At 38.5% G+C, this 204,796-nt stretch overlaps 7 protein-coding genes across 14 annotated transcripts; 4 read left to right on the top strand and 3 right to left on the bottom strand.

Moving 5' to 3' along the window:
• The first annotated feature begins 351 nt into the window (after positions 1 to 351).
• LOC124149862 (dnaJ homolog subfamily C member 22-like) lies at positions 352 to 9,695 on the top strand. Its single transcript, XM_046521684.2, has 6 exons — positions 352 to 518; positions 4,651 to 4,926; positions 7,055 to 7,482; positions 8,093 to 8,194; positions 8,583 to 8,678; positions 9,391 to 9,695. The coding sequence occupies exons 1-6, from the start codon at positions 389 to 391 to the stop codon at positions 9,592 to 9,594; spliced, it is 1,236 nt and encodes a 411-aa protein (XP_046377640.2). The 5' UTR covers positions 352 to 388; the 3' UTR covers positions 9,595 to 9,695.
• Positions 9,696 to 12,894: 3,199 nt separating this feature from the next.
• Positions 12,895 to 14,930, top strand: LOC124149828. The gene is made up of 2 exons (XM_048382148.1): positions 12,895 to 13,906; positions 14,437 to 14,930. The coding sequence occupies exons 1-2, from the start codon at positions 13,595 to 13,597 to the stop codon at positions 14,692 to 14,694; spliced, it is 570 nt and encodes a 189-aa protein (XP_048238105.1). The 5' UTR covers positions 12,895 to 13,594; the 3' UTR covers positions 14,695 to 14,930.
• A 370-nt stretch (positions 14,931 to 15,300) lies between these two features.
• LOC124149863 (ras-related protein Rab-13-like) lies at positions 15,301 to 30,191 on the bottom strand. Of its 3 annotated transcripts, XM_046521685.2 has the most exons (8): positions 30,039 to 30,191; positions 29,324 to 29,389; positions 28,586 to 28,609; positions 27,948 to 27,980; positions 25,056 to 25,128; positions 23,466 to 23,662; positions 22,464 to 22,534; positions 15,301 to 16,566 (listed from the first exon to the last, which is right to left on the bottom strand). In XM_046521685.2, the coding sequence occupies exons 1-8, from the start codon at positions 30,105 to 30,107 to the stop codon at positions 16,374 to 16,376; spliced, it is 726 nt and encodes a 241-aa protein (XP_046377641.1). In that variant the 5' UTR covers positions 30,108 to 30,191; the 3' UTR covers positions 15,301 to 16,373. The 3 variants fall into 3 exon arrangements, with proteins under 3 accessions (XP_046377641.1, XP_046377642.1, XP_046377643.1); XM_046521686.2 differs by lacking the exon at positions 27,948 to 27,980; XM_046521687.2 differs by lacking the exons at positions 27,948 to 27,980; positions 28,586 to 28,609.
• A 257-nt stretch (positions 30,192 to 30,448) lies between these two features.
• LOC124149864 (dnaJ homolog subfamily C member 22-like) lies at positions 30,449 to 40,336 on the top strand. The gene is made up of 4 exons (XM_046521689.2): positions 30,449 to 30,677; positions 32,242 to 32,523; positions 35,161 to 35,624; positions 36,371 to 40,336. The coding sequence occupies exons 1-4, from the start codon at positions 30,566 to 30,568 to the stop codon at positions 36,593 to 36,595; spliced, it is 1,083 nt and encodes a 360-aa protein (XP_046377645.2). The 5' UTR covers positions 30,449 to 30,565; the 3' UTR covers positions 36,596 to 40,336.
• Positions 40,337 to 45,390: 5,054 nt separating this feature from the next.
• On the bottom strand, positions 45,391 to 63,962 carry LOC124149865 (E3 ubiquitin-protein ligase NRDP1-like). The gene is made up of 8 exons (XM_046521690.2): positions 63,848 to 63,962; positions 61,383 to 61,477; positions 59,540 to 59,839; positions 56,922 to 57,053; positions 56,573 to 56,652; positions 55,228 to 55,469; positions 53,752 to 53,884; positions 45,391 to 53,207 (listed from the first exon to the last, which is right to left on the bottom strand). The coding sequence occupies exons 2-7, from the start codon at positions 61,470 to 61,472 to the stop codon at positions 53,781 to 53,783; spliced, it is 948 nt and encodes a 315-aa protein (XP_046377646.1). The 5' UTR covers positions 61,473 to 61,477; positions 63,848 to 63,962; the 3' UTR covers positions 45,391 to 53,207; positions 53,752 to 53,780.
• A 6,204-nt stretch (positions 63,963 to 70,166) lies between these two features.
• On the top strand, positions 70,167 to 174,089 carry LOC124149866 (retinoic acid receptor gamma-like). 6 transcript variants are annotated; one of them, XM_046521695.2, is made up of 15 exons: positions 70,167 to 70,274; positions 88,965 to 89,042; positions 109,576 to 109,682; positions 136,394 to 136,504; positions 142,784 to 142,821; positions 144,412 to 144,533; positions 145,490 to 145,615; positions 146,304 to 146,354; positions 147,863 to 148,023; positions 148,721 to 148,862; positions 156,269 to 156,426; positions 157,289 to 157,465; positions 159,146 to 159,350; positions 160,415 to 160,573; positions 168,860 to 174,089. In XM_046521695.2, the coding sequence occupies exons 6-15, from the start codon at positions 144,455 to 144,457 to the stop codon at positions 168,958 to 168,960; spliced, it is 1,359 nt and encodes a 452-aa protein (XP_046377651.1). In that variant the 5' UTR covers positions 70,167 to 70,274; positions 88,965 to 89,042; positions 109,576 to 109,682; positions 136,394 to 136,504; positions 142,784 to 142,821; positions 144,412 to 144,454; the 3' UTR covers positions 168,961 to 174,089. The 6 variants fall into 6 exon arrangements, with proteins under 6 accessions (XP_046377651.1, XP_046377647.1, XP_046377649.1 ...); XM_046521691.2 differs by lacking the exon at positions 168,860 to 174,089 and adding an exon at positions 163,863 to 165,876; XM_046521693.2 differs by lacking the exons at positions 145,490 to 145,615; positions 168,860 to 174,089 and adding an exon at positions 163,863 to 165,876.
• Positions 174,090 to 184,505: 10,416 nt separating this feature from the next.
• LOC124149867 lies at positions 184,506 to 202,008 on the bottom strand. The gene is made up of 4 exons (XM_046521696.2): positions 201,880 to 202,008; positions 196,156 to 198,345; positions 195,540 to 195,668; positions 184,506 to 194,753 (listed from the first exon to the last, which is right to left on the bottom strand). Exons 2-4 carry the CDS (start codon positions 197,345 to 197,347, stop codon positions 189,571 to 189,573), a joined length of 6,504 nt encoding a protein of 2,167 aa, XP_046377652.2. The 5' UTR covers positions 197,348 to 198,345; positions 201,880 to 202,008; the 3' UTR covers positions 184,506 to 189,570.
• Positions 202,009 to 204,796: the final 2,788 nt, after the last annotated feature.

The following is a 204,796-nucleotide window of genomic DNA, read 5'->3' as shown; positions in this document are numbered from 1 at the left end:
TGGACAGTAGTGATAATAACCAATCACTGCTGTTGTTTAAAAATATTATATTCGCGGTAAAATAGGGCCAAAATAGGGCGCTAAACACAACTCACTCACTCACTCATAGCTGAATTCAAGCAACGAATTATCGATATGGATAAACAAGACTAAACAGACCCTACTTATAAATCTCTTCTAAATTGTTTAAAGCTACTTTATGAACAGGCAAGTAAATGTATAGATGCAAGCGTTATCGCGATTTAGCTGTGGTTGTCACGCCTTAATGACGTGCAGTGTATCTGATACATTGATACGTATCTGACACTGATACATTATGTGTATTCGCTATCGTGAGTGCGCCCTGACAAACCGAAAGTAAAACGTGTACGGAGTTTCCTACGAATGTATGTTCTTACAGGTCATCATGGCTAACTTGGTGGTAGCCTACATCCTCTGGCTCTTCGGTGGAGTGTTTGGTCTGCATCACTTTTATCTAAAACGTGATCGCCATGCGTTTGTTTGGTGGGCGACACTGGGTAAGTATTTGCGCTGTTCATGGGACCGTCAGATACTATTCTCGGGTAGGCTCACGGCCGCCATATTGTAATAATAATAATAATAATAATGATATTTAAATAGCGTAAAATGCACATCACTAAGGACATGCTCAATGCGCAAATTCAGCATATGTACATATATACAAAAGAGAGGGGACAGTAAGATAAAGTGTACACATTTTGTTTCTTGTCTACCAAATCTGTCAGTCGTTCACATTTAGTCACAGCTGTGGCTTTCCGATAAGGCACACAAACAGTGATAAATGTATGTTATATGTCGTTCACATGCAGTCTTATCACGAATCATGCAACATGAAAATGAAACAAATTACAACCATACCAGTAAATATGTCAGGTCAAGTTGACATATAACACGCGAGGTCCATGCTAGATGAATAATCTATTGAGTGCACTGATGCATTGAGATGTTCCCGTCAGTACATGAGTATTTGTTATACACTTGAAAAGGGTATGCGGTGAGGGCACCCCACCTACATAAATGTTTACCACATACCATACAGTCTGATTACTGTCTCATTTAACTATTAGTGGTTTATTTTTGTTGATGTAATATTATGTGGTTGTTAATACCCTGTTCTCGTCAGTGAGATTTACTATAGTTTAGGCTCTGCTTATCGTTCAAGTAAACCTCGGATAGATTCATCCTCTATATCTCCAGGGCTAGCATTACGGTAAACCTCACTTACCCCTGGTCCCATCCCTGTGGTTCTCGCAATATTGAATTACCTGCCCTTGATTTCCATTAACATTTGACCGATCAATCAAAAATCGACATGTGAAGAAGAAAATGAGTAAGGGAGGTATTTCGTATTGCCTAGAAACCAAAGCCACCGCCAGTTTGGATGGACACGAAGACATCCTTTCCGTCAAAAAGATTGAGGGCGTTCTTTTGCGTATCAGTCAGTTTTTGAACGTTGAATTTCTCGCTAAGACTATGGTAATCAGTGGGACTGGCCGCCATGGTGATGATATTGCCAACCCAACACTGAGGCTGGTTTGCAACTCGCATTCTGATTGGTACGTTAGACCTAGTAGCATAGCCAATCAAATTGGCTAATGGAAATCAAGGGCGGGTAATTTGAGATTGCGAGAACCAGGGGAATGGGTCCATTGGTTAGTGTAGGTATACCGACGATGGGTTAGACGGAAATCCACATGACATTCGAAATATTTCGATATATTTAAATTTCGAAATTCTCATGAACAATAAGATCGATGACTATCCTGGAAGATTATATATTGTTTCACATCAGACGATCATTCGCTATATTAGAGTTCGGTATATCCGGAATTTACTATAGGTGTATGCAAGGTCTTTTACGTGTAAAATGTACCGAGGGTTTATTGAAAAGCTCTGAGCCTCTGGTCTCTGACCTTTGGAAAATGGACAAACTTGAGGATCGTGCAGTGATCAAGTATTTGCAGAAAAGGGTTTAAAACCAGAATCCATCCATTAAGATACCAGTACAACACTGGGGAAGGATGCCCCTTCCTATGCCACCGTAAAGAGGTGGGCAGATGAGGTTGGCAGGGATTGCCTTGAAGACTGGAAGGCCTGTCACGTCGGCAACACCAGAAAAGATACATATATCCACGATATGGTGATGACGGGTCGGGAAATGACTGTGCGTCATATTGCATTTCCAGTGTAAACTTTAGATATCACCACCACCAAAGAATTCTAAGACTCAGCTAGAAAGGTCCTACATGTTCTGAGATGCTGAGGATGTCATCATGATGGACTTTCTTCCACAAGGCCAGACAATACACGGCATATTATGCTGCACTTTTGAGGCAATTGCGGGATGTAATTGAGACTAAGAGACGTGGGAAACTGAGAAAAGGAGTCCTCTTACAGCAGGACAATACGCCAGTGCACAAATCATGATCCGTCAGGCTTCCACCTGTTCCCAAACATGAAAGTCCTGGCTTGAACCCATTTCGACTCGAACGGTGCCTTCATAGCAGCTGTGGAGAACCTTTAGACAGCCAAGAGAAGGACTTCTGCGAAATTCCGTCCAACATCGTTGGCGAAAGTGTATCAATGTGGAAGAGAATTATGCTGAATGGTTCATATTTGTAATGTCTTTAGGTCAAGTCTTCTTGTGGTGAGGCTCAGCACGTTTAAGTCAACCCTGGTATTTTATATGTAACGTTTGTTACACATTTATAACTCGAATTACGGGTGATTAGAGCTGGCATCGTTACCCCTGACTATTCTTTATATTATACAACGTATTTTATCACATACTGCAAAAATGACCGCCTCCGTGGTCTTGTGGTAGAGCGTCCGCCCGGAGAGCGGAAGGTCCAGGGTTCGATCCCGGGCCGCGTCATACAAAAAGACGTTAAAAGATTGTACTTGTTGTTACCCTGTCTGGCGCTCGGCATTAAGGGGCTTAAACAAGGACTGGTCGGCTCGGAGTCAGTATACTGTGTCTGAGTGGGGTATTCATGTTAAACTGCGCCATGGTATCTCAGTGAGCTAGCACTATAAATCGGCATCAGTCCGGACTAGTACAAGCAGCCACACACACACATACACGTGCATGCACGTCGCTATATAAGTGCAATAATCTTGGACGCGACGTTAAACCCAATTTCACCTCACCTCACCTCACATACTGCAAATAATATTTTATAACACTCCGAAGTTTGACTTCAGTATATGTCCCCATTGTTCATAAGGCCCCAGTGGTCAAACTGGTAGGGAGTTGAGAAAATATTAAAAGATGTGTAAACCATCCATATGAAGAATGCAAATATATAGTCGTATCAAGTCATACCTACTCCATGTTCGATTGGTGACCGATCAGCGTCACTTGCATGCCAGTTTGACACATGGACATGTGTGGTCCGAATCCATATGTCTTGGCGAGAGGTTGTGACGGGTGGGCGGAAACTACAGCGGCGGTCTCTGATGTTTGTTTGTTTGTTTGTTTGTGTGTTTGTTTAATGTTTAACGCAGCTTTATACATAAACTCGGTGGTCTGAAAATAATCGAGCCTGGACCAAACAATCTAGTGACTGGGTTCTTCTGTTGATGTGTCGCCACAAGGATCATATGGTGTTCCTGTAAGCGTTGATCTGACATACTGGGGCGGCGGGGTAGCCTGGTGGTTAAAGTGTTCGCTCGTAACGCCGAAGGTCCGGGTTCGATTCCCCACATGTGTACTTTGTGTGAAGCCCATTTCTGGTGTCCCCCGTCGTGATTTTGCTGAAATATTGCTAAAAGGGGCGTACCCACTCACCTACTTACTAATCTGAAGTACTACGTCAATCTGCGTGCCTATTGAAGAAACTAAGTATAAAATATCAGTCTGTATATATTACCTGTGGTATTGGGGCGGTCGGGTAGCCTAGTGGTTAAAGCGTTCGCTCGTCACGCCGAAGACCCGGGTTCGATTCCCGACGTGGGAATGTGTGATGCCCATTTCTGGTGTCCCCCGCCGTGATATTGCTGGAATATAGCTAAAAGCGGCGTAAAACCATACTCACTCACTCACTCACCTGTGGTATGATTATACAGTTTGTTATTTTCTTTTTATTTCTCTTTCCTTCTATATCAGCGAGCGAGTGAGTATGGTTTTACGCAATATTCCAACAATATCACGGCGGGGGACACCAGAAATGGGCTTCACACATTGTCCCAATGTCGGGAATCGAACCCGGGTCTCCGTCGGGACGAGCCAACGCTTTAACCTCTAGGCTGCCCGACCGCCCCTCATTGATGTTTCTTTGCAATTAAAACTTGCTTTCAAGAATTGCTGGGGATGGTGTGACAACTGTACATGTTTCATATTTTCATTAATGTCCTTCTGCAAGTAGAAAATGCTACGGCTGTCCACGACCGCTGTCATAAGGGGGATATTATTAACATTCAAAATTAATTTTGATTATACATATATATTTTTATTGAAACCTCTACCCTATGGCTTGTCGTTTTATAGTGCTAGCCAGTTTAACATGGATACCCCACCAAGACACAGTATACTAACGCCTTGTCTCACCTCCTTAATTCCGATCGCCAGGCAGCGTAACGAGTGCCATCTTTTACCGCTTATTCATGAACAGTGGCCTCTTCCTACAGGTGGAATATGTGGTCTAGGCTGGATTAGGGATGTGTGGAGGCTTCCCGAGTATGTCCAGGAGTGCAACAGAGATGCTGTATGGAAGAAGCAGTATGGCAGACGACGGCGTGAGCACAACACACCTCCATGGAACATAATCCGAGGTGCCGGCGAGATCGTCATGGGAACTATCTGCTACGGTCTTGTAGCTGCAATACTTCCGGAGATACACACATACTTTGAGAGGGACACTCAGTTCTTGGTTGTCGCTCTGCCGCAGGTCGGGGCTGCAATAGGTGAGTGGACTTGACACTCGTTTGACAATTCAGCTGTCGGTATGTACAGAGCTACCGTTTGATTTTCAGGAGGTACCGAGATTCTTTTTCCTACAAGCATAATCATGGCCTGTTTGCTGATTTTTTATTTGTATATTTGTAGGAAAAGAAATAGTGTTCCCTTTTCATGCAAACAAGTGTTCGTTAGTTTTACTTATTAAGAAAATTAGCACATGTTTATATTGGAAAGATAGTACAGCTTTTGAACCTGAAACAAAAATCCCATACTCCATCACCACGGAAGATCAAAATAGTTTCTCCCTTATTCAAGGATCGAAAGTTCGAAAGCTAGACATATTTCTTACTTACTTTACTTACTTACTTTGGAGATTTAACGTGCGCTTTCCGACTGATGCGTATTTCGCACACGGTTGACATATTTCTCTTATTCCAGCTTTTTATACCCCGCCGGGCCAGAATGGCCGAAGGGGGATTATGTCGTGGCGTAGTCGGTCCGTCTGTCTGTCCGTCCGTCTGTCCGTCCGTCTGTCCGTCCCACAGAAGGTACTAAGCTTGTGGAATCAACTCCTCCTACAGTTTCCAGAGAATATCCCTGACACTCTACACACAAGATGTTGACATGTTGATGATACGCATATCGCAGTCCCGTTTAATTTTGACTAATTTTGACAGAGTTACTGCCCCTGTTTCACGGAGCTTCATTTGCCTAATTGTGAGAGAGGGTACTAAGCTTGTGAAATCAACTCCTCCTACAGATTCCAGAGAATATCCCTGACACTCTAACCACAAGATGTTGACATGTTGATGATACGCATATCGCAGTCCCGTTTCATTTCGACTAATTTTGACAAGAGTTACTGCCCCTGTTTCACGGAGCTTCATTTGCCTAATTGTGAGAGAGGGTACTAAGCTTGTGAAATCAACTCCTCCTACAGTTAAAACCTCATGATCTGTACAGTCTACAAACCTCCATAGACACCAGTTTCTTCTCTTCTTGGTGCTCTGCAACAAGTTCACAACATATCAACAACACAATGCTTATGTTTTGGAGATTTCAACATTGACATTAGTGACAACACACAGAATTCTGATGCTAAACATTTAGACCAGCATCTGTCACAGTACGGTTTTCAACAGCTCATAAAAGGCCCTACAACTGATTATGGAAGTACAATAGACCATGTCTATACTAGAGGAACTCTTCAGGTTGAAGCAGGAACTCTGGAATGTTTCTTCTCAGATCACAAGCCCTTGGTTGTCAGAGTAGTGTAGAACAACTTTGCCTCAGCTAACAACCATTATAAAACAATGTCATTTAGTCTCTGTTGTGAAAATGTCACAATATCTAACTATAGTTAGTTTCCTTGTATAAGGCTTTTGTGGGTGAGCTACATCCTTATGGTATTAGCATTCAGACTGGATTACTCCCAGCAAAATGTTCTGCACAATTTGTTTCAAATGCAGTGCCATCTACTGTTGTTATTTCATAAAATACAAAGAAAATATAAACTCGTTGAAAGAATTCATGCGGGGGATGTTGTGCTCTCAGAGCACTCTTGTTAAGTCTTGTTTTGAAAAAGTACAAAAGCTCAACTTCGCTCTCGTTTTACAGGTTTTTTTTAACTTGGTTGTGATAAACGAAACGCCGAAAACCTCGTTACTGCAGTTTTCGTTTTTAATGTTACAATTTTGAAATTCAGAACTGCAAGAGCCATTTTCGTTACTTTGATTTTTACGACGTGCCTTTAAGATGGAAAGCTTGACTGTCAAAATCATACGGACAGTATGCAGACAGCGCCATGATTAACTAAACCAGTGAAGATCCGGGTTAGAACTGGTCTTCAATAATCCATGCTTGTCGTAAGAGGCGACTAACTGGATCGGGTGGTCAAGGTCGCTAACTTGGTTGATGCATGTCGTCGTATCCCAATTGCGTAGATTGATGCTCTTGGTATCAATCACTATATTGTCTGGGCCACATTCGATTATTTATAGACCGCCGCGATATAGCTGGAATATTGCTGAGTGCGTTGTTGACCTACTATGATATCACTGAAAGTAAAGAACGGAAATATAAAAGAAATTAAAAGTACAAAGCAAATGCGCGAAATGATATATGTTTTTATAGGTATTCATCTTGTCGCCAACATCGGATGTCAGAAAGCATCTCTAGGTTGGATTATTATGGGATCCTGTATACCCTCACCAGTCATTTCCAGCATCCCTTCTGTGTTTCTGGTCACCATCCTTGTGCAGTGGAAGGGCGTTTCATGGAGAACTAAACCTGATCCAAAACGAGGCTTCTCTCGGCGAATCAAAACGTTGACATTCTACGGCACGCTATATTTAGTACTGTGGGGATATGTGGTATATAAAGATGTTCCCATCTCAAAGATAAATGGTGAGAAAATTTCTCCAAGGGTGATCATCCTCAAATTCCTCACATTGACCAGGGACTTCGTGAAGTCGGTCTTCAACTATTTCCGAACCTTTGGTTGGAAAAGACAATGGAGGAAGATGAAGAGGAAGTATAACAGGGTGATAAATGTCTTCAAGGTTTGTCATTTTATAATTTTGACCTTCATGTTGTTAAATATCCATTTTTTAAGAATGCAGTATACAGACTAACATGACTTGCCCCTTAAAAATATACATAATGTACAGTATGTTATTGATAATGTTTCAGTGTGTATGTTTTTCATAATATGTCAGTGTGTATGTTTTTCATAATGTGATGATCCGGGGTTGAATTGGTCTTCAGCAACCCACGCTTGCCGTAAGAGGCGACTAACGGCGGCGTTAAACAACAAACAAACAAATCATAATGTTTCGGTGTGTATTTATTTTCATAACGTTTAAGTGTATATTGTTTTCATGATATTTCAGTGTGTAGGTTTTTCATAAGTTTCAATGTGTAGATTTTCATAATATTTCAGTGTGTAGGTTTTTCATAAGGTTTCAATGTGTAGATTTTCATAATATTTCAGTGTGTAGGTTTTTCATAAGGTTTCAATGTGTAGATATGCATAATATTTCAGTGTGTAGGTTTTTCATAAGGTTTCAGTGTGTAGGTTTTTATAATATTTCATTGTGTAACTGTTTCATTGCGTTTTTATTTTCATATTGTGACAGTATGTATGTTTTATTCTGTGCATCTTACATGAAGGACTTAGGGAAGTGGCTATACAACGTTGTCCGGGCTGCTGATTGGACAAGTAAATGGAAAGACATTGTCAAGATGTTTGTCTTTGTACTAAATTTATTTAAGGTTAGTACTTTTTCAAACTGTTCAGTTTATAAATATGCTTTTGAAACCAAATAATCCATCTAGATAACAAAATGCCTATGTGAGTGGAAGGCTCCACGTAATAATAAACAACACCAATGTCAATAATGTTTTCTCTGAGTGTCTTAAATGGATGACTTGGATAAAGGTCTGTTTCAACTTTATCCAGTGAAAGATTGGACACGTGTCTTGTGATACACGTCTGGATTAAGAATTTATTCTTAATTCGTAATTTTATAATTATGTTGACATCCCAGTTCTAATATCATCAAATTGAAGACAGTATGCAGAATAAGCCGCCCAAGTAATCGCAATAACTGTATTATTATTTGTTTTAATTGTTATGTTCTTCCTTACGTCTTAATTCTAGGACTTTGTGAAGGGGATTTTCAACCTTTTCGAGGATCATGGTTCCAAGAGGGAACGGTCAAAGACATTTTGGCGTGGAGCACAACACCCATTCAAGGTTGGTAAGGGACATCCATTTGATATTCAGGGGGTCGGGAATGTTGTCTATGTGGTGTGTAGAGTATATATATGACACTGACAAACTTTTTTGGCAGTGGGTCTAATGTATATCTAATGCTGTTCAACAACAGTCAAGGTTGGTCATTTTCAAAATGATGTTTTAGATTGAATGAAAAATATTATGCTCAGAGTACACCCAAAAATAATAAACAATGATGTCGCTTTTTGTATTTATTTTAGAAGTCGATCGAGAAAGATACATTTTGTCGTCATTCGACGCAAGCACGGTTTACGGCAAAAGAGTTTGTTTGTTTTTAATCTGGAAACAATAATACCCCCTTCACTATAATCGCTCTGTAGTATACGAATAAATATTCTTCTTAAGTGTAAAATAATGTATTCAGTTTCCAGTGAGTCACAGGGAGAATAAAAAAACATATTGTTAGTCCAGTCCTTCTTTTCATCCTACCCAGTGTGGAGTCCAGGAAGACATATATATGTCCAGTGTCCCATGCTTGTGGTAAGAGCCGTATAAATAGGATCGGGTGGTCATATCGATGACTTGATTTATTGCGTGTCATTGTGTCCTGGTTGTGTGGATCGTGGCTCACTGGATGCCTGGTTCAGACTCGACTATTTACTGTAATTCAGTTGGAATAGTGCTGTCTGCGGCGTTAAACCATATTCACTCACTCAGCCTCTTCGTCCAGGTTTTAGGTTTGGATCCGGGCGCCACACAGAAGGAGATAACCCATGCCTACAGGAAGATGTCGCGTCAGTGGCACCCAGACAAACAGAAAGATCCCCAGAAGAAGGAAGAGGCCCATGAAATGTTTATAGAGATCCAGAATGCTTATGAGAAATTATCACACGCGAGGGCCAAGAGAACTGCCAAAAATAAGCGATATAATTAGTCATCATATACAGCTTTAAATACGTAGGTATTTGGGATTTGTCATCTATAATAGGGGTTGGGGCTAGGCAGGCGAGATTGGTTAGGACTGTATACCATATTATATACCCCCCCCCCCCCCCCCCCCTCACTTTGTGTTGAGTTCCAAAACTTTCACCTATATGTTTTTACAAGTTCAGTGTTCCTTTGCATCTAAGATACAGCTGAAAACAGACGTTTGCGCATTGTCTTTACAAGACTGGGTGCGTTTGTGAAGTGCCGCGAACCGGGAGTAACCCGTGTACGGGAGTTTCCTACGAATGTATATTTATTCATAAAGGTCATCATGACTAACTTGGTGGTAGCCTACATCCTCTGGCTCTTAGGGGATTATTTGGTCTGCATCACTTTTATCTGAAACGTGATCCCCATAAGTTTGTTTGTTGGGCGACACTGGGTAGGTATTTAAGCTGTGCATGGACCAGGCGGGTAGTCTTCTCTGAACGACTTACTGCCACCATATTGTACAGATTGTGTTTATTGCCTACGCGTGGTGATCTGTCAGCCGTTTACATTTAGTCGCAGCTGTGGTTTTGCGATAATACATATAAACAGTGATAAATGTATGTCATATGCGGTTATTGCATGAATAATAACACTTTCAATTTAATTATTTAGGCTGTTGGTAAAACATACGGGAAATACAAACTTAACAGTAAATATGATGGGTCATGATAACATGTGAAATACGAGGTACATGCTGGATGAATGTTTAGTTAACAAGGAATAAATTGCTATTGTTTCCGTCAGTGCATGGTATATGTTATACTACTTGAAAAGGGTTTCGCAACATTAATATGTACCACATACCGTACAGTCGGGTAAGTGTCCGAGGTTATCAAACATGAGTGTAGGGTCTGTGACCTTTGGAAAATTGAGCAACTTTAGGATGGTGCAGTGATCAGTTATCAAGTACTTGCAGAAAAAGCCATCACAGTCATATTCACAGTCGTGGTCTCATTCTGACTAACATTGCCCCGGTTCGGAGCTGCAGTGAGCGAGTGTGTGCAATATGATATTCACAGTCGTGGTCTCATTCTGACTAACATTGCCCCGGTTCGGAGCTGCAGTGAGCGAGTGTGTGCAATATGATATTCACAGTCGTGGTCTCATTCTGACTAACATTGCCCCGGTTCGGAGCTGCAGTGGGCGAGTGTGTGCAATATGATATTCACAGTCGTGGTCTCATTCTGACTAACATTGCCCCGGTTCGGAGCTGCAGTGAGCGAGTGTGTGCAATATGATATTCACAGTCGTGGTCTCATTCTGACTAACATTGCCCCGGTTCGGAGCTGCAGTGAGCGAGTGTGTGCAATATAATATTCACAGTCGTGGTCTCATTCTGACTAACATTGCCCCGGTTCGGAGCTGCAGTGAGCGAGTGTGTGCAATATGATATTCACAGTCGTGGTCTCATTCTGACTAACATTGCCCCGGTTCGGAGCTGCAGTGAGCGAGTGTGTGCAATATGATATTCACAGTCGTGGTCTCATTCTGACTAACATTGCCCCGGTTCGGAGCTGCAGTGAGCGAGTGTGTGCAATATGATATTCACAGTCGTGGTCTCATTCTGACTAACATTGCCCCGGTTCGGAGCTGCAGTGGGAGAGTGTGTGCAATATGATATTCACAGTCGTGGTCTCATTCTGACTAACATTGCCCCGGTTCGGAGCTGCAGTGGGCGAGTGTGTGCAATATGATATTCACAGTCGTGGTCTCATTCTGACTAACATTGCCCCGGTTCGGAGCTGCAGTGGGCGAGTGTGTGCAATATGATATTCACAGTCGTGGTCTCATTCTGACTAACATTGCCCCGGTTCGGAGCTGCAGTGAGCGAGTGTGTGCAATATGATATTCACAGTCGTGGTCTCATTCTGACTAACATTGCCCCGGTTCGGAGCTGCAGTGGGCGAGTGTGTGCAATATGATATTCACAGTCGTGGTCTCATTCTGACTAACATTGCCCCGGTTCGGAGCTGCAGTGGGCGAGTGTGTGCAATATGATATTCACAGCCGTTGTCTTCTTCTGACTGCCATTGGCACAGTGTACAGTGGCATCACCCTTGCTATAACATTGCCACAGATCGGAGCTGCATGTACACCTGGGCTTTAACAGTGCCAATGTTTTTGATAATGCCGAAACTTATCGCTTCAATGCGAGTATGAGGACAGTGAGGCATAATACATTAAAGACGTCCGAGCTTCAGCGTTGCCAATGGAAATAATACTGTCACATCCTGGCGCTTCGGAGTTGAAATAGGTGGCTAGATGAACATTGACGCCCATACGTGAACTTTGATCAGCTGTATGACATTATCACAGTGCCAAGCCCAAATAGGGGAAAATATGGACATTGACGCTCATAAATGTAAGGTTGATCAGCGGTATGACATTATCACAGTGCCAAGCCCAAATAGGGGAAAATATGGACATTGACGCCCATACATGAAAGGTTGATCAGCGTTATGACATTATCACAGTGCCAACTTACTTACTTACTTACTTTGGAGATTTAACGTGCGCTTTCCGACTGATGCGTATTTCGCACACGGGCCCGGCCAGGCCATTTAATGTGTTTCCGAAAGGGGCGAAGGTGGTCTGTGCAACCCAAGAGGGGGGTTTTAGGGGTTGCTTATATAGAATTTGGGAATTTTGAGATTTGGAATAGATGCCGATGGGATTGGGGAGGAGAACTAAGGGAGCTGGGTATGGTGGATGTTTGTTTGTTTATGTGATTTTGATTTGGTGAGTTATTGTGTTTTTAGATGCGTTTTATTAGTTCCGTTTTGATTAAGAATACGCCTAAGGCCTTGAAGTTTTCTAGTTTATTTTGTGGGTTTAGTATTGCTTCTAGAGTTAGAGCCTTGTTTAGATTGAGGGTGGTTTGTAATGCGGTTCGATGTGTTAGGTAGTGTGTGCAGTGGATGAGTGCGTGTTCTGGGGTTTCTGGTTGTTTGCAGTGTGGGCAGTTACCTGTAGTGTGTTTTTTAAATTTTTTTAGGTGGTTATTTAGGTTGGTGTGTCCTGTTTGGAGTTTAGTGATTACTCTGTCGATTTTTTTGGATGGATGGAGAATTTTTGGTTTGGTTAGTGGTTTGCTGAGCACTTTTTTGATTTGGCTATTTGAGTTTAGATATAGGTTATGCCATTTTTTGGTGATTTTTTGCTTGTTTACACTTTTAATTTCTGATTTTGAGATGGGTAAGTTTAAGCTTATTTCTGGGATTTTGAGGGATAGTTTAGCTGCTTTATCGGCGTTTTCATTACCGTATATTCCTACGTGGGCGGGTATCCACAAGAAGGTTATTTGTTTGCCTGCCTTAGTTAGGTCGTTGGAGCTTTTAAGTATTTGATTTATTAATTTAGGTCGGTTTACAGTGCCAAGCCCAAATAGGGGTTTATATGGACATTGACGCCCATACATGAACACTGATCAGCTGTATGACATTATCACAGTGCCAAGCCCAAATAGGGGAAAATATGGACATTGACGCCCATACATTAAAGGTTGATCAGCGTTATGACATTATCACAGTGCCAAGCCCAAATAGGGGTTTATATGGACATTGACGCCCATACATGAACACTGATCAGCTGTATGACATTATCACAGTGCCAAGCCCAAATAGCGGAATACGTTAACCTTATCTCGTGAAAGCCACATCTTCCAAAATATTATCATTGCACACAAAGTGTTTTCACCTGGTTTACGCCCTCGAGAAGCTAAGCGTCCCAAGAAACGGCATAATAAATACATGGACGACAATCAATACATGGATGACAATCAATAGGTCAAGTACGTTTCTCCTTTTGTTTGCGTCCACCTCGTAGCAAACATTGGATGTAACAAAGCATCATTCAAATGGGCTCTGATTGGATCTTATCTGAAAGCACCCATCACTATCTGCTTCCCTGATGCCTGATCTCCCTTTCTGACGGCCATCTTTGTTCAGTGGCGTGGTATGTCGTGGAATACTGAACCAGATCCAAAACGAGGCTTCTGTCTCCGCGTAGGCAAACTGACATTTTACGACATATTGTATCTTGCTCTCTGGGGATGCGTGATATATTACAACGCCTCCGTCACTATGGAAGATGGGGAGGAGATCCCTCTAAGAGAAGGCATTCCAATCTTCATCAGGTCCCCTGCTTGGACTGAAAGCAAGGATTCTTTGGCGAGGCTGTTTAGTTATTTTCGTAACCATGGTTGGAAAAGAATCTGGGAGGATGTTGTAGAGACTTTACATTCTGCCAGGGAACACAATGCTTTCAAGGTTAGTCATTTTCAAACTGATTTTATGTTTAAGATTTTGTGAAAAAAAATTGTGAGTACGCCAGGAACTATTTAGCAAGGACGTAGCTTTTTGTGACAAATCGAATTTTTTTACGAGAAATGTGTATTATTTTCGTCATTCTGTCGACGCATGGTCTTTGTCAAGTCAAGAAGGTTTATATTTACAAATCTGGAACCAATGATACCTCCTTCCCGCTTAATTGCGTTTTGGTATACAAATGAATATTCTTCCCAAGTGTAAAATAATGTATTCAGTTTCCAGTCCTTCTTTTCATGCTACCCAGTGTGGAGTCCGGGAAGACTAATATATGTCCAGTGTCCCATGCTTGGGCTAAGAGCCGTCTAAAGAGGATCGGATGGTCAGATCGATGACTTGTTTTTTGCGTGTCATCGTAACCTGGTGATGTGAATCGTTACTCATGTTTTCAGTCATTGGACGCCTTGATAGGACTCCATCGACCGCTTTCTGCGGTGTTACACAATATTCACTCACTCAGCCTCTTCCTACAGGTCTTAGGTTATGATCCGGGCGCCACACTGGAGGACGTAACCTATGCCTTCAGGAAGAGGTCGCTTCAGTGGACCCACACAAAGAGAAAGATCTCCAAAAGAAGGAAGAAGCTCAAGAACATTTTATGGAGATCCAGAAAACTTACGAGAGACTATCATCAATTAAGGCTCAGAGATCTGTCAAAAGTCAAAGTCAAGCCAACCACTAAAGGGAGAATATTGATACATATTAGCATTGTACATGTAAGTGTGGTGTGAACATCATCACGTAGGTCGTATGCACATTTTGCCAAAATCACAGACTTAGAGAATATTTACGTTTTAATCATCAGAAAAAATCTCAAGTTTGAGAAATCTATGTTTTTGTGTTTTCTTCATATCGTAAATTGGCAAAATGTCATTAATTCTTTTCTTTTTCTTTTAAGATCCATATCAGTGTACATGTGAGCCTTTTCTACGGTTTGAAACAGAATATAAATGTTTTGTTAATTGTTGTGGGCGTTCTACGCGACTCTCATGTTTTTTATTATTCCCCTTTCATCATAATCATCATCATCATCATAACATCACCGCATATTTTCTCTTGTGGGATAGCCTAGTGGTTAAAGCGTTCGCTCGTCACGCCGAAGACCTGGGGTCGATTCCCCACATGGGTACCATATGTGAAGCCCATTTCAGGTGTACCCCGTCCTGATATTGTCTGGATATTGCATAAAGCGGCGTAAGGCCATACTTACTCTTATAGCTAGTGCAGTTAGAAAGGCCTTGGTGACATCCCACCACGTGGGATCTCATTCTATGTGTTCTGTGTTATTGTGCAGTGTTTTGTCAAAAGTAGGAGGCAGCAAAGAAAAGGCGTATATATACTTTCAAAATATCAAATTTTAATACAAGTTACCAAGGGCATGCAGAAAGCTTCTCACATGCAAACCGTATCGGAAAACTGCTGGTAAAGTCAGTTGCAAGTGTCACAGAAGTCAGTCAGTGAGGAGAGTTTACAGTCACATACGCATTATTGGGCTCCAACGCTGGTGTGACCTTAAATAAATCACAGCCATCCATACTTTACCAGGCTTGGATCAAACACAAAACTGTTTGTCAGCGAGGCCAACAGATGTTACTGTTGGTACTATGTACCATGACTAATGTTCCAAATGTCAATTCATATTGCCTGTAAGTCACAGCCATATAACATGAAGACAACACTGAAGAATTAGTGGGCTCCGTGTAGCCGAGACGGACAACGGAAGCACATTAGGTCATGTAACCAGCTCCAAAGTGGAAGTCTTGAATTGGTTGGTTCATTCATTCACCTAATTGTCGTATTTGCAATTATCGAGCCATGGCAATACACACGGCTACGGCACAATTTATGATACATTAAGCCGTCCGAATTTCTACAACCGTTTGTCCAATATTCATATCCAGTTCCTCTCTCTCCATCATAGTTCCAGCCACGTGATCCATCACCTGATTATTGTGAATCAATAATTCTATGATCTGATCAGTTGTCAATCGATGATTCCGTCACCCGATCAGCTGTGAATCAATAATTCCATGATATGATCAGTTGGCAATCGATGATTCCGTCACCCGATCAGCTGTGAATCAATAATTCCATGATATGATCAGTTTGCAATCGATGATTCAATCCACCTGATCAGTTGTGAATCAATAATTCCATGATCTGAACAGTTGTCAATGATTCCATCCGACCACTTGTCAATCGGTGATTCCGCCCATCTGATAGGCTGTCGATCAATGATTTTCCCCTTCTCATAAGTGGCCGATTAATGTTTCCATCCCCATCAGCCACAGCAACGTCCACTGACAGCTACCATCAGCGAATCTGATCATCGGTGAACTTACACATTCTCCTTAACCAATGGGTCTTGTTCCAAATGGGTTTTCCATGTCTTATCTCGTGTGACCAGTGGTCAGACCCGGGCGGACTTCCCCCTGTCTTTGTCTGGGAGGGGGTTACACAGTTCGGACAGCGCTTGGGCATCCCACTTTTGTGACCACGCGGCGTTCGGCTTACCCCCTCCCCTCCGGTTGTAGACGCCCTGCAACAAATCGCCGAACAGCTGAACCACGCCCTCGCCCGTCGCTGCCGAAGTCTCGTAGTACCTGGAACAGAGGAAACCTACGTCACTCGATGATCTCCGTCAGTTTCTGTTTTGAGTGATGGATATCATTACAATGACCTGATATTTGCGACTGATTCGTTGTTCATAAACAATTAGTCCGATTTCAAACCTAAATGCAACGGGGCATGGTTAAACGAGAGCGAAGCAATTCGCCGTGCAGAATTGCGCCCCTTAGCCATCCCAGGATCCGACTGTCGGGCCTCGAATCCCAGAGCCCCACGATTATGACTCCACATCCATGATCGTCTACGATCTACGGTCTGGGCTTCCATCTCTGAATGCCCGAAGGGCGGCGATAAAGCCAACTTACTTACCAAGTACAGATGTACAATGATTGACTTATAATTGTATACCACATGTGGTTAATTCTTAAACACATTCATTTATCGCTGTACTTTATAAACATGTGGAAATAGAACCTGAAGTCATCTCTCGTAGTAGCATCAATCTGAGGTCAATTACGGATGTAACGATCCTCATGGACTCTCGAAATTAGTTCGTCATGCCAAGTTCGATGTTTACAATAACGTTACTTACTACTCGCTTTAGCCAACTACTCGCTATAACCGGCTGTTAGTTTCAGACGACTACTCGTTACATCCATCGACTCGTTTTAACCGACTACTCGTTATATCCAGATATTCCTTTTTGCTTACTACTCTCTATATCCGACTACTGGCTTCAGCCGACTTCGTTATATCCATAGTTGACTGTGTTTGTTACATAATGATTTAAGAACAAACTCATTCAAATATTCTCCATCACATACACCTGTATTCAAGTCTCTGCAGCTGAGTGTTTGTTCCATACAACGGAGACGGCACAATACACGCATATCTTGTTCTATGTTCGTACAATACGACGAGCCTTGAAGACATCGACCGCATATCATATGATTCCAGTGTGTAAGTTTGCAAGGCATCTGATTCCAGTCTGACACGCTTTGGTCAAAGAAAGAGTATTTCTATGTTCAAAATGATAAACTTTTCATGAATCTGTTTTGTATTTGAATGTTTGTTATTTTCGTATTTTAGAGCAAGGCGATACTTTTTAAAAGAAGGAAAAATGCAAGAAATCGAACAAATATTTCCATAATACATCAGTAGGTATACATCATATTTACGAAAAGCAAATCCGCTGTCAAAGAAATATACAAAATATGGCTTTAACAAAAGTGATAACCAATTTCTGTGGTTTTACCATACAATTTTGAGAGTGGGCACATTTGTCAGTCACTAATCCTGCACAGAAGAATACCCTTCACAATCAGGGAACATCACATTTGCTCAAGCTGTCCTTTCATATAATCTGTAACATCTCGAAATACCGTGTCAACCACGCCAATATCAAGTCAATATCGAAACACACAATTCAAATGCGTTCAGTGCAGATTATACAAATGTGTAGATTTCGAAAACTGTTGGTGGCTATTTCCCCGACATCGGGTCTGGGATCTTGCAATTGCAATGCCGCAAATTGTATATGTACAGTGTGGACTTCAGCACGGCGTGTAATGTACACCGTCATATCTCGCACTAAGGGATGTTAATAACGTAACTTCAAAAACAAGTTATTAGAGGGAGGTGGCTGACTTTATATGGTTAATAAAGGGACCGACAATTTGATATACGGGGTAGGGTAGGGTGGGGGTGTTGCAAGGTATAAATACATAAATCAACCCAAAGTTGTTACAAGGCTAAAGCAATATTAGTTGCGTGCCTGTGTATGAGGAATTTCACATCTGATGAACAGGAATAAAATATGCTTCTTATATAGGAAACATATATTTTTTTCATTTTCAGTCTAGGTCGAGACAGTGAGTGTGTGCGTGTGTGCGTGCGCGCGCGTGTCCCTGTGTGCCTGTGTGTGTGTGTGTTTGTCTGTGTCTGTGTGTCTGTCTGTGCGTGCGTGCTCGGCAAAATTCCAGCTCCAGACGGCGGCCTGTAAATAATCGTGTCTAGATCTGACACTCCAGTGAATATTATTTTTAACAACCATCCACGCCATCGGTGTATGACGACAAGCTGTCACCCAAATCACCGAACCTGACCACACGACCCATTAGGTCGCCTGGTACGACCATCATGGGTTGCTGGGGACCTCTTCTAACCGAACTCCGCGCGGAGTTGTGTCAAACGGGGACATTCTATATGTAATTAGGAATCATTAACTGCTAGATTAATAAACATCGAAAAATGTATGTTTATAGACAGAGTGGGTTTTACTTACTTAATAAACATTTGCTTAGCCTAGCCTAGTAACAATTATTGAACACCGCGCGCAGGTGTGGTGTATGGGAACTTACTTCAGAAACTGACCCATGAAAATCTGGCTTGGAATTGGTCTTCAGCAACCCATGCTTGTCGTAAGAAGCGACTAACAGGATCGGGGGGTCAGGCTCCCTGACTTGGTTGATGCATGACATCGTATAACATTTGCGCAGATCGATCTTCATGATGTCAATCACTGGATTATCTGGTCCAGATTATTTAAATAACACCGTCATGTAGCTTGAATATTGCTGATTGTGGTGTTTTATGGGCGGCCATTCGGTCAAAAAATACAAAGTTGAAACAAAGGACAAAAGTACGCAATTAAGGTAAAAAATTATGAATAAAGAACTAAATGTTACTACTAAAGATCAAAATACAAAACAAACAGACGCCGGTTAAACATACAAAGTTGAAATAAATGTCAAAAGTACGCAATGTAAATAGTCAAATGTTACGGAAAGACGTCACAAGAAAAAGAAAGAACAATGTGTACGAAAGAACGTCAGTGAGTTGGAAAGGACGTTGACAATAATAGGACGTCAGTGAGCACGAAAGGACGTTGACAATAAAGAACGCCAGATGGCGCTGCAATTTGTAAAACATTCCGAGTTTAATCGGCTTGTTCCGCCGTGTATATGATTACTGCATGCCGAGGTGCACAATGTATTACGTCTTTCCTCGTGCACTCACCACCTGACGTCACACACACACACACACACACACACACACACACACACACACACACACATACACACACACATATATATATATATATATATATATATATATATATATATATATATATAATAAAATAATAAAGTCCCCGTTAGTCCATCATCTTCTTTATATCAGTTTCATACATAGTACTTTCTGTCTCATGACAGTTCTTCAGTGCAACTGACAATGACATATAATGACGTCATAATTATGATGACGTTATAAATTACAACTGTGACGTCATAATGTATTTACACACTCCAGCGACATTCAACTGTCTCCCTACAATTGTTAAATTACTTGGTGTCGTCGCTGGAGTGTGTAAATACATTATGACGTCACAGTTGTAATTTATAACGTCATCATAAGTATGACGTCATTATATGTCATTGTCAGTTGCACTGAAGAGCTGTCATGAGACAGCGAAAGTACTATGTATGAAACTGATATAAAGAAGATGATGGACTAACGTGGACTTTATTATTTTATTATATATTACATGTACACCGAGTGAACATTTTCCTCATTTTTGTATATATATATATATAATGTATGTATTTATAATGTATAATGTACACATTGTGTATAAAAATGTTGCGTTAAGCTTTGTCACCGCTAAAGGGCCTTTTTCATAAATACAGTATACTGTGTAATCCAACATCTGCCTAACATTAGTACATGTATTTTGTATACAACCTTAAAAAAACAGTCACTTAACGCTAAACTAGGATTCATCACTTCGCTAAACACTTATGTAAACGTTGAGGAAGTGGATATATATCCGTGCAAGTTTCATGTCAATATACATAGCTTACATGTGTCAGCGCTTTGTCATTGATGTAGATTGCATGTAACTTTCTGCACTGGAAACAAGCACGCGTTCTTCAATCTTATTTGAAATAAAGATTTCTCATTTTAAATCTGTTTGAGATTGCTTTCAAGTCAAGGATCATGAACCTTAATGGAGTACAGAAATCGATCATTGACAATCAAATTTATAAATGTCATGTTGTCAATGGTTCCAGGATCACATTATAACTATGTCGATTGCATCTAATGCACGGATTCCTTTGTCATTGTAGGTGATTAAAACCTCAAGGAATAATACGAAGTATCACGAACTTTTCGACTTGCTGACTGACATTTACTTTATGGATGTAAAACAACCCTTAAGCAACGCGTAATTTCACCCACGTTGTACAATCTTTTTCATATACAGACATTCACAAACCGACGTACATCACGGTGTCGATTAGCAGCCATGATCTTTAGCAAACAGTCCGAAGCCTGACAGTTATATTATTGACAACGTGGATGGAGCGGTTTTGAAGAAAAGAACGAAAACACTAACACCTTTTTTAATGTTATGAATAGCATTGGGATTGGTAACATGGACTATAACGGTGTTATGGCATATGAGTGAGTGAGTGAGTGAGTGAGTTGGGTTTAACGGCGCTTTTAACAGTATTCCAGTTACATCACGGCGTGTCAGCTTAATATGGGTGGAAAGCCTGAAGTGATGCAGGTCTCAGACGTTTACCACTTGGGTGAAACCCATGAGCACGGGTAGGGTGCTGACAAACCTAGAAACATAATCGGGGCGAACCGGGAATCGAGTCCACAATCATAGGTTTCTGGCGTGTCCAAGGGACGCAACTCTGCACAGCGAATTGCGGCGCCTTTGACGACTGGGCCGCCTGTGCCCCCTTTGTCATATGCCCTCAAATATGCCCTCACAATGAAATCCAATCTTCTCTTTTTGTCAAGGAAATCATTGACAATCTTCTCCCTTTACTGTGCCTGAGTTAATTTATAAATTATCAATGAGTGTCTGTTTGTTGTTGAACGCCAAATATAGATAATCAAGTGATTGATATCATGAGCAACGTCCCACTCCGTCGGGGCACGGTGACACGCAAGTCACCGATCTATTTCGGGACCCACCAGTGTTAGAAACAGGATATTTTTTCGGTTAAGGATTCAAAACACCAGGAATATTTTCTCTATAGAGGAGTTACCGTGCATGTTTTTTGTCACGGCGTCTAGCATGCCCAGGCTCATTCAGTATATCCAATGGTCAGTCAGTCAGTAAATCACGGGTATCAATGAATCTAGAAAACTATACTGGATTAAAAGGAATTAAATCATCGATATGAGGCTGATGAACGCCACTGACTACAAATACCTTAATCAATAATTCAACCTGACCCTTTTCCCTTGTCGTTTATGACTTTTAAAAAACATCTTCAAAGCAAAACCGAAAAACACCCCAGAAGTCTTTCATCCTCCTACTGTCCCTCGCCACCTCCGTGTTCGCTGTATTTAGGGTCTCCCACGCGTGCCCTTCAGAATGTATTTTATGACCAGTGGCTGCAACAATATCTTTGTGTGTCATGTTTCTTACACTTTATGCTTAGCGCAACATTTCTTTCTTGATTCTTTACGTACTTTCGTTCTCCATATCAGCTTGAATCGATCGAAATACAAACAGAAATAGAATTGTGTATCTCAATGGAGTTTTATAAATTGTATTTGGCAGGATGTCGTCTTGATCGGCTTGTGAAGAGGCATCGTATCACAGTATCTGATTTTAATGAGAATGAAATAAATAATCTAATGTTCATTGGAGGATTGCACGATTTTTAACTAAATGTTTTCCAATCGCAAAATACTACATTTAATGCATTTCATCAATCATCATTTATAAAATTGCTTTACTTTGGTATGTTTTTTTGTATGGTTTTCTTATTTTTCTAATCCATCAAAGATGATGCGGTCAGTCACATGAACAAATAATGTAATATTTGACTTTCATTGTCTCATTGTGGCTTGTGGTCAGGTCGGTCGAATTCGCAAACCGAAAATATAACAAGTGTTGCCGTGTTACCTCATTTTGTACTGGGAAGCCCACTTTTTGCCTTCAGCCGCCGACACACTTCGCTTCTGCTTCAAATCTGTCTGTGAAAAAGTAACATGAACGTAGATATACACTCAATAAGCTCAGGAACTTGCTACGTCAGGAAATTTAATTGGTCTGGGGTTTTCAGTCTTGAGGCAGATACATAAATTGTTCCTGAAAAGAGTCCTCATAATATTTCAGTTCTTTCAACTGACCCTTTCATTTGAGGCATCTACAGTCCCCCCTCACAATTACTGGACGTTTTACGTTAAAGCAATAACGGCTATGTCTTTAGGCATCGAATATATAATTTAAGTAGATTAATAAAAAAAAACAAGAATTTGTAGAAATATAATAATCTATAAATACTTAAAACTATATTTGCGTTAAATTAAGGTACATCTTGCAGTTGGATCGCTAAATCACTTGTAACTGTCAAAGTATTATAAATAACAACGAGTAAAGATTTCTAATGATATTTTTAGTTGTTGGAGTTTTCTTTTAAATCCGTTTTATACATAATCTCTTCACAACCGACGGTTGGGATGGGATGAATTCTCCTGACAACCACGCTGATGGTACTGCTTTCTCAACCATTGTCGGTAGGCATTTAGAGATAATGATATATAAACTGATAGGTTACAAAATGCGGTTACTACAATATTCAAAGTATTTACGACAATACCTGTTGGGCAGAAACCACTACAGAGAGTGCATTTCAAGGGTAAGGCTTGAAATTTGAAGGTTTTTTTTAGTAAATCTGTAGCGGAGCGTTGTGCATTTAAATCTCATTCTCAACACCATGGGGAGTGGTATCCAAGTCAGCTGCATGGTATGCGTCTGAATGGCTTGCATATATAACCCCATTGTACTGGGTACTTATGTATAAGGACGACATAGATACACAAGGACCACATATCACACAACGACCGGGTTAAACCACATACCACCACAATGGCCACCTACGTTAAGCACAGATTCGGGTGTTACCTTGTTGGCTACGATGACGATTTCGGGCGTGCCCGAGGAATATTTTTTAACTTCTCTCATCCATGAGTCGAGGGTCTCGAACGTTGCCACATTTGTGACGTCATAGGCCAAGAATATGGCATCTGTTCCTCCGTACAGCTCGTTCCGAACATCCATGTACTCCGTACTGCCGGACAAATCCCACAGGTGAACCCGGACTGTGGGAGACATGAATGAATATCAGTACTAAGAGAAGTAGATATCAACGTGTATACATAGGGAATGGCAGTGAGTGAGTGAGTTGGTTTGAACGCCACTTTGAACAGTATTCCAGTTACATCACGGCGTGTCAGCTTTATGTGGAAGGGAAGCCCAAAGTCATGCAGGCCTCAGGCGTTAACAACTTTGGTGAAAGTACCGTGAAACCCACGAGCACGGGTAGGTTGGTTGGTTGGTTTGTTATATAACGCCGCACTCAGCAATATTCCCGCTATATGACGGCGGTCTGTAAATAATCGAGTCTGGAACAGACAATCCGGAGATTGATATCATGCGCATCGATCCACGCAATTGGGATCGATGACATGCATCAACCAAGTCAGCGTGCCTGACCACCCGATCCCGTTAGTCGCCTCTTACGACAAGCATAGTCACCTGTTACAGCAAGCATGGGTTGCTACATCTTCCCGAGGCAAGAGAGTTAACTGACTTTAAAAGTCCAGTTTCCACCCTTGCCGAACTAGGCTGGAATTACTGGGCTCGATCGTAGCGCCACCAGTGGCTATTACCATTTATGTCCCTTCAAAGCCTCTCTTATGGACCAATCAGATTCCACTTCTCGTATCACTTGCATTTACTTCACACGAAATGGTGGCGCCCGGTCAGGACGATCATATCGATAATCAGGATCTATATTGTGATAAAACGGGTCTTACATCGCGAAATGCATCAAATCACGTTTTTGTTTTGATTAAAAACATGAAAAGATTTGGAAAATATCTGCTGACAATGAGTTGGCGGTGCACATGTTTTGCAAAGCCTGCAATCGATCGAAACCTGCACGACAGTTTACGAACCAGATTTCGATTTCGGTGCGCGATTTTGATTGGACTATAGACTCGTTAGTCCAGCCAAAATGTAACTCCATAATACCAGCCTAGTTCGGCAAGGGTAGAAACTGGACTTTTATAGTCAGTAAACTCTCTTGCCTCTGGAAGATGAGGTTGCTAAAAACCTATTCTACCTATCCTAAAGACCTATTCTACCCCCTCGATGCTCATGATGTCAGTCACTGGATTGTCTGTTCCAGACTCGATTATTTACAGACCGCCGTTATATAGCTGGAATATTGCTGAGTGTGGCGTTAAACAACAAACAAACAAACATTGTTGCAATGTATATCCAATATACCACAAATATCACATCGAGAAGAGATCGGAGCGATCCTTCAAATGTAAGATCATCGGCCCATTACACTCGGACGCCGCCGAGTGAGTTGGTGTTGCTGTAAACGAGTTCGTGCCCAATCACAAAGTACACAAAGAATAGGCTTGGCACAAAATTATACAAAAACATATTCCCAGACTGTTACGGGAAATGCCGATTACTTACGATCAATCCCTTCTACTTCGTGTATCTTAAATCCATAGTCTACCCCAACAGTCGGCTGGTACCCGGTGTTGAACTTGCAAGAAAGGCCAAAACGTAAAGATTAATTAATCCACATTCATTATGAAACATTGGCTTGTAGTTATTAGAATACATATTACCTGTAAGACCCACGAAATATATACAAGAAGAAGATATGTACACTCAAACAACGTTGTGTCGAAGTTGAAGTTACCTACATAAATATTTCGAGCTATCCGAGGTCCGACACAACCGAAAAAACACTTGGCATACATTTAGACGGTCATGAAGAAAGAAGACATGACATGAAGACATGAAACATATGCGACAAACAAGCGAGAAATTAAAATAAATGTCAAACATTACTTTTATTAAGGATCATTATTGGCAATTATGAATGTTGAAAAATAAACATATCACATACGTGTACTATTAAAAGTATTAAATACATTACATACACATAATACAATAAAACAGCTCACAGCGTTACAGTTAGGTCTTGTTAACTGAACTATGATGACCGAGATCGTCTTATCAGAGTAGATGATTTTGCTGGCAGTACATACTGAGAAGTAATAACTTCAAGACAACCGTAACTTCGACACGTCCGAATCCACACAACAGAGGTTAAATAATGATGAAGAAAGAAGGAATACACTGGAATCAAGCTTTTTGGCATCGATGCATCGACACACCTCAGTTCGACACAACGGTTTTTGAGTGTATATACTTCTATAGCAGATTGACTGTGAGTGGGTATGGTTTGCCGTCGCTCTTAGCAGTATTCCAGCAAACATCACTGCGGTGGACATCAGAAATAGTTTCATAAATTATACGCCATCTTCCCGAGGTAAGGGTGCCCAGTAGCCTTTAGCAAAGACTATAGGACATTCTTGCAGCGGGAAGAGGATTGTATACACATGCATGCGGAGAATCGAACTCGGGCCTTCGGCGCGACGAGCGAACGCTTTAACCTCCAGACTACCCTAGCATTTGACATGACATGGTGTTGTGTTTTGTGGTGTCTCATGTGGTTGTGTACGATATGACATGGCGTGTGGTATGTCATATGGTTGTATATAATATGACGTGCTATAATATGGTGTAGCATGTGGTTGTGTACGATATGACATGGCGTGTGGTATGTCATATGGTTGTATATAATATGACATGCTATAGTATGGTGTATCATGTGGTTGTGTACGATATGACATGACGTGTGGTATGTCATATGGTTGTATATAATATGACATGCTATAGTATGGTGTATCATGTGGTTGTGTACGATATGACATGGCGTGTGGTATGTCATATGGTTGTATATAATATGGCATGCTATAGTATGGTGTATCATGTAGTTGTGTACGATATGACATGGCGTGTGGTATGTCATATGGTTGTATATAATATGACATGCTATAGTATGGTGTATCATTTGGTCTTGTACGATATGACATGACGTGTGGTATGTCATATGGTTGTATATAATATGACATGCTATAGTATGGTGTATCATGTGGTTGTGTACGATATGACATGACGTGTGGTATGTCATATGGTTGTATATAATATGACATGCTATAGTATGATGTATCGTGTGGTTGTATGTGGTATATCATGGTGTTGTGTGGTATGCCATGGTGTTTTGTGGTATGAATTGGTGTCATGTTGTATCTATGACATGGTGGCGTTTGGTTTCTAAGGATGTTCATCTACGCGGTACAAAAACATACAAGTTGAAATGTCCTTTCCTCAGTAAGTCATCAATAATACATTAACGATAACAATTACTACCCAGGGCCACAATGCACATGTAAAATAAACATTGTACCTTTACTCGTAAAGTGAACAATGGCGCCATGAACGGTTATTAAGATCTGTGATTACATTCTCATAAAATAATCTATTCTAAATCAATAAAGCTATAAACATACCAAAACTACCATGTAAGGTCTATAAAATACATGTTCATGATCAACTCAAATTTAGGCTCAAATATTATATCTATACTAAGTTATACTATCTATGTTTACAAAAGTAATATGTATCTACAACGTATCAGGGCTAACGTTAATCTTTATGTACTACAAAATAATATTCATTCTTATTCAGCTACAATTGTATCATTATTTCACTGACATCACTAATAAGTACATATGTTGTTTTACAAAACATGATGTTGTTTATACATAATCTAGGATCTGAATATTGTCTATATCTCAATACTGAAACACACGACAAAAGGGCATTGTCTATCCCTTTGTTGTGCATTTTATCTCTACAATCATCATAAGCAGGTGTGAATGTGTCACTATATGATACACAGTGTAACTAATAAATCATACCTAAGACATACAAGATAAGACAACCACTGTTATAAGCGTTACAATGACAGACATTGACTAAGTAAGACGTTCACACACCTGAAAGTATGAGTTCCGTAAAATGCCAAATTACATGTGAAAGGTAACCATGGAACGATCAATCCAAACGCTTATTAATCCCAAACCGAGGCGTAGTGTACATGTACACAAACGTCCGAACTGGTAGTCAATAGCACTAGTGTCGTGTGCACAAAGGGAATTCAAATGTGACGTGTTTAGATCACGTGTTACATTAGGTCTATCAGTCTTTGAGTATCGCTTGATGGCTACCTTTAAGAGTGATTGTGCTTAATACACTCCATGACAGTAGAAACGTTATGAACCATACCAGAAATCCCATCAGACCGCCTCAGATAACGTGACAATATGTACTGACCAACTAGCACAAGGTTAGGTTTGTTAATACTGACACCTGCGTATAGCCTGAGTTACCCTGTTTCCCCTCGCTAGGTTCCCCGTCCTTCTAACCCTGATCTGCCCCTTAGATTACCTGGTCATCCTGGCTCTCTGTTGCTATGGCTGCCTGTCAAATATTTACACAATTGTTAGTTCCGTTATAAAAACTAGGAATTTACATTACAATCACCTTATAAGAAATGATTGCTAGCCGGAGCGGTCACACGAGGTACTGAGTTCTATATCTGTAACTATGATATTAAATTAAATTAAATATATCGACTTTATTAGGTACAAGAAATTTACTAAATGTGTACCTGTGCGTTTCTTTTTTTTAAGAGTGTATATCTGAAGTTGATTCTTTAGTACTATAAAAGCTTCTACAAACTAATTGTGTTCACAAAGGAAGAAAACCTCAGTACCTTTAAAAAAACACATTAAGATAGCGTGCAATTCGTTTTCCTTGTACGTAGAGTGAGTGATGTTTTATCACGATTTCTATATCTTGGTTCTGGGTTTTAAAACCTGACTTTTGAAAAAAAGTAATTTGAAAATTGATGATTGTGCGTGTTATCCACAACATACAGCAAATGTTTGCGTGTAATATTCCTGCAAAAAACAAACGGTGCTGCTAATTTCAGTGTATACATAACGTTAAAAAAACAGTTTTTCGTGTGAATGCTTTTAAAAAGGGAGTGTGACATCACGTGTTTAACCTTGTGACATACTGACCTCTCGTGCACGTGTCTTCCCTTCCTGGACATAAACATGGCATCATTATGAACACAAGTGGGTATCCATTGTTAATATAAAAAACAAGTTCAAAAATGCTTTTTGAAAAGATCCCTGCGTTTTACTTTCTCAATGCGATAGATTTGTCTCTTCGTATGTTTTTTAATGAAATGTATTATAACCTCGAGTTGTATGTTTCACCTACACTACTCTGTACATGCATCATGGCTTTTTGTTTTTCTTAAATTTGGCTGACGGATATATTTGCTTTTTTAGTATTAAAACAAAATGTAGAATGTAATTAAAAATAACTTCAAAAACATTTTGGTTTGGTGAGATAACCGGGAGAGAAATTATCAATTAAAACTATCAATGTTTTGAAGGGTGACTTAAACATTCCCTTGAAGTTTTCACTGAGATATGAAATTACTGACAGGCTGCCAAATCAATATCCTATTTCCAAGCGCTTTGTAACGTTGTAATTAAAACGGAGATCCAGAAATGATGTACCTATAATTGGCTATACATATTGTTAATTTCATTTCAATCATATTTGAACCGACAACTGTAAGGCTGCCTACAGCAATTTTAATATCGCAAACCAGTTCTTAAAAAATATCCGGATAAAAAAAGTGAATATAAAGTTCTATGTAACACGCATATATGCAGCGTAAGACAGGCAGTCGTGATAGTGTGTCTGTACACTTAACAAATTGTCATTGTTAAACGTATTCTCACCTTGCTTTCACAGAAGTGTTTGATGAGACACGTCTTGCCAACAGCAGTGCTGCCTATTCCGACGATCTACGCAGATACATGTATATTGAATGTGGTAATTTTCATAAAACGTCGCAGCTAGCAAGCTAAAACTAAGAGCGAGAACGTTACTTCTTATTTTACATAAAATATTCACTGTCATTACACATTTTAAGTTACATGAAGATGATCAAATGGATAATAATTATAAAGCCAAGCCGGTGTGCTGTATCTAGGATGTTGTAGTGGGTTAGTTAATATTTAACGTCACATCGGCAATATTTCTCCCATATCGTGATCTGATGTTGTAAGTATACTAACGCACATCTTGAACGACATAGGTCTGCGTGATCCTGGGTGTGTGTGGAATGTTACTGTACCGTAACTTTCATTTTGATCAAGATGACTGACACACTTCAGATCTTTATCTTATTTGAAATATCAATTTTCAAAGGGTAAATCTGAGTGAAATATCCTCACATTTAACGTGTAATCTACGGTATATATGCATAACTTAGAAGGGGTCAGTCACAGGTCTCCTAGGTGTCAGTTAAACTCTATGTGTTGGGAATCATGTGACATGAACTGCCGATGAACGCAGTGCTTAGCTCCTAAGTGAAATAGCCATGAAAGTACACGAAGCTTCGCTTGGAACATACAGCTCGATCTATAATTTCTCAAATAATCTCTAACATACCTTCACCCAAACTAACGAATCGACCGCTTGGCGGACATCCTTAGGTAGGTGTCCTGGTTTTCTGTCCATCTTGCAGTTTACACCACCTAAAACACATTAATTATTAAAATATGTTCGCATCCCGCTCTCATTGAAAGCACCTGTGGTTGCCTAACAACCATAAACAAACTGGTGCATTGTGGGAATGGTGGGAAATCCCCTTGGCTGGAATCCACAGTCAGTAAAGGCAGGGGTTCCCCGCGGTTTCACTTTAAGTAACGCGTTGTAGTCATGATACTTTATTTATACTTTGCGCGTAAGAGTGTTCTCTCGCTAATAACACACACCATTTCATAGATACACCACACAGCCACCAAAAAAGAGACATAAACAACTGGCAAAGGACACGTCAGTTTTATGGCTTTATCGGTCCAACAGGTGACTGCGCATGTGCAGTGGTGGGAATTTCCGTTCAGGAAGATAAGATGACCCAGAGCTGGCATGGGTTGTGCACAAAGTCTAAGACTTTATAAACGTGGCATTTCGTAATGGCTCGGTTGGTTATAGCGTATGTCCTCTGGTTCTTCGGAGGATGGGTCGGTTTGCATCACTTTTATCTCAAACGGGATCGTCACGCATTTGTTTGGTGGGCGACTTTAGGTAAGCTACGCACACACAATATTGATCTACGTCCAGTTTTCTTTGAAATAAAAATAACTCAAGTATGCTAATCATTCTGGTTCTATATTGTATGAAAACCTGTGTGGTTTGACTGTGAGCATATTGAATACAGACTTTGCTTTTGATGTATGAAGAGAATAAGGGGAGTGGCACCGAGTGTGACACAAATAGTTTCATCAGCCAAGTTGTGACACAACTGCATGTTTGCGTTAGTATCATGAAAAATAATACCTGTTAATTTACATTCTATAAATTGAATTGTTTGTGAATTTTCATGAAGATATGCTATTCTGTCATTATTTTATGTCTGTTGGAGGGTCACGACCAAAATGGAAAGTAGGCTGTCAATATATTGAGGCACAGGACCATATATGTAAAGTTCTGATAATAATAACAAACAAACTCGCAGACGAGGCCGAAGACAGAGAAGAAATGCAACAGAAAATTCTAAACTCGTCCACCTCAAGTTTTTGTCTATTTTTAAAAGCCTTGTCTTTCCATCTATCACCATAAACGTATGTGCAAAACTGTTCTGTATACACTCCCCAACATCCATGTAATCCATGTTTCTTCCATTGTATGGAAACACCCACCTGTCAACCTTCGGCCTCGCCTACAAGTTTTTTGCAAGTTTGTTTATTATATTATTATTAGTTACATATGGTCCTGTGATTGAGGGAATGTGCCTGAAATAACAGCTGTGTAAACTTGGATAGTGTTATGTGTATAAGTACACATCTCTATCATAAAGTAAGTCATAGTCATAATGATCTGAAACATAGGTATTTTATAGGCCTAAATGATTCCAGATTATCATATTTTAACATGTGTTTAAAGGTAGGGCCTAGATATATCTGTAGCAAAATAATATAACTCAATGTCAGTATCTTAATCTTAATTTTGATTTTATGTAGTGAGGGCATGTACAGTATCCTCCCAAACAATCATGTTTTTAACTTGATGAAATTGTTAAAATATTGTCAGATGTGACAAAGATCTCAGGAGGCTAAAACAAATTGCTATGAAACACTGTTGAAATGGACCACCTGTTCAGCACTTGCTATTCCAAAGTCAATGTCTGCTGGGAATAAAAATACATCAGTTGACTGTGATATATCATGATATATAATATATATATATACTAATTTAGAGATTTATGGACATATGTTTTTCAACAAAATAGATAATATACTCCCGGCAAAAAATAAGGGAACAACTTATTTGAGTGTAGCTGGAGTTGGGGTGTACATTTACAGTACCCCAGCTTGGCTGGAACGGCGGAAAGGAGGGCATTACCAAGAGCAGCCATACACAAGTTAATCAACAGTGTGCCATCAATATGTCGTGCATGTATCACCCAGCATATCGGACCCACCAGATACAGATCTACATGCCCTTAATTCATTTTAAAGACATTAAGGATCATTTATAATACACATTCACTATCATTTCATCAGTTCCCTTACTTTATGTCAGCAGTATGTGTGATGCCATTATGTAAGCAGAATGGCTGGTCGAATGACCATGAAAAATCATATTTCAGGTGGTGCTTTTGGACTCGGATGGGTACGGGATTTGTGGAAATTGCCAGATTATGTCCAAGAGTGCAACCGAGATGAAGAGTGGAAAAGGGAATTCACCAGAAGGAGGAGTGTTGATCGGAAACCCTCTCGGAGCACCAGCAGATTTGCAGGGGAGATCATCATGGGCAACATCCTGGGCTACCTAATCCGAGCCCTCCTTCCCGAGCAGTATGTGGACAGCACGAAGTTAGACCTGGGCTTCCTCCTGGCTGTCTCCCTGCCACAGCTCGGGGCTGCTATAGGTGGGTACAGAGACTGGCATCCTTAGAATCTGAGGGTTGAGAAATTCTCAAAGGATTTACTGGATCATGGACAATTGTGAATCTACCTTTTCTAGATTTTGAAATATGTCTTAACCCTCTCCAGCTAATCATGGGGCATTGATTGTACAGCCTAGGCCAGATGTTCTTAATAATGCTTTATGTATCCCTTGACCCTTAAGAAATTTGCAGTTGAAGTATTATTTTTTATATCTCCTACCTCAAGCTACATTGACGTTTCTGAAGTATTGTTTGCAAACAATAGCTGAGTCTCTGCTCCCCTTATTACTAGAGATAACAATTTTTGCTCAGGTGACCACCCTGTGGATGTAGACTAATCACATGACCAGACATTTCTCTTTTTCGTAAACAATGCACTTATTCTAAAATAAAGACAGTGGCCTAATGCAAGCGTTTTGGCGTGCTTTACATCGTGGTTTGCAGGTTCAGTTATGGTGTTGAGGTCATTGCGCCAGTGTGAACCACCAGATGATCTGACCATGTCAACAGTGTCCTGAGATAAAGATGAGGTGGGGGTGTATGTGGAGGTGTGATATTACTTATCTCGATGAAGAGGGGGGGATATTACGGGGTTTATCTTGCAGGCATATCTATTTTCTGACGTAGGCATTAGACAGTGCTCTGTTTGTGGTTGTGAATTTACTGCCTACAATCTTGTACCGCCATCTTCCGTACACCTGTATAGCGGACTGACCATCACCTGTTGGCACGATGGAGATGTAGTTTTGTCAGGTTTAGGATCAGATGCATGTTTCTCTTTCCACGACAGGCAGATAATTTCCTTACCCGTTGAATATTCACTCATAAGTTATCATTCACCTTGGGTGTACCGGTAATTTTATTTGGGTATTTAATATATGTGAGCCACCAGGAGAAAAGGGACATGATAATATGGGTGCTAGGATACAAGTGTGCTGTGATGTCATAAAGGAAGACATTAGACATTAACTTACCTCAATAAAGTTTGCCATGTGTGCGGACAGCTCAAAAATTTCTTATTTGTCTCTCGTTAGTTTGTAATGTGATAAATGCGTTTTTTCAGAACATGTCAGCATACATTTCTACTTTCAATTAATCTGACATTTATAAAACTGCTCTGAAAATGGGACTTTGCAGAAAATGATGCCATGTATCTCTGTAATAAATATGAATTGAAGCTTGTTAAATGTATTTTTATGTTCCTAAGATACTGTGGTTTTAAAATATAATGAAAATAACTAGGATACAGGTTTTGTATTGTGCATATGTTACACTGTTACACAAATATGCAGATTATCTGAAGCTACTAAACTATTAAATAACAATCCTAATCATCATGGATCTCCTGTGTGCAGTCTTTGACATCCCTACTGCAGTCGAGGTTTCCTTTTCAGTCTTTATGATTTCAGATTTTTACTTCTTATTTATCCTTCATTGCTCAATGTATGTTGCATTACTGAAGCATCTTTACAACTTTTAACCCTAAATTTGTCCTGTTTCTCAACAAGCTCAACAACTCACTAAGTTTTGTTACTAATGAAATGCAAAAGGGGGGATTGAATATTGGTTTGTTGCTGCAGGCTATAAATAATCAAGGCAAACTGATGGTTGACAGCATATGTAATGATCCATGACAAATTCATGTTTTATTTCTTATTTTTCAACACCTCAGGAAGTGTTGAGTCCCAGTATTTTAGAACAAGTTGATCAGATTGTAACAGTCCCCAGTGAGCAGATGTTTGATGCTGGAATAAAGTCCAGCTTCCTATGTTTGGGAGTTGGTGGTTCACAGGTCTGCAAGCTTGCCTTCCAGCAAAATGATGTGATGTAAATTTACCCTTCAGTTCAAGTCAATAAAAAAATAGCTCTATTGTTATATTTTGACATTGGAAATGAATGGTATCACCATTGTAAATAGGAAAACAAGTAGGTGGAAAAGTATACTTGAAATTCTACATCGCCACCGGCTCATATATGATAGCAAGGGAGGATTTTCAAAATAATGTAACTGTTTTGCTATTGTTTGTTGTTCTTATTGTATTTTGGCCGTGCCTCAAAACATTTTAAATCTACACTGAAATTTTGAATAGCTCCTTAAGTCAGATAAATTTAGGGTTTCATGGAGCATAGACTGGGAGTCATCGTGACTCACTGTATATGTTTGGGAAATTCAGGAGCACAGTTTGGAGATTCTGCATGAAGTGAAGTTTTTGTCTCAGGATGCTGATAACAAAAATATAGTGGCTGTTTAAGTCCCTTAGAGGTTTTTTGAAGGACTGATAAAATTGGGTTGCGTCAAATATCCGGAATATGACTCATCAAAAGTTTTGGAGGAAAAATGCTTTAGCTACACAGGATTCCTACGTCATTGGTAAACCTGCATGCTTACATTTTTACAGGCATTCTAGGTAACAAACATATCGCTACAGGGATTAGGGAAATCTGTGTACGCACAGATATGACACCAAAGATTTGTGTAGACTGAACTTTAACATATTTGCAGTCATAATAAGTAATGTGTAATTGAACAAGCCTAAAGTCTGATCCTGCATCCTTAAACAATTTGGTGATATGATTTGTTGTGTCAATCTTGTTAAAAATAATGTATTTTTTCCATAGGTGTTCATCTAGTAGCAAACATTGGTCGTCACAAAGGCTCCTGGAGCTGGGCTGCCCTAGGGGCCTACATTGCCACCCCCTGGCTAATCCTCAACCCTGACAATGTGGCAGTCGCACCCCTCATGTCGGCCATCTTTGTCCAGTGGAAGGGTGTGACATGGAGGACTGACCCCGAGCCAAAACGAGGCCTTTTTCGACGTGTCAGCAAACTGACATTCTACGGCACACTCTATCTAGCTCTGTGGGGATGTGTGATATATTTTAACGCCTCTATCACAACTAAAGATGGAGAGGAGATCCCCCTAAGGGAGGCGATTCCCAACTTCTTTAAATCTCCAGCTTGGGCTGAAACCAAAGACTCCATGCATAGACTGTACAATTATTTCCAAGCCCATGGCTGGAGAAGAATCTGGGACGAGATCAAGGAGACGTTTGATCCTGTAGGGGAGCAAAATGCATATAAGGTGGGTGTATAGGGAATACATGTACTTCCAATTCAGTCGTCAGAGATCCACTTGCAGAAGGAATATCAACTATTTTAAGCTTTATGTTCATGAATAACAATTGCCTTTTCTTAAAAAATATGCAATAACAAATATTGGAGACTAACTTTTTGAAACAATTATTTATGTTATTGCTTTTCATCAGTTCATCAGCAAATACAATACACACAATTAATACAATTATACATGGAAAATATTCTATTCTGGTTGGCTAATTGCTGGTAAAAGTTTCAAATCACTATGACATGTCTCTGATTGAGACATCCTTATTGACAGCCACATCATAGCAGAACTAAGAATTAAAGAAAATACTTTTTTCTTTGTCAAGGTTCGTAGGCAGTTTGAAAAAATTAAATGAGCAAATGTAGGTTACAAAATGATGTGCTTTCTTTGATATTCAGTGTGTCAGTAGCATTACATTTAGGAAAGAAGACATATAAATCGACTTAAAGTGCATCGTGAGAGAGCTTGAAATTTGGTGTTCCACTATTTTAGACTCTGACGTCATATTTTATTGTGTCACTGTGCGATTTCTGTCATTATAAAAGAGTGCATATTAGAATCCTGAAACTAGAAAAAGAGCAAGTTCTGAACTATAACTATCCATTATGTCATGTAATGTACTCAATGATATTAATATGATTTCTTGGGAGTTTCATACAGTATAAACATGGCTTGACCAGATCTTCCGTTTCTACTCTAAACAGGTCCTAGGTTTGAGCTCCAGCGCTACTCAGGAGGAGATAACCCATGCCTACAGGAAGATGTCGCGTCAGTGGCACCCAGACAAGCAGAAAGATCCCCAGAAGAAGGAAGAGGCACAAGAAAAGTTTATAGAGATTCAGCAAGCCTATGATATTCTCTCTTCCATCAAGGCCAGGAGATCCGCCAAAAATAAACAGTCAAGCAGGCCACGAAAAGATGAATTTTAGTGTGTGAAAAAGATGTATTGGTAGAACGAGGATGTCGTATTTGACCTAAGTTAGGTTTGATTACTTAAGGATGTCTGTGATTATGGTTTTATATAAATATTACAAAAAATGAATCACTTTCCATTTTTCTCAAAGGACAAGTTTTGGTCCCTGGTCTACAGAAAATGTTGTCTAAAATTCCCACATTATAATTACCCGGTAGTTCTTTCAAATTCAGGTTATTTATTCCTAACAAAGAGTACTTTGAGCATAACCATGTCCATTCAACCTGACTTAGCAGTTCCCAGTTGAGCACAGACTCCAGACGTTTATAACCTCTGCTTGACTACAAATCTTAATCAACTAGCCTGAAATTGAGTTGAGCCCAACAAATTTTTATAACTCCAAATGTGACATGCCTTTCACCATGTTCACAGAAAGCAGGATTATAGTTCGTTTTACATAACTGCATCAAATGCAATGTTTAAGAAAACTTTATAAACTTTATAAAGCTTTCCAATTTTGCTCAAAGAAATGCTGTTTCCCCAGTTGGACTGCCGAGGCACTTGGTTATCCTGGTACTAGTGTCTGTTATGTCAATATGTCAGAGAAACGATCTGAACTGCACTTTTGCAGATTAACAAGTGAAGGATTTGACCCTCTTGTTTTCATGATGGATGTATGCTCCCCAGGGTGCTGAGAATGAAATATAAGTGCACACTTATCCAAAGACCAGGGTTATAATAATATAGTCATGAGTAGCCACTCAGTGAATGGATCTGATGCATAATAAATGGACTGGTCAATACAACTGCTGATCTGTTGGGACAAATATGATATCTGAGAGTGTGACTGTTGTCTGTAGACCTGAAAGTTTGAATGTTTTCCTTTGTGTAGACCATGTAGACCTGAACATTTGAATGTTATCCTTTGTGTAGACCATGTAGACCTGAACGTTTGAATGTTATCCTTTGTGTAGACCATGTAGACCTGAGAGTGTATCTGTTGTCTGTAGACCATGTAGACCTGAACGTTTGAATGTTATCCTTTGTGTAGACCATGTAGACCTGAACGTTTGAATGTTATCCTTTGTGTAGACCATGAATGAATGTATGCACACTGAAATCCTGCACATGGGATCCTCCTGTGTATCTGCTGATGTTTTTAGATTGTAAATGTTTACCCGAGGAAAGTGTTTACAAGCAGCACAGAGAAGGAAAAGGGACTGCACTCTGCCCAATGTTCACGTAACTCTCTTGGTCCAACAACAATGAAAACTTGTTAGTGTTGGGGCACAAGGAATGGGGGTATGTATATTTATACTCCACTTTTGGTAGGTATGATCTGTCATTATATTTTGACATACACTTGACATATGAGAATCAGTTTTGTGTTATCATGGAGAGATAAAAATATCCCTGTCAAAAGTGGAGCAGTATAGTTTATGTTCAATCTGATGCTTTGCTATGAGAAGACAAGACTCTGTAAGTGGCTAATACCAGCTGATGTAATTTCATTCCACCACACCGTCATGTTATGATTCCATAGCTCTGGTGTCAGCATACACTAAGACAGTCAGTTTGAAATTTAATTAGAGATCATCATCAAATGGTTCTTTATGCAATTTTACCACCGTCCACGGAGAAAATCTATATTCAGGTACTTAAAAGAGCACATGTTGGTCCACATACCAGGTGCTACAACCTTATTGTATGTGTCATGAAAGTATGTATTTATCATGTTGCGTGATTGATATCATGGGATGTTGTTTTTGTGAAGTCAGTAGAAATACAGGGTGATCTATATGACGAGAGTGCCTACTGCTGAACATCTTAACATTTTGATAATATATTTTATAAATATAATTTAATTAACATTTGTAGACAGTGATTTTTTTCTTTGGTAGATTGTTTTAAAAGCTATTAATGCATACTAATATATTTTCCAACTAATAAAGTGAGTATGGTTTAATGCCGCTTTTAGCAATATTCAGGCAATCCCATGGCGGGGAATCCAGAAATAGGCTTCACACACTGTACCCGGGAATCGAGCCCGGGCCTTCGTTGTGAGGAGCGAACGCTTTAACCACTAGGCTACCCGACTGCCTCTCAACTAATAAAGCCAGGTCAAGGAATTATTAAGTGTCTAAAACAAACATGCACTTTTGTATGCAGTGGATGTGCAGAGAATTTGTTGATAATTTATTAATTTACTAACAATCACTTTCACAGTATATTAAATACTGTTTTGACTTTTGTCCTCCATCCAAACAAAGTTTTACACGGAATATGGATGCAGGCTCTGTCAGTCCGCCATGTTTCGTTTCCAGAGTAAAGTTCATAAACGGTTCAATATTTCTTGATGAAACTTTGCATACACATCATTCAAGCACAAAAGTGGTCCCTTTTGCTATTTTTTATATTTTGTGCATTTCCGTGCAACAAATTGGACTCATGTGAAGGTAGGGTTTGTTTCTGTACAATATTTCTTTATGAAACTATGTATGAACTTCATGCAAGTGCTGAACTAATTTTGCTATTCAGAAAGTCTTTAGATTTTGAGTTTCCAAGGCAATAACAAATGAGAGTTTCATTTTGATGATTAAACCATTCAATGTTTATGGATTTCATATGTCTTTCAACACTTTTTAGATTTTGGGTTAAAACAGGTCCCCAGCAACCTATGCTTGTTTTAGGAGGCACTTAAATGGATCGGTTGGTCAGACTTGGTTGATTGTGTGACATCATCCCAGAGTAGGACATTGCTCATGATACAGTGATTTAGTTAAAAAACAAGCACAGCATCATTCAGAAACTCAGGATTGTATGGTTTGTTGCTATGGTTGCTATGGAATCATGATTCAGAGTTTTTATAATATCTCATGATACATTGCTATCAAATCAATGTTCAAGAAGCTGTTTTAACCCTTTCTCTGAACCAAGGCATCAATGTTCAAGAAGCTGTTTTAACCCTTCCTCTGAACCAAGGCATCAATGTTCAAGAAGCTGTTTTAACCCTTCCTCTGAACCAAGGCATTAATGTTCAAGAAGCTGTTTTAACCCTTCAGATTTTAATTTAGTAATAAGCATATTATGTACCTCTTACTCTTCTCCAACAATGCATTATAGAGGCAGAGCAACTTGATCAGATATGTTTTAAAGAAGATTAGCATCAGAAAGTCATTAGCATCACACCATGTATCAGGGGCCAGTGGACGCGTTTTAATGTTTTATACTAGACATATCCATCTTATCTAATAAGGAATAAGACTGATCTTAATTAATTAATTGTGCATATCAAGTAGCGATATCAATAGGAGTTAGTGAGTAAATATGGTTTTATGCTGCTTTTAGCAATATTTCAGCAATATAACACCATAAATGGGCTTCACACATTATACCCATGTGGGGAATAGAACCAGGGTCTTCAGCTTGACAAGTGAGCGATTTAACCACTAGGTTACCCCTCCACCCCTCCATGTCAGGCAGATGGCTTGTTGCAGGATATGTTCTGTGACCCAGTGCCATATGGGCCTTGGTAAAAAAAACATATCTACTGCAATAGGGAGACCTATATATGCCTAACACAATAAGATAGAATCAGGCATACCGTAGAACATTTGCAGGGAGACTAGAAGGCATGGGTGGTCCAGTCATCTAAGGTGCTGCAATTCACTGTGCAGAGTTATGTCCCTTGGTCTCGCAAGGAACCTATGATTGTGGGTTCGAATCCCAGTTCACCCCGATATGTGACTAGGTTTGTCAGCACCATACCCGTGATCGTGGGTTTAACCAAAGTGGTTAATGTCTAAGACCTGCATCACTTCGGGCTTTCCTCCCACATCAAGATGACACACTGTGATATAATAGGAAAAAGTGTCATTAAACCTAACTCACTCATTGAAGGGAGACTAGGCTTCAGCTCTGTTATATAGGTGACTCTTTAACAGTTACTCATTGCTCTAGACTGACCCTGGTACAAGAGCATGGAGCAGTCTCCACGTAAAGTATAAGCTTCATAAAGATACATCGTATATTAATTCCTTTTTTCCGGTTATATTATTTAGTCAAGATTTGTGAATAGGTGCTTATGTTTTTATTGTTTTATCTATTTTGTTTAGGTTTTTAAATTTGGGTGTTCTTTTCTTGTATTACATGTATTTTCTTGCCCCAATATATGATTGTGTACCCTATTCCCATTGTGTTCATTCCAGGTTAACAAAAATTCCCTCAATACAGCTGATAACATTATATGTTCTTTTTTTCTTTTCTTTTGTTTCTTTTATATCTTATTTCCATATCAGGTTAATTATGTGCTGTATACCAGTACACATTCACCCTACATGCCATATCAGGGCTTCAGGTTTTAAATATTCTTTGGATTCAATGCTATTTCTCCTTATACTGGTCTGTAGCCCAGTAACACATACTGATAATCAATGAAAATAATGGTAACTTAAATTGCTTAAGTCCACAAGTAAATGCAGATCCATTTTGCTGTGCCTAGCACTCATCATTGTTCTTGGTGTAATAGACTGAAACCACATTCACTACATACTACCGGGTACCCATTTTAGTTTTGGGTTCCATGGTACAACAGGAATCAAACTCGCACCACATTCTCTAATTGGGATACAATTTTGAGGCAGATATTTTTTATATTCAAATTTATTATCCTAATTACTTTGTTAACAGAGTATTTTTTTTCAAAATATAAAAACATATATCTTTGAAGTACCGGTAATCTGTTACAAGTAAATGGTTGAAAGTGAAATAAACAATAAAATGAAAGAAACTGGCTGTGCTGTGCATTTCACTGAACAACACAGATTCTATTGCCTGTTTTATGGATATTGGGGGTGAAAATTTCAAGCTGGTAGATTGGAAAAATATAAAGGAATAAACCAAAATATTTTATTTATTTTTAGGTTTTTCATATTGTGTGCACACTTAATTGAGTAATGAATAGGTAAGGATGTAGTTGACCATATAAAAAATAGTGTGTTTCATATTTTATTTCTTTTCCACTTTACTTTTGTTTGGGAGGGTCAGCAGATTTATTTTAAATGTGTTACCGTATTCGACGTAATAAGCACCCACAGCGATATAAGCTAATATACTGGCTAGTGAACAATCCCAATTTGCACCCCTTCCGATTGATCAATGTACACAAGACTTATTTTTTCGCGTATAATACGCACTCGTGTGTTATATGCACCCTTAATTATAGCTAGGCAATTAAATTCTGGAAAAATATATCTGTGATACATAAACATTTCAGGCTGTCAGCATACACCACGAAATTTATCTTTTTTTCACCAAAATAATATTCTAATAAGAGCCCCCATTATTTTGAGAGCACTCTGGGCGCTTATTACGTCGAATACGGTATTTCTATTTGTAAACAGGCTGTTGGCCTAATATATTTTAATGTTTTTTGTCCATATCTGTGAAAGTTTGTTATGGGATTCATAAAGCAAGTCATGAGCTAAGGTTGTTTGTGTCTCTGCACCTATTGCCAATATAGATGGTTGCTGTGTATTTCATTGTTCTATTCTAGTCTGGAGATAAACTATGAATGAATTTATTTTATTCTTACTTCAAAAGATTGCATTGAGTTTGAACTATATATATATAGATACCTGTATATCACAGCTTGCCCAGAGTAATATGCATGTGCCTGTTGAGGGCTGGTGGGATACAATCCATTGCCCTTACTCAGGATTACTATCTATAAATGAATGCTAGTGCAGCATCACTGAAATAGATAGTCAGAATGGGTGTTGTTGATCATAGGTATATAAAAGCTATATATATATTCACACACAAGCTGTAATTCTACCGCCCGGACATCAGGTTCTGCAAAATGTCTGGACTCTTCTTTCTCAAATGTCAGCCACGCCATCATGAGCTCGATGATGACATATCAGACTGTTGTACCTATGCATTATGATGTTATGTTTACTGATCTGTGACCTAGGTCATTACTCTCTGCAAAGTAAGGTCAAATCTTATCAATGTCGATATTATCAACATGACATTTTTGAATTTGTTGATTACATATAAAAATATTTGTATTCAAGTGATATTGCCATTGTGTATTGCCATTGTACACAAAAGTGTGTTGATGTTAGGATGATTGAAACAAATTAAAATGTAGCATGTACACATTCTCATAAAAAAATTTATCTATATTTGGACTGTCCATGTGAAATCCCACAGAAATCCCATTGTCTTTGCTTTTGGAACAGAAGTGATACTGGGACCGCAAAATATATTATTACTGACCTTGACATTCCCAATAAAAAAAACAATGGATGAAGCAGACACTTGTAATGAAATAGTCAGAAGCGAAACCTTGGTGTATCGGCTTACACCGACAGAAACCTCCTTTTAGGTTTTGGAGGTCATATGTGAAAACAAGGCACTGGCCGACACACCATGTACATTGTGAACCTTCCATTCAGTGGGCGGAACTGTTACTGGTACAGAATTCAGACGACTGACATCCCTATCATGATTGTGACACAATAGCCAGCCATTCACTCATCTATGCAGGTGTAATGTTATGTTTAGCAAATTAAGATATTTTTTGTTATAAAAGTGACCTCTACCATGTCTGTGCAATTGAATACTGCATGTTTCCATCTCTGGGAGAATTTGGTTGATGAATTTGGAGGGCAACATCTCTGCCATTTTTACATGTACGATGGTGATTTCTTTTTAGAAGAATTGATTTACATGTATGTGCAGAATCTTATGCAATGGCAGACTGTAGTCATTCTTCATCCATGGTTTGTATCCTCTGACTAAATATAAGCAGTGTACCAACTGCTGACCATAGTGATACTATTATCCCCAGCAAATGTTGAGCAGTGTATACAAATTGTGATATGTATTCCTGCATTGCCCTCAGCAGGCACTAAGAAAGCAGCTTGATATGAAAACTATCATTCAGAATATTCGTCCACTGTTGATAAAAGCTAATAGATACATGTAGGACATATACACATATATTTTCACCATGGATCTTTTCAATATTTCAGATCATATTTGAATTTTATTGTTGTTTAACTTTGCTGAATAAAGTGTTAATTATTGGGCAAGTTGTCATTCTCATCGATGATTGTTGTTCAGTGAGCGCAAGTGAGTCAGCAAGTATGGTTTTACGCCGCTTTTAGCAATATTTCAGCAATATCACAGCAGAGGACACCAGAAATGGGCTTCACACATTGTACCCGGGTCTTTGGCGTGACGAGCTGACACTTCAACCACTAGGCTACCCCAGTGACTAATACCCCGTTCACATGCGCCTCAATACATGTGTATATGTGCATACGTGTGTAGAAATACATACGTGAGTATATTTGTCATGTGAATGCATTTACTCATGTGTGTACATTTTCACCAGTAGCAAATTTGCATCATGTCTGCAATGTGATCGTTTATGTTAACGTAAGAGGATGATCTAATTAATATCTGTTCTTTTGCCAACACCAAACAAATTGTCAACAGTTGCCAACTTTTATGCGTATATACAGAGTTGAGTGAACTGTGTTTTCTTTTGGTTTCAAGGAGTCATAACATTGTGTACAAATTAAAATTTTGGTGAAGTAACTCTCTTCTAATTCAACTTTGATTGGAAAACTACCTGTTTTGTGTTGAAAGTCGTGAACAGACTGACGAATATGTGTGCCTTACACAATTTACATACTTTATTTACACACCTAAGTTGATTTTCATGTGAACGCAGTCAATTTGCAATATACACACACATATGTATGGTTACACAGGTGCAAAATTACTTACGTTAGTAAATGTTGTGCATGTGAACGGGGTATTAGTGTGTTGAGTTTAAGTCTGCTATCAACAGAGTTTCAGTTGGTATATCATGACATGTCAGCTCATAAAATGATGTAATGCAGGTTTAAGACATTTACCACTTTGTGAAACCCACGATCATAGGTATGGTGCTGACAAACCTAGAAACATAATCAGAACGAATCGGGGCTAATCTGGAAATAGAAGTCACGATCATTGGATTCTGTCATGCATAAGGGATGTAACTCCATAGCGCAACTAAGATAACCAGTGCCCTCAACACAGTCAGCCATGTCACACAATTCAACTATTCAGTCGGATAATGAGACAAGCATAGGGCACTGGGAAACTACTCTGCCTAAACTCTTAATATCTGAATCTGCTCTTGGTCAATACTTCCAAGTGTTCCAGTAATAAAAGAGTTACTAAGGGAGAAATTCAAAATAATGCAGTTCATGGACAACGTTGATGACTCCATCAAGCATGGCATGCTGCCGTACCACCATTGTTCAACAGACCCCAAGTTGCAGGTCATTCAGCTCTGTGGTTTTCACACAAGTCAAAAGGTTACAATTTTCATATTAATTGGTAAGGTGGCCAACATGCCATCAGCAGGATCCGCAGTCTGATTTAATTAAAATCAAACTTTCAAAATCACATGAAAACCAGTGCATGGGTTTATATGTCATCTAAGGCATTGTAACTTCCTGTACAGAGTTGTGGCCCTTGGGCATGCCAGGAGCCTATGATCATGGGTTCAAATCCCCAACTTCTCCCAAATGTTTTTAGGTTCGTTAACACCATACCATGGGTTTCACCAAAGTGTTAAATGTCTGAGGCTATCTTTCCACATCTAGTGGCCACAATACCACTGAAATAGTGTTCCACGCAGCATTAAGCTATACAGTTTCACTCAGACTACCACAATCCTGTGATGGAACGTTCCATAGAACAGTGAGTACCTCTAACCCAGATAAAACAAAACAAGACAATACATAATAGTTAGCAAAGCCAGCATTTTTTTTATATTTTTATAGGCACATTTTTCAAACATCATGTAAAACAGAATAGGAAGTTATTTTTACAAACCAGACTATGATTTACTGTACATTTATGATTAAAATATTATATATGTACAGAGCTACCAATACTCATGTTCAATGTCAGTCATAGTAAACTTCCTGTCATGTGTAGCAATATGCCTGTGATCAGAACAGAAGAAACAAAACATCTTTTGGAAAGTCTCGTAGTTCCATAATTATTAACACAATTAAGAGTATTTCAGAGCATGATCCGCTTTCCATTTATGTATATACACAAACTTTATCAGAATGATACTTCAAGTTGATATCATGATTCTCAAGCAAAATGAATTGTCCATTAAAAAAGTCTTGGAACAGTCTGTAAAGCGTCAGTGAATTGGCCTTATACAGAAGGCAGCGATTTTGCAGCTGAGAAAGAAACTGAGCTGCATCAGGCAAACCAGTTGTTGATAGTGTGAGCAGCCATCCAAGTACAATTCACTCTCAGTCCTTGATAAGTTAAATGATAACCCCTAATTTAGACTTGAAACCTACTCCAAGAATGCCACCATGAGATAATCAAGACCAGATGAAACAATAATAAGATTCTGGCTTCTCTGAGTGAAAAACATATTTCATCTTCATTTCTTATCAAAATTATTCTGGAGGTGGAACATTACTTTTGAACAGTTCCTTCCCAGGAGATGTCCCAGCAGGACATTGCAACACAAATTCATCACACAAACCATCTCTGTGAACTCACACAAGAATCTCGACATAAAGGTCACGTCTGTTCCTCTCGTTCAGAATTCAAGCACTTTTCGAATGTAACACACAATAGCTGTATTCAATGAATATAATAATCTAGAAAAATCAACATTTTGGTCTGAAAGCACTTCTCATAATGAACTACCATGGTTACTGGATACTGCAGTACCAACAAAACAAAGCATCCAATGCTATTATCCAGAAACACCTCACATGATAACAACAACGCACATGCATCAAACTTCTAATATGAAAATGAAAAGAAAAACACAAGTTGTTTTTCAAAAAGCATTCACATTCATGTAATGTACAAATATCAATCCCAACTTAAGGGTCATTAATGTTATCTCATTGAAAGTGTACCAACCCAAACAGTGAACCATCTTGTTGAGAGTACCAACCCAAACAGTGCAACATCTTGTTGAGAGTACCAACCCAAACAGTGCACCATCTTGTAGAGAGTACCAACCAAACAGTGCACCATCTTGTTGAGAGTACCAGCCCAAACAGTGCACCATCCTGTAGAGAGTACCAACCAAACAGTGCACCATCTTGTTGAGAGTACCAACCCAAACAGTGCACCATCTTGTAGAGAGTACCAACCAAACAGTGCACCATCTTGTTGAGAGTACCAGCCCAAACAGTGCACCATCCTGTAGAGAGTACCAACCAAACAGTGCACCATCTTGTTGAGAGTACCAACCCAAACAGTGCACCATCTTGTAGAGAGTACCAACCAAACAGTGCACCATCTTGTTGAGAGTACCAACCAAACAGTGCACCATCTTGTAGAGAGTACCAACCCAAACAGTGCACCATCTTGTTGAGAGTACCAACCCAAACAGTGCACCATCTTGTAGAGAGTACCAACCCAAACAGTGCACCATCTTGTTGACAGTACCAACCAAACAGTGCATCATCTTGTAGAGAGTACCAACCCAAACAGTGCACCATCTTGCAGAGAGTACCAACCAAACAGTGCACCATCTTGTTGACAGTACCAACCCAAACAGTGCACCATCTTGTTGACAGTACCAACCAAACAGTGCACCATCTTGTTGACAGTACCAACCAAACAGTGCACCATCTTGTTGACAGTACCAACCAAATCATGTTAGTAACAAGCTAGTTGACTGCCATTAAAAATGATAATCTTTCAGGATTGTTCATACTAATCAACACTTGTAGCTTGATAACATACATGACCAATACTTGCCTTCTACCAATGACAGTATATTCTGTTCACTGTAACAGAGAAGGTTTAGCCAGACCTTTGCTAATAACACAGGCACCTGTGGTGTTGCTTGCTGGAAGAACAAGGGGGTGTCCTGCCCTTTTTGTGTCTTTGTTCACTGGGGTAGTGTGCACCCCCTCCCCCCTTTTCAAAATGGCTTCATCTCACCTTCCTCTGTTGTTGCCGCATTACATGTCGCGGAGTTAGGAGAGAGGTAATATGACCTTAAGAGTATCTAAAGACATAACATTATTCAAAACAAGTTAACAATGAGAGGGTAACATTTAAATGATAATGAAAACCTGCATTAATATCATGATTATTCTGCCAGTTTTATCTGGCATTCCCATGATTGTGACTCCCCTCCTTGTCTATCTGATTTTTGTTACTGACCCCACAGCTAAACCCACAGTCAAGAACTGAATCTCTAATCTTCGAACACTTTTGGCCAATGTTCCATGCATCTGGTCCATTGAACCCATGTAACCCTGTAACAGAGTGGAATGTTGTTTTCCCAATGGAGCTGCAGACATCAAATATGTTTAAACTTACACAAGTGATGCCAATAATATAATGCCAAAGGAACATATACGCCTTGTTTGGAGGACTGTTCATCTATAAACACTTCTATCACACGAGGCACAAGGCTCCTTCCCCTTATACAGTAATGGGATTTGGCTGGCAGCACATTTAGCCATATCTACTTCTCCTAACATAATAAACATGATCATATAATGGCTAGTATTATCGATGTGATAAACCAATCCGATAAACTTTATAATGAACCAACCAGGATGCAAATGTTGCCGAGCAGAAATCACTTCAAGCTCCACACATTGGTGCAATGCCTTCTTTCTCAATAAACTACTGACTAATATTCCCAATATGCTTAGATAACAGATTCCCAAGGTGGTGCCATGTTTCTGTGGACCAACATGGCACCAGTCATTTGGCACAATACCCCCGGTATGATAATTTCGGCATTTCACTCAAACTTTGAATTTTTATGTGGTTTTTAAAGCTACATTAGTGAATGAACCAAAGTCTTAAACATCCATTACTTTAAGAGTGACATTATCAGATACATAGATTGTTACCTTTGCATGTTTCTGTATCTTAAATATCATATATATGCAATATAAAATATTTATATTGCTGGACGAATGCTTTCAGAATACAGCTTTAATTCCTAATTCATGATATATAAGAGCTCGCCTAATACAATTATTATTACTCATATTACAATATGGAAACACACTCGGCTGAATAGAGTGATAACTGAACACAATGTTCAGGGTACAGGGGACTCCTTCACGAGGAATGGCTCATAGTGGTCCATACAATACTGAATATTGTTGATGGATGGGATTTATCTATGACACTTTTTGGCAGGCAAATTTTGAAGAAATCAATACTTTGTTCTTCTTCTTTAAGTTCTTATTTTCATAAATTCAGAGGTACATAACATTGTATTTTAACATTGTATTCAGTGCAATATTGTCGAACTAAGCAATCAAAGCCTATTACCTATATTGATTTTCATTGTTATCAGTGAAATATCAGTCACCTCTACCACCTTAAGCCAACACATTTGTAATAAACAACAGCAGTTGTGACTAATGAATGACCCATGAGGCTACACCACAGGCCCTAGAGGATCAGTAGGAAACATCTTTGATAAGAACCCAGAACTAAACTGAATGAATAGATCTTCCATAAGAATCAGTGAATGAGTGAGTATGGTTTTACGCCGCTTTTAGCAATATCCCAGCAATATCACAATGGGCTTCACACATTGTACCCATGTTGGGAATCGAACCCAGGTCTTCAGTGTGACGAGGGAATGCTTTAACCACTAGGCTACCGCCCCCTTCCATAAGAGTGAAAATGTAAGGTTAAAATGTGCACCGACATACTGAAACTTGAGTACAAAGCTTTCCTACTGGAACATCCTGTCCTAACCACTGCAGAAACGTTCATGTTGGCTAACTAATGGATAATGCAGAGGTAACAAATATTCCAACAAGACAATTATTTTCGGCCATCACAGCAGAAGAATAACAGGTTGAAGATATATTGTGGTAAGTGAATTCTAATTACATCCACATTATGAACCTGACGATGACTAAGTAACATGCATTGAGTGGTGAATGTAATTCCCATTGGCACAGTTTCTGACATCTTTCAGGGCAGTAGGGTAGCCTAGGGGTTAAAGTGTTCGCTCATCATGTCGAATACCCGGGTTCAATTCTCGACGTGGGTACAAAGTGTGATGCCCATTTCTGGTGTCCCCCACCGTGATATTGTTGGAATATTGCTAAAAGCGGCGAAAAACCATACTCACTCACTCACTCACTCACTCACTCACTCCCTCTGACATCTTTCAGACTGCTACTCAAGTTTGTCATTCAAGCTGATTTTGTCTTAACCCACAGAGTTTATTCAGGGAAAGTTAATGCAAGGATAAGTATTTCAACTGTTCATAAACCCTGAGAAGAAGATGAATTGTAAACAAGATCATATCCTGCATACAGTGGACCTCATTTCTAAATGCAAATCAATATGGTGTCTGAAATGCAATGCAAGCACTCTGAAATGAACTATGCACTCAAAATGTTCACATGTGTATGGAAAACAAGGAGAAGTTCTTCTGTATATACAACTTCTATTACAAGCAGCGACTTGGCTTTGGGGTAGATTCTTACACTTTTATCAGCAAACGCTTGTCTACACCAAAACAAAGTCATCTAAGCTGTAATATAGAAGTTGTTTGTCCATACAAACTTGTACTTGTTCACCTCGCCAACTTCTAAATTCAATCAAGGTGTATGGTAAATGAAACAACATAAAACAGTCTCACATCGCACAAAAATGAACATATATATTTTGAAACTGTACAAGATAAATAAGTCAACACAAGCTACACTGAAACACAATACAATAGAATGTACAGGACTGGACTAAACAACTGAAGTATGTTTTGCTTGGATTAAATGTTAAATATCACATTCACTTGTCAGTTCCTTTTCTCAACACTGGACCTTCAGTGTGCAACTAAAATAAATCAAAAGGCATTATTCTCAGGCCAAAGTGAAAATATACTTGCAATACATGTATTCCAATATACCTAAAACAAATGACTACTTATTTGATCCATACTTGAATTTGCAATTTGAACATAAGCAAACAAATATAAATAAAATATGGCCTCAGGATAGCTCCCCATTTTCTTAAGTACACTTAGGCTTTGTCTTCAAGCAACGATGAATGAAAGTATTCTTGTATCATGTGTATTGGGTGTAAATGTTCAAAAATATAGTCTATTGATTCAGTATTGAACCAAACAGGCTAAGACTAGTTCATCTTTCTGACGAGACTGCACTCAAGTGTCTTCCTTCTCTACCATATGCCTTCAGAGTCCTATTTCAAACAGTACTCTTAGCGCTAAGACGATTTTAACTCTAACACTGACTTGTGAAAGTCATAGCAGTAACAGCCTATTGTGTAATGGGGACCAGGTCATAAGTCAATCCTTTTCAGTCTCCAGGGAGAATACCTTGTTCTGAATAGCCTAAGACGTGTTTGCATGCAGATGACAATTCGATTACACAAAGTCTCAATTAGTCATACTTACATGCAAGGGACCAGTCTATAATATGGGGTGAAGGGTGGGAATTAAAACAATGAGGGTACACATAAAGATCTGAACATAAAGACATGAAATGCAAGAAGCAACCACAAAAAAGGAATAAAAAACTAAAGTTGTTATCAAAACCAAAAAAAGAAGTGTCATGTCCTCAGTTGGGTAGTTAGAAAAGTCCAAATAATATTCACCATAAAAAAAAAACTATTGATAGAAAAGACAACATGATAAAATGAAGGGCTCTTTCAATATTATCTAAACCCTGCCCATAAAAAGTTCCTCCATTATTAATGGACGGTCCCTAATACAAACATCACCTAGGAATGTACTTGATTGATTTGTTGGTTCAATGGACAAAGACAAATGAAATTTGCAAAACATTACCTGAAAAGCATGAAACATAAACATGAAAACGCTACTTTAACATGCCCAAATATTAATCATGGACTCACTGCATACAATCCACATAAAGCACTATTTTACAGCAGAAATTCCAAAGTGTGCATCATTATATAGGTCTGTACATCATCTAGCATCACTCGTATCACAATCAAGAAACAATCGTTATTAGCTATACAACACAACCCTGCTTGGACTAGCACATCGTAATCAGACTCGGTCTATGTCAGATCTTGAAGACATTGGTCTGGAGGTGTCCTCACAGAAACAGAGAGGATTCTTTCCACATGGAAGTTGTCATAAAAACCTGAAGCAAGAGTCAGTGAGTAAGGTGGGTTTAACGCTGGTTTGAACAGTATTTCAGTTATATCACGACATGTCAGCTAAATGTGGGAGGAAAGCCCGAAGTGATGCAGTTCTCAGACGTTTACCACTTCAATGAAACCCATGTGCATGGGTATGGTGCTGACAAACCTAGAAACATAAAAGGGGTGAACTGGGATTTGAACTCACGAGTTCTGGTGTGCCAAAGGGGTGCAATTCTGCGGAGCAAACTGCAGCACCTTATACGACTAGGCCACCCGTACCCCTACAATGTGACCTGCTGTTGAGTGCTTTGTAAGTATATGACTGTATAATGCTGAGATGGCTGTACCCAACAAGAGACTGACTCCAACTAAAACTACCAGTAACTTCATCACCTATGTGTTGCATCCAGGTACCAGGATGTCCTCAATCAAGGAAACAGGCATTTGTCTAGTCATGCCAGTGAACAAACAATGGGCAAACTGGGAAAAATGTGATACAATTCGCATGTCATTTGTGTATCGTACCAAATGAGAAAAGCTAATTCCTTTTATTGAAATGTATTAAATCCTTAGAACAGCACTAGTTAATGCAAAAATTGCAAATGTACATGGATATATAGGTCTGTTTTATGTTTATGGTCTGTTCCATAAAATTTAATTAAAATTTAGTATTTCCCGAAAAATATAAAATAAGAGAGGTGCATCATATTTAATTGATAAACATTCAGTGTCAACATGGTAATGAATGTGTTTAAAATATCAAATGTATTTTCTTTTATCATTCGCTTCTGATTAATAAACATCAAGTGAAAACATGGTATAGGATGTGTCTAAAATAGCAAACATACTTATATGCACTGATCTTGCAAAAAAAAATCATTCACCATATAACAAGTTGTACATCTACATTATACCCCTAACATACCAATGCTTGTTCCACAAACTGTAAATGATATTTATATTACCTCTACAATATCTCCTCCTCTGCAGGGACAATCTGACAACCTGTAAAGTAAAACTGTGACAAGAGGAGCTAAGGTGGGCAAAATGCTATTTGTCAGCTTACTCAAATCCTAGGACACAGGACAGCCTGGCTGTTAAAGATTCACCCCATCACATTGTTTCCCTTTAACATGTTTAATAGACAATCATGCCCTTTGGATGCAACACACATCTGGGCAAATCCCCAAGTGGAAAGAACCAGCTGACATTTGGCAAACAGACTGAACAAGGCAGGAGACTCAGGGTCCCAAGGAGTGACAGTAGACCATGCTGAGTGCAGGGCGTGTGAAGGACATCCATCTTAATGAGAGTTCATAACCGGTTAGTGACTGGCCTCCAGTAGCCTGCTGTTAACATGGACAGAGTGTGCATCCGGTTGGTCTTCACAGGTAGAAGTACATCACAGAGATCAGAGATGTGGTTCTTCCTTCAAATATCTACAGAGGAAGAATATTTCACAATGAAGTTTGCAGGATGTAGTCAGCGAGAATTGTCTTATCTATCTATCAGGGCCCCGTTCCCCAAAGTGGCGCAGCGGCTCGACTATCATAAGCCATGTTTAAGTATGGAAGTTATGATCATCTTAGCGCTAAGATCGCTTTGTGAAATGGGGCCCAGTCTTGTAATTGCAACACCAATAAAGTGAAGGGTAAGCATTTTACAGATATTCTCAATAAGTGCACCTGTTAACTCTACCACAGTAAGCTCATGGCAAAGGACTGTACATGGTGTACCAGGGTATCAGATTTCAAAAAATGAAAGTTATAGTCTTAGAAATGATATAAATACAAGAAAATTTATAACTAGTTATAAGAAAAGTAAAAAACTACATAATGCGGATGGCCTATTCTTGAGCTTCACTTCCACTAGTCAGTACATTCATGACTTCATAAAAATAAAGGTATTGGAAACTATTTTCATCCAAACTGTGTATGAAATTGCTACGCAATGATTACCTAGCTTCAACAATGCCTCACGTACCTTCATTAAAGCTATACCAGAGCAGAGAATCATTCTACTCCATGAGCGAAGATCATGACTAGACCCGGCTCCATAATCAGGTCCTCCGGCATATGCTGGTTCTCACACGCCATCACCACCACCGCCTGCTTGCCTGCACAAACACAGTGTTACAGTGTTACAGTGTTAACACCTTTTTCAACCATAAATTTTACTAAAATATTGTACAGCACCAATCGCTTAGGCCAATAGAAACATAAAAGTGGTGGCAGGATCAAACTTCACTCGCTTTTGTCTAGTGGGCCAGTAAATTGGTTGAAACAAGCAGGGAAAATCAGGACTTAGTGGATGAGTGAAAAACATGCCATAACACCACATTCTAACTAGGACAGTTAGTCACGCTGGTCAGGAAGTCAAAATGATGGCTTACAAAGCCACTGAATATCAAAAGTCGTCACTGAGTAGTCAGTATGTTTGAAATGAGTAAACGCCACAGAGGATCTGTTTTCGAAATGACCCCAAAACCCAAAACGTTTTGTCCTTGTTAGATAAATGCTTAGTTTCATGAAACACACACTGGACATGAGGCGTGAACAAAGACAGACACTCCCCTCACCTATCAACTAGAAAATGAATGAAGTTTCATTAAATCCTAAACAAACTCATCATATGATCATCACCAAAACACAACTGCATTCAGTCCATGCATCCTTCAATATAGTAGAGCAGAAGGGGTGGATACATAATGTTCACTGTCAAAATCTGTATGTTGCTGGACAGCATCAGGTGTCCCCTCCAGATTGTACCTTGGTTTGAATTTGAAATACAAGCTGCTATTGTTGTAATATCGAACATGATGAACACAAATCAGAATGTTTACAACACACTGAAGACCTTGACTATTGAAGACTTCCCATGTACTGCTATTCACATGACAGCATCTTAACTAAAATACAAGCTAAACATGCACTGAAAATTTATGATAAGAACAAGTGCTTTGAGCATGTTAACATGTTATGGTACACTGTCTAAATGCCACTGTGTAAATACCTAGGGTTTGTTTCTAGAATACCTCCTGGCTTGTCAACTGGCAACAAAATTCCAAAACGGCCTCCCATAATAAATTAGTTTTGGAGGGATTTCAGATCATTTTATTTTCTAAGACATTGAGTAATTGACTTATTTTATCAAAAAAGGTTTATTCAAATTTGATATTGATACATATAAATGTCTCATCAAAGTTGATATTTTTCTTGAAAATGTACTAATGTCATTTGTAACTTGCAAGATCAAGGCATGCTATGTCTGTACCCCTGAGAGCATCATATGAGTTATTACACATGATAAATGAATGAAGTGTCATAAAATCATTTTATATATTTTCAAACAATTATTACAAAGCAAACACATTATCCAATACATAAGAACGCACACTGAAAAAAAAAGCCAAAAACAAAAAAAATGTTGTGATAATTTCAAGTAATTTGAACCACTTACCCGGAATTCTCTTTGTTATATAATTTTCATACTGCCGTCTGTTTAACTGTCGAGTTTCTAGTGTACTGAGCCCCGTTGGCCACCTCCTCTCATGGGCATTCTCCATCAGCTCGTTGACTATATGTGTGGGGCAGCCACTGTCAATCAGCGCCCTCTTGATGACAGCTTGTAGCACAGCATCGGGGGTAGATATCATTCCACCCCACCGCGTCACCCGGGCCGCCTGCAGGCTCCCCACCCACCTGAAAATGTTTCAGGGTCAGAATGTTTCACAGTACATGGTCAGAATGTTCCTCTGAACATGGTGACATTGTTTCACATATTCACAAGACAAATAGTTCATTATATACAATGAGCGACTTTAAACTTTGAACAGTATTCCAGTTATATGACAGCGTGTCAGTGATATGTGGGAGGAATGCCCGAAGTAATGCAGGCGTTTACCACATTGGGGAAACTCATGGGTATGGTGCTGACAAACCTAGAAACAAATTTGGATTCGAACCCACAACCATAGGTTTCTGGAGTGTACAAGGGATGCAACTCTGTACAGCAAATTAAGGAGCCTTAGACGACTGGGCCACCGGTGCCCCTCATTACACACAGTCACTGATAACTTATAACTAGCCAGACTTTTAATACAAGACACTGGCCCTTACATGGTTTGTCTTCTTCCAAAACATTTCATGGTCAATATGCCTAGGTGCAGGAGGCAAATTACAAATTTTATCAGAGATGATTCAAGGTTTATGTCCAAGTAAAACTCTTGAAAGAACAGTTTTAACTAGGCCATAAACCAAAATGTAGTCAAATATATGTTTCCAATTAACCACTGAATTCCATAACTATCAATTTTTTAATTGTTTCAAAATTTTGTAATGATTAAGGCATTCTTATTCGTACAACAAAGAGCAAACTGGTATAAGCTTTGGCTGAACAACAGATCAGTTCCATTGGGAAATGGGAAACCACTGATTTCATTCATTTCCATCTATTTCATAGTTCTGAATGCCATTATCACGACAGGGGACACCAGAAACGGGCTCCACGCATTTTACCCACGTGGAGAATCAAACCCGGGCCTTCAAAGTGACGAGGGAACAAATTAACCACAAGGCCACCACACCACCACTACTGTTATCATGGAATAATTTCAGATGCACCTTGTACCTGAATATGCCTGATGCTGGGATGTGTTCAGTTGAATTGTTTTAGAAGCTGGAACTTTGTTCAAGCTCGTTTTGAAAGAAGAAGGAAGAAATGCACAGTTTGAGATAGGATAAGTTATAACATGTACATAATGAAAAAGTCTTAATTGTGATTAAAGATGTCTGTGGCAGTTTACCTGATGACATCTTCATTCTCCATGGTTGCCTGAATTTCTCTCATCCGCGGATTAGACACACGCATTGATCTCATGTACTCCTGCAAGAATACATTGTTATCACTTTTATAACATTCACATTAAGTTACTTTTCTGGTGACAATTATTTGTCAGATTCACAATATCAAACTGTTATTTGAAAATCAAATAATGGGTGTTAAAAATTCCACATTTATGACAAGGTCAAAGGGTGTTTTTCCCATAAATTATCACTGCATTAGTCCTGATAATTCCTACTCCATCATTAACCTCCATACGCACAAACAACAAACATTTGTTAATTGACATCCTACAACATGTCGAACTGTACCTTCAAGAGTTGTATTTCTCGTTTTTGTTCATTCAGGGCCAGTTTCTGTTCAGCGTTCTCGGACTGCATCTCCTGCATCTTCTGCTGCAGCTGCATCACGATATTGCGCAGCTCTCGAGTGCAGTTATGGTCCTGTGTACAAAAAACAGCCAAACCATTAACCAAATACTTACACTGTCATCAGAGAGGGAATTGAACCCATACTAAGGAGAGTTAAAAAGAGAGAAGCAGGGAGAGAGAGAAAATTGAACCTATACGAAGGAGAGTTAGAGAGAAGCAGAGAGAGAGAGAAAGAGAGAGAGAATTGAACCCATACGAAGGAGAGTTAGAAAGAGAGAAGCAGAGAGAGAAAGAGAGAATTGAACCCATACGAAGGAGAGAGTTAGAAAGAGAAGCAGAGAGAGAAAGAGAGAAGCAGAGAGAGAAAGAGAGAGAGAGAGAGAATTGAACCCATACGAAGGAGTTAGAAAGAGAGAAGCAGAGAGAGAGAATTGAACCCATACGAAGGAGAGAGTTAGAAAGAAGAGAAGCAGAGAGAGAGAGAGAGAGAGAGAAAGAGAGAGAGAATTGAACCCATACAAAGGAGTTAGAAAGAGAGAAGCAGAGAGAGAGAAAATTGAACCTATAAGGAGTTAGGAAGAGAGAAGCAGAGAGAGAGAGAGAATTGAACCCATACAAAAGAGAGTTAGAAAGAGAGAAGCAGAGAGAGAAAATTGAACCTATACAAAGGAGAGTTAGAAAGAGAAAAGCAGAGAGAGAGAGAGAGAATTTAACCCATACGAAGGAGAGAGTTAGAAAGAGAGAAGCAGAGAGAGAGAAAATTGAACCTATACGTAGGAGAGTTAGAAAGAGAGAAGCAGAGAGAGAGAGAGAAAGAGAGAGAGAGAATTGAACCCATACGAAGGAGTTAGAAAGAGAGAAGCAGAGAGAGAGAAAATTGAACCTATACAAAGGAGAGTTAGAAAGAGAGAAGCAGAGAGAGAGAGAAAGAGAGAGAAAGAGAGAGAGAGAATTGAACCCATACGAAGGAGAGAGTTAGAAAGAGTGAAGCAGAGAGAGAGAAAATTGAACCTATACAAAGGAGAGTTAGAAAGAGAGAAGCAGAGAGAGAGAATTGAACCCATACGAAGGAGAGTTAGAAAGAGAGAAGAGAGAGAGAATTGAACCCATACAAGGGAGAAATAGAAAGATAAAAGCGGAGAGAGAGAGAGAGTTAGAAATAGAGAAGCAGAGAGAGAGAATTGAACCCATAGTGAGAATTGAACCAATAAAGAGAGAAGCAGAGAGAGATAATTGAACCCATACAAAGGAGAGAAATAGAAAGAGAGAAGCAGAAAGTTAGAAATAGAGAAGCAGAGAGAAAGAGAGAGAGAGAGAATTGAACCCATAGGAAGGAGAGATAGAAAGAGAGAAGCAGAGAGAGAGAGAGTTGAACCCAGAGAGAATTTAACCCACATAAAGGAGAGAGTTAGAAAGAGAGAAGCAGAGAGAGAGAAAATTGAACCTATACAAAGGAAAGAGTTAGAAAGAGAGAGCAGAGAGAGAGAGAAAGAGAGAGAATTGAACCCATACGAAGGAGAGTTAGAAAGAGAGAAGCAGAGAGAGAGAATTGAACCCATACAAAGGAGAGAAATAGAAAGAAAGAAGCGGAAAGTTAGAAATAGAGACGCAGAGAGAAAGAGAGAGAGAGAATTGAACCCATACGAAGGAGAGTCAGAAATAGAAATGCAGAGAGAGAGAGAACTGAACCCACACAAAGGAGAAATAGAAATAGAGAAGCAGAGAGAAAAAGAGAGAGAGAGATAGAATTGAACCCATACGAAGGAGAGAGTTAGAAAGAGAGAAGCAGAGAGAGAGAATTGAACCCATACAAAGGAGAAATAGAAAGATAAAAGCGGAGAGAGAGAGAGAGAGAGAGAGAGAGAGAATTGAACCCATAGTGAGAATTGAACCAATAAAGGGAGAATTTGAGAGTTATTTGAACCCATACCCAGGGATGTGAGTATGTTTTCCCCCCCCAAAAAAAGAGGAAAACCATAGGGGGGGGGGGGTCTTTGAATTTTTTAAACATTTGATTGCATTTTAAGCAATTTCATGCAGTTTGGACAACATTCACACCAAGAGATGTAATAAGTCAATGGCAAAAGTCAATAAGTCAAATAAACAAAGGTGGCGGATGCAGTAAAATTTCGAAGTTAAATCAGTGCTTTTAAAAGGTCGGGCATAGCTTCCGTGCACCCGGCTACCCGCTGGGTCTGGGAAGCAATACTACCATAAACTTCACCCCCCATCCCCCAGACACAAGGACAACTGTCACAAGCGTGCAATGACCCTTTCCCCATGTTGTAGCAAATTGAAAAAACTAACCTTGTACTTACTTACCTTTTGTTGAAAAAAGCAAAACAACATTGCAAACATAAGATATTAATACAACATATATCCACATGTTATGGGTTTATATTTTAACGTGGAAGATGATATTTTCCGTGGACTGCTGTTTTAAAAAACGTGATTTTTCGCGTTTCTGTGGCGATTTCACATCCCTGCATACCTATGGGATGACAAGTGAAAGCTTTAACAAAGGGTTTGCACCACCATCCTGTCTGCATGTGTCTCACCTTGAGCTCATCTTTAGGGATGATGAGTCCACATCCCTGCTCACAGTGAACAGGCTTCTTCGGGTTGTGTTCACACTCCTGCACGTGACTCTGCAGCAGGTCGAGCTTGACCACCGCCATGCAGCCATAGCTGGCATTGTCGCACTTGATGTGCAGGCGCGACAGCAGGTTGCGCAGTATCCGGGGCACCTGCTTCAGCTGGTTGGATGTGATAGGACTTCGGTCAACAGGGCAGGTTGGCTGGCGGGTCAGCCATTCATGGATGCAGCCAGCACAGAATGCGTGTTCACATTGTGGTGCCTGGAACACATTCATATAGCAGTTTGGGACATACAGTCAAATATTTCTAACTTAATTCAGCATGTTAGTTAACACAGATGATGAAGCTTCATGGACTTGGCACAACAGTGTTACACCATGCATATTGAGGCCCTGATTGTCTTGTATAATTTAGGTAAGCAGTAAAACTTGTATAAGATTAAAGAGGCCCATAACTCGAGTGAATGAGTGAGTATGGTCAAACTATGCTTTGAACATCTTCATGAGGCAAAGGAGTTAACTGACTGTAAAAGTCCAGTTTCCACCCTTGCCAAAATAGGCTGGAATTTCTGGACTCAATCGTAGCGCCACCAGTGGTGACTATGAGTTACGTCAGATTCCACCTCTTATATCGCTTGCATTTGCTTAAAACAAAATGGCAGGGCCCAGTCAAGACTATCTGATAAATACTCAAAATCTGTATTGTAATAAAACGTGTCATACTTCACCAAGTGCATCAAATCAAGTGAGCACCTTGATAAGAAACAAGAAAAGATTAGGAAAATATCTGTGGATGGCAAGTTAGAACATGCTTTGCAAATCCTGCAATCGAGCAAAATCTGCACTGCATTTTACGAACCCAATGTCAATTTCGCTGTGATTGATTGGCTATGCACAGACTCGTTTGTACAGCCAAAATATATCTCCATAATTCCAGGCTAGTTCGGTGAGGGTGGAAACTGGATTTTCATAGTCAGTTAACTCCCTTGCCTTAAGAAGATGTTTTGTTAATTTTGTTACTACCAAGCTTTGTTGTAGGACTTTCAACATTATTAAAACAAATCTGTGAAAACTATAGGTTTCCCCCCGATCACATGTCACATGTGGAGACAGATTCCCAATATCAAAGTATTATTTGAAAATCAAATACGGGGGTTTAAAATCCCACATTAATAACAAGGTCAAAGGGTGTTTTTCTCACAAATTATCACTACCTTCGTCTTGATAATTAATGATGCACCATTAACCTCCTTACGCATAAACAACAAACATTTGTTAATGGACATCCTACAAAATGTTTAACTGTTCCTTCACATGTCACAGGTGGAGACATCATCTTAGTCAAACTGTTGCATGAATGAGTGAGTGAGTTGGGTTTAACGCCGCTTTTAACTGCATTCCAGTTATATCGCGGCGTGTCAGCCTAATGTGGGAGGAAAGCCCGAAGTGATGCAGGTCTCAGACGTTTACCACTTCAGTGAAACCCACAAGCATGGGTATGGTGCTGACAAACCTAGAAACATAATCGGGTTGAATAGGGATTCGAACCCACAATCATAGGTTTCTGGTGTGCCCAAGGGATCCAACTCTGCACAGCGAATCACCGCGCCTTAGACGACTTTGCCACCTGTGGCCCCTGCATGAATGATGTCAAACAGCAAGAAGAAAATAGTATATCACTCAGTGACAATAATTGCATTGGTATCCTTGCCCATACAGGTCAAACATAGTCAAGATCGAAACTTTTGTCTTCATACAGCATGGCATAGTAAACTAAGTACACCATGTACAACTGTGGCGCTACCTGTAGGGGTTCCTCCAACACTCCACTGCAGATGGGGCAGATCAGCTCCTCGTCTACATCACCCTCAAACCGCACCACCTCGTAACCCATCTCGCCTGCAACATACACCAACTGTCAACTTGTATCACGTAAAAATGAAAGGAAAAATTGACAATGAACTGCAAAATCAGTAAGCAAACCAATTAAATAAGAATACCTAAATAAGCTAAAATGATTACCCAAAATTTCAATTTCTTATAAACTGTGATATACAAGACACAAATAGAAACTGTGCGAATGATAAAATTAATAGACAGTATTATTGAAACCATGGCAACAGGTGGTTCTCACATCAAACATATCCCACATTGAACTGATAAGGATGCCAGTCATGATGTCATTCAGTGATAACAGACATCACATGTTGTAGCTACCCAAGAAGATCCCGGTTAGAAAAGGTCTTCAGCAACCCATGCTTGTCGCAAGAGGCAGCGTTAGAAATTGGCACTGTTCCTATAGTCCTTGACAAACTGCCCAATAGTTAAGGTATCATAAGGACTAGTAGAAATTTGCCTTTTTTAAGAGTTTTGCTATATGTTATCATTATAAGGACTAGTGGTCTAAAACTGTTAGACTCTTAACGCTGAAGAGGCCACTAATGGGATCAGGTGGTCAGGCTTGCCGACTTGGTTGATGCATGTTACATTATCCCAATTGTGTGGATTGATGCTGATGATATCAATCACTGGATTGTCTGGTCAAAACTCACTTATTTAGAGATTGTCGTCATATAGCAAGAATATTGATGTGGCGTTGAACATCAAACAAACAAAACAAACATTATACTCATGTTCAGTGAGTTATCTAGGTCTGTCTCCTGTTTATTATAATCACCATTCTAAATAATATAAAACCTGGATTCATTTTACACTAAAGCTTTGCTCTGAACCTGATGCAAATAACACAACACTAAACAGTCCCTGAATCAAATTACACTCCTACGCATGATGAGCAAGAGAGTTCAAGTTGACGGTGGTGACATCACGTCAGATAGAAAGCTTGGATAGAGTCCTGGGTATATGTCATAATCAGATTCAAGATTATTGCACTTGTCTAGTATTATTTATAAATTTTATATATGCATACTCTCTGGGCAGATGCTCTACAACTAGACCACAAAGGTGGTCTCATTTCCTCCAGAAGCAGAAACCCTGGAGCACTCCATCCAAAGGACACCATCCATGAGACACTCACAGCCAACTTTCCCAATGTGTTCACCATGCTTGGAGAAAGAAACTCGCAGACTCATATGTTTCTGAATGTCGTGCGGGTAGTATGATCATCCTTTCCTTTTCTTAATATTTTTACACAAGATGTTGTTTCAAATTATTCCAACTGTAAAACCCAATGCTGAATTTGTGTGTTTACATTTGCCTTATGTGTTTCAGAAAATATGATCAGGCCTTAAGTAAATGAGTATGGTTTTACATCACTTTTAGCAATATTCCAGCAATATCACGGTGGGGGAATCCAGAAATGGGCTCCACATATTGGACCCATGTCAGGAATTGAACCCGGGTCTTCGGCATGACGAGCGAACGCTTTAACCACTAGGCTACCCGACCGCCCCTATCAGCCCTTAAAAGTTTGACTTTTATCATATTTGCATATAATGATATATGACATGGTGTTGCACACTCTGTAACGATTTGAATGAAACCAATGACGATGATAAGCAGCAGCTCTCGATTCAATAAATTGAGATGTAAAAACCATTCTAGTCTACTCTGAAATAACATTGGCCAACCCCAGCCCACCCCCAGTATGCAGGATGCCGACCCTGTTCGGTGGTATTCTGGACGCTGCAGTGCAGTAAGCTGTATGCCATGAAAAGTTTATCTAGTACTCAGATGGCAATATCTCAATGTTGAAATTTATTTTTCGTCTTAGTTTTGCTTACAAAGAATGACAAATCAATAAACTACTTAGCCCTAAAGTTTATGAACTCTCATAGTCATACATACAATGTGAAAGTCTCAAACTAATTTATTTGTACCAGCTATGTACACTGATTACTCGAGAGTACTTAAATTGAATGCGAAGATAAATTAAGTTGCATGCCGGGTGGCTAGAGGGAGGGGTTTGGCACCTTCAGACCTGTGTCTGTTGTAAAACCACTCGGTGTTTGTGTCGGGACGACCGATAGTTGAAATCTTTGAACAAGTTGACCGGAGCTTGTTGAATAAGTGTACCCTCTAGACTGAGAACTGTCATATTTATCATTTGAAATAACTGTTCTGGCTCATTCAAATACACAATCACAACACCCGCTAATAGAAAAATAGTTTTAAAGATACCGTGATTGGTGTTAAAAAAAATGCCTCCCAAGTGTCAACATGGTAAACAAAGGCACCTTTTCTGTTGAACAAAAAACATAAACATTGAATAAAGACTACAGTCATATCTGTACGTCATCGATATGTTACCATCAAAGAAAGCTTCCAATCCCGTTCCAACTACAATTGTTGCGAATACTTTCCGTCTTTGGCGACCTGTGGCTCTCCAGACGGAAACTGTCTCACTTCCTTGAAAGTGCGCAGACTCACAGACAAGGGCGAATAACCCTATTCTTGGGAATTATCTCCCCTTTGACCATTTGAAAACAAAGCTGATGCCTATTCATGTCCCAATCTCATCAAAATCAGATCTTAGTTCTCGCTACCGCTAAACAAAGCTTTGTTTAGCGGTAGCGAGAACTAAGATCTGATTTTAATGAGATTGATTCATGTCCATAATAAGGTCGGACATCGCTGTACGAAGCAAGCAATAAAAATCGTTCTAGTCGTTCTACCTATTATTGTTTTATAAAGAACATTACTTCAATCACCCCAAACTTTCAAAATCTCTCTCCGCTAGAATATATAGCGAGTGTGTGTGTGTGTGTGTGTGTGTGTGTGTGTGTGTGTGTGTGTGGTACTGGTGGGTTCAGGCTGTAAAGGCACCGATTTTCTCAGGTGAAAACGGCACCTCATATTTGTAAGAACGATGTATATAGTCCTACATACGCTTTATTCATTGGTGATGTTCATTTATTCTTTATCCTGTTTTATTTATCATTGTAATATATCACCACAAGTATCATTGTCATCGGACAATGTTTCATAGATTTCACATTCCACGGAATTTTATGACACTGATCCATGAACCAAAGAAAATATAAAAGATTTATATTAAAATTATGTACTGCGATGAACACCAATGATGTTCGTGGAGGAGGAGTAGCGGTGATAGTCGTACTGACGTCATTTGATTCTGATGTCATGGTAAGCAAGACGTCACATTGTTTGTAAAGCATTGTGATGCAATTTCATTGTAGCAATATGTCCTAGGATATCTCCAGTGAAAGCCAGTTTTTGGTGATAAATAGAGAATCTCACCCAAGTGTCTGTTGATATCAAATATATCAACACAATTTGATAAAAGTGAAAAACTCCGAGGCTTCCCGAGCGTCACCCAAGTGATATCTCCTGTGGTAGCCAGTTTTGGGTGATAAATCGCAGTCAATATGTATTTTGAACAACCCCGCAATATGACATTACAGTTGTTTGCAAACATACGTTGTTGTGACGTCGTTATTGTCTACTTTGACAAACAATCAAACGATGGAATAAGTGGCGGGAACTAGCCAGTCAAAATTGTAACAGCACTTGTATACTTGAAGTGGCAAATAGTGTTACAATAAACAAGGAGGATAAACTTACGGAAGCTGATGAGTAATATTTTACCACACTTCACACACCAAGGACACATTGAATGTAGGCTGTGCCTACCGAATCTTGTGGTAAAAAGGTATCTGCAGTTCGAGTGGTTAATATAAACCATCTTATAACGTCTGGCATGGGGCGGTCGATCCTTCGCTCTCCGGGCAGACGCTCTATCCACTACATCACGGAGGTGATCTCCAATAGCCCAAAACACTATTGCGATGTGACTGTAATTGCGGTACAACCACTGCAGGTATTGAGATAGTGTGTATCTTTACCTTCATTACATACCCTCGATTATCTCGTGTAGTATATTTCTAGTGCATGCACAGGCATATGTGGTACTGACAAACCACGAATCATAACCAGGGCGCATCTCGGATCCTTGCTGATCTAAGGGACGCTAATCTGCACAGCGAAATGTCATGGCTTAGACGACGATATCTGTGTAATTTGAAGTAATGGTTTGTTTGTTTTGTTTAACGCCGCACGGGGCAATGTTCTGCTAAGTGATGACCGCCTGTAAATATTCGAGTCCGGTACAGACACATCAGTGACTGTAATGAGCGATCACAATCCAACGCTGTGGAGGTGTGGATGTCCCGGGCCGGAATCACCAATGTCAGCCAGCCTAACCTCCCGATACCCCGCTCCATTCAGTCGCCTCTTACAACACCTACACGTAACACAAATAACAGTCAAATATGGTTTCATCTTACGCCACGGACTTGGTCAAACTCCGATATTCATTTTAGCAATATTTGAGCTCGAAAACTCGCATGTGAAAGAAATACAAGTTTAGTTGTCGGCCATGTCAAAACATTTTCACACCAATGTTTCAAAGTTTTCCTTTTATTTAAATTTTACAGTTCCAACGGGTAAAAAAACCAGTCCTCATACTCCATCCTTTTTATAGATCAGAGGGGTACACAATGTACGTGATCTATACCTACCAACACGCATCTAAAACCAAAGTCTTATTATTTAACCGGTGATCCATTTGGTTAGCCATCTATCAAATTCAACAACTTTGAAGGAATATGTGTTTTAACAATTGAAATGAAAAATAATGACATAACCGCCCACCCCCATCCTCGACAATACAGCCACACACACTGCACTATTTAGTAAATGCAGGCATCACAATATCAGGCATGGGGGTTTTACAATTCTCGAACCTTAGCTAGATACAGAACAAGTGTACACTGACGTTTCAGTTGGCTTAAAAAATAATTTACTTGACAAATATACATGATCATAAAACCGTTTGATTACTATCCAACCAGCCAGACGGGTGTTTCATTGTCAGCACAAATTGTTAATTGAGTGAGAGAGTTGGGGTTTCAGTTGTAACATCGTCTGTCACTTAATAATGGGCGTTACCCAAAGTGATTAATACAGATGTTTACCACTTTGGTGAAACCCATGAGGACAAATCGAACCGCTACTAATGAAGTTATTTAGTGCGTTGCCAGTGTCCCTCGTGGAATTAACAGGTATCGTCAATATCCAAGAAACGTACTCCCCTGCCCAACCATACCTGCTCTTTACAAGGGCAGTGAATTTCCTCTCCTAAGAAAAGTTCTACTTATAATACATGAGAGTTTTCGCAATATTAGACTTCAAAATATATTACCTCACGCAATATGAACAGTTTAAGGAGTTACACTACACAACCAGATTCTCGAAAAGCGTTCTGCGACAAAACTTGTTCCGTTGTGAAAAGAGTTTGACATGTGGAGTGGAAAGGGTTCAATGGGTTGTTAAGGGTTGTGGTCTTTCAGCCCTAATAATTTCATAACCGTTAAATATTGAAACTTCATATTTCGAAAAAGTATTCTTTCATGAATTATTTTAAATTCTTAATATATTTGAATGCTAAAGTATTGTACGAACTGGCGAATAATGCAATCCATTCAAATGCTTTGTTTCTCAGGCATATTTTTCTTACACCTTTTCTGACAGCTATCAGTTGTTTAGCGAGTAAAGGGTTGATATTTCGCGACAGAGCTCTTTGGTGTTTTTGCTTTAACACTTTTTCAGCATTGAAAAGGTTTGGGCATAAATGTTTAGAGTTCGAGAAATATTGGAAACTGCTATACACTGAAACGATGTTTGCAAACTTACCTCTCGCAGAGGAAAACGTTCGCTTCCCTCGTGGAAAGATTGCATCCCGTACGCGATCACAGGGGTGCGTTGGCCAGGTAGGTTAGATCGCTGGCTATATGTGCTGGCGATTAAGTGCCTCACCCTGGGAGTGTGGGTTCGAATCCCGTATAGGACTCAACCTGAAAAACGTACTAGCATGTATACTTTACTAAGAAAATACGACCCCACATATACCATTTGTTACATTTAACCACTTTCTAAAAGGCATTGTGTATTCATTTCTTTATAGATGATTTCAAATTCATTAATTTTCAAGCAACTGTTTATGTTGTCTGCAAGCGTTGACCGTATATTGCTTGTCATAAAAGGCGACTGTGCTTGTCGTATGATTGTCTGGTCCAGACTCGATTATTTACAGACCACCGTCATTTAGCTGGAATATTGCTGAGTGCGGCGTTAAACAACAAACAAAATCATTCCTGTTGGAGGTGTACAGCTTTATTGTCAACGTTGAGTGGTTTGTTGTGTACACTGTCATAGAAAATCAGTTTGAACATTCATATAGTCGTTAACAAACTTGATTGATTATCAGTTGTGTTTAAAATTATCTGATCTCAGTTACTGTTACATTTGAATATATTTAAAATACGTTGGACATAAATTACATAACACGCAGGATAGGGGACAATGATTACTCGTTTAAGATTTTATAAAAGAAATCATCTCTGAGATTATCCTATTGATTGTCAATCAATTCACCCGTGAAGATCCGGGGTAGAATATAGGTCTTCAGCAACCCATGCATGCTGTAAATGGCGACTATGCTTGTCGTAAGAGGCGACTAACGGGATCGTGTGGTCAGGTTCGCTTACTTGGTTGATGCATGTCATCGTATTCCAAATGCGTGGTTCGATTCTCATGATGTCAATCACAGGCTTGTCTGTTCCAGACTCGATTGTTTACAGACCGCCGTCATATAGCTGGAATATTGCTGAGTCCGGCGTAAAACAACAAACCAACAATCAAACTGAATCAGTGTATTACTCGCCCGCCTTAGAGATTACTGGCCAGAGGATGTTGACATGACAGCTGTGTGGTACACTGTGTGTCGCCCACACGTATATAGTGTAGTCATAGGTAGAGCGACAGTGAACCCCGCAAAACACACATGCAACCATAAGATTAAAAAACACATGACTGAACTCACAGGAGAATGAGTTTTGTATCTCCAATACAGTGCTTCAATCTGTAGCCCTTGCGCAAATTATGTTTATCTTCTTAAGGAAAATGAACGAGGGGTTTTGTAACTGGCAAAGCTGAAAATGTATAAAAGAATTTGAAATAAACGTCATTTTCCCTTTGTCGAACAAATCTGCAAAAACACTGTATTGGATCAAATGAATGCTGAATATGAATGTTTTTTGTTTTTTATTTAATACCGCACACAGCAAATGTGTATTCCAGCCATGTTTTTGACGACAGCCTGTACACTGGACCAGATACGCCAGTGACTGGTCATCTAGTCTCCTGTTTATTTAGACTCATTTAACCCGAACCTCCAAATGAGAGACTTTCTTTAGGATTTGTGATTTGGTGCAAGCACTGGAATCTGATTAGGATGTGAATGTAACGAATGTAACGAGTGTAACGGATGTACCAATTTATACGAAAACTATCAAACCTCTCTGTCTCCCTCCCACTTTTCCTAAGCACTTGAAGAAAGGTGTTTCATTGTAATATGAAAATCGTACATTTAGAAAGATAATCACGTGATGTCCTTCTTGTCATACTTTTATGCGCCAATCTCAGAAGCGATCATAAAATCTTCACAGGTTGTGGTATCTTGTTTTTCGGTGCTGTGCCACTTCGCGCTTAATATCGTTTCGACTCGTGCCCTTCCGGGGCAGTTCTGGTAGTTCACGGATGAGAAAGAGTGTAGAAGTAGAATTTGTAACATCAGGAAATATCTGACTTCAGCTTAATGGTATGACTGTATATAATTTGCTTACAGAATATGATAAGGGAATAAAATCAATGATAAAGGACACATATATAAAATACGGAAAAAATGGGACAGTACCCAAAAGTCAATGTGTTTGCGTTAATGGTGAAATTGAATGAAATGTTTGATGGTACTCATTAAATAAATAATTTATTGGCTACAGCTGGGGGAAAATAGATTGTTCTCAAAAGCACCTTCACTCCCAAAATAAAGCGCAGTGGGGGCGCCATGACCCAAATTTGTCTGTTATAGTAGTTTGTGAACAAAAACGTCAAAGCATATGCAGAAAATGTTATAACCCCAAAACTCCCCAAACATTTAAACATTGGCCACATCAACAACATTTAGGGAATAACTTGCTTAAATTAGTATTGAGTTAGTTCAACTGATTTTTATTATTTTGGATAAGGATATAACTATTTTTATCTGATTTAAAAAAAAAGTAGAACTAGGGATATTTAATAATTTATATGTGTAAATGGTACACACGTGTATACATATACGCCATAGCAAGGAGAATTAGAATCATTAGTCGAAAACATCAACATTGATTAGATTTCGAAGTAAAATACATCAAAAGAATGAAAAGTTACATTATCATCTTCATTCATAAGATTTTGTAAATGTAGAAATTATTCCAATCAGCTGTTAAAGTGTCATAACCAAATGCGCATCTCATGTAAACACGGCGGAACTAGGTCACGACGACCCGGCGCAGTGATTCTCGGTTTTAGGTCAAATTATTACGTAACAATCAAGCCCAAACGTTTACTCATTCGGGGATTTTATCATATTATATTTTACAATTCCGAATAAAACTAGTTCCGTATGTGATATAACATAGACGTGGATCATTTCTTAAGTATCGGATAACACATTTTCTGTATTGATATTGAGAACTATTTTTCTCTGGGTCAGCGGACGTGTAACGTAGATGGGGAGAGAATGGCCACTGGTTGCCGTCTGAAAAAGTACGATTGTCAGTTTACTGCGGGTAGGAGAGTTTTTCTTGTCAAAACCATCTGAACAGCTTCGGAGGTAGGTGGTATTTACTAGTTCGCGAGTATTAATGTGGCATGTCTCAGATATGGGCTCGCTTATTTTGCAAAACAGCCTAAATGTTCCCACGGGTGGAGCGAGTCGGAGGCGAAATCATCCGAAAAAGTCCCACATCCATATAGGCCTGCAGTCGTGGGTCCGATCATACAGTCTATATTTAGATATATATTTCCCAAACATGCACATTACTGATACTGTAGTCCCCAGTGTGGTTTAATACAATTCAAACATGTTTAATGCAAGTATTTTAAAGGCTGTAATAAATGTTTATAATTAATTTTACTCGCTATTTTATATTTTTAAAGAATTTGATCTACATTAATGGAAATGCTCATCGCATGTTGTTTTCGCGCACTTGTCACGTGTGTACGTTTATATATATATATATATATATTCACACAGATATCTATACGTGTATTGCATTTCTTGATAGTTAAATTCCTAACCTTTAAAATGTTAATGAACATTTTAGTGAAAACATGAAAATACCTACAGCAGCCTTTAGATAAGATTTCTTTTAGTTTAGAAGAAATAATCTATCTACAGTACAGTACTTAATAATTTTTTTATCTACATTTCTAAGAAGTTGATGAATGACAAAGTTGACACGATGTATGGATAACAATTTCTTTATTTTACTGTAATGCCTGACAACGATAAAGTGATCTATACCGAAACATCCCCATTACAGTAAAATAAAGAGCTAGGTTGTTCTAAATAAATTGTGTCTTCTTAGACATGTTAGAAAATAGATCAAAAAAATATTTTAATTTGGACAAATTGCATATTGTTATTAGACTATATCAGTTATTGTTGTCTGCTTGACATATAAGTATTATTAAATATGCTACATAAAATCAAATGAGTTTGAAGATATGGACATTGTTTTACTGTGTTTTTTGTGATATAGAATTAGTCCTTAATTTGAAACAGCTAATCATGCTAATAGGTAGATTATGGTTTTATTTGAAATGCCATTCAACTTAGATTGGTATGTTTATGTCTCACAAATAACAACCTGCATAACGATTATCATCAATATCAATAAATATGATAAAATTTAGATGATTTTGTCTCATAAACTTCATGAGTTTTCTTCACAGTCCACAATGACATATGTCATCATCTCTCTCATAGACTCCTTTATCTTCATGAATTATGCCACTGACATTCTTACGAAGTTGTGTCATCTGTTGATATCAAGATGGAAGGAACTGTTTTCTCTTTAATTTTGATTTTATTCCATGTGTTTACGTGTTGTGTTGGTGGATCTGTAAACAGCATAGTAATAGTAGAACATTTAAATAGTCAGAGAAAAATGGTTTTGACTGGAGAAATTGTTTGATCTTACTGTAGTTTGCACCATTGACTGATACAGAATGACAATCTTGATTGATGAATTGTAGTTAAAAGTATAAATGAGTGGCCATTAATTTCATAGTGGCCATTAATTTCATAGTTTTGTATGAATGTCATTGGTATGGGAAAAATAATCTTTCCAAATGGATGAGCCAGCCTTTCCTTTCCCAACTTAGAAAAATATAATTTAGATAATCTTTCCAAATGGATGAGCCAGCCTTTCCTTTCCCAACTTAGAAAAATATAATTTAGATTGTTTTTTTTTGGAAGTTACTTTATAACTATCACAAACCTCTATGCCTGTTACTGTTAGTATCTTTGAATTCAGTATTTTCAACAATAAAACCAAGTAGATTTACAATCAGCAGGTATTAATGCCATATTGTTCATAATGTATTTTATATAATTTAAATTTTCAGTTATTTGTTTGGTCAGTTGGTAAACACATTCTTGTCATTCATCCATACATTACAGTTTAATTAAGATTTCTTAGGCTTTGTGTTGAATTCTGTTGGGTCATTTCAATATATGCACATGTCAATGACTGCAAGACTGGCATATCTACTTAATAATCTTATTGAATGATTACATAAGTGTAGATAGTCTATGATGTAACATTTCCTTTACAAATCCAGATAGGTAGGTAATATTTCATAATTAGGGCTATAGTTGAAGGGTTACATGTCTTGATTGAATAATGAACACTGGTGGCTTTACAAGGATCATTTATGTCATTTCACAATCAAGGTACAGTAGTTATTTCTTGTCTGAGCTGTTGACATGGTTGACAACCTCATTGTTATTGAACACACACACACACAAACACACACACACATATAGTAATTAAAAAAATCAGTCACTGGTAAAATACTTGGTTACCATGGTTACTGGAAATGCAAGTATTTTGTTTTCCAAGGTCTCAGTTTGGGATGCAGGGGTCATTTTTATGATCCCCTGAAGTCTAAAAGATTATGTCATTTACTGACCAAAGGAAGACAAATAACTGAATATTTAGCATGTTTAGGAGAGAGAAAGAGTTAAAATAATACTTGATATAAACTCTTGATTATATGAATGAGTAGAACATGCGATTCTTAAACCAGATAAATATGAAAGTTGTCTGATAGAATGTTTGGCTGCTGAAGTTGGTTCTAAATTAACAAACATGGCTACAATGTATGAGTGAGTGTTGGAAGGAAATTGACGAAATTGACACAAGAAATAGTGTGATGTTTCCTGACGTCTTTCATGCATTGTGCCAATCTGTTTGACCGAGTTTGCTGGATAATTATGAAAAGATGGATCATCTGGATAATTGAATAATATGGAGCTCCTCACATGGAACAAAGAGTTTGTTCTACCAGTGTTCCTGCTGGCTTTCGAAACTGCCAGTTGCTGTAGACTACAAATTTCCAGTGACATCTCCTCTCCCCCATTTTTGTCAGTCCCACCTTTGAACAAATGAAAAAAAATGTAAAACAGTTACCCGATTTTGATTCTTTCAACAACATGTTCAATGCAGTATACATTGGTGACATCTCTGAAGTAATTTTGTTAGATCCCCAAATCAGTCACACAAAGTTCCATCACAATTTTCTTTTTGGGGAATGACCGCCTCCGTGGTCTAGTTGTAGAGCGTCCGCCCAGAGAGCGGAAGGTCCGGGGTTCAATCGCCGGCCGCGTCATACCAAAAGACGTTTAAAGATGGTACTTGTTGTTACCCTGTCTGGCGCTCGGCATTAAAGGGCTAAAACAAGGACTGGTTGGCTCGGAGTCAGTATACTGTGTCTGAGTGAGTATTCATGTTAAACTGCGGCATGGTATCTCAGTGTGCTGGCACTATAAATCGGCATCAGTCCGGACTAGTACAAGCAGCCACACACTCACGTGCATGCACATCGCTATATAAGTGCAATAATCTTGGACGCGACGTTAAACCCCATTTCAACTAACCTCACCTTTTTGGGGAATATTTCAATTTGGTTTGAGACTACAAATAGATATGTTTGTTTATTTGTTGTTTAACGCCGCACTCAGCAATATTCCAGTTAATGAAGGCGGTCTGTAAATAATTGAATCTGGACCGGACAGTCCAGTGATTGACATCATGAACATCGATGACATGCATCAACCAAGTCACCGAGCCTGACCACTGGATCCCGTTTGTCGCCTTTTACGACAAGATAGTCGCCTTTTTGGCAAGCATGGGTTGCTGAAGACCTATTCTACCCTGGATCTTCACGGGTCACAAATAGATATGTAACCTTGAAGCAAAGTGAAATGTTATTTCCTTGCACTGAACATAGACAGCGGGGAACCATGATGATAAAAGACAAACTGACTTCATTCGAAAAATAACCGGTATTGATTATGGCCGATGTTTTGTTCAAAACAAAGATTTATAAGGTACTTCATTTGCCGTCCACTGAGACTGACATTCACATGAATTACCGATCCAAGCCTAGTTTTGCTAATGACGTCACTCTGAGTGACTTTCTTCATCAATATCAAAAGAAAACAGACTTCAGTCAAATGTTATGTTGTCATAATAGTACAGGAAATAATAATGTTAGAAGCAAGTGATTGTTGATGATGATGACAGCTGGCGATTAAAATATCCAAACATAGCGAATGAAATTGGCACTTGTCCTATAGTCCTTACCAATCTGCCCAATAGTTAAAAAAAATCCTGGTATCATAAGGACTTGTAGAAACATGCTCTTTTTAGGGGTTTTGCTGTATGAATATCATCATTATAAGGACTAGTGGACTGAAACTGTCAGTTTCTATCACTGTGTTAAGGGTATATCTCCTATCTCTGTCAAACCAAAAGAAATGAATCCCAACTTATTTGAAGCAGATTACTCACAGAAAACTACAAATGTAAGACTCATAGTAAATTTGGTTGATGACACCAGGTGTTAGAGAAACAGATGAACATGTTGTGCCCTACTGGAAGCATCCCTCATACGTCAAGGTCGCTATGTATCATAAATAGTTGGCCGAAGATAAAAATGCCTTGCATTCTACAATCAAATACAGCTATTGTCACTACTGCTGTCTTTAATCTGGGTTGTTTTGAGGAAAGAAACTTTAAGCAATAGATTGGGTTCTGGAAATGTTAATTGGTTCCTAAGGTAAAGTTGATAGGCTCCAAGGGAATAAACTAGTTGGAACAGATACAAATGAGCTGAACGTCACAAACAGAGATCAAGGTTACTGTCTTACTGTTGGACATGTTGGACACAATGCTATCATCACCATCTGAAACTTCAGTTTTCAAAATGGGTCACTTCATGCATTACTTCAACAAAAAGCTGAGTTGCTTGTAAGGTGTTGATCAGATGTTGGTTTGTTGTGTCCTGCCAAAATGTTACAAGGCATTGCAAGCATTTGCTGTAACACAGTGTATTTCTCTTGTGGTAGCCAATAGTAAGTAAAGAGCAGTTACAAGTTATTTATGTGTAGGGCTAATCTTTTAGTCCACTTTTCCGGCAAGGTTCTAATTTAAAATTATGCTTGAGAAATGTTGAGACATTCAAACTCTAGATTGAAAATACTTTGTGTAAGTGATTTGTAAATTCTCAGTGTTGTGTCTTATTAAAGTAAAGTAATTCATATTGTCACATTTATCATCATGTGTCTGTTGTCAGGGTGAACATTATGATCATTATGATGACGTCAAATTGAAGATACATATATTATTATTTTTCAAAACATCCCAAAAATCTCTGCCACACCATCTTGATTGTCACACATGAAAATTAAATAATTTTCAAATATCAACAAACATCCTCAAATTGGGAGGTGGAAAACCTGTTTTGCCTGTTAAGTCACAGTGACCATGTGTTAAAATGAAATTAAAGCAATACATAATGGGAAGCTCTCCGAAGTTGCTCCTTTCATGTGCAGAAGCCAATTGCTTTACAGTCATCAATCTTAGAAGGTGTCTGGTTATGGCTGACCGCCAGCTTGTCTAATAGCTGTAGTGGTCACTGGATGGTGAACACAGGCCTGTAATTACACCAAGCACATGCTTTGCATTCCAGTCATATGTGCACATATACCACGCTGTAATAGTCATAAAGAAGAACTCAGGGCCATGTAGTGCATACTTGATTCATTGAACATCCCTTTCTGCTTTGAGTGATGCAGAAGGTTTTTGGAGCTCTTTGACTCCATTTTGTTACCCTGGCACGTGTAGTGATCCTCCGGGTAGTATTGACATGAAACCCTAGTTGCACCATACAAAACCAGGTTGCACTCGGGTCCCATAAATTTATATAAGTTGAAACATTGATGCATAAACTAGTTAAATAAATATAATCACAGAATTTGATGATTGTGTCATGATTTTACTAAAATGTATGATATATTGCTGTAAAACGTAATAGGGACATGTGCACATACTTGAAGTACCCACATTTTGATGACATCAAACCCAAGAAAGCATGACAAATTACACAACATAGGGATTAGTGATGTAGTATGGTGATTAAGGGTTAGTGGTTTTGAGTGTGTTCAATGATCAATGTTGTGTGGAAAAGTAAGGGTCAGTCAGACACAAATTGGATTTTTTTACATGCACTAGGTGCACTTGTGCATGTTTTGCATTGCTAAATCAAGCCCTGACATGGTGTAGCTGAAAATTGGTTTGTCATAATTCTTCATGGAACTTGGCCCAAAAGCCTACAGTTGTGAGGCATTGTGGTGATTAAGTCATCTTGAGATTTTGATTGTTTTTATTGGTTGTTTTCACAGTTCTTGGAAACATGTTGGATGTAGAAATAGAATCAGTTGAAGGTTCAGTGTGTTTCTAAAACTTATCTCTATTATATCAACACCATTTAAGATTTCTACACAACACCAAAAGTTGTACTTTAATACAATTCCCATTACCATGATGACTCACACAATTCCCGTTGAGACACACTAATAAATTTACAAATTACTTAACCATTATTCATGTTGTCTTTACCTGTGAAATTCTGTATTTATTGCACCAAAAGCATTTCAAATAGGCACTTTGAATACTCCCTTCAGTCCTCTACCTAATGAAAATACACTTTCGTTTTGAATTACCAGATAAATATGTTTTTTTGAAAATTTTCATTATGAATGTATTATAATAGCTTCATTGCACATAGTGTTCTGGCCCCACTAAGCACTGACAAGTCTTTGTTGTACAGCCAAAGCAAACATGTTTTATTATGACATGCCTTAACAGAAGAATATACATGATTTAGGTACAGACAATGATACAGGAACAATTGTATCTGTCAGGGGAAGTATATGATGGGATGACAGAGCCTGCATTGTGGACACATACAATAGACAAAGTGGGTGGTAACAAACAACCCTGTTGTGTCCCATCGTGAGGATCCAATAACCCAGTGGCCATTTATGAGGTAGATGTTCAGTGGCATTTTGGAGGTGTATGTACACATTTTATATTATGCATGAAGATTGCTTTTTTAGTGTTTATCATGTTTATATTTTCTAGTTTTATAAATGATTTCATTTAGATAAAATAAGATGGATAAGAAAGTACTTTACTATCCAAAGGAAAATTTGTTTTCCATCATTTTCCAAATGTGATGACAATGAAGTTTATAAAAAATATACCTTTGAAATATAATGTATTGATTTATGATTGTATGGCCAAAGAAAGGAAGTGTACAGAAGTACATTCTAGAAACTTCCAGAAATATAATAAAAAAACCAAAGAAACAAAACATGATCATGATGATAAATACAAACATTACTTGTACATGATATACCTGGTAGATATTTTCAAGCTGTAATATTGGTGAAGCAGATTGATACTTGTTAGTGTAAAAGACTGCCTTCTCTAAAAGAGCTGTTTTTCTGCGTACAACATTTTAGACTACTGAGATGGCTTATGTGTCAAAAACTATTCTTCCTCATTTATTTTTGGTCACTTATATTGTTGATGTAATGATTCAGATTATGCAGAAATTGAAATTCAGGGTTAAGAAGTGAGTAAGTAATGATTTAAAAAAGTAAAATTATTCAGAAATTATGCTGATTAAAAAAGTAAATAGTAGATTATATAACATTTCTTCACCGCATTCCACGAAATGCAGTCTGACATGTACTCCAAAATACGAAAATACACAATAATCAGATGAAACATTTTTGTGGAACATCTGTCTTCATCATGCTTAGGATCAGAGGTTTTTGTTGCGCTAAAGTAGAGAAATGAATACCTCTAAGTGTCCTTGTACTTTTCTTTCATGGCCCTTCCTTAAAAGACAATATGCTAAAGCAGTTTATATTTTATTATAAGCTGTCCATTTTTTCATGAACCTCCCTGACAAAGTATGTTATTTTTAAGACCCTCCCCTAGTGACTGTCATGCCTTCCCCTGATTCCCTCTGACCAACACACCCCTATAATAAATTAGCAGCAATGTTAGACCTAATGTAACATTTTTGCACTAGCAGTAGCAAAAATGTTCCTTGTCCCAGGGCAAGTAAACAGTAAAGGCTAGCTTTGAGCATACGTTTTTATGCAATTTGTCTCTGAAGGCCTAAATCAGTCATTTCCCAATAAATCAACTGGAAGATCTTGAGTATCCATGACAAAGACAATATAACATGATATAAAGCATGATTTGGTAAATCTTGGCTGTGATCACCAGTCACAATGTAAATCAAAATCACTGTTACTGACTGTAACAGTGAGTGATGTCTTGGTGCAGGAAAATATATCATGTCTGTCTCTCCAAATGCAAATATGAGCAAATTCATTTTGTTTCCTTTTTCCTTTAATCATAATTTGTATATGTCTAAATAGAAATAATCGTAAATCTAATTTCTTTCATTTTTTCCTTCTGTAAATGCTTATCCTTGGACAACCAATGCTAACTTCAAACTTTTTCTTTTTTAATTCAAGATTGGGCATGTTTGAGGTCGGCAGCACTTGTTTGCTTTTCTATCTGAAGGTTCTTCCATGCTCTGATTTGAATTTGTTTGTAATTTTCTTATATAGTGTCATGTGACTCAAGGGACTCTTTATCTACAGAACATTGGGAGTCATATATTATTAATATAAATGACAAAATAATAAGAATGATTCAAATTTAGTGTTTGATGTTAACCAAAATTTGTCAGTGGTCCAATGGACCAGCACTTTGAAAAATCAACTGGTCCCCTTGCATCTCCACCAGGCACAATGTCCCTGACCAAAAAGGGTTTTATATGGTATTGCTTCATTCTAATTCAGTGTTTCGTAAATGGCAGTAAAGATGTTTACTAAATGGCAGTAATAAAGGACAAGTTAAGGCTGGTCAGAGGTTTATTTGTTTGCAACAGGTCAACTTTTCCCCTTTTCCCAGGTAGTGTGTGTAACACATCTATTAGCCACAAAACAAGTGAGCATGCATAATTAGTATGAGAAACCAGAAAAGAAGGTAACCCACTGATCCATGCACGGTTGTTTAAACTTTAAGCAAAACCAGCAAGCTAGAATCTATAGCTGAATACAAAGGCCTTACAAAATTAAATTACTTTGTTTGTCCCCAAATTAACACAATACCACTGGACTATTTATTTTTACTTGTCCTTAAGAAAATATACTAGACTTGGACCAGCAGACCAGTATGAATTTTCATTAATCTGAACATTGATTTTTGTCTGTATTTTTATCTTATGTAAACTTGAATATGTAACAGTCGGAAGGTGAAGTTGTGATGGTTAAAAAAAATTGTTTTTCACCCAATAACATTAACATGTTTTCAAAATAACAGTTAATGTCTGCTATGTATCAGGTTCAGACAAACAAGTAAACCTGATAAACATGTACCTGTGCCCCAGAAACCCTGACAAGATCATATGTGTCATAAAATATCTATGTCTATGGTTAACACCATCGATTGTCGTTCATTGCTGACAGGTGATGATACCCATGGTGGGCGTGTACTGGAGTCAGTGTGACAGACTGTGTTCACCACCAGCCAAGTGGAACATATTTCCTTGTCATTGTGATACATATCAGAAGGTGGTCAATTGCATGGTCATGCTCAAATGCTCTTGAGTAGCCTCTCGGTCACACATTCCAGATCTGGGCATGTTTGCTTCACATTAGTCAATTCCAGCACTGTCACAACAATTTTCGGCCATAACATGCTCATACAGGTGTCCATTGTGAGCGAAATGAGTCTCTTTTGGAGTGACCTTGGAAACTGACGATATGTGTCGGATCTATATTGTAGTGATCAATACATGAGGACAGAGGATTAAGGCTTGTTTGTAGATCTTGGCATGGTGATAATTTGGATATGTACAGACTGTAATGGTCAGAACAAGTGGGAGTGGGTACTCAACTTAATAGAATGTTCAGGAGGATTGTAGACCTCCAGTTTTCAAGAAGGCTTTAGAAAAGCATTGACCATGCAAAGTCTTATCCAGCTGTTACGGCTGCTCACAGCCTGGGCCATGAAGTATGTGTCGTAGGTATTAGGTGTGAAGGGTAAGGAAGATTTAATTCATTAGAATCCTAAACTTGATCCTCCCATGGGGATCCCAGGTCATCATCAGATCATAGATCCTCAGTTTCCTATGCTTGAAAGAAGAGAGATGACTAAAGAGGTTATATTAGATTTGATGGTTATGTTGACTTATACGGATTGTGTGGTTATATAGACTAATGGGGATTGGGTGGTTATATAGACCATGGAAGCCAGAGATAGATGATAATTTTGACGGAATCAGTCGTACAGGCCGTAACTGTCATTTGGAATACCCCATGTTAACCTTTTCGAGGTTGCATGATTAGAAAACACATTCCGACTGTCACTTTCATGATCTGGTAAGCGATGCTTTGATTGGTCAGATGAAAGGTCGTTCTGGCGTGACCCGTAATGGGATGTCTTCAGATCTTTGTTTAGCCATAGCCAGAACTAAGATCTGATTTTAATGAGATTGGTGGTTATATAGACTTATGGGGATTGGGTGGTCATATTGACTCATGAGGATTGTGTGGTTATATTGACTATGGGGATTGTGTGGTTATATTGACTAAACAGGATTTGGTGATTATATTGACTAATGAGGATTTGGTTGTTATGTTGACTAATGGAGATTGGATGGTTATATTGACTAATGGGGATTTGTGGTTATATTGACCATTGGGGATTGGGTGATGTCGGCAACATTGTTCATAGTTAATATTATATCCACTGGGTTTGTTATTCACAGGCTGCCATGATATAGCATTCACCTACAGGTAATACTCAGAGCTCCAGATAACTTTTTGAGCAATTGAGTTTTTACTCTCGGGTTTCTATTTTGATTAGGTTATAACATTTTTCATTGGGTAACCATAATTGTTTCACTCATCCATTCATCACTCTATTGGGTTTTTCCCAAGAAAAGTGAAAACATGTTTTAGATGTATATAACTGTTCTAAATATATAGGGGGGGGGCACGGGTGGCCCAGTCGTCTAAAGCGCTATGCTTCGCTGTGCAGAGGTGTGTCCCTTGGGCACGCCAGAAACCTATGATTGTGGGTTCGAATCCCGGTTCGCCCCGATTATGTTTCTAGGTTTGTCAGCACCATACCCGTGCTCGTGGGTTTCACCGAAGTGGTAAACGTCTGAGACCTGCATCACTTCATGCCTTCCTCCCACATTAAGCTGACACGCCGCGATATAACTGGAATACTGTTAAAAGCAGCGTTAAACCCAACTCACTCACTCTAAATATATAGGCTTGACTCAGAAAGTAAATTAGCTCATAACTGTTTTGGAAATAAGCTCTGTTGTACGTATGCTAAAAAAGTTTCATTGGGTATTTACATGTGCTGTTTGAGTTTTTCCTTCAATGCACGCGTTTTTGTACATGTTCGCAAGAGGATTGAAAGTAACTGGGTTTTGAATATTTTTAGGGAGTATTTTACGCAAATACACAGCTTATCTGTAGCTCTGAATACTTGTGACACACAATACAGTGATCTTTGTAAGTTGTTGATTGATAAAAAAGAAATAAGTTCGATATTCATCACATACATTCTCTAATTTGTATCTCCCCTTAGGACTGGGCAGGTGAACATAGGTAGTCCTAAGAAGTAAATGAAATGGATCAGGTCATGCAGATTTCGGTTGATTGCTGGATTTGCAAAGCATGTGCACCACCATCTCTGTTTCAACAGATATTTTCCAAATCTTTTCATGTTTTTAATCAAGGTGCTCACGTGATTTAATGCACTTCGCTATGTAAGAGTCGTTTTATCACAATATAGATCTTGATTATCGATCAGATCGTCTTGACTGGGCACCGCCATTTTGTTTGAAGCAAATGCAAGTGATACTAGGGGTGGAATCTGATTGGTCCATAGGAGAGGCTTAAAAGACATAACTCGTAATAACCACTGGTTGCGCTACAATTGAGTTCATGAATTGCAGCCTAGTTCGGCAAGGGTGGAAACTGGACTTTTAAAGTCAGTTAACTCTCTTGCCTCAGGAAGATGGTAGGAACTGGCTGGTCCAGAGCTCGTTCAGACAAATAGAATGGAACACAGCTTGTGCCACAATTTTCATGGCATCATTTTCAGTAACCTCTTGATGTATATGGACTATTATCAGCTGAGCTTCCTACCATGACTAAGCCATTATTTTTAACTAGACTCAAGTGTCAGATTAGTGGCTGAACTGAGTTAGGTTTAACGCCACTTTGAACAGTATTCCATTAATATCCCAGCGTGTCAGCTTAATGTGATGAGAAAGCCCGAAGTGATGCAGGTCTCAGACGTTTACCACTTTGGTGTAACGCACGAAGACAGTGCTGACAAACCTCGAAACACGTTCAGGCAAACTGAGATTCGTACCCATAATCATAGGTTTCTGGTGTGTCCAAGGGATGCAACTCTTCACAGTGGTTGAAGTCACAGACATTACTAGATTATGAGGGAAAACAAGTAAACTACCAGCAAAAGTGATTTCCTTAATACCGGTCTTTTTGGACTTGTGCTGTGTTTAAGCCTGTCAAATGCATGATATGTTTTAAGAAGGTGAAAATCTTGAGAACCAAATATGTCCACCATAATGACTGTTTGGGACAACCATGATTATAGGACAAGGTGACTCCAAGGTTTTTTGTGTGGATATCCATGTACCTCTGTAACATCTTGTAATGCCCACAACAAAACATTTCACTATGTCCTACATGTGAGGCCTAGAATTTTTCAGTCATTAATCGGAGGAGAGGTTCTTTCAAGTTGTTAAACTTCAATTTTGTGAATAAACTGACTCTTAGTGACAGTTAGGGTGTCCTGACATGCTTGATGCTTGCATAATATTGTGTATTGCAGGGTTAAAATTTAATTTTTTTAGGCACAAGCAAATTTTTGCTTGTGGTTTTGAAAGTTACAAGCCAAATCAAAAATCTACTAGCACTTATTTTTCTCAACTCCAAACGTTCAAAAACAATATCACCAGATTGCATGATCATGATATATGCTGCATATAAGTACAGTAAAACACGGATATAACGAACAACGAGGAACCAGAGAAATCAGTTCGTTATGTCCGTTGTTCGTTATACACGTCTTCGCTCAGAAACGTCCACCATCTTGGACAAGACAAAACACAATACACGTAATTGCAGTGTTACACGTGAAATCTTCATGGCCTGATTTCACTGCAAGTTCATCAGCTTTGGTCTGCAGTAACGGACCACTAAGCGGAATGTTTTCGCTTCTCGCAGCTTGAAACCATTTGAAGAGGGCGTCTTCTACGTCTTGGTGATTGGCAGCTCGTAACCTCTTCCGGGCGGGGCCAAAGTCAGTCGAGTCGCAGGATTCAAGAATAGATTCTCTCTTCTTCATAATGGTCCTTAATGTTGATTTTGGAATGTCAAATTCCATTGCAATGTCTTTCTTGGTTTTTATGCCAGCATCAACAGCATTAATAATTCTCAATTTCGTGTCTAAACTGATAGGTTTCCTCTTACTATTGCCCGACATGATAGCATATGCAAGTGAACTGACACTTGGACACAATCTCGTAAAATTTATATGTTTTATGTTTGTTTTACAGACAAGATTACATGTACAGGTAAGATTAACACAATGCAAATTTAACAAGGTTGATCCGTCACCGCTGATTGTATTGATTCGCCGCTGATTTGCGTACAGCCAATTGTCAGTGACACTTGGCACTGAGTGAGATTTCTCAGTTGGCTATACACGTCACTAATTAGTGAAAGATGGGCTTGCCGGTGATCAGATATCAGTTCGCTGTATCCATTAGTTCGCTGTAGAGAGTTCGTTGTATACGTAAATTTTATATGATATTATATAGGAGATAGATAGGGGATTTTTTAACAGTTCGTTGTATCCGTTTGTTCGCTATATCCGTGTTCATTATATCCGTGTTCTACTGTAATGGCTGATTATGCATGTTATGACATTCAGATAACAAAGTAATTAAATTACTCTCATAAAACATTAACTCTTTCAACACCAGTCAACCAGAAGCGTTTACTGCTGTGACACAGAGTTCCCAGAGACTTTTGTGTGATAGATGAAGCCTACATTTATCAAAGAAAAGATCTGCTTGTATGACATCTTTGCTTCCACATATCTTACACCATTTCAAGGTCTAAACCTATTGTTTATAAAAATGAAAGTTATGTTTATCATATTATTTAAATAATGCATTTTCAACTTAATTAAGTTTGTTGTAAATAAAAAAAATGTAAGCTTACACATTCATAACGTCAGGATTAAGGACCAAGGAAGCAAAAAATTGACGATTTTCACAAATATAAGATTTAATAAAATCCACTTACCTATTTCTTTTTTATTTTCATTCTTTACGTATTTGGAAAATTATTTTAAAAAGAATTATAAATAGTATCTGTCATCTCCCATTTTCTGATAACAGCGACTGTCCACTCAGTAACATGAAGAAATACCTCCGTTTTCGCAGCTTTGTATGAATAACACGTTCTTTGAAGACTGCCATGTGACACATCGCTAGAAAGCTTGGATAAAATTGGTTTCTAATGACGCTTTCTTACCAAAATCTTCTACAAGGTTCGTAATTGGTCAAATCTGAGCATGTGACCTAAGTCAGCCAATCAAATTGCACCTATGGTACCGTCCTCGTGTATGATGGATTTCAGAATTTGACAAAAGATTTTGATTAAATCATGTTATTCTGAATGTTTAAAGCAGGAAATTGCAATCTATATTAAAAATATGGAACTTCCTGGGTGTATCGTGCTAGGTTACAAGCTGTGACAAGGATTGTTCCTGCATATATTTGTCTTGCATTAAACATTGTGTCTGAGCCGAGAAATTGAGGCGACGAAAGCCGAGGTGTGATTTGACTTACATTACATGCAATTGCGTGAAAAGACAGAAATAATAACTTAGATGTAGATCTAAGTTTGACAATTTTAATATATATTTTTGTTGATTTCATTTATTACTTTGTATATTATATTTAAAGATTTGCTTGAAACATCTTTATATATTGCTCTTTGACATGTTCGATGTGGACCAATTGTCGAAGCGTGTGTCCAAGATTTTTCAATAACATTGCGGGAAATAGTGAATCATTTTTTAATTTATCAATAAAAAATGATAAATTGAAATGGAATACATATTTCAGACATTGTGAAATGTGATAAACGAATGATATGATAGGTAGGTTCATAAAATAATATACTTTTTTGACTTGACTACGACTTGGTCGGTCAACCGGCCTATGGGGACTCAAGGATTGAATGTCATCTAAAAAAACCGAAACGACCTTGGGTCAATTGAATAAATTATCGATAACATAGTTTTTACGGCATTTGATTGGTCTCTTGAAAATAGACATACGTCATTTGCATCATATTAATCTCCATGCTATATGTTCATTGGTCAAAAAGAGCTCGGAGAAGTCTGCGTTCACCAAAGTTGAACAGAAAAAAAGGAAGTAAAAAGTTTTCCTGGGAAACGTGAATGGGGAGGTAACTCTTAACTAGAGGTAAACAAATATAGAAAAATCTTCGAAATCGAAAGTTATCACAGTGAATTTAGGTACCTCGCAACCGATTTTAAAACGTGAAAAAGCAAGACGAAAAAAATATCGTCTTTATTTCTTATTTCGATTTCTAGACGAAAAATCATATATAAAGACGGATTTTGCGTATTTGAGCCCTTAATTTCGAATCCTGTATTGAGGTAAAACAAAATCACAATCTTTTTTTTCTGAAACTGCTTATATGTCTCTGAAAGGGACTAAAAAAGTCATTTCACTTTGACAACTCATGTAAAGACAAAAAAACGATGCTGGGCAGAATTTGAATTTATCTTGTTCATTAGAATATACCATGATATGCATACAAATCTGTTAGAGGCCTGTCTGGGTTCATCCTCAATCCAATCAAACACCTGTGCACTTGAAGTATTCCAAGAAAATGAGGAAAGTTTTTAGTTATGTCCTGTGGTAATCAGAATATGGCAAACAAGTTACTTTTCTTTTGAGTATACTTGTGTATGTAGATCCACTGAGAAATATAACAGGAACTTTTTCTTGTTATCAAGCCTGAAGGCAAGAACAATGATTACAATTGTCCCCTTGGGCCTGCCAAGATATGTGCGTACACACAAGGATTCTCAAGGAGATGAGTTGACTGAAATAGCCTGTACCATATAAGTATGTCCAGTGTGAGTGACACAGACTGACCACTGGATAACCCTTCACCTGTCAGGTAGGCACCTCACCTGAGTTGTCCACCTCAACACTACCAGCTTGCCAGCCTCAACACACCTTGTCAGCAATGTTGCATAGTTGGGGGCTAAAATAAGCCTGTCTCTGTCTCGGATCGCCATTTCATGGTGAGGTCAGGTCACATTGGCATTACTTGTGTCACTGTCCATATTGTTTGAAACAGGAAATTTGTCATAGAATATTCCTTTCTGAAAATTTTGTGAGATTATGAAGTTTTGGGGCGATTTTGTGTGGTCTCAAACATTTTTTATTTTTTTGTGATGTGCAGTGATTATAGCTTTCTGTTTATAAGTGTTGGCGAAAAATACAAATAGATAATTTTGAAAAGATTGTTTGCTTAATCATAGCAGTTTAGGTTAACATGGTTAAATGAAATGTGTTTTTTTTGTTCTTTTTCTCAAATGACAAGTTTTATGTTTCATCAATTTCATGTGTATCTCGTGATCAGCTGTTATTCAAATCCTTAAAAGCACAGTGGGCAAAGTGTATGTATGGAATGCAAAAGACCTATGTTTTATCCAACAACAGTACAGTTGTTGTTTGGCAATATTTTCTGAATATAGATAAAGAAGTGTTAAAGCAGGACTGACTAGCAAGTTTGAGTAAGTCATTCAAACTCCACTTTCTTGCTAATTCAAGTTTTGTTTCAGTTAATGATCCACACCCTCTTATAGTCTGTGCCAAACACTTTTGAGTCGACCAGCCCATATATGGCTGTCAACATCATTTTCAGATTATTGTTTTCATATGGACTATTATCTGTCTATGTCAAATATCTTTAAGTTAACTAAACTGAAACTGTATTTTGGCATTAATTTCAGTTGATTTTAGTCCAGTGTTAGCTGATCTCACTAAGCCAGAAGAATGTTCATAGACTTATGTTGAGACTAATGGCTAATATGAAAGACTTTCCTAGTTTCACATAGACATAAGGCACAGAGTCCATATTTGTAAAAATGTGTAAAATATCCAGGTTTTTTGTTAACAAAACCTGGGTGCTGGTTCTCAGTTTCTCATTCACTTACATGATTCATGTGCATAATTATAGTTAGCGAAATATGAAGACACATTTCTGCCCATTTTGTACAAGTTGATGATGACAAGATTTTTTATGCATTGATTATTATTTGACTATAATCTATAAAAACAAGTGTTTTCAGAAAACATTGAAATAAAACTCAGTAAGGCATCATTATATCTAAATCAATCTCTCCTTACTTCAAGACAGTTTTCCCTGGAAAAGGAAACAAATGAGAAACACCCAGTTCAAAATTGTGCCTTAACCACCAAATAATGCTCATTAAATCATAAAGCTTAAAACATCCCCTAATTCCATTCCCTGGCTCTTTCAAGTGCAGGCATTAACCATTGAAAGAAGTTCATCCCCCTTTCCCTGGTCATTGGCATGTCAAAAAGAATTGACCAGTAGTATCCCACATGGTGTTGTGTTTCGGAGAGGCATGTTCAAGGCCTTGAGGGACCTCAATAGGGGTCAGTCTGACTCAATAGGGCCAGAGTGACCCCGGTCCTTCCATCTGCGGACAGCGGAAATAGTGGCTGGAGTTTTCTGGGAGGACAATGAGTTTTTTGGCCATGTCATTGTTGTTGAAATTATAGAATAGTGCATGTCCAGCTGCTAAGATGTTGGGGAAAGTTTTTGATTGGTCAGTATTGGGGTCTGTCAGAAATCGAAGGAAATTGTGTCCTGATGTCCGGTTTCATGGTTGCCATATTTGGTTATGGTTCCTGACAGCTGTGAATTAGGTCAGTTAAAGATTATTTCAATGACTTGATATCATGGGAAGAAACTGTTTTAGATCTATTTTGTGTAAAGTAAATATGTTTATACAACCCTGAGATATTAGTTGAAGATATCTTGTTCTTAGTTGAAGATGTAAGCTGGCAACTTAAAAAACTTTTGGGTAGATGTTTTGATATTTTCTATAAAAAAATATTCCTGCCATTTCAAATAGTACATTTTATGGGTTCATGTGGTCATGGTGTTCAAGAAGTTTAAATTTTTCGCTTTGGAAAAGAATCATTTGTTTGGAAGAGTTGTATTTTTTTATGTTTTTAATATTTGTTATATATTTGATTGCATTTGACGTTACATTTAAACAAGAACCAAGAAAAAAGAGTTTAAAAAAAAGATAATACTTATTTTGTGTAATATGTTTTATTGTAAAATCAAGGAAGACAAGTAAACTTCCAATTAAGTTACATAATTTTGCATCAACTATCATTATCATCATAATGGGGCAAGGAACCATTCCTTCAAACAGCTTACAAGGTTTTAATCTGTTTCCACATAAACAATACCAGGTAAGAAAAACAAGGCATCAATAGCTATCACCAGCACAACGTTGGGTCATTTTATTGCCTTGTTGGTATCTAATGCCTCATTCTAATAGGTGCTAGCCGCTACACCCCATTCAATGATTCACAGTTGGGGCTCACCATTCAACGATAGCCAGCGAACCAGTCTTGCCTCAAGCCATCTGGGCAGGTCGGAGGTCAGTGACGTAGCGTGGGTTATGTAACTTTTTTCCTTGCTTCACAGGCCGAGGCCATCAGCCATTGCTGATCTGGGACGCTTGGCTTGAAGCTTGTTCATGGGAAAGGACTTGGAAGATTTCTGGTGAGTTGACTTTTGATGGTTTTTCATTGTTATTTTTGTATGAAGTTGTGAAACATTTGTATGAAAGTTGTAGATAAGAGTTTGTTGAACATGAATTTGTGTTTGAAATTTGAGTTGAAGTTTTGGGTTGGAAATTGACAGCAGGTTTTGCTGCAAAGGTAAAGGGTTGGGCAGAAGTTGTCCACTCATCCACAACTGTGCATGTGTTTGTTTGGAGTGTTAATGGAAAGAATGTTTAAGGCTTGGACAGCAAGACTCAAGAAATGCAGATTGATGCACAAACTGTTTAGACAGTCATTCTTATTTACATGGCGAATTCTTTTCCTTGTGCAGCCATCTTAGATTGTTTATGATGACATCCAGGACAAGGAGTGGAACTAACACTTTTGTCTGAATGACCTGACTTTGAAGATGATTAGAAAGACACATTTCACTTAATGGGTTTGGTTAAATATGTTTTTTGCTCTACTTTATATCTCATAACATGTACCTTCCAAAATGTTTGTAGGCCATTAATGTTAATCTTGTTGATTATTTTAAAATTTATAATGATTTATGAGCCTTGAAAGTGGAAGATATAATCCTCCCAGATCTGAAGAAAATTATGTGCGTTGTCTATATTGCTTTAGGAAAAGGTTTTGTACTGTCTTAAATTGAAAGATTTTTTACAAGTCAGCAAGGATGAATCACTTGAACAGTGGTAAACAATGTTAAGTTAGAGCCCAATTATGGAAGGTTTAGCATGTTTAAACTGAGCATGAAAGTATTCACACAACATACTAAAGTCTGAACACTAGAAAAAGATGAATGTACTTATTTTTCCGTCAGTGTGACTATATTGGACGGTTCAGATCTTTCACTTACTTAACAATAACTATTGTCTTTTTATTCTAAAATAGCAATTTTGTGATTGGTTTATCCTACATTGTCCTGTCACAAATGCATGGATTATACTTTCCGTTTATCTTAGCAATTGGCTCAATGTTCAATACAACTCAGGGTCTTGATTAAACAGCAGGTGTAATAGAAGTGCGTGGGTTTATTCAATCTCCAGTCGTTCACCGCAAGCGTCCATCTTGACCGGTTGTTAACACCGATGCTTTTCAGAATTGAAAGATGCAGCTATGTGTTTTTAATGCCCACAATAGATGTAAACAAACGTACCTGACCGAACAAAGTAAAATGAACGTGACTCACTGTCAGGGATGTGTGTAAACAGACAACATTGTCAGACATTTCAATTAGCAAGTTTCACGGATATTGATGCCGTTGATTTTGTGTTTAACTGGAGGATTAGTTGTGGGTGTAGTATGTATTGTGTGAGTGAAAAGCTGTTGCCCTGAAAGATTCGGCAATAATTGATTTTGAAATCTATTCAACTTTCATGTACAATTTTGTAAAGTTCAATGGAATTTATTCGTCCTGATGGGAAAGATCGGAATTCGACTAAAGTAACTAGTGCATGTACTTCTACCTGCCGTCATATAGCTGGAATATTGCTGAGTGCAGCGTAAAACAACAAACCAACCTAGAGAACCAAAATTATAAGATCTGAAAAAATGTACTTCTGAATAATTATATTAATGAAGAAATTGTGTATTTTATTCAATGTATGATGTATGAATTTATTGCCATGATAACTGACTTTTCCTTTTTCTTTGAATTTCTTATCAGGGATTTTTATCTAGGCCTGCTTAGAGGCCGATATTTGGTCCCAAGTCTGAAACAAATGACAGGAATAATTCCTAATTTGAATTAAAAATTTCTTATTTCCTTGGAATTTACGAAAATATGAACACTACAAAAAATCCAATTTCGCACAAAATCCCTTGATTAGTTTGGTACCTTAGATAAATCCCTGCTCAGTACACAACATGCTACCAAAAAAGGGACACACATAAATATTTCCAAGTGCAGACATTTGGGGATGTTATTGACGTCTGCTCAAGATTGACAGCAATCAAACTTGATGAATCCTGTCAACTGCCAAGGCCACAGAGACATCCTGTGAAGCTCGCCAGCTGACCACAATTGGACATTATTACAAAACACAAGGAGCTGCATGGACACTGCGAGAACAATATGGCCATCTTTTGATTGACTATCCTGGGGATGGTCTTGGTGACAAGAGTGTACTTGTATGGATCTTCCCTTGAGCGGATCACTGGCTGAGGATTGTCTTTGGTATTGAGTCTATTGACTGACTTGGAGTATGTGCAGTTGTTGCTGTGGAAGTTTTGATGGTGTAAAGAGACTTTCCATCAAGTTGATTATGGATGCTATGGAGAGGTTTTGAAGTGTGTAATAGAGACTTTTGATTAATGGTGGGTTAAGATGAAAGGTATACTTTCATATGATTTTTAACGATTTTCTATTTTTATCTGTTGTTTCAGTGGCATGTGTTCAGATGTAGGGAGCAATTACATTGAGGATTTTCTACTCTGATAATCAGAAAAATGTAGGATTTTTTGGTCTTTGAAGATGGAACATTTTGAATTGTACATTAGAATTGAAAAATATAAACTGTATGGATTTGCAAAGGACAATGTTTAAAATGAAATAGTAATGGGGTCAAAGACATCATGGTCTTTTTGTGAAATGTTGAATTTTATGAATAAGCTAGCTCAATAGTTTAGTTGGATTCTCAGTTATGTCTGAATCTACACCTTGCAACATAAGATACTACAGCCATTCAATATGTATTTTTGCAGGATATCCTCTTTTCAGGATTTGAATATAGTTTTATTTTGATGGAAAGACAAAACCCTATGATAGTATCAGTCTGTTCCTGAGAGACATTTTTGGGTTTTGGGCATATGCTGTCCTACTATTTGTCATTTGAACTTCCATTGAAAGTCAAAGATTGTCTTTCATGACAGTTAGGTAAAACTAAAAGTTTTGTGTTTTGAAGCTTAGGAGAATGATTTTGAAGGAATACATGCCAAACATTTGACCATCTTACACCAGGAGATACAATGAACAAGTTGGATGCCAAACATTTGAGCATCTTATACCAGGAGGTACACTGAACAATTTGGATGCCGATCATTTGACCAATTTATACATATTATACCAGGAGGTACACTGAACAAGTTGGATGCTGAACATTTGACCATTTGATACCTGGAGATATTACTAAACATGTTGGATGCCAAACATTTGAGCATCTTATACCAGGAGCTTTATTGGCCATGTTGGATGCCGAACATTTGACCATCTGATACCTGGAGATATTACTAAACATGTTGGATGCCAAACATTTGAGCATCTTATACCAGGAGCTTCATTGGACATGTTGGATGCCGAACATTTGACAAATTTATACATATTATACCAGGAGGTACACTGAACAAGTTGGATGCCTAACATTTGCCCATCTGATACCTGGAGATACACTGAACATGTTGAATGCCAAACATTTGAGCATCTTATACCAGGAGCTTCATTGGACATGTTTGATGCCGAACATTTGAGCATCTTATACCAGGAGATACACTGAACATTTTGGATGCCAAACATTTGAGCATCTTATACCAGGAGCTTCATTGGACATGTTGGATGCCGAACATTTGAGCATCTTATACCAGGAGGTACACTGAACATTTTGGATGCCGAACATTTGACCATCTTATACCAGGAGCTTCATTGGACATGTTGGATGCCGAACATTTGAGCATCTTATTCCAGGAGGTACACTGAACATGTTAGATGCTGAACATTTCAGCATCTTATACCAGGAGCTTCATTGGACATGTTGGATGCCGAACATTTGAGCATCTTATACCAGGAAATACACTGAACAACTTGAATGCCGAACATTTGACCATCTTATACCAGGAGGTACACTGAACATGTTGGATGCCGAACATTTGAGCATCTTATACCAGGAGATACACTGAACAACTTGAATGCCCAACATTTGACCATCTTATACCAGGAGCTTCATTGGACATGTTGGATGCCGAACATTTGACCATCTTATTCTTATACCAGGAGGTACACTGAACATGTTGGATGCTGAACATTTCAGCATCTTATACCAGGAGGTACACTGAATGTGTTGGATGCTGAACATTTAACCATCTTATATCAGGAGGTACACTGAACATGTTGAATGCCAAACATTTGACCATCTTATACCAGGAGCTTCATTGGACATGTTGGATGCTGAACATTTCAGCATCTTATACCAGGAGGTACACTGAATGTGTTGGATGCTGAACATTTAACCATCTTATACCAGGAGGTACACTGAACATGTTGAATGCCAAACATTTGACCATCTTATACCAGGAGCTTCATTGGACATGTTGGATGCCGAACATTTGACCTTCTTATACCAGGAGATACACTGAACATGATGGATATATCATGTAACTTCACATTCAAATATATATATATGTGTATATATACAGGTTTGTTAATATATGATATATGAAGACTTACTCATATTAAAGAGATATTAGATTGGTTCAATGCACAAACAATCATCCTGGTATGTTGTGTGAACCGATGCTTATGAACACATCACATGTGACATCGTAGATCCATGACACAAGATGCACCATTTGTCTCGTGCAGGATTAGCAGGTAAAATTTTGAAATCATGTGCAGCATATCGTGACAGGAAAAAAGTCACTCTGTGGTAACACTTGTCTGATTGATAGTTTTGTCATTAATTGGTACACATTGGAAACATATCTTCTCTTATATAGTTAAGCAAACCATTATGGCTTTCTGAAGAAAGCAGCAATTGAAGTCTGTTATTTATCATCCAAAACTGGCTCCCACAGGAGATATCGCTTGGGTGAGATCAAGCGATATCTATACTGTAGATATCGCTGCAATGAAATTGCATCACAATGCTTTGCAGACCATTGTGACGTCATTGTTACCATGAGGTCACAATCAAATGACATCACTAATGGCTCTGCTACTGAAGCTGTTAGCAGTACTTTATTACTGTCTACAAACTGAAACAGTTGGAAGAATGATGTTGGATGAATCTCCCCCTTGTGTCTTTTGATATCAAATATATCAACACTCGTTGTTAGAAGTGGAAAAAAAGCTTCGGCAAGCCTCGGAAACTCCCATTTTTATCAACTCGTGTTGATATATTTGATATCAAAAGACACTCGGGTTAGATTCTCTATATGTACCCTCATGGACTGTGATGGTCGTGGAATTTCACAGTCAGCTGATACTCTTATTAAGGCTTTGAACTAGATCAGTTTACTTATCAGCGTTGGTCTATCTGAATGGGTTTCATGCTCATGTCTAATGGTTACCATGGTAACAGACTGAAACTGTAGTATTTAAAGTGAGTTTGTTTAATTGCGACTATCTGAAGACCTTTGAAGTTTGACTTGAAGGATACAACTCTTACCTTTGTGATGTACATGTAGTCAGTCAGCTGCATTGCATGTGTGTTGGTGGATATGTTGGGTTTGCACAGTGGTGCAGCAATTTCAGAGAGGGCGACTCAAAAATTAGACTTCACAATTTGTAACAGAAATGGACCCAGTGTGGTCTACCTTACAAATGAATGCATTGCCCCTTTTTCAGCTTGCATTTGTGTAATATTAAGGAAAAGCTACAACTGGACAAACCTGTATAAATAACAAATGACAAATTTATAAATGCTACATTTTTAAAAAATAATATGCCCATGTGTCACATTTTTGTTCTAAGACACGCATGATAAGAATCTGAAGAAAGTTAGTATTCATAATTAGCCTCCAGCAAAGTAGAAATAAACATTGCCAGGGTGTCAGTGTCTGGAGTGCTGGAGTGATTGAGGAGCTGGACATGGGGGGGGGGGGGGGGGGGGGGGGGTATTGTTGTCATACTGTGGTAGGTCAAGGGACAGTGCAAATTCTGGAATACCTGATTCCTGTTGACAGACATGTCTGGACATGGCTGTATGCTCACTGGTCACTGGTCACTGCTTGCATAGTGAGTCCCCATTGAAGGAGGATAAGACAAGGGGCTATATTGATGGTGGTTGTTTGCAGGTTGGTTGTCTGAAAGTGAGATAATCTGATTATGTGATGTGGGGCATCTAGGTCCTGATTGAAGTAATTTGTAGCTGACTATGCATGTATCATAAAATTGATATCTGCACATTACATAACAGAATTTCCTTGGATTAGACAAAAGTAAGAGAAATTGGTGAAACAATTTTAAAAAAATACTAATTTAGAAATGTTGCATTTGTAAATTCTTGTAAAAAAGTTTAATATCAGTTTTATTTAGAAAAGGCATTACTTTTTGTACATTTAAATGTCATTTCTTGTTTCATAACTGTTTGGAATAAAACCTAGGAACTACCCAGTAATTATAACCAATATACACATAGGTTCATTCCTTGTACTATTTCAACATTACTCCTTGTTACAGTACTCTTAATGAGAATGCTAATTGAATGTTATCCACTTTGCATAATGATGATAGTGGGTCCTCCACATGTGAAATACTCATACAATGTCCTGCAATGTCCACTGTCTGACCAGTTTGGGCAGTGAAATGACCGCAACAATGGTTCTGCTTTTATGGCTCCTCTGCCTGAAATGGGTCAAGCGCTGATTTACTGATCACTATCAATTTAGGATGCCTCTGTTGGCCATAAAACTCATTTGGGGAGTTCTGATTGGTTTCTTAGTCATGTAGCCCTCACATTCCCTTTATGTGTTGGTTTTAGAGCATTTTACACATTGGGAAACTATTTCATTTGAATTTTCTGAATTTATTATCTCCGAAGGAAACATGGAAAAGTGCATGTTGGTCAAGCTTTACTTTAAAATTTGTTACAAGTTGTGAAAGGTGCTTGAGGGAAGTGGTTCATACATTATTGATGAATGGCTTTTCTCACACTGAAATGACAAAGAATTCAATTTCTTTTGAAGAACAATAACTTGTTTGGGTTTCAATTGTATTATTTGAAAAAATGTTTTCTTGAGGATTTTTGTGTTCAGCAATTACGTCTTTAGATGTCAATAAAAGAATGAAAGAAAAGAGGAACGCTATACACCTGCGCATAATTAACTGAACAAGTTTTGATAATGAACCTTTTTTTCAGGGCAGTATGATTCTAGGGATTGATTATTGAATCTTCAACCATAATTAACCTTGGGAACATGGGAGAATACAAAACAAGATGAAGTGTTCAGAGACATACATCATTAATATGTATTTAGCCAAGGGAAATACAAATTTTAGTTTCTTTCAGAATGTCTTTCTAAATACAGGTGTAATATCTGTGAGTTTCTGTAATTATGAATTGTTTATAGTTTAATCATGTTAACACCACATATTTCATATTTCCTGGAAAAATATGTTTAACTTTCATTAGAGATCGACAGCTTGGCTCAGCATGCTCAGTGTTTTATCATGAGCTACTATAATCTTGACATACAATGATCTTTGTTAAGGAAATGATAGGAAAAATGTTTCTGCTGGTATTGTGAAAATACAGGATTTTAACTTATAAGTAGTAGGGGTGCGGTTCATTCAGGCAGTGCATTCCTACTCTATTTTCAAAGTTCTACTTTTGTGAATGAAAATATGTCTAGAATTTCGATTTTTTGAGAGTGACATTATGTGATAAAGAGATATTACCATCATATGTTTCATATCATAAAAATATATTAGGAACTCAAAATATGTATTGCTCTCACAAAAGACTCCATATTATGATTTTGTTCCTAATACATGACATTTACAATACGAAAACACACAGCTAATAACCTCTATTTAAATATTCTCCTTAATTTATTTTCAATTTTGGGAGTAAATATGATGGTCTGTGATTCCCTCATGTCTCAATCTGCAGCAAGTGTGGCTATGTACAACCCTTCCCTAGTTCCACTCAGCTAATGGCTCACTAGTCAGCTTTTATTCCTAATTGCTAGCCATGCAGAGCTGGTCATATTTGCAAACTGATGGCCACATTTGTGGTCAGTGAAGAATAGAAGACACCCAACCACAACATGTTTGTTACAAAACTGTCACTGCCTGTCAAGGGCTTCCCTGTTGTTTGATAGTCAGTCCCATACAATGTATGTGGGATATGTTATGGTCTTTTGCCTGGCTTGACCTGGTTCCAGTATTGTTTTCTGGTAGTATTGATTGAAGCTGGTCCATGACCTAGATGTTCCCATATTTACTGTGTGGCACAGATACAATTAGGTCACAGAATACAGAGGCCAACTTGGTGATCTTGGATGGGGAAATTGACAAACTACAGGTAGGAGGTTGTTGTTGGAAGGGAAAGGGGAGAATTTGATTGATTGATATGTACGGGTGTAGATTTGCTGCTGTAAGTCAAGTCTGTGTGTTGTTTTGTGTAACATGTGGTAGTCATTAGATGTAGAACTGATTACTCTGGTGTGAGGTTTGCGAGGAAAGTGCTGGTGTGGTGAAGGTACCATACAGGGCTGCGGATGTTGGTATTTGCAGCACTGTGATGCTTACAGGAATAGACATATTGGCTGTTCAAGAGTTTATCATTGACAGAGATTACACTTTTGTATGTTGTGCTTTTGCCTTTTAGAACGAAATTGATTAATGATATTGAGATCCCTTATGAAACACTGGACTAAATGTTTGTACCTGCACTTCTCTGCTTAAAACACCATGTACATGATGAGTAACGTAGGATGTTCAAGGTTGAGTTTATCATTGACGTAGATTAAGCTTGATTTGCTACAGTTAGGTGATTTATGACGTGTAATAAAAATTGATAATTGACCTTAGGAAATCTAAGGAATGTTGGAAATGAAAATGTTATGATGTTGTAAAGGCGACATTTTACTTTTACTTTACTGAAAATGAATATTTAGACCCACAAGGTCAAGTACAACTGATTTCAATCTCATTAAAATCAGATCGTTTATTCCAATTTGATACATGATTTTGTATCCAGGTATCAAATTGGAGCAAACATATTAAATGATCTTTTTCAATGAAGTAGGTATCAAATTGGAGTAAAATCGGAGTTTTCATCCCCCTCATTTTGTATGTGTGTTATGATCAGAATCCATATTGAAACAGTTGAGGCTACAAATCCATATTTACGCTGTTGGTATTTTTCTTCTTTAGCCTAAGCCTATTGTGTTGCTCTGTCAATGTGATTGCTTGGGTAGGTATAATACCAGGATGCATGCTATTCTGGGTAGCATTGTGGCCAACAGTTTACTGGGTATAATACTGGTAGGTGTTACTTGGAGGAATGGTGGTGATCTCTGACCCAATTTGCCTTTATCGGGAACAGATTTAGATCTAGGTCAAAGGCCATTCAGGATATATAGAGTGATAACTGGGTCAGAAAGGCCCAGATCAGGGGGAGTAAAGCACACTGTGTCCAAATACTGAACACCCTCTTGTAATCCGGTCTGATTGAGACTTCTGTGCCTTTTCTGTGAATGGTAGAAGAATGACTGGTACTGTGGTAGTGTTACACATGGATTTCGCAAAGCATGAATACATGTGAGTTGATTTTATGTAAATATTTTTAATATAATATTTTGTGTGACATTTGTGTTCTTGAACATGAATCAAAGAGATTGAGTATTTGGGTTCCTGGACATCTTAACTTGCATCACTTTGGGCTTTCCTCCCACATTAAGCTGACATGCTCTGATGTACCTAAGCTGCTGTCCATGGTGATGGAAAACCTAGCTCACTCTCTCACTCACCTTGGGTAACTGGAACAGATGTTGTTTGTTTCAGTATTTGTTTGAAATTGAATATTCTAATCCTAATGACAATGAGAACAAGGCTCGTTCAGTGAAAGGTTCTTTACATTAGGCTGAAAAAAAATGATGGTTAACATTTAATAAAAAATAGTGAAACCTGTAGGTTGGTTTTTCTTGGGGAGTTGTTTCGGAAAGGGACTGTAAAGTTGTGCTGTGGATGGTATCTGGTTTGTCTTAGCTCTATGTTTGTGACAATTTTAAGGAATATGGGTTATGACAGGGGTAGCGCAATGGTAGTTTCGTGGAATAAAGTGCTCCTTGTTTGTGACTTGGGTTTAGCCGAATGTGACATGAAGGTCGTCAATGAACAAGGTCAAAACATATATACACCAAAGTTTCAGCATTATAAAAAATATTCATTTTATATTATGGAACTGAAACCTTATGAAATTGACAACTAATTCATAACAGCATCCCATAGATACATTCGTGACATCCGTATTGATTATAAGGCATAATAAGAATCTGAAATATTGGTGTATTTTCCCTGTCCCAAGGATTCATGTGTAATTTCTTGTCATTACATGGAGCCTTGTGACAGGATGGAGGTGGTGGTAATTGGAGTGATGGACAATGGTACATTGTTGGTAGCAGGGGCTGCACACTGAGATCAAAGTGACTGATGAAAGATACATTGTTCTAGCATCAGCAGCCATGTCCTCCAACAGCTGACAGCAGATTGATGGGTGTACATAGCATGTAGGTTTCATCACTCTGTCAGGGGCTGTCTGTCAACATGCCTTCCTGCTTTATGATTCAGATACTCAGGTTTGTTTCTAAGAAGATTCATTAGAGAATTATGTTTCTGTTTTAACAGCATATTTTATTTGTACTTTTGGCTGAGATAACTCATGGGTTGTCAATATCATGACTGTATTGGGGAAAGTGGTATTAATTGTATTGAAGGTCACTCACCAGATTCAAATACCAGACCCATGCCTTTGTTTAACTGACATTTCTTCTATATATTACTATTACTGATTGTAAATTTTCATATTTATTTTAGAATATATAATCTAGTGGAGTTGTATTAACCCTTACCTCTATCATGTCTATAGATGAATGACCATACTCAACAGCAACCAATCTGGCGTTTTGGGGAAATTCCATTGGCAAATAATTACAGAAAATTTTCTAAATATTCGTAACATACTATATGTAATTATTGGAAAGTAATTACCATCAATCACCACCATTAATGATGAATTTCCTTACTTATTCTCCATGCTATATATTTTTTATGAACCACACCCCTGAAAAAGTAACAAGTATATATTGTTTTTCCTGTATATAGTGGATTTTTATATTGATTATGGAAATACAAATATGTATTAATGTAATAAATAATGACATAAATAATGTAGATTTAAGCTACTGCAATACCTTTTGGAGAAAACACAGCCTGTATAAGCAGTATACTTACTTTACTTTGAACACATTTGGTAGTACATGTAGTTGTTATACTCTAACTCTCCTGGTCATAACAGACTTGCAACAACATCATAATCATGAACCAACCCATTTTGTATTTTGTTTGTTCTACCCAAGGTAATATTTAATGAAAAAATAATAATTCTTTAAATAAAAAATAAATTATTAAATAAAATGTGGGTATGGTTTACTTCAACTGATCCATGACTTCTTGTTTCTTAGTAAAATGGTATTCTTTCTATTTCAAGTAAAAATAAATAAGGGTCGAAATGGCAATCTAATGTATGCAGTCCCTTTATATGTTCATGTTAGAATGGATGGAATATGCAGACTCCACAGCACAATGATGATAATAACATACTTAATGACTGGACAGAAATCTATACTGTAATGTTGTCAACATGTTGCCCCATCACAATGTAGGTCTAAGCATGTTGCCAGTAGCTCCATTCACTGATGGCCGCAGCCAGGGTATTCATTGTCACATTGTTGAAAATGACCAGTGTCAATTTCACCAATCTGTCACTTATCATGCTCATAATGATACATGTAAAGATCTATAAGTGCACATTCAGGGATCAGCTGTGAATAGGGTAGGACTCCAGCTTTGCAATTGCTATGCAAATGAGGCATTAAGAAGCTGATGATAGATAATTGTTAATTCCTGAATTTATAATGTTGGATATTGGAAATGACTTTACAGTGTAAATATACTGATGTAGTTTTAGGATGGGATCAAAGGCAAACAGGAGTCTGATTGACTTGAAGCAGCCTAACACCATTGACAGAATGCACAGCCGATGTAGATAGTGGGTTTAATCACAAACTTCAAAGAGCCTACAGGATGAAATAGTCAATTTGTCTTCGCCCAGACTTTTATTTCTTGGTCTACAGATCTTTTCTAGAAAACACATGGTTGAAAGGTAGGAAAAAGAAGAAATTAACAGTTTTTAGACAGTTTTCTTGTTCAGGAATTCAGTGGAAGAAAAGAAATAGTGCTTTACAGCTTTCTTAGAAATTCTTTTTAGGTTTTCATAGTCAATGCCTCTGTAAACTAATGGTTAACAAATGAACTATCAATGCATTGCAATGCTTCAATGAGAAGTGGAAATATAATACTAGTTATTAGTCATTGACCCTTCATTTGAATTTATCTAACATACACTTTGTAAGTATCCGTTCAGATCTTTCATATCAGACTACTCAGATAATGCTGAAATAACTTCTTCTGAACCCAAACATGTGACTCCATCTTTGGCTTTGTTGTCATGTCAAATAATACAAGGTAGTCTAAATTATTGGTAAAATAATGCTGATGCGACGTTAAATTTTAACTCACTCATTATAGGTAAACATTTCATCATACTCTCACAATACTTTTGCAATAGTTGTACCACAATTGAAATAATATTGCAGTAATGTTGCATTACCATTTCAATAGTAAACATCTACTAACAGTCACCCCTAAATATAACCAGTGTTTATTGTTATGATTATGGAGCAATGCCATCTCCCAATAGTCACCCCTAAATATTACTTATGTTTATTGTTGTGATAATGGTGCAATGCCACCTGAAACCATGCTGTAAGCTGGAATGTCTGATCAGTCCACTTGTGTCCACTGTGTCAGTCTTGCATGTCCACTATGTCAATCTGGGATGCCCACTGGAGTGAGATGGACATTCAGTAAACAACAGGGATCAAGTTTAGCCTGTGGCATATACCTAACTGCCTTGGCCAAAAGGTCAGCTCTTATTTCAAGGAGAGAAATTTATTTCCATTTCATAAGCTTTTCATGCCCTACCTGTCAATGTTGAAGAATGTATATAGCAGTAAGACTGATATCAAGCAAGGCTGTTTAATCCTGCTGTTCAGCATATGTTACAGGTGTGGAGGTGTCTCTGGCTTTCAAGATGGATTATATTGCAGTCATGCTTTTTGTCAGTGGTCAATTGAGTTCTTTTGGTCAGTTTCAGAAGGGTTCACTTTGAAAGAACTATCTGGTTATGATTTCTCCTGAACTTTGAGAATATCAAAATAGTCAAAATAAAGGCCTTAGGTTAGTCTGGAATAGAAAACAAGTGGTTGGGATTAACATGAAAGTTAGGGGGTTCTTATCAAAGCTTAATGATAAAAATAACATTGAGAGATCCTTTGTTACAAAATTGTCTCAACAAACCTTGGTGAACCCTGGACACAGCTTAATTTCTAACCCTGTTTAATGTATCAAAACTTATAAATTGTCTCTGAAACTTTCAGTTCTCACAATCCAAATACCTCCAACACTATAATGTCTGGATGGAATTCTCCTATAAAGATGCATTGAACTGAGGATAATTAACTATCTTTGATGGAAATGTGTTATTGTACATTTCAAAGTGTGATTTGCACATTTCGTTGCTCAGAATTGAGGATTGTTTCTCTGACACTTCGCTTCACGGCCTTTGAATGAGTTATTAATGTTAATGTTGTCAGCATGACAATGTCCACTGACGCCAATGCGGGCGCAAATCTCGAGTGCAGATTTGATTAGTCACACCTTCAGGGCATATTAGGTGTGATCAGGCTCATCCCGTTAAACCCCAAGTGGTTATTCTGTCTGTTTGAACCAAGCTTCTAATTATAGCTTCGATTACTTATTTACCATGTTGCAGGTGACGTTGATTACATATAATGTCTACTGCTAGATGAAACTGATGTCATGGTGGAGAGAATTTTACACATGGGGATATTGGTCATGTATTTCTCATTTTAATCCTATATTTATGTAGTACATGTTACATAGATTTATGTATGTTATTTTTGTAAGGAAAATTGTTTTAACATTACAAAGGTAGGTAGGTAGGTAGGTAGGTAGGCCCTGCAACAATCTCCTAACTTTGATGTAACTGCATTTTTAGCCTTGTTGCAGGACGTCATTGTATAATGTCATCAAAGGAATTAATTGCACATTAGAACTTGAGGGAAAGGCTTATGTTTTTATCCATTTACTAAAAAAAATAGGACACTAAAATATAAACATGTTTTCTTACAGATGGATGTTTTATCCATATGTGGTTAAAAAGTTTTAGAAATATAAATATTACTAGTATTACATGCAAAACTGTTAACACAGTGATTTCCCTCTAAGCCTCAGTGGGGCGGTCGGGTAGCCTAGTGGTTTAAGCGTTCGCTCGTCACGCCGAAGACCCGGGTTCGATTTCTGACATGGGTACAATGTGTGAAGCCCATTTCTGGTGTCCCCCGCCGTGATATTGCTGGAATATTGCTAAAAGCGGCGTAAAATCATACTCACTCACTCACTCTAAGCCTCAGTAGTAAAGTGTGACTTTGGTATGGTAGTTATAAAGTGCACCTAGTGCAATAGAATAATTATATTTAGATTTTATTGAAACATGTTTAGTACTTTGAGCATGTACAGACTAGTGGACGTCATTAAGGAGGTTTGTGTTGTCTGATGTAACAAGTAGGTAGTGCACTATTTATAGGTAAGATGGGCCATGGTACATTTAACAGTTTGATTAGCTCAGCATATGAGAAGGTATGGTTTAGTTTCCTTCTTGGGAAAGAACTGATTCATAAGCAATCATAAAGGTCCCATCATAGTTGTTAATGATCCCTAAATGGAACATATAGAAGAAAGGACAAAACAAAGAGGAATAAACTAAAGGAAATGTTGTTTTAGATGTCTTTTTAATCTCAGTGTCAAGTTATGGTATATTTATACTGGCAGCTTTAATAATAACACTGATACTTGTAAGTTTGAAATTTAATTATTTGTTTTGGAAAGAAATTTGTTATTTCCAATTTCTATACAGACAGTTGATCAATATCCTCCCACAGATAAAAAACAAGGTCATTTCCTGTTTCTGTCATGCCTTAGGGTCAGTGAGTGTACTACGTAGATTGAAGCGTGTGATATGTGCTGATGGACAACCCAGACATGGTCGGAACTTCCTTTGACATGTGTGACGTAGATGAATGGACAAAGTCCATTTACAACCAGAATGCTTTTTCACTGTCTATTTCTATGATCAAGTAATATTTTTACTGCCATGTTTTCGACAATGTTTTGATATACATTACAAAATGGAAAAGTAATTTACAAAGAAGACACTATGATCGTAATTAAGATTACTTCAATAATAAACTGTGTGATCTTGACCATGACCTTTGTGTTAATAAGTATTGATGTAAGTGATGTAAGTATTTAAAAACTTGCTGGAGATGATGGTCATATAGTACTAAAATCATGCATGGAATCATTGGCTGAATACTAGGACCCTAACTTATTTGACCTTGACCTTTCAGCTGCCAGGATTTATTTACTTGCTTGCCAGTTCTGTGAAATTAGTTCCCCACAATGGACCAGTCTCTTGGTGGGAGGAGATACGATCTAATAAAATCTTAAGACATTGATCAATTACATTGATTTACACTAATACACAAATGGAATCCTATGAAAGTCTGACCAGTGCAGGGCTATTTGTCTTGTGACCACTTTAGTTTGTGAGAGATGTTCCCCACTGGACCAGCATAAGAGGATGATAGTTGCGCTGGCTTGTGTTTACTGAGGATCTGTTATAATTTAACCTGATATTTGACTTATGTGTTCCAATAACAGAGGATACTTCAACTGAGCATTATATGAATGAATACATAGAAATATGTAAGTATAAAATGTTAATAATTAGGCAGGAAAATAAACTGCTTGCATTTGGTCAGCAAAACATTAACATGCTATTGCTTTTTAAAAACATTTTCAAACCAATGAATCTTGAATAATAAGTGTTTTTGATTAAATACTTTTTGAATTTAATTTGCCTGGTTTTATGCAATACACGAATGTGCATCCAATACACACAAGTACATGCTTTGGATGCATAAATAAGTAAAGCGTGTCCAAAGGAATGCATAAAGAGTTTAACATTCCACGTAAATATATTAATTAGTTGTAGCAGCGGTTTGAAAATTCCCATTCCTTTCAAATCAATCTGTTTTAGATATGCAATATCTTATCAAAGAAGTGAATCATGTTCTTGTGTAGTATGCCTGGACCCTCATATCTTTCAACAGAACCCTTGAAGTTAATTACTCGGATTCAGGATTCAAGAGGACACCCAGTTTAAGTAACAAACAAAGGTTAAACCCTGTACTTTGTCAGAACTGTTGAGTTATCACATGAAGCCGACCTATCAGTTGTATACCATTGTTAACATGCTTCCAGCGGTGGGTTAAGTCTGTCATGCTGAAGGGTTTGATTCCCCACATGGGTACAATGTGTGAAGCCCATTTCTGGTGTCCTGCTGGAATATTGCTAAAAGCTGTGTTAAAACCAACTCACTCACTCACTCACTCACTCACTCAGAACAACCTACTGGCTTCAGTTCCTAATCAATAATAACACTCCTCAACAACTGAATAAAAAAAAGCAGTGCCATAGAAAACCTTTCAGTCAGCATTTGATTTAGTATTTTTTTAATGTGATATTGGGCTGATATTGTATGTAGTTTCTTCTAGGCTCAGGCTTTAGCCTAATTGCTAACTTCAAAGACTGTGTAATGTATTGCAGATATTCCAAATTCATGGTGAATGCACAGTTTTAGATTGATCCTATTTCTAGGACAATGTTTGTCATCTAAAATGTTCTCTATGATTTTAAAAAATAATTTCATTGTGATATAGAAGAACGACGTATAAAAAGTTCAGAAAATTGTGAAAATGGCCTAATGACATTAGTCTCAAACAAAATCATTAGAAAGACTATTCTAGCAGCCAAAGCTGAAAAAATAAGTATATGTGTTGTAGAGCAAAATGAACATTTAATCACTCAATTTTGTTAACGCTGCTTAATGGTGTTATTAGCAATCAACAAATAATAATTTTCTACTTGCCATAGGATGCGTTAGAACGGGTCCGGCTGATTTCTAACAAGTGGGTGAGGTCTTCTAGTTTAACTGTAAGCTCTCACATTATAACCATCACAACCTAACAGTTTCCTCACCTCTCTTATCTTAATCATGCCAAACTAACAGTACTTTCTTTGATCCTGTGTAAGAATGGCAGCACATCCTGCAGTGGTCATGTTATGTAAGGCACTCTCCAGGGACATTAATGTTTCAGGGTGTTTTAGTGGAGTATCTGTTCTATCTGACACACAGCCAGATGTTATGCAACTTCACTTGACCATATGGCATAATCCAGGGGTCAGTCAGAGGTCAGGGAAGAAGGGAGGTATAAATAGCCCATGTGGTTCGGGCAGTTAACCTATATTGGAATTGTGTAAATACTTGAAGTTCATTGACATATACATGTGGGTTGTGTCTCTAAGTGATTTGGTTAATGCAGTTTGTTTTAGGTTCATTTTGGACAGGAATTTACAGAACTTAAATGTCTGACAATTTGTTTATTTAAAACTTTTTTTTGAATTCGGGATAGTATCTGAAACAGGATAGAGTATGTAGGATGATACACTAAGGTTACAGTTGTATCTAACCTGCTCCACTATATTTGGATTAGATATCATATTAGGAGTCTCGCATCACAATGCTTTGATGCAGCATTCCGTCCCTAGACTGATTACATGAGAAATGTATGTATGTAATTGTAAAATGATAAAAATTTCAAATGTCACTGTCAAACATTATTTCAAGATATTTTGTTATGAAGAAGGTCATTTTTGTGTTAGATTTAATCATTAGATCAAGAATAAAGAAATGTTTTTCTGTTTTCAATTAAATTAAAGTTTTGAAATTTACATAAGCTTGATGCAGAAGTATGTGTCCGAGGTGTTTTTAGTCAATTATTGATTTTAAGATTTCATTTTAAAGTGCATAAATCTGTTTCACTCAAGTATAAAAAAAATATTTTAAAAAAATAGAGATATTTTCATCTTATTTTTTTTAACTCTGTTGAGTGTCTAATTAATGAACTAATTTATGTCCAATTGTGAAGCATTATTTATGAGGAAAATGGTAATTTACTAATTATTTGAATGAGATTTCAATGTTTTTTATTGCTATAAATATCGTGATTATGTAGCACTTCAGATGATGATGATGATGATGATGAAGAAGCAGAATGTGTGCTGCTGTCTACAGTTTGTATTATTTGAAAGAATATGATGGAATACCATGATATTAATTTCATCTGCAGTATTTAACTTGTCATTTTTCATGTAAACTGTCACCACTCATGTCACATGACAAGGCCACAGTGGACATTTGCACACTGGTAATCCCAGCCAGTCTCCATACACCATCCCATTAGCTAGCAACAATATTTACAAAATCAACACCAACTGCGACTCATAGACAGAAAGTAATTTCCTACCAACTGCTCTCATAATAAGATAGCGATTTCCTGTGAACTGCTTCTCTAGGAGACCGAACAAGAGCGGGGATTGAACAGAGAGAATTGACAAGTTGAAATCAGTAAGTGCCAATCAAACCTTTGGTGTGGGGATGAAATAAACACCCTCTTCAGTTTCAAGGATACATGTCAACATGGCTACTGCTTTGATTGCCTTTAATGGAAATTGATCAACTGTGCTGTATGTAACTGGTGTTTGATTGGCAACAAACCATCAGATTTTCATGTTTAGATTTTTAACTCATCCATCAGTTTGATAAAGTGTATTGGTTCAATAATAGTCATATTAATAAAATTGTTGTTATGTGGGACTTTCAAGTTAATATTTGTGCAAGTGTTCAGTTCAATGATTTTCTCTTGCTATGGAATTCCTTTAAGTTTCATTTCTGCTTATTATGTTTAAATATGTGATCACAAATGTTTTTCAAATATTTTGTCCATTTGAAATCTGTTCAAGGATGTTGACCATTAGTGGACACAATTTAGGCCATATTCCAGGCAATTACTTACTGAAAATGCCAGTGTTGACATGGACGGTCATCCATATATTGGTCATTTTGGTTGATAATGAGCTTCACTGGGGGTGTTTTGTGTTGAGGGGTGGGCGAGGCTCGTGCTGTGAAAGGTGGTGGTTGTGTCAACATGCTGGACACACACTGGACAGGTCAGGAGCATGTCCTTTAACCATTACTCCTTGATGAAGCCATTGCCAAGTGCAGTTTGTCATTTGGACCCATTCTATATGGCGTTAGCTGAATTGGATGTTCATCATACTTGAAATTGTCTTTGTAATTTTGAAATTTACATGAACAATTACTGTGGTAACCATGACAACCTAAACCATTTACTTATACATGTATGTTATTTACACTATAAATGATTCTTAATGTTAGTAAAAAGCAAATCTTTATTTTTAATATCAAAGATGTTTTGAAATCAGGGAGATTTGTTGTCCTTGTCACAGCCGATATATTAAAACTTGTTCATGGAGCTTTTTGATTTAATACTGTTAGCAAAGATTTCAAGGACATCACCATCCTCTTAATTTTAAATGATACAAATATGCTTCTATGAATATTTGAGCAACTGCTTTATACATATATCAGTGATATATGAAGAATATGAAAACCTCTGAGGGCTTCTTCAAGAGATTAAATACTAATAAACAGGAACCATGGTAACAATCTTATCTGCCATTTTTCTAATCAAGCTTAAAGTGGGATCCCATTACGTTTGATATTTTTCTAGATTTACCGAAATAGGATGTATCTTACTTAGAATAGTCTTCACAATATTTTTTGTGTCTATGGAGGTATAAATGTAAAAATGAACATGCTGTGTAAATCATCACAACAGATTTACGCAAAGCGCACACCGTTTTTTACTTTTATAACATGATAAATGCAAAAACATGCTTAAGTAAATTATTATAAATACTAGTCAGTCCTCAGTATAATCTTCACACGTATCGACTACTGTGTCCTTATTCAAAAATTAACACACAAAACTGAAGACAACACAATTGTTTCAGTGACATCATTCAGCGCAATAGTGAGACACAAGCACCGCCCATTCTGTTATCAACCAATAAGGACACAGTAGTCTGTAAGTGGGCATGATCTGAGTTTCTTTTGGTTTATAACATAAAAAGATTTGCTTATCGAGCAAACCAAAATTATTTTATCATTGTCACAACCTTCAGACTCCAAATCTCGAAACATGCTTATTGTGTGAACCCATACATTTCATATTACTTTAGATTTGCCAGAACAGGATGTTTCTTACAGAATACAAGGTATTATTTCTTCTGTCTTCTTATCTTTCTTTTTTTTCTATCTGCGTGGTCCCAGACCTGAGCTTTGTCAGTATGGATGCTTTACCATGTTGTTATGCTGATCAAGTACTCTTGAGAGCCTGGGTGGCATACTGTTCTGAGGATTCACCAACAACTTCTAACGTTTCCTTGTATGTTTCAGGTTTGACCGCTGCTCAGCTGACCTTTTCTAGGACGGACAGTGGCCCTACTGGTAGTCTCCGATTGCCTCAGTGTCTTCACAACAACTCCGGATTTCTGACCTTACAAGTATGTGTGTATTTTCTTAATTTTACGTGTCAAAAGAATATGTGATCCTGATGGATTATGCTTTTTTCCTGTTTTTCCAAACCGTTAATGTCATTTGTTGGAAAAGAATTGTGCTTACTGACAGACAGATCGTTCTTTGAGTGCCCATTATTGTTGTCAGATCTGCATAATGACTTAACCTAATTATGACAGTAAACTGCTAAATCAAAATAGTCCTTGTGGTTTTTATCTCTTTGTATAGGTTCTGATTTAAACATAAGGGGAAGATGAGGTATGTGATCAGGTTTTGAACATTCTAGAAAGTGTACAGCTGTATCTTGGCAATCTTCAAAGTTCATCACCAAGCCGTTCAATACCTATGACTACTTTACCTCTATGGGGAGGTTAAGTTTTGTCTGTGTTCACACTTAAGCCTAAAGTCAAGGTTCATGTTGTTGCCCTAATGATAGGAGTTATAGATTAGGGGGTCTCTAGATTTTATTATTATTTTATAATTTTGAACACTGCATAGCAAAATGTTTGTGGAATGAGATCTTGGCTGACACAGGTGAACCAGTGGTTGATAGTGTGAGTGTCTCAATAAATCAACCAACCAGCTTGTTAGTGTTTCCAGGTGTTCACCCACAGAGGTTCTATCTGTTCTTGTAAGACTCTTGCAGAGAAAGCTTCAGGTTCTATAGCCCTAGACAACCATGATGTGCTGAGGCATATATAGCCCCTGATTGTGTTTCTAGGTTTGTCACAACCGTAACCGTTCTTGTTGGTTTTGCCAAAGTGGTAAACATCTGAGATCTGCATCACTTTGGGCTTCCTCCCACATTAAGCTGACATGCAGTGATATAACAGAAATACTGTTCAAAGCGGCATTAAACCCACCTTACTCACTCACAAATTCTGCCATGGAATACCCAAATGCATTGTTTATAGGAAACATTCTTGGGGTTGTCTGGTATCTTGTTATCTCATATAAACCTAAGTTGATGGGTTTGCTGGGGTAGCCTAGTGGTTAAAGCATCAGCTTGACATACTAAAGACCTGGTTTAATTCTCCACATGGGTATAATGTGTGAAGCCCATTCCCCCCAAAAGATATGACTGCAATGTTGCTAAAAGTAGCATTTTAATAATTTAGACCCTTTTCACTTTGATTTCATCTTTTAACTTTTAAAATGATGATTGTTTTCACTGATGTATTCTCTCCTTCAGAAAGTCCATGATTCAAAGAAGCCTAAACCAGTCAAATGGTCTTCCTGTTTGTTTCTGATTATATATTACACTTATGGATCCTGTGTAGGGACAGTAGCAGACAGGCACCAATGATCCTATCACACTGCTCATCACTGGACCATTGCCACCAGTATGCTACAGGCATTTACATTTCAATGTACACAATGGTATATATTGCACATAAATCATGGTTGAATTAATCTGAAAGCATATCTCATCAGATCGATTTCAACATGGAACACGCCTGAATAGCTTATCTGTTTAACAATGAGACATATTTCACTAGCCACAATACTCCTCCAGCATGATTAACACTTTAACAGGTCAACTAAATACCACCAATCTGTGTGGCTCAGGGTCTCACTGCAGCAGGTTCCCCAATATTTATTTGGGGCTGACCATTTTATATATGGGGGAAGTTAGGGGATGTTTTTGAAAAACATAGTTTGTATTCAGGTTTTGCATACATATATACATCATTCACTGTACAATCTTGATGTTCTAAAAAATAATGTGTTGTTTAATTAAATAAAAACCTGTTTGAAATTTTGTTTTGTTTTGAAGCAAACACAATCTCAGACCCTCCCCTAGAATATTAAATGGTAGGACCCTTGCTCTATTTACATTAGTGATGAGACTAAATACCGACATTGATCATACACACATGTGCCAATGAGTAAACATTTTATCCCTGTATTGATTGTACATCAATCCATCGGTTTGAATATGTAGGATATTGGCGACTCCCTTTTCATGAGAATGTGCACGTGTGATATTGAAACTTCTCATGCATGTGAGTACATGTCACCAAATAAACACGTTCATGTGATTAGCTTGTTTGCTCTTGTCCATGTTAATCTCTGCTGTGGACATTGAAAGCTTATGAATATGGAGGAAAAGATTAACACTTGAGACTACCAGGACCCTATCTTGAAGTAAGGACACAAACTGTATATGAGTATATTTGTCCTTTACAGTTCACTGAGGTGTCAAAGTAGAAACCTGCATACATATGATTGTGTGTTTGTAGATTTAATGTCAGTGCCTTTGCTTGATAAAACAAGTACTGCTTAAAGTTTCTTAAGATCTTTGATATCTTTATGAAAAACAAATTATAAACGAAATGGCAGAAGACTTGTTGTTCAGGCTTTTAAGTGACACTTTGATATAATCATGTAAATACTATAGTTACATTTCTACATGTTTTGTGAAAGGTTAGTACTGATTATTCTATTGAAGGAATTCTTCTTCAGCTGTTTATATGTATAAATGCAGTGTACCATATAGAGAGATCCATATCACAAGAAAATCTACCCAAATCTCAACCACCATATATACTTTAAGTACTTTGTTGCTGTGGGATTAAGTCTTGAGTTATGAGTTATGCTTGAGGGAAAACAAGAAGAGAAATGTTGTTTGAATGGTTCAAACATATGTGCAACAAAATCACATGTAATACAAGACTAAAAATGTGTTGACTTGCAATTGTGTAATTGTACTCCTCAGGAAGAAAAGGGAAACTTTAAAGGAAAACATTTAACTACTGATCTTTAGATTAAGAAGATAAGGAAAGCCTCACGAAGCAACTTGTGTTGGCTACTGTAGGAACTACAGTGTTGTGTAGCATCTTAATTTTGGTAATAAATTACTTAATTTAGAAAACTGACCTGCCAGAAGCCTTCAGAACCCAATAGGAGGTGGAACAGTTTGGCTTTGATGTTCCTTAGAATGCTTGCTTGAGGTGGGCAGATTTGTATTCAAATGTGTGATAATGTTGACAAAATATCCATTGCATTGAAAATGTGCAAATTAAAGAAAGGAATGATCACAGATTGGAAACTACTGTTAAAATGCATCTTGAAATATTTGGGTACAATTTGCATGGATATAATGCATTTGAATAACTCAGTAAACACAGCTCTTAGCAGGATCAGTTTTGATCATTCTCAATGTACACTTGGGTGATCTTAGAACCGATTATTGGTTTTAGTTTTTAGTTGTTACTTCAAGTTTTGGAGTAGTGAAAGATAAAACTTTGAAAAACATACAAAATTAACTGTAAACTTTTTAATGAATAATTGATCAGATGCAATTTGTGTTGACATATAGCTATTTTGAAAAGAGAACAGGGCCTTCTCAGAAGTATACACATACTTATTACTGTGTTAACACTAAATATCCTGTTCTTTAAAACATACTATCTAGAGGACACTATGTAGAATAGTCAATGTGGTAATATATACAAGCATACAATCTAGAGGATAATATATACAATAGTCGGTGTTGTAATATATACAAGCATACAATCTGAAGGACAATATGTAGAATGGATATCCTAGTGAAATATGTGAATATTGTTGTTTCCATTCATTTTACTTTTTCCTGCCTACTTGGAGCAGTGTGAACTATCACTTGTGTGGCCTCATGGTCCATTAGATGAGTAAACACACTGAGTAAACATGGCCAACTGCCATATCAACATCACAAATAAACATAAGTACCTTTCAGGACAGCTGGCCCACTCAAAAATAATTAACCTGACATATTGTGACATCTTATTTTGTGTAAAAATAATCAAGTCATTAATTCTAAATGTTAAATCTTTTTGTTGTCATTGATGCTAAAATATTAGACACCAAAACCAGGAGTTTCCATCATGTGAATGTGCATGTATTTCAGACTCTTGATGATCAGGAGATCAGGAAGGCTTTCAGAGATATAGAAATACATAGCTTTTGACTTTTGACTTTTGACTTTCTTGCCCCTCAGAGCCTCTGTAATATACATGTGTTTCTCCTGAAGGGAGGCACTTAACAGGGATGGAACTGACTACAAGCACCTTGTGGAAGTCTTCTAATGGGCTAGGCACTGGTGGTTCACACTTGGTGCTGTGTTTTGGAGATTTATCTCCTGACGAGAAACATGATTCATGTTCAGTTTGGGGCATTTTAAAGAATTTTGTTTTACGGAGCCTGTGAGATGAATATGTATTAGGTTATCATATTATTATATCATATGTAAGATGTTAGATGGGCCTGTGTCCAACGGTGTTCAGAAGGGAAGTGTGGAAATGTTGGGTACAGGGGTCTGGAAACGGGCATATGCGCCGGACATGTCCGACTGGGAATCTCAAATGTCCGTTTTAAAAGATTGCTTATCAGACATTTAATTTTTTTTGTCCGGACATTTTAAAAAACAAACAACGCTACCTTCAGGGTCCAAATAATTGATGAGCGTTATCGTATCCCTTCAGCAAATTCAGGTGAATAAACAGGTATAACAAACTTGGTCAATAAAAGTATGAAATTTGATATAAAACATCACTAGTTATGATGATTTACCGTTTGAAATGTATTTCCTGCTCTCCAAGGCATTGTTTTATATGCAGAGATTAAGATTACCATGTGTATTTTCTTGTAAACTAAGCCGGAAATAGCAATCAGCTGTGCACACGTTTCCTCCCAGTTAAAACGTACCCAATGATACAACTTCAAAGAATTTTGATGCTATGGTCGGAAGAAATTGTATCTGAAATTATTATTTTATCCGCAATATTTATATTCCAATATCCTGTTATTTTAGTTGCAGTTTCCACCATATATACTTAAAATTATAAGAACGATAAGCGTAGCACTTGGCACAGATGGTATGCAGAATATTTTTTTACGTATGTAACGATTTTGACCAGTCACCGTAGGGACTTCCGGCGCAACATGTATTTCGATTGCGAAAACTTCAATAGCGGTAATCTGATTGTGGTTGCTGTAAATAACGGTGAGTTGTGCGATCTACCAATCACTTCGCATACGATTTTGCCGAAATTATTGTAAACATCATTATGATTATTGAATGAAATATTGAATAAAATCAATCAAATATATTGCAAACCCTAGTCCAGATAAAAAATGAACAATTTTTTTTATCACCAGATAGGATTAAATTGCGTAATTCAGTTCGGAATTGTTGACTGGTATTTTCCGTGTTACGTGATCGTGGTGATCAGCTGATAATGTTTTCTGAGATGGGGAAAACATTGTGTCATTGGAAAACTTGAGTTTATTAAAAATGTTAGTAAATTTTGGGAGCTATGCTTTACTGCACGTTATAACCGAGGCGCAATAACGAGGGAACACTGTACGTAACAAGTTGTAATGTGTGTGAAAAGTCGTACAAAAATACGCTATTTAAAGGGGGCGTGGCCTAAATGCAAATGTCCGATTGGGATTTTAAATTTTCCGGACCCCTGGTTAGGTAACTGTTGTACATTTCAGCATTAGAAATTGGCACTAGTCCTGTAGTCCTTACCAAATTGCCTAATAGTAAAGGTATCCTAAGGACTAGTAGAAATTGGCCCATTTTAAGGGTTTTGCTATATGGTATCATTATAATGACTAGTGGACAAAAACTGTTAGGTTCTAACCCTGCATTTTTGTATGCTCTGGAGAATTATGTAATATAAGTCAGTTGAGTCTACAGAACCTTGCACTGTATTTTATATAGGTTACTCTTAAAGATTAGATGTTTGTAAGTTACTGCAGTAAATTGACTTTAGCTTTCTAAGGATAAATGATGTCAATTTGCACAATGTACAAAAAATAATTCTATTCTATCACTCTAAAACATATGCTTATGAAGGTTACATGCATCCATCCTTTTCGAAAACGTCAAAGACTGTTAGTTAACATGCTTTTTCCAGATGCAGCTTTTGTTGAGAATAATGGATTCCTAATGAGGGTGAATGTCATCATTACAGATTTCTACCCTTTATTTGTTGGTCTAGATAAACAAAGCTTAGGTTCCAGCAAGATAACAAGCTTAGTTTTGTTGTTTCATTTAAGGTTCTATATAGATGAAACATGTGTATGCTTCAAGACCTATTTCATATTGATTGTTATTAAAACTGTGAAAAAATGAGTTTACTACATTTTTAATCAAAGGTTTTACATTAGCACAATCTCAGATTTGTATGGAATAAGATTGAAACGCTGTCATTATAAGCTGTAAAAGCTAGTGCACCATGTTTATGGCTCCAGGGGATCCATGCCCATCATGGCTCCCAGATCTAAGGTTGTCTATTACAAACACGGGCCAACAACTTCATAGCTTGGTCTTGATTTTCAACCCCTATCTGGCACCAAACCAGTCCAGCTTGTGTCCATCCAGCTCCAACCAGAGGCTGTAATTGAAAGGATGAAAGAATCTCACCCAAGATCCCTCTATCTTATCTCTAGCGGATTCTTCAGAGCCCACTGGCCGAGCTTCTCAATCAATTACCATAATTGAAATAATTGTGCTATTTCTTCTGATGCTTTCAAGGTTGTTTGTGGTCTCTGCTTCAAACTGGAAGTAACAACAGAGTTGGCTAACTGTTATTAGATTATGCGAGACTTCAGTTTACCAAGTCTTAACTGTGGACTTGCTTGCAAATTAAAAAGTTAGTGGCATATAAACGAGGTCTTTAAAGGAACTATGGCTGTAGAATATATTTTTAGGACGCTTTTTTTTAAAATGACTGCATTCAAAGTTATTTTTTAAATCATTAGCCTGTCAAATATAAGAGACAGGAGAGTATGATGATGTGGATGAATTCTTTTGAGTGAATATACGTCTTACCTCTCTCAGTCTTTGATTACTTTGAATTTGGGCAGCTTGTTTTGTTTATGAAATTTCTTAGTGTTTGTTCCAGTATTCATGGTATTGAAATGGGCTTATATGAATCGCCCTGCTGTCATCTTATATACATTATTCCTTTTCATTTCTTGTTTCAAAGCCCAAAACAAAATGTACCAAGATTGGCTTCAGATTTGTAGGAAAAAGCAAAGTGATGATTTCAGGAAACACGTCAGTAAATTAGTGATTGTCATTTCTAACATACATTGTGCCACAACACAAGCCTTGTGGAGAGCCTATTTGAACATACTATGTACATCTATAGACTCTGATAAAGTATAGGACTCTGATTTGAAGTTGTTTCTCAGAATTGTTGAATGTGTTTCAATCTATGTTAATATAAAACTTCAATGCCAGAGAACACTCGATTAGCCAACGAAACAGAGTCCATTGGCTCTAAAAGGCAAAATAGTGGTGAAATCAGGGATGACATCAGGTGTTCACAAAGAGGGTATTCATGTCCTGACCCATTGGCAGCACATGCAACTAACACAAGTTGCATAAATAAGTCCTATTGTGATAACGTCCACCAACATAATGCCGAATATAGATAATTACATTTTGTATATATATATTCACAACAATCGACCTTGTGTAGAGTAGATGATAAAGGATAAAGAAAACAAACAGGATTACATTGAGGACTCCACATCAGCATGAGGTCATAGCAGTAATGGCATCCTATCACAATTGGATGGTAAATCACTAAATGTCTGTCACAAATTAGACAATCCGTCACAGATAAGAGACTGGCCTTAGATGTCAGTCCAAGATATGTTCTGTATGAGGTAACTTGTTATTGGATACCATGGATATTTGGAATTTGAAATAATAAGACCAAGGATGTTCATTTCATGTTTTAACCATTTAAAATGTTGTCAAATTGTTTGGTTATGTTCTTAAATAGAATATTGTTCAAGTGGTGTCAGTTTTCAACCACAATTCTAAATCACTTTGTGAAATTTTCAGAAATGAATTGATTTTCATAATTCAATGGTGTCTTAGAATAACTGAATTCATTTCCTGTTCATCAAAGCAAGTCACAAACCCACATCGTATGATTGATTATGTTAGATTACCACAATTTACTTGGCTATAAATGTTTGTGTTGTATATGACAAGCAATCAACGCCAGGTCAAAGGGTTTAATTGGATCCTCTATTGATTACCACTATTTGAACTTATTGTCAGACAGTTGAGAGAAAACTAACTGACAGCAGGATACCAGCTGCATGCTGGGATACTATGTAGCCTCATATCGGGAAATACTGTATCATTGAGGTAGACAATTGGACCAAAGATGCTTGAAGCGCTTTATTGCTAAGAACATAGAGCCTATGAGAGGTGAGAATAGTTGACGCTGTCTGTTAATGTTATGAACCTGTACATATTTAGTAGTAGAACTCTGTGTTTGATCTGGATTGGTATATTGACTCTTAGTGTGGAAAGTTATAATTATACAGGCAGATTGTTAAACTACTAGATAGGGTGTCTTTGTTGAGTGTTGTTTAAAGGATTGCTTTCATTAGAAGGGGGTAAGTGAATGAAAAGTAAATTTAGTCTCAGAATCAACACAAATATAGAATATGCATTAAAATTATAAGATTCCTTGAGTAATGCACTTTATCAATGGTACCAGTTTGATAAGAGTGATATATTCATTTGCAAAATCATTTCATTTCATTGATACTTGATACAATTCAACCCTCTTGTAGATTAATATTTAACTAATATAGTGATATTATCAGTCTTGATGATTTTCTTTGAATAGAAAATCCTAATATATTTGATAATCTCAGCTATTGATAATTAATTTGCACTTGAGTGAACTCCTTAAACACAACAGGATTAGATATATATACTGCTGCTGATTGTGCATGGCTATAATGAAGACACACTATGGTAATATGTACCATTGCAATTGTCCTTCCATGTTGGTTGATGGATCTGTAATCTCATCCCCTGCAGCCAACTTACATTTGTTCCAACCTTGCAAAAGGGAAATGATTATGGTGATCTAATTCACCCCCTATAATACATTCTAGCGTACAATAATCAGAATGCAGTGCGGTGAATGCCCACACGCTGAGAGAACCATGACAGTAGATAAGGTCATACATGGATTGATTGGGTTGACTTTCAACAGGACCTGTTCTGTAAGGACATCAGTGTAGTCCTCTTATTGGTTTATCTGACATCAATATGCAAACACCAGTTTCCGTTGTGATATGACACCTACTTGCAGAAACATAATGGTAATTGAGAGGCTATGATATTAAAATTGTATTGTATTGATGCAAACATTCGTTTTTGATAGTGGGAGAAATCAGTTCTTAGCAAAATGAATTGAAAGGAAACGGTGAAGGCTTGATGAATTCTGATTCATGTTATGTATGGTGCAACCTTGTGCGTTGTTGTAACCATGTCAGGATCATCAAGCTGTAAGTTTGATGCTCATGATGTCAATTACTGGACTTTTTGGTCCAGATTTGATTATTTATAGACAGCCGTCATATAGCTGGAATGTTGCTGAGTGTTTGGTTAAACAACAAACAAACCCAGAGTCACTCCTATGATCGATCCTTGGTCTGTCAGCATCTTTTTTCTGTGGTTATGGGTTTCACTGAAGTGGTGAACATTGTGCATCACATTGGGCTTTTCTCCCAAAGTCTACTCTGAAATAGTGTTAACAGTGGCATAAGTCTCCCTCACTCACGCACTTCATCTGGAAATATGACTCTCACGATCACAGTCAGTAGTAATGAAATACACATTCATGGAGAAATACTGCAAATGTAGACACAAATCAGGTTTCTTTTTGATGCCATCAAATATGGGAACACAATGTCTCCACTAATACTCTCAGGCAGTAGGTGCTTTGTATGTGTGGTATTGATGAGAACCTTTCATACTGAGCCATTGCAGTATACTTAGACATCTTTCAGTTATTACTAGATCTGGCACTAGTTCACCAAGTCAAGGTGTATAGGCCTATAGTGTTGTAAACCAAGTCAAGGTGTTGGCAATGTTCCTATAGGAGTTGACAATGTACCTATAGGAATCTGGTTCAAGGTGTTGGCTATGTACCTGTAGGAGTCCCAGTCAAGGTGTGGACAATGTACCTATAGGAGTCTGGTTCAAGGTGTTGGCTATGTACCTGTAGGAGTCCCAGTCAAGGTGTTGCCTATGTACCTATAGGAGTTCCAGTCAAGGTGTTGGCTATGTACCTATAGGAGTCCCAGTCAAGGTGTGGACAATGTACCTATAGGAGTCTGGTTCAAGGTGTTGGCTATGTACCTATAGGAGTCTGGTTCAAGGTGTTGGCTATGTACCTATAGGAGTTCCAGTCAAGGTGTTGCCTATGTACCTATAGGAGTTCCAGTCAAGGTGTTGCCTATGTACCTATAGGAGTTCCAGTCAAGGTGTTGGCTATGTACCTGTAGGAGTCCCAGTCAAGGTGTTGGCTATGTTCCTGTAGGAGTTCCAGTCAAGGTGTTGGCTATGTTCCTGTAGGAGTTCCAGTCAAGGTGTTGGCTATGTTCCTATAGGAGTTCCAGTCAAGGTGTTGGCTATGTTCCTATAGGAGTCCAGTCAAGGTGTTGGCTATGTTCCTGTAGGAGTTCCAGTCAAGGTGTTGGCTATGTTCCTATAGGAGTTCCAGTCAAGGTGTTGGCTATGTTCCTATAGGAGTCCAGTCAAGATGTTAGCTATGTACCTGTAGGAGTCCCAGTCCAGGTGTGGACAATGTACCTGTAGGAGTCCCAGTCAAGGTGTTGCCTATGTACCTATAGGAGTCCAAGTCAAGGTGTTGGCTATGTACCTGTAGGAGTCGCAGTCAAGGTGTTGGCTATGTACCTATAGGAGTCCCAGTCCAGGGGTGGACGTTGTACCTTTAGCAGTCTAGTGAATGCGTAGGTAATATACCCACCATTAGCTCAATTAAAAGGAAGTTAGCCTTCAAATCCATGTTTTACTCTTTTTACAAAATTGTGTGCCATTAAAATGTCGTGATACTTTGAATTTCAGCATGACGAGTGTATATTGCCAGAGTGGTAAAGGGTATGAGTAACCTCATGTAATATATTCAGGCTGACATCTCTGTCAGCTAGTTCATGCTTCCATCCCCAGAACTACTCGCATGACCCAGTGCTCTGTGTAAGATGCAGATAGTACACACGTCCACCTCAAGACTTCTGACCTTTGCTGAGTTTTGAGGTTGAGATTCCAGCCCCTCCCTTCACCACCATCATATGTACATCTTTGTAGTGGTCTCTCTACTTACAGAACAAACAAGAAGATATTCTCATCGGTATGGCAATTTCCTATGCTGCACACTTCAATGTAAGGCGTCATATTTCATACAGGTGAACAGGATAAAGTGGGCTGTGTTGTTCAGCTCATGTTTTCGAATCAGTGAAGGGATTAATACATTGTGTATTTGTAATATACGTTATCATGTTCAAACAGATGAAGTTCATGGTGAAGGATCTTTATTAATGTTCTGAAATTTAATGTGTGGGTTTAATATTAAAATCAAATAATGTTGGTATTACTGTAATTAATCCAAGTTGTTACTGGGCATTCTAAATCAGTCCTGTAGTGATTTTAGTATATTTGCCATCAGCAGACACAGGTTTGATTCCCCACCTGGATACATCAGGAAGACCTTTCTCTGTGTGTCTTGCTATAACTTTGCTCCGACTAATATATTTACAATACCTATGTTGTAAATAAGGCACGAAACACAAAGGTTTGATTGTCATGTTGGTATGAATATAAAAGCTTATTTCATTTAAATATGTTTTAAAAAGATAGATAAAAGGCTTAATGCTACAATATAAAAGAAGTAGACTTTGAACTGAAGTCACATTTCTCATTTTACTTAAGTTTTATGAAGTGTGGTAGGAAAGTTTCAACCTTGAAGCGTGTCAAGTTAACATGAGATTTACAGCAGTTGTTGACTGGTATTTGCTAACAAGCAGTAGACCATGGTACTGGCTTCAGTAATCAGCTCCAGAAATAGCCACCTCCCTCTGGCCATCAACCAGACCAGTGGTCAGTCACAGGGGTCAAGGCTATAGCCCAGCTATTTCAGGTGTGTACACGGAGAGGTAAATAAATACTTTCAAGTTTCACTCAATGGCAGTTGGCTAGAGTTTGCCCATTCAAGTTTTAGTCCAAATAAGATTTTTGAACGTGTTATGGTGGATTGTAAGTGGAAGAAATGTTTCATCAAACTGCTGTTGGAGGAAAATATTATTTTCTTCATAATTGACTTTTTTAATCCAGAAATATCATAATGTTCTCATACAGAATTTACTTTTGTTTACAAATAATAAGTGATGTGAATCAAGTTTGTTCATCCTTAATACGTAATCCCTTATTTCATCTGGCAGTTTATTTCATTTTGGTTGAGCTAGGTTATTATTTCCCAGTTCTTGTTAGGATAGATTTTAGAAATATTATCATATGTAATTATTTCAACAAAGAAGTCAATAGAGATTCATGTAGAAAAGAACCATTGTCAAATATATCTTAATCAAAACTTAAAGAGTTGAAACTGCTGTAGTTTAACATAGACTCTAACAGGCCCTTAAAATGCTTCAGCACAGTAGTTATTTTCTGTTTTGTGCCCTAACAACACAATTGAAGTCATTGTTTCAATAATTCATGTACGTTATACAAACTTGAATTTTCTTGCAATTGTCATTTTGAATTTTCAGTTCAACAAATTTGTTATTTCAAACTTTGTATTATGTTTATTGTTGCAACGTTGCCAAAAATTATTGACACCAGCTATTATGACACAGCTGTCCGTATCTCATCAAATATTGCATACCCAACGGCCAGTTGATTTGCATGGTAATGAAGTCAGCTAACCAACATCCTATGTATGTATGTATGTATGTAAGTAAGTTATATAATACAAGTAGATAGCACTGACCATATCTTGTTTAGCCAGTGGCTTGGCATGTGTTACGTGCTGTTTCTGGGGCAGTGGTCAAGTACTTGACCATTAATCAAGGGAAGACATTGACCCTATGTTGGCTCATGTTAAACATTATGCTCCAATATACATACAAAGGTCCCCTATGAAAGTTTTAAGACTTATGCTTCGGACATCGACCAGTGTGTCCATTTTAGGCCAGAATAAATTAATTTGTAACTTTTCAACCAGAAAGGATAACAAAATGTGAGGTGAAGGCTTTTAACTTTTGTGTTTTATTTTTGTTTATACAAACTGTTTTAGTCACCTGTGAACATTGCATGTGGAATGATGTGTTTCTCTTGAAGCATAAATGTTGGAATTCTTAAGGTGTATGTTTTTTCTATCAGCTAAAGAAGGAAGGGTAGACACAGAGAATTTCCTTGTCTGTTTCTGGGACAGTAAAACAATGAGAGGTGGGTGTATCTGGTAGCATGGTTGGCTGCGATGAAAGTCTAATAGTAAAATATTTACATCCATCAAAGGATGGTTTATTTTTCCTTATGGACCACATAACTGTTCAAATGATATTTGAAACCTATTGGTTGATCCAGTTGCCATTGCCAATATATGCAGATATACTTTACAATATTTTCCTGAAACATTTTGAAAACATGTTTGCAAAGCTTTTGTAACATTAATGCCATGGAAAGCACTCATTTTCTTTTTGGACATAATTGTCTTTTAAAGCAATGGTTATTTTCAAACATTATAAATTCATTTACCTATAAGCATGAGCGAATCAAATGAAAATGATTGATATCATTGTGCATGGCCCATGATAACAACATGAAAAATACTAACTTGCACTTTCCCTTCCATTTGGATTAACCCAGGTTTGTCTTTTAGTTCAATTGACCAACAGAAAATTAGTGACATGAGAAGCCTCAATCTATGATTAAAGGCTAAAGTTGTGTATGAAGTGAACAGTTCTAACGTTTCCCTCACAAATACATCTAATATGATGAATCCTCCAAACTGGACTTCAACTGGAAGCTTGTTCATTGATCAATCAAATCTGAATAATTGTCTGCTTTACTCTGAAAGTTTCTTGGGACCACATCCCAACCAGCCCTCTATTGATTCATGTATACCCCACCCAAGAGCCTAATCCACTGTCCAACACTACGATTTTGTGTATGTGTATTTGTTGAAGTATATAATTTGACAATTTTAGAAATATTTGCAAACCAACATGTCAGTGTTTTAGTCAGGTGTGTGATTTTGATGATTGATTTACAAGTTAAACATGTGTAGCAATGTCATGTTCAAATATTTTTGATTCAAATGTTAGTGTTTAACAAATGTTCATATTTGGTTTGACCTAATATGTTATGTAAAAGATGTAGCAGTTGTGCTGACTCCAAATGCTATTAATTACATAGGTTATTGTAGTACTGGATGTGAGATCATGCCGTTCCTCATGCTTATGACATGGTGTTCTGTCATTACCTTGCCTGGATGGTCCCACTTGATTAATATTGAAACAGGCATCCCTGATGACAGGGATATCACTCAAGTATGCACTGGTCAGTGACATGGGAGTGGACAGTCTGACCAACCACTGGACACTCAATTACAACACTGGCCAGGCTATGTCTGACAATGGGAGATGCATGACTGAATGGACGGTAGTGGAAATCGTGGAGGTGATGATTGTATTGAGATTTTAGTTCTGGAAATATGTCGATTCAAGTGAGTCAGTGGTTGACATTATTGAGACTAGTTATGTGTAAATACGATCGTACATATTATTTCACTTCATAGATGTACCAACCTTATAGTTCAAACATTTGGAAAAGATAAATCATTATTGACAGATTTTATTTGTTGTGAAAAATAATATATATAATCTGAGAATTATTTGGCAACGACTGAGATGCCTTTTTTCATAATTAAAAACAGAAGCAATACAGAAATGTAAAACGCCTGCTGTCACAATGAAGTTTTTCAAAGGAACACACTGGCAACACCAGATAATATTTTTTATTTTAACCCACAAACCCAATTTAATCTCAAAACATTTCTGCAACAACATCTGTACCTTTTGATAAAAACAACAACAATGGGCTATGTGCATGGGATTACACATGTAGTTATATCGTTCAGTTGATTACATGTTGAGTTAATGAGGTCCTAGGTTTTGTCACATATTTCAATCATAAATGATGAGAATGGTGTTGGAATGCCACATTATGTGTATTTATGCCACAGCTGCCAAGTTTCATGATTCTGAACCACTATTTGCTGATCATGGACAGTACTAAAGGTGTTCATCCAGGAATGGTTACAATTTGAATACGGGGTGGTCAGGTAGCCTAGTGGTTAAAGCATACACCCGTGACATCAAAGACCCGGGTTCGATTCCCGACATGGGTACAATGTGTGAAGCCCATTTCTGGTGTCCCCCGCCGTGATATTGCTGGAATATTGCTAAAAGCAGTGTAAAACCATACTCACTCACTCAATTTGAATACTGAAGGAAGTCTGCTGGCAGGCTGTGTGTGTGCAAGTCTGTTGTGTATTGTGATCCTTGGTTATTTCTTAGTCAATCCAGTCAGTCTATTGCCAACATGAAGCTGGGCAGTCAAGTATGACAGACTAAAAGTCAAACCATCAAAGATACAACCTCATATATCAAACAAAGTGAAGACTAGTAATTACTATTTTATGAGATGTTGCAGTTTTGCCTTTGGCAAAGGTGAACATTCTTTAACCTAGTATGTCACGGCATTGTCAAGTTGTTTGACGTCATCGGACTGTGTCATGTCATCACTGAAACGTTGCTACACACTTGAAATTGAGGGAAATATGTAAATAGATGTCTTTACCCATTTGCTATAATAAATTTCAATGTTTTCTTGTAGATTAACTTTTCATCAATATGGGGTTGAAATATTCAAAAGTTTTAATGCTGTTATCTGTATTTTTATGTGAAAGTGACAAGTGATTTTCCATTATGCCCCTCGAGTAAAGTTAGAATTTGTACAACAGTGTGCCTAGTGCAATTGTACAGTGCCCCTCCTTTTTCATTGGGGAAGTTAGATTAAGTCAGTTTGATGTCTTTGATACTAATCATAGAAAACACTGAATACGCTTGATGCTGATCAGTGAATGTCCAATAGTTATTTCTATGAAAATAGTTGTGTGTGATTATGTAGGTGTGCAATGGGAGTTGTCAACTAACACTGGTGCTGCCTGTGATGTCAACTAAACCAGAACTTAAACTGACCACTAGCGAGCTGGAACTGTCACTGCCAGTTTGATAACCGTGTGGGTCAATTCATTGTTTTTTTAAACCATAACTCACAATCCTTCATATTATTTGTATGCAGGACCAGAGGAAGCTTAAGAAATATTTTGTACTATTTGTTTTGGATCAAGGTTTGAACAATTCATGGCTGGAGGATTGTGAAATGGAAATGAACATGTATAGGAAAGGGAATGCAGTGACAGCTACCATGTCTAATGTGTTACCTGTAGCTGTGCCAATTCTATGCCCGCATCAAGCTGGTCTTCATTGTGTTCACCTCCAATACATGAAAAAAAACTGTTGTAGTTTTGATCTTAAGTCTATTTAAGAGAAGGAACTTCATAATCATGGTAACGACCATTTCCTACAACTTTGAATGTGTTATATGGCTTTTATTATTTTGGGGAGCGGTAGGGTAGCCTAGTGGTTAAAGCGTTCGCTTGTCACGCCGAAGACCCTGACATGGGTACAAACTACAATGTGTGAAACCCTTTTCTTGTGTCCCATGCTGTGATATTGCTTCTCACTCACTCATGCTAATATAATTTTATGTGACATTTCCATGCCAATGTCCATGATGACAATTTGTAGTAGTCTACAAGTAGATGGAAGTGTGAAGTAACTCTGAGGGTTGTAGATGTTGGGCTGAGGTGAATCTGAGGAAGTGGGCCTGGCACCAGATAGTTTGTACTGTGATGTGCAGTGTAGAGATTCCAGGACCATCTTGACAGCACATGGCACAGTTAGGCAGTCACCTCTGGCGGTGGGTAGGTCGGTAGGTAGCACACTGGTCTTACTTAGGGGGCATTTCCTGCATGTCTGTATGTGTGACCTTTGTTACCTTGAGATGTGGGATACGCCATCAGGTACTGTGTAGACTTACTGCAGGCTGGGATTGCATTTATGTATACCTTTCTTTAATAATATATAATTTGTGAGTGTGAAATCAGGTCCACCTAAGTGCTTATTCATTCTCCAACATCTTCATCATCAAAGATAATGTATGCTATGATGCAGCAGTACTAGTATGTTTTACTGCAGGCTATTATGGCACATTAGGGTAACATCTAGTCTCTGAAATTTTACTGAAAGAAACAGTTGTTAAATTATAGTTATTAAATGAAATAAAAAGGAGCCAATAGACTTTCTTCATTTTCAGATACTGCGGTAACCTAGACTTGCCAAATATTATACACTTGCATGGGCTGTATTGGATATATTTGTTTCAGGGTCTGTATGACAGACTAATGGCAAATCAGAATTAAGCACAGAAGTCAATGGGTCCTCTTTTTAGTGTTATAAATTTGGGGTCTAAAGCTATTGCAGCAAACTTCAAGAAACCAAGAATCCACCTTAATTTTGAATAGACTGCATATGTATAGCTGTATTAGTTGCCAATGGATACAGTGTCTAGACGTACTGTGAGATGCGTATTTGTGTTATATAGTATGATAAGGCATCGGGTAACAATATTTGTATTTATACCACTAGTGTGTGTTATGTCCATTGTTTTGGCAGGTTGGTAATGTTCATATTGAGCCCAACAGGCGCAACACGCGAGGTTGGACAATTCGATTCAGACGAGAGGGGAGCGAGCCTTAGTTCATGTTTTGGCGTTGTCACGTAAAGCACATCATCTTCGTGGCCCACGTGGTGTAAGTCAGTTAGCACCCCCTCCATATCAATAAGTCAGTATTGCCTTTGAGGGAGGCGCAAAGCTGTACATACACCACTAGGATGCGTTATGTCCATCGTTTCAGGAGGTTGTCTTTGTAACTACCCTGTATGTGCACGCTGAACAAAGAGGAGTTTACCTTGATTCAGAGTATTGCAATATTGCGTAAAGTGCTGCATGTTAAATCATACCACCTTGGAGGGGGAAGTATCTGTAGATGTTCAAGACTTCAAGACTAAATATATCTATAGCTGAATGATCGCATTCAATCCTTGCTTAATTCAGTTATTTTATACAGAAATGCTGCATCCTATTTAAAACCTGATTTCTGATGTCCCCTGCCATGCTCCAATAGTGCCAAAAGCAGCGGAGGGGCACAGGTGGCCCAGACGTCTAAGGCGCCACGATTCGCAGTGCAGAGTTGCACCCTTGGGCACGCCAGAAAGCTATGATTGTGGGTTTGAATCCCGGTTCGCCCCGATTATGTTTCTATTATGGTTTGTCAGCACCATACCCTTGCTCGTGGGTTTCACCGAAGTGGTAAACGTCTGAGACCTGCATCACTTCAGGCTTTCCTCCCACATTAAGCTGACATGCCACGATATAACTGGAATACTGTTAATACAGCGTTAAACACAACACACTCACTCACTCACTCACTCACTCACTCACTCACTCACTCACTCACTCACTCACTCACTAAAAGCAGCTTTCCACCATACACACGATGAATTGGTACCGTAATTTATCAAGCTGAAGTCCCGGGCACTTGGTTTTTGTTGTTGAAATATGCTTTATGGCTTGTGAGATTATGTTTTGACTGACACCTGCAGCTGTCCCTTCAGTTTCTGTGTTGAGCACATGGTGTGATCTGCATGTCAAGGGGAATGTCAGATAAATAACTTATGAAGAACTACACAGACGGCTTCACAAAGTCTAACATTAATCAGCATGTTGGTTTCACTTGAATAGAATTTAAGGAGTCTTTTTGAAAGCCTAGGATAGGCACACCCATTTAGCATGAATAATAGATGAGAATGGCGACTTGACAGAATGACAGTTATTACTTGACTGCTGACTATGTATGTTTGTCTGTAACGTCAGGTATCTGAAACCTAAAGTTAATATGGCTTAAAAATGGATGATTGGAGTATCTGTTTGCACATTACGAATACATTCACATTTGGCATTCCCAACATTTCCAAAAGCATGCCTTTCTGTTGTAAGTTTTATGTTGTTGGTCAAATTGTTTTGCATCTTATGTGGAGATGTTACCCTAGTGTTTCAATGGACATGTAACTCAGGGATGGTGGGGTAGCCTAGTGGTTGATGTGTTCGCTCAGTCATGCTGAAGACCCAGGTTCGATTCCCCACGATGGTACATTATGTGTAGCTCATTTCTGGTGTCCCCTGCTGTGATATTGCTAGAATATTGTTAAAAGTGGCGTAAAACCATACTCACTCACTCACTCTCTATGCAGCACAGTTCAGTTTTTACCATGCCCCGTTAAAGTGGTTTCCACGCAAGTAGGGGAGGCAAGTCTGTAAGTGAAAGCTGTCAGGTACACAGGTTTTCCATTTGGTGGTCAATATCAGGATCATCTGACACCTGTCACATGTTTGATTCTCTGGCCAATCTTAAACCTTACTAGGATTGCATTTCCTGCTCTATCAAGGAATTGATTAAACTACAAACAAAACACATTCCACTGGATGTGCGCTGGGATAAACTTTATGCATGTACTGATGGCCTGGGTATTCACTGTTGATAGGGGTGATATGCCATGGTACTATAGCCTCCTGCAGGGGGAAATCCCTCTTCAGCAAGTGTATGTGTGTGTATGTGTGTGTATGTGAGATTGTATGGTTGTACGCTTTGTTGAAGATAGACATCTGGTAATACCTGATATATTGCTGACACAGGTATAAACATTTTAACTCACTCACTCACTTCACTCACTTCACTTCACTTCACTCACTCACTTAGTAAATCCCACTTACGTTGCTGGAATATTGCAAAAAGTGGCGTAAAACCACACTCACTTATTTCTGGTATCACCGACCATGATGTTGCTGGAATATTGCTGATAGTGGCGTAAAGCCACACTCTTACCCCTCACAGATCCTCAGCTGACATGTGCAAGGAACTTTTAGAATCATTTTATTATGAGGAAATAGTTTTATGCTAATGAACTGCCTGCCTACTAACTATAAGAGCTGTTGCGTCAGTATAGATGAGGAGGTATATTAAGTATATTAAACCTGGAAGTAAAAATGTTGTACATGTATGAGCGCAAAGTACACCTGCTTGCTGTGGCCCCTGACCAGGCCGATCAACTGACCAGAGCGAGGGTGGTAGGGGGGATTGCTCGTCTCAAATTTCCTGTTTATATTTGAGAATTGATCATGGTCTGGCTGTGTAGAGCCTGTGTTTGTTGAGTGAGTCATGTCCACCTCTCGGACCTACACTGGCCACTGCATGCAGCTGTAAGCTCACACAGCACTTGACCCTTTGGGTTGGGCCAAGTGCAGCTGTTAGGCACAAAGTACTGACTGAATGGAATGTTGGATATCAATGGAGTCCAGGGTAGTGACTTCTACCCTGGACTCCATTGATATCCAACATTCCATGGCTCTGTAATATAGGCAACATATAATTAGGCATTATTGTTTATAACAGTTGAAACTGATGTCTGGATTTCAATATTTACTCTATTGTTGAAGTGTTATTGTTGTAAAGTTGAGTTTCATTTTGTTGTGAATACATAGCTTTTCTGTCTGTTTTAGAATTGGTCTTTTACAACCCATGCTTGTTGTAAGAGTTGACTAAAAGTATTGAGTTGTCACTGACTCGGATGATGCATGTCATTATATCCCAAACATGTTGATTGATGCTCATGATGCTAATCACTGGGTTGTCTGGTCCAGGCTTGAATATTTACAGACTGCCTTGATATGGCTGGTCCATGTGTTCAGTGCAGCATTAAGCAAGTAACAAACCATTTTACTTTCAAATCAGTAATCGTAAGTTGACATGGAGGATGCATTTCCCTATTGTAACATGTGCCTGTCCCATCAGGTAGGGACTCACTGTGTACATGATGAAACTACAACAAACACAATTCCCCCCATCCATTCACTGTCCACTGTCCAGCTCATCTCCAGCCCTAAATAGCTCTCTCCTGATTGACCGCAGACACCAGGGTGTTGAGTACTCCCAACACTCTGCCAACCGTACAATAGATGTCCACTACAATCATCTATTACAATCTGCAGTAATTACATGATGTGAATATGAGCCCAGTCACATCCTGCATCTCTGCTGTGTTATCAGGAAGGACAGTGGCCTCACATTCCTAGCCACTGGGCGGAATGCAACTCATGGGCTGAGTTGCATGGGCTGGCGGGCCTAGGAAGAGCTGGATCAGAGACTTGGTCAGTCGGTGTACTGGACTAGACGCTGACCAACCTGACCTGCTGGCCAGCCAGCCAGCTAGCCAGCCAGCCAGGAGTGACCATGCACTTGTTTGTTTCTCGCTGTGTGCTAACTTGTGCGGATCAATATTTCCTCATTGTCCAGTTAGGTCTCGCTGACTGACCACTGTCCTTGTGCCTGGCCTTCATTCACAGCGGGGTGTTACTATGGAAAACTGTCATGGTCATCAAGGTTAGGTAAGTCGCAGTTGTTGGGCACATAGAGGCATTTAGAGTGTGTGACCTTCTCTTTACTGCTGTCATGCACTGCTCATTTGTTCCTGCAAGGATTAATGCAAGGATTAATGCACTACCTTATCCCATAATGTCTGACAGTTACTACTCCACTGCTGAACGTATTGAGTAACATATTCAGTGGCAGGGTCCATGGTTGCCAGTGTGGAATGAGAGCTGATCAGCTTGATGAACATTTAGGACTGGAATGTAGTCACAGTAGAAATACATGAAAGTGAATTAATATAGTGCCACTTGGTTTGGTCAGGACTGTGGGTGTTATGTAATCATGGGTATCACAAATACTGCTTTGCTGACGGACTGAAAGCTAGCTGTCTCAACAAGGATGCATCCCAGCATGATCTTGAGTCAGGTCCTTGTGATGTATTCTAGCAACAGATAATGTATGGTTCATTGACAGACACAGCTCCATGTGCGGATTCATAAACTGTGTCAGTGTTCACACAGTCTTGAAAAGGCCTTAAATTTGGCAATCTGATTGAACATCAAATGAACATTTGAATCTGAATTTAAGAGGCCTATGAAAGGCATTGAGTTGAAATCCTTGAAAATGCCTTGAACTTGGCAGACATGATTAACTCTTAAGTTGACAAATGGCAAATATTGTTTTCTCTCTAATGAGTGATGACATCATGTACAGTAGCAAAAGATGAGACCATAATCTGATTGATAATAAATTATATTGAAAAATTGACTTTAATATTATAATAGTGTAAAGTGCATGTACAGTTTGAGCCATTCTGACAAAATGTTATTTGATTAATTGGCTTCAAAGCATTTATGTACTATATAGTCATCATCTTTAAAAGGTCCTAAATTTTGTTCAAATCTAGTTTTGCACAGCAAATTATATGGTGATCATTACTTTATTGTGTTTTCTGGAGTGGGTATTTGTGGGAGATTGTCTAAACATTGGAGTAAACATGGTGATCTGAGAACTGAGTTATTTGTTCTAGATAGAAATACAGGGACCTCATATACCATGTATCTCAAGACAAATTCAAATGTTCATTTGTCAGCACTTTATCACAACTGTCAGTGGCTGTGCAGACCATTAGGTAGCACGGTGGTTTGCATGTTGGCTTGTCATTCAGAGGGGTGGTACCAAACTTGGACGCCCATTCTTGATGACCTCCACTTCAATATGGCTGCAAACTGTTATAAAAGCTGTGTTAGTCTTAATATGTAGAGCTGTAGACAAGATGACTCAAAGTCAAAACAAATGTTATATGAAAAATGTTTTTGTTATATTCAGTATTTCATTTAATGTAATATTTTGTAGGTACATGTGTGGTACTGAGGAAGGTCTGACTATCCTGACATGTTCATTACAAATTACACCAAATCAGTCAAATGTCCAGATCTCCAGATAAGCTTTTGGTGCTGTGGGTATTTTACCCATGCATTTTAAAATCATTGGGTATCAGTAATTCTATCTGGGTATTCAAATTTCTGTTACCCACTAGTTTTTACACATGTGGGTATTTAGTTAAATATTTAAAAACACTATTCATCTAGTCCCTGCAAACTGGTGTCGTGTGGGTTCGAGAGCTTTATAGGACTCAAAAATACCACGATACTTCCACAAGAAAGTGTGATGGCAAATGATCATGATGTAACTGTCATCGTGGAGTTTGGCAAGGTTGACGAAATGCCCGTTTATAATTTCACAATAAGTTGCTGATTTTCTAATCGAATACGCAGGGTTACTTCACAATATTTTGATGATAAACACAAGTTTAACTTTCGTAGCGTATCTGTAATGTTCATTGCGTATTTGATACGCTTGGATTTTATTTTACTGCATATTTCTGCATTTCTGATACGTATTTTACGCAGATACGCAGCTTATCTGGAGCTCTGAATGTCAGATGTTTTTCTGTTGTGACGACGTTTGTGAACCAAATCCATGTGGGCGCTATTATAATTTTTAGATGATGAGGGATCAAGATGCTGTGAAAGTTTCATCCTCATGGTCCTTTGATCCCCAAACTCTGTAACATGTTGCAGCAAATGAGTGAAATGTCCACAGACATCTACTACACCCACAAAAACAGAAAACAGGCTTGCTGTAGATACTCTGGACACACAATTTACTCTCTCTATCATTATGAAACCATCTGTATTCAGAAATACAGTATTCCGACTCTTAAATTAGACTTGTTTATTGACACTGTCTGGAGGTTGCCCATATACCCAGCAACAGGTTCAACAGCTGTAGTCAGGGCAGTGTAGTCTTTCCATTTGGTGCAGACTACAAAGTCCTAGGTAACAATAAGATACATGGCCTCTTGATTCTTCTCTGTATCAGAGGTGTCTTATCCCACACACTGTGCACATTGTGGAGAAGGTGTTACAAGTTTGATGCAAGGCAATTGGTAACGTGGTCAATGTGCATAACCTAAATATACCTAGTCTCACAATGAGCAAGACAGGCCATCTCTGTTTTAACGCACATGTAAACTATGTGTGGAGCCATGTACATATAACGCTGATTTTCACTGCTTTCCGTTCAGAAATGTTAATTATTTTGATCATTTTATAATATTTTCAAAATAATTGTAAGTATTTTATGTTCATAATGCAATAAATTGCAAGTGATTCCATGGTATTTGATTGACTTACCAAGCAATTATTTTTTCCATTTATTTTTCCATAAACCTAAACATATTTTAGCCATTCTCTCTAACAGATTACTGTTTCTTGATTGGCTGATTACAGATTGGGTTGTGTTTCATTATTGTGAAGATCAATGTCACTGATTTTGTATCATCTAGATTATTTGTAATTGTTTGTGATTAAATAAGCAGTCTATGAAGTTGTAATTGTTGACATATTTATGTGTAAGCATTGACTTCAGTAGAGGTTTAAGGCAATGTGCATACGTGTATGTAGCTCCATAAATGATAAAAATATTAATATCAACTCTGAAACAAAATGTATGGCATTTACATCAATTCAGTTTTTTTGGTTTTTTTCCCCATATGATAAATTTGTATGCTAGGTTAGTACTGTGCTTGAGTACCAACTGTGAGTGGTGAGTCCAGGTGACACAAACATCTGGTGATGAACGGCTGTCCTGCTACAGCATCTGGCACAACCTTCATTGATCAAACCAACACAAGTGGATGTCTTGCTGAAACCATATCACAGTGGCTTCCTGCAGCTTAGTATAAGATCTTATAACATAACCCAATTTATGTAACACTACAAAAGGCAACAAAAACTGTTGGTTTTTTAGACATTCATTAATAAAATGCAATGTATCATCTCTGACTAGCGCATATGTCAAATATAGACCAGTTCTTCTCTACTAGAAGTGAATTTATTACTTATAAGAAATATAGTAAATATCCTACATTAATAATTCATTCTCTTTTTTGCATCAGGATGCTTGCCCATTGGTCCCAAGTAATATGTGCTGGTTGTTCAAGGCTTTTTAGCTCAGTGTCTTGATTGTTGATAGCATGTCTTCCTCAGCCGTATGGATTGTAACTCAATATCAAGCAATAGTTTGTCTGTTCCAGGCTGAATGATGTACAGGTCACCCGATGATGATAAGCTGAGATAGTGCTGACTGTGGCATCAAACAACATTCATTCTCTTCCTTATATTTTTGCCAGCTTAATCTAGTCAGATGGAATAAAAATTGATTCAGTTACTCAAAATGTTCAGATATACTTATGTGACCTACCAAAGATTATTTGAAAACAACCCATAAATGATATTTGTGAAACGTGTGAAGTCTTGTTGGTCCTGTTCTGCTACATGTGTGTCAGCAGTGAGCAAGCTGGCCCCTGTGATGAAGTCAGGCCAGGGTTGTTCAGTACATGGCAACTCTCTTGTCCTGATGGACATCAACTGAAGCATGAAACCTGAGACCCTATTTACAAAACAATTTTAGCACTACAACTGGCTTAACTCCCATACATTCACACAAACTTACAGAAGTTGTAGCCTCGCTATTCTTGAGCGATTGTAGCACTACAAGTGATCTGCGCTAAACTGTGTGAGTTGCCCCTATTGAAGCAATAAGATTGCTTGGTGAATTGAGAGTAAGTTCTTTATTCTTACTTTTCTCATATTAGGGGCTGGGAATCATATTCACAAAACCATTTTAGTGCTATGACTGGCATATCTCGTAGGTTTAACAAGGAATTACAACAGTCCTAGCACTGCCTTTTCTTTGTGAATATGACGAAGATCAGATGAATAAAATTGCTTGGCACATAGTATGTGATAATGGTGTGATCCATTGCTGCACTTGCCTGACCCTTCTATCAGTGGCTATCTTTTCGACATATTATTTCTAGGAAGAACAATGGAGACACTGAATAATATCAATGTGTTGAATGCCTTTAGAAATTGGTATGTATTCAGAATTTAGGCTCTGTATTAATGTTCAGAGTAGTCTCCCTTGGGTATTTGTTTATCATCTCAAGCAGGATAGTTTGGCAATTCTAATTATTTTGCATGGCTTCTATCATTATTCTTATGCAGTATGAATCTGTAAACATTGTAGATAAATGAATAAAATTGTCGTAAAGTTGGCATGAACCTCTGAGTCAATAAATTTCCATGATAAGTGTATTTAGAGTTACATGCTCGTGCTGTTTAAATCCACTAAAAGACCAAGCTAGAAACTGGGGGCTGAATATCATGCCCATATTGATTGGATTGATCATGTAACAGCCACTGGTTTTACTGCTCCAAACTGGTCTATTTCCCCAGACTGCTGAAATAATGATGACATACAACTGGCCGTGACTTGCACAGCCATACATTGACTTCTCTGACACTATCTAGTAACAATACTACTGTGTACACATACGCTGATGGATCCACAGGAGAGGTGTTGGCGGAGTGCACAACCCTTTTCCGTTCACCTTAAGTGTCAACGACATGTGGCGCTTCCTCTGTCATGTGTTTTTGTTTATTAGGTAGTTTGCACTCTTTGTCCAACTCCTGGATCCACACCTCCGTCTATAATCATTACATAGCGGAGTTACTTATGTTTTACTTTAGTTGTAATCCTCAAATAATGATACATTATTTATGTTCACTGTATTTTTTTATCTCCCACATTGCTGTCTGTCAGTCATACAGTATTGTTCTTTCAGTTTACCAGGGCTATATGTAATATGAATTCATTCGAGGTCTTTCTTTTTTCAGATTGAAGTGTTGGATCAACTAGTTACTGTGGCCCGAGAAGCTGACATGATTACAAACGTTGGGCCCACACGTTATGGACATATTAGCTGCTGAACATCAGTATTTGTGTTGGTGAGTAAATCAATGGACAGGCTTATCTTCATCAGCGTTTGTGTATTGTATCAGATCATCAATATTTCCCTCTGCTGGCTGCAGGTGTGTTGGGGAAGCTTAGTGTGGTCACTTGTCCAACAGAGTTGTTCCAGTTTTGAATCGACAAGTGTAAATTAAAACGTTTATCGCTCCTTCACTCTGTTGACTCTGGTAGATTAAATCCTAGTTAACTCAGTCCTAGATACTAGCAAAACAACTTCCTTGTCATGAGTGAAAAATGGAGTTGCACTGTTTTGTTGCTATTTTGCTGAGTACTTCTGACACTGTGCACTTCACACTCACTCTAGCTATGGCCTGGCTGCACTTATGTCACATTTTACCAATGGTGATTGGTTAGATTGCTTCAGATGCCAAGTGCGCAGCTATCCATGTTTGATTGATCAGGATTTCTTAAGGTTGATCTTGTTTTGACTATGAAAGTAATATGAGAAGTTTTTTTATGTTGTTACAGATCATAATATACCATAACATAACATATACATATCATAACATAAGATTAAGAGAGAGTAAGTTGTATTTGCACATCAGATTAATGTGAAAGGAAAGCCTGTAAGGATGCAGGCTTTTTACCAGTTTGGTGATTCCCACATGCAAGGGTATGGTGCCGACAAAGCAGTGATCAGAATCGGGGCAAATCAAACCCATTAACATAGGATCATGGCATGCGTAAGGGACGCAACTCTGAACACATATTTGAAGCACTGTAGAAGACTGGGCCACCCAAATTCCTGGAAATTGATGCATCATTAGTTAATTGTCTTTTCATTCAGTCATTATCTCACAAGATATTTTATGTGATCATGTTGCTCCTTGCTGCGAACACCTTTGTTAAAATCCAGGTGGACTCTTTGATCCCCATTTGCCATAATGTTTTTGTTGTGAGTGTATTTTAGTTTTGGTTGTATTGGCTCATGTCCCGAAGGAGAAACAGTACACTTGGCTAACAAGCAGCTCTCCGAGCCACTGTGGACAGTCCACAATATGGACAAGAGTGTAGAAATCAGTCAAGCCCAACATGCTAGTGTATGTACATTGTAAACCAGAACTGCCACGAGGCTCTCTGTATCAAGTTGCAGAAAATTGGCGGATTTTATTTCACATGCTGGCCTTCATATTGTCCAGTAGGTACAAAGTTGGCTCAGAATAAACAATCAGGCTGGACATGTGGTGTAGTTTGCTGACATCTTGCTACATGATATATGGAAGGAAGAATAAAAGAGGATAGAGACAGATTTAGAGTGGGGAGAGGTTTATGAGATTTTGATGCATACTCCGGCATTTTGGAGGATATATAAACTGGAGACAGGCTGGTCAATGATAAGTGACCATCACCCACCTACACCAAAGCCAGACTGACCCACTTTTTATTATTGCTCAGTGTTTTGATTAATTTTGGATAAGAACCAAAGTGGCCCTTGTAACCCTAAAGTTGAAAAATATAGATTTAGTGTTGTTTTTTTAATAAATACTGCTGCAAAATGCCTCAGGGAATTCATAACCCAAGACCTGTCAATTTTACAAAATATCTGTCAACGCCCAGTTGAAGGTACGGTACACATGCTTTGCAAATCCAGCAGTTGACTGAAATCTCTATGTGTTTACGAACCGCATGACCTTTTCATTACCCAATTTTGATTGGATTATGCTTAGTTAGTCCAACCAAAATGTAACTCTGGAATTCCAGCCTAGTTCATCAAGGGTAGGAACTGGGCTTTTATAGTCAGTTAACTCCCCTGCCTCAGGAAGATGATAATATATAGTCTTGAGGTTTGTTTGTTTGTTTGTTGTTTAACGCTGAACTCAGGAATATTCCAGCTGTATGACGGCAGTCTATAAATAATCGAGTCTGGACCAGACAATCCAGTGAGTGTCTTACATGAGCTTCGATCACTGCGTTCGGGAGATGATGACACTACCTTATCCTGTTTGTCGTCTCTTCTGACAAGCATGGTTTTCCGAAGACCTGGATCTTCCCGGATAGGCTTGAGGCAGCTGGAATACATATTGTTGACTTCTGCGGAAAAAAAAGACTATCGCACTTGATGATGATGTGCCAAGCCACTGTGACATGCCTGTGGTATACTGACTATCTAGTACCCCATTTACTTACTTGACAACAGATTTGTTTTTGGATAACTGTTTGAGTGCCTTTATGAGCCATATTAAGTTGCCTGGTTCACAGGGACAAGTTATCCACTAGGAGGACACAATATTGATTATTTATGAAATCATGTGACAGTGTTGAATTTACAGCTTGTGCCAAGGTAAACAAATGTCCATCTGTGTAAACGAGTCCGAAGTGGTAATTAATGTCTAACAGGAAGAATCCACCTACCCTGCAGGCCAGCTGTTGACAAGGGCGGACATCACCTGTGCACGCTCTTCCCTCATCAGTGTGCCAAATAGCTGCGTGTCTGTTATCTCAAGGCTGATTACTAGCAATCATTCAAGTCTCCTATGTCCTCGCGTGTAATATATTTCTATAATATCACCCAAAAGATAGACAGATTGCGTGTAATAATTTCCCCATAGTTGCCTTGTAGTGTCATCATTCTCAAGGCTGATTGGTCAGTTGAAACGTTATGACATACGACATAAAAGAGCATTACGATATGAAGTCATCCATGGTTCTCGTCACACATTGATAACATTGTGTTGTCTGACCACCAGGCTGACCACCAGGCTAACTTCAGTGATGTTTGTCTGCAGGGTTGGCAGTTCATGTTTTTCTTCAGTAATTTTTTTGGAATGACAATGAATGGCCAACTTGAAACGTATAGATTATCTGTTGCTCATGAATACATGATGTAAGACCCTCGCCAAGCTCTTGGGTTAGATCACTGGCTATTCTTGAAACATTTGACATCACTTGTGAGGTAGTAAAGTTTTCTGAATAAAATGTACAGTTGCAAGTTAGTTGTGATGTCTAAAGCAACCAATCAACAAATGATCAGTTCAGTTTACGTTATTGTTTTTCGCTATTGCCAGCTATTCTAGCCTGATATACCTTCATTAATCCTTCCAGTTTTCCATAACAATTCGTACAAGCAATTCTCCAGGGGGATTCTGAGTCAGAAGAGGTTCCCCAGCAATCCATGCTTGTCTTGGCTAATTATGATTATGGTTGTTACAGTGTGTGATCTGGCTGATTGTGTGTCATTGTGCCATGTCAGCACTCATGCAGTCAACCACTGGTTTGTCTGGTCCACACCCTTATGTCCAGGCTGTCATGATATAACTGAATATTGTTGACTATGGCAACTTCCGCTATTCACAGGAGTGAATGAATGAGTTTAGCAATTTTCCAGCAGTATCATGGTGGGTGACACCAGAAATGGGATCCACTAACTGTGTCAATGTTTGGAATGAAACCTGGGCCTCTGTTTGATGAGCGAATGTTTTTATCACTAGACTACCCCATGTAATCATCCCCTTTCTCTGGTAAGTGATGGTAACCTCAACATCACTTTCAGTTAATGAAGTGATGTCATCATACAATGGCATGAAAGATTGTTGGAGGAGTTTGGAGTAATCTCAGTTGTTCATTCAGATACTAATGGAAAGTATTATATATGAACAAATGAGAGAATATGTTCAATCCGTCATACTGTTTTCATTCAGTAAACGATGAGCTTGCTATGTGGTCTGACAGTGTGAAAGAATGTGCAATATGAACAACAGATGCACTTTACGTAACTCACATTTGTTACAGCATAAAAGTTGAATAGATTCAAGCACAGCGATTATTGAAACCAAATTGTATCCATCCCAATTTAAAAAAAGGTTAAAAAACACAGTATAGGGTAATTGATTAACAGTTTATGACAAAAATCTTATTGTCATGTCAAGATTGCAGCTGTGTGAGATATGAAAAATGGATATTGTTTTAAAGCTAAAAGTATATACGACATGTTGACAGAAGCTTGTTAGTGATCATGGATCCACAGCTGCATGGTCAGCTGGTGAAATCAGCAAGCTCCAGATGTCAATTAATGTGGGCTCAATGTTGTTGTTTGTTGTTTAAAGCTGCACTCAGCAATATTCCCGCTACATGACCATAGAGACACACAGTAGATTGTGAAAACATCACAGCCAGGAAGGACATCCTGTGCCATATGTAGTCAATAGGTGGGTATACAGTGCCTAAAACAATTATGTTTCTCAGATTTCATCAATTCAAAACATTGGGTCAGTTGATTTCGAATTATTTGAAAATGAAATGAGAATGATTTGGGAAATCAAAACATTAAAATGGTCTTGTATTTGGTTTATTCATTAAATTTGTTTTGAAAAAAATAAGCTTGAATCAACAATTTTGAAAACTGCAGGCCTGGATTTAAAGGTTTGAATGTTCAAATGTTTAGTTTACAGGTAGTGTTTGTTTATTGTGGTAATCATTTTTTAAATTACCCTTACCCTCGAACAAAAATTTGTCACAAGATCTGCCCTTTCAAATGATTTTGATACATTACTATTTTATGGAAGGAAACTGAACACTAAAGCAACAATCATTTTAGCATTGTGTTTCATGTTAACTCTGTCAGCCTATTGCAAACAAATGTGTCTAGCAATTTGGACTTCCTCCGATCAATAGAAACATGCCCTGTAATTATCATGTAAAGGGAAAAGCAGATCCAAGATTTGAGGACAGACCATTACAAAACTAGATCCCACTGCTGACAGTAAAAATACCCCCTGCTTTTCATGGCAGGATAGGAAATATTCAGTTACAAGCTCTGGTCATTTCAGCTTGACATGACCTACTTCTAGGGTCAATGAGGCAGAAAGGTTACATTGACCTTTATGATCCCAGGTTGTGCTCAAAGGGAGACAATTCAAGCCTCCACTGAGTACCAAGATGGTCGTCCTAAATATTGCTATCACTGTGGACATCACCCAGTATTTGACTTTGTGGTTGAATGTACGCTTTGGATGTGTCTGATGATGATTTCAAAATCTCAGTAAGATGCTGTTTCTTTGAGCTTGTATAGCATTAATTTTTATTTTTATTATTTTGATAAAATATTGAATTTGCATTTAAAAAAAAGTTGGCATGAATTTGATGTAAATGTGATCTATGTTAAAATGAAATTGAATCAACAAGCAGAATCATTTGAGAATATTTAACTAGAATGTAGTAAGTACTATTAGAATAGAACTATCAGAAGTCACATTTCCTGACATTGAACACAGAGAATTATGTGGGACAGTGTTCGTTTGTGATATCCATTTTACTGAAATTAATCTTTATTTGGAAATCTTAATATGTGCATATTGAGTAATTAAAATTACTAACTGTGACCAATTAAGACTTGTTCACTTTACTAAGGAAAACAAACTTAAATATCTTTCTTCAGAACACACCTTTAAGTCCCACAAGAAGGATTAGTCACTCTTTGATCTTGTACAGGGAAGAGATATTAATTGTTCCATAGTTTATCATATTTCAGTCAACTGATAAAGTGGCATCAAGTGTTGAAATATTTGTGTAATTTGCCTTTATGGCATCATTTTAATGATTTTCTTTAACACAGCTATTAAGATAATAGTATATCAGTCTTTGCCAAAGCAATTTGAGACTTCTAGTCAGAACCAGGCTCTTTGCATTAGTTTCAGTAGAATTTAGTGTTGTTATGTGGAGTATTATTAGCTGAGCCTAATTGACCGAGCAGAATGTTACTGTGGCTTTGGACTTGTGGCTTGGAATAGTGTTTTACATGTTAACAGTTGACAAATACCTGGGTTCCCTTGGGTCCTCTGTAGTACTAGAGTATAGAACACCCTCATCTGCAACTTTTACCATTAGGGTCATGACAAGGATATATCCTGCTTGATTACATATTCTGTTAAAGAGAGTGAGTGAGTGAGTGAGTTTGGTTTTACGCCGCATTTAGCAATATTCCAGCAATATCACGGCGGGGGACACCAGAAATTGGCTTCACAATTGTACCCATGTCAGGACATGAACGCGGGTCTTCGGCGTGACGAGCGAACGCTTTAACCACTACGCTCCCCGACCGCCCCTTCTGTTTAAGATCATTGCCTCATGATCTTGGCAGAGGTAATGCTATTCATGTCCAAACAAAGACCTCTGCTTGTGTCACACTATGATTTTGCTTTCTATATATCAGGGCTTCTTTTTTTCCAGGTAAGCCATTTCTTATCATAAGCATCCTACATTTATGTAACCACATTGTTTATGTATTATGTATTATATTTCAATTCTATTCTTTTCAGGTTCAGAAGATTCAAGAAACAATGAAATCATCTGAATGGTGAGAATACAAAGTCTATATTTTTTCTTTCTCAGTTAGGAAACAAGTTATCACTACAGTATAATGCCATCACACTACAGTGGTGCAAGAATGGCAGATTGGTGACAAATTCATATTATGTTCCTGTGTTTTGTCCATAAAACCCTGTAGCTCATGCTATGTGATTGAAGTGTAGTATAAATAATTCCAATGCTCTTTCATGTTCCAATATTGATATTACATAACATGTTCAGAAATAGGCATGAAATATTTTGAATAAAACAACTTAATGCAGTGAAAGACCAAACAATAGCTAAGTGTACTACAGAGATGTGACCAAACAATAGCTATATGTACTGTAGTGACAGACCAAACAATAGCTACACATACCACAGTATTGTTTTGTTTGTTGTTTAACGCCGGACTCAGCAATATTACAGCTATATGACGGCCGTCTGTAAATGATTAAATCTGGACCAGACAATCCAGTGATTGACATCATGATCATTGATCCAAGCAATTAGGATATGATGACATGCATCAACCAAGTCAGCAAGCCTGACCACCCAATCCTGTTAGTCATCTCTTACCACAAGCATAGTTGCTTTTTACAGCAAGCATGGGTTGCTGACGACCTATTCTACCCTGGATCTTCACGGGTTACTTAATGACAAACCAAACAATAGCTACACATAATACAGTGACAGACCAAACAATAGCTACACATACTACAGTGACAGACCAAACAATAGCTGAACATACTACAGTGACACCAAACAACAGCTACACATACTACAGTGAGAGACCAAACAACAGCTAAACATACTACAGTGACAGACCAAACAATAGCTACACATACTACAGTGACAGACCAAACAATAGCTACACATACTACAGTGACAGACCAAACAATAGCTACACATACTACAGTAAGATACCAAACAATAGCTTTTGGAAGCTTAATCATAATTAATAATGTTAATGATGAATGAACCTGATGAATGTTTTTACTGTTACCTTACTGATATTGTTTTATTATTTAATACCAATGCAAAATAAACCTCTTGGTCAGTGCAAAGAGAAGTAACAATGCCCATGTTACAGCTACCATCTAAATACAGTCAAACTTGCTAAAACATTATTTCTTCTATGTCATCATCATTCAATTGCCATATTTAAAACAAAGAAAGATGAAGAACCTAAATAAATCCATCCTATTTAATATAAAGAGGATCTGTTAATTGTTTTGTTTTGATAACCAAGATGGATGTCATGCCTTGATCGTGTCAGTATGTATTTTATAATGTATACCTTACTGATATTGTTTTATTATTTAATACCAATGCAAAATAAACCTCTTGGTCAGTGCAAAGAGAAGTAACAATGCCCATGTTACAGCTACCATCTAAATACAGTCAAACTTGCTAAAACATTATTTCTTCTATGTCATCATCATTCAATTGCCATATTTAAAACAAAGAAAGATGAAGAACCTAAATAAATCCATCCTATTTAATATAAAGAGGATCTGTTAATTGTTTTGTTTTGATAACCAAGATGGATGTCATGCCTTGATCGTGTCAGTATGTATCTTATAATGTATTTTTGCAGGCACGGTCTGTTGTAGACCGTCTTCAATGTGAAGGAAAGAACCATGAACCATAACATGGGGACCCACCCAATCGTCAGTGATACATCGCAGGGGTCCTCAAACCATGCTATACAGTCCACAGGTATACATCCCAGGGATCTGAGAATGCAATTTGAATGCACACTATTGTGATTTGGAAACAATTGTCTTGTGCCATTAGCATGCTTAGAGCATGGATATGGTACAATAATGAACATGCATTCTTCTTTTCATTCTTTTGTTCTGTATTTCCTTCTTTCCTTCTTGAAGTGGAACTGAGGTTGAGGAGTCCTGTACTTTGATAACCTCTCGCATGTATTCAGATCTATTGGGACATTTTAAACAGAATATTTGGGCATTTAAGCTTGAAAGTTGATTATCTTTGGTTTCAATATTGGGTCATATTCTGTTTGGTTACATTTAGTTGAAACCAGTTTTGGGTTACTTTTGTGTCAGTGTCCTTTTGGGCTGGGTCAGAGGTTCCTGAAACATCTCTGACATTTATTGAGTACTTGTCCTGACAGATTTTCAATTAGGGTTTTGGGCTTTTGTGATAGTTCATTATTTCACCATTTTTGTGAACCAGTCGCAATTATATTGTAATCAACAGTACCCATGAAACTGACCGGGTTATGGCCCCACACCCTATGCATGTTGCAAGAGCTAACTGAAATTGGGATCAGATGTGCAGACTCGGTGACTCATTTCCTGGGATGGTTGTTGTTCATGCTCTCAGTTACTGGATTGTCTGGGCTGTTGAAACGTCCCTTCCACCCTCTCTCATCCCTCCCTTTCTCTCTCCCTCACACTCACTCATTCTCTCCAACACTCATTCTCTCTGTCACTCGCTCACTTGTCAATCATGTTATGATGGGACTAAAAGTGACTAATCACTAATCTTCCGTCATTGTTTGGCCAAGACTCCTGGAATTATTTACAGGCCATTGTTATATTGCTGTAACATTGGTAACACTGGTGTTATACTTGGGGTGACCCTGCCTCACTTTAGCAACAAGTAAGGTTACAGTAGTTAGTGTTGAGACGCTTCTGATTTTCCAGTGAGCACCATGCCCAACCAAGCTGCCTACCTCGCCGCCGCCTTCAACAATGCCGCTGACTCATACAATGGCCAGTTTGCTGTCTTCGATTCTAAACCGTCCTACGTACCTCATATATCCAAAGAGAGTAAGAACATCACCATTTATTCCTCCCTCCCTACCTGTGGACATGTCAACCATCATCCCATTCAGTAATCCCTCAGTGTCAGCTGAAGTCTGTTGTCTTGCCTGATAATCACACAATATCCTCTTTGATTAAAAAATTCATGCATTGTTGATGTTTTCCCTGGAACATGTAATATTCAATGGACATAATACAAGTAAAGTCATCCGGGCAAAAATTCATGTTCTTCTGTTATGATTTTTTAATGAATATTAATATCTTTTGGTAAATGTGGAGCAAATACTGTTCCATAAGTATATTGAGTGACTATCAAGGTTGTTGGGTGATCATGTGAGCGTGTTGGTTGCTGCTGGTCTTAGATGAAGTATTGGTTTTGTGGGTCTTTCTGTTGTAAATGTTACTCAGGTTTCTCAACCAACAGGTGCTTGTCATCACACTGCAGCTTAATGGCAACTGTTATTGATTGTTCAAGCCGTAAATTGGGAACAACTTTATGATTGTTCATTTGTCACACAGCCATCTTGTCCCAGACAGTACAAAATGAAATTTCATTCAGTGGGCACGCATATCACCAAGACCAGTTTCAAGACACATATCAGATATTAATTTTTGGGCAATGCCAAGGTGTCGGTTAACCAACTAGGACATGACATGTTTCACTGTTAATTCTCTTGTGTCTTTATGGTAACAGCCCACTTCAAAACTGACCGGAAAAACGCTGTCTGGGATATTGCTGGCTATGGTAAGATGTTTACACTGCAGTGCTATATGACTGCAGTCAGCTGAATGTTGTGGGGTGTCATGTTGTCCAGATCATTTCACTATTTTCCTCATGCATGCGTCCTGCAAGACTTGACTTATTCGGCTGTACTTTTGAGAACTTTATATTCATGTCAGTAGTGGTATTATGTTATCAATGATTTGCTAAACTTCGCATATTTTTGATGGATTACCATATTTCCTCTTATAGATTCCTACCATGTACTGTAATGTGACACCCAGCCTCTCTCCTTCCATTTGGAGCCAGTGTCAGAGAGATAGAGGCCTTGGATACGTTTCACAGAGCAGTCTTAGTGCTAAGACAGTCATAACTCCAATTCTTTCACATACTTTCATGATGTCACTTTGTGAAATGTGTCTCTAAGGTTTATTTGAGGTCCAGTGTCTATTAGAGGAAATATGGTGCTTGTGATTGTGTAATTTTAGTAATGTATTATGCGTGACATCATTTGTTGTTGACATTGTGACACATTGTTTTCACATTCCCATTGGCTTGTTGACATCATGTTTACATTTTGAGAGCATTAATTATAGAAAAAAATAATATTGGGTCACTGATAAAAGCAGCATTGTATTTATTATGAGAGAATATTTTATGACTCCATCTGTTCCTGTATTGGGAACCAGAGCAAATAAGTTTTACATTTGTCCGAATAGTATCCAGAATGTTGGGACCAGGTAGGTGGCTGCTCAGTGAGTTAACTCACAACTGCCATGCACATGTTGGTTATCAGTGTCCCTGGAGCAGATAGTCGTAAGCAGATTGGTGTTGAGACACTGTTTTGACTGGCCAGTGACTGTATACCTGGTAGTTTGCTGTGATGTAATTGTAACTGGTGCTCACTATGACATAACATCATTGTCACAACCAGATTCAAATTCAAAATGCCTTGTGTGTTGTGGACCTAATAACTGTGAAGGATTTGAGGGTTATATTTGCATATTCGATTATGTTTCCAAATTTGTCAGCACCATACCCGTGCTCGTGGGTTTCACCAAAGTGGTAAACGTCTGAGAGCTGCATCACTTCAGGTTTCCCCCCTCATCAAGCTGTCACACTCTGATATGTCTAAAATAATGTTCAAAGCAACATTATACCAAACTCACTCACAGTGACGGGATTTGAAACAGTGTGCATTTCTTTCTTCACAAGGACATCAAGCACTCACCAGTGAATGAACAATGTAGCAAATTCAGTCAGATAATTGTGCTTGCTGATATTAATCTGTGGCTGAAGAACAGTTCTCAGTGTGTCAGTGTTGCTAAGATTGTTTAGACTGTGGTCTCTGTTTCTGACCAATTTTTGTTTCGCTAGTCAGAAGTAGGAACTATCCCATTTAAGTCAATATGGTCCATAGTTCCCTGAGTTCTACGGACACCTAAACCAGTGAGACTAGTTACTGCCGTTTTGATGAAGCTGCAAACATGCCAGATTCTGATCCTTATTTTAAGAATTCTTTTCTTTTCCAGCTCAACTGTATGATGTTCACTGTGGAATGTATTCGGTGACGAGTCCCACAAACCTGTCCCCCTCTCCTCCCCCTCCTCCTCGGATCTACAAGCCTTGTGTTGTCTGTAATGACAAGTCCTCCGGCTACCATTATGGCGTCAGCTCCTGTGAAGGATGCAAGGTGAGACATTCCACTTTTGTTTTCAACTTCATAGCTTTGTTATAATATCAATTTAAAAAAAATAATATAATGATGATGACTCTTTCAGTCTTAACATAGGTTATGTTGTCATTGATTGAATTCCAAGTAACAATTATGTCTCTTGTACTGTTCTTGAGTGGAAATGTATGCAGGAAATGGAAACATTATGACCATGTGATATCCAGGACCATCTTTTAGTTTCTGCTGAAGATTGGTTCAGCCGATGATATGTTTTAGTTTTAAAAAAATTAATGAATACGGAATATTTGATTTGGATTTCCAAGCTAGCCTCCACCTCTCGCTTCTGATCAGACATTACAACTGCTGTTAAAGCCATTTGGGGCATTTCTTTGAAACATTTATATCTGTATCTCCATACTACTGGCTGTTTAGGTGAAATATTGCTCCGAGAGTGTGATGCCTGGGTAATACTGTCATGAATTGTAAAGATTATTAACTTGATAGTTTATCCAATGCAGCCCATGCAAGTCTATTATTGTTGGTGAGTCTAGATTACTGCACTTTCAAAAAGGAAGAGAGTTCTGGGCTCCTTTTTATTATATTTTATTAAGATGATTTAACAAGTGTTTTTTTTCTGTAAAATATTTTCAATTAAGAGACTAGAAGTTAGTCTATTGGTAGTTCTGCAAGTTAAAGTACTCCCATTCTTTTTCAGGGCTTCTTTCGTCGCAGTGTCCAAAAGAATATGCAATATACTTGTCACAAGGACAAGAACTGCCCGATCAACAAGGTGACCCGCAACAGATGCCAGTACTGTCGTTTGCAGAAATGTTTTGCTGCAGGAATGTCAAAAGAAGGTATATTAACTTCTGTGTGATCACTAACCTGGCACCAGATTGTGAAATCCATTAGTGAAAGGTCCCACTTGGGAAGGTACTTGGAAGTGCTGCAATGTTTTCAAGACCCGATGCCCTGGGGGATTCCACTGTGAACAAGTTAGGGTAGAAAGTGGTAGGGCTGGGACGAGTCAAAATTTAATAGCCGGGTACCCAACCCCCTATTACCCGACCCTACCCGGGTGCCCACTGTAGGTTTCAGGAGATGTCTCAAAATGTCCGATTGGGAACATTTTTAGCATAGCCCTGGCAAAACATATTTAGTTACACGTATTAAACAATCTGGTCATTCATACACTGAAGGTGAATTAAGTTATATCCTTATTCAACCATATGAAAAATCAGAAGGAATGGGTGCATTGTCAGAAAGAAATGCGAACATTAGTGACTTGTAGTGCAACCATAGAGTTATAGATAATATTTGTCATTAAACAATATATCACATGACTAACCACGGGTCCGGGTAGTGCTCGGGTCCTACTCAGTACCCACCCGACTCGGGTACCCGATTTAGCCGTCCCAGCCCTAAAAAGTGGCCCAGTGATGCACTTGCCTCAGTGAATAAACTGTAGATTGGATGGTTAAGATGACATCTAAATGGGACTGCATGGTATTACTGGTAAACTTTGATACAGACCTACAATGCAAATTACGATACAATCTAAATGGGACGGTATTTTGAGACAAAACGTAAATAAGTGTATTTTTATATTTGTTTTATCTATAATTAAATAAATTAAGATCTTCCTGGTACAGCTAATCTTAGACGAATAATAATTGTCATATGCTAGAAATATGGAGGAGGAACAAGCAATCTCACAACACGTGTGCCGGCACCACCCAATATTTCTTTCACCAACAAAGGTATTGGTCTCCCGTAATGGTGGCTCAAATTGTTGTCAATGTTTGCACATCATCACGGCCAACAATATCTCATAACTACAGGGGTACGAAATGACAGTGTTTGAATGGTTGACCATCAGAAATAACCCACAGCTACTGCATGACAGATGTTGTTGCCCTGGTTAGTGGATGAGTGTGTGTGCACATTTCATTCTCGTCTCCATAAAGAGTATTCACTCAAGCTGATCATTAGTAGAAAGCTTGCATTCACAGAACCCATTCAATTCTCTTCTTGCCTGGTACCCATTTGCAGCTTGGTGAATGTGGCACATTTGAATAAGTAAATTTTTTAACTTATCCTGCATTACTCCGTATTGCATTTACTGCTATGTTTGACAGCGAGACGAACTGTGTGAGATCCAGCTGCTGAAGAAAGTTGTCCCAACCAGCCCAGGAGGCAGCGCCCTCTCACAGTCGGCACGTGACCCGGAAGTCATGACGTCACACAAAAAGACATAACTGCTTTGTCACCTCCACGGACGGACGTACTTTGTATCCCTTGTGGAAATTAAAGCTTATTATTTGTTTTTTATATTTTGCGTGTTTCTACATTCATTATATGCTGCTACATTGTTACCTGTTATGGGCCGTGACCTTAGGGTCTTCCCATTCGTAAATTGTAACGTTTATCGCTCGTCTGTGGCTCACGTCACAGTAATTTACGGGCGCAATGTTGTTCCCGCCATTTTGTTTTCTTTCCTGCCATTTTGGCCATTCACCACGTGGCCACGTAATGTCGTGATCTGCGTTTTGAATTCTCTCTTTGGCTTGGGTAATACATTACATTTATGTATGTTGTTTTGGTGTGCTTAAAGCCTTGCCTTTTCGCTACCTCTAAGCGTAATTGTTTCTTCTCATAAACTTCAATATAATACGAAGTTTATGAGTTACATTATGTCTCCCGTACTCTGTGGTTTTGCCACATGGTTACGTGTTTGCTTAAGGCTTTGCCTTTTCGCTCCCTTTTAGCGTACTTGTTTATCTCATAAACTTTAATAAAATATACTGTTTTTGAGTTACTTTATGCTTCCCATACTTTGTGATTGGCCACACATTATGCTTCCCGCACTTTGTGGCTTTGCCACATAGTTATGTTTTGCTTAAATTCCAGATTTTCTGCCTCGCTGCACTTGTTGCCGCAGGAACAAATCTGGCCGGGGCCGCCCCTTTCTGCCGTGATTGTACGACGCCCTGTACTTTCACAAGGCAGTGCCGATGTTGCAGTCATTCGTCGCTGTGATCCTTCAGCTCATGCGAGTATCCAGGACACACCTCGCTCAACGTGCTCGTCGACCCCCACCTACGTTGACGGCAGCAGCGCTCAGCGGAGCTTCACGGCGGCTCCCAACGTAGAGTCTGCCTCCCATGGCACGACATACGACCGTTCACGGTCTCCTACTCCACTCGCGGCTCCAGCGCTCCCAACGTAGAGTCTGCCTCCCCTGGCACGACATACGACCGTTCACGGTCTCCAACACCGTCAACGCTGATGTCTCCGGCGCCCCCGGCGCCCCCGGCGCCTCTGATGACACGGCGCCTCCGGCGCCTCTGATGACGCGGCGCCTCCGGCGCCTCTGATGACACGGCGACTCCGGCGCTCCCTGCGCTCCCGGCGCCTCCGGCGCCTCTGATGACGCGGCGCCTCTGATGACACGGCGCTCCCGGCGCTCCCGGCGCTCCCGGCGCTCCCGGCGCTCTCGGCGCTCTCGGCGCCTCTGATGACGCGGCGCCTCCGGCGCCTCTGATGACACGGCGCTCCCGGCGCCTCCGGCGCTTCTGATGACGCGGCGCCTCCGATGTCTCGGCGCCTCTGATGACACGGTGCCTCCGATGTCTCGGCGCCTCTGATGACACGGCGCCACCGATGTCTCGGCGCCTCTGATGACACGGTGCCTCCGATGTCTCGGCGCCTCTGATGACTCGGCGCCTCTGATGTCTCGGCGCCTCTGATGACTCGGCGCCTCTGATGACACGGCGCCTCTGATGACTCGGTGCCTCCGGCGCTTCCGATGACTCGGCGCCGCTGATGTCTCGGCGCTCAACAAGCTTCATGACTTGTTCATGACAAGTTGATGACTCGGCGCTCCCGGCGCCTCCGATGACTCGGTGCCACCGGCGCCTCTGATGACTCGGCGCCGCTGATGTCTCGGCGCCTCTGATGTCTCCGCGCTCCGGCGCCTCCGCATCCTCTGATGTCTTCGGCGCTCAACAAGCTTCAGATCAACAAGCTTTATCAAGCTCAGATCAACGAGCCGACCATCCGATCTTCTACTGCGGCTTAAGGGGCACCATCGGCAATCGCCTCCCCGGCGCCACTGCCCTCTTCTCTTGCTGCCGTCTCATAACTCGTCACACGGAGAAGCATGGTGAAACAACTGTCGCCGCTCCTGTCGCTACTCTCCCGTCGGTCTTCGGGATCGTGACTATCGTACTACTTCCTGGGTGGAATCATTTCAACCAATAGACAGTTGGTCTGATTCAACTTGCCCACTGAGACGTTATCCATAATCCCGTCGTTTAAAGCGCTATGATTCCGGAGAGATGACCTGCGGGTTTCCATCGAAACAGAGCGTCATGTGAACAGCGTCTGTATCAGATTCGATGACGACATCCACTTACAAAGAGTTTACTTCGTCGACATCGCAGACATCAACACTGTTCTACCCTACCCTAGCGCCAGCGTTCCTGAGAGAGACTCTTCCTCGGCGCTCCCCGGGTTTTACACGACGCCCATGGGGTTCCGTGTTTTATCGCAAAACTCGGGTACACCACTTGATCGTCTCTCACACAGTTCATTGAGGATTGTCTGTGTGTGGAGTTTGCACCTCAGTTCCGACTCCAAGGCGGTTTTCTCGGCTACTGCGCAGAGTGATTTACATGTCACGTGTCAAGTACTCGGACTGTCAACAACTCCGACCGGATTTAGGTCAACTTACCATGGCAAGGGGGCCATGTATTTCTACAGATTGGTTTCCATGTCTACCTGTACGCTTGGTGATACCACTCAACCAGGCGCCTGTCGCAGTCCATCCATGCACGGATGTTGGAAACAATAGACCTCCTCTACCAACACGGCTGTCACGAGGAACCTTGTTTCATCAACCCTTCGCTATAAGAACGATAGCGCCTATAGGCGTTCAAGGGATGGAAAAGATCGCCTTCCTTCGTCCGGTTTGATCTTTTCGACTACGACACCTTCCTATCTTCCGCCTTGACTACCGGACACAGTGTCGATTTGATACTTAAAGTCCCTCGGCCGTCCCACTGACCCCTGTTGCATACCTGCCTCGTATCGTGTTGTCGTCCTCCATCGTCACCTCGATATAAGAACAGGAGTACTTATACGCCGCTTCAGGGATGAAAACGATCTCATTACTTCGTGCAATGGCCATATTGCCTCGACTTCCTACTACCCGGTTACGTCGATGCCCCGGCGGTCGATTGTGAAGCTAGTTTACTTCGTCTACTTGAGGTTGGCTCGCAGGCGATCACACCTTTTTCCGAATCGTACCGACGGTACGCAATCGCAGACCCCTGTTGCTGACTACCTCCCCTGCCACCTTGTCAGTGGCTAGTGGCCCACGCCAGCCCACATTGTGACCTGCTGTGATCCAGAGATCAACACCATAGGCACAGCAACAGCCTCGAGATAAATGCTTATCCAGGACGGCACTTGCTGACAGTGCATTCTCGGTCACGCCCTGTTGATCGTGTCCACTGACGACGTCACCGTAGTGTGGTGTTTGCGGACCCAGAGTTCTCGCCCCTCTCCCGGCGCTACAAACTCGACCGGCGCCCCCGAGAATCACCATCTTAGGCGTTCCAGGCGCCTCAAGCTCTCCGACGCCTCACGCTCTCCGGCGCCTCGGGCCAGACTATGTCAAACGGTCGACACCCCAACCCTAGATCTGTTTGCCTCATATCTGAATGTGGCCAGCAGTCGTCTTCCATTCCACCTGTGCCGGATACGACCGCTGTGGCAGTCAAAGCCTTCCATCGTTCCTGAGAAGGATTACGCGCGTACGCTTTTCCGACTCCGGTTCTCCCTCCCACGGTTCTTCAGAGATCCAGGCCACTCGACCCCTGCCATTGACTTTGGTCTCGCCTTATTGGTCAGCCAGAAGTTGGGTTATCGACCTCCGAAACATAGCCAGAGACAAACCCCTGGAACTTCCTGTGTGGTCCAACCACACGGTCTGTTGCCACACCCTCATACCCGCATGTTATCGTCTGCACGCCTGACACACATGCAGAAAGCCAAGGGCTATTCGGCTAGAGCGACCAAGGCTATTGCTTCAGCCCACCGTCCATCTACAGGGGGACTGTATGCTGATAAATGATGCTTGTTCCAGGCATTTTGTTCTGACAAACACCAGGATCCGATGACAGCGTCACCGCAGATTCTGGATCAGTTCCTTCTGTACTTGTGTAGCACCCGTCGGTTGAAGGGCTTACCACCCCCACATACCTGGTCGCCATCTACTCCGTTCTGGCCATCCCGGACGATCGGAGAAAGACGAAAATTCCCGACCTACGGGCCTGGCTGCGCTCGTTCAGTCTTGAAGACCTGAATACCAAGTTCGGACCGCCTGCGTTGGATCTGAATGTGGTCTTCAACGCCCTTCGAACCACTCCCCTCGTCTTCCTTCTACGACCTTAAGTAGAAGACGGGTGTTTCTACTGGTTTTGACTACTGCCGCTCGAGTCCATGTACAGCACGCCCTCGACGTCTCCCATGCCCGGTTCGAATGCGGTACCCAGGGCGCCGTTCATCATGGACCGTACTGGGACGTCAGCGTAAAGACTCAACTCCCAGGACAGCCTGATAGATCATTCCTTGTCCCCTCCCCCCTCGTCCAGTGTGGGTGCCGAGGATGAGGATGTGCGTCATTATGCCCAGTAAGGGCACTGAAGGTTATTCTACGACCTAAAGACTGCCGCAAGTCTAGGAAACACCTTTTTCTGCCGGTCTCCCCTTCGTCGCTGTCGTTGGTCAGCCGGAATACTTTTCCCTGTGGCTCCGGGCGGTCATCCTTAAAGCGTATGAGCCGCCGGATTGGACCCTCCCCCCAAAGGCTATTACCTGAAATAAAATGAGATCAGGGCGATCGTATTTACACTGGTTCTTCACGGTATACTGTTCCATCCCGTCGTTCAGGGAAGCCTGTTCGTGGCGATCGGACACCGCCTTCACCAACCACTACTTCAGTGATGTAGCCTTGAAAGTTGTCGCCAGTGTTCACAGTTTTGGTCCCTGGTTGTAGCCCAACAGGTCATCTATCTCCGACGCCACTGATTCTCCGATACCCTGAGCGGGGCCCGTCGACCTCTCTGGTGTTTATCACCCCAGACGAGACGGCTCTCTTGCGTTCCGCATTCGCTCTTAGGTCAGTTTTAGTTTTGGGTTACCCGACTCATTCTATTGCTGTCACCTATCCGGGTTTTACTTTTTGCATCAACTCTCGTTTCCTGACGACAGGAATGGTAGTAGATGTGGACACCGGCGCCGACGCCAACGCCGCTGCTTCTCTGGTACCTGAGCGGTGCCCGTCGACCTCACCGGTGTTCCTTGCCTCCAGCCTAGAGGGCTCTCCTGCGTTTCGCATTCGCTCTTGGGATTGGTCGTAGATTTTGCCGCCGACGCCGCTGATTCTTCGATTCCCCGAGCGGGGCCCGTCGAACTCTCTGGTGTTTATCACCTCAGATTAGAGGGTTCTACTGCGTTTCGCTTTCGCTCTTCGGTAAGTTATATATTTTGGCTACACGCCTCATTGTATGTCGGTTACCTATTCGGGCGTTTCGTTTTTGCATCGACTCTTGTTTCCTGAAGACAGGAATGGTCGTAGATGTTCCGGTCATCACTTGTATGCGGTGCGGATTCATCGGACCTTGACGAGGGTTTAATATGGTTCACATCTGCAGGTATGCCCACCAGCCAAGCCGTCTGATAAAGATGCAATACGGAGTAATGCAGGATAAGTTAAAAAATTTAGTAAAATCTAAATATTTTTTACATTTGTATACTTATCCTGCATTACGAAGTCTAAGTGCCCTCCCTTTCGCTACGCTACCTCCCCACGAAGTTTCAGATGTTATGTTTAAAGCAGTTATGTCTTTTTGTGTGACGTCATGACTTCCGGGTCACGTGCCGACTGTGAGAGGGCGCTGCCTCCTGGGCTGGTTGGGACAACTTTCTTCAGCAGCTGGATCTCACACAGTTCGTCTCGCTGTCAAACATAGCAGTAAATGCAATACGGAGTAATGCAGGATAAGTATACAAATGTAAAAAATATTTAGATTTTACTAATACTTAACAGATACAAGTAAGATGGGGCTGTATCTTATTTCAAGAAAAAATGCAGAAATGTAAAAAGGAAGTTATCTGAAAGGACTGTCACTCTCCCTACTTCACAGTCGTGTAAAATATCACAACTATGTATGACATTTTGTTTATCTTTCTTCAGCTGTTCGCAATGATCGGAACAAGAAGCGCAAAGTCAAACCAGAGTGCACCAGCAGTCCCAATGAGGACTTGACCGGCGATGACCAGAATCTTATACAGGATATTCTGGACGCTCACAGAGCAACATTCATATCGGACATGGAGGATAGTCCGGAATCGGTAAGCAGACTTGAATGATTCAAAACATGTGAATAATTCATATTCAATTCAATTTTTACCCTGAAAATCATATGTCTTGAAATGCAGTGGAAGTTAGATCCTTTCTCGTAACTTTCTGAACTGACTTGGCTGGCAACGTTGGAGAAGGCAGCCCTTATGCATGTTATATGTCATCTTCCCGAGGCAAGGGAATTAACTGACTGAGAAAGTTTCAATTTCCACCCTTGCCGAACTAGGCTGGAATTTCTGAGCTCAGTTGAGGCCACCTGTGGCTATTACAAGTTATGTACCTTCTAAGTCCCTTTTATGTCCCTACTGTTGACCAATCAGATTCCACCTTTCATATCACTTGCATTTGCTTCAAACAGAATAGCGGCATCCAGTCTGATCAATAGTCAAAATCTGTATTGTAATAAAACGGGTCTTACCTTGCAAAGTAAATCAAATCACGTGAGCACCTTGATTAAAAAACATGAAAAGGTTTGGAAAATGTCTGTCAATGCCCAGTTGACGGTACACATGCTCTGCAAATCTTGCAATTGACCGAAATCTGCATGGCAGTTTTACAAACTGAGAGTCAATTTCGTTACACATTGATTCGAATATGCATAGACTCGTTGGTCCAGTCAAGTTATAAATCTATAATTCCTGCCTAGTTTGACAAGGGTGAATACAAGACTTTTATAGTCAGTTAACTTCCTTGCCTCAGGAAGTTGGTATATAATTTGAGTCTGGGTCAGGCAAATGGATATGGAAGATGGATATATGTAGTTTCTAGTAGTTCTGTGCACAGTTACAAGAACAGTTGGATAGCTGTTGCAATATTTGTTATTACCATTCACATTTGGTTTTCTTCTTTCAGCCATCCTTGAAACCACGTGAAGAGGAGGACAGTGTTATATTATGGGAGAGAATTAGTGAATTATCCTCAGATGGTATTGTGAAAATTGTGGACTTTGCCAAGAAACTCCCTGGCTTCTCAACACTTTCACAGTCGGATCAAATTACATTACTAAAGGCAGCATGTTTAGAAATTATGGTGAGTCTTCCTTCACCTGCATACATCTCTGCACCTTCAGCCTGGTATTATGATACATTTTTATCTTACCTTACACGTGAATGTCGGACCCATTCTATTATTTCCAATGTAACATGTAAGGTACATTTCTTATGTTCCCACTCAAATTGCTGAACTGTTGGCATTACATTTGCATCATACCAACCAAGATGTTATACCTTGAATGATGTAAGACACCATTCTTACAATATATACAATATTTTCTGAATGAAATAGATCTAAGGGGACTCCAAGTTGTTTTCTGTAGTGTGATTCGATGAATGTTGAAAATGAACAAATTCTGGAATTGCCTAATTGTGGTATTCTGACCGATTTGGACCAAAGGATGCTTGCATAAGACATACCTTCAATATAGTTAGGTGTGCGGTAACATAAATGTGTTGTCCACCAGTCCCATGGGTGACATGGGTCGATGTACAGGCGGACAACTTATTTTGTTCCATATGCAGTGGAACCCTGTTGATCTTGACAGTACTGGTCCCACTGACTTCATCAGGATAAGCATATGTCGCATTAATGTATCGTGGTTATGGTGAAATGTCATTATATATATGTGTGGATGTCCACAATTAATGTAGGCTTTAAGGATTTAGATCCATTATTAAGCTCTGTTTACCATCTAAAGAAGAGTGCCCAGTACTCCCTGCTTGTTGTAAGATTGAGGATTTGGTGTTTACTGTCCAACCTGAAACACTGTATCACTAGGTATCATTGTATCCTGATGACATGGATCATTGTATCATTGTATCCTGATGACATGGATCATTGTGTATCATTGTATCCTGATGACATGGATCATTTGTATCAATGTATCCTGATGACATGGATCATTGTATCATTGTATCCTGATGACATGGATCATTGTATCATTGTATCCTATAGACATGGATCATTGTATCATTGTATCCTGATGACATGGATCATTGTATCATTGTATCCTATAGACATGGATCATTGTGTATCATTGTATCCTGATGACATGGATCATTGTATCATTGTATCCTGATGACATGGATCATTGTGTATCATTGTATCCTGATGACATGGATCATTGTATCCTTATGACATGGATCATTATGTATCATTGTATCTCAGTGACATGGATCATTTCGTATCATTGTATTCTGATGATGTGAATCATTGTTTATCATTGTATCTCAGTGACATGGATCACTGTGTATCATTGTATCCTGATGATGTGGATCATTATGTATCATTGTATCTCAGTGACATGGATCACTGTGTATCATTGTATCTCAGTGACATGGATCATTGTGTATCATTGTATCCTGATTATGTGGATCATTGTGTATCATTGTATCTCAGTGACATGGATCGCTGCGTATCATTGTATCTCGATGTGTATTATTGTACTACTGGTGTGAGTGAGTTAGTAGGGTTTTATGTGACTTTTAGCAATATCACAACGGAATGGACGCCAGTGAAAGGCTTCACACATTGTACCTTTGTATAGAATCAAACCCAGGATAAGCCTTGCAAACCATATGGACATTTATGCCATTTTGTGATGGTTGCTATGGAGTTCTAAATGTTCTGTTTCACTGGACCCTTACATGTTTGGTTCCTTAGCTATTAAGTCATTAGAAATACAGAGATTTGAGGTTTTTCTATCTATTTTAGATATTGCGACTGAGCGCACGTTATGATGCAGCCCTCGACTCCATGGTGTTCATGAATGGGGTGACGTTAAACAAGGATCAGCTACAGCAAGGAGGGTTTGGCAATCTCACAGGGACTATCTTCAGCTTTGCTGCTTCACTTAAAGCTATGAGCACAGATGAAACAGAGTTTGCAATCCTGTCAGCCATATGCTTGATCAGCGGAGGTAAGACAACAATTTGATTCTTTATAAAGATTAAAACGTAAGTTCAGTATTGAAACAAATTCTGAATTCACACTTAAAACTGATTTGCAATGTTATGTGACAGTTTGTTTATCCATATTTGCTGGTGCTAATTTCTGAATTATTACCAGTGGCATAATTTATGTACAGTATAAGTACCCACTATGTGGCTGTGTATGTCAAACTGTATTCCCGAGAGATATCCTACCGCAAATGTATCTCACTGCCATGTTTATCATTTACTACAATTTGAAAACTGGAATTGCATATATTACAGGATCTGTTTCAATAATAATGGGGTATATTTTTTCAGTTGTAGTCCATGGAAATGTATGAGAAAATGTCATTAACCAATAAAATACAAGTATTTTACATATGAAGTGAGATAAGCCATAAAACACACTTCAGAGTATTTAGGCTATGCAGGTGGCCAAGCAGTCTAAGGCACTGCAGTGGATTGTGCAGAGTTCCTTCCCCTAGTTGTGCCAGTATCCACTGATTCTAATCAAAAATTTTCCCTTGATATAAATACTTAATTACCTCACAGTACCGCCTCCATTATGTAGTGGATTGAGAATCTGCTTAAGAGCTGCATCAAACCAAAAGATGTTTAAAGATGGTACTTGCTTTTACTCTCCCTGGTCTTCGGCATTAAGGGGATGAAACAAGGACTGGTCAGTATAATGCCTCTGAGTATTCTTGTTAAAAGGCGGTTTGGTATCTCAGTGGGCTAACACCAGAAAACCCTTTAAGTCCAGATTAGTACAAACAGCCATATTATTTAAGTGCCATAATATTTAACGCAATGTTAAAACCCTTTTCACCTCACCTTTCTTACCTTATGGAGGAACAAATGTGACACAGTGGGTGAGGGGGAGTAGGGAATGTCTAAGACCTGCATTATTTGGGATTTCCTCCCACATGAAGCTAATGAAGCTATCCACAGTGAGTTTGGTAAGACCCTAGATTCTGAAAAGTTTATATGTCAGATGGATATAAGAAATACTGCTCAGATTTGACACTACAAGTTTTTTCCTAATCTTCAGATCGCTCAGGGTTACAAGATACAGAGAAAATTGAGCAGATGCAAGAGCCATTACTGGAGGCATTGAAGCATTACACTCGCTCTCGGAGGCAGGAACAGCCGCATATATTCGCCAAACTCCTCATGAAGCTAACTGATCTCCGAAGTATAAGTGTTAAAGGTAAGACCTCTTCTCCTTCCCTCTGTATACACCTTATCCTTCATTGTACGCTGGGGCTTGACCATAACCTGATTTATTGGATATCACAGGAGATAGGAGAGTTGGAGGTGTGGAGTTGTGGATTATTATTTCCTCCTATGATATATGAACAGTATTATTGACAGGTTCGTTCATAAAAGATTATCTTTAGAGTGTTTTTTACATTTTTGTAATGCTCTTTAAACCTGACATTTTCAAATATATCTAAAGGAAAGACAGTCGCCAGAAAGTGTCCATAGTAACATTTCTTTGGCAGTTTTGTTTCTTCAATGCAAAATTTTAGATCTTTCCTGAATATCCAGTAAATCAATGCTTGTAATATTGCATATTAAAAATCCCCATATTTATGCTTTGCAGTTTTTAGTGCTAATTTTAGTCTTGCATATTGTTTGCACATTATTGGTGAATGTAGCTGATTGAGGTTTCAGCTTGATTTGCTAGTATATTTGGTTGCTGGATTTGCTTGTGTATGTAGATTTCTTGCCAATCCATTTTCATTTGCTCATTTCGGTTTTGCAGTCATATATATCATCACATGCACATCTAACTTTAGTATTTAAGAATATCTTTCGGCTGAGCACTTCTCTTAAGGTATTAAAATAGTTTGAAAAAAAAAGAGAAAATAACATTTGATGCTATGCATTTCAAACTTACGTACATCAGTGTAATTAGTGTCCCCTGCTTATTCATATGTCCATGCTGGTCTGTGCTGAATGTAAGGAATTGTGCCAATCCTAATCCAGGGAAACTCATTATAACTGAAGGTCTCTAATTGTGGACAATATCATCAGAACTGCTGTAAAGGAGGAGTAAGAGTATAAACAGGATTAGTAAGAGTGTATACAGAATTAGTAAGAGTTTATATAAGATTAGTAAAGGTGTGTAAACAGGATTAGTAAGAGTGTATACAGGATTAGTAGGAGTGTAAACAGGATTAGTAAGGGTGTAAACAGGATTAATAGAAAGTGGACACATGATTAGTATGAGTGTAAACAGGATTAGTAAGAGCAAACACAGAATAAGTATGAGTGTAACTAGGATAAGTATGAGTGTAAACAAGATTAGTATGATTGTAAACAGGATTAGTAAGAGTGTACACAGGTTTAGTTGGAGTGTACACAGGATTAGCAGGAGTGTACACAGGATTAGCAAGAGTGTACACATGATTAGTAAGAGTGTACACAGGATTAGTAAGAGTGTACACAGGATTAGCAAGAGTGTACACAGGATTAGTACGAGTGTCCATAGGATAAATCAGAGTGTACACAGGACTAGTAAGAGTTGACACAGGATAAGTAAGCGTGGACACAGAATTAATAAGAGTGGACACAGGATTAGTATGAGTGCTCAGGATTAGTAAGAATGTACACAGGATTAGAAAGAGCTTACACAGGATTAGTAGGAGTGTAAACAGGATTAGTAAGAGCGTTAACAGGATTAGTACAAGTTTGTTTTGTTTTTTTGTTGTTTAACACCGCACTCAGCAATATTCTAGCTATATGACGGCGGTCTGTACAATAATCGAGTCTGGACCAGACATACCAGTGATTGACATCATGAGCATCGATCCATGCAATTGGGATCAATGCCATGTATCAACTAAGTCAGCGAGTCTGACCATCCGATCCCGTTAGTTGCCTTTTACGACACATGATAAGTAAGAGTGTATACAGGATTAGTAAGAGTGTACACAGGATTAGTACAATTGTAAATAGGATAAGTAAGAGCATAAACAGGATAAGTAAGATTGTAAGCAGGATTAGTACGAGTGTACACAGGATTAGCAGGAGTGTACACAGGATTAGCAAGAGTGTACACAGGATTAGAAAGAGTGTACACAGGATAAGTAAGAGTGGACACGGGATAAGTAAGAGTGGACACAGGATTATTAAGAGTGGACACGGGATTAGTAAGAGCTTACACAGGATCAGTAGGAGTGTACACAGGATTAGTAAGAGCGGACACAGGATAAGTAAGAGTGGACACAGGATAAGTAAGAGTGGAAACAGGATTAGTAAGAGTGGACACGGGATTAGTAAGAGCTTACACAGGATCAGTAGGAGTGTACACAGGATTAGTAAGAGCGGACACAGTATTAGTAAGAGTGTATACAGGATCAGTAGGAGTGTACACAGGATTAGTAAGAGCGGACACAGGATAAGTAAGAGTGGACACAGGATAAGTAAGAGTGGACACAGGATTAGTAAGAGTGGACACGGGATTAGTAAGAGCTTACACAGGATCAGAAGGAGTGTACACAGGATTAGTAAGAGCGGACACAGTATTAGTAAGAGTGTAAGCAGTGTTAGTTAGAGCGTACTAAGGATCAATAATAATGTACACAGGATTAATAATAATGTACACATGATTAATATGAGCGTACACAGGATAAATAAGAGTGTACATAGCATTAGTATGAGTGTACTCAGGATTAGTAAGAATGTACATAGGATTAGTAAGAGCTTACACACACAGGATTAGTAGGAGTGTACACGGGATTAGTAAGAGCGGACACAGTATTAGTAAGAGTGTAAGCAGTGTTAGTAAGAGCGTACTAAGGATTATTAATAATGTACACAGGATTAATAATAATGTACACAGGATTAATATGAGCGTACACAGGATAAATAAGAGTGTACATAGGATTAGTATGAGTGTACTCAGGATTAGTAAGAGTGTACACAGGATTAGTAAGAGCTTACACACACAGGATTAGTAGGAGTGTACACGGGATTAGTAAGAGCGTACACAGGATTAGTAAGAGTGTAAGCAGTATTAGTACGAGTGTACACAGGTTTAGTTAGAGTGTACAAAGGATTAGTACAAGAATATACAGGATTAGTAGGATAATAAGCAGGATTAGTGGGCTCGTAGACAGGGCTGGTAAGAACGTACACAGTATTAGTAAGTGTAAACAGGATTAGTAAAAATGTATTCATGATAATTAAGAATGAAAACATTTCTTACCGGTCTTTTAAAGACTGTGAATAGTGTTAGTAAATGGTTGAAAAAATTTCACCACCAACCAATAGGTGCTTTGAACTTGGATATACATCTTGGACACTAATTATACTGATTGAAATATGTTGTGGGGTTAAAACAGTTAATATTGCATTGGACATTAACACCGAAATTTATCAAGTTCTTTACTAAAGTTAGATGTGCAAGAGACATTTGGTTTGCTCGCTTTGCACATAAATGTCTGGCTATCGCTTCCCGCCCTCATTTTCTCCATCTTCCTGTGCTCTAGGTGAAAAGCAGACACTTCGTTTCGCGCTAGACCACTTGGCTAATGCCCTCTCTCTCCTGGAGGCACCTGCCTCTAGCCAGCCCATTATCAAGAAAGAACCCCTCTCAGATGATGAACCCAGCTCCAGTAGAAAACCTTCATCTACCACATTCATGCGGAGTAATGTCGGAGGCCAAAATGTGCCTCAGTATCAAGGGACTGTACACACAAACATTAACCTTATGGCCATGAACCCCAGCAGCGTAAGGTCACCTGAGTTCATGGGGTCAAGGTTACCGTCCCCACGAATGGGACCGCTGCCAGATTCGTCCATTCCCTCACCCCTGGGGATGGGGATGTCGCCCAGGCAGCTCAGTCCGAATCAGACAGTATCAGTGGGAGGAATGGGATCGATGGGCACTCCCTCCCCGCCCTTCCCCTCCGTCACATCCCCCAACATGCCCAACTACCTCACTGGTCTGTCGCCAACTCTGTCTCCTATCTCCTTTTCATCGTCGTCATATATAAGCTCCATGATGTCATCGCCAGTCGCCTCCAACAACGTGTCATCGAGCGTGGATGAAAACATTATGTCCAACATTCATAACTCTATATCTGACGGGATGCAGTCCATGGTGCCAAATATGGAAACTCAGCAGTTTGGTTTGACGCAAAACCTCAATAGGGCACAGATTGATGAGATTTTACGCAGCAGTCACTTGTTAGGGCAGCAAGCAGGGAACAATATCACCGACTTGGAGACAATGAAACATTCTTACAACCCAGGCCGGAACAATACCAATAATAACACCAATGGTAATGGAATTATGCCAACAGGGTTATACCGAAGTGATGTAAATGGAACTCAGCTTGTTTTGAATGACGTCGGCCCCAGCACAGACCATCATGCTCCTCTCAGCAAAATTATTGCTGGAGCTATGACTGATTCCATGCAAATTTGAATGTAGCCAAAGGTTGTGAGGCAGGAAAAGCTCTTTGCTGTATAATATTGAATATTATTATCTGTATAATTAATGCGTGTAAAAATGATCATATTTACCATATAAAGAATTGGGTCACTTTTGAGTATTATACGTAGAATTTACCTAAGTTATGTTATTGGACCTTTGCAATCTTGAAATGGAAGATCTGGAGGTTGCTGCTGTGGAGTTTGAGGATCGAGATTTGGTGGAGACAGAGTTCGGGGCCTCCAGAAAGGGAGAGGGCTGTTGATTTAGTGATCATTACTTCTGCTTCTCATTCAAGGGGAGAGAAATCATGAAGTTAAACATGAATTGAATCTCAAGTTCCTGATTCCAAAATTTTCTTCAGATAAGAAATTCAATCCTGAAGATTGTTATTAAATCTTTTTGGTTTATTTTATACTGTTTATTTTCATGTTGTGAACTGTTTGTTTGTTTCTCACCTTGAAGCATTTAGAAAGACATTGCCATTATCTCACAGTGCGCAGCATTAGGAACTGTATATTGATCATGCAAGCTTTTGCAGTTAGTTGTCTGCTTTTCTGCTTTGCTTGACTTGTTTGCCTGTTGACTGGTGATCACCTTGTTGCGATTAGGCAGGTATGTTCACCACTAGGTGAAGTAGAATTACATTTTGTAGACAATGAAATCTGATAGCAAACACCAAGTGACATTACAATTCTAGTGCTCGCCAACTTTTTTCAGCTTTGTTATTCTATGTTATATTATTTATGCCTGTTACATAGTGACTATTATTATCATTGATAAATTACATGACATGGAGGCACCTACCCATGTTCCTTTCTCTTTTAACTCCAGCAGGGGTTTGCAGGGCCTTTAATTTGTTTTATTGGGGAAATGATTTGGAACTCCAAGTTTCATTGATTCTACTGGTTCCGCAAGTTTTAGCTCAGTATAGGGGGCACAAGTGGCCCAGACGTCTAAGGCGCCGCGATTCGCTGTGCAGAGTTGCGTCCCTTGGGCACGCCAGAAACCTATGATTGTGGGTTCGAATCCCAGTTCACCCAGATCATGTTTCTAGGTTTGTCACCACCATACCCGTGATCGTGGGTTTCACCGAAGTGGTAAACGTCTGAGACCTGCTTCACTTCGGGCTTTCCTCCCACATTAAGCTGACGCGCCGCGATATAACTGTAATACTATTATAAGCAGCATTAAACCCAACTCACTCACTCACTCATTAGCTCAGTATATGTTCTTTGTACTCAAGTTTTCCTGCATCTGTAAAGCATTCTAATATGATATTAAGACAAAACAAAACAGGATTGTAAGAATTTTCAACGCACATTGTTATTTTATGTTTGATATGGACCCAGACATTGCTGCAACATATTATGTTGACATGAAAATCTCCAACATATTCATTCTTATAAGTGTAAAATTCTTGAATTTATGGTCAAGGGGAGGTAATTCACATTTGGGTTATCTCCCTTTGTAACAAAAGTGAACTGAGGTGTGGCCTTTCCTGCATGTGTAGCAGAATAGCAGCTTGTATTGTTTACCTCTTTGCCTTAAAATCTTTTGTTATTTTTCATATTTATTGTAGTAGGTAGAAAGATAATTCTTCCAGGTTTTCCTATCTTATACTTTAAGCCACTGAAAATCAGTCAATTGTTTTTGCAAGAGGTGTTACGAAGCTCAAACAATTCTAAGTGCTAACTTGCTATGTGTAGTGCTCAGAGTAAAACCATTTGCTTACGGTGAACATACCTGCTGAGTTTTAGTACATTGCAAACAGTGTTGTCTGGCTGTTAAATGAATAACATGTTTAAATACTATTAATTTCAAGCTTTCTGTACAGTGTATGAATTGTAAATAATTTTCAAGATCAATCAATTAAAGCATTTTGCAGATTTTCAAATAACATGCCCAGGATTCAGAATTCATCTTTCATCAGTCTAACAATACTTTTTTAAAGGTAATACATGTATATGGATACAAATCTGCCAATGTGTTAAAGACATCTTAGCAGTGTTTGAAAGAATCTCAGCTTCTTGCATAATTTTTTAAAAGCCAAAAGCTCTTTGTGAGTTTCAAACTTTAAAATTAAAAAAGTATGCTAATGATGTTATTCAGCAGCTTTATCTTGTTTGGTTGGTACTTGATACAGTCCAATAATCAATGAGTACTCAGCCAGCCATACTCAGTCATTGGATAATCACTATAACTGGCTAAGCATATGCTGCAATCACAGTTCAGGATTTGCACCTCTATGTTGTGTAGAGGATCCACTTATCTCGGGTTCGATTACCAGATTTCGCCCAGGCATGATCCGTGCTTTCTCAGCGTCATAACTAGGTTAATGGGTTTGCAGAACAGTGACCTGCCAGAAACCTATGATATGGGAATCCCATATTCGGCCAGATTATGTTTGTTGGTTTGCCAGCACCATATTCACCAGTTTTACCAAAGGGATAAATGTCGCTGAACTGCATCACTTTGGGCTAGACTGACATACAGGGATATGACTAAAACATATCCAAATAGCTTTAGACCTCTCTCACTCACTGAAGAGAGTGCTGTTGAATGCTTTATCCATTGGCTACTGACCTACTTCCTGGTAACAACTGCTTTGGGCCAAAGTGTCAAGTAAACATTTTTAAGCCACAGACCAGATAACCTGTTATACAATATCTAACCGCAAACATAATTTGACACATATTTTCAAAGTAAACATCTGTTAAATTCAAACTTTGTGTTATATATACCGGTGTTGAAACATTAGTCAGCTTGTTTATGATTTATTTTTAAGAAAAATATGTTATAGTTGTTGATTTAGAAAATATGTTTTTACCTTTATGTAGACCTTGTGTATATATATAGCCTTTGTTTTTGCTTATGTGTGTACTTTTATCAGATGTTTCTGTTTGGTTTGGTTATCTTTCATTCACTAATGTTTCTAACAAAACAACCTCATTCATCCAAAAGAACCAAATTCAAATGTAAATCATTATGTTGAAGTCATATTTTAATGATACCGGTTTATCGGGAGGCAATACTCCAGAAACAGATGTTCTTGTGTATACCTGTGTATACAAATTATACTAATATGATTATTATGTTTAGTTGAACTTGTATATCTAGCTGAATAAATATTGGATATCAGACAAACATGCATTTTCAGAATCTTTTGTGGAGTTTTATAAAATCTTTGTAACTGTTGCTAGTATTAGTGGGGGCACTCACTTGAATATCCACCAACAGATCACTGTCGAAAATGTTCAACCTGGCTTATACTGATTTCTATGGGCAAACACTTTGTTGATTTTAGGAAAATTAAGTTTATTTTTTATTTTGAGTGACAAATGTTTTGTTAAGATAAATTCAACAAGTATGTAAAAAAAAACATGGCCAGTGTTGGAATATTTTATATAAGGTAGAATGCACATTGATTGATTTTTTTATCTAATTAAATATGATGCAACTATCCTGCAGTGGTATGTATTGTTATGGTTTCCATACTTTCTGTAGCTATTATATCTATTCTGTGAACCATATACAAAGTAAAATTATGGTATATCTTTGCATATATGCAATCATTGGCATAATGTACCTGATGGAGAAATCCAGTGGTATCTCTCCAGTTTTTTTTTATGTGAAATTCATTTGTATTTGACTTTGGACAATGGACTAATAATCACTTATGAAATTCATTAAGATGTTATGGGTTAATGAATTTAATAGTCATACTGGTATGCTATTACACTGTTTATATCATGTGTTCATCAACTCGGAGTAAGTATTAACATTACCAGTAAATGAAATTTTCCATTTAGTAACTGCCTCATACATGGTGTCTCTAACTGGTTCAGATATGTTACTGCTTACATTCAAATTATTTTGTATTGATTAGAAGGGGGAAATATATAATAAAGTGATTTGTTTAAGTATAACATTCCTTCAGAAATAACCATCTTTTGGCACATAAAGGCACTTCCATGAAAAAATATATTGCATGTTAATGTCTCTGATTTTTATGCATTATGTGTTAAATTGTCATGTTTGTTTTTTCAGGTGCTGAACGGGTATTACATTTACGACTAGAGATGCCAGGAGAATTGCCTCCATTGATATTAGAAATGTTAGATAGAGCTGAGAATGTGTGTATTCCTTGACTACGGCTTTATGCTTAGTTTAAATTACAGACAATTTGGTGATACATATTGGCCAGTTCTTTCTAAAAGAGGTCACATTGCCATACAGCATCTTTAACATTAAATATGTGATCATTTCTTTCCAAGAAAGACTACAATAAGTAATACAACCAAAAGGGAGGAAACTCTTGGGAGAATGGAATGAAGGGAGATGACTCTTCCATCACATAGGAAAGTGGTTTCATTGGCTACATCCAGAAGTGTTCAAGTGAGCGATTAGTAAAGGAGAGAACTGTCACCAATCAAAGGGAAGCAACTCCTTACTGGATGCAAACAGCACACGGACAACCAAAGTGTTATGACAGCAAATGAGTGATATACTATGGAGAGACATAAGATTGTTGCCTGTCATATCAAGGGAGGTAACTCCAATGACACATAACTCGAGTGATTTGCTGCTGGTGATGAGATGATACCTGGTGATGAGAATTGGAGAGGAAGTCATGTGTTTTCATGAGATTATTTTTGTGTCTGGTTCGGAAACCAGTGACTATCGGTATCAATGCCATATGCTTTGGTTTTACCCAGTTTTGTGCTAGTTTGACATGAAGATTATAGGAACTTTGAAGTTAAAGATCGCGATAAGCTCTAAAGTTCATTGAAAATAATATTGCTCTTTATTTTTTACCACAAAGTTGTTTGACTCAAAGTCATGATATGCCATGGCATTGGTTTCTGTTATAAAGTGTAACCAAGATATTTCTTCAAATTCTCTTTTGAATTCTGGAAGATGTACATGTTTTTAACATACAAATTTGAACTCCTACTTCTGTGTTTAGATAAAGGAGGTGGGTTAAAGTTGGGAGGGTTGATTACTACTAAGTGTTTTGTCCTCATTTACAATTTTATTACTATTTTTTGGTTGGAGTCACAAAAAATAGGATCATTTATAAAGTACCCTTTTACTTAAGCTGACACATACAGCCACGATTTATGCCAAATTGGAAAAATTTTAAGCCATGATAGTTAATATATTATATAAACAGGGGGATTATTTAATCCCATATTTAAAAAAAAAATTGAAGGACCATTGTTGTAGACTTAGGACTGAATATCGGCTCCTGAGCTTGAGTAGATAAACCCTGGCCACCTTCAGACATTGCAAATATTTCCAATAATAATTTTTTTCTTGTACACATGAAATACAAAATTCATATCAAATGAAGGTTATGTTTAGATCACAACTGTAGTAAGATCCCGACTTCTGTAAAACAAAGAATCAGAGAGAATATTAATGTGCAAAACAGTCCCTCTTATAAGTTGACTCAAGTTTTCAAACAAATCTACTGTGTTACCATTTATGTTGTTTGCATATTTGGAAAAACAAGATATTAAGATGTTAAAAGATTCAAGATGAGTTTTATTTGACTATGACACCAAATCAGTCCAAAAATATTTAAAAACCATTGTGAGGTGAGTCAGCTCTTTTTAGAATTGCCCTTTGATTACTGGGTTTAGTATGTTTTTAATATTTCAGTTTGATTAATTTCACTTCTTAAATTGTGACAAATCTTGCTTAAAAGTGCTACAATCTGGCAAAGGAATGTGACATGGATTTTTGTGTGTACAGAGAAAGTTTCATTGTTTCAAACTATCTCAGGGTTTATGTAAAGGTGTACGTGCTGTCCTTGTCTAGCAGACTGTGTACTCAAGGGATGTAGATGCTAGTGGTTGTCCATTACCTATACGCAGATCACTTACACCATCATTGTAAAGCATGTTGAAAGATGATTCAGTTCAAAAATATGTTCCATAACAGTATGAATGAAGGAATGATTAACAGTAGTTTAAGTAGTTTGAATGAATTTATCAAAATGATGAAAAATACCTAAATATTTAAAAAGTGAGATAAATATTCATATTCTAGGGGGAGAGTGAATATTTTAAAACTAGAAATGATAATTTGCTTATTTTCTTTTCCTTTGTACAAAGGTGTTGCTAGGCATTCTATCATATTTCAATTGCCTTATTTATTTTCCATTTTGCCTTCATGTTCCATGACCAAAGTAGGGCATTTTTCTTCACGAAAATGATTTGTTATAAGTATGATATGTCATTTCTTATGTACATCAAACTCAGGAAGTATACCTTTGCCAATTATTTTCAAATCAATCATAATCAAGTTAAAATGAAATTTTGATTGTGAACATTCAAGGCCATGGGACATGGTGTTGTTTTGTTCAGATATTGGGAAGATAGCTATACAATTTTTCCCATATGTCAGTGAAATAAAGAAATTAGTGTCAAATGTTCAATGGAATGAGTGGAAGTGACACCTTGGGCTGTGGTTGATGAAGAGGCTATTGGAGGGGATGTCTGTCTGGCTTGCTAGCTGGCTTGGTGTGAGTTAACACCCAAAGCATGATTCATTCAACAGCCATACAGCCATGGCTGCAAGGAGTCACTGTGGTAATAGTCCAGGCATCCCAGCATTTCTATGATTCCTATGACTTCCTATATTTTTAAATTTCCTTTATATTTCCAAATAATTTACACTCTATCCCTATAATTCCTATATTTTTATGCCACTACTGACTTCTGAGAAATCAGTGCTTTAGATTTTATTTTGTACGCTCAAAGAGAAAAGCTAGTGATGCATTCCTGTCATAAGTCTGCACTGAAGTTTGGTATCCAGCCATATCACCCACATCAAGTCCACCACCCAGTCTGACATTCATTTAGAAGCAAGATTTGAACTGCTAAGTACTTGAACGGACTGATATTGCTCATATCGCTGCTTCCAGTGCAGAGAATGTCAGGAAAGATAGAGTATGTACTTTGGCAATTAACAAACCCGATATCTCAGTCTGCACAACTTTTCATCATACAGCTCGAATTTTAGTTGTAAGTCAAGGTTAAATTCTACCAACCAACCCCCAAACCACCCCACCCCACCCCCCTATTTTTTTGGCAAAGGTGTCTGGGATGCCTGATAGTCACATTTGAGAGGGCTAGGTGACATTTAAGACGTGTTCACCACCTACAGTTGGAATAGTGTCTTTGTGTGTTTGCCAGGCTGGGTTGTGGTTGTAAAACTTTAAACGAAAAATACTTTTAAGCGGTTAATAACTTTTGGTTAACAATTTTTTATCCTCCTGGGCAATTGAAGCATTCCTCCTAACAAAACATTAACTATGTAAATCAGATGAAATCATGTTTATTTAAACCAACCCAATTCCTCAAAAGTCTAAATCAAAAGATTATGAGGTGTCTCAACCATCATTGTATAGCTGAAAAACTGCTGATGCCCGTGAAAAACCTTAATCCCTCAGATGTTGTTGTATAATGTTTATTATGTTTGATGACTGCTGTTGATTATTATAAAACCCGGTAGATTGAAAATTCGTGATACAGTTTTGAATCAGTCATAATAAATTGAACCTAATTAATGTTAGTCTTTTGAGAAAATTCAATGAGAATAATCAAACCATTTTTTTTTAATAGTTATTAAATAGAAATAAATTCCATTTTCAAATTTCAGATATTCCTCCTAATTCAAGTTCGAATATCAAAGTTTCGGACAATACTTTGGCAGTAAAATATTAGTTTCATGATTCTGGCTTTGTAAACATTACTGAACTAGGCAATTTGAATCCGGTGCTTTCACAGCTTGAATGAAAGACACAATATTGGAAATGTGGAAGTTATCTTGAAATACCATATTTCACAACTTTGTATTCAAAATATTTTAGCTTCATTATTTCAGACTCTAATAATTGATTATAAATTGTAAACATTTCCAATATTGTGCCCTGGGAAATTAAATTTGTATAGATTTTGAGAATGTATATGTATATTCTTATGTAGCAATACAATTAATACCTGTGACATTGATTTGATTTAAAGATGACTATTGAATGATTCATGATGTATTTAATATTTTTAGAGTTCACACATATTTACTAGTTTCCTGTTATTGTTTTATAGAAATATTTCATCATTATATTTGCTTATGATGCAACAGTGCATATTTTATGTCATTACCAACTTATTAGATTGCAAATTGCAAAGTACTATTAATGCAATTTTGCTAGTTTGACTATTTGCAAGATTTCATGTCCGATTTCTTTTTTTTATTTGTATATTTCTCAGCATGTTCATGAAAATGGGTCCTAATGGCCATTTGCTGGAGTATTGTACTAGTCACAAAAAACTACCTCAGTTATGATTGGACTATGCAAATATTGAACAGCTTCTCTACAATTCTTTATGTGGAAAGGTTTTCTCATACAGTCATTGTAGGTACTGGTGGTCAAGCATTACCTAGTTTTGACAAGATTATTTTAAACCATTCTGAATGTTATGAAATGTGTTGCGACTAAAGGACAACTCAACTACTACCATATACTGTACAGAAGAACACAGATGAGCCAGTGCTGTACAGTTTCATGTGCAGAGTTGTGTCCCTTAGTTGTGCCAGGATCTGTTAATTGTTGGTTCAATTTCCAGATTCGTCCTGATTATGATTTCTTGATTTTATCAGTATCATACCCCTTGCTGTTGGTGTCACCGAAGTTGTAAATGTCTAGGATATAGATATGTAGATGTCTAGGATGTAGAGAAGGGTACATTAATTAAACACACAGTTCAAAACCTAAAACTGACTGACCACCAGTGCCAGATGCCAACCAGATAATTCAGTCTTTGATAATGTGGAATTCAATGCTTTCATCAGAAACCTTAAAATGGATCAAGTTGCCAATATCAACGAACCTTGTTATCTCTGGGTGGAAGGGAACGGTGATAAACTTGGTCATTTACTGGGCATCATGACATAGGTGACGAGGCCAAACATCAGATTTGTTTTAATGAGAACATTAATAGCCAGTTAATAAGTGTGAGAAGCATGATTGAAAATCAGTAGTATATCTATGTGTAACCAAATTTCTGATTGCCCCCAAACCAAGATGGCTTCAACATTTTATATATCAATTGTGAATCATTGTTATGGACTCCTAGGATTGAGATAGTAGCAGTACTAAAAATATTTTTTGACAAAATGAACTGAAATAGACAATACTTTTCTGTTGTTGTTTGACCTTGCCATTGCATCATGGGATAATAGCATGATGTCACAGAACACCCACATCATTTAAAGGGGCACTGATCTAACGCAATTCCCCGGACTGGTTGTTGCCTTTGTTATTGTTTTTTCCCCCGTGAGTACCCGGATGAAACGCAACGCAACTGAGCGTGACCAGAGACTGGGCTACCGTCTGCAAGGACAGTTAAATAAACTTGGAGGCAATATTTGTTTTACGCATTTTTGCATAAACACTGATTGGTTAACTGTGATCTATAAAGATTTTGACAAAGGGCGCATGTTAATTAATTTCTTCAGCCTAAACAAACAGACAAAAAGAACGGCGGAGCTCATCGGATGTCGTCATTTGGAAATACCCCAGATGGTTATAGTTTGATACTAAAACAAGTATCCATGCAGTGAAAGCATTTTCGGATTTCGGATTGCGTCGATAATACCATTACTACTCCCTTGTTGTCATCCACGTTTTCTCGTATAACCCTACACTTGTGTATTTGTCGTCATTCACTTGATGCTCAGTTAATGAATTTATTACAGGTACAATTAGTGGTAGCACCACTTAGATTACCTGACAAAGGTTCCCATTTGGCATTTATTGTGTCTGGGGTAATTATTCAATCTAAATCCAGGTTTGAAGTGAGGTGAAATGTGTGTTATGTAATATGCACGTGGCAGCCCAGCAAGAGATGAATGATCAGTTGATTTACTTTTTTTTGTAAATCAACGGATCGTTCCTAGTCATCAAAGGATTAACAGAAAATACGTTGATTGATTAATCACTGTTATCTTGCACAGTGGATATGTCAAAAGTGAGTGTTTACATGTCTAGGTTTACTAAAACAAAGGGAATACACTCATATCATGGCGTGAAGTGCCGATGTAAAAACAACATACTTTGTTCAAAGGGTTAACTGATAATACGTTGATTGATTGATCATTGTTATCTATCACTCAATGGATTTTTTAGGAACCGTGGACGTTATGAAAATAGTTGTCACGTGGGCTTTCTCAGCCGACCCTTGAGACTTGACACCTATGTGAAACACCTGAAACAATCCAAGTGATCAGTTGAGAAACGAACACGGGTTATAATATCCCGAAACGATATATACCTTTTAAAATATTTGATTGTTACAGAGACACGTGACATCGAATAAGTTTCTTTGTACAGCTGCAGACGAGTTGGATATTGTTCCTTTGTGTGGATATTCACGGATACATTCCTCGAACAAGGAAGTTGCCTAAAATTTATACACATAAATTTGGTAGGTTGTAATTATGGTATTTGCATTTTGTTTTCCTTCATTTGAACCGATAATTCGTTCTTGTTTCTCTACGTCTTGGTTGGGAAATTCTTCAATGCGCGATAGACGTTGTTTCACAGGTCTTTTCCTTTGTAAGCGTGTATATATTACCGTCAATTTTTAAAATGTGATTCTCTCAGGCAATTTATAAAATGTGTAAATATTTTAGTCATTTTGACTAAAAAATCTGTCCAGATTGATTAAGAATATCAAAAGGGCTTACAAACATCACAACAGATTATGTAGGATTAGAAGCCAAACAACATAGAAATATACTTTTCAACGTAACATTTACAGTCTCTTGGTGATGACATTAAACATCAAAATGTTTGGAATTCGTTATCATGATAATAGAAATCGAAATGTTTTTCAGTCAATTTGTAAAATAACTGAATATTTAGACGTTTAATAAATATGTTACACATTTTGACAGAAAATAATATACACCCTATAAAAAAAGCGATGCTCAGGTGAAATATTTACTTTGTGTTGCAAGTCAAAATAGTATAAACGAAAATCGAAAATCGCAAAATTACCAAGCAAGTGACTTATCAAAACTTCGTCACCATTACCGATGCTACCCACAAAGATACCTACATTTCCTTATTATTTCGAAAACTGTATTTCATTTTGTTGATCAATGTGACCATACGCCCTTAATTATTACTACCGGTATCCATAAAAAGTGACTAATGCGCTTACGAATGGCGCAGCAGAGGTCGCGAACTAGTCTAGATTTCTGCTATACATCCGGGTACTCACTGGGAAAAAACAATAACAAAGGCAACAACCAGTCCCGGGGAATTGCGTTAGATCAGTGCCCCTTTAAGTCTTTGATAGGCATATAGAAGTTGGAAGAGTATGAATATATGACACTTTTTATGGAAAGCAAAAACATGCCCCACATCATTAGCTTGCTTATATTCTATCCATATTGATGTTTCAATTGAGATATTTTCATGAGTAGCACAAATATGTATGAAAATATATAAATATGTTGGCCTGATTAACAAAAATTCTATATGTTATTAACTTCAGTCCTCATACAAATGCTGGAAAATGAGTGAAACTTTTCATCACATTCCCCCAACCTGACATCTTGAGGTAACAAGGTTCAACTGTATATGGAAGACTTCATTTTAGATAAGCTGTTGCTTGTTGCGATGTACATACAGAAATAATTGCTAATAATGACATATATTTTACACATATTTTAACCCAGGTGTGTCCATTGACTGTCACATCTTTAATTAATGAAGAACATAATTACTTGTCTTCATTCAACAAAATAAGTGTGTCCAAAAAGTGAGGCTTATTTAATGACTTGATGTCATGATATATGTATATGTATATGTATCTTTTAGTTTTCAGAGTGCATGTGTGATGTGTGAGCAAATACCAGATCTACCTCAGAAGTTCTTGACATGCAGTTCATTGTTTCATTTTTGTCATAATCTCAAATTCATGAACATATATAATGCAATATTGATAAATCTAGGATTGGGGTTCAATGTAGAGCATTCAGAAGAGCATTCATTCTTTAAATTGTACATTATTTGAATCAAATCTCCATCAAACATGGCATGTGCCGTTCATTATGCATCTACTCATTGTGTAATACATTTTAGCCAAATATCCTATAACCATATGCATCAGGGAACTCGATTCTATTAAACCTATAGATATTGTAAAGGTTATTTTAAAATTGAAAGAACCGAGTTTCTTTATTTTGGAATAAGTAACATGCCATAAATTGTGCATGCATGAATATGACCATGCTCCTGTACTGATCTCCAACCTTATTTAAATCAGATCTTTTACTCTAATGCGATATTTCCCTGCATGATGATCTGACAAATCATCCAGGTGCCTCAGGTGTCAGGTGAATTTTCAAATCAGCATTAAGGCTTCTAAATTTGTTGTATCACGAAAATGAACTTATATGGGCAGTTCCAAATGGAAATAAGTTAGGCTGTGCTATCATATACTCCCTGTCATTTCTGACATATATGTAAAGGAATGTTTGTTCTTTAGGTTTACTCTTGTTTGGATTGAAATTTGTAATCGAGTTGCTAACAAAATGAAGCCAAATCATTTTAGAAAGCTGACATCTGATTGCCTGAAGAACACATGCGAACTTCATTTAGATTAGGAGGCCTAAGTTTGCCTGGTATTCCCCTGACACAACAGAGGGGTATCTTATCAGGGTAAAAGAAATTATTTTAATGAGATTGTACTGATCTCTGAGTGTATTCGCATCTGCTGTTCCTTTCAGAGGGATATTGTGAAAATATGGTATATGATAGTGTATTCTATGTCCTCTTCTTATTCTAAAATGAATATATAGTTTCACTTTTCTCTCACATCATCCAGATGTTCTACTTTTCCTCCCCTTGGTGTTAATTATTATTCTTTTTAATGGAAGTTATATTTAACATTTAAGCAAAATCATCAGGTAATTTGACAAAAAAAATCAATGTTTAATAGTAAATATAAAAATGACTCAAATTCCATTTATGAGGTTTATTCATCACCTTCCTTCTATAAGTTGTATCAGATAAGGTGACTGAAATTGGGCAATTGCGTTAGAAATGTTCAAATTCAATGGCATTTTAAATGGTCTCACTAGATCACTTGAATATGGCATTTTCTTGAAACCGTTCCAGTTTTGAGACACTTTATCAATGGGGATTATTTTTCTTTGTTCTTTACAAACAAGAAAAACATCTCTGATATGTGATATTTGTTTACAACACACAAATAATGGTACTAATAAGGACATTTCCCAATTCTTCCGTGTCAGTTGTTAATCATATGTTTGCATTTTTTTTGTAATATGATTTGACACTTTGACATTAAAGCACATTTATAAATAATAAGCAAATACTAAGTTCGTAATTGTAAGGATCAAGCATTAAGTCAGCATTTATGTTCAACATAAATTCAATAAAGTAAACATTTCACACTCTTCACATTTTCAGATAATTTGCATTTCACTATATTTGGTAATACATTTCATTGCAATTTATGGTGTTCATAGCAAAACCTGTGTTGTTTACTACTTCATTTGTACATATGTCATAGTTGTGTTTGTGTTATGTAGTTTTATTCACATTCTGTTTGCCTTTCAATACCAAATATAATGGTCATGGACAGTGACACCATATATCTATCTAAGATATCACCAGATCCACAAATGCTCTTACATGACCGTGAGATAGCATACAGGCTCATTCTGATCAACGCATGGGAATAGGATGGCTCAGTCATTAAAGGCGGTGCAGAGTTGTGTTCCTGGGGCATGCGAGAAACAGAGTTTGAATCCCAGATTCACCCTTATTATGTTTGCAGGTCAGCACCATACCTGTATTGGGTGAGTTTAACCAAATTGGTAAAGGTCTAATACCTGCCTTCACATCAAGCTGTCCTGTGATGTGGTCGAATATGGTCAGATAACGGTCAAACAAAAAACCTAACTCATTCTCTCACACCAGTGATTGCTTTTTGATTTTGGGGGAAATTGTCACACATATAACATAACATCTACCAAGTATTAAATGACATTTCATTCAATTTGTAAGAATAATTTAATGAAATGATATTTTGCAATGTTTGTTACATGAACCATGCCAAATGAAGAAGTTCATTCTGAACACCTGGTATTTACCTGGCATTGTTAGATGTACTATCAAACATACATATTCATGCATCATTTGCATATCTAATGTGGATTTGTTAAACTGTTCATTGGTCACTCATGCTTTTACTTGATGTCAGAAAGACTAGTCATGGATGGATAGAAAAATGAGCTTAGAAAATACATGAGCTTATGGTCAACAATGTAAAAAGGACGAGGTATGATTTGGGCTCATTTTGGCCCCTTTGAAATGTCAACTTTGAAATCTACAGAAAACTTTGAACTTTTGCTATGAAAATCAGAATTCAGATGTCACTAATGAGACTGACATCTAGATATATGTTTGTACTGTAACTAAAAAAAGTCTGCTTCCAGAAAACTTCTTGAAGCACTTTAACCTCACCTATACATTTAGCTCTCTAAATTTCCAAAACATGCAAGGGTTGAAATGAACAAGTCAATGCTTCTTATTATAAACACATTGGTCAGGTTTTGTTTCTTTCAAATTAGGGCGGTCGGGTAGCCTTGTGGTTAAAGCGTTCACTCGTCACGCCGAAGACCAGGGTTCAATTCCCGACATGGGTACAATGTGTGAAGCCCCTTTCTGGTGTCCCCCGCCGTGATATTGCTGGAATATTGCTAAAAGCGGTGTTAAACCATACTCACTCACTCACTCACTCTTTCAAATTATGCAGATCTTGTTGGCCTGAAAGGACCCTTTCATACCTTGTCCTTCACCACAAGTTTTAAGCTCAAGTTATTGCATTTACTTTTGCCTTTGTTTATCCAGGTTGTTCCATATAATGGTGTCAGTATTCATCATTCTGACATGACAAAAATTTATGTAACAGTGAGAGTGACAAGCTTATCATCACTCATTGCCTATGTTGTCATGACAACAGCATCTCAGGAAGATTTTACACAAAGTTCCTTTGGTTTTGCAATCCATTGGTTGCTATAATTATGTATGTTATAGGGTTCTACCTCCTGTAGAAGTGACACTCAACTGATGCTGGGTGAAATGATGCCCTGTATGGCCAAAATGCTGGGTGCATACCCTGTAGTGAAGAGAGGCTATAGGGATGTAGACCCTATAGTGTTAACTGTACATAATAAAGAAAGTTATTTAGAACATGTTGTTACTTTTATGGTAGGAATCTCACAGCTGTGAAGACTGATGGAACACATAAAAGCATGTGTATGTGTGCACAGGAAATGCAAAGTTGTGAACAGACTGCATACCAGATATTGGGGAGCTTTCAGCTGTGAATTTGAAAGGTGGTATCTTTCTGATTGTGTGGCTTCAAAATTACTTCTGCAGTCTAGTGTGGATAACAGCATGATTTGCAACATCTTACTTTCCTGCCATGTTCTACATGTATACACTTTGAACTATATCAGAATGTGTTCAGTGTACATGTTCGAAGTCTATTCAAATGGCCAATTAATATTAGAATACAAATTATATTTGATGACGGTAAGCAAACATGGATTCCCATCTTGGTCAATATTGTTTAGTTGTATATATGAGGAACAAGCTACCTAGATCACATATACTCAGTGAATGATTATAATACAAATATTTAACTTGGAAAATGATCGGCTAAACAGTTATACCAAAATATCAGAGAAACTGGAGCCTTTTGAAATTGGTATCAAAGATAACACAAGCAAAATACATATAATTGAACTGTTTGTCTTTTTTGTTGGGGGTGTATGCCAGAAAGTGAATATGACTGATGCAGTTTCCGAACTGCAATTACAACCACAGGTATAAGCTAATCTTGGAAGTCAATACAAGTCTTATTGCATAGTTTATAATGGGAACAAATACATATACATGTGCAGTTGTAGCTTTTTGTGGTAAATTGTGTAACGTGAGACACATAATCATCTCGTGCACGGGCGTGTATTGTATCCATAATCAAGAAAGAGAAGACAATTTATCGCACTTCTTTGCTGAATATTATGTCAATATATGAAGAATATATTATTCTGTAATGATATAATGTAACACACAGACAAGATCCGGGGTCTGGTCCAGACTCGATTACTTACAGACCGCCGTCATATAGCTGGAATATTGCTGAGTGCGGCGTTAAACAACAAACCAACCAACAAGTGATCTGCACTTTCATGTTCAACTCTTACGCAAAAGAGAACACATATAAAATGAACACAATTCGAAGCATTCGCAATTCAAATTTAATAAATATAAGGGGCGCTGTAAACTGAAAAGCCCAACATTCTCACGTGAAATTCCGTGTTAGGCCAACCTACAACTGTCTTTTCTGTAATAAAATCTTGTAAAATGAAAAGTTTAAACCAGAAGCATATCTTCCTGTCGTAGTTATTAAGCGGAATATACAATGAGAATCTGTACAATATTCTCAAAGGAATGTTAGAGATGTTCTTGGTATTGCTATTCAGCTAATTTCTAATGCAAATAGTAAAACAAAATCAGAACGAGTTTAATATAGCATTACAATATGGTTCATGATGAAAATCACAGATTATGTGAAAACGTTGGTATTTCACGTTTATGATTATTGCAAGTCGGAGGGGTGCATTGACAAAGTTGAGACCGGAATTAAAGCTTCATATTGTAAAAGAGATGGTTTAGATCATGCAACTGTCGGTCAAATTATCATTTCATTACCCGTAACTGTGACGATGAAAGTATTTCAGAATATAATTTTTGAGACTATCCCTGTGTTCCGCGATACCCTTCAGCTGTTATGTTTATTGCGCAGAACCCCTTGTAACAAAGGCATTAAAACAAAAACAATTTCATGGTAACTTCTTTGATAGGCATTTCGAATTTGGAAGTACTAAGTAAGGATAAGATTTTTGGATGAACAGCTTCTTTATTATAATTAAGAGCGACGTTTCGGGGTAGGTTCTCACACCGTTATCAAGCAAGTAATATAAACAACAGGATTATGGCTGATAGGGGTCTTCGATGAGTTGAGGGTACGCCGGTGGTATGCCTTGGTCACGGTTGATCGACGGTTGGAGTCTTTTGATGTTGATTGCCAACATCCTGAACAAAGACCAGCCCCAGAAACCCAACCTAACTCTTTACGAAAGGAAAATTCGAAACAACCTAAAATCGGACAGCACCATCACCCTAGCAGACTAAGGCAAAGCAACTGTCATCATTGACAGCACCCACTTCAATGCCTCAACCGACAACATCCTCAATAATCAATCTACCTACAAGCAGCGAAAGAAAGACCAAACAAGCAGCCTACAGAAACAGCGCAAGACCTAACTCAACCAACTTCGGGACAGCAATGAAATCGGCCACACCCCCCACAAACAAGTCACCACCCCTCACCCTAAGCCACCTTATGTCCGGACAAACATAAAAATTAATAAAGACCCCGTCAAAGCCCGTCTGCCCTAGAGACACTGTCCACTACAATACGACCCAGTACCTAGCCCGCCTCATCGCACCTCTCTGGTAACACTTCCAAGTCCTTTGTGTCAGATTCGTCAGAATTCTGCAAGAAGATTCTCGACATCCCCCAACCAGGAAACCTTAATCAACTACGACGTTGTCGACTTGTTCTCTGATGTAACCCTGGGACGAGGCTACTGATATCATCAGAACCCGCATTTAGGAAATCCACCCATCTCTAGACATCCGCCGAACAACTGACAGCATCATCCGACTCGTACACTCGTACAGCTCAACATACTTCCCTCGGAGAGATAACATCTATCAACAAACCCATGGCCTGCCAATGGGATCCCCACTATCACCCTTGATCACCGAGAAATTTATGACCCACCTTGAAGGAAAAAGACCGCCTCCGTGGTCTAGAGGTAGAACGTCCGCCCGGAGAGGGGAAGTTCCGGGGTTCGATCCCCGACCGCGTCATACAAAAGGACGTAAAAGATGGTACTTGTTGTTACCCTGTCTGGCGCTCGGCATTAAGGGGCTAAAACAAGGACTGGTCGGCTCAGAGTTAATGTACTGTGTCCGAGTGGGATATTCATGTTAAACTGGGGGCGGTCGGGTAGCCTAGTGGTTAAAGCGTTCGCTGGTCACGCCGAAGACCCGGGTTCGATTCCCGACATGGGTAATGTGTGAAGCCCATTTGTGGTGTCCCCCGCCGTGAAATTGCTGTAATATTGCTAAAAGCGGCGTAAAACCAAACTCACTCACTCATGTTAAACTGCGGCATGGTATCACAGTGGGCTAGCACTATTAATCGACATCAGTCCGGACTAGTACAAGCAGCTCCCCTTCCTTGATGTACTTATACAGAAAGACAATAACGACAAACTCCAGACCACTGTTTATCGGAAACCTACCAACACAGATCAATACATTCACTATGCCTCCAACCATCCACCTCAAGTCAAGAAAGGAATTAGTTCAACCCTATCGAGACGAGTTCACAACATCCGTTCTACGAAGCAACATCTAACCACTGAACTAAGCCACCTCAAACAAGCATTTACACAGTACAACCGCTACCCCGAGCAACTAGTACAACAGACGACACAGAACATCACAAAGAAATCTAAAAAACACCCCGTCAACAGTCTGCACCCTTTGTGATCAACCTCTCCTGTTTTGGAACAGAAAGCCACAAAATCCAGAGACTCTTAAAGAAATAGGCAAACATTCCCCAGTTATGTAATTTATGAATATATTCATAATGAACATATGTTCTGATGTAAATAATGAATTGGCTGTTGTAATTATATATACCGAAGTTAGCAAATGACTTGAATTTAGCAAAATGTTTGTCACTGTCATACGGGCATTATACAAAATATGTTAACAGACAAATCCATATGCCAACAAATGATTGTTATATTATACATTTATAAAATGCACTTATCCAGGTACTAGTGTCTCCTCAAATGCGGTTTACTTGTTCCCCAGCAAGTGGATTCGTTTGCATTCCAGTTATCATTATCAACTCCCTGGGGAGTATACAACCCTACGGGCGCTAGCGGGTTTTTAAATCCACCTCACATATTGGGTACCAATTCCCTGCTGGGTGAACACGACACATTTGAACTGAGTCACTTGCAAAGGGTGACAACGTACGTTTTAACGCTTTTGTTTCTGGTGTGTGAACGTTTTCGTGCGTCCACCATCTGGTCATCTACCATCGGACGGGTGGGTATTTTTGAGTGTACAGGATGAATGTACTGTACACTAGGGATAGTGACAACACTGTTAAGATCTGTAAACATTGTTGGTTTATAGGCTGAATAACAACCTACTCACTAGCGGGATACGACCTCAGTCACTTGGCGCTTTAGACCGCATGCCCGCTTGCCCGCTTGCCCGCTTGCCCACTCCGCCCCCAAATATCAGATTATAATAGATAAAAAAATATGTACACGGTCTACTTCGCACTTTTCTAATATTCAGTTACTTTATAGAAATCTCCAGAGCAACAAATATATTTTAGATCTGTATTAATTCTTACTAAGAGGAAATATTTGAGAATTCAATCTTGAGCCGTTTAACATGGTGAAGAAGCACTCAAAGTAAAAGCCGATTAGTTATGTACCCTGCCGGAAATGACACGATACGTTAACATTTTATTTTCTTAACAAAGACGACCAATTCGCAAGCTTAAAATGAACGAGAAGAGTATTATTGAAGAGGTTGTTCTTTTTGTCAAACAGAAAAGTCTGGTTGTTTTTGACAACATTGATGATGACAACATCCATTGATGGTCATATTCACCGCAAAATGAATGACTTTTCGACAGAAGTGATGTTCGCCTTGTGATTTCGTCAATTTTATTTGTGTACATGGTATTGGGCCCACACTTTAGTCAAGTATATACAAAATGTATAACAACACCATGTAAATAATAAATAACAATTCTGAAATCAAAGTCAGGTTTATGACAAATAAATATCACAGCTGGCTGCGTTAAAAGCCAGAAACAATGTAAGTCTTGTAAGTCACAAGTTGTAACATTTTTTATTTCATTTTGTTATAGCGTTTAAAATTGACCAGGATGAGAAATGGCCAGGATTGCTAACCTACCCAAATTCAAGCGTAGAATAAAGTAATTCAAGACAAGAGTACAGGGTCAAGTTTTAATGCCCTACGTTTATTAGCTACAGATGTATAATCATTATAGACACAATGTTTGTTGAATACCTCGGGCACAACCAGAGAGAAGGGTACACTTGATGGTGACTTGCTTTTCTCTATTTCATTTTCTGGATATATTAGCGCATTCAAGAGACCTTGTGAATATACCATACCCTGGGAAATACTGGGACACAAGTCTAGACACGTATAGCTGTTATACTCTTATACGCGTTTAGGTTTGTTTTTAGGGTCTAAACACATTTCCTACAGTGTATGAATTTGTAATGATGAAACTTATACTGTTATGACTAAACGAATTACTCGGTGGACTATCGTAGAGGATGTTAGATTATCAATCCTAATGTTGTCAGATGATGTTATATCAAATTAAAATCGCTGAATATTTCACGTTGGTTCTTTTAATAACTTTGTTAAACTATGATCCCATCCCAAGCTGTTTGCCATTCAGGGACCAATGGAATTTGTTTTAAAGCAGTTTCATCGCTTATTTGTTTGATAAACATATGCCGTGCACTTCCCTTGCACCGTTACCATAACACACAAAAATCAAGTTAAGTGTCAACTATAATATACATAATATGTTGGCGAACCAATGTTAACATGAAAGCTAGCAAAACGGCACTGAAGCTCACCTGGTTGGATGTATTCAACGTTTTAAATGATGGGTAAAGCAAACAATTAAACCAGTTTCCAGCATCACAATTTCAATGTGGGTGTTTTGGATGAGAGTGCACATTATCGTTCTTTTAGAATTTTACAAATAACGAACATGCTACTAAAACACAGTAGCCGGTATACTACGAAAGATAGTTGATTCACGCAGGGGTCATTGCCTATACTATGGAATTGTTATGCTGAAACCAGGCAATAAAAAATCAGACTGACACAGTCTCTTTGAAATGATGAAGAATTTACATGTATACAATAACGTATTCCATAAAGTATGTTAAGATCATTCTATTATGATAAATACCCTGGAATCATTCACTACCATGGAATTGTTTAACGCTAAGGCGACTATGCTCGTCGTTGGTTGGGTGGCTTATTGTTAAACGCCGCACTCAGCAATATTAATATTAAACAACAAAGAAACAAAATATTTAAAGATAACACGACGCTAAAAGTAGCCTACCAATTAAGCTAGAGTCATTCTTTAGTAATCTTGATCGAGACGATAGCTATTATGGCGAATGTGTCGAGGGAATTTATCGTAATAATTAGGAGAATACATATAGTGGATCATCGATGATGATGCAACTAAGGGTGATGAGGGATACTTGAATAATACAATCGGCATAGAAAAAACCCTACTTACATCATAAGTATTCATTCAGACATACTAGCTTCATAAGTATTCATTCAGACATACTAGCTTTGTCTAAACTCGAATAAGTAATTTGACATACTGTGAAATGCAAAGATAAATCACGAATTACATGAGTAACGAAAAGAATGTATGTAACTAAAACGCAAGAAGGTCAGTTGTAATATTAAAAATCTCATTGTCATTTGTCTGACCTTGGTGAAAATTTCGAACAATATGTATATCCGTGTAGTGTTATGAGTTTCAGTTCTGTGGTGAGTCAAGGCAAATTTAACATGTTGCAATGTTTCATTGTCATTTTCACACATTTCCACATAAACCCCGAGCTTCAGGCTGGTGTTTAGATACGTAATGGCACAGTGACCAATAACCTGTATAGATGGTTGCTAGGCAACCCATATTGCTCAAAATGAATCGTGCTTTCCTTGTTTCGGTTCATGTCTTTGGTTGGATTATTTCAAGGGTCTTGAATGAGCTCTTGGTCAATCTGAAGAACAGCCCACTTTATAACATGAAGTTTAAACATATCTTTTTGTCAAAAGACAAATGGATTCTAAACAACTTCTGAAAGGTACATGGCAGTCTTGAATAAACACACGTTTCATTGTGTTATGATTACATGACAGAAACAGGAAAATGAAAAAAAAAGTACAATCAAATAGAGCATTACAGTTTAACATGATGACAACAAACATAGGAAAATCTGTTACTAAATTAAGTACACGATCAAATATTATGAAATGCACTTTCATTATTTGTCAAGAACAGATAACTGTTAATATATAACTGTAAATATTATTCATGGGAAGGACTTTCCACGGATTTGCAAAAAAATATGAAATTATACTCCGTAAATATTCAATTACAAAAGTAGTGCGATAGAATGTATGTACAATCAAGTAGCGGCCACTCCGCGAACATAATTGTCCTTTGTTAAGTACAGTAAACACGAATATCAAACTAACAACTAAACCAATATTTGATAAATTAGTATCAAAATATGGGGCTGAACGTTAACATAAGCCACCCTAAGGTGCTACTGAACATTTACAGCCAGATATGTACAATTATTAAGGCTATAAATACATAAGAAATATTTACATAGTACTAGATCATCCCGCGAATTCCTGAAAATCTTAGTGAAAATCACTAAAACACTTTCAACATGTGAATACGCTTGCACATACATCTGAGATAACAGATACCAAATCAACACATGATAAGAGCATAAGATTAAAATGCTAGAGAATAAAATCTACAGACAACAAATACCCTAGCGATAGCCTAACAAACACAAAGTTCAAGAACTGAAGCCGAGCGGCCGACCGCTGGACAGAGATGAGTAGGGAGGCGCTAAGATCACTGGACCCCAGCTGGGTTACGACACGGGGACACACATATGTTAAAAAAAAGAAATGAACAGCATTGTCACATCGTTACTATATAACTGAGTGAGTGAGTGAGCTGGATTTAACGCCGCTTTGAACAGTTTTACAGTTATATCATGGCGTGTCAGCTTCACGTGGAAGGAAAGCCCAAAATGATGCAGGTCTCAGACGTTTACCACTTTGTTGAAACCCACGAGCATGGGTATGCTGACAAACCTCGAAACAAAATTGGAGCGAACCAGGATTCGAACCCACGATCACAAGTTTTTGGCGTGCAAAAGGAACGCAACTCTACGCAGCTAATTGCGACACCCTACACGACTAGGTCACCACTATTAACCTGAATACCTGAAGTTGAGACTAAAAACTGATCAGTACCCAACGCCAGAATTTACATTTACACTAAATCCAGGGCTAGTAGGAATGAGTAGTTATTTCTGCAAGATCCATAAATCTACTTAGATATTGAGCTAGACCCGTGACGATCCGGGGTGAATAGGTCTTCAGCAACCCATGCTTGCCGTAAAAGGCGACCATGCTTTTCGGAAAAAGCGTCTAACGGGATCGGGTGGTCAGGTTCGCTGACTTGGTTGATGCATGTTATCGATCCCAATTGCAAAAGATATTAAGCCCTACATCTTACTGGGCCATGGGTCGCTACGGACACTCACCAACCCAGCCAAAGTTCAAGGCACACACTGAATGCTTACAAACCGCTTATAACAGATGTTTGAAAATGGTTGATGATTTCAACACTAAGCACTAACAACTGCAATACTTTGTAAATTGTTGGATTTGCTTATCATCAAATACCACTGCAACACGTTTGGAATACCAGTAATCAGTTTGGATTTCATGTATCGAATAGGTTCTACAACATTTCTTTTACATGTCCCGTTTGTTTGTAAAGTGGGAACTATTTTCATATTTGAATGTACACAATGATGGATGTGACTTGGTTCCGACGGGTAAAACTGTTAAAACAGCGATACAGGCCTCTATGCAACCTCTTCTAACGTCTTTGCATACAAACTGTCAAAAATCATACATTTCAACAAAGAATATTTAGAGGAAATAAAATTGATTTGGCTCCCAAATTAGTGCCTAATTTCGGCCGTTTGAGCACAAGAATTTGTTTTCAAGCCCAGAACGTTTCACAGAAACACAACACTCTTCAGGGGTAAAAGGGCCAGCTGGGTAACCTTTTAAATAATCCGTCACGAGAAAGAATCCTCTCTTTGGCGGGCTGGGGAATCCCTTGTACCCGCCCCTGCAGTCAAAGTGATGAATGTTTAGGCATTGTCCGAGATGAAATATCTGTCCACAGGTTTGATCAGCTGAAACATATGCCATATTTTCAGAAATGCGTTCCGTGTACAAGGCTAAAACGTGTCCAATGCTAAAACTTTGCACGAATCACCCATATGATGTTGCGAGGGTCTATGAATGTTGTTACCAGCAAATCCTTCCAAAGTCAAGTTTTATTTCAAAGATACATGCTAAAAGACAACTTTGATGTAGGTTGTACAGAGGCCATTCATTGAGTGTTTGGAAATATTTCGACTAGTAGTTTCAAAGGCAAGATTTTGGAGCACGTACCCTGAAAAAGTTCAAAATGATCTGTACTCAAGCTGCAAAAGTACATGACCTATGACTTCGGCCATATATAAATTACTTTTTTCACTGTGTATCTGTAATTTTTATGTGAAGCTTTGAAACCTTTCATGGTTTGTGGAGGATGAATCTCCAAGGCTGGAACAGTGTAAGGCTGTCACTCCTGTTCCTTTACTTCTTCCCATATGCCCAGCAGATGGCATATCTGTTTAAACTCTTCGTTCATTAGGATTTCGCCTTTCCCTAAACCCAGTAGAATATCCAGTGGAGTCACACCACAGCGGACAATTGCATGAGGATTGGCACTTCTCTCCACCAGACACAAAGCTGTAGAAAAAGGTATTAGATCAACCTTTCCATAATTTTCTAATGCTAGCTGGAGGGGTGTCCTCCCTTGACTGTCTAGAGCATCAATGTTTCCCTCATTATCAAGTAGGATGTCAACATACAAAGCATTGTTGGCTTCAGCAGCCAGGTGGAGTGGGGTCTGACCTTGTGAATCTATGGCGTTCACATGACAGCCGTTGTGTATCAACAACCTTGGAATACTCAGCATCTGGGTAATGAGATCACCTGCACTCAAGTTGAACCTATTTACATGACTTGCAATTTGGGAAATCAATTCATCTTTGCATATTATGTGTAATAGGTTCTGCCTGTCATGCTTTGTACAGGAACCGACAGATGCCCCATTGCTGAGTAACAGACGGATAATATTTATTGAAAACTTTGGAAATGTGTTCTGTACTGTAATCTGCAAAGGAGTGAGTCCATTTCTGTTAATGCACTCAACGTCTGCCCCTTTTTTCAACAAATATTCAGCATTTTCATAGTTCACTGATTGCACTGCAGCATGGAGGGGTGTATTGCCATCCTTGTCACACAGGTTGACATTCCATCCTTGCTTTAATAAGAAACCAATAACATCAACATTGCTGTATTGGGCAGCAACAAGAATCAAATCACATCTAGGTTTCAGTCTACACACCAAACCATGCAGATCCTGAACTTGAATCCCACGACTATCCACCATGTCTTTAGGTTTACCATGTGCACACTGATTATCCTCTTTTTCAGACAGCCCTTTCATTTTCTGTTGTTTCTTGCACCTCGAAGATGTAGGCCTACCATCAGTGGTTTTAGGTCCGAAATGTGTTGACTGGCCTGTGATTGGTGTAGGCTCTTCTTTGACTTGAGTTGTTTGACCCCCGACCTGTGAAGACCGACCTCTGCCTTTTGTAGTCTGGTCAAAACGCTTCCCCAATGGAGGTCTACCTCTGTCAAACTGACCTCTGACTGCAGTAGGCCTTGTTCTGCTTGGCAATGCATTTCTACCACGTTTAGAAAACAGGCCACTTTGCATTGTAGATACAGTCCTAGAGTGGCATGCCTTTTCACTTCTGTGTGTGGCTGTCTTCATAGCTTCGGCGAGTAGCATGACCACCTCTAGATCACCAGCAGCCACAGCGTGGTGTATGGGGAGATATCCAAATTTGTCCTGTGTGAGCAGTTTGTTTCTATCTAGATCAATAAACAGTTGTACAAGGTCTTTTGAAGAACAGCATGCTGACACATGAAGAAATGGAAGGAAATCCTCACAGTTACTTTGAGAGGATTTAACCATGGAATCATAAAGCCTTTTAAGCACAGTATGATCGTTCATCTTGCATAATAAGCCAACATGTAACGGGGTGATGTTTAGCTTAGCACTGGTAGTACAAAGAGATACACCTTGGTCAAGGAGGTAATTTATGACATCTGTGTTCTCATTTGACATACACGCAACATGGAGACAAGACACTCCTGAATAGTTCTTCTGATCTAGATTTGCTTTTGCAGATACTAACTGTTCCAGGATGTTAATATCCCATACTGCGTAGTGAACTGCTGTGTTTCCATTTATATCAGGTTCATTAACAGGGGAAGAGCGTTCAATGAGTGATGATATGATTCTGGAAATGATGTTCACATCACTACACTTTTCAGTTTCTTGGTCTTTCAACCCAAAGTGAAAGAAAGTACCATAAAACTGCAAAAAATTAATCAACATGTCAGTTGATTCTAATAGGGCAATGTATTGCTCCCAGTGTATGACACATTTTGAAATTATCTTTGCTGCTTTTAGTAATGCTGTTTCTTTCCTTTTGTTGACAGCCGAAACATCTGCCCCTGATGAAAGGAGAATATCCACCCCTTTTGCATTTCTTTTTTGAACTGCAATATGAAGTGGTGTGTTTCCATTTTGATCACGAATATTGACATCACATTTCTTCTTGAGAAGATAGTTCATCTTCACAGGTGAATCAGCAACTTTATGTAATGCCGTTGATCCCCTTGGGCCCTGCACATCAAGATCAAGATCTGCTGTGTTGCTGTGCAACAATTTCATTCCCTGTGTCCATTTATCATCTGCCATGTCAGCCTCACACAGCACATGCATCATGTTAGGCATTACTGAACTGGGCATTGATTCCGTCACATATCGAAGAATATGAACAATTTGTTCTGAAGTAAATCTACAGAATACCTCCTTGATATCAACATGTTCCCAGTTTACTGTATGGTCGGAGCATTTCTCTTGGAGCAAATACAGAATGATGTTGTATCTTATTTGATTTTGAAAAGCAACATGCAATACAGATTTTCCATTTTTAGTTTCAGATCCGAGCAGGGAAGGATAGGTTTCAACAAGCAACTTCACATTTTCCAATGGCGTATCTGGTCTTAGTAGCAAATGGAGTGGTGTAAGTCCTGCATTGTTCAGTTTGGGAACATCACCTGTCTTTGCCAACAGTTGCTGAAAAGTCTTTGTATTGGAAATAGAAGCTGCAGCAACATGGATTGGAGAGTTGCCATCCTTATCTTCGCAACATACATCGGCTCCATTCTGTAGTAAACGTTTCACAGAATCTGACTGAGATTCAATTTCATCCTCATTTTGAATCTGTTTTGCCAGTAGATAATGTAAAGGTGTCTTTCTGCTGGCATCCTTAGCATTTACATCTGCTCTGCTGTCTAACAAAACTTCAATGTTTTTGTATATACATTCCTTGGCTGCACAGTGTAGAGGAATCCTTCCATGACTGTCTAGTTGTGAAAGATTAGCTTTATGTTTCATAAGCTCCTGAATCATGCTGCTTCCATGAGGTTGTTGGCTTGCAATGTGCATAGGTGTGAATCCATCACTATCCTGGAAGTTTAACATGTCAACATCTGTAGGTCCTTTCTCTATCAATAATTGTACCATCTGCCATCCTTTGTCATTCCTGGATGCCATATGTAAAGGTGAGAGCCGAATAGGCCGTTTTGTTGTTTGAATGTCGGTCACTGTAATTGTGAAGCCTATGCTTAACAGACGTTCAATAAATGATATATCCCTGTTTTTACATGCCAAATGAAAAGCAGTCGCGCCAATCTTATCGATTCTGGACATATCCACTTGCATTGATAACAAGAATTGGCAAAGATCAGCAGACCCTTTCAAACAAGCATGGTGCAGTACTGATCTGTGCATTTTATCCACCTGATCTTTGTTTTCCCTCGTAAGCAGATACTCAACGATATCTTTGCTTCCACCACCTACTGCTGTCATCAAAAGTTCATGTTTGTTTTCAGCATCCCCAATATATGTAGGGCCTGTAAGTAACTGAAACATCCCAAACTCGCCTGAAGAGCAAGCTGACAGAAGCAACTTCCTTTTCCTCTTGGGTGTTTTAAAATGCGACCAGTTCACATGTGGTGAGACATGCCTTAGTGTTTGCAGTCTTTTTTTCCCCACCAAAATGTCAACAAGTGTTTCCATGGTTTCATATTCAGGTGGCATTTTCTTCTGCAAACGCCTCATTATGTATGGATTGTCAACAGAACTTTCAGCAGCGACAAGAGCACAGTTACTACAGGGAGTAACGTCTCTTGACACAACCTCATCAAATAGCTCTAGGTCTCCTGAACAACAAGAACCCTCCAAAATGTCATGCAACAGTAACTTCTGTTTCTCTCCATCTGTGCTACCCAAGAGACCGACCAACTGTAACAAAAGAGGTTGACACTTGCTGGCTGCTGTTAGGCAGTACAATGTTCGATCATTAATCAAATGTTTCACCGACTCATCACTGAGGAGGAGTTTCTGCAAAGACTCTATCCATGTTATATTTTCAAATAACTCACCAACAAAATCCTTTCTTTTAAACGCACTGTGCTCAAGAAGCTTGAAATTATTGACCTGGATGTCTTGTATGATCCTATTGATGAAGGTCTTGTGGTGCTCCCTGAGAATCTGTATTTTGATTCCACTATTTTCGAGACTGTCGTCGAAAACTGATGTGTAGTCAACCAGAAACATTGAAGGTGCAAATTCTAGTAGCTTCTCTACACTTTCATCTCCAAATACACGACAGACTGCATCATATAGTGACTGGTGAGAAAATACATGGAGTCCTTCTTGTTTGTTGTACACGAGGTACTTCTTTCGTACCAACTTGATCACAGCTGATTTAATATCTATTTTGGGGGTGTCTTTTGGTATACCACAGGCCTCAATGACTGTAAGAAGAGCTGGAGGGTTGTCTGTGCAATAAGGATCTAGATATCTAGATGATATACCACCGTTGTTGAATAATATCAGCACAAGAACCATATATGCAATTCTATCAGTTTCTTTCAGTTTGGTTATTTGGGATCTTAAGATTTCAAAGGGATGCAAAAAGAACTTATGGCCAGCCCGTTGAGCATCTTGATTTGTAACAAAGTACTGACAACATTGAGGGAAGCCAATTATCAGGCCTCCCTTAAGAGCAGCACTCCTTTCCTGGATTTCCATGCAGACTTTATATCTGTCCAAATACTCTGTGAGCATGGCTTCCTTTTCATATGCCCTCAAGCTGTTCTCGTTCGAAGTGGTATCAATGACATTACTCAACAGTGGGATGTCATCAAAAAAACTTAGGCATTCATCTCTGACAAAGTTTGGAGAAGTAGAAATAAAATACATATGTCCTGCTTTAACGTAGGCAACCAGTGGGCGGAAATATAATTTCCATTTCTCTAAAAGAGCAAAAGAAAAACTAGAACGGCCAAGTATGTCATCTACAAAGACAATGGAATTAGCTGGAGGTATATGTTTCATGTCTTCAGGTTCATAGACAATATATGGTTGATAAGTGGATTTATCTTTCCTGAACTCTGTAAGTATGTGATAAACCGTTGACGTTTTTCCATCTCCTGATCGTCCTACGAGGAAAAGAGAGCCTTTGGTCATCAGTACATCCTTTGCTTCTCTGGTAGTTTTTGTCTTGTAGAAAAGTTTCTCTTCCCAGTCTTGAAGAATCATGTTTGTCTGATCTGTAGTAAATATAGACGAGTAAAGAGATACGTAGCACATTAGTATATCAGAATATAATTTAACAGACTATTTTATTTACGTACATCCACTACACATGGAATTATTTCATCGTTTTACAATAATAGGGAAAAACAATCACATGATTATTCTCTCTGTTGTTCGTTAATATTTAATCCCCCATTTTCGTTTTAAGTAATTGTTTCGATTAATTACATGTTGTCATGGAACTTCTAATGAATTATGTATTATATACTTATGGAACATAATGATGAATTACATGAGGATCGAAAAGTTTATATAGTCAAGCACGCCTCACCATGTAAATCATAGCTATGTAACAATAGTCAAGATAACACAATATATAACGAAAGAGTACACATGGCTTGCAATAGCCACAATTAGGTTCCTCTAGATCTCAAATAATGTAACCATAAGGTTATGGAATTTGCATATGCAAACCGTCGTTGTGAAACTGGCATGGTTGTGGTAGACTTAAAAAGTCAGAACATAAACAATGGACTAGGTTACTCGCTGATCTGGTCGACGGAGTGACATCGTACCCCGACAGTGTGGGACTCAACTCATACTAATCCAATACTTTAAAGACGTGAGCTGTCTAGCAGTCGCAGTCCTTGTTCCGTCGCAGTGACAAATCGAGGTTCCTTCTCTGGTTTACAGATGGCCAGAGTTGTTTCGACACATGATCATGAGCATTGATTCCCCATTCAGTTCATGCGATCCTAATTATGTTTCCACAATAATATTTACGAAGCCCTCATACTTACGAATGATCCTCCTCAAATCAGGTGACACGTCTGTGTCTCGGGCAGGTGTTGATTTGTCCCCTAATGTATTGGTATTTTCTTTGTTGCGTGTGCCCGTTGCTTCCCTACTGCACTGACGCATAATGTTCCCTGCAAAGATAAAGTTAAAAGGAGGAAATGGGTAATTATATCATTACTGACCTATAACCCTTCCTACCTCGATAAAAATCCTTAATAATGGTATCTGCGAGAGATGAATTTCATTCATATTTCATATTCTAAAATTTAGGTTGAATGAATGTAGGTTTCTGACGCAGTCAGCATATATTTCAGCTATATCATGTCGTCCGGTAAATATTCAAGAGTCACAAAACAGTGGTTTATAGCGTCAACATCAAGCCATGCATTATGGCATGATGACATATGATAGGCCACTAAATTAAATGGTAAAAGACATCTGCTGTTGAAATAGGAGTAACTTCGCCAGTTGCCAGTATGTGTCTATTTGTTGTGGTTTTGTTCAAAGAGTATTTAAAACTTCGGAAGACACTGCAATCGTCTTTTGACAGATTTCTTATAACTCACATATTTACATATAATGATATATCATTAAAATCAATATTTAATCAATGCTTACTGTTCATCGTGCCCTGTCTTGTTGAATAAGCCCTGACCTGGTGTTCCTCAGTTTCTGCATGATGATTAAATAGTTCTTGAATCTTTCTTTGGCACCGATCCAAAGGCAGAAACCATTCATATGCTTGAACATGTGCCAGTCCAACAGGTATATCATATTTACGTTCCTTCGTAGGCTTGGTATGTAGTGGTATAACAAAATGTTGGCATTTAGATGACAGAAGCGTGCTCCCCAGGGCTTCACTTTTGACATAACAGGTGCGATTATCCGATTCTGTGTTCCTAGTGAGTATAAGAAACATATACCTGCACTTCTCTCTCATGATCGTTGGTCTGTCAATAGTGGATCCTCCAAACTGAGGATGGTTACGCAAACACACTCTTGCTTTCCGATTACCCACCACAATAGTATGATTCATCTCACTTTGTATTTCCATTGCCAGATCTTCATCTTCTTCTGCAAATTCCAAGACGGCATCATATTGATATTCTTCGGACGTACGTTGGACTGTAATTTCTGGTCCAGGTAAGGTATTCGGATTAGCACGACCTTGTACACGATCTCCTTCGTGAAGGGCAGTGTGTGCATCGATGGAAGGCTGATGGCTTTGGTCTACTGAAGACTGACTGCATGGGTCCACAGAAGGCTGATGGCTATGGTCTACTGATGGCCTCTGACTGGGATCTTCTTGAGACGGACTGCCTGGATCCGTAGAAGACTGATGGCTTTGATCTACTGATGGCTGCTGACCATGGTTTTCTTGGGACTGACTGTGTGGATCTACAGAAGGCTGATGGCTTTGGTCTACTGATGGCTGCTGACCATGGTTTTCTTGGGACTGACTGTGTGGATCTATAGAAGGCTGATAGCTTTGGTCTACTGATGAGTGTTGACAAGGATCTTCTTGAGACTGACTGCCTGGATCCATAGACGGCTGATGGCTTTGGTCTACTAATGAGTGTTGATCAGGATCTTCTTTAGACCGACTGTGTGGATCTATAGAAGGCTGATCGCTTTGGTCTAATGATACATTTTGACCAGGATGTTCTTGGGAATGACTGCATAGGTCTATAGAAGGCTGCTCACCATCGTCTTCTTGAGACCAACTGTATGGATCTATAGAAGGCTGTTGGCTTTGGTCTACTGATGGCCCCTGACCAGGATCTTCTTGAGACGGACTGCCTGGATCCATAGAAGGCTGATGGCTTTGATCTACTAAAGGCTGCTGACCAGGATCTTCTTGAGACCGACTGTGTGATCTATAGAAGGCTGATCGCTTTGGTCTACTAATGAGTGTTGACCAGGATCTTCTTGAGACTGACTGCCTGGTTCCATAGAAGGCTGATCACTTTGGTCTACTGATGGCCGCTGACCATGGTCTTTTTGAGACTCACTGCCTGGATCCATAGAAGGCTGATGGCTTTGATCTACTGAAGGCTGCTGACCATGGTCTTCTTGGGACCGACTGTGTATCTATAGAAGGTTGTTGGTTTTGTACTACTGATGGGCCCTGACCGGGATCTTCTTGAAACCGACTGTGTGATCTATAGAAGGCTGATCGCTTTGGTCTACTAATGAGTGTTGACCAGGATCTTCTTGAGACTGACTGCCTGGTTCCATAGAAGGCTGATCACTTTGGTCTACTGATGGCCGCTGACCATGGTCTTTTTGAGACTCACTGCCTGGATCCATAGAAGACTGATGGCTTTGGTCTTCTGCTAAGTGTTGAACATGGACATCTTGTGAAGTATTGTTTACAAAGAGCTGGGTTCAGCAATTACATTTTAGGGTTTCCATATTGATAGACTGGAAACGTCTTTGTATATTGGTGTGAATATAACTTAATTGTAGTGGCTACGACGTATTACAGAATGGTGATTATCTGCAAATGGTTCCATAGAAAGCCCATCTCTTGGTCTGTTGACAGAGGCTGACCATGGCCTCGTTATGAATCTTTACTTCTGGGACATTTAGTTAGTGTGGCACATTGAATGAAAATAACGGCAAAATTCTGCAGTAAGGTGTGTATCAATGCTCGCATGTCACTGTCACTGAACCAACTGAAGATTAAGAGTCTGAAAAGAAGTCACTTCTTAGAAGTCGGAGTCAATATATTAATCGATCTTTATCTTCCTGGAATGGGCCTCAGCATGTATCTAAAGCTTCCACCTACTTTTTCAACATTTCCACCTGAAATATAGAAGAAAGCATTTATGAAACGTACTACCAATCAGCATTATCAAGGATTAATAATGAGTCAAATCGCCAATGTAAAAGAAAATCTTCTTTTCTCAGTTTACCCCTATTGTATACTAGTCAAAAAAAGAAACGCATAGACCATATGTTCTCTTCTTATTTATCTAAGAGGAAACCTGCGTATCTGTAAAATTATTATGTCCTTGCTTGACGTTACCTGGAGTCATTTCCGAGTTTGAATCCATGGCCCTTGTTTATCAATCGCCAAAACGCAACCACGTCTGTTTTTATGAAAAAAGGGCGTGAGGGAAAAATAAGGAAAGAATTTCATGCGGTTTGTTTTGCACATGCATTATGTGCACCATTACCTATAAAAGACATGGGATCTTGCTGCTTTGGTGACAGATTTAAGACGTGAATTATCACGAGAAGTTATGCCTAGTCTTATAGAGGTGCAGCGAAATAATGCAATTGGGCATTTAGAGGCTGGCGAGTCGCAATCGGCGGTTGCTCGGCGCTTAAATGTAATCCAGAGCACAATAGGGAGGATTTGGCACAATTTTCTGCAACGTGGAAAAACAAGTGATCGGACTTGTCCAGGAAGACAAGTGTCATCACACCCACATTTACGGAACAGGTTTGCTACAACCACCTCTACATCTGCATCTGCAGTACCTGGACTCTGGAGAATCTCGGAACAAACCGTCAAACCATCTGCGAGCCGGTGGTATACGTCCAAGGAGACCAGCGCGGGGACCCATCCTTACACGACAGCATCGCCAACTACGCAGACAGTGGTGTTTAAACCTTCTCAACTGGCCATTACAGAGATGGAAAACCGTCGTTTTCAGTGATGAGCCACGATTTCGGCTAAGACGGAAGATCACGCGTTTACCGCCGCCGCCATGAACGACATGCTCCGAACTACGTGCAGGAAGTGGACAGATTTGGTGGTGGAATGTTATGGTATGGGCGGGCATCTCGTACAGTGGGAGAATGGATCTCTTCCATGTGCAAGGCAATCTCACAGCGCGACGTTACTGTGATGAAATCATCAGACCTCACGTCAATCCATTCATGAACCGTCAAAAATTCATTTACCAGCATGACAATGCTCGACACCATACCAGAAGGTTAATCACAGGTTTCCTGGCCAAGAACAATATCCAGGTTCTTCCTTTGCAATCAAGATCCCCAGATCTCAATCAAATTGTACATTTATGGGACGAACTGGGACGAACTAGGACGAACTGGATTGACGTGTGCGACGACGCCATCCCCAGCCGCAGACCTTACCAGCTTTGTGTTTGGCTTTGCGGGATGAGTATCAGAACATTCCAAGACCTGTAATCCGGAATCTGATTCAGTCTATGGGAAGATGATGAATCTGATTCAGTCTATGGGAAGATGATGTCAGACAGTCATTAACGCTAATGGTGGTCATAACCGTTACTGACAGTCTTGCCCTTGACCTGTCTTCATGCGTCATTTGTAATCTCAGTAGTGTGTAACAGTGCTTCGTTCCTAATTGCCATGTAACTCCTGTGTTTGCATGTATAAATATATGATAACAATCGCCATTGAGTTTCTTTTTTTTTTAGGAGTATGTATGCACTTAAATACAGATCTTAATAGAATAGAGCCAGAACGCTCTGAATCTTCCCTTACATATTCAGGAAACTTATATAAAATCACAAAAAACGTGTGTTCTCACTGCATGCACACTAAATTACAAATGCATTACACATGAATAATTAGCTGAGTAAGGGGACAACGTAAGGTCAATGGTTGTCATATGTGCTATTAGGAATATACCAACATATACTGCACATCACAGTTTCATGAAGGTTCACATATTTATAAAGACCTGGTTAAGCCGTGTTTACAAATTCCATGCAATATGGTTGAAATGGTGACCATATTAATAGTCGTATCTGAATTTTGAAAGCACAATTAAGAGACACCATTGTTGCAATTAAGGAAACAAATAATCATCTTAATAATATATAATTTAGAGGTGTCAGAGGAGCTGTCAAATACACATGGTAAGACTACAATAGCTACATTAGCTATTTTAGTGACGCTTCTTACAGTGGACGTCAATAAAGGACGATAACTCTAAACAGGAATAATATACCTTCGAACATTAACATACATTCTTATCTGAACGTACAGTACAAGTTTATACAATGCGTGAATGCTGACGTTGGTCTCTGAACATCAGCACCAAAGGCACGTGGCCATGTAATGACACAGCAGCAGAGTACTGTAAACGCAAACTTTAGCCACAGCGAATAATTAAGAAGAGGATCGACCCTTTGGTATTCTGCTAAAATACTATTTGCTGAAAAGGATTCATTAGTGATTTGCACCGCGTGACTAACATGAAGGACAATAGGTCGTATTGGTCTGCAGTAAACTTAAAGAAAGGTAAAATAAAGATACAAATACAACATGGAACCCGTCATATTATAAACAGACTTATAATCATATGTTATAAGTAAATTAGGAAAAAGCAGCTGTTTTAGAGACTAATGTTCTAAATTAAATTACTTTAATTAATAGGTTAAAGAATACATATAATATAATTAAATAGATTGATTGAATAAGATTTCCAAATGAAAACATAAAGATACAAATTGCATACGCTTCATTAAATATGGGAATTTATACTAAAGTTAAATCAAACTCAATTAATAAATACACATATGGATCTTAACATCTTAGTGTATTGATTAAATAAAATTTCAAAATGAATTAATTATATGTAAATACATAATTTACTACATCCGATAAAATCGAAAAATAAGTAAACGTTTAGTAGTAGTAAGTAAACAAATAAATCAATTCTAATTGAATAAATGAATTGCATTTTGATATTCCAATGAATTCATTACATGTCATTAGTAATATTAGACCACATAACAACCTTGAAACGAAATAAGAATATGTGTATTTTATTTGTTTACATTCGTTTTGTTCAGTAGACTTTAGACTATTAATGCTATTTTTAGACGGTCTCCTTTCTTATGTAACACCGTTGACAGCAATACATGCGGAAGTTTGTGCGTGGCGTCCATATTGGGCCTAGGTTTCCGACTGTATGACCCAGTCTAGCGTGTTTATACAATTAAAACTACTGTAAAATCTAGCCATTCTTAGTAAACTGACGTCAAGTCAGCAAACCTAATGATTACGAGAGTCCTTTGATTCTATAAACTTGTTTTAGGATTTACACTTTTATCTTTAAACTTTAAACGCAATCGAATTCACACGTAAAACATGTCATTTCGCCACATGTTTAATGAGTCTTTATGTGACATGATAACTTATGATCTGACAATGATCATTCGGTTGTTGAGTAATATACATCGAGTTATTCCTATATAAGAGGAATCATCTGACCCGAATGACATCACTTTTACAATGTATATATGGTAGGTAGGACTCCTGTGACCTACATTTGGCTACACGGACCATAACAGATGCATTCCACTCTTATATTCTTATGTAAAGTGTATGGTGTACCTGCAGTGTCCAGTATATCCAGTGACTTGTGAACTCCGGACAACTACACCCGACTCCTGCTTCTTGGTAGTAATAAAGTTGCCTTCTTTCGGTTAAAATGCTACCGGTGTATATGAAAATAAACCCACAGGATAAGAATGTCCTTGATATAATGATAATGCATGTCCTTTATATAAGTGGATACTCTTAGTGGTTAGTATCCGGGAAGAGTGGTGTCTAACTAACGATGTGTCACTGCAGCTCCAAAAGTACAGAAAACACCATTATTAATTAGCTATTATGTTATTGTTATGTACTGTTTATGCCCCTGTTACTTATGTATCGTCATATGAAAATAGATCTAAATTTAAAGATTATATTTAAATTCCTCCAAAGGGAAATAACGTGCATGTATGTTTTTGCGAGTTAACGCTTAAAATGCAGTAATCGGATACAATATACATTGTTGGCTAAACAAATACATATTTTCATCAGTCAATCATTATGAGACAAATCATGTCTTGACTCATCTGATATTTAAAAAAAGGCCTTAAAACTGTTTTCTCAAACGTGGAGAGGATTTAACAGTATTGTTTATCAGCACGCACCTGTTTACACGTATTCATACGTAAACACCCATACTGATAATATGTGTATGCGTCATGTCAAGAATAATTGTTGCAACATTAAATATTTTAAAGATGCTTCACTAAATTGAAGCCAGTAAGGAAAAGGTAACTCTTGTATCCAAATACACTCGGGGATATTCTCAAAGATGCATTGCATGTATCAAAACGGAAAGTTCTATCAATATCGAATACAGATACGCGTGCACGCACGCACGCAATGCCTTAATTTTATTGAACCAGAAATGTACTCGAGTAAATTGTCAAGCGAATATCAGGCATGTACAGGTGACCAGTACACACAAGCAACATATATATACACGTTTCAACTTGGATCCGAGAAGGTTTGTTATGGAGACGTATAAGTGCCACATTCTCAAATGATATGTCAATAAAAATGTGATACTGTTCACATCTACATAGAAGATACTTCCTCGTACGTATATGATATCATGATCTACGAAAATATAATCTACTATCAATTATCAACTATGGTAACAATAATTTCTCGTTTCATCGACAATAGTTCCGGGTAAGTTGTATGTAACCTCTGGCTTCATTAATAATTTCCGATTTGTTTCACTTTCATCCTTGACATGCCATTATTAAGGTAATATCTAAACATTTAAAAATGTAACTTTTTATTTAAATGTGTCGAATTCTACTGACTAGAAGCTAGTTCCAGGCCAAGTCTATGTGACGATGTGATATTTTCTTTTTTGAATGTGGCACGAATACATTCCCATAGTTTGTTGTCTGCGTTGTCAAGGCCCGCTTGCACAAAGCCATTTCATGACGTCTATGCGGGCTCTTCGTGTGTTTCTCATTCCTCGTCGGTCTTTAGTTTAAAAATGTTGGTTTTTACTTCAGTTCACCGTCTGTGTTAGATTAACATCTAGTCTCTGAAATGAACATATCATAAAGAAAAAAACAGTTGTTCAGTTATCTTAATAAAAAATATAATAAAAGGGAGCCCAGTGACTCTCTTCATTTTCAGATACTGATAATGCAGTAATCTAGACTTGCCAAACATTATAGACTTGCATGGGCTGCATTTGATATATATTTGTATCAGGGTCTGTAAGACAGACTCCGTCTGTGTATATATCACACAATCCTGAATAACCACAATGACTGCTGTATTATGTAGGTAGACTATTCGAAGATGGGAAGTAGCTCGGCCTAAAATTCGTTTTTCTGTCTTGTAAGCCCCCCGCTTTTAAACTTTCAAGAAGTACACATAATAATTATTAGAACTGCTTTAGCATTAATGCAGACTTAACCAATAAGCGTAAAACAAGATCATTTTGTGTAAGCTGGGCCAGTTTTTCTCATGCATGCGAATTAAGTAACGATTTGTACAAGGAATTTGGCTTTTCAGCTACCAATATGGGGTATTTTTTATATTCGGACGCGTATCTGACTAGGGTATCGTGATTTTTTAAATAAAAACACACACATGTGCGTAATCATAAATCACAGTGACAGCAGATCGAGTAGGTACTACTATCCACAACCATCAGCCATTTTGAACAACCGATCCCTATATCGCGTCTTGGACACGGAAGATCTGGGTTAGAATAGGTCTTAAGCAACCCATGCATGTAGTAAGAGGCGACTAACGGGATCGGGTGGTCACATGTCATCGCATCCCAATTGCGTGGATCAATTCTCATGATATCAATCAATGGGTTGTCTTGTCTAGACTCGATTACAGACCGACGTCATTTAGCTGGAATATTGTTGACTGGGCCGTTAAACAACAAACAATCATTGCACACATTGTTACACGTCAGGTGCGTTTGCATTGCTTATTTTGGGGGACTGATAGTAATTGAAGCGCTCGGTAAATGCCCCATCACAGGCGGAACGGCATCGAAGTGAGTGATTTGTTTGTTTGTTTGTTGTTTAACGCCGCACTCAGCAATATTCCAACTATATGACGGCGGTCTGTAAATAATCGAGTCTGGACCAGACAATCCAGTGATTGACATCATGAGCATCGACCCACGCAATTGGGATACGATGACATGCATCAACCAAGTCAGCGAGTCTGACCACCAGATCCCGTTAGTCGCCTCTTACGACAAGCATAGTCGCCTTTTACGTCAAGCATGGGTTGCTGAAGAATAATTCTACCCCCGATCTTCACGGGTCTCGAAGTGAGTGACAAGGAATTGCGATGGAGGCCTCACACAGGACTTATAATGTAGCTGTTTTACCACCAATAACTGGATGAGGCCAGGGATGTGGTATTAACAAGACAAGGATGAAAATCGGATCGAATCAGCTGATCACATGACAACTAAGTA

The sequence above is a fragment of the Haliotis rufescens genome, unplaced genomic scaffold (genome assembly GCF_023055435.1).
Source record: "Haliotis rufescens isolate VD_foot unplaced genomic scaffold, xgHalRufe1.0.p SCAF_4, whole genome shotgun sequence".
Lineage (NCBI taxonomy): Eukaryota > Metazoa > Mollusca > Gastropoda > Lepetellida > Haliotidae > Haliotis > Haliotis rufescens.
This window is presented reverse-complemented; position numbering and strand designations above follow the sequence as displayed.

Bases quoted from the DNA above. Each gene is read 5' to 3' on its own strand.
- LOC124149867 (XM_046521696.2), bottom strand. From the start codon at position 197,347: ATGGATCCAGGCAGTCCGTCTCAAGAAGATCCTGGTCAGGGGCCATCA. The intron at 195,669-196,155 runs GTAAGCATTGAT...TTATCTTTGCAG, and splicing joins AAGACAGGGCACGATGAACA to GGAACATTATGCGTCAGTGC. The intron at 194,754-195,539 runs GTAAGTATGAGG...TATTTACTACAG, and splicing joins TGATTTGAGGAGGATCATTC to ATCAGACAAACATGATTCTT.
- LOC124149865 (XM_046521690.2), bottom strand. From the start codon at position 61,472: ATGGGTTACGAGGTGGTGCGGTTTGAGGGTGATGTAGACGAGGAGCTG. The intron at 56,653-56,921 runs GTACAGTTCGAC...GTATTCTTGCAG, and splicing joins GAGAAATACAACTCTTGAAG to GAGTACATGAGATCAATGCG. The intron at 55,470-56,572 runs GTAAACTGCCAC...AAACATTTTCAG, and splicing joins GAGAATGAAGATGTCATCAG to GTGGGTGGGGAGCCTGCAGG.
- LOC124149866 (XM_046521691.2), top strand. From the start codon at position 144,455: ATGAACCATAACATGGGGACCCACCCAATCGTCAGTGATACATCGCAG. The intron at 148,863-156,268 runs GTATATTAACTT...ATCTTTCTTCAG, and splicing joins TGCAGGAATGTCAAAAGAAG to CTGTTCGCAATGATCGGAAC. The intron at 159,351-160,414 runs GTAAGACAACAA...CCTAATCTTCAG, and splicing joins CATATGCTTGATCAGCGGAG to ATCGCTCAGGGTTACAAGAT.
- LOC124149862 (XM_046521684.2), top strand. From the start codon at position 389: ATGTTCTTACAGGTCATCATGGCTAACTTGGTGGTAGCCTACATCCTC. The intron at 7,483-8,092 runs GTTTGTCATTTT...TCTTACATGAAG, and splicing joins GGGTGATAAATGTCTTCAAG to GACTTAGGGAAGTGGCTATA. The intron at 8,195-8,582 runs GTTAGTACTTTT...TCTTAATTCTAG, and splicing joins TTGTACTAAATTTATTTAAG to GACTTTGTGAAGGGGATTTT.
- LOC124149863 (XM_046521685.2), bottom strand. From the start codon at position 30,107: ATGGACAGAAAACCAGGACACCTACCTAAGGATGTCCGCCAAGCGGTC. The intron at 28,610-29,323 runs GTGAGAATACGT...GTTTATGTCCAG, and splicing joins AACACTTCTGTGAAAGCAAG to GAAGGGAAGACACGTGCACG. The intron at 25,129-27,947 runs GTAATCTAAGGG...CTTTCTTGCAAG, and splicing joins CAGAGAGCCAGGATGACCAG to TTCAACACCGGGTACCAGCC.
- LOC124149828 (XM_048382148.1), top strand. From the start codon at position 13,595: ATGTCGTGGAATACTGAACCAGATCCAAAACGAGGCTTCTGTCTCCGC. The intron at 13,907-14,436 runs GTTAGTCATTTT...CTCTTCCTACAG, and splicing joins GGGAACACAATGCTTTCAAG to GTCTTAGGTTATGATCCGGG.
- LOC124149864 (XM_046521689.2), top strand. From the start codon at position 30,566: ATGGCTCGGTTGGTTATAGCGTATGTCCTCTGGTTCTTCGGAGGATGG. The intron at 30,678-32,241 runs GTAAGCTACGCA...ATCATATTTCAG, and splicing joins TGTTTGGTGGGCGACTTTAG to GTGGTGCTTTTGGACTCGGA. The intron at 35,625-36,370 runs GTGGGTGTATAG...TACTCTAAACAG, and splicing joins GGGAGCAAAATGCATATAAG to GTCCTAGGTTTGAGCTCCAG.